General features: G+C 40.7%; 3 protein-coding genes and 1 non-coding gene across 10 annotated transcripts; 2 read left to right on the forward strand and 2 right to left on the reverse strand.

The window, feature by feature from the left end:
- Positions 1–573: 573 nt before the first annotated feature.
- On the reverse strand, positions 574–81,637 carry RARS2 (arginyl-tRNA synthetase 2, mitochondrial). Of its 5 annotated transcripts, none has more exons than XM_030809461.1 (21): positions 81,306–81,637; positions 61,486–61,559; positions 56,185–56,303; positions 55,741–55,843; positions 54,309–54,392; positions 45,574–45,671; positions 38,443–38,498; positions 35,482–35,565; positions 31,475–31,551; positions 20,345–20,503; positions 18,803–18,909; positions 13,816–13,911; positions 10,760–10,820; positions 6,392–6,468; positions 5,795–5,919; positions 5,058–5,125; positions 4,864–4,973; positions 4,346–4,441; positions 3,000–3,074; positions 1,145–1,208; positions 574–695 (listed from the first exon to the last, which is right to left on the reverse strand). In XM_030809461.1, the coding sequence occupies exons 8-21, from the start codon at positions 35,489–35,491 to the stop codon at positions 609–611; spliced, it is 1,212 nt and encodes a 403-aa protein (XP_030665321.1). In that variant the 5' UTR covers positions 35,492–35,565; positions 38,443–38,498; positions 45,574–45,671; positions 54,309–54,392; positions 55,741–55,843; positions 56,185–56,303; positions 61,486–61,559; positions 81,306–81,637; the 3' UTR covers positions 574–608. The 5 variants fall into 5 exon arrangements, with proteins under 5 accessions (XP_030665321.1, XP_030665320.1, XP_003258367.3 ...); XM_030809460.1 differs by lacking the exon at positions 56,185–56,303 and adding an exon at positions 75,102–75,224; XM_003258319.4 differs by lacking the exon at positions 56,185–56,303 and having other exon boundaries at positions 81,527–81,631.
- On the forward strand, positions 81,622–164,211 carry ORC3 (origin recognition complex subunit 3). Of its 3 annotated transcripts, none has more exons than XM_030809457.1 (20): positions 81,622–81,797; positions 85,924–85,978; positions 95,724–95,821; positions 97,275–97,419; positions 99,805–99,909; positions 101,553–101,704; positions 102,976–103,109; positions 105,643–105,802; positions 109,856–109,969; positions 115,185–115,318; positions 115,778–115,841; positions 129,321–129,437; positions 130,885–130,964; positions 150,217–150,350; positions 153,993–154,072; positions 155,011–155,108; positions 159,771–159,912; positions 161,510–161,626; positions 162,524–162,603; positions 163,767–164,211. In XM_030809457.1, exons 1-20 carry the CDS (start codon positions 81,774–81,776, stop codon positions 163,786–163,788), a joined length of 2,055 nt encoding a protein of 684 aa, XP_030665317.1. In that variant the 5' UTR covers positions 81,622–81,773; the 3' UTR covers positions 163,789–164,211. The 3 variants fall into 3 exon arrangements, with proteins under 3 accessions (XP_030665317.1, XP_030665315.1, XP_030665316.1); XM_030809455.1 differs by having other exon boundaries at positions 163,774–164,211; XM_030809456.1 differs by having other exon boundaries at positions 153,996–154,072; positions 163,774–164,211.
- A 7,172-nt stretch (positions 164,212–171,383) lies between these two features.
- AKIRIN2 (akirin 2) lies at positions 171,384–197,861 on the reverse strand. Its single transcript, XM_012506001.1, has 5 exons — positions 197,027–197,861; positions 178,208–178,351; positions 174,394–174,543; positions 172,383–172,454; positions 171,384–172,130 (listed from the first exon to the last, which is right to left on the reverse strand). Exons 1-5 carry the CDS (start codon positions 197,259–197,261, stop codon positions 172,120–172,122), a joined length of 612 nt encoding a protein of 203 aa, XP_012361455.1. The 5' UTR covers positions 197,262–197,861; the 3' UTR covers positions 171,384–172,119.
- Positions 197,862–216,061: 18,200 nt separating this feature from the next.
- On the forward strand, positions 216,062–216,165 carry LOC115834576. Its single transcript, XR_004029516.1, has one exon. It is a non-coding gene; the product is annotated as a small nucleolar RNA U13 (small nucleolar RNA).
- The last annotated feature ends 72,193 nt before the right edge of the window (positions 216,166–288,358 follow it).

Raw genomic sequence — 288,358 nt, forward strand, 5'->3', positions numbered from 1 at the left:
AGAATAGTTCCTGGAAGAATAACATGGTAAGAAACTTCAAGCCAAAGTTTAAACTCAAATCCTTTAGCCCCATTAGACCACAATGCTTTGGGTTTAAAAAAACTCAATGTCTATTTAAATACCTACTGACCATGAGAGAATTCAGATAACTTATTTATTCAAGGATAAAGACTGAATAACTTGACAAGTCACATTTAATATAGATTCTGACACAGTAATAGTTTAACTTTGGCTGGGTGTGGTGGTTCATGCCTGTAATCCCAACACTTAGGGAGGCCAAGGCGGGCAGATAACCTAAGGTCGGGAGTTCGAGACCAGCCTGACCAACATAGAGAAACCCTGTCTCTACTAAAAATACAAAATTAGCTGGGCGTGATGGCACATGCCTGTAATCCCAGCTACTCAGGAGGCTGAGGCAGGAGAATTGCTTGAACCCGGGAGGCGGAGGCTGCACTGAGCCAACATCACACCATTGCACTCCAGCCTGGGCAACGAGCGAAACTCCATCTCAAAAAAAAAAAAAAAATTAAATTTATTCTGAACAGCAAGTCATCCCAGAATAGATAACTAGAATTCATTTGACATTTTAAAAGCCATTTTAATGGAAATTACATCCTACATACAGGTGTTATTCCAAGAAGTCTCATTCCATTGGCTAGGACAGAACGGACAGCTTTGAAAAGATGAAGTCTGGCCTACAAAATAAATCAAAGAATGATTTAAAATATTCAGTAACAGGAATGTATTCAATACATGAGAATGGTTTTAAAGGTTATTCTTTCTAGTTTAAAGCAGGAATATGTCCAAGTGCCCTAGAGTTACTATAGGCAAGAGAAGATAAATTCCTAGCACCCCTTACAATAAGACGTGTACATAAAGTGTCATGGAGTGGGAGTGACAGTATTATACAGTATGGCTTCAGATAAGGGGAACTTATCACTATAATATTTCATGTAGGAAAATGTGCTTCATAGTCAAGTATGTTGGGAAGTATATAAACATTGATTGTTACAGCCTAATGAGCTAAGGAAGTACACTACTACAGTTGAACAACAATGCTATTTTAGAAAAATTTACAAGACTGACTTAGTAATATTAGTCTCAGGAGCTAGGGATTATACAGAAAACATTCAACATAACGTACCCCAGCCACTTCAGGAGGACTATCTTTTATTTGTAGTGTTTTGTGTGCCACAGCTGCAAGATGACTGAAACAGGAAGAGAGAAATCACGATAGTACCAGCAGTAATTTTGTGTTGTAAGATATGAGCTTGATAACTAATCTTACTCCTTCAACTTAATAAAGCCCAGAACCATTAAAGGATGTATTCAAAATTGTAAAGTTGAAACTGGAATTCAAAACTCAAGCTTTAGATCTTGGCCCTATTCTACTACTAAGAGGTGGGCAATTCTTAAGATTATGATTTCGCAGGGCGCAGTGGCTCACGCCTGTAATCTCAGCACTTTGGGAGGCCGAGGCGGATGGATCACAAGGTCAGGAGATCGAGACCATCCTGGCTAACACGGTGAAACCCTGTCTCTATTAAAAATACAAAAATTAGCTGGGCATGGTGGCGGGCACCTGTAGTCCCAGCTACTTGGGAGGCTGAGGCAGGAGAATGGCATAAACCCAGGAGGCGGAGCTTGCAGTGAGCTGAGATCACGCCACTGCACTCCAGCCTGGGCGAGAGTGCGAGACTCTGTCTCAAAAAAAAAAAAAAAAAAATTATGATTTCATTGTTAATTTTACAAATATAAAGAATCCTTTTCTAATCATTTTTCCTCATTTAGGCAGCCTACAATCCAATGTATAACACAGCATGGCCTTTCCCTCTGTACAGTGAGGTGGGTAGACACTAGTTATCCACTCTCCACCCACACTGGCCACTCTTCTTTAAAGCATCTTTTTAAATTTAGATATGGCAGCAAGTATAACAATGTGCCGGAGAAATGATACTTAAGACATCAGTTTTAATGATAAAATGACATAAGACTTTGTATATTAGCTGGGCATGATGGTGCGTGCCTGTAATCCCAGCTACTAGGGAGGCTGAGGCAGCAGGATCGCTTGAATCCAGCAGGTGGAGGTTGCAGTGAGCCGAGATCACACTCCAGCCTGGACAACAGAGCGAGATGCCATCTCAAAAAAAAAAAAAAGAAAAAAAAAAAGAGTTTGTAGCTTCTTCACCTCTATATGTCTTAAGTGTCATTTAAAGGAAGAAAAAAATCCTTACATAAATCTAGAGAAGACAAGCTAAAAAGTATAATCAAGAAAACAGTCCTGATAAGTGTCTGATTTCAATAAATGTTGAGTAAAAGCAACATTTCCTTTATTAAATAGCTTTACAGAAGATACAGCTACTGCTATACAAGGGTGGACTCAATTTTGATTTCAAGCTGCTAAAATAGACACCATGAAATTGTCATTAAAGATTAGAAAAATTAAGTTTTCTAGCTTATTTTTCTGTGCCTCTGCTTAAAATCCCTGTATGGACCCCACCACCCCAAAAATAAGTTTAAATGCCTCAGTACATGGCAAACAGGTTTATACATGCTTCATTCACCAGCCCTCCCAGTACAGTGCTTATGGATCCTTTAAAATGTAGTATTACGTTCTTGCTTAACTCTGGGCTTTTTTTTTCTTCCCAGCCACACTCCTTCTGATTAATATCTCCTTTCCTCTGAGAAGCCCTCTCTGATCGCTCAAGGCTGGGCTGGTTGCCCTAACACCATCTCTTATGTTCACTCTAATGTAACACATGCACTGTGCTGTAACTGTGTAGTTGTCAGTTCCCATTCTCCAGTCTATAGTGACAGTACCTTGTATCACTGAATGAATGAAGGAACATTAACTGCTAATTTATATAGATGAAGCAATAATTCCTGTAACTAAAAGCACATCAAATTTTAGGCCAAGGAATTTGTTTATAGGAAACCTTTAGATGAAAGAAAGGTCTCAAATGCTATTAACACCTGAAAACAGGAAGATTATAAAGTACCTTAAAGTTAGAAGGTAACTGACGATATGCCTGGGTTGAAGGTCCTGAGATGATTTATAAAGCACCTCATCGAACCTAAAAGATGACAGGAACAGTGAACAGGAAAAGACTGTACACGTTACACTAAGACATTAGACATTAAAAGATTGTGAATATAAGGTTGACTCGACACGATTAAGAGTAGAAGGTATGGCCAGGCGCAGTGTCTCACATCTGTAATCCCAGCACTTTGGGAGACTGAGGTGGGTGGATCATGAGGTCAGGAGTTTGAGACCAGCCTGGCCAATATGATGAAACCCCATTCTCTACTAAAAATACAAAAATTAGCCAGGTGTGGTGGCACGTGCCTGTAGTCCCAGCTACCTGAGAGGCTGAGGCAGAAGAATCACTTGAACCTGGGAGGCGAAGGTTTCAGTGAGCCGAGATCCAGCCACTGTACTCTAGCCTGGGCAACACAGCGAGACTCTGTCTCAAAAAAAAAAAGAGTAGAAGGATATGAAAAAAGCGTGTGTACATCTGAAGGCAAAGGAACATTTTTCTTCCAAATTCTTTGATGTCAGGGACTTTCTAAATCATCTTGCTATTTCCTAGACCTAGTCCACAGCAAAAACTTAAATCATGGCTGGTGAATGTAAAAAGCCTCCAGCCATGTTTAAGAATATAAAATATAAATTAGCAAAGTCTACCCTCAATGCTAAGAAAACCTAGTTGGCTTATTTTTCCTTACATTCCCTATTGTACATGTGAGTAAATTTTTCTGATCCCAGGAAAGAACCACTGACTACTATATGGGAAAGAAAACCGCCTTGTTCATAACCATCCACATCCCTTCTAGAGACTAATCTCTGGCATGTTTGGCTTCACCAACAATGCCCGTCAGAGCTAAAATGTGTGGGTGTCTTGCCTAGCATGGGAGCATCAGATACATATATGTATTTGAGATTGTGAATCGAAACCAAGAGGCAAATGAATGACTTACGGTCTCTGGGAAGCTGCACAAAGGCAGGTATTTTCCTTCACTTGTCACAGAAGGCAAGAAGATGCTCTTTCTCAAACTAAAAGGTTATGCTTTTATAAGGCTTTATGTGAGCTACAGGCAGCTAGACATGTGCGCTATTCATCAGTGATAATATTCTGAAAACCCAAAGACTGTCCTCCTTGAGCACTGGCTTAATCTATGCCCTCTGTCCTCAAAATGCAAATAATCACTTTTTAAGGCATACCTTTGGGAAAAGTCTAGAGGCAGAAGGCAGCTAATAGACTGTTGACTCTACTGGGCAGCAAAAATGCTAATAGCCATTTTGATAAGCAGAAGCACACTTGATGATCCCTGGAAAACATCATACCTGAGAAGATGCTGAAGAATTGAAACAGACTGTGGCTCTTGTAAACAAGCAGTGTTGAAGTCATTCAGGTACCCACATCCAAAAGTCTCTTCCAAACTTATCAAAAGTTTAAAGTTAAAAACATCAAAAGATTAAAAAGTCATACAAGGGCACAGAGCTGCAAGTGATGAACATCACCTTATAATACACAATTTTGGTCTCCTTAATATAGCCCTAGATTTGATGCCAACACTGTTTAATCTGATAATTTTTCCTAAATCTATCTTTATCCATACACAATGGAGGTAACAGTATATTCTTCGACAGGGTTATTCTGAGGACTAAGATAATACACATAAATGTATTTCTAACATAGGTGCTCAATAAATTTTTTTTTCCTAAAAGAAGGTCTACTCTAGTCAGATCTGAATAGAAGATATTGGAAAAGCCCAGAAAACATGGCCTCTGGTCTTAGAATCACAGGACCTAGCCTAGGGAAGGACAATGCAGCACAAGGTTTCCCTGCAGCCTCTTCTCACCTGTGGAGGCGGGCGTGTGTGTACTGTAGGAAGACTCCTGTGTCCCCACGACTCTGGAAAACACGATCCCAGCTGAACTTGTAGTCAGATAAGAGTAAACCTTTGAAGTCCTAAAACGACAGAGGAAATCTTCACTGCTGGGATTTGCTCTAGTACCAAACAAAAGGGCCTTACAGATAGGAGTCTTAACAGACCTGAATAATGAGTGCTGCGAGCCCAACCCTCTCTGCAGTCTCTTGTGGGTTCTTGAGTTCTTTAGTTGCTGAAACAGACAAAGGCAGCTATCTTTAGTCTACATGACACTGCCAATCATGGATCCAAGTGAAGGTAACATCTGCCAAAAATGTATGCTGACAATCAAGAACAGATTCAGAATGAGTAATTCACTTTCCTAATTTAGGCTATTTTACCTTTGATAATGACATTTCCCCTGCCTACATTAAAGGGAAAGAAATCCAAATTTATTTATTCAAAAGATACTTGTAGGAAAAATAAATTCGGATTTCTGATTATATATATATATATGTGTATGTGTGTATATATATGTGTGTGTGTGTGTGTGTGTATATATATATATATATCTGATACTTAGTTTTCCAAGGGTGAAGTTTGTTAAAGTCATAAGGACTTGTGACTTGTATCCAAATTATAACATAGAAACTTCATGTAACCACCCAGACAACAGAATGACAATGCTCAAGCTGTTCATGAAAAGAGGACCAAGGTTACAGCAATTCAGATTATTGAAGAGACCAATTCCTGTGTAGCAAATATAAAAATTCTGGCACCTCTAATTAGTGAAAGGTATTTCTGACAAAGTTAGTGACACTTCAATGGAGGGACAGACATAATAAATCACACTGCCCAAAGTCCAGAATAACATAAAAGTGGCATGTAAGTTATGACTTTAATAAGAAAAAACTGAATTCACTCTTAATTGAAGCCATATTCTGTAGCATCCTTAATTGAATCTCATTTAAAACATCTTCCAGGAAAGTGACATCTCCTCTTCGAGTCTTCATTCCCTGTACTACTCCAAAGGGCACGTGCTGGCACCTACAAGAGTGAGCATCTAGTTAACTGAAAGCTAAACAAGAGCTGCTGCTGAAAGCATATAATACCTTTCAGAGAGTGGTTTGAACTTTAACCATCAGAGCAGAGTTTTTAAAAATTAATAAAACGAAATTGATGTGATTTGTATGCTACAAAGGACGTTAAGCACAGCTTCACTTTATAATTACCAGCAAGTGATTAAACTACTAGTTGTCTTTAGGAGAAAAAGGAGATGTGGATTAAGAATTTTGAAAACTAAGCCACTGAGAGCAGATAACTAATAAAAATACAGTTATTTAATGTTTATAAGGTGGAAATTATTATAACCAAGACGTAATATAAAAATCAAATCTACTTTTCCATACCAGTATCTTGAAACAAAGAATTGACATTTGAATGAAAAACTTTAACCACTAGGTACATTTTCAGGCTCAGCCGACCGTGCACAGACAATTAAGAACCATGCAGACATTACCTTTCCGCCCAGTCAAATCCCATGATCTTCAGCATTTGGAATACTTGCTGAAAATGCTTTTTTTGTCCTTTATCTGTCTTGGGAAGAACATATATATAAAATAAAAGAATTCTGACAAATTAATGTACAAAAATAGGTTGGACTTGAATCAAATTGAGATATTTGAGGTTTGACAGACTAAAGTTATTGTCAATTGATATGTTTTAACTAAACACAAAGAGGATGCCACAAGAACAGTGTCTAAGTGGAGTGCTCTACAAGGGAGGGAAATAAGAGCCATAGCACTGCCTTCCTTCCTTCCTTCCTCCCTTCCTCTCTCCCTTTCTTTCTTTCTTTCCTTCTTTCTCCTTCCTTCTTTTCTCTCCCCTCTCTCTCTCTCTCTGTCTCTCTCTTTCTTCTTTCCCTCTGTGGCCCAGGCTGCAATCTACTTGGCTCGCTGCTGCCCGCGCCGCAGACTGCCTGGGACTGCCGGTGCGCGCCACCGCTGCCTACTTTTTCTCCTTTGGCTGCAGGCGCGCGTTCGCCATGTTGGCCACGCTGGTCGCCAGCTCCTGACGCCGAGTGCTCTGCCCGCCTCAGCCTCCCGAGGTACTGGGACTGCAGACGGAGTCTCGCTCACCCGGTGCTCGGTGTTGCCCGGGCTGGAGTGCGGTGGTGTGGTCTGGGCTCGCGGCAGCCTCCGCCTCCCAGCCGCCTGCCTTGGCCTACCAGGGTGCTGGGATTGCAGCCCCTGCCCGGCCGCCGCCCCGTCTGGGAGGTGGGGAGCGTCTCTGCCCGGCCTCCCCATCTGGGAAGTGAGGAGCGCCTCTGCCCGGCCACCCATCGTCTGGGAGGTGAGGAGCGCCTCCGCCCGGCCACCCATCATCGTCTGGGAGGTGAGGAGCGCCTCTGCCCGGCCACCCATCGTCTGGGAAGTGAGGAGCGCTTCTGCCCGGCCACCCATCGTCTGGGAAGTGAGGAGCGCCTCTGCCCGGCCGCCCCGTCTGGGAAGTGAGGAGGCCTCTGCCCGGCCACCCATCATCTGGGAAGTGAGGAGCGCCTCTGCCCGGCCCCCCGTCTGGGAGGTGAGGAGCGCCTCTGCCCGGCCACCCATCGTCTGGGAAGGGAGGAGCGCCTCTGCCCGGCCACCCATCGTCTGGGAAGGGAGGAGCGCCTCTGCCCGGCCACCCATCGTCTGGGAGGTGAGGAGCGCCTCTGCCCGGCCACCCATCGTCTGGGAGGTGAGGAACGCTTCTGCCCGGCCACCCATCGTCTGGGAGGTGAGGAGCGCCTCTGCCCGGCCGCCCCGTCTGGGAAGAAGTGAGGAGCGCCTCTGCCCGGCCGCCCCGTCTGGGAAGTGAGGAGCGCCTCTGCCCGGCCGCCCCGTCCGGGAAGAAGTGAGGAGCGCCTTGCCCGGCCGCCCCGTCTGGGAAGTGAAGAGCGCCTCTGCCCAGCCGCCCCGTCCGGGAAGAAGTGAGGAGCGCCTCTGCCCTGCCGCCCCGTCCGGGAAGAAGGGACGAGCGCCTCTGCCCGGCCGCCCCGTCTGGGAAGTGAGGAGCGCCTCTGCCCGGCCACCCATCGTCTGGGAAGTGAGGAGCGCCTCTGCCCGGCCACCCATCGTCTGGGAAGGGAGGAGCGCCTCTGCCCGGCCACCCATCGTCTGGGAAGGGAGAGCGCCTCTGCCCGGCCACCCATCGTCTGGGAAGGAGGAGCGCCTCTGCCCGGCCGCCCCGTCTGGGAAGAAGTAAGGAGCGCCTCTGCCCGGCCGCCCCATCTGGGAAGTGAGGAGCGCCTCTGCCCGGGCGCCCCGTCCGGGAAGAAGTGAGGAGCGCCTGTGCCCGCCGCCCCGTCTGGGAAGAGGTGAGGGCGCCTCTGCCCGGCCACCCATCGTCTGGGAAGTGAGGAGCGCCTCTGCCCGGCCACCCACGTCTGGGAAGTGAGGAGCGCCTCTGCCCGGCCACCCATCGTCTGGGAAGTGAGGAGCGCCTCTGCCCGGCCCCCCGTCTGGGAAGTGAGGAGCGCCTCTGCCCGGCCGCCCCTCTGGGAGGTGAGGAGCGCCTCTGCCCGCCGCCCCGTCTGGGAAGTGAGGAGCGCCTCTGCCGGCCCCCGTCTGGGAAGTGAGGAGCGCCTCTGCCCGGCCGCCCCGTCTGGGAAGTGAGGAGCGCCTCTGCCCGGCCACCCCGTCTGGGAAGTGAGGAGCGCCTCTGCCCGGCCCCCATCGGGGAAGTGAGGAGCGCCTCTGCCCGGCCGCCCCGTCGGGAGAAGTGAGGAGCGCCTCTGCCCGGCGCCCCGTCCGGGAAGAAGCGAGGAGCGCCTCTGCCCGGCCGCCCCGTCCGGGAAGAGCGAGGAGCGCCTCTGCCGCCCCCCGTCCGGGAAGCGAGGAGCGCCTCTGCCCGGCCCCCCGTCCGGGGGAAGCGAGGAGCGCCTCTGCCCGGCCGCCCCGTCCGGGAAGAAGCGAGGAGCGCCTCTGCCCGGCCGCCCCGTCCGGGGGGAAGCGAGGAGCGCCTCTGCCCGGCCGCCCCGTCCGGGAAGAAGTGAGGAGCGCCTCTGCCTGGCCGCCCCATCTGGGAAATGAGGAGAGCCTCTGCCCGGCCACCCATCTCTGGGAAGTGAGTAGCGCCTCGGCCCGGCCACTCCGTCTGGGAAGTGAGGAGCGCCTCTGCCCAGCCGCCCCGTCTGGGAAGTGAGGAGCGCCTCTGCCCGGCCACCCATCGTCTGGGAAGTGAGGAGCGCCTCTGCCCGGCCACCTATCGTCTGGGAAGAAGTGAGGAGCGTCTCTGCCTGGCCGCCCCGTCTGGGAAGTGAGGAGCGCCTCTGCCCGGCTGCCCGGTGTCTGGGAAGAAGTGAGGAGCGCCTCTGCCCGGCCGCTCCATCTAGGAGGTCTACCACGGAGGCCAGAAGCAATGTGGGGGCTGGACGTGGTGGCTCACACCTGTGGTCCCGGCACTCTGGGGGGCGAGGCGGGTTGATCACTTCGGGCTAGGAGTTCGAGACCAGTCTGGCCAACTTGGCGAAACATGAAAAATACAACAGACAAACCAACCAACCAACTCAGTGACAACAAAACAGGTCTACCCTGGAGTCATACTCTAATTTTTTCTATTTTCCTCCCTTTCTGATCCTTTATCCCACTTTCTTTTTCTTCCTCTTCCTTCTCCCTCTTCTTTGTCAAATAGAGGATTGAGTTATTATCACTGATCCATATAAAGTCCCTCTCTCATTTATTTTAACTCCCACCCCCCATTTCTATTCCCCGACTTCCCATGTGTAACCTTCCTAATATGTTTGATATGCATCTTTTTGTTTGTATTTTTAGAAAATGTTTATTGTTTTTGTGTGCAAAAAAAATTAATAAAAAAAAAAAAAAAGAGCCATAGCACTCCACCGAGTCAGTAGGAAATGTGAGCTTCAATCTTCTGAGTATTCTACTTAAATTTCTGCCCTCCCAGCTATTATGACCCTGGTCTCTGAGACCAAAGCTAAACTCTAAATAAATATTTGATGGTAACTTTCTTCTAAGTGGAAAGGAAGGTTTCACATGATAAGGAAAGGGGAAAAGATACTAGAATACCACTCAGCAATAAAAGGAACCAACTACTGACACACAGGACACCTGGATAGTTCTCCAGGGCATTCATTATACTGAGTGAAAAAAGCCAATTTCAAAGGTTACATATTGTATAATTCCATTTATACAACATTCTTAGAGTGACAAAATTGGCTGAAGAACAGAGCACTGGCTGCCAGGGGTTAGGATTGGGTGAAGGTGTGATTATTAAGTGGCTGACCACGAGGGAGTCTGTTTTGTGATGGAACACTTCTATATTCTGAATGTGGTGATGGTTACATGAATCTATACACGTGATAAAGTCTCATAAAACCATACCCACACAAACATCTACAGGAGAGTACATGTAAAAGCTGGCGAAATTTCAATAAGGTCTCTATCAATGTTAATTTCCTGATATTGATTAAAGTACTATCAATCTATGGTTATGTACTATCTTTGGGGGGAATCACTGTACTATTTTAAAACTTCTTAAATTACTTCAAATAAAAGTTATTACTTTCAAATAAAAGTTATTTAAAACAACTGTTGAGCCCAAATCAGAATTGAAAAATAAAAAACAAAAAAACTTGGCATTATAGTGACCTGTATATATTAATTTCACATAACCATTTTACTGATTCAGGTAATTTTTTCTTGCTATGAAGCAATGTAAACTTTTTCATTTGTAAGTGTTTAAACTTTTAGAAGTTGCCCACTTTAAACATACTTAATGTTGACTTCTCTCTGTAGTTTTCCATAGTTTTTCAACATGGCATCTAATTTCTAACTCTGTAGTATTCATGAGTTAGAGATCGTAACTTTTTGTTCTGATTACTTACCACATATATCATTGTATCAAAATTATACTTGTCCATTCGATCTATAGCAGCTGCAAGATCTCTGAAACAAAGTGGCCATAAACCAAGAGTTACTAAGCAGATCTGGGTAATAATTGGTCTTACCTATTTAATAGCAATGAGCATTTTCTAATTAAGAACTTAAATTATCCCACAGCCTGAGGAATTCCATCTACACTTAGATAATCCAAATATCATGTTTTGATGTAAAATGATAAAAATAGGTTTGGGAAAAACAACAATAAAAACACTGGGAAAAGCAAAACCTAAAATAAATATAAATAAATAAAATTAATATATAAAAGTTCTACAACAAGTAGTAATAACAACTAAAATAGCTCTGGGTGAAGTGTCTTGTAGATAAATGTTTTATGATTAAGTCTCTACTAAAAAGAATCACCTGCTACTTCTCTGCAATATATTCTCTTAATGAACATATTTAAAATATAGATGATGTAGTAAACAGGTATTGTCTAGATACTCTATTAGTATTACTAAGGACTTTCAAAGTCTTGGGTCATTCAGGGGAAATACCTTCTAATGCATTTAAAAGACCATAAAGTCGGCCAGGTGCAGCGGCTCACGCCTGTAATCCTGGCACTTTGGGAGGCTGAGGCGGGCGGTTCACGATGTCAGGAGTTTGAGACCAGCCTGACAAACATGGTGAAACCCCGTCTCTACTAAAAATACAAAAATTAGCTGGGAGTGGTGGCGCACGCCTGTAATCCCAGCTATTCAGGAGGCTGAGGCAGGAGAATCGCTTGAACCTAGGAGGCAGAGTTTACAGTGAGCCGAGATCGTACCACTGCACTCCAGACTGAGCGACACAGCAAGATTCCATCTCAAAAAAAAAGACCATAAAGTCTTTTGACAGAATTTCTCTTTTATCTCTGATTAGATACAAATATCTAGTTTGCATATGAAATAATGAAAAACCATAAAATTTCATAAACCGAAATTTCAAGGATTATGAAATATTAAAGTTTAAAATTAGAGCTATTTTTGATTATATATGATACTAAAAAGATTGAAAAAATTCCTCCATCTTTTGAAATGTTAGGGATCATCAAAATGTCATTAGTACCTATCTCATGATCCTGACATTACACAGAGCATGCATTCTCAATGGAGGCAAAAACTGGCTAATTTTTGTGTTTTTAGTAGAAATGGGGTATCATCATGTTGGCCAGGCTGGTTTCGAAATCCTGGCCTCAGGTGATCTACCCTCCTCGTCCTCCCAAAGTGCTGAGAATACAGGCAAGAGCCACTGCATATTTTTTGTTGAGATGGGTCTCATTATATTGCCCAGGCTGGTTTCACACTTCTGGCCTCAAGTGATCCTCTTGCTTTGGCTTCCCAAAGTTCTAAGATTACAGGAGTGAGCCACTACAGCTGGCCAACAAAAAATCTTATTCTTCATGCATAAACCACAGATATGCATATAATATATACAGAGATACAGAATATCTGTGGGATAAAATTTCATGAGGATTGGCAATTAGGAAAAATATGGCTGAAAAGCTTGCTTGGAGGGATTATAATTTTAAAAATGTTGAGAAACACTTGTATAGCAGATTATCACAAAAATGATGTCACAAATAGACACCTGTTATATTTTTTTGGTTTGAGACAAGGACAAAACAAACGAAAACTTTTTGATTCAATGAAAAAACAAAAAAGAATAAGAAAAATTTCTAGGTTGAGTTTGTAGAAACAGAATTTCAAAGCCAGAAGAAGTGCCAGGTCATTTAGTCCAGATCTCTCATTTCACAAAGTAGAGAATCATGGCCCAGAGAGTTAAATGACAGTCCCAGGTCTCAAGCCTCACACTCTGCTCTTTTCAGTATTCTCCTGCAGTTTTGCCTGCTATAACAACTTTCATTTATATCCCCCACATAAAGGTATTTTATAAGAAACCCACTAGAAGGCAGAAGCAACTGACATTAAAGCAAAGTGAAAAATCAAACATTTCAATAAGTGGCAAAAAGACAATTATTTTCAAAGAAAAAGAGAAAGTACAGGTGGTAAGGTAAATACACAGAAAAGTCTACATCTAATGACAGCCTGAAAAAAACACCAAATCATGATAGTTGTAGAGACTTCATGTCATAGGGCCCCTTTTCTGACAGGATGTTTCTTTTTCCAAAGAAAAATACAGGCGTTGAAAAACTGACACCTAATGATAACCCAAAAAAAACACCAAACCGGGATAGTTACAGAGCCTCTGTTCTCAACGGATACTTCTTATAACCACTGTGCAATGGTTTACTTATTTAATCTATCTAGCAATAATTAGTTGATACAAAAAACTTTTCTAATATATGTATTTGCTTATCTAGAAAAATAATGTACCTCTTAGATATATAAGCTCTTCTCACTTCCTAATCCCAATTGCATAGAATTGGTAAAGAGAAATGTCGAAAAGTAATAGAAGGTAAGAGATGAATTTCCTAAGGGGAACTTAAAAGACTTCATTGGTTGCTTAAAGTTGTTTGGAACAAATTATGGTAGTTAATATAAAACAACAAAGTATCATGACTTTATGTTACAAAAGTGATTTGTGACCTAATAGAAAATTCTGGTCTGGGAGACACTTTTGCCAGCAGTGCTTCTCTTTCCTATTAGCTTTGTCCCAGAAATAAGGGTGCTTGATAAACCCACCTCTTACTGATGAACACAGATTGGCCCTTCCACAAAGGTCAGTCAGAGAGATGGATGGAAATAAAAATGTGACACGGCTGCTTTCTCCCTCAGCCTGCTTTACCAAATCCCAACGAGGTCTGGTATTTATGTGCATGTAAGATGTTCTTTACAGCATAAGGAAACCCGAGCTAATATGGTCATCTTTTAGTATACATTTCCTGCCAACGTGCCATTGTAAAATACTTTTAGTTGATTATGAAGTACTTTAGTTTTACAGTTTACAGAATAATGTCATTAGCTGTGGAGTCCGATAATGCATAATTAATTGTAAATAGTGTTTCATCTGAAAGCAACAGATTTAGAACAAAATGTTGACCCTCACAGAGGCTACAAACCTGGTTGCATAGAGAGAAGTCCCATCACTTCGCATTACAGTACAAATTGAGGAGGGGTCGCCATTCCCAGAGAGATCTACTACAGCCGTTCCTTTTCTAGAAATGCAAAAAGGTAACTGAAGCAACATAATAAATTCAGACCGTTAAAATTTTAATATCTAAAACATTAGCAAACCAGAAGCTATTTTTATTACCCACATTGCAATGAGCAGTGCCAATTCAAGCTTTAATCAACAATGGAAAAAAACAAGAATATGACCAAGAATCTCTTATGAATGGGTATGATGTAATTAATATTTGGTTATCTTAGCTTTTAAATCTGTAGCTCCAGATAAGGTACTCAGAGATAAAATCTTTAATATACTCAGTTGAAAAATGAGATGCAGCTGCATCGTAACTATGAAATGTCACACATTCTCCTTCTAATTCACAGTATTATAACATTCAATATCGGGATAATTTTTAACATGCCACAAAGTACCCAAGTATTAAAACTACAGATTTTTGTCTTTCCTGTATGACCAAAATTTGGAATCTGTATATGACAATCTAAAAATTTTCCTTAAGGACATTACTGAGGATGCTATTAACTATGTTTCACATCTTCCTTATAAATATGACAGGAGAAAGTTTGCTTTGGTACTATGAAAAGTGACATGTCTCTTAAGCAATTGGTTTGCCTCTACATTATAGAGGTCTGGGCTTCTTTCACTGCTATTTCTCTGTTTAGCTGACAGGAAGCTAAAAGCTAAATTAGAAAACAATTAGGCAAGAAACAAAAATAAAAGGCATCCAAATTGGAAAAGAAGTTACATTGTCTCTGCAGGCAACATAATCTTTTTTTCTCAATATGATCTTATAAATAGAAAACTCTGAATATGATCTTATAAATAGAAAACCCTGAAGATTCCGCCAAAAAACTGTTAGAACTAATAAATGAATTTCGTAAAGTTGCAGTATAGAAAATCAACATATGAAAATCAGTAGCCTTTTTTCTTTTTTGAGACAGAGTCTCACTTTGTTGCCCAGGCTGGAGTGGTGCAGTGGCACAATCTCAGGTCATTGCAACCTCCGCCTCCTGGGTTCAAGCAATTCTCCTGCTTCAGCCTCTCAAGTAGCTGGAATTAGGCGTGCGCCACCACGTCCAGCTAATTTTTGTGTTTTTAGTAGAGATGGGTTTTCACTATGTTAGCCGGGCTGGTCTCGAACTCCTGACCTCATGTGATCTGCCCCCCTTGGCCTCCCAAAGTGCTGGGATTACAGGCATGAGCCACCGCGCCCAGCCAAATATCAGTAGCATTTCTATACACAACAACAAACTATCTGAAAAAGAAATAAAAAAAAAATCCCATTTATAATAACATCAACAAAATTAAAATAGGAATAAATTTAACCAAGGAGGTAAAATATCTGTACACTGAAAACTATATAACACTGATGAAAGAAATCAAAACACAGATAAATGGAAAGATATCCTGTATTAATGGATTGGAAAAATCAATATTTTAAAAATGTCCACACTACCAAAAGCAATCTACAGATTCAATGCAATCCCTATCAAAATTCCAATGACATTTTTCAGAGAAATAGAAAAATCAATCATAAAATGCATATGGAACCACAAAAAAAACCCAAATACCCAAAGCAATATTGAGCAAAAAGAATAAAGCTGGGCTAGCTGTGGTGGCTCACGTCTATAATCCCAGCACTTTGGGGGGCCAAGGCAGGTGGATCACTTGAAGCCAAGAGTTCAAGACCAGCCTGGGCAACATGGTGAAACTCCATCTCTACTAAGAAATACAAAAATTAGCTGGGTGTGGTGGCACATGCCTGTAATCCCAGCTACTTGGGAGGCTAAGGCAGGAGAATAGCTTGAACCTGGAGGTGGAGGTTGCAGTGAGCCAAGAAAGCACCAATGCACTACGGCCTGGATGACAAAGCCAGAACCTGTCTTAAAAAAAAAAAAAACAAAGCTAGAGGCATCACACTACCTAATCCCAACATCTACTACAAACTATAGTAATCAAAACAGCATCATACTAGACAAAAACATAGAGACCAATGGAATAGAATAGAGAGCCTAGATACAAATTCACACATTTATGGTCAACTGATTTTTTTTGTTTGTTTTTGAGATGAAATTTTGCTCTTATTGCCCAGGCTGGAGTGCAATGGCTCAATCTTGGCTCACCACAACCTCTGCCTCCCGGGTTCAAGTGATTCTCCTGCCTGAGCCTCCCAAGTAGCTGGGATTACAGGCATGCCCCACCACACCCAGCTAATTTTTGTATTTTTAGTAGAGATGGGGTTTCTCCATGTTGGTCAGGCTGGTCTCGGACTCCCAACCTTAGGTGATCCGCCCGCCTCAGCATCCCAAAGTGCTGGGATTACAGGTGTGAGCCACCGTGCCCAGCCAGGTCGACTAATTTTTGACAAAGGTGCCAAAATAACACAACAAGAAAGGGACAGTCTCGGCCAGGTGCGGTGGCTCACGCCTGTAATCCTAGCACTTTGGGAGGCCAAGGCGGGTAGATCAGGAGGTCAGGAGATTGAGACCATCCTGGCCAACATGGTGAAACCCCGTCTCTACTGAAAATACAAAAATTAGCTGGGTATGGTGGTGTGCACTTGTAATCCCAGCTACTTGGGAGGCTGAGGCAGGAGAATCGCTTGAACGTGGGAGGCAGAGGTTGCACTGAGCCAAGATCACACCACAGCACTCCAGCCTGGTGATAGAGTGAGACCCCGTCTCAAAAAAATAAAAAGAAAAGGACAATCTCTTCACTAAATGACACTGAGAAAACTGCATATCCATATGCAGAAGAATAAAACTAGATCCCTATCTCTCACCATGTACAAAAGTCAACTCAAAGTGGATTAAAGACAAATCTAAGACCTGAGCTGTAAAACTATTAGAGGAAAACACTGAAGTCTTAGCAAAGATTTTTTGGAGCTAGTCCTCAAAGCATAGGCAACAAAAGCAAAAATACACCGATGGGATTGCATAAAACTAAAAAAACTTCTGCACAGCAAAGAAAACAATCAACAGAGTGAAGAGACAACCTAGAAGATGAAAGAAAATATGTGGAAAACATGTATCTGGTAAGAGGTTAATGTGAAAATATATAAGGAACTCAAGTCAATGGAAAAATAACAACAAAAAAACTAAACCAAACCACCATCACCACCACCACCAAAAAAAACCCAGCTAAAAAGTGGGCCAAAGAAGCCATTATCCTCAGTAAACTAATGCAGGAACAGAAAACTAAATACCACATGTTCTCACTTATAAGTGGGAGCTGAACAATGTGAACACAGAGACACAAGGAAGCAAAGAACACAGACTGGGGCCTGTCGCGGGGTGAGGAGGCGGGAGAGCATCAGGAAAAATAGGTAATGGATGCTGGGCTTAATACTTAGGTGATGGGTTGATAGGTGCAGCAAATAACCATGGCACACATTTACCTATGTAACAAATCTGCACATCCTGTACATTTGCCCGGTAACATAAAAAAAAAAAAAAAAAAAGTGGGCCAAAGACCTGTATAGACATTTCTCAAAAGAAGGCCTACAAAAGGCTAACAAGTATATGAAAAGGTGCTGAACATCACTAATCATCCGGGAAATGCAAAATTAAAACCACAACCCACAATAAGATATTTCTTCACACTTGTTAAGATGGCTTTTATCAAAAAAAAAAAAAAAGATAAATGTTGGCAATGATGTGGATAAAAGGGAACCCTTGTATACTGTTGGTGGGAATGTTAGTATAGCCATTATGGAAAACAATGTGGAGGTTCCTCAAAAAACTGACAACAGAACCTCCATATATATGATCCAGCAAACTCACATCTGCATATACATCCAAAGAAAATTAAATCAGTATGTCCAAGTGAAATCTGCCCTACCATGGTTTTGTGACATTATTCACAATAGCCAAGATGTGAATCAACCTTAACAGATGAGTGGACTTTAAAATATACAACAGGTAATATTCAGCCTTAAAAAAAAAAGGAAATCCTGTCATTTGTGACAACATAGATAAACTGAAAGGACATTATGTTCAGTGAAATAAACAATGCACAGAAAACAAATAATGTATAGTCTCACATGTGGAATCTAAAAAATTATAATCATAGAAGCAGAGAAGTAGAATGGAGGTTATCAAGTGCAGGGAATGGGGAGATGTTGGTTAAAGGCTACAAAGTTTTAGGTAAACAGGGGGAGTAAGTTCTGGAGATCTATTGTACAGCATTGTGAGTATAATTAACAATAATGCATAGTACACTTGAAAACTGCTAACAGGGTAGATTTTAAATGTTCTCATCATAGGTAAGTATGTAAGGTGATGGATATGTTAATTAACTTGATTTAAACATTTCACAGTGTGCATATATCACATCATGTTGTGCACCATAAATATATGCAATATGTCATTCATCAATTACAACTTCTTTTTAAAGAAAAAACTCTGACATAAGCAAGGAAACAGAATTCCAGGAGGGATATGCTAATATCGTCTCTGATTTCATATGACTTTTCCTGCCCCTACTTCCTGTTTTCACCATTTTCCTCATTTATAAGCCTGTTATAGAATACTTATTTTCACACACTGCCTTAAATATTTTTTGAAAAGGCAGGGATTTCTTTTAAAAGGTAAAACTGAATCAGAAGACAATAAGATTATATTCCCTTTTTTTCAGTTACACCATTATCAGGTTATATGACCTTAGGTAGGTCACTTGTATTTTCTGTGCTTCAGTTCCCAGCCTTATAAAAAACAAGTAACATCCTTTCTCCAAACCTTAACAGCTTTTGCTATGGCAGGAAAATACAGAATGTGGGAAAGTACTCTGAACAGGAAAAAGCACTATAAAAAATCCCAAGAAAGCTGCACATTGCATTCTGTTGTCCTTACTCAAAGGATACATCAATAACAATTTCAAAGAACAAATAATTTTACCAAAGAATAGTAACCTGATCATACATTGTTTTCAGTAGGAGTCCTTTACTCTCCAGCAACTTTAAGACCTCTTCAGATTTTTCACGATAAAATGATTCTCCTGAATATTCATCAAAATATACTCCCAGACGCTAAAAGAGTTCAGAAACAAAAAGACAAAGAAATGTTAATTGAATCTCCTATTCTTACCCTAAGGCAAAATTAAGGATGCTCTACCACCTGTCACACACATGAACACAATAAAAATTAAATCAAGGGCTGAGTGTGGTGGCTCATGCCCATAATCCCTGCACTTTGGGAGGCTGAGGCAGGAGGATCACTTGTGCCCAGGAGTTCAAGCGCAGCCTGGGCAAGATGGCGAGGACCTCTTTATTTTTGTTTAAAAAAAAAAAAAAAAAATCACTCCTCTCCTCAAACCTCCTAATAGTTTCCACTATACCGGTCAAGTCCTCACAATGGTACTGTGCTGTGCAATACAGTAATCACTAGGCCCAAGTGACAATCTAAACTGTTAAACTGGAATTAAGCAAAATTGAGAATTTAGCTCTTCTGTCACACAATTCACCCTTCAAGCCACATGTGGTTGGTGGCTACTGAAGGAGACGGCCACAGATACAGAAGATTCCCATCACCACAAAAAGCACTGGACAGCCCTAGAGAAATCCTAGAATTATGCCCCATATGCTACTAGCTCTTCAACCTTCTCCTGTCGTTCATCTTGCTTACTTACTTCAGTCACATGGGCTTCTTTACAAAACTGTCATTCCACCTAAACACTCCATATCTGATCTCCCCAGCTAGCATCTAGCACCATCTAATAAAAACATAGTTGTTTCTTGCTTTGTTTAGTTTGTGCTCTGTCTCTAGGCTAGAACGTAAGGTCTGCGAGAGCAAGGGTATTCCTCTTCTATTCACTGTTGTATATTATCCCCTACCCACCAAATCTTTATTAAACGAATCGGTTTGTTTATTTATTTATTTATTTATTTAAAGACGGAGTCTCGCTCTGTCGCCCAGGCTGGAGTGCAGTGGCGCGATCTTGGCTCACTGCAAGCTCCGCCTCCCGGGTTCACGCCATTCTCCTGTCTCAGCCTCCGGAGTAGCTGGGACTACAGGTGCCCACCACCACGCCCGGCTAATTTTTTGTATTTTTAGTAGAGACAGGGTTTCACCGTGGTCTCGATCTCCTGACCTGGTGATCCACCCGCCTCGCCCTCCCAAAGTGCTAGGATTACAGGCGTGAGCCACAGAGCCCGGCCTGAATCAGTTTATTAACCATCACATACCGGCCTAAGGAAGTGAAAGAACAAAAAATAAATACGAAAAAGTGAAGGAATGCTAGAACAGAAAAGCCAGATAAAAATGAAGTATGAGAATATCACCTGACACTGCTTCAGGATTATTTTGCAGTTCTTTCAGCCCAAAAAACAAAATCTGACTCTTAATTTTAAATTCACCTACAAATCTATTTTTAAAACACAAGTTTAACATGCAACTTTACTATGCAGGTAACAGCCGAGAGCTGCACCGCATCATGGGAAAGCAGAAGGGAGGGTCAACCAATACCTTGTAAACCCGAATGTACTCTTCAATGCTCAAGTCCCGAAATTTTTGCCACAGTGAAAGTGCTTGCACATCACCCAGTTCCAATCGTTGGAAGAACTCCTGTGCTGCTTTTGCTACACTTTTATCATCTGCTGCTTCTTTATTAACTTGTACATAAACCTAAAAGTACAATAGTACATTAAATGAAGTATATAACAGGTCATTGTTATCTCTAATACGGAAAGAAAGCAAAAAAAAGCACATTCTGAGAATTCTCATTTAAAATTTTCCAAGTTGGGTACATTACAGAGTGTAACTTTTCTTTTTTGCCACAGGCCCTTGGTGAAGCATATAGATCCCTTCTCAAAATGTTTCTAAATTCATAAAATAAAATACACAGGGTTACGAAAAAAGAATTACTCTGAAATAACCAAATAGCCAAAAATTAATTTGTGATATAGTAATGGAGGAAAATACTCAATTTCTGAGAGAGGTTAGGGAAAATAAAGTATAATTTTTTCTTTCCATCTAAATCCACAGATCCCCAGGGTAAGAATACCTCTTTAAGACTAAACTGGCATTTCTTCTGTTTTTTTGTTTTTTGTTTTTTTTTCTTCAAAATGCCATATTATTATCCTGTAACTTCGCTGAAAAAGGTTGAATAAAGTAGGATGGCTCGATCTGGCAAAGAAACAGCTAAAGGATGATTTAGCATTTATTTTAATCAAAGATTTTTAAACGGTTCTCTAAACAGCTTACTGTGTAAAGACCAATAAAATAGATGATCTTGGTAAAAAAGACAGCTTTTGGATAGTTAGTATAATTATACTCTAAACTTAAGATCCTAAAAACTGTGTTGAGCACCTCTTCTGGAGTTTTATTGTGCATCACCTGTCTTAGCTGGTTTAGTTCCATACTCAGCCAAGGACTAGGGTGGAGCTGATAGTTTATTAAGGGCTCAGGCTTACTCTTCCAGCTCTAGGAATCTGTGTTCCTAATGTAGTTTCAATCATTTTCCAGTCTCCAAAATATAATGTTAATAAATGACATTAAAATATTAATATTATAGTTTAAGTAGTATTGAAGTTATACATATGGACTACAAATATTTACAAATTGTAACTCACTTGCAGGTTGAAACATCAATGATAACTTTACTATCATATTATTTCCAGAAAGCTATTAAAGTCTCATGAAAGCAATAAAAATTGGTGAATAAACTATGAAAAAATAAGGCTTCTAAACTCTTACAATGTTATTATCAAAACATCCGGACAGCAGTATTTGGATAGGAAAAAATGATTTTATCGCTGGAGGACACATTGGCTTATACCCACTAGATACTACCAACAAATGGGACAGGGCATTAAACATCTCTCAAGGTAAAAATGTTTCACCTTTCATAGATGATTTATATCACTGGAATGACAGACTTAAATAAATAAATACTGCTAAATAAAGTTAAAATTACCTTTTTCTTTCCCCTAGAAAAGAGTTAACATAGCAGGTCTGATACTGTTATATTTAAAACATCCTGCTTGCAAGGTTGGCCACCGGCTGGCATCTATTAACTTAGATTTTTGGGAATGTTTCCACCAACTTAACTGATAAAAGTGGTCACTGTGCCTACACTGTGGATGCAAACAGTACAGCTTAGGCTGAACTTCCGCTTTCCTTCTGGGAGTTTGGGATTTAGGACATTCTAAGCAGAGGGTACCTACATGACCAACTCTCAACAAAAACTTTGGACATAGGGTATCTAATGAACTTTTGCCAGTGGACATTTCACATGTATTCTCATAATTTGCTGCTGGAAGTATGTGCACCTTGTGTGACTCCACTGGGAAAACTTGGGAGTTTGGAAAGCCTGGTTTCCTCTGGACTTTACCCCATATGTGCCTTTTCCCTCTGCTGATTTTGCTTTGTATCCCTTCATTGTAATAAATCATAGCCACAAGTAAGACTGTGCTGAGTTCTGTGAGTCATCTGAGTGAATCACTGAATCGGGGAGAGGGGTGGTCTTAGGATACCTGACACATCATAAAAAGGTGATATTTATGTAGTCCTATTATAAGTCCAGAATAATACATACAATGTCAGTTAGAAAACAAAGAAGATTTTGATAAAGTATAGGAAAACAAAGAGGGTTCCCAAAAGATAGTAAACTGCAGACTTCTTGACTTTTGAATGACCCAGCCATTGACAACTGCTTAACAGTCCAGTATACAGATGTTAAAAACATAAATATATATTCACAAGTGTTTTTTTATTCTATCTCACACACATACGTACACGTGCACACAAGTTATAAGCAAACATATGTAAAATGTCCTTATTTTCACAAAAGAGTTTAGTTTCTTTTTTTCCATAAAGCCTTTCTTCAGGGTGAAGTTTCTTTGTTTTTAAATCTAGGACTTTAAACTCAAATAACCAAACATTTAAAAATCTATCATGCATTATGATATAACTACTTTAGAAAAAACTTCACCAGAATCTTCTCTTAAAAAATAGAATTAAAACAAAAAGCCCTTAAAACGTGAATATTCTTAGTATTTCCGCAATATGTAGTTATAAAACAAACATTAGTGAAAATCAGCTGACACTATCAAAGAGAAAAGCTTTAATAAGCACTTCCCAATATACCTATAAATGCACAATATAAGTCTATACAGTTACCATGAACCTTTTTAACCCTTGGAAAGTACGCATTTTGAAGATATCTTCATTTTAAGGCTAAATTTAGACACAGAGATAAAAAGGCAATTTTAAATTTGGGCTCGATAATAAGGCAGCACGGCTTAGTAAAGTTTTTGAGGATGGAAACACAATTTTTCTCTTAAAAGAAAACACAAAAACTAGTTGTGTTTCCATTAGGGAATAAACTAAGTGTCTTAGACTTCCTTAAAAAAAATTAACATTCCCTTTTCACTATTTCTAGATGTTGGGCCTGCCAAATAGCGTAACATTTTATTTTGAATTTAACTGAGATAATTACAGTAAGCTCTTGGGCTGATCTGCCCAAATATAAAGAACTAAGCACGAAAATTAAAAGTAGTAGGCTAAGCCTTTCTTATCCCTTTAAATTTGATCCTAGAATACCATTAGCTACATGGGCACACTTTAACTCCTTGATGTGGGGCTCTAACCCCACTTCTAGCCATGCTTGTCTTAGAAATACTGAGAATAACTGCTAAGGATGGTTAGCAAAACCTAGAAACCAGAGACCCTTTTTTCATATATTTATTTCATCTTAAAATGCACTGAATTTTTACCTAGTTTAGAAAAGAACATGTAAAAATATTCATGATTACAATTTGAACAAACAACTTCATTGTTTAATGCTGTTTCATGCCTTGGTCAGAAATTTCTTAGCTGTTAGTTGATTCTGAACATGAAATGAAAAATTAAAGACATTCAAATGAGTTTATATAATTAAAATTGAAAATATCAATACTGTAAACAGTTAACAATAAAGCCAAAATGTGGTAGGTAAAAAAATAACTAACTTGAGCTAATTCATGAGTTATCAAATTTCTCCTTCTTAATACATTATTAGTAGAATATAAACTGTATTTCACCTTCCATTCATCTTTTCATATTTAGAATCTCCTACTTTTACTCTAGGTATATATATAACCACATTCATTATATCTTACATCTTTATTCAGGGATGATAATTATTAACTCCTTGTAGAGCACTACACACTAGCACCTAATAAACGTTAACATTTCTCATGCTGATAAAAGTATTTTTTGCACATTTCAATGGTGTCAGATATTTACTGAGCTATTAATCTGTACTTGGTTCTTGCTAGGTATTTCAAAACTCATTCTAAGAGGAAGACTAAGAGGACAATGACACACTGTAGTGTTGTCTCAAACAAGCAGAGAAAGTAGAAAAGCAAGCAGTGTTGGGAAGGGACAGCAGGGAGCAATGGCCAGGTGTAGAAACTGCCAGGATAGAGAAAGGAGAATTACCTGGAACGGGGAGGAGATGGGGAAGACTTCCAGGAGGAGCAGAGGCTAGGAAGCCCCTGGGGTGGTGCAGGCCCACAATGGGAAATGGTTCACAGTGTGTCTACATAGCGATCTTGTCTCTAGGCCTGCGGACAGGGCAAGGACCACCAGCTAACGTCTGTCACACAAGAAGAGCTGCATGCCTCCAAGCATCACATAGATTGGATACTAAACATGTAAGAAACCAGTGTGCACTGAAGACAACAGTCCTCTAGGACCGCCCTAGGAGGCACATAAGAGCCTTGGGAACTTTGCGTGATTTAGTAGGTGGGAAATTCTTAACAATGACTTACACTGACTCTTAAAAGTGATGGCTGGAATCAGATTTTCTTACACTTATAATTTAAAAACTATTTCTTACATATAAATGTTATTAAGGGACAAAATTCATACTAGCCTAACAGTAACATTCCCTGGAAAAAGAAACGTAACTTAAACAATGATGAAATCTTGAACGCAATTTTTCACAAAATAAAAACTTCAACTGCATAAATATCCCTACATATGACGAGAATTTAGTCGTGAATTATTTACTTAAAGTTGAGAAATTGGAGACTCTAAAGTTAGGAAAAACATTGTCTCTTGAGGGATACTAATTCCATGTTTTTAAAAATGACAGCAAGTAAACATTATCACTCACTGAATTGGTGCTTTGATCTTGTCCTATTTAAAAAAATTTTTTTTTGCCTACTGATATGGGGAAGCTCAGGGTCAAAACTATTATGTAATATTACCTAGTGATACATTAACCCCTGACTTTCTATTTTTCTTTTATTAAATGCCTATCACTGTAATTACCTTAAATCCTGTTAGAAAGGGGCAAGGTAGAAATATTGAAATAGAACCTTTGGAGGCCATTTTGAACTTAAAGAAATTTTTATACTATTTGTGTTATTATGTAACTTTTTTTTAGACAGAGTCTCGCTCTGTTGCCCAGGCTGGAGTGCGGTGGTGTGATCTCAGCTCACTGCAACCTCCACCTCCTGGGTTCAAGTGATTCTCGTCCCTCACCCTCCTGAGTAGCTGGGATTACAAGCATTCATCACCATGCCCAGCTAATTATTTGTATTATTATTATTATTATTTTTTTAAGTAGAGATGGGGTTTTGCCATGTTGCCCAGGCTGGTCTCAGACTTTTGAGCTCAGGCAATCCACCCACCTCAGCCTCCCAAAGTGCTAGGATTGCAGGTATGAGCCACTGCGCCTGGCCTATGTAAACTTTTTTAATGTCAGTGCTAGGATACAGGCTAATCCATATTTTATTGGCATGATATTTATCTCTTATAAGAGGCTGCCTTTACATTTCATAAGAATGGCTATGGTTACAAAAGCCATATTAATAGGCAATATGCAATGAGTCAAGTTATATTAATAAAACCTTCTATAGCAAAAAAAAGTGGTTAATATGCTTAGAGATACTGTTAGATATTAATGTCTATTCAAATAATTTAAATCTAAAAGGAAGCCTGATAAGCTACCTTTAAAAGTATTATTTAAATAGGTAAAAGTAAATGATGACACCCTCATATCCATGATTCAGATTTAATACCTGTTAACTTTTACCTTAAGAAATTACTTTTTGCCTGGGTGTGGTGGCTCACACCTGTAATCCCAGCATTTTGGGAGGCCGAGGTGGGCGGATCACAAGGTCAGGAGTTTGAGACCAGCCTGGCCAACATGGTGAAACCCCGTCTCTAGCAAAAATACAAAAAAATTAGCTGGGCGTGGTGGTGCGTGCCTATAATCCCACCTACTTGGGAGGCTGAGGCAGGAGAATCATTTGAACCCGGGAGGCAGAGGTTGCAGTGAACCAAGATCGCGCCACTGCATTCCAGCCTGGGCAACAGGGCAAGACTCCGTCACGGGAAAAAAAAAAAAAAAAAAAAAAAAGAAAAGAAAGAAATTACTTTTCAGTGTAAGTGGAAAAGCTTTTTGATATATTCTCTAAAGCTTATTGCAAATGTTTTCCTGAATCACTAATGTGAATTCTAAATAAAAAAATATTAGTTATTTAACAGCCAATTCACAAGGGAAGAGGAACTATAAAAAAACTACTTCCGTTTTGTAATTGAAAAAAACCAAATTAGAATAATTAAAGTTTCAAATGCTGGCCAACAAAATCCTAGGTCCCACGTACAAAACAGCTAGATGTCATGGGAAAAGAATGCTATCAGGTACAGAGAAAAACCAGTAGTGAAGCATAAGCACCAAAATGGAAACGCAATAAATGACTGTGGGTGTTAAATATTTTCATCAAAGAAATTCTGAAACTATCATATAATATCATTTCCAAGCTAGCTGAGAAACTGAATATACTAATACTGATTATAGTGCAATTTAGAGAATACTGATCATAGTTCAATTTAGAGGAAGGCAGGCCATAAAATCTGCTACTGGATGGCCTATGCCAAATTCAAAACAAATATGCCAGAAGGTTGAAAATGCCAAAACTAAACTACCAATTGTGTCCCTGGTATAGCAACTCAGGTGATGAAAGAAAGGAAAATTCTATGTACATAATTAAACCAATGGAAATCAATGGCTCATAAAGCCATTCTATAGTGGGGGTGTGGGGGCATTCACTGCATAGAGCACTCAGGAGCCAGACTACCTGTGCCAGAATCCTGGGTTTGGCCTGTGGTTTCCTCCACAGTAAACTAGGTTAACAATGTAAGTTAAATTCTGACAAATGGTAATTAGTGTATCCTATAATAGTTACTTATTTCCTGGACAAACAATACATTTTATATTCCACAACTTAAATATAATTAGAGAAGGGGGCAAAAGAGAACTATAAAAGCAGATTCATTCAGGCATTTACTGCAAGCCATAGTATTTAGGGTTGTGGATAGGGAAGATAAGGAAGACATGGTCCTTCCTCTCAAAGAGCTCACTACTAACTACAACTTGATAAGGTAAAAAACAAGTGTTCCATCAAAGCTTTGAGAAAACAGACTTTCACAAATAAGAAAGAGTAAATGCAGATCGTCTTAAAGTTTTCCTTCGAATAAATCAGCCAACATTATTTACAAATACACCAAGCACTTTCCAAGCTTAGAATCACTATCTCTGACTTTCTGGTCACCTTTCTGGTGACCAGAAATAACGATGGGGCAGAGATTCTGTATTACCACCTACGCTATTTGTGACGTTGCAGGACAAGCAAAGGCATCTTTCAATTATTAAATAAATTGAGTTGTTGACTTTCAGATTTTCTTTTAGAAACAGAATAACATCAACATTTGTTTAAAGCTCAAAAAAATTCCTCATGTATGCTAACAGTTGTTTTTGAAAGTAATCCAAAGTGACAAATGTAATTTTAAAATGAAAATAGTCTATAAAATTCGCATAAAGATATAATAACCTGTAGGCTGCCATTTTAGGCTTTGCATATTTTCTGTCCTGCAAAAGGAGAAGGAAAAGAGCAAGTGAGTACTCTAATGGTCTTGTCGTCTATTACAAATAGCAAAGTGGGTGTATCTGACTTGCCTTCTTTTGTCTTTAAATGCAGTTTCCCAGTGAATCTATTCGGCAAAAGAACACTAATGAAAGCAACACCATTATTATTCGACTTTTTAGTTATTCATAGAAGTACCCTGTTGCCCTTATTCCTTCCATATGTGTACCGATCAGTAAATAACCTCTAACATAGATGTTGATCTTCCACTATTTTTGAGTCTCTAAAGGCAGGAAATCATATTAAACTGCATAGAAAGAAATATATTCTTAGGTTTCTGTGGAGTTTGAAAACAGATTCTCCTGAAATATTTAAAATATTGTACAGCCTCAGCAATAGTGAGACTTCGCCTCCACAAAAAAACCCACAAAACCTACACCTATATATGGCCAGGCACAATGGCTCATGTCTGTAATCCCAATACTTTGGGAGGTTGAGGTGGGAGGATCGCTTGAAGCTAGGAGTTTGAGACCTGCCTGGACAGCATAGCAAGACCCTATTGCTATTTTAAAAATTAAAAAATAGGCTGGGTGTGGTGGCTGACACCTATAATCCCAACACTTTGGGAGTTTGAGGCAGGAGGATTGTTTGAGCCCAAGAGTTTGAGACCAGCCTGGGCAACATAGGGAGACCCTATCTCTACAAAAAATCAAAAAATTAGTTGGGTGTGCTGGTGTGCACTTGTCGTCCTAGCTACTTGGGTTGCTGAGGTGGGAGAATCACCTGAGCCTGGGAGGTCAAGGCTGCAGTGAGCCGTGATTGTGCCACTATATTCCAGGCTGGGCAACAGAGTAAGATCCTGTCTCAAATAAAGAAATAAATAAATAATTAAAAGATAAAAATAAAATGTCATAGAAGACAAAGGTTTACTATTTGTAAGATTAAATAAAAACTTTTGAGATGGGGCAGAAGAAAGACAAAAAGAATAACTCTCACATGTCATGCTGCACTCTAAATCAATGACACAAGGTCTCCAAGCAGGTATTTGTATTTTCTGCATCATGCCGTGTCTCTGTGTAAAAAGCGAAGTAGAGGTTCCCCTTCAAAGACACTTTCCTCCCCATCTAATTAAGGACAAATAGTCACTTCTCTTAGAAGTAAAATTTATTCAAAGACCTGTGCTAACATTCTTAAATATCTGCTAGCCGTAATAAAGAAATCAATATACTTTGTGTTCTTAGCTCCTACAATTTAGCCTAAATATCTGCCCTGGCATGCTTACATTGGTCCAAGCAAGCATTAGGTGATAGCCTGTTCCTCTTCCTTATTTGGAGGTGTTTTTACCTTTCTCAGCATTCCACAAGTTACTTCCTGCTTCCTTTGTTCTCCCCTGCCTTTGCCTCTTTTGAAAAGTTTAAAGTTGCTAGCCAATCGGGACAAATACAGAATGTGAGGTTCTGTTCCAGCCAATGGAAACCGGACACAGCAGTAGGGTGGACGTGTCAAGTTATAAATGACCGTCTCCTTTGTTCAGTGTACTCTCGTGGCAAAACTGCTGGCAAGTGTACCCTTTCTGCAGATAGTAAAAATGGCCTTGCAGAGATAATTAAATTTATGTTCAAGTGCTATTTCTTTGTGGCACCAGGGAACAAGCATTCTATTTCTAAATAAACATTTTTACATATAACATCTGTGGGCCTAGATCTCATGAAAGGTTAAGCTTGAGGTAAAATTATTCAAGTGTAAAAATAAATAAATAAATACAGTAAAAACTCCAGGCACTAAGGGAACATTATTTACAGACAACCATGAAGAATTATTAATTTTTAAATTCCTACCTATCAATAAAACTCTTAATGGGAAAGACAGAAAAAATCTTTTGTTTAACATGATAAATCAAAATGCAGTCATTTAGAGTGGACTCAGGGGAAAATGGCAAACCTTTAAAGGTCTTTAAGAACTGGAATATGGGCTAGGCGCGGTGGCTAACACCTGTAATCCCAGCACTTTGGGAGGTCGAGGTGGGCGGATTATGAGATCAGGAGTTCAAGACCAGCCTGGCCAACACAGTGAGACCCCATCTCTACTAAAAAATACAAAAAAAATAAAAATAAAAGCTGGGTGTGGTGGTGGTGGGCACCTGTAATCCCAGCTACTCGTGAGGCTGAGGCAGGAGAATTGCTTCAACCCAGGAGGCGGAGGTTGCAGTGAGCCAAGATCGCACCATTGCACTCCAGCCTGGGCAACAGTGTGAGACTCCTCAAAAAAAAACAAAAACAAAAACAAAACCTGGAATATGTTTTTGTTCAATTTAACTGCAAAGCTAGCTGCAGGAAAAAAATCACGTAACAGGAAAATGATGAAGCACTCTCTGTGGCTTAAGCTGGAGAAGTAAAGCATTATTTTTGAAAGTGCTCTTTCTCACACACAAGCAGAACATGTTTAGTCTGATACCCTGATCTGTCACCAATATGGCTGACTTCGTATCTGTGTTTCCACTGTGAGGCCCAGAAATGGCAGAGATAACAACAGGGACAAGGAAAAGGAAACACATCCCTGGAGATTGTTTGGACAGGAAGGGCTTTATTAATAAACTTCAGGAAGAACTGAAGATAAAGAAGCAAAGTATCCAAGGGACTAAATGAAATAGAATAGACAGAAATTCACATTGGACAAAAGCCAGGAAAATGAGGTGAAAGATGTAAATGGAAAAAGCACACACAATTTCAGAGAGAAATAGACATGCCGTCCCCCATACCAGAAAAAGAACAAAGATATTCATTTTTCAAGTCTAATTGGTAATAGTTATTACCACGAAAAAAACTGCAGCACATATTAACTGACAGAAAATTGAGAAATTTCTGTGTTGAATCATTATCTTGCATGTTTATTCTAGAAAAATTCTATACCTGAAGAAATACTGTCCCAAATCAACTAAAAGAACATTTAAAAAATCTTAGATTAGGAAATAAAAATAACCTAGTAAAATAAGTGCAACATTTTCTTTCTTTCTGAGACAGGGTCTTGCTCTGTTGTCCAGGCTGGAGTGCAGTGTCGTGACTACAGCTCACTGTAGCCTTGAACTCCTGGGGTCTAGCAATCCTCCTGCCTCAGTCTCCCCAGTAACTAGGACTACAGGCACAGGCCACTGTGCCTGGCTAAATTTTATTACTTCATAGAGGCCAGGTCTCATTATGTTGCCCAAACTGGCCTTGAACTCCTGGTGTCAAGCAATCCTCCTGCCTTGGCCTCCCAAAGTGCTGGGATGCAAGTGTGAGTCACTGTGCCCAGCCAAAAGCAACATTTTCAATTATGTTTTGGTTCCTTGTTTTAAAGAACATATTTTTTAAACCTCTGGAGGCTGGACATGGTGACTCACGCCTGTAATCCCAGCACTTTGGGAGGCCAAGATGGGTAGATTACCTGAGGTCAGGAGTTTGAGACCCTGCCTGGCCAACATGGAGAAACCCCATCTCTACTAAAAATACAAAAATTAGCTGGTTATGGTGGTATATGCCTGTAGTCCCAGCTACTTGGGAGGCTGAGGCATGAGAATTGCTTGAACCCAGGAGGCAGAGGTTGCAGTGAGCTGCGATTGCACCACTGCACTCCAGCCTGGGCAACAGAGAGAGACCCTGTCTCGAAATAAAGAAAAATAAACCTCTGGGATTAAAAATATGTTACTAAGCTACATAGTACTCTGAAAAATTTTTGAAATGTTTTCTTGCCAACTTACTTCAAAGAGATGCTGTAGAGGATTGGACTGCAGTTTTTCCTCATAGCCAAACAGCTGGAAGCCAGTTCCCAGAAGACCTACCATGATAATCCGTAAATGAAAAATTATAAAGTTGAACAACAGAGAATAGGCATGACAGGGAATAGGCATAATTCTATAAAAAGAGCAACCTGTCATATTATGTATCCTGAGAACTATTACAAAACACACTTTTACCTTCTATGACCCCATAAACTGACACAAGTCAAATTCAATAGATTTAATCATGAATTCAACATACTGAATAGATCACCGAAATTAAGTTCACAGAAACCAATAGGTTATGAGCTCATCAAAGGTAGAGTCTAGGACTAATTTATCTTTGTACTAACAGTGCTGAACACCACCTTAGCAGACATTAAAAAATAAACATTTATTAAGCATCTACTCTGTTGAAGTGACGTCATGAAGCTAGACACTAGGCACTCAAAATTTATTAAAAAAACTGATGGAAAGTGTTTTCAAACCTTCTTTTTAAACTTGTAGGCATTAATGCGAAGACAGCAATGGTTTTGTTGTTATATTAGTTCTTAAACAAATAATTGGAGGAAAACAGCAAGGTAAAACTTGGAACATCCTTGATTATTCCTCAGGTTCAAGGTAGACAAGCAACAAAAATCTTTAGTTTGACTGTGTATAATTTTTTAGTTTTTGATGATAAATTCAGAGTTCAGGGATAGTCTTAATTTGAACCTAAAAAAAAAAAAAAAAACCAAACACCAAATACTAACTGAGGTTGGTAAACTACATATTAAAATTCCTTGTACAGTCTGGGAGTATGTAGACTCAAGGTATTCTGCATAAAGATGATCATAACTTCTGTTGGAAAGGATATATGCAGCCTGGGTTAAGAGGAACATTCGTTGGGAGGGGGGAGGGATAGCATTAGGAGATATACCTAATGTTAAATGACGAGTTAACGGGTGCAGCACACCAACATGGCACATGTATACATATGTAACAAACCTACATGTTGTGCACATGTACCCTAAAACTTAAAGTATAATAAAAAAAAAAAAAAAAAGAGGAACATTATTTTTATTACTTTAAAAACCAATTTATGGCTGGGTGCAGTGGCTCATGCCTGTAATCCCAGCACTTTGGGAGGCCAAGGTGGGTGGATCACCTGAGGTCGGGAGTTCGAGACCAGCCTGACTAACAAGGAGAAACCCTGTCTCTACTAAATACAAAATTAGCCTGGCGTGGTGGCACATGCCTGTAAACCCAGCTACTAGGGAGAGTGAGACAGGAGAATCGCTCGAACCTGGGAGGCGGAGGTTGCGGTGGGCCGAGATCCCACCATTGCACTCCAGCCTGGGCAACAAGAGCAAACTCTGTCTCAAAACAAAAACAAAAGCAAAAACAAAAAAAATAAAACCAATTTATTGGCCGGGGGTGATGGCTCACTCCTGTAATCCCAGCACTTTGGGAGGCCGAGGTGGGCGGATCACTTGAGGTCAGGAGTTCGACACCAGCCTGATCAACATGGCAAAACCCTGTCTCTACTAAAAATACAAAATTAGCCTGGCATGGTGGTGCATGCCTATGATCCCAGCTACTCGGGAGGCTGAGGCAGGAGAATCACTTGAACCTGGCAGGCAGAGGTTGCAGCAAGCTGAGATGGTGCCACTGCATCCCAGCCTGGGTGACAGAGCGAGACTCCATCTCGGAAAGAAAAAAAAAAAAAACAAAAAAACCCACAATTTATTTCTATAACTATATCAATTACCAAGCTTCAGATCTAAAGGGCTTGACTGATACACATTTTTCTATTCAAGGTTCGTAGAAAGTGGGACGTGACTGAACACAGGACACAAGAACATACAATACTATGGAACTTAGGAACAAGAAAGATGACTGAAGCTCTATTCACTTTCAAGCAAGAGCAAATGCGATTATAATTCAGGGTGGTTGGAGCAGTGTGTGGAAAGATGCTCAGTGTTCTAAAACACAAAAATGGGAAAAGGGCCAATTCCATTTAACATTCAGCCTAATACATTTTCAAAAACTAATTCTGTGCTTAGAAACTGCCAACTTTCAAATGGAGATAGCTGAAACAGCAAAATTATTCTTTAACAATGATGGTTATAATGGAAATGTTGACAGATCATTAACCATAGCAGTCCTTTAGAGAAAAAACTGCTATAACGAAATCCTGCAGCTAAAATTTAATGAATACTCTAATCACGTATTTGCTAATGCCTCTGAAATGTCTAAGTCGGTCAAACTAATAAAAATCAGTGCCATCTGTTAAGTCTGACTATTGAGCCTAGGGCCTAGCCCTCTGACTACCAGCTGTTGTGAACTACAGGTTGATTTTTTAAACGCAGGGCATGTATTCTGATTCTTCCATAGTGAATAGTAATGGTACTGTTAACAGGTTCAAGGTCTACTCTTTTTAGAGTGCTTCTTATGTGACAAGCATTGTAGATATAAAAATTAAGTCCACGCCGGCCGAGCACGGTGGCTCACGCTTGTAATCCCAGCACTTTGGGAGGCCGAGGCGGGCGGATCACAAGGTCAGGAGATCGAGACCACGGTGAAACCCTATCTCTACTAAAAATACAAAAAAATAAATTAGCTGGGAGTGGTGGCGGGCGCCTGTAGTCCCAGCTACTCGGAGAGGCTGAGGCAGGAGAATGGCGTGAACCCAGGAGGCGGAGCTTGCAGTGAGCCGAGATTGCGCCACTGCACTCCAGCCTGGGCGACAGAGCAAGACTCCGTCTCAAAAAAAAAAAAAAAAAAAAAAAAAAAATTAAGTCCACGCCTTCAAGGAACATGCCTAGTAGGGCAGGGAAGCACACAAATAAGAACATAAGACAGGAGCCGTATTTGAGTAGAGCTGGATACCAAGAAATTGGTGATGTAAGAAGATGGGCAAGGGTATGTCTGTGTGTCAGAGAATGCTTTATAGAAGTGATAACTAGAGCTGTTTCTTAAAATACACATGGTGGTAACACCAGATATCTTTGTAAAGTTTGTATTTCACAATCTACCCCATCCTTCACTACCATAACAACTTCATTTACCTTGCCCTCTCACACCTTGATTACTGGTTTACATGAGTTAGGAATGGTTCTGAGTAAACTCATTATATGAGAGATAATTTGTGGTAGTACTTAACTGTTTGGATCGCACTCCTCTCTTTTTCTCTTTTCCTTTTGGACTTTCCCCAACCCACTCCTACCCCTCACTGTACAGCTAAAGGGGAAGACAAAGTGTCACCCTTTGCTTATCTTCTGGGCCACTGGCTATGGTATAACAGTGGATCCTACCTCATGTAGGATGGCCCAGGGAAGCTGGATGTCCTTAGATTGAAAAATGGCAGGGCTGTGGTTGAGAAGGGTGTACACAGTTAGACTTACTTCTTCCCTGTATACTCACTTCTACATTTAACTAATAAAAGTAGGCAATTTCTCTTTATTAAAACCACAAAAGCCTATATCAGGTCCTACTCTGGGGTTTCTTTCTTGAGACAAGGCCCTGCTCTGTCACCCATGCTGCAGTGCAGTGGACTGCGGCCTTGACCTCCTGAGCTAACACGATCCTCTTACCTCAGGCTTCCGAGTAGCTAGGACTACAAGGGCATGCCACCATGTCTGGCTCATTTTTTTGTATTTTGTAAAGACAGGGTTTTGCCACGTTGCTCAGGCTGGTCTCAAACTCCTGGGCTCAAGTGATCCACCCGCCTTGGCCTCCCAAAGTGTTGGCATTACAGGAGTGAAACACCATGCCTGGCCCAGGTCTTCTTTGAATGTGTGAAGTTACCTTCCCCAAAGGTAACTTGTGTGGTGAGAATTACTCAAATAAATAGAAGATTTTATGCAAAAGAACCATTAGGAAAAAAAAAAAATAGGTAGGACATACTACTTCATCCAACAAGATTCTGCCTATATTCTGTCCAGATCAAAGTTTTTACAAATTGAATTTTACAATGAAATGAAAAATAAAATCTCAAGCGTACTTACCAAACTGCATGCCCCAATCACCAAGGTAATTTATTCTTATTACTTGATGTCCTAAAGCTTCTTTGAGATTTGCTATAAAATTTCCTAGTAATCAATAAAGTACACAGTTTCTCATTCTTGTTACCATTTTTGACATAAGAACCATGTACTTCTCTATTATCAAAGCATACATAGAAAATTCTTTTCACTAAATTTACCAACTCAATGTTTTTTACTAAAACATTCATCATTGTGTTTTCATATATGTTATGGAAAGGGAGTAAGAAATTACTTGTAGGGCAGTTATTCCAAAGAATCTCACATTTTCACAGTAACAGAACTTTCATCTACGTTATTAACAGGATTTGAGGACATGTTAGAGTAATTGCTATTCTAGTCAATTTCAAGAAGAGAAAAAAAAATCCCAGTAATTAGCAAGAAATATATTTGTCTGTGCCCTAAGAACCGAAGCCTCACTGTTGTATTTTCCCTTTTTGTGTTTTCTAAATAGCTCATTCTATCTCCTTTTAATCACTAACATCTACCCTCTGCATGCCTGCTCCCTAAGGCCTTCACTTTCCCATACTGCTGAGGCTGGTTTCATACTCAACATCTATTCTGCTTTCCTTCTTGGGTGCCCTCATCTACTGCCGAGGCTGAAAACCTAAAAAGTACAATTCCCAGAGTCTCTTGTGGTTAGAGTTCCAGAAGTCTTCTAGGTTTGGGCAATCAGATACAGTCTGTGTAAGATTTGGAAGGGGAGCTACTTCTATTTTTTTATGACAAGCACAGTGGTGGGGGCTTTGTTTTTTTTTGTGACACCATGAACAGAGGTCCTAGTATTCCATGATGACCACCAAAGAAATTGAAAGTATATGGGGCTGCCTCTTATGCCTGTATGGATTCTAGGTGGCATGGCAGGAGTAGTGGCATTTTCTTGACCATGGCAGTGGCAGCATGGTTCTAGAGCAGTGCAAGTGATTGCAGAAGAGGCAGAAGCTCCCTTGATGACAAAGTTTCATAGTGCAGTTTTGGGAGTTATTTATGTCAGCTTAATCCAAAGCTTCTGCAGCCCTCCAACAACTTTGTAAACCATTCAATATCCTATAATAAATCCTCTCCTGCCTTTACTAAGAATGGATTTAGTTTTTTGCAAATAAACCCTCACCAATATCCACACCTGACTTAAACTACTGCAGCTATCTTCTTTTCCAGCTTCCCTACTTCTAGACTTTCCCAATCTATAAAGTCCCTGCAATTGGAACCCCAGTTTTTCCAGCTGGTACACAGATGGCATATTCCTATTTTTTTTTTCAGCCCCTTGTTATATCACAAATCCAATTAAATGTTTGAACCTAGACTTCTGGAATTAGACTGTCTAATTTTAAATCCTGGCTACAATACTTTGGGATCTTGGGAAAGTTACTTTTGGTTGCTGAATTTCTTCGTCCATAAACCAGAGTTAACAGTATTTACCAAACTGGGCTGTTATAAAATTGAATGATATAATACATGAAGACACAGCATGGTAAGTTCTCAAATATTATCTCTAACTGGTCCAAATAGTTCCCTCAACTGTGAAAACAACTTTATCATACCCTACCCATCATTTACTCACTCCTATACTTTTGACTTACTCATGTAGCTTTTTTTATACTGTGTATTTCTTATACTTTTTCATCAAATCCTGTCATTTCTTCTCTTAAAATGCTGCTCAAGAACAGTAAGAGCTGACCCCACAACAATCTATGTCACAAGTACTAATTTCTCCAATTCTGAAAAGTATTGAAGTACAGGTTAAACAACTTTCTCTTAAGCATGCAACAGGCCAGATTTCTACATTGGAAGTGAGATTGAGATAAACTCCAAAGTCCCTTCCAATTCTAATATTATATAATTTTAATTTCAGTTTTTAAATTGACCTGCTGCATGACATGTTAAATAAATGAAAATCATAAGTATATTATACACTGAAGCATCACAACTATGAAGTACTATGCAGTAATCTCTATTTATTGAAATAGTCTTTTTTTTCTTTTTTTTTGAGACAGAACCTAGCTCTGTCGCCCAGGCTGCAGTGCAGTGGTGCACAGCTCACTGCAACCTCTGCCTCCCGGGTTCAAGAGATTCTCCCACCTCAGCCTCCTGAGTAGCTGGGATTACAGGTGCAACACCACCACACCGGCTGATTTTTTGTAGTTTTAGTAAAGATAGGGTTTCACCATGTTGGCCAGGCTGGTCTCGAACAACTGACCTTAAATGATCTGCCTGCTTCAGCCTCCCAAAGTGCTGGGATTACAGGTGTGAGCCACCACACCAGGCCAGAAATAGTCTTGTTTTAATTTCCAGGCTTGAACATTCCACTAAGTGCTCACATGACTGAGGTGAATTTTTAACAAAAATTGTTATTTGTGGTTTGTAATTTTGACAAAAATTGTTATTAAGTAGAAACCTTGTCTCTACTAAAAATACAAAAATTAGCCAGGCATGGTGGCGCACACCTGTAATCCCAGCAACTCGAGAGGCTGAGGCAGGAGAATCCTTTGAACCTGGGAGGCAGAGGTTGCAGTGAGCCGAGATCGCGCCACTGCACTCTGGCCTAGGTGACAAAAAAACCACAAAATAACTGAACAAAAAAATCTGAAAGATTATACATCCCCACATAACTATTTTTACTTTTGCATCTTTCAGGTCTTCTCCATATTTATACTTATTTTTAGAAAGTTAAAAATCATAACATATATAGCAGTTAAAATTAGTTTCTCAGTTAATCTTTTGGTTTTGAAATCAATTTTGTGTTTCCACAAAACAGTGTAAACAATGTCGTCCATTTCATGTAATATTGAATTGGCAGGAGGCTCATATAAATTTAAACTTTTTGTTTTTTGCTATTTTGTTATTTAAGCATTAAAACATTAAATCGAACTATCAAATACTTCCTCAGAGGAACGTTTAGTATTTTATGTGAAATTAAACACTTACCTATGATGGTAGAACGCAAATGTCCAACATGAAATTTTTTGGCAACATTAGGTGAACTGCAAAAAAAAACGGGAAACATTATTTCTCTATTCTAAGAATTAAGACTTCTAAGAATCAACTAGGTCATGCCTCCATACTTTGTCAAAACTGTGGAGTATGGCCTTTGGTATTAAGGCAAAGATAAGTTAAAAGTTAAAAATTTCGAGCAAGGATAAATTAGAACTCAAAATTTTGACATTGTGTTAATGAAATTGATCTTGTGACTCCTCAAGTAATAGCATTCACGTAAGTGGTATCTGCTAGTATTTACTGTATCAGAAATCAAAATTTAAAAATGTAAAAATACCCCCAGCACAATGGCTCATGCCTGTAATTTCAGCACTTTGGGAGGCTGAGATGGGAAGACTGCTTGAGGCCAGGAGCTTGAGACTAGCCTGGGCAACATATCAAGACACTGTCTCTCCAAAATTTTTTTAAAAAAATTAGGTGGCTGAATGTGGTGGCTCACACCTGCAATCCCAGCACTTTGGGAGGCCAAGGCGGATGGAACACTTGAGGCCAGGAGTTCTAGACCATCCTGGCCAACATGGTGAAACCCTGATTCTACTAAAAATACAAAAAATTAGCAAGGTGTGGTGGTGCATGCCTGTAATCCCAGCTATTTGGGAGGCTGAGGCAGGAGAATGGCTTGAACCTGGGAGGCGGAGGTTGCAGTGAGCCGAGGTCACGACATTGTACTCTAGTCTGGGTGACGAGAGCAAAACTCTGTCTCAAAAAAATAAAAAAAATAAATAAATAAATTAGTCAGGTGTGGTGGTGCATGCTCGTAGTTCTAGCTACTTAGAAGGCTAAAGGAGAAGGGTAGCTTGGGCCCAGGTGTTCAAAGTTACAATGAACTATGATGATTGCACTTCAGCCTGGGTAACAGAGTAAGACTGTCTGTAAAATTAAAAAAAAAAAAAAAAAATCTAAAAATTTTTATGCATAAAACCTCCCAGAACAATCAGAACGTGACTCACCACTCCAAATTCCCAATCAACACATTTATCACTCCCGTGTGTGCTCAGGAAGTTTTAATCAATCATTTAACATAGCAAATGCTTCCAAAGCACTCACTATCTGACAGGCACAGCTTCACACACTTCACAGGCATTAACTCATTTAATACTCATATGTGCTTTTATCTTTTATTTTACAGATGAGGGAACTGGGACAACGAAGAGAGATGATGAAGCAAATATGGCAATATCTTGATGACTCTTGAATATGTGTAATGAACATATGGGGGTTAATTATACTTTTCCCTGTTTTGTGCATGTTTGAAAATCTCATAAGTTTTTCAATATTTAAAAAAAGATAAATTAACTTGAACATAGCTGGTTAAAAGTGGTAAAACCAGAGCTTAAATTCTGGTCTGTCTCCAAAGTCTTATTATACACCCTTAAGAGTACTACGATTTACTTGATCCTATGGATATGTGTGCACAGTTATGAAATTATGAAACTACACAGGTTTTTATTTAATCATTGTTTAGAAAGAAAGTAAATGTCATTCTAAAGGCTTAAAAAAAAAATCTTCCATTTCCAGCCAAAAGAAGATTGGATTTACTCTTCTGCCTTAAATAATCAGAAAGCCAGAAAAATAGATGAAACACTGATTTTATGAAACTGGACAATAGTCAGTGAAGGACTGTGATGTCTGAGAGAAGAGCAAACAAGGGGAGTCCTGGCGCTGCACCACATTGCTGCCTTACTAGTAAATTTGTTGGATGTAGCTAAAGCAGAAAAATCTATAACATGAAATGTTTACATTAGAAAAGAGGTTTTAAATCAATAATCTGAGCTTCTCCTTTAAGAAACTAGAAAAAAGTAGAGCAAACTAAATCCAAAGCAAGCAGAATAAAAGAAAATAACATAGACAAAAGTAAAGCAAAAAAAAAATCAATAGAAATAAAAAACCCCAGAAAAACAGCTCTATATCATAATTGTGGAGGTAGTTATACAACTTGCATATCTTTGCCAAAACTCACCAAATTATATGTTTAAATATGGTGAAATTATATGTTTAAATAAGTATTGTATGTAATTATCCCTCAATGAAGCTGATTTAAGAAAAAAAAAAAGAATACAATGGAACAATAAAAATAAAAAGCCAGCCCTCGATGCATTCATATTAAAGGAACATAAAATACATTAAGAAAAAAAAAAAAAGTAAGAAGTGAAAACAATGTAAAATATGTATAGTCTGTTTACAAATGCGTAGAACATCTCTAGGAGGGTGAATAAAAACTGATATTGGGATTAATAGATACCCACAGAGGAAACTGAGATGGGGAAGAGCTTTCCTTTTCATTAAATATCTCTTTGTAATCTCTGAATTTTTTAAAAACTAGGTATTTATAATGTCTGTTAAGAAAAACAAAAACAAAAAAAACTTTTACAGAGCTTCGCATTTTCCCTCCGGTATTAGAAAAATTGAATCTATCTAGGTCTTCAAGTTTTGACAAAATGTCCCTTGAAATCAACAATTTGCTTCTCTCTGATACCATATTTCTACTGAGAAAGGAATACAATGAAATGGAAAATACAAATTCAATTCTTTTGGCAACTGAAGTAGTTACTATGAATTATAATTTGGGCATCTTACTGGGACTTTTGTTAAATTATTTCATGTAATTTCCTTAATTTTTCTAAGAAGAGACAGATAACATCACTCTTGGCCGGGTGTGGTCGCTCACGTCTACAATACCAGCACTTTGGGAGGCCGAGTTGGGTGGATCACTTGAAGTCAGGAGTTGGAGACCAGCCTGACCAACATGGTGAAATCCTGTCTCTATTAAAAATAGAAAAATTAGCTGGGCGTGGTGGTGTGTGCTTGTAGTCCAGCTACTCTACTGGGGAGGCTGAGGGAGGAGAATTGCTTGAACCGTGGAGGCAGAGGCTGCAGTGAATCATGCCACTGCACTCCAGCCTGAGCGAGAGAGACTCCATCTCAAAAAAAAAAAAAAAAAGATTACTCTTATTTTCCAGATAAGAGGCCAGAGAAATAAACTGTCCCATCCAAGATCACTGAGCCAGTTACTAACAGTCAGAACTGCTACCCTGACCTCCAAAATTCTCATTTTACCAGGCAGAAGTCTCCAATCTGTTTTGCGAGAAGAGTGTCTCACACTTGGGAGCAGCAGGTGCTGGGGAAAATCATGCTGAGAAAAGAAAAGAAAAGAAAAGGCTACCACTGCTTACCATGATCTTACAGAGCTGATCTGTACAAAATAGGAGAGACTGACTAGAGAGAGAGGAGAGAGGAAACAATAATCAGCTTCAAGTCTTACACCATCTACCATGGGGAGTCCAAATCTATGATGGACAGCCATTTATCCGGTACTTTATCACACTGCTCCTAAATCAGACAAAATATATGACAACCTACACTACGTACCAGGGAGGCAGTAAAAGTTAAGTATACAGGTTTCAGAATCAAGAGTTAGCTCTGTGAACCTGGGCAAGTTACTTAATCTAGTATTATCATAATCAACTCAATTTAGGGAGAAAGTTCCTTGAGCATCGTGATCGTATCTCTTGTTTTCTGGGGAATGTTGCTTGGTCTATTCAGGATACTACATATTTTAAAGATTCTCTTCTCCCACCTCTCTCATTTTCAGAAGAAATCCAAGAACCAGTAATTGGTCCTTATTATAAATTCATGAGTTTGCTCTTAGAGGGTCCCAGTAATGGGATGGCTGGGTCAAATGGTATTTCTAGTTCTAGATCCCTGAGGAATCGCCACACTGACTTCCACAATGGTTGAACTAGTTTACGTTCCCACCAACAGTGTAAAAGTGTTCCTATTTCTCCACATCCTCTCCAGCACCTGTTGTTTCCTGACTTTTTAATGATGGCCATTCTAACTGGTGTGAGATGGTATCTCATTGTGGTTTTGATTTGCATTTCTCTGATGGCCAGTGATGATGAGCATTTTTTCATGTGTTTTTTGGCTGCATAAATGTCTTCTTTTGAGAAGTGTCTGTTGATGTCCTTTGCCCACTCTTTGATGGGGTTGTTTTTTTTCTTGTAAATTTGTTTGAGTTCATTGTAGATTCTGGATATTAGCCCTTTGTCAGATGAGTAGGTTGCAAAAATTTTCTCCCATTTTGTAGGCTGCCTGTTCACTCTGATGGTAGTTTCTTTTGCTGTGCAGAAACTCTTTAGTTTAATTAGATCCCATTTGTCAATTTTGGCTTTTGTTGCCATTGCTTTTGATGTTTTAGACATGAAGTCCTTGCCCATGCCTATGACCTGAATGGTATTGCCTAGGTTTTCTTCTAGGGTTTTTATGGTTTTAGGTCTAACATGTAAGTCTTTAATCCATCTTGAATTAATTTTTGTATAAGGTGTAAGGAAGGGATCCAGTTTCAGCTTTCTACATATGGCTAGCCAGTTTTCCCAGCACCATTTATTAAATAGGGAATCCTTTCCCCATTTCTTGTTTTTGTCAGGTTTGTCAAAGATCAGATAGCTGTAGATATGTGGCATTATTTCTGAGGGCTCTGTTCTGTTCCATTGATCTATGTCTCTGTTTTGGTACCAGTACCATGCTGTTTTGGTTACTGTAGCCTTGTAGTATAGTTTGAAGTCAGGTAGTGTGATGCCTCCAGCTTTGTTCTTTTGGATTAGGATTGACTTGCTGATGCGGGCTCTTTTTTGGTTCCATATGAACTTTAAAGTAGTTTTATCCAATTCTGTGAAGAAAGTCATTGGTAGCTTGATGGGGATGGCATTGAATCTATAAATTACCTTGGGCAGTATGGCCATTTTCACGATATTGATTCTTCCAACCCATGAGCATGGAATGTTCTTCCATTTGTTTGTATCCTCTTTTATTTCATTGAGCAGTGGTTTGCAGTTCTCCTTGAAGAGGTCCTTCACATCCCTTGTAAGTTGGATTCCTAGGTATTTTATTCTCTTTGAAGCAATTGTGAATGGGAGTTCACTCATGATTTGGCTCTCTGTCTGTGATTGGTGTACAAGAATGCTTGTGATTTTTGCACATTGATTTTGTATCCTGAGACTTTGCTGAAGTTGCTTATCAGCTTAAGGAGATTTTGGGCTGAGACAATGGGGTTTTCTAGATATACAATCATGTCATCTGCAAAGAGGGACAGTTTGACTTCCTCTTTTCCTAATTGAATACCCTTTATTTCCTTCTCCTGCCTGATTGCCCTGGCCCGAACTTCCAGCATTATGTTGAATAGGAGTGGTGAGAGAGGGCATCCCTGTCTTGTGCCAGTTTTCAAAGAGAATGCTTCCAGTTTTTGCCCATTCAGTATGATACTGGCTGTGGGTTTGTCATAGATAGCTCTTATTATTTTGAGATACGTCCCATCAATACCTAATTTATTGAGAGTTTTTAGCATGAAGCGTTGTTGAATTTTGTCAAAGGCCTTTTCTGCATCTATTGAGATAATCATGTGGTTTTTGTCTTTGGTTCTGTTTATATGCTGGATTACATTTATTGATTTGCGTATGTTGAACCAGCCTTGCATCCCAGGGATGAAGCCCATTTGATCATGGTGTATAAGCTTTTTGATGTGCTGCTGGATTTGGTATGCCAGTGTTTTATTGAGGATTTTTGCATCACAGGGTCTGTGTTCTCTAAGAAGACAAGTGAGTGGCAGACAGTACACACGCATAATACCCGTTCTTTCTCTGATTGTCCAGGAGCTAATCATAACTAAGTTTAAAAGCTATTATCATAAACTGCAATAATGAGTTAGTAAACATGAGATAATACTTCCCACATCAATTTTTAAACATCTTCCACAGACATAAATACTTAATAAGACAAAAGTCTCTTAGCAAGTTCTATCTTTCTAAGTAGAAAAACAGTTCATCAAGACTGTTCTTCAGCTTTCGGAAGACAAATGCAACATCTCTGATAATTTCCTAGGGTTGTCAATCTGTCGGCTGTACAATGAAAGTATTAGTTCTTAGTGTTCCCTTTTCTCTCTTGGTTACCTCTAACAGTCCAAATATCAGACAGTTATATTGACAGCATGTTAGAAATTTCTATGAAGACTATTTAGAGGCACATTAAAACTTCAAGCTATTTTTCTGGTAATTAAAAAAATACATTTATTACAAATACTAAAAGACTTGTTTCTCTGGTAATCAAATTACTTAAAAAAATTTTTTTTTGACACAGGGTCTTGGTGTGTCTCACCTGAGCTAGAGTGCAGTGACAATCACAGCTCACTGTAACCTTGAATTCCTAGGCTCAAGCCATCTTTCCTCCTCAGCTTCCCAAGTAGCTGTCACTATAGGACTGTGCCACCATGCACAACTAATTTTTCTATTTTTTTTAAGAGGTGAGGCCTCACTATGTTGCCCAGGCTGGTCTCCAACTCTTGGCCTCAAGTGATCCTCCCACCTTGCCTTCCAAAGTGCTAAGATTACAGGCTGAGCCACCATGTCTGGCCACTTTAAAATTCCTAATATGGTAGTAACCATTACCTCTGCCTTAAGAGTCTATTAAAGTAAATAATTAGTCGGGCACAGTGGCTCACGCCTGTAATCCTAGCACTTTGGGAGGCCGAGATGGGCGGATCACGAGGTCAGGAGATGGAGACCATCCTGGCTAACACAGTGAAACCCCATCTCTTCAAAAAATACAAAAAAAAATTAGGCAGATATGGTGGCGGGCACCTGTAGTCCCAGCTACTCAGGAGGCTGAGGCAGGAGAATGGCGTGAACCCAGGAGGTGGAGCTTGCAGCCAGCCGAGATCTTGCCACTTCAGCCTGGGCGACAGAGCAAGACTCTGTCCCAAAAATAAATAAATAAATAAATAAATAAATAAATAAATAAATAAATAAATAAATAAAGTGAATAACTAGTTCTTTCAAAAAAGTAATTGTTAATACTTAAAAAAAAATTATTAGACATTTTTGGAGGTCCAAAAATATATTTTTTATTCATAGTTCAATGATTGATTCACTGTGATTTCAAGAAATAACATAATTGCACTGGTTTTCAAGTTTTCCATATGTTATTTATGAAGACCCCCAAATAATGGTAATAACATTCCTCTGCTCAGTCAACTTGATTAAGCAACACGTAAAAGGGGTACACCCTCACCTGAATTCAACCACAATCTTCTTCTGGGGAAGACCAGAGAAAAGTTCACTTTTTAATCCATACTTTGAGCCATCTTCAATTACTTGTTGTAGCACTGTCTGAAAATTAAAGGAGTGTAATTTAATGAACAAAAATTACAATGCTTTTAATTACTCTGTTACTGAGAATTAAATGTTGCCAATTTGTTCATTCTAATTTATGGAACTGAGAATTTCATAGCATCCTCAGTAGCACTACCTCCAGCACCACTTTTCTTGTTACTAATGCTAGTTATAGTAGTAACATTAGTTAACATTTACAAGGGTTCTGTGCCCTTTTATATTCCATGTCTATTCATTCTTACAGTAACCAGTCATGTAGGTATTTTACAGAGAAGGAAACTGAAGCTTGGTGAAGTTAAGTAACAACCAAAAGTCCCACAGTAAATATTAACAACAAAACAAAAAGCACCATCTAACACTTATTGAGTTCATACTATGTGCCAGCCACTGTTCCAAGCATTTTATATGCATTAACTTACTTACTCCTCACGACAGCCATAGAGATAAGAACTATTTTAACAAAGAAAGAAAGAAAGTACTGAGGGATTAAATAGTGCAGAAAAGAACTTTTCCACTTCACAGTTAACCTGTTAACTGCTACATGCTGCTGCAGCTTTTGTGATATTAAAGACCACAAGTAATGGTAGGAAAAAGATAAAAATGTATAATGCCTATTATACAAGTTCCTCACTACACAAGTGAGAAACAAGGAAATCCCACAGAAACTTCCCAAACATATTCCAGGTTAGTGTTTAGTTATTAACATAGAACTATGATATATAGTTCACAAAATTCATATTTTATTTTTTGTTAATGGTGATGAACTTTTGTTTACTCGTATTAGTTGATTTTGTTTCCCCAACTGCATCTATATTTTATTTTCATATTTTTGAGACAGGCCTTACTCTGTCTCCCAGGCTGAAGTGCAGTGGCACAATCACGGCTCACTGAAGCCTCAACCAGACTCAAACGATCTTCCTACCTAAGCGATCCTACCACCTTAGCCTCCAGAGTAGCTGGGACTACAGGTACATGCTACCACACCCAGTTAATTAAAACAAAATTTTTTTTGGAAGGGCACAGTGGATCACGCCTGTAATCCCAGCACTTTGGGAGGCTGAGGCAGGTGGATCACGAGGTCAGGAGATTGAGACCATCCTGGCCAACATGGTGAAACCCCATCTCTACTAAAAAAATTAAAAAAAAAAAAAATTAACCAGACATGGTGGCATGCGCCTGTAGTCCCAGCTACTTGGGAGGCTGAGACAGGAGAATCGCTTGAACCCGGGAAGTGGAGGTTGCACTAAGCCGAGATCGCGCCACTGCACTCCAGCCTGGGTGACACAGTGAGACTCTGTCTCAAAAGAAAAAAAAATTTTTTTTTTTTTTTTTAATAGACAGGGTCTCTTGCTCGCTCTGTCGCCCAGGCTGGTCTTGAACTCCTGGGCTCAACTGATCCTGACAGCTTAGCCTCCCAAAGTGCTGGGATTATAGGCGTGAGCCACCATGCCTGGTCCCAAAATGCATCTTGAGTCTTAAAAACGTGGTTTATGTTGTGAAAAATTTTATTAAAGAGTTGGTTAAAATGGTCTCTAAATGGAACAGGCAGAGAAGGGAGCAGCAGCCAGTACATAACAATCGACATTTAAGAAGCATAAAGTGCTAGGTCCAAGACCAGGTGCTCCTACAGTACCCGTTGTCTTTAAGCCTCATAATCTTAAAGATGGGCAACATTTCCCATTTAATGGATGCAAAAACTACGGTTCAGAAATAGTATGTATGTGCACAAGGACGTAGAGAAAATAATACTCTCTCGACTCACAGTGTGCAATAAGAAACAGATAAAGGATTAATACAATATATAGACAGTACACAGAATAGTGTCTGTCATAAACTAGGGACCCAGTATTATTAGTCCAAGAATATATATGACATGAACACATCAGTAAGAAGAAATCCAGATTCAGATTATTCTAAGTTGAAAGTCTACAAATCTTTCCCACTTCTCCTTTTTATGTAATGAATGGTAGACTCCACAACAATTAATCGAAGTTAGAATTCTCTTTAACAATAACCCTCTATCTACTGATTTATCTGGCACAAACAACAAAAAGGCAACGTTAATAATTTTTAAAAAATTGAACATTTAAGACAAGGCTGAAGTCCCTTTCGATCATCTGTCCTTATCCTAATTCCTTCCCTCCTTCTTCAGGAGTAAACACTTTTCAAACATCATCTTACCTGGTGACTACTCCCTTCTTGCAACTATCCTCCTTCCTTGGTTGTAAAGACACAATTCTCTCTCAACTTTTGCTTCTCAATTTCCTTTGTAGGCTCTTCTTCCACCATCTGCCCTTGACTCTGCACACTGTGCTCCATTCTTGCTTCTAGTTTTTTATTTTACACTTTTAGGTGACTTAAACCACTCCCTTAAGATTTCAAATACTTGGCCGGGCATGGTGGCTCACACCTGTAATCCCAGCACTTTGGGAGGCTGAGACAGAAGGATCACCTGAGAGCAGGAGTTCAAGACCAGCCTGACCAACATGGTGAAACCCCGTCTCTACTAAAAATACAAAAAATTAGCCGGGTGTGGTGGTAGGCGCCTGTAACCCCAGCTACTTGGGAAGCTGAGGCAGGAGAATCCCTTGAACCCAGGAGATGGAGGTTGCAATGAGCCGAGATCACGCCATTGCACTCCAGCATGGGCAACAAGAGCGAAACTCCATCTCAAAGAAAAAAAAAAAGACTTCAAATACTAATTACTTAATCTCTCTAGTGCTACAGACTGATTGGACATGCTTTTCAGGCATTTCACAGAAAATACACTTGTTCTTCCATCTACACTGTCTATTTCCACAAACTGCACTACCACTCACCCAACTAACCTACTCAGAAACCTAGGAGTCCCTAACACTTACCTTATTCCCTCAACCTCTGTAATCAATCATCTGTTAATCACTGGGCCCTCTGGGTGTTATCTCCTAAATATCGTTACAGTTATTTAATAACTAGTTCCTCTGCCCTGGTTTAGGCCCTCATCTAAACCTCATCCACTGCAAAACAACACCTACAGTAATGCACCAAGTAACGATGTGTCAGTCAATGATGAACCACATATATACAATGGTGGTCCCATTAAGACTATAATGGAGCTGAAAAATTCTTATCACCCAGCAATGTTGCAGCAGGTCATAATGGCTAGTGCAACGCATTACTCACATGTTTGTGGTAACACTGATGTAAACAAACCTACTAGGCTAGGCTGCCAGTCATGTAAAAGTATAGCACATACAATTATGCACATCAAGATACTTGATAATAATAAAGGACTGTACTGATTTATGTATTTAATCTACTATATTTTTAAATCATAATTTTAAAGCATACTCCTTATACTTATTAAAAACAATTAACTGTAAAACTGCCTCAGGCAGGTCCTTCAGGAGATACTCCAGAAGGTACTGTCATCATAGGAGATGATAGCTTCATGTGTGTTACTGCCCCTGAAGACTTTCCAGTGGGACAAGATGTGGAGGTGAAGACAGTGATATTGATGATCCCGACCCTGTGTAGGCTAAGGCTAATGTGTTTGTGTCTTAGCTTTTAACAAAAAAGTCTAAAAAGTAAATTAAAAAATTAGAAAAAGCTTACAGAATAAGGATATATTTTTGTAATTGTATAATGTGCTTGTTTTAAGCTGTTATTACAAAAGAGCTGAAAAGTTACACAATTAAGCTGATATAAAGAAAAATAAATAGAAGAAAAAAGTTTAAAAAATGAAAAAGTTTATAAAATAAAAATGTTACAGTCAGCTAAGGTTAATTTATTATTGAAGAAAGAAAAATATTTATTTTTTAGAGACAGGGTCTCTAGCCAGGCATGGTGGTGGGCACCTATAATCCCAGCTACTTGGGAGGCTGAGGCAGGAGAATTGCTTGAACCCGGGGGACGGAGGTGGGAGCTGAGGCTGTGCCATTGCACTCCAGCCTGGGCAACAAGAGTGAAACTCTGTCTCAAAAAAAAAAAAAAAAAAAAAAGAGAGAGAGTCTCGCCCTGTCACCCAGGCTGGAGTACAGCAGTGTGATCCTGTACAGCAGTGTTATCCTAGCTCATTGCAGCCCTAACACTCCTGGACTCAAGTGATCCTCCTGCCTCAGCCTCTCAAAGTGCTGGAATTACAGGCATCGGCCACCATGTCCAGCCAAGAAAAAGATTTTTTAATTTTTATTATTTTACTCTGAAGTTATGATACAAGGAAAAATATTTTTTCATAAACCCATTGTAACCTAAGTGTACCATGTTTATAATGTCTACAGTTGTGTACAGTAATGTCCTAGGCCTTCACATGGACTCACCACTCACTCATCCAGAGCAACTCCGAGTCCTGCAAGCTCCATTCATGGTAAATACAGGTATAGCATCTTTTACATTTAATACTGTATTTTTACTGTACCCTTCCTATGTTTAGACAAGATACAAATACCACTGTGTCACAATTGCACAAATACAGTATTTGGTATTTTACATGATGCACAAGTTTATAGCCTAGGTCCATGTAGCTGGTTTTATCATCTAAGTTTGTATAAGTATACTCTACGATGTCCCATAATAACAAAACCACCTATGGACACATTTCTATGAATGTATCCCATTGTTAAGCAACACATGACTACATAACAAAACAATAACACCTAATTATCTTTTTACATAGCACAAACATTTAATCGAGTCTGTTTTATTTAAACCCTTCAATGATTTGAACGGTTTAAGAGATTTTTAAATTTAACTTTTTCTTTTACTTTTGGTTAAACATGCAAAGTTTAATTTGGCAAATTAAAAAGTGTGAAATAAAATGATGTTATCCATTGTGTATTTTTGAAGCATCCCTAAGAAAACAGGGTTTTGTTTGCATTTTTCCTATTTGGTTTAGATCATACTTTGTTTTTTCCCTTTTAACAATTAAATATTACTTGAAGTTACAGTTTCTCTTGAAAGTACTGCAAGCTACTGACAGGTAGAAGTTTGGTACCAAAGTGACAGTTCTTCGCAATACCATTATGGTTACTTCTCAAGCAAAGATATATTAATTCTTTGTTGGTCCTAACCAAGAGTCGAATTTTTTTTCTTGATGTGATCTGAAAAATCCATTAAATATGCAAATGATGGCCGGACGCGGTGGCTCACGCCTGTAATCCCAGCACTTTGGGAGGGTGGGGTGGGTGGATCACCTGAGGTTGGGAGTTCAAGACCAGCCTGACCAACATGGAGAAACCCCGTCTCTACTAAAAATACAAAATTAGCTGGGCACAGTGGCGCATGCCTGTAATCCCAGCTACCTGGGGAGGCAGAGGCAGGAGAATCGCTTGAACCTGGGAGGTGGAGGTTATGGTAAGCAAAGATCATGCCATTGCACTCTAGCCTGGGCAACAAGAGCAAAACTCCGTATCAAAAAAAAACCATGCAAATGACCATCATCTGAGACCTAAAACTTATGGTGTAAACCAACTTACTGCACTGCCAGTTGTATAAAACTATAGCACATACAATTATGTACAGTACATAATACTTCATTATAAATGACTATGTTAGTGATTTATATATTTACTTTTAATCATTATTTTAGAGTATTATCCTACTTATTAAAAAATGGACCGTAAAACAGTTAAAATTATAAAACTAGAGATCCAATACGTGAGAAAAACAGATGCTATAAGCTTGAGAAAAGAAAAATAGCTCAGAGTAGTCTCAGCTATGTGAGGTATGCAGGCCCAGAAAGACACGTGTATCAGACATCAGTTATGCACAAACTCTTCCTCCTATGGGTGGCGACAATTGTTTATGTGATTTTGTTCCCGACTAGCTGCCTCACACATTATCTTCATGTTACTGGAATTTGTGACACGAAGAAAAATATACAGCCTATCAATAGCTTACATTATTTTAATGTAAATTCTGGTTAACAACTCAAACTCCCTCTTCTTTCCCTTTAAAAATCCACTTGTAACTGCTGCCGATCAAAGGGTATATTCAGGGCAACTTGAATCTGTACTCCTCAGCTGCAATCCTCAAGCCTGGCCCAAGTAAACTCTCTACTTCTATTAATTTTGCCTCAGTTTCCTCCTTTTAGGTTGACAGCCAAATGTAGAATACATTAAGTTTTCAGTAAAGAAGAATTATCATTAAAATTGTAACACACAGCAAAGCTACATTCAATAGTCCTTTTCTGAACATGAGTGCTCACTGCTCTAGGATCTGGCTTTACTGTGACACTGAGGAAGGCAACTGTAAGCAGTCTGCTTGCTCCTTTAATGAAAATTCCCACTAAGATTCAGATCCTCAAGGCTGCGATACGGAAGAATTCCCATGTGAGAAAGAGTAGCTGGACTTCAAAGCCCTGACTCTTGTCCCTTCATTGTCAATTGAGAAGGATTTGGGAATATTTTTAATAAGTGAGCTAATGGGTATCCTTAAATCAGAAAAAATTATTTAGTTTGTTAATTGAAATAAAGCTTGAAAATTCATGGCTATTGAAACTTTTATTGTGAGACAAGGTCTCGCTCTGTCACCAACGCTGGAGTGCAATAGCACAACCACAGCTCATTGCAACTCAAACTCCCAGGCTCAAGCGATCCTCCCACCTCAGCCTCCAGAGTAGTTGGGACTGCAGGCGCAAACTACCATGTGTGGCTAATTTTTAAATTTTTTTGTAGAGATATGCTGCCAGGGCTGGTCTACAACTCCCAGGCTCAAGTGATCCTCCTGCCTCAGCCTCCCAAGTGCTTATACAAACCTAGATGATATTGTGTCCGGAATTGGTGAGTTCTTGGTCTCACTGACTTCAAGAATGAAGCCGCGGACCCTCGCGGTGAGTGTTACAGCTCTTAAGGTGGCGCGTCTGGAGTTGTTCGTTCCTTCTGATGTTCGGATGTGTTCGGAGTTTCTTCCTTCTGGTGGGTTCGTGGTCTCGCTGGCTCAGGAGTGAAGCTGCAGACCTTCGTGGTGAGTGTTACAGCTCTTAATGCGGTGCGTCTGGAGTTGTTCCTTCCTCCCGGTGGGCTCGTGATCTCGCTGGCTTCAGGTGTGAAGCTGCAGACCTTCGTGGTGAGTGTTACAGCTCATAAAGGCAGTGTGGACCCAAAGAGTGAGCAGTAGCAAGATTTATTGTAAAGAGCGAAAGAACAAAGCTCCCACAGTGTGGAAGGGGACCCGAGCGGGTTGCCACTGCTGGCTAGGGCAGCCTGCTTTAATTCTCTTATCGGGCCCCACCCACATCCTGCTGATTGGTAGAGACGAGTGGTCTGTTTTGACAGGGCGCTGATTGGTGCGTTTACAATCCCTGAGCTAGACACAAAGGTTCTCCACGTCCCCACCAGATTAACTAGATACAGAGTGTCCACACAAAGGTTCTCCAAGGCCCCACCAGAGTAGCTAGATACAGAGGGTCGATTGGTGCATTCACAAACCCTGAGCTAGACACAGGGTGCTGATTGGTGTGTTTACAAACCTTGAGCTAGATACAGAGTGCGACTGGTGTATTTACAATCCCTGAGCTAGACATAAAGGTTCTCCACGTCCCCACCAGACTCAGGAGCCCAGCTGGCTTCACCCAGTGGATCCCGCACCAGGGCTGCAGATGGAGCTGCCTGCCAGTCCCGCGCGGTGGGCCTGCACTCCTCAGCCCTTGGGTGGTCAATGGGACTGGGCGCTGTGGAGCAGGGGGCGGCGCTCATCAGGGAGGCTCGGGCCGCACAGGAGCCCATGGAGGGGGTGGGAGGCTCAGGCATGGCGGGCTGCAGGTCCCGAGCCCTGCCCCACGGGAAGGCAGCTAAGGCCCGGCAAGAAATTGAGTGCAATGCCAGTGGGCTGGCACTGCTGGGGGACCCAGTACATCCTCTGCAGCCGCTGGCCCGGGTGGTAAGCCCCTCATTGCCCGGGGCCGGCAGGGCCGGCCGGCTGCTCCGAGTGCGGGGCCAGCCAAGCCCACGCCCACCCGGAACTCTAGCTGGCCTGCAAGCTCCGCACGCAGCCCCGGTTCCCGCTTGCGCCTCTCCCTCCACACCTCCCTGCAAGCTGAGAGCGGGCTCCGGCCTCGGCCAGCCCAGAAAGGGGCTCCCACAGTGCAGCGGTGGGCTGAAGGGCTCCTCAAGTGCTGCCAAAGTGGGAGCCCAGGTAGAGAAGGCGCCGAGAGCGAGCGAGGGCTGTGAGGACTGCCAGCATGCTGTTACCTCTCAATACAGTCTACTACACGCCTAGGCTGTATGCTACAGGCTATTGCTCCTAGGCCACAAACCTGTATAGCATGTTACTGTACTGAATACTGTATGCAACTGTAACATAATAGTGTCTGTATACTTAAATATATCTAAACACAGAAAGGTACAATAAAAATATGGTATAGTCTTATGGGACCATCATCTATACACGTTGTGTATGAAATGTCATTATGTGGTATATGACTATAGAGTGCTATGAGAGCATATAAATGAAGGGGTCAGAAAGGTACTGCCAAAGAAATATCAAGATTTAAAGGATGAGTAGGTGTTAACTTGGGGTGGCACTCCCCAAGTTATGGATCAGTATGTGCAAAGGTTTTGAGGCTAGAGGAGGCATAAAGAATTTAAACTGGAGGAAGACCACTGTGGCTGAAGCAGAGAATGAAAGCACAATGGCTGGATATTAACTTATTCTTACCTTTGTTAAGAGCTCTCTGTTTATTTTGAAATTTACAGTCCTTTGACCAGTACTGATTTCACTCACCACTGTATCACATCTTAGCTGAAAAGAACAAATCACACAAAGTAGGTATGTTATATAATAGGCCTAATGAGATATGTAATTCTAATGCTATTTTTGGCTTACAAAGACACAAGTAAGTCATCTTTCATGGTCCCTATTATCGGGTCCTAGTTCTCAGGCAATCTCTTTAGTTCCATACTTCTATTTAAGTAAACACATTTTCTTTTTTTCCCAACTAACATGCTATTCTGTATTCAGTCTCTCTCTTCCTCATTCTCTTTCCCTCCCCTCAAATTCACCTTTTAACAAGTAAGAAAAATCACTCTACCCATATTCTACCTACTCTGACATATGATGAACACTTTTAATCTCACCTAGCTTTCATGAGAGCCACAGAACATGACATTCTGTCAGGGTCTACGCTAAAGCACCTGCACCAACAGATAAGATGTAATTTAGATAGTTTGTCTTCTATGCATATGCCTTCACTTTTTAACCTATTAGATGTTTGAACCCATCTCATGAAAAACCTATAGGACTTGAAGAGATATCTGCTGTCATTAAAGAGCAACTAGTCTTTATTTTTAAGAACTTACAAGAAATGGGGAAAAGGAACTAAATATTGTATTTTGAATAATTCTATTCCTGGTAAATATCTGGGAGTGATTTTCTGATCAAATAAATATTTACTAAGCTACCAATGCTCCTTTATCATAGTCATTCTTTAAATAAGCATCTTTTTCTATGATAGTGACTTTCATTGTTCCAATTCTTTTGAGTTCCCAGACACTGACTCTGTGACATATGTTAATAACCTTGTCCAACATATCTGCCATTTCTGAAGGAATTACACTAACAATTTATGTTTAGTAATTCCTTACAATCCTTTCAATTCCTCTTTTAGATATCAAATCCATCAGAGAACTTAGAAATGAAAGAGGCTTATTAAATCATCTAACCACCTCTTCTCTGTAATCATGATTCTATTTACATCTAATCATTTCTTCTCATATTTCAATGTTCATCTTTTCAGAAACTCATTTTAAAAATTGCAACTCACTGCTCTAATTTATCAAGCTTGTTCTCCTAAATTCAAAAGTCCATCCAGCTTCAATCTTTAAATTTAATTAACACTTCGGTCTTCCTGTAAGTGGTTAATCAAAAAATTGAACAATGTCAGCTCAAGAGGAATGCTTTATAACTAATTTGAAAAATCATTATAACCTTATAGTACATGGCTAAAATGAATTTAAATTATATTACACAAGATGCCTCGAACAAAGAAACACTATTAAATTCACTATTATGGCTGAGATAGCCTGCAAAGTATTTTTTTTTAATAACAAGTCTATTACAATGTCAAAAAGAGATAATAGTGCTAACGTACCTTCTCTGCTAGTCTCTTGGCTTGAACTTGAATATCTGGTCTTGAATGGTCGTTGTCTTTTTCCAGTAAAGAATCCACAGAAAGCTGAAAATCAGCTACTTCTCTAAAGACAGACATTGAAACGAGATAGAACTGTTACCTTAAAAGCATTAGTTGTGTAACAAAGATTAATCACTATGAGTTCTCCATTGAGACATACCTTTACCAGAAGAAGGTGTTATGTGTACTTTCAAAATTAAAAACAAGGGGGCCGAGAGCGGTGGCTCATGCCTGTAATCCCAGCACTTTGGGAGGCCAAGGCAGGTGCATCACCTGAGGTCAGGAGTTCTAGACCAGCCTGGCCACATGGTAAAACCCCATCTCTACTAAAACTACACACACACACACACACACACACACACACACACACACACACACAAATTAGCCAGGCATGGTGGTGTGTACCTACAATCCCAGCTGCTTGGGAGACTGAAGCAGGGAAATCACTTGAATCCTGGAGGTGGAGATTGCAGTGAGTCAAGATTGCACCACTGCACTCCAGCCTGGGTGACAAGAGTGAAACTCTGTCTCAAAAAAGTAAATAAAATAAAATAAAATAAATAAAAAACAAAATTAAAAGCAAGAAAATGAGAAATAACCTAGTATTTACTTAGAATGTTTTTCTTATCATCTTATAAAATTCTTCCTTTTCTGACTGGGCGCAGATCCCAGCACTTTGGTGTTGGCCGAGGCAAGTGGATCACTTAAGGTCAGGAGTTTGAGACCAGCCTGGCCAACATGGAGAAACCCCATCTCTACTAAAAATACAAAAATTAGCCAGTCGTGGTGGCGTGCACCTCTAAGCCCAGCTACTCGGGAGGCTGAGGCATGACAATTGTTCGAACCCGGGAGGCAGAGGTTGCAGTGAGCTGAGATCATGCCACTGCACTCCAGCCTGGGTGACAGAGCAAGACCCAGTCTCAAAAAATTCTTCCTCTTCCATTACCCAATTGTAGCTTTAAGTGGTATCTCTGTGAAACAGGTAGAGCAGCCACCTTATTTTATAGACATGAAAACTGATGTCTGGCAAGCTAAATGTCTCCTTTAAAATCCTACTGCAAATAAAAACAGATTGAGAAAAAAGCCCAGGTCTCTTTACCTCTTCTACAATGCTTCCTCTACTACTCCAAATGTGTGCTTCTAATTCAAACCTCTCCACTGACCTCCAAATGACATATTTTTTAAATGTTGTAATTTGAGTTTCAACATGAGAAAAAGAAGAATATTACTCTTAACACTCAGTAGTTCATTAAAGAGACGGGCAATGCCATTTATCCTTTTCATTGGGTAGGTGAAAAAACAATACAAAAACAAAGAAACAAACACAAAGCATGATTAATGAAAACAAATCATTTGCATCATGAGATCAGTTCTTTCTAGGGAAGCAGGGTAGGGAATGAAGTCAAACAAATATATATCAGTGACTTTAACATTATCTGTAATGCTTAATAAAAATCAAAAGCTCTCCCTTTCCCTACAAAATAAGACTTGAAGTAAATTTGGAAAAAGGACTTGACAACTTAGAAAGTGACCATGAGAGTACTCATTACATCATTCTCTATGAATTTTTCTGTAGGTTTGAAATAGCTCAAGGTGCAAAAAAAATTTTTTTTTAATCAACATATAAGCATCTATATAACTACTCACACTAATTTATCTTCTGGTGTTTAATATGGAACTAGAGAATGAGACTCGATGGGCAGAGTAAGAGGGCTGAAACATTATTTATCCAGCCCATCTGTCACTGGAATGAAAAGACTTATTTTTGAGAAGGCACAAATTACTTCCTTCATTAACACTTATGAAACTCAGGGAAATAACGAAAAATTCCTGTGTGACTTCTGGTTAACATCACATTTAAGAACCTAGTCCACAATGACCATTAAGAATTTTCCTGAGCCTTAATACATCATCCAGCAGCCTACTATGTATTACACTTTGTCCAGGTACAGTGGCCCATGCCTGTAATTCCAGCACTTTGGGAGGTCAAGGCAGGAGGATTGCTTGAGCTCAGGAGTTCAAGACCAGCTTGGGCAACATAGCAAGACCCAATCTCTAAGAAAAAAAATTTATATTAAAAAATGAAAACAATCTAAATGCCTAGCAACAAGGGAATGTTACAATATTGCTAAAAGTGATATTCACTTTAAAAAAAGAATTATGGGCCGGGCGCGGTGGCTCACGCTTGTAATCCCAGCACTTTGGGAGGCCGAGGCGGGCGGATCACGAGGTCAGGAGATCGAGACCACGGTGAAACTCCGTCTCTACTAAAAATACAAAAAAATTAGCCGGGCGTGGTGGCGGGCGCCTGTAGTCCCAGCTACTCGGAGAGGTTGAGGCAGGAGAATGGCGTGAACCCGGGAGGCGGAGCTTGCAGTGAGCCGAGATTGCGCCACTGCACTCCAACCTGGGTGACAGAGCGAGACTCCGTCTCAAAAAAAAAAAAAAAAAAAAAAAGAATTATGTCAGGAAAAGGATTCAAATATCTTATGTTTTTCTATGTAGTTTTATAGCTATGTCTTTTTAAACACTAAAAAAAATTCAAAGAAAAAAGTAAAAAATACATCAACTTGCTAAAATCAGTTGTCTTACTGTAGTAGACTATTGGGGGCTTTTATCTTTTCTTATTCTTCTGTATTTTACTGAATTTCCTTAAGAAGATTATCTGTTTTGCTTTTATAATAGAAAAACACATTTAAAAATAAAACCTTTAAAAAGACAAAACATCTAAGTATGAAAAGCAGTAGGTATCAAAATAAACAACTGTGGATGAGGAGAGCCCAACACAGTGGCTCACGCCTATAATTCTAGTGTGGGAGGCTGAGGTAGGAGAATTGCTTGAACCGAGGAGTTCAAGACTAGCCTGGGCAACGTAGGGAGACACCATCTCTACAGAAAATTTAAAAACTTAGCCAAGTATGGTGGCCTACGCTTCTGGTCCCAGCTAATTGGCAGGCTGAGATGGGAGGATAGCTTGAGCCTGGGAGCTTAAGGCTGCAGTAAGCCGTGATTCTGCCACTGCACTCCAGCCTCAGCAACCAACAGAGCTAGATCCTGTCTCCAAAAAAAAAAAAAAAAAAAAAAAAAAAAATGTGGACAAGGAGAGTAGACGGGGTATAAAAGAAACAAAACTGGGCCGGGCATGGTGGCTCAAGCCTGTAATCCCAGCACTTTGAGAGGCTGAGGCGGGCGCATGTTGCCCAAGCCGGTCTTGAACTCCTGAGCTCAAGCAATCCTCCTGCCTTGGCCTCCCAAGGTCAGGAGTTTGAGATCAGCCTGGCCAACATGGTGAAACTCCATCCCTACTAAAAATACAAAAATTAGCTGGGCATGGTGGTATGTGCCTGTAATCCCAGCTACTGGGGAAGCTGAGGCAGGAGAATGGCTTGAACCCAGAAGGTGGAGGTTGCAGTAAGCCGAGATTGTGCCACTGCACTCCAGCCTGGGTGACAGAGCAAGACTCCGTCTCAAAAAAACAAACAACAAAAAAAAACTGGTCCCATGCAGATGATGATGGGTGATGGGCACACATAGGGTTCATTAAACTAGTCCCCGTACATTCATTCTTTATACTTAAAAAAGTTTAAAAAGCAATAGTTATTTTCCCATTACTTCTGAGGAGTTGTGATATTTGTTAGTGTGAAATCCACAGACTTGATAGCCATTGGCTTATAATAAAGTTGTTAATTCTGTTTACTATCATCAGATAGTAGAAAGAAAATAAAATAGAGAGAATTAGATCAGAGTAAATTAATTCATTATATTAATTAAACCAGGTTAACAAAAATACTATTTCTTAATTCTCCTGGCACTTACAAGCATTCTGGAATAAAGTTAGAAATATAGAACGGTTAGGCTTAGTTACATACTGTAAAGGAAACCTGAATTTATTATGGCAAAGCACTAGAGGTTCCCTTTGTTTTAAGTAAACCTAATATGAAGAATTTCAGATTTGTAGGCCAGAAAAATCTTGAGGCCCTCCCCAATATTTATTTATTTACTTTTTTTGAGACGGAGTCTCGCTCTGTCACTCAGGCTGGAGTGCAGTGGCAAGATCTGGGCTCACTCTAACCTCCGCCTCCCCGGTTCAAGTGATTCTCCTGCCTCAGCCTCCCGAGTAGCTGGGATTACAGGCGCATGCCACCACGCCTGGCTAATTTTTTGTATTTCTAGTAGAGACGGGGTTTCACCATGTTAGCCAGGATGGTCTCAATCTCCTGACCTCATGATCCACCTGCCTCGGCCTCCCAAAGTGCTGGGATTACAGGCGTGAGCCACCGTGCCCGGCCCCAATATTTATTTTCTATAAAGTCAATACCTCAGATTCTTAAAGTGGAAGCAGGCAAAGGAAATCCTATTCAAAAGACGGGCCAAGATGGTTCAGCTTATTAAAGGCCTTTGACACATTAAATAAAAATGGAAACAAACAGGCTGGGTGTGGTGGTTCATACTTGTAATCCCAGTACTTTGGGAGACCAAGGCAGGTGGATTGCCTGAGCTCAGGAATTCAAGACCACCCTGGGCAACATGACTAAACCCCATCTCTACAACAAATACAAAAACGTCAGCCAGGCATAGTGGCGTGAGCCTGTAGTCCAAGCCACTCTGGAGGCTGAGGTGGGAGGATCACTTGAGCACAAAAGTTTGAGGCAGCAGTGAGCCGAGATCACACCACTGCCCTCCAGCTTGGGCGACAGAATGAGACCTGGTCTCAAAACAAACAACAAACCAGTAACATTTCCCTTATTATGCAGAATGTCATTTATAGATTTTACAAAATAGACAGCTAGTTTGGAAGGCTACATCTATTTACATATAATCATGAGATCCTCTTGCCTCTCTTACAGAAAGTCAATAGAAAAAGCTGCAGTGGGCCATTTTAAAGGTGCTTTTACTAGAAGGCCAAATGTAGCCTTTGTCTTTCTTTTCCACTTACTTCTTTGTTCTATTCTGAGAAGAATATTCATTCTACTCAAAATCCTGACAAAGTTAAGTGAATAAAATACAAGGACAGAATGGTACTGGTAATTATATCTTTACTTCTTTTCAAAGCTTAGGACTTAAATGACTACTATGTAGCTAATTTCTTGTCATTATTAATTGACAGACAATAATCTATCCAAGTATTGAAGTTTTCTACCCAAATCGTAAACAAGAATCATTTAGGATGACCAAACTCACAAAGAGATACCTCTCTGTAACTGAGAAAGCAACTATTGGTTGTGTCTAGTCCTAACCAACAGTTTTCTATCACTGGGAGTACTCAAAAGGAAACTCAATAAACAAAAACAACATTAAAAACCTAGTAGATAAATATGGTACAACAGTATTCAACCACCAGATGGTTGTACAATCTTTAATATCCCTTCAAAAACCCTGAGATTCTAACCACAATTTTAGTTATTTTATTTATTGTTACAGAATTGAATTTGAACCTCATTCCCAGACTTTGCCACAATTATAGTTACTAGCATAACTAAAATAATGAATATAAGAATATATAATCTGCCATATCAGAGTATTTAAAATACAGATTTTAATTTTATTAAGTCAATAGGAGTAATAGGCTGAATATAATGAATCATATCTTACAGTTAATTTCAAGGACTATTCCACAAATTGAAAAGTAACAATTCTTTTTTGCTTTTTTGGTATATCAACAAAGTCAGCAACATTTTAGATTGTTAAAAGTATATTATACTTAACTCTTTTTGGGAAATTGGAACTGCAGATATTGATGTGATCAAGTTTTCTGGTGGAAGATTCAACACTCTGGAAAGCTAAAAATCAAAAAGAACAAAACAGTGCAAGATTGTTGACGTATTTGTTCCATTCAATGGAATACCACTTATAAGAATAAACTATTAATACACTTAACACGAATGAGCTCCAAATGCATTCCAAGTGAAGGAAGCCAGATTCAAAAAGGTATATAGTGTATGATTCAATTATTTGACCCTCTGGAAAACCGAAAGGGGAGGATTTGACCATAAATTAACAGAACTGTTCAGCAAAAAGAATGAATTTTACCTTCGTAAATTAAAAAAAAAAAAAAAGTATGGCAGGAGAGGAGATAAACCACTGAGAATCCACAGATAATTCACTTACTTTTTTCATTAAAAAAAATTGAGTGGCTACTTAATGTGCCAGGCATTATTCCAGGTATTGGGGATACAGCGGTGAACAAAACAGACCAAAAAAACCTCATGGCATTTACAAATAAACAAGTAAATAATAGGGAAAATCTGATCCCCGTCCCTATCAAAGGCTTAATCATTAGAATAGTAGGGGTGGATGTATTATATACATATATTTTGTAGCACAGACAGAGTCTCGCTATGTTGCCCAGGCCGGTCTTGAATTCCTGGCCTCATGTGATCCTTCCACATCAACTCCCCAAAGTACTGGGATTATAGGTGTGAGGAACTCTGCCTTGCTGGATTTGTATTTTCTAAAAGCTCCTTGTGTGACTGTTAATACATAGCCAAAGTTGTGAACTATTACCCTAATTGGACACTTAAAGTTAGGTGGAAGAGACATTCCCATGTACTGAATGATTTATTTTTTTTGAGATGGAGTCTCGCTCTGTCACCCAGGCTGGAGTACGGTAACGTGATCTCGGCTCACTGAGGCCTCCGTCTCCCGGGTTCAAGCGATTCTCCTGCCTCAGCCGCCCAAGTAGCTGGGATTACAGACGCACACCACCAAGCCCAGCTATTTTTTTCTATTTTTAGTAGAGACGGGGCTTTGACATTTTGGCCAGGCTGGTCTCAAACTCCTGACCTCAGATGATCCACCCGCCTCAGCCTCCCAAAGTGTTGAGATTACAGGCGTAAACCACCATGCCTATAGAGACAGTCTTGCTATGTTGACCAAGCTGGCCTCTAACTTCTGGCCTCAAGCAAACCTCCCACCTCCGCCCCCCAAAGTGCTGGGATTACAAGAGCGAGCCACCGCACCAGTCCTGAATTATTCCTATCTGACAGGCATGTCTTAAGTGCCTTAATTTTTCCTTGCAACAATCCCAGACTTTCCTACTATTTCAAACCTCATTTATAAATGATCAAACTGAAGTACAGGGAATTTACTTAACTTGCCTAAGTGGAAAGAAAAGCTAGGATGTGAACACAGGCTATCTAAAACCGGAACCTATACTCAACCCCTATGCCATATTGATATGGTTTGGTTATATTTCCTCCCAAAATCTGATCTTGAATTATAGCTCCCATAATCCCCACGTGTCATGGGAGGGACCAGGTGGAGATAATTGAATCACGGGGTGGTTTCCCCCATTCTGTTCTCGTGACAGTGAGTTAGTTCTCACAAGATCTGATGGTTTTAAAAGAGGCTTTCCCCTACCCTTTGCTCGACAGTTCTCCTTGCTGCTGCCATGTGAAGAATGTGTCTGCTTCCCCTTCTGCAATTATTATAAGTTTCCTGAGGCCTCCCCAGCCATGTTGAACTGTGAGTCAATTAAATCTCTTTCCTTTATAAATTACCCAGTGTCAGGCATGTCTTTATTAGCAGTGTGAAAACAGACTAATACATATATGTATATCCTTTCATTGAGAAATGCATAAAAACAAAATAGTGAAATAACAGCATAGCCAGTATAAATTTACAACTGTCTTCAACTTTTCCCCCACTTCTCCAATACTCATGTAGCCTCTACAAAGGACTATACATGGCTGTAGAGTTGGGAAAAAGAGAAGGGAATGATGGGGGAAACAGAAAAAGTAAGAATGTAAGAAGAGTTTAAGAAGAAATCATCTTCAAGGGTGTTTGTGACTGTTCAGGAGAGCAATAAAATTAAAACCACTGTCTCTTGATTAATAATAACATATACTCTCCTGTTGTCAACCGAAGTTATTTGTTGAATTTCACAAACGTATTAACTGTAAAAACTTGCCCAAACTAGCAGACCTGGAGACATCACTTTCTTTAAGAGGCTTGTACATTTCCACTTTGGCTTGGTACAGATTGATTTTTTAAAGTTTCCTCTCAGGGTACAAAATTCTTTATTTTCTAGACTTTAGGAAGTAAATTACTGTATTCCTTACTAAAAAGTCATTTCTTTGGGACGTATTTACAGAAGTAGGTAAATATTTCCAAAGCATTTATAGGATAAAGGCTCAAACAGTTCATGTTTATAGTACAAAATGTTTCTAGAATAGAAACATCAGTAATAAAGGTTCTATCGTAATTTCTCAGAAAAAAAAAAAGGATCCAAATTCCAGTTCTACTTTTATTAGTTAAGAGACCTTGAGAAAGTAATTTTACATGAATGAGCTATAGTTTTCACAGCTGAAATATGGGGATAATAAATCTGTTAAACAATAAACTAGGGCTCTTGTGATGACTAAGAAAAATATGTCATATAATAAACATGTAATAAATATTTCCTTCTCCTTTAAAAAAATTTATTTTGGACACATCTCCCAAACTTAACCATAATCACTAAGATTTTCTGTCTATCTTAAATATAACAATTCAGCTGAAAAAAACTTAGTGATTAGGTCAATTTTGAAGCATTTCAGCTGACAAATAGGTTGTGAACTTGGGTAGCAATAAAATGCTGACATTTAAATGAACAATATGCAATTCTCATTTAGAGAATTCTTTTGGCTAAACTAAAAGGTACTTAATAATTTCTTCTTCTTCTTTTTTTTTTCCCCCAGAGACAAGGTCTCACTCTGTTACCCAGGCTGGAGTGCAGTGGCTCACAATCATACCTCACTGCAGCCTCGACCTCCTGGTCTCAAGCGGTCCTCCCACCTCAGCTTCCTAAGTAGCTGGGACTCCAAGGAATTGCGCCACCATGCCCAGCCTCATGTATTATCTTACTATATTTCATTTGCTACCAAAACGCTCGGAGTGGGGCTTAAGCACATAAAATGAAATGGAGGTATAAATTTATACCAGAAAACCCTAAGCTCAAGGTACTTACGTTCTTGGCAGTCAAGGTACAAAGGGAATCTATCTACACAGCATGTTTTACCCCTAGTACTACAGGGTAAACATATATATACAGTAAATAGCAGGAATGAAGTTTTCCTGAAAGTAATTCTAAGACTAGTTTATCTTACTCATATGAAGATATAAATAACAAGACAGTAGTTTCAATAGCAGTTTCACAGAGGATACATGTATAATTAGTCTGTTCTTGTACTGCTATAAAGACATAACTGAGGCTGGCTAATTCATGAAGAAAAGAAGTTTACTTGGCTCACGGTTCCACAGGCTGTACAGGAAGCATGTACGGGGAGGCCTCAGAAAACTCAATCATGGCAGAAAGCAAAAGGGAAGCAGGCACATCTTACACGGTGGGAGCAGGAAGAAAAGAGTGAATGGGGAGATGCTACACACTTTTAAACAACCAGATCTTGTGAGAATTCTATCACCGAGGCAGCACTATGGGAATGGTGCTAAACCATTAGAAACCATCCCCATGATCCAATCAGCTCTCACCAGGCCCCACTTCCAACACTGGGGATTACAATTGAACATGAGATTTGGGTGGGGACACAGAGCCAAACCATATCAGTATAGAAACATTCTTACATAATATAAATTTTAAAACAAACAAACAAGAAAAAGGGGGTTGGGGTGAATGTGGAATTACTGTTTAATGGGTAGAGAGTTTTAGTCGTGCAAGATGAAAACTGTTCCGCAGACAGATGGTGGTGATGGTTGCACAATGTGAATGTACTTAATGCCACTGAACTGTATACTTAAAAATGGCTAAGATGGCAAATTTTACGTTATGTGTATTTTTTCACAATTAAAAAAAAAAAAACAATCAAGAAGACTTCCGGGATAAAGTAATGAAATGAAAGCTTCTTCACGTAATCTCCCATCTTCAACCAACATCAAAAAGAAAAGGAAGGAAAGTAAGTAAACACATAGGTAGGTTGGTTCTCCAGCAGCAAATACACAAGACAGAAAGAGCTCAAAGTCATAAATTTCAAAGGTGATAGTCAAGTAAAAATACAATAGCTTCTGGAGGAGAATGGAACAGCCCTGTTTGGCAAGGCTAACTCAGTCCTCATGTATCAGAAGTCAGAGATGAATTAACAATTCTCATTAACACCCCAAATCTGGAGAAAAACAAACTGAATAAATTCCATTATTTTTTCCCTCTTGCAACTAGGAAATGCTGCCCAAGCTGTGGGAAACAATTAGTAAGACAGAAATGAATTCCAGCACTTTCCAGCAAAAGTAAAAATTCTAGAGTAACACACTGATGGCCTTTCCAATGAAAACACAATCCATTCTCCTACTGCAGAAAGCAAACCTTGATATGGTGTTGTGTGAGCAGTAAGAATCAGAGTAGTTTTTACAGGAAGACAGAAAAATATCAGGGCTAGTTTGCAAAAATTTAATATACCATGTCAGAGTTGAGGAATAATGTGTACAGGTCACCATGACATACTAGACAGAGAGACAAAAGAGGAATGCAAAGGGGGAGGAGTTTACCTTTGTGCAACCACAAAGGTGAGGTAAGCCAAAAACAAATGTGACATGAGGAGTGAAGAAGTCATCCCACAGTGTGCAAACAAATGGAAAGCTGGGGCAGAGCTGTCAAGCATGAGCAAGAGGAAAAAGAACAGGCATCACCAGTAGGTGATCAAACTGAAATAAACAAAAATAGGGAGACAGAATAGGGAGGGAGGCACAGACCAGAAGATAGACAGCTGGAAAAAATGTAGCATACAACAGATCAAAGAATTCTGCCCAGGAGAAAAATGTAACCCAATGAATACGAAGAACATTATTCACAAATGCTTCAGGATTTGGAACTTACTGAGAATGTGAATAAAATAAACAAGAACTAAAAGACAAGATGCGAAAACACGAGTGAATTTTATAAGGAGTCTAAAAATTAATGATCAAACTTTTTACCATAAAACTAATAATTAAGAATTATTATACTGTATACTTAAAAATGGCTAAGACGGCCATTTTTATAAGAGTATGGGGAGATGCTACACACTTTTAAACATTACATAACATTCATAACATTACAAACATTACATACATAACAATACTATTATAAGAGTATAGTCATAATTGAAAAAAAAACTGACATAGAAGAACTAACCAGAGAATACAAAGATTAATGTAATCAGAAAAATAAATAGAATTGAAGAAAGATAATCCAACCTTAGGAAAACTGGTGTCCCTAAAATACAAAAAGAATGACGACTAGCAAACAAACATGCAGACAGGAAGGAAGGAAGGTAGACTGCTTCCCTAGCAACCAATCATAAGAATAGAGAGACAAAATCCAAAGCCATAAACTTCAAAAGAGATCTCCAAGAAAAGATACTACAGATTCTGAAGCAGAATGGAGCAGCCTTATTTGGCAGGGCTCCTAACTTGATCTCACTTATCAGAAGCCACAGAGATGAACCCTACAAAATAGAAAGTGCACACACACGCACATACACACACACACACCCCTTGGCTTCCCCAAAAGCAGGGCCTGAGAAAAAGACTTGCAGGCAAGTAGTTTATTTGGGAGATGGTTCCTGAGGGCAGAAGTGATGAGAGAGAGGGAAGGAAGAAAAGTTAATACAAGATTATGCCATCAAAGTCATTGCTATAAGCAATGGAGGCTTAATTTCCATGGTACCTCCTAAAATACATATGTAGTGTTTACCAGAATTCTCTATCCAAAATAATTCCACCACACTGGAGCTATGTATGTGCTGGGACCAGCAGGCTCCAGAGAGGATGAGGTGCTATTAGCAATAAGTGAATGGAAGCACACACGAAACTGTTTACACCTGTGTAAATAGTTGTAAACCTGTATTTACAACTGTGGCAGCTGGAATCAGAGGTGTGACCAAAGTGATGGGAGATAGGGCACAATATAAACAATAAAGGGAACAACTTCCATGAAATGAAGAAACAAATCTAAATTGTGGTACACTACTGCTATGGCACATCATTCAGCAGTAAAATCAAAGAACTACACCTCCATGCATCATTGTGGATAAATCTTTTTTTTTTGTTTTTGAGATGGAGTTTCGCTCTTGTCACCCAGGCTAGAGTGCAATGGTGTGATCGCTCACTGCAACCTCTGCCTCCTGGGTTCAAGGAATTCTCCTGCCTCAGCCTGGGATTACAGGCACCCACCATGCCTAGTTAATTTTTGTATTTTTAGTAGAGACGAGGCTTCACCCCGTTGGCCAGGTTAGTCTCGAACTCCTGACCTCAAGTGATCCACCTGCCTCGGCCTCCCAAAGTGCTGGGATTACAGGTGTGAGCCACTGCGCCCAGCTGGATAAGTCTTCTTTAAAAATTGAGTCAAACAAAAAATTCCAAGCTGCAGCTGCACAAAGATAATTACACTTTGATATAATTTATATAAAATTTAATAACTTGTAAAATAATACTATTTAGAGATACATTCATAGGTAATGAGTGACATTCACAGGTATAATAAACACAAATTTCAAGATAGACATTACCTATTGCGTAAGGTAAGAGTTTGCCAGAGATGGGTACTCTCGGGAATTTTAAAGTATTTGTAATATTTTATTTTCGAAGCTGGGTGTGGAGCATATAAGTGTTAACTATATTCTTTTCTATGATTAACATATTTCAAAAAAGACAAACTGAATCTACATATCAAGATAAATTATGTCAAGAAAATATACAGAAAATTCAACACTGAGATGCATGCTGGTTAAGTTGCTAAATTTGGAAAATAAAGCACCCAATCAAGAAAACTCCATGGGAAATGAAATAAGTGTACTTTACTTTGTAGTCACATTAAATCACAAAGATCATGATCTGGTCAAAGCAGATAATTTAACGGTGATATTATATAGGAACAGATTCCTTCAATAAAGAAGTTGCAAAGTAGTGTGTTTCACCTGCTCAGTTGTTGTTTTTTAATTTGAATTAATTGGCAACACAGGAAGATTGGAAAATTTTACAATTACATTGGGATTGCCCTATGCATTTGCATCTATGATATCAGAAGAAAAAATGTGAGGTAAGAACTAAACAGTGTTATTCCTTTATTTCTAAAAGAAAGATTCTGACACTTTTGTTGTTGTTGTTTTCTGAGACAGGGTCTCACTTTGTTGCCCAGGCTGGAATGCAGTGGTACGATGATGGCTCACTGCAGCCTCCAACTCCTGGGCTCAATCAGTCCTCCCACCTCAGCCTCCTGAGTAGCTGGGACTACAGGTGTACACCACCATGCCTGGCTAATTTTTTGTATTTTTTTGTAGAGACGGCATATCTCACCCCTGTTGTCCAGGCTGGTCTCAAACTCCTGGGTTCAAGCAATCATCCTGCCCCAGCCTCCTAAAGTGCTGGGATTATAGGTGTGAGCCACTGCACCCAGCCTTATTTCTAAACATGTAATTTTCTAAAGATTAAGCCTCCTTTTGATATTTCTAGGATTACTTTTTCTGAGAAGTCATAATTTCTTAAATACAGCCAATTAAGCCATATATCAGGAAAAAGATTGGTGGTAAGCATCTTATCTGGTTCAACATAAAATGAACAGGAGACAAGTTGTGCAGATATGGTTACTAAACAGACTATAAATGTTATAAACTTTGAGTGAGAAAGTTACCCAACACAAACTGGTAAAGGTGGAAGAAAGTTATATCATTTGTGAGAGTGCCAATGTCTTCATCCCTTATGGTAGAAGGTGATGCTGTCTAAATTTGAAACATGAAGATCTTTTTGTAAAAACACTACAAATTGTAATGTTTTTCACAATTTATTTTCTTACTGTAAAAACCTTATTTAGGAAATACATCAATAATTTTTTGAACTGCACTTTGGTTTTTCACTGAATTCAAACAAAACTACTTTTAACATTTTTATTTAAAACAGCATTTCAGGCCAAGCGCGGTGGCTCATGCCTGTAATCCCAATACTTTGGGAGGTTCAGGTGCAGGATCACTTGAGGCCAGAAGTTCGAGACCAGCCTGGGGCAACATAGTGAGACCCCCATCTCTATTTAAAAATAAAAATGATAAAAATAAAATAGCATTTCAGTAATGAGCACATGAGGAATAAGAAGATTATTTTACTTTTCAATATGTTGGACATTTTTCCATTGTAAAACTGAAAAATAACACTCTGAAAATAAAAACTCATTACAATACAGCCTGGATTTTGTAAAAAGCATATTTATCCAGTTTTCCTTCCTTATTTTTTCTGCCTGTATATCTGCATAGAAATATACCTAAAAATAAAAGTCAGTGTTAATGATGATGATTTTTGGGGTAGTTTAAAAAATTCTTTGCATTTTTATATTGCTTAATTATTTAAAATGAGCAGGCATTATTTTGCAAAAATCAGAACTTTTCCCTTCCCAAACCACAACTTTATAAAAGTACGTTTAAGGAATTCCTGTTGAATGTTAAGCAGTATGGCTCAGACATGTACTGTTTACTAACTTCACATGGTGCTAAGCCTAGGATGGTGGTGAGGGAGGGAGAGGTATTCAAAATACCCCACCCTGAGATATTCTAAAATAACATAATAATGACTAATATTGGCTGGGCGCAGTGGCTTACGCCTGTAATCCCAGCACTTTGGGAGGCCGAGGCAGGCGGATCACCTGAGGTCAGGAGATCAAGACCAGCCTGGCCAACATGGCAAAATCCCATCTCTACTAAAAATACAAAAAATTAGCCAGGCGTGGTGGCTGGTGCCTGTAGTCCCAGCTACTCAAGAGGCTGAGGCAGGAGAATCACTTGAACCTGGGAGGCAGAGGTTGCAGTGAGCTGAGATCGCACCACTGCACTCCAGCCTGGGAGACAGAGCAAGACTCTGTCTCAAAAAAAAAAAAAAAAAAAAAAAAAGACTAACATTTACTGATACTGAATACATACAATATACCAAACACAATTCTCAGCACTCCATACGTATTAATACCTTGCATCCCGATGACACATCTATGCGGTAGTTAAAGAATTTTCCAGATTTTACAGACAAGGTGAAGAAAACTTAAAAATCTATCAGAGGAGAAACTGGATTTAAACCCGAGTCTTCCATGGTCAATGTTCTTAGTCACTTCACCAGCAGTTCCAATACTTTGCCGTATATGGGAATGACTACCGGAAATCTTTAGGAAAACCCACCTGGCTCCCACGTGCAAATATTTTGATTTAATTAGTACAAAGTGGGCTCTGGGCAGAAGGATGTAAAACATTCCCCAGAAGATCTAATGTGCAGAGAGACCACTGCACTACACCTTTCTGCCTCTGGGTAGCCGTTGGGTAGTGGTTATCAAGCTTGGATGAACATCTGAATCACCTGATAATTTTTATAACTTCTAGGCCGATGCCCAACCTCAGGCTAAAGGGCCTGGGGTTAAGCAGTTTTAAATGCTTCTCAGGTGATTCAAGTCTGCAGCTAGTGCTTAAGAACCACGGCTTAGGGAGAGAGCAGTTGCCTCCCATTTTAACAATGTCCAAAGTAGTGAATGTTTTTAATTAGAGGTTTCTCTTTCTCTCAAATGGATGCAGCATAAAAAAAAGAGAGAAAGAAAACAAATTGAGAGCCACCGAGCATGGAGCATGTTTTTTTTTTTTTTTTTTTTTTCTGAGACAGAGTCTCGCTCTGTTGCCAGGCTGGAGTGCAGCGGTGCGATCTCTGCTCACTGCAAACTCTGCCTCCTGGGCTCAAGTGATTCTCCTGTCTCAGCCTCCCGAGTAGCTGGAACTACAGGCTCAGCCTGGGATTACAGGCACCCACTATGCCCAGCTAATTTTTGTATTTTTAGTAGAGACAGGGTTTTGCCATGTTGGCCAGGATGGTCTCGATCTCTTGACCTCATTATCCACCTGTCTCTGCCTCCCAAAGTGTTGGGATTACAGGCGTGAGCCACCACGCCAGGCTTGGAGCATGGTTTTAAGTTCACTTACATTCTCATAGGTTCAGAATTATTCTGGGAGTAATACGACTTTCTTCAACTGTCTCTGAGATTGGATTTAGAGCTTTCTTGGATCAGAATGTGACTAATGGGTTTGCTTAGCTTCAGGGTTTATTTTCTTTTGCTCCCTCCGGGTAGGGCTGTTTCACCTGGCACTGGGCTTCACCTAGGACTAGCACAAGCGAAAAGAAGGTCTACTGATAACTATCTTCTTTAGGCCTCAAACTAATAAAAGTTTCACAGAATAAAATATCCTAAAAAGGTTACACAATGAGAACCAAATAATAAAAGACTGACAGTAAACCTGAAAATTTTAACAGAGAAATAAAATCCACAAAATTAGGCACAGTCCTTGAGAAATAAACTAAATAACACATTGAATGAGGAGCAAATCTGCGGTTGAAAACAAGACGCACTTCTTGCCAGGTATAGTTGCTCACACCTGTAATTCTAGCGCTTTAGGAGGCTAAGGCGCGTGGATTACCTGAGGTCAGGAATTTGAGAGTGAAACTCTGTCTCAAAAAAAAAAAAAAACACTTTTTAAAATTTTTTTAGATTTTTCTAGAGATGAAGTCTCACTATATCTCAATATATTGCCCAGGGTGGTCTCGAACTACTGGACTCAAGCAATCCTCCCACCTCAGCCTCCCAAAGCGCTGAAATTACAGGCATTGGCCACTGCACCTGGCCTTTTATTTATTTATTTATTTGCTTACTTATTTATTTTAAGAGGAAGCACTTAAGGGAATATCAAGTGAAAATCCACAACTGCCAGATCTTGTTTGAGAACCTAAGATCAGAGATTCTAATATGTAATATAAGAATGGCTAATATGTATTGAGTGCTTACAATGTACCAAGCACAATTCTAAACTTTAGATTTAGGAACCTAATATCAGAGATTCTAATATAATAGAATCTTTGGCTCCAGAGCATTCACTAGGAAAGCACATCAATCAATTAGCTTGTCAGCAGTCCTCAACCATTTATTTTTCTGATACGATAGCAAATATGATTCCTACCTCTAGTACTCAGATAACTGAGCGCAAAGTCAAAAAATATTCTCAGTCTGGCTCTAGACAGGTACTAAATTCAGCTAGGAGCTAAACTTGCCAGGTTCAGGATCAAAATCTGTGAAAACTGCATAAAAACCTAATTTTGCTAATGAAAAAGGGATCCATATCTTTAGCAACCAGACATTCAGGTGGCAAAATTAACATCATCTTATGAAGATTAGCTCTGTATTTTTATCCACATTAACATAATCTATAGGCCATGAGTCTAAAAAGGCAGTTACCCCAGTGGTTCCTCACTTCTGATTCTCCAACACTACCAAGTCAGGCACTGTAGGTTTGCCACCAAGACCAGTGCAGAAGCCCTCCCACATTTGCAGAAATTTTCCTCAGGAACAGGTCTGCATTAGTTTCAAGACACAAACAAGAAGTAAACAAAGTAAGAATTAAAACTTTGGGGCTTAGAAGAGAATATCCCAATTTGGAAGGCAAATTATGACTATAATAAAAGAAATTTGGCACAGTTCTTTTTTAAAATTAAGTTCCGGGATACATGTGCAGGATGTGCAGGTGACATAGATAAATGTGTGCCATGGTGGTTTGCTGCTCCTATCAACCCATTGCCTAGGTATTAAGCACCACATGTATTAGCTATTTTTCCTAAAGCTCTCCCTCTTCCCACCCCACCCCCAACAAACCCTGGTGTGTGCTGTTCCCCTCCCCATGGTCATGTGTTCTCATTGTTCAGCTCACACTTACAAGTGACAATGTGCAGTGTTTGGTTTTCTGTTCCTGCATTAGTTTGCTGAGAATAATGGTTTCTGGCTCCATTCATGTGCCTGCAAAGGACATGATCTCATTCCTTTTTATGGTTGCATAGTATTCCATGGTGTATATGTACCAACCACATTTTCTTTATCCCGTCTATCATTGATGGGCATTTGGGTTGATTCCATGTCTTTGTTATTGTGAATAGTGCTGCAGTGAACATTCATGTGCATGTATCTTTGTAGCAGAATGATTTATATTCCTTTGGGTATATACCCAGCAATGGGATTGCTGGGCCAAATGGTATTTCTGGTACTAGATCTTTGAGGAACCATGATACCATCTTCCACAATGGCTGAACTAATTTACATTTCCACCAACAGTGTAAGTGTTCCTATTTCTCCACAATCTCACCAGCATCTGTTGTTTGACTTTTTAATGACTGCCATTCTGACTGGCATGAGATGGTATCTCATTGTGGTTTTGATTTACAGTTCTCTAACGATCAGTGATGTTGAGCTTTTTTTCGAATGTTTGTGGCCGCATAAATGTCTTCTTCTGAGAAGTGTCTGTTCATGTCCTTTGCCCACTTTTTAATGGGGTTGTTTTGTTTAAGTTCCTTGTAGGTTCTGGATATTAGACCTTTGTTGGATAGATTGCGAAAATTCTATGCTACTCTGTAGGTTGCCTGTTTGCTCTGATGATAGTTTTTTTTTTTTTTTTTTTTTTTCCTGTAGTATGGTTATTATACAACTTGTGGTTCTAAGCAGAATGGAATGCTGGTGGGTCTGTGAGAATAGACTGGAAGCAAAGAACAGTACAAATGTAGATAATTCAGTCAGTCCTGCTGTTTACCTTAACGCCTTAATGTGGATGAATATCTTCCCAACATACATACTGCACCTTAGGACTAAATGACAACAATTGGACAACTAGTTTAATTGCTTCTTGAGGCCACACCTGAAATTTGATAATAAACTCATCAGCAGAGTCAAGAAAGCGGGTCTTCCTGCTCACCATTAGCAGGGTAGCTCCTCTATCAAGCTATGTAGATATAAGTTAATAAGGAGAGTGTAAAGCTACTTAAAATGTACTAGTTACAAGAAACTAAATGCAATTTGTGATTCTATATGGGAAAAAAAATCAACAAGACTGGAATATGGACTGTAAGTTAAAGCATTTTATCAATATTATATGAATCTAATAACTGTACTGTGGTCATGTAAAACAAGCCTTGTTCTTAGGAAATAAACAATTACATATTAAGAGGTAAAGGAGCATTATGTATGAAACCTACTCTCAAATGACACACGAAAAAATTAAACAGAATAATGAAGCAAATGTGGCAAAATGTTAATAACTGCTGAATCTAGATAAAGAGGATATGGAGTTCTTTGTACTATTATCACAACTTTTTATAAGTCTGAAATTATTCCAAAATTAAAAGTACACAAAATTAAAATGAACTAGCTGGGCCAGGCATGGTGGCTCTTGCCTGTAATCCCAGCACTTTGCGAGGCTGAAGCATGCAGATCACCTGAGGTCGGGAGTTCGAGACCAGACTGACCAAAATGGAGAAACCCCATCTCTACTAAAAATACAAAATTAGCCGGGCGTGGTGGCATATACCTGTAATCCCAGCTACTCAGGAGGCTGAGGCAGGAGAATCGCTTGAACCTGGGAGGTGGAGGTTGTGGTGAGCCGACATTGTGCCATTGCACTCCAGCCTGGGCAACAAGAACAAAACTGCATCTCAAAAAAAAAACAGAACCAGCTGAATTTAAGTTTAATGAGCAAAATGAAAAGCAAGTAAGAAAGGGAGACAAATCTACATTCCATCATTATTTCGGAGCCAGACACGTACTGGCCATTTTACAAATTTAACTCTACATATAGAATACAAAGAATTCTGGCTTTGAGGCAAATAGCTAGGTTAGTAGTTCAACTCTAGAATTTTATAGCTGAGTAACCTTAGGTTATTCCTTTCATGTTCCTGAATCTCAGTGTCCTTTTCTGTAAAATAAGGATAATAATACAAATAGCAATGGCATGACTGAAATGATGAAATGAAAATTTCAAGTATTGTAAATTGTATGTGTGTACCACTAAGCACAATATACCACCATGCTTAGTGTTGAGGACAAATCTTCGTGGGACTCTAGTGTTTCTGCGTATGTAAACAAGACACAAATTGCCTTTGTTCTGGACTATCTTTCAAGGATACAGATTTGTAAGATAAAGATGGTTCCTCACTCCAGAGCAAAGGGCAGGCATGCTTACTGCCCATTATAAAAGACTCAAGGTTTCTCTCCTGTAGCACAGTACACAGTTTATAGAGGTATTATCTGACCCTCTTCACATTGTGGTATGGGAAGAAAAAGAACTGGGGAAATTGACACACAAAATAATGTTGATACTGTGGCTACTGCTATTGCTATGAATAGTAAAATCCTTTTCCCTCATTCAGGGGTCTGATGTTTTCTGCTACCATCCATGGAACTGTGGTAGAAACTTAAGAGTGTAAAATCACAGACCCTTTGCAACTCCTGACATTAAGCACTCTGTTATCTTTATCTCACTACATTTTATTAATAGTCCTGTAAAGCAAAGCAAAATACGGCACCGTACAAGTGAGGTATCCCATAAATAGTAGTTATTATAATCTTCAACATCGTTATTAATCCTTGCAGCAATCCTGTAAACTTGCAATCAAAACCATCATCTTACAGCTGACTTGCCAAGAGTTAGTTACACAAATAGTGAAGCTAGAATTCTAATCCTTCCCACCATTATTAAGTGCTCCATGGTAAGCAGGTCTACACAAATCTACCCTCAAAAGACTGAGGAAGCTGAGAGACTGAAGAAAGCGGCTGACAAACTCAGCTTCTCAGAAAGAAACATTTAATATGGATTTATGAACAGAAGTCATATCTCAGGAAGCTAAGAGACAAGATGATGAATCCTTCCGCAGTTATCTACCCCAAGACCCAGGGCTTCTCTATGGTATATACCATAGAGAAGGGGTAACCATGCTTCAGAAGGGATGTCTAAGACAATTGAAGTCAACCCCTTAGGAAAAATCAAGAATGCTATGTCATAGCCTATCATTTGCTTAAGGGCAAGAATTATAAATCCTGTCCTTAAGTACTATAAACAGTAGATAAAATAGAAATCCTGCCCTTAAGTACTATAAACAGTAGATAAAATAGAAATCTTACAGGTATTCCTGGAACTGGGGATAATCAAAAGTCAACATGGCAGATTAGCATCCAAGATGGAGTTACTTTAGCCACCACACCACGTCATCTCCGTAGCTTTAAAATTATGAACTCATTCAGTGAAGCTGCATATTTTATATGAGATCACAACAGAGATACTCAGGTATTCACTCTTCAAATACATATTAAACACTTATGTTTCGGGCACTTTGCTGGTGCTGAGGAAATAAGAGTGAACAAGACATGTTCTGTCTTCATGAAGCTTATAGAGGAAACAGACACTAAAACAAGGAAAACAAAACAATTACTCTTATTATCGTCATCATAGAAGCAAACAAGGGACTAAGAGAACTAGAGGACATACTTTTCAAATTATAGGTTGCCAGTTAGAAATAAATTCCGTTGCTGGGCGCGGTGGCTCACGCCTGTAATCCCAGCACTTTGGGAGGCCGAGATGGGCAGATCATGAGGTCAGGAGATGGAGACCATCCTGGCTAACACGGTGAAACTCTGTCTCTACTAAAAATACAAAAACATTTAGCCGGGTGTGGTGGCGGGCGCCTATAGTCCCAGCTACTCGGGAGGCTGAGGCAGGAGAATGGCGTGAACCTGGGAGGCGGAGCTTGCAGTGAGCAGAGATGACGTCATTGCACTCTAGCCTGGGTGACTGAGCAAGACTCCATCTCAAAATAAATAAATAAATAAAAATAAAAACAAATTCCATTGAGTCCCAACCACCAGCCTTAAAAAATATGTATAAAACAGAACAGAATACAGTAGAAATAAGTATTGTTTCACGAAACTTTCATTGTGCATAAAGAGTGATGGTATAAAATGCATTTCTTTTAGGCACAAGGAATAATCTATGCAATGGGAACGGAAAGACCCTGCTATGTTAGAAAAACAAATTAACATTGTAGCTAGGTTCCTATAAAAATGATAGAATGGGGCATGAATGGAAGTTGAAGAAGTTAAGGTTCTGGTAGAGACTCGTGCAACAAAGAAAGATAAGTGATATGATTTGATTCACAATTTAGATGTCACTTTTCTTGATAAAACGAGAATGAATTGGAGGGAGGGCAAGAATGGAAACAAAGACCCCATCAGAAGGCTGTTGTAAGCAGTCAATATAGGTGATAATGGGGGCTTGGTGTGGAATAGAGAAAGGAGAGGGGGAGGCAGCAGCAATAGTGTAGATGGATTCAAGATATAAAGATAAAATCAACAGGACTTGCTGAAGGCATTCCAAATATTGTGATTCTATGTACATATCATGCTTTCCAGATGTCTGTGTCTATGCACATCCTCCTCTTGCAATACCTGACCTCTCCCCAAGCTCTCGCTCTATTTACTTGGCACACTCCTACCCATACCCCTTTCAAAACTGAGACCTAACATCACCTTTCTACAAAACTTTGTCTGATCCTTAGGAGCTTTCAAGTTCCCTTGGCACTTTGCACATGCTTCTAATACAGGGATTACAGGCTGCAATGCAATTACCTGTTTACATTTTTTTCCAAGCAAGTCTGAGGCCATTTCAGGGCAGAAACTATTTTCTGTTCACTTTTAGCCTTGGGACTGATGACAGTGCTTAGAAAACTGTTGACTAATTAATCAAAGTTTGCTAAATGCATTTGCCATTGCATGTTACACATTCCTTCATTCCTAAACTATTATAGCAAAACAATGCTCATTCGCAAAGGTATTAAATACAGGCTGAGTATCCTCGGGACCACAAGTGTTTCAACTTTTCAATTTTTTCAGATTTTGGAATATTGGCTTTATACTCACCTGTTGAGCATCCCTAAACTGAAAATCTGTGGGGCTGGTGTTTTGTTTTTTTTTTTTGTTTTTTTTTTTGAGACAGGGTCTTGCTTTACCACCCAAGCTGGAGTTCAGTGGCACAATCTTGACTCACTGCAACCTCCACCTCTCAGGTTCAAGTGATCCTCCCACCTCAGCCTCCCAAGTATCTGGGATTACAGGAGGGTGCCACCATGCCCAACTAATTTTCTAATTAGTTTCCCAGGCTGGTCTTGAACTCTTGGGCTCAAGTGATCCACCTGTCTCAGTCTCTCCAAGTGCTGGGGTTATAGGCATGAGCCACCATACCCAGCTCCTAACCTGAAAACCTGGAATTCTCCAATGAACATTTCCTTTGAGTCTCATGTCAGCACTCAAAAAGTTTCAAATTTTGGAGCATTTCAGATTTCCAGCTTAGGGATGCTCAAACTGTACTGAACATGTTTTTTCTTTGCTCTTTTTTCCCCATGTCCTAATGTATTGAAAATATTATTATCCTCAAGTTTCACATCATTCCCCAATGACTCTATATTCAGAGAAATAGATATATATCTGCATAATTTACACTGCTGTATAAATCCATTAGATTCCATTCAATGATTGGATTGTGCTTCTTGCTTTCACAAAGAGCACTGTATATAGGAAATATCTAATTTTAAAGTTAGATTTCTGTTCATAAACCAACTCTACAATGTATTGATGATGTGGCTTTGGGTAAGTTATTTAATCTCTGTGGATCTCAACTGACTCAATTATATAATAAGGTTAATACTTCTATATCATAGGGTTGCCAATGAGCTTAAATGTGAATGTGTAGTAATTAGCACAAATATATACTCAATATATTAGTTCTTGTTTCTCCAACTTATCTCTCTTTTTTTTTTTTTTTTTTTTTTTTTTTTTGAGACAGGGTCTCACTTTGTCACCCAGCCTGGAGTGCAGTGGTGCAATCAAAGCTCGCTAGTTTCAGCCACCTGGGCCCAAACGATCCTCCCACCTCAGCTTCCCAAGTAGCTGGGACCACAGGTGTGTGCCACTACACCTAACTAAGTTTTGTTTTTTATTTTTTTATAGAGATGGGGGTCTCCCTATGTTGCCCAGGCTGGTCTTGAACGTGTCAGTTCAAGGGATCCTCCCACCTCGGCCTCTCAAAGTGCTGGGATTACAAGCGTGAGCCACCATGCTGGCCCAATTTACATTCTTTACAAAGAACACAGCCTTTGCAAAACTAAACACAATTTGTTTCTCATCATGGCATTATCTTGACCTAAGGGCTAAGAATGGAAAACATCCACCCTTACACACAGCTTAGACACTAAGGTCCAAAACTACCTTCCCTGATATGGTTTACTGTCTACATTAACATGAATTTATTATTTTTTTATCTTCATTAGCATAACTTTACCGTTCTAGAAGACTTCTGCCCAAATAACTTAATCATTCATTATAAGAACTTCATGAGAAATCTATTAGCTTTTCACGTTTTTTATTTTTATTTTTGGTTACAGGGTCTCACTCTGTTGCCCCTCCTGGAGTGCAGTGGCACAATCATAGCTCACTGTAGCTTCAAACTCATGGGTCCGTCCAAGTGATCCTTCAGACTCAGCCTTTCAAGTAGCTAGGACTACAGAGGTGCACCATCATGCCTGGCTACTTTTTAAAAAAAATTTTGTTGAGATGGGGTCTACCTATGTTGTCCACGCTGGTCTTGAACTCCTGGGCTCAAGCCATCCTCCCACCTCGGCCTCCCAAAGTGCTGGGATTATAGGCATGAGCCACATGCCAGGCCTATTAGTTCTTCTAATAGAAAACCTCGACAGTTTATGCCTTAAGGCTTCTTGCACTCTTTGCTTTTCCTACCAATCTTAAATTGCTGTATCAGATCTGTGTCCAACCCTAATCAAGCCATCTTCCTCCAACACCCTCCTACCCTCTCCCTCTGAAAAACCAGCCTTAAGCCATACTCATCAGTAAAATCTGACCTTGCTTTCCCAGTTTAATACACTACCAAAGCTCTAAGTGGTGTTCTTCCTTATCTCAGTAAGCAATAAATTCAGCTGTCTTACAAAATGTCATGTTGGTGATATCTGGCGAATTATCACTGGACAAGGCAGTACATCTATAAACATAAAGACAAGGCAGAGGGATTTCCCCACAAATGTCTATAAACACTGTAAAAATGAGCTAAGATAAATTATACACCAGGCTAATTACGTCCACTAATACATCCATTAATCAGAAGGAAATGGGTTAGCCAAGACCACAATAGAAAGTTTCCTTGCAAGGGTGGCCAATGAGTCTTAAAAATTCTTTTTGATTAGTTCCACATTTATACTGCAATTTTGCCCAGCGCAGTGGCTCACGCCTGTAACCCCGGCTCTTAGGGAAGCAGGGGAGGTAGGACAGCTTGAGCCCTGGAGTTTGAGGCCTGCCTGCGCAATACGGCGAGACCCCGTTCTCCACAAAAAGGAAAAACAAAACAAAGCAAGCATATTGCAATTTTGTAAGCCCTTCCTCACAACAGTGCTGTTCAAATATGACCCTGAACCAAGAAAAACTGCGTCTCAGATAGCTCTTATATCTTTGGGCGTTACTAAAAATAATTCTAGGGTAGGCTGCCTAAATGACTGCAAGAGAAATAAGCAGCTTTAAAATGTCCTTCTGAAGAACAATCCAGATCCATCATCAATGTCACTAAAGTGTAAAGAACACTAACTTCTATGGGGTCTAATCACGGTCTAATGACTTGCCGCCACCCAGGTAAAGCATTCGTAGCTGTGGGGTGGGAAGGAGTGAAGAAACCACTAGGTACCTTTCAAAGTTTACTTTTCGCCGGGACAAACTGATCCCAGCCGACCCTCCACAGGACTTCTGAAGCTCCACAAGCTCCAGAGAAGGGGGAGAAGGTGGTAGAAACTAACCGGATTCCGTGGGACCCACCCTCCAGCTGACTGAGGACTGGCCCGCAGCGGTGAAAGGCCTTTGGGGTCCCTAGCTCCTCAGGGACTCCTCTGCGTGCTCCGGGATCCATACCTGGCAAGCAATAGCGCGGCGAAAGCCGCACGCCATGTCCGCCTCTAGGGAAGTGCGCCGCAGTCCCCCATTCCCGGCCTCGCGCCACCTCCTTATACGTCCCGCCTCCCCGCGCCGGAAACCCGCCCCGGAGGGTGATGCCAGCCAATCAAGGAGCCGCGTGGCTCGCCACTAACCTCTGCCCTGCAGCCGCGAGGGAGCGCGGGAAATCCCGAGCGCATCTGGAATACGCAGAGCCAGGAAGACCATGGCCACGTCCTCGATGTCTAAGGTATGTGGTGGCCGATGCTCACTGTGGCTCTGCCGCTGCCTCATTCCCCTTTGAAGAAGGGATGAAGCGGAGGTTACGTAGGCCTCCGTTCCCTGGCTGGAGGGGAGGGAGGGAGCGGCGTACTGAGCTGAGGCGTCCTTGCTCCAGATCAGTTGAGGCCAACTTTGCTTGGGGAGCGAGGACGCGGATCTGCCTTGTGGTACGGCTAGGAGGATTTTTAAGTTCTAGTTGGTGGAGGTCGGATGTCCTGATGATGTGGCCCGGTCTCTCATTTTTCCCTCTCACAAATACTGTGCGCCAAGCACTCCGTTAGGTACCGAGATGCAGTGGTAAACAAGACATTCAGTTTCTGCAGTCAAGAAAGTCGGTAAACGTAGATAAACTGACGGTCACAAATTTTAAGTGTTAGCAAGGAAAAGAGTTCTAGACAGACAACAGAAGAGTGGGAAGAACCTAATACAGGTTGCCGGGGGTTAGCGGAGGCTTTTTGGAGAAAGTGACCCTTTCGCTGAGACCTGAAAAATGAGTAGAAGTTAGGTTAAGGATTAGGGCGAGGAGGGCAGAGAGAACATGTTTCTTCGGCCCAGAAGATAGAAATAAAATGGCATATTAGAGGAATTTAAAAATCATAGAAAGTAGACAAAGAGTGGGAGCGTCATGAAAAATGAGAATGGAAAAGTAATGTGGATGCGGATGTGTGTGGTGGGGTATCTTATTGACCTCCTCATCTTGGCTACCCAGATGGCCAGAAATTGCAAGACATAGTGTAGTTGGTAAGAAGATAAGCCCTAGAGCTGTATTGTCCAATTTGTTAGTCACTAACCACATGTGACTATTTAAATTTGAATTAAAATAAAGTAAGATTAAGTAAAAATTCAGTTCCTCCGTTGCACTAGCCACATTTCAAGTGCTCAATCATCACATGTGGCTGCAGCTACCATTTTAGATAGTGCAGCTATATGACATTTCTATTATTACAGAAAGTTCTGTTGGACAGCGCTGTTCTGGACCACGAAAAGTAAGACCTTGAGTTCTATTATAAGTGCACCGGGAAGCCCCTGAAGTTAAGCTGTCTGAGAAAGCTGAAAAATGCAAATGAAGAAGCTACATTCTCCCTATGTTAAAACAATGGATTGATGAAGAAGGCTGTATCATGGATCTGATTTTTTATTTTGATTAAAATGGTTTATGAGAAGCAGTGCTTTTAAAGACTACATCTCAAGGAGAAAGGACAAGCCCTGGGGTTTAAGGTTATGCTAGTAGAGATTTAAAGGTAGTATTTTTATTAGAAATGATACTGGTTTTATTTTGTCCTGGTTATAATGTTCAGTAGGTTTTGAATGGTCTATCCCTTAATCCTGTTGATTGCATAAGCACCTCTTATTTTTATGTATCTTGCAGAAAGTAAGATTTTTCAGGAAAGCATTTTTGGTATTATAACAGAAATGTCTGTATTGGGATGAGACCTTACATGAATAAGAAGCTTTAAGAACTATTTCATGAATTTATGGAACTGCAAGCTTTTTTTCTTTTTCTTTTCTTTTTTTTCTTGAGATGGAGTCTTGCTGTGTTACCAGGCTAGAGTGCAGTGGTGCGATCTTGGCTCACTACAACCTCCGCCTCCCTGGTTCAAGCTATTCTCCCATCTCAGCCTCCAGAGTAGCTGGGATTACAGACACGCACCACCACACTCAGCTAATTTTGTATTTTTAGAAGAGACAGGGTTTCACCATGTTGGCCAGGCAGGTCTCGAACTCCTGACCTCAAGTGATCCGCCAGCCTCGGCCTCCCAAAGTGCTAGGATTACAGGCGTGAGCCACCACGCCCGGTCCTTAAACGTATCAAAACATTTTAATGTCTCTTTCCTCATGAAATTTTCTGGCTGTTGGCCTTCCTCTATCTCAAACACCATCACTTGACCAGCAGTTCCAAATGGTTAACCATGTTACTACCACTGCCCTATATTAAGATCCTTTCTGATCACTCCTCATATCTTGCTCCTTTGAAGCTCGTTTTTCCTTTACTGAATTGCAGGTGGATTTGGAAAGGAGGCAATGACAGGTTTGTCATGGTATCCCATGATTTTTCTAAATACGTATGTGATTTCACACACTTCTGCTAGTTGCAGATATAAGAATATAAGGCACAGGGCTGTGTGCGGTGGCTCATGCCTGTAATCCCAACACTTCAGGAGGCCGAGGTGGGTGGATCATCTGAGGTCAGGAGTTCGAGACCAACCTGACCAACATGGTGAAACCACATCTCTACTAAAATACAAAATTAGCCTGGCATGTTGGTGGGCACCTGTAATCCCAGCCTCTCAGGAGGCTGAGGCAGGAGAATCGCCTGAACCCGGGAGGTAGAGGTTACAGTGAGCCGAGATTGTGCAATTGCACTCTAGCCTGGGAAACAGAGGGAGACTGTCTCAACAATAACAAAAAAAAGAATCTAAGGCACAGTTCTTAATTTGGAACGTGTAATCCAAACGGCTACTTTATATTTGCACAGCAGTCTTTAACACTATCCTGAGACAACTTTTCCTAGGTATCGTTCTTTCATTCTGTCTTTTATTTTCCATAGAAATTGAAATCTTTAAGAAGTTATCCATCAGGCCGGGTGCGGTGGCTCATGCCTCTAATCCCAGCACTTTGGGAGGCAGAGGCGGGTGGATCACGAAATCAGGAGTTCGAGACCAGCCTGGCCAACATAGTGAAACCTCGTCTCTACTAAAAATACAAAAAATTAGCCAGGCATGGTGGTGGGCACCTGTAATCCCAGCTACTCAGGAGGCTGAGGCGGGAGAATGGCTTGAACCCGGGAGGCAAAGGTTGCAGTGAGCCAAGATCGCACCATTGCACTCCAGCCTGGACGACAGAGCGAGACTCCGTCTCAAAAAAAAAAAAAAAAAAAAAAGAAGGTATCCATCATGTATGACTTTAGAATTGGTAGAATAGACTAGGACCACTAACTTGGGGGTGATCTACCACTAGTCAAATAATAATATGGAACTAAACATAGCTGGGAAATTACCAGGACAATTACTTGGCAAGCATTTATTCATTCCATATACTGATTGCCTAATATGTATGTTAGCACTATTCCAAACATTGGAGAAACAGTTATAAATAAAACACAGTTTGTGCTTGAAGGCGCTCACAGTCTACTCAGGGAGACACACCCGTACACAACTATGATATACAATTAAAGTGACTTAAAACAATGCAAAATAAAGATGTTCAAGTACTGAGAGATCTAGGGGAAAGGAGAATTTCTGGCTAGAGAATTGTGAAGGGTTTCCTGAAGGAGATGAGTGTTGAGTCAAACTTTAATGGATAAATGAAGAAAAGTGTGTAGAGTGAAATAGCTGCAATTATCTATTTACTACTAAGGTTGTAGATACTTCGAGTTTAAATAAGTTTTGGGTTGGGAGAACATCACTGTTTTCAACCTTCTTGATCTTCATTTTTATTTATTTATTTTTTGAGACAGAGCTTCGCTCTTTGTTGCCCAGGCTGGAGTGCAATGGCACAATCTCAGCCCACTGCAACCTCCACCTCCAGGGTTCAAGTGATTCTTCTGTCTGAGCCTCCCGAGTAGCTGGGATTACAGGCTCCCACCAACACGCCTGGCTAATTTTTACATTTTTAGTAGAGACAGGATTTCACCATGTTGGCCAGGCTGGTCTCGAACTCCTGACCTTGTGATCCACCCGCCTTGGCCTCCCAAAGTGCTGGGATTACAGGCATGAGCCACCGTGCCCAGCCCATTTTAATGTATAGTATTAATTCCTTTAAGTTTATGAAAATGGAACCTTTCTGGGCTTTAATTTAATCAGCTTTTATTTTCTTTGTCTACCTCTTAGATCAGGTGTCAAAGAGCAAAATCAAAAATGGGCATCTCAGGGGAGGGAGGGGAGAGAGTGGATAGTCCCCCTTGTTGTTTTAGAATTTTCTTTCTGTAGCTCAGAGAGAAGTGATGTGATTTCTTAGAACCTGAAAGAAATATGTTCTCTCCCCTACCATCTTTTTTTAAAAAAGTGCTTACCCATAAAATATTTGGTTAATCAGATTTCTCTGCTCCTTGGCTACTTTGACTTTATGCTTTTTGTCTTTCTTTCTTTTTATAGGGCTGCTTTGTTTTTAAGCCAAACTCCAAAAAGAGAAAGATCTCTCTGCCAGTAGGTAAGGTGTCTGAATATTAAATTTTTTATTCCCTACCTTCTTAAACTATTAGGAACTAACCCTAATTGAATTTAGTAATTCTCTTCTCTGAGCTTGGCTTACTTGCCATATTGATGTAGGATTTATGTTCCAAGGCATTGGTCAAAGAGATAAGAGGACACCCCAGGGCTCTAATTGAAAAGAGAATCCAATTACACCTTCCAAAGGTAAGTTGGAAGCAAATTTCCTTCAAAGGATATGCTGCTATTCTTTAAAAGAGATTGTCTTTTTGATTACTTCTCTGCCATTGTTTTTTTATCTACAACTTTAGAAATGAAAGTGAGTTTCTGCTAGAGAAACATTTTGATCCTTGATGAAGTAATCAAAACAATAAAGGCTGACTGGCAACCCAGATTTTTTTTTTTATTATTATTGTATTTTTTTATTATTATACTTTAGGTTTTAGGGTACGTGTGCACAATGTGCAGGTTTGTTACATGTGTATCCATGTGCCATGTTGCTTTGCTGTACCCATTAACTCGTCATTTAGCATTAGGTATGTCTCCTAATGCTGTCCCTCCCCTCTCCCTCCACCCCACAACAGTCCCCGGAGTGTGATGTTCCCCTTCCTGTGTCCATGACTTCTCATTGTTCAATTCCCACCTATAAGTGAGAACATGCGGTGTTTGGTTTTTTGTCCTTGCGATAGTTTACTGAGAATGATGATTTCCAGTTTCATCCATGTCCCTACAAAGGACATGAACTCATCATTTTTTATGGCTGCATAGTATTCCATGGTGTATATGTGCCACATTTTCTTAATCCAGTCTATCGTTGTTGGACATATGGGTTGCTTCCAAGTCTTTGCTGTTGTGAATAGTGCCGCGATAAAGATACGTGTGCATGTGTCTTTATAGCAGCATGATTTATAATCCTTTGGGTATATACCCAGTAATGGGATGGCTGGGTCAAATGGTATTTCTAGTTCTAGATCCCTGAGGAATCACCACACTGACTTCCACAATGGTTGAACTAGTTTACAGTCCCACCAACAGTGTAAAAGTGTTCCTATTTCTCCACATCCTCTCCAGCACCTGTTGTTTCCTGACTTTTTAATGATGGCCATTCTAACTGGTGTGAGATGGTATCTCATTGTGGTTTTGATTTGCATTTCTCTGATGGCCAGTGATGATGAGCATTTTTTCATGTGTTTTTTGGCTGCATAAATGTCTTCTTTTGAGAAGTGTCTGTTCATATCCTTCACCCACTTTTTGATGGGGTTGTTTTTTTCTTGTAAATTTGTTTGAGTTCATTGTAGATTCTGGATATTAGCCCTTTGTCAGATGAGTAGGTTGAGAAAATTTTCTCCCATTTTGTAGGCTGCCTGTTCACTCTGATGGTAGTTTCTTTTGCTGTGCAGAAGCTCTTTAGTTTAATTAGATCCCATTTGTCAAATTTGGCTTTTGTTGCCATTGCTTTTGATGTTTTAGACATGAAGTCCTTGCCCATGCCTATGTCCTGAAAGGTATTGCCTAGGTTTTCTTCTAGGGTTTTTATGGTTTTAGGTCTAACATGTAAGTCTTTAATCCATCTTGAATTAATTTTTGTATAAGGTGTAAGGAAGGGATCCAGTTTCAGCTTTCTACATATGGCTAGCCAGTTTTCCCAGCACCATTTATTAAATAGGGAATCTTTTCCCCATTTCTTGTTTTTGTCAGGTTTGTCAAAGATCAGATAGTTGTAGATATGCAGCATTATTTCTGAGGGCTCTGTTCTGTTCCACTGATCTATGTCTCTGTTGTGGTACCAGTACCATGCTGTTTTAGTTACTGTAGCCTTGTAGTATAGTTTGAAGTCAGGTAGCATGATGCCTCCAGCTTTGTTCTTTTAGATTAGGATTGACTTGGTGATGCGTGCTCTTTTTTGGTTCCATATGAACTTTAAAGTAGTTTTATCCAATTCTGTGAAGAAAGTCATTGGTAGCTTGATGGGGATGGCATTGAATCTGTAAATTACCTTGGGCAGTATGGCCATTTTCACGATATTGATTCTTCCAACCCTGAGCATGGAATGTTCTTCCATTCGTTTGTATCCTCTTTTATTTCATTGAGCAGTGGTTTGCAGTTCTCCTTGAAGAGGTCCTTCACATCCCTTGTAAGTTGGATTCCTAGGTATTTTATTCTCTTTGAAGCAATTGTGAATGGGAGTTCACTCATGATTTGGCTCTCTGTTTGTCTGTGATTGGTCTACAAGAATGCTTGTGATTTTCGCACATTGATTTTGTATCCTGAGACTTTGCTGAAGTTGCTAATCAGCTTAAGGAGATTTTGGGCTGAGACAATGGGGTTTTGTAGATATACAATCATGTCATCTGCAAACAGGGACAATTTGACTTCCTCTTTTCCTGATTGAATACCCTTTATTTCCTTCTCCTGCCTGATTGCCCTGGCCAGAACTTCCAACACTATGTTGAATAGGAGTGGTGAGAGAGGGCATCCCTGTCTTGTGCCAGTTTTCAAAGGGAATGCTTCCAGTTTTTGCCCATTCAGTATGATACTGGCTGTGGGTTTGTCATAGATAGCTCTTATTATTTCGAGATACATCCCATCAATACCTAATTTATTGAGAGTTTTTAGCATGAAGCGTTGTTGAATTTTGTCAAAGGCCTTTTCTGTATCTATTGAGATAATCATGTGGTTTTTGTCTTTGGTTCTGTTTATATCCTGGATTACATTTATTGATTTGCATATGTTGAACCAGCCTTGCATCCCAGGGATGAAGCCCACTTGATCATGGTGTATAAGCTTTTTGATGTGCTGCTGGATTCCGTTTGGCAACCCAGATTTCTAACGATGGGGGCAATGTTATATAGAAGATAAAATGATAATTGGTAACATAAGGAAAACCTAAGAAAGAATGATTATAAATTTGTATATATTTTCTAATGAAAATTGTATAAAAATTATTTTTGTGTTAAAATACAATATTCATGGGGAGACTTAAATATGCTTAAAAATTTTGATGTGATATTCCATTTTATGAATAAACTTGGCAAAGTAAATTAAAGCAATCATCTGTATGGAACATATAGGAACTTTGGGCTTAGTAACTACATGTATGTTAGAATATTGCATGTTCTAACTTAGGGATAAATGCTGTGCACATCAATACAAGCTGAGAAAAAAGCCCAAGGTCTTGGATCTCTTACAGTAATTCTACCTGCTAGAGCACAAAGTTATGGAATCACCTGGATTATAAGTAAAGGAATTTGGAGTGTGATCCTGAGCCTGACCAGCTCTATGGCTTTGGCCCTGCTGTTTAACCTTTCCCTAAGTCTCTTCATCTGTAAAATGAGCAACTATACTCACTTATCACTAAGATTTCTCCCTATTCTCATTCTGTCTCTCTAAGAGCTAACATGTAGAGCTTTGTAAGACTATCGTAAATACCATGTGAATAAATTTGTGTTATCATGGATTGTTACCACCTTGGCCTTATAGTTTGTGTTCCAAGACTCCTGTTTCTCACTAGCCTGAGGGAAGGGAAAAAGCTGAGAATGAGTAGCGGAAGACTTTCTGCTCTCCCAATGGCTACATATTTCCAAGTGGCCCAGATTTCCTCTCTGTTAGTCTTCACATCCTTTCTACCAGTTTGCACCCTCCATCATCTCTCGGAAGCACAGGGGTCCCACACAGTTCTCAATCACTCTTCATCTCATAAAACTAATTTGTTAAATTACTGGGTTTTAATCACTCATAGACACACATACTTATGTTATTAAGGGAGTGGATTTTTATCACTCACTCAGACATTTGCATACTCACACACTCATATACCCATGTGGGTAAGAGAGGAAAGACATTTCTTTTGGTTTTGTTTATTCATTTATTTTAGCGACAGGGTCTCAGTATGTCACCCAGGCTTCAGTTTGGTGGCCTGATCATAGCTCACTGCAGCCTTGAAAACTCCTGGGCTTAAATGATCCTCCCACCTCAGCCTCCCAAGTACCTGGGACTACAGGCATGCACCACCGTGCCTGGCTAATTATTTTTTAAAATTTTTTGTAGAGACAGGGTCTCACTTTGTTGCCCAAGTTGGTCCTGAACTCCAGGGCTCAAGTGATCCTCCCACCTCAGACCTCAAAGTGCTGGGATTACAGGTGTGAGCCACTGTGCCCAGCCTAATTTGTTTGTTTGTTTGTTTGTTTGTTTTTTGAGATGGAGTCTAGCTCTGAGCATGATCTCAGCTCACTGCAACCTCCGCCTCCCAGGTTCAAGTGATTCTCCTGCCTCAGTCTCCCAAGTAGCTGGGACTACAGGCATGCACCACAATGCCTGGCTAATTTTTGTATTTTTTAGTAGAGACGGGATTTCACTATGTTGGCCAGGCTGATCTGGAACTCCCGACGTTGTGATCTGCCCACCTCAGCCTTCTAAAGTGCCAGGATTACAGGTGTGAGTCACTGCGCTCGGCTGTTTTTTTTTTTGTAAGGCAAAAACAACACAGATTGTCTTAAAGTCCCAGTGGTTTCCTGGGATGAAGTAGGGGGAATTAACTGCTAAAAGGCAAGAGGGAACTTTCTGGAGTGATGGAAATGTTCTCTGTTGAAAGAGTGGTTATGTAAGTATATACCTGGGTCAAACTGTTAGAATGGTTGTGTTTAATTATTTGTAAATTATACCTCAATAAAATTCAATTAATAAAAAAGATACTGTCTTCACTTTTTTCATTTATATCCTGATACCTGTTTAGTGATCAAATTAAGAAGACTTGACTTCTTCAATCAAATCCAGTATTAGTATCAGAAAGTATTTATTGCACTGGTTCTCAATCATAGCTTCACATTAGAATCATTTGGGGAACTTTGAAAAAGTCTTATTTTAATATAATTGTAGATGCACGTATAATTACATGTAATACTCTTCCACCAGTAAGTACCGTACGACCAGTTATCCCCAGTGGTAGTATCTTACATAACTATAGTACAGTGTCACAATTAAGAAACTGATATTAATACAATCTACTGACCTTATTCAATTCCAACTTGTGAGACTTTGAAAAAATGCAGGGTGAGAGTTCCTTATCCCATATCTTGGGACCAGAAGTGTTTTGGTTATTGGAATTTTTTCAGATTTTGAAATATATGCCTGTATATAATGAGATAATCTTGGGAATGAGACCCAAGTCTAAAAATAAAATTCATTCATGTTTCATATACACCTTAAACACATAGCCTGAAACAAATTTTACATAATATTTTAAATAATATTATGCATGAAACAAAGTTTTGGCTGTGTTTTGACTGCGACCTGTCATTTGAGGTCAGATATGGAATTTTCCACTGTGGCATCATGTTGATACTCAGAAAGTTTCAGATTCTGGAGGATTTCCGATTTTTGGATTAGAGATGCTCAACCTGTGCCAATGCTAAGACCCTAACCCGGATCAATTGAATTGGAATCTCAAGAGTGGGGCCTAAGTGTTAGAATTTTTCAAAAGCTCCCCACGGGGTTATTGAGTATTTACGTTCCATATTCAGCACTGTGAAAATTAATTCCAGTGGAAAAATTATTTTATGGAATTAAGCATACCCATGTACTAGTTTTGAATTGAAAAAAGAAAAAATGAACTATGCCACTGTTTGACTAAGGAAATAAATGGATAACTTGAACATACAGGATTTTTTTTAAGTAATAATACACACACACACACACACACATAATTTTTTTTTAAATAGAGATGAGATCTTATTATGTTGCCCAGGCTGGTCCTGAACTCCTGAGTTCAAGTGATCCTCCCACCTTGGCCTCCCAAAGTGCTGGGATTACAGGGGTGAGTCACCATGCCTGACCACACATTTCTTTAATGTTGCGGATTGCTCAACTTACTAGAAATAGGTCAGAGAAAATTCAAGACTTGTTCCCCCATTATCATTAGGGACACATAGCATGCAGTGACATCTAATATCATCACCAATGTAATTATAACTAATACAGTTGTTAATATTTCTTGGGTGTTTACAGTGTGCCAGACTGTTTTGTTTTTTTTTTTGAGACAAGATCTCACTTTGTCACCCAGGCTGGAGTGCAGTGGCACAATCATTGCTCACTGCAAACTTGAGCTCCTGGGCTCAGGGAATCCTCCTGCCTTAGCCTCAGCTAGGGCTACAGGCTCATGTCACCTTGCTTGCTAATTTATTTATTATTTTTTTAAGATGACATCTCACTTTGTTGTCCAGGCTGGTCTCAAATCCTGAGCTCAAGCAGTCCACCTGCCTTGGCCTCCGAAAGCGCTGGGATTGTAGACCCAGACTGTTTCAATCATTTTATATGTGTCAATTTGATTAATCCCCTCAGCAAACTACAAGGAATGTATTACTGCCATTGAAATATATAAGGATACTTAGACATATAACTTTCTCAATGTTATAATGTTAGTAAATGGTAGATCTAGGATTTGAACCCAACCTGTCTGATTCCAGAGCTCATGATTTAACCATAGCTTAATATTGCCTCTCATTATATAAGGCCAAGTTTCTACTTAGAACTTTTTGTATTGAATTTAAGCTACAACTTATTAGGACTGGTTTATAGTTTTTAGTACTAGTAAACCTGATGTGTATAATTGTATGATTTGAACTTTGCTTTAGAAGTTTGCTAGGCTTTTTTTTTTTCATTATGTAGCTCTAAGACCAACAGATAGTGTTATAATATGAAAATCTTTGAGGAATTGACCCTGATTATAAGGCAGATGGAGCAGGAATGAGGGAAACATACCCAGACTTTAGCATTTGCCTTCACTGGCTTCAGTTGTTGAAACAGATTGACTGAAGAAGTAGGAAGATGCTCTGCATTTTGCCCACCATCTGTACCCTGACTGAAGACACTTGGGCATGTAATTAAGACTGGTAACTCTCCCTCTCCTCAGTATTCTGTGGATGACTGCATATCCAGCAAAACAACTGGATAGGAACTGGAGAGAGAGAGACTGGCAGCAGCACTGGCACTGTAGGAGATACCCACACTGAAGTATAGCACTGTGAATAGGAGCCAAGGCAGGTAGAAACCTGGCAACAGTGAGAGCTTATATTCTTCAGTGTAGTTTTTAAATTTACCTACCTAATCTGTAACAGACTGAGAGAAGTCATGGTAACAGTTTAAAGTATCCTACTGCTGTGTTTCCCAGTTTCTAAGAGGTTTTTCATGTGTATTTTGATGCAGCATTATTCTGCACATAAAAATTGTGTCTTGATTTGCCACTTTCACGTTATACTATGATTTTACCTATTAATGTAAAGTGACTATTTTTGTTCTTTTTAAAGCTACCTTGTTGTTCTGCTTTGTCTCTTTTTTAAATTATGTATGTATGTATGTATGTATGTATGTATTTATTTTGAGACAAGGTTTTGCTCTGTCGCCCAGGCTGGAGTGTAGTGGTGCAATTTCAGCTCACTGCAACTTCTGCCTCCCAAGTTCAGGTGATTCTCCTGCCTCAGCCTCCTGAGTACCTGGGACTACAGGTGTATGCCACCATGCCCGGCTAATTTTTGTATTTTTAGCAGAGACAAGGTTTCACCATGTTGGCCAGGCTGGTCTCCAACTCCTGAGCTCATGAACCGCCCACCTTGGCCTCCCAAAGTGCTGGGATTACGGGCATGTGCCACCACGCCGGCCTGCTTTGTCTCTTTAATAGTGTCTTCTGGCTGGGTGGGGTGATGCATGCCTGTAATACCAGCACTTTGGGAGGCCAAGGCAGGCAGATCACTTGAGGTCAGGTGTTCAAGACCATCCTGGCCAATGTGGTGAAACCCTGTCTCTGCTAAAAATACAATAATTAGCCAGTGTGGTCGCGGGCGCCTGTAGTCCCAGCTACTCAGGAGGCGGAGGCAGGAGAATCACTTGGACCTGGGAGGTGGAGGTTGCAGTCAGCTGAGATCTCACCACTGCACTCCCGCCTGGGCAACAGAGTGAGACCCTATCTCAAGTAATAGTAATAATAATAATAATAGTGTCTCCTTGCCTTCTTTTTTTGTTGGCATTTTAATTCTATAACCTTGTCTGCCACTTTACCATATGATAACTTCAATGTATTCTCAGGCTTTTGATAAAATTAAAAATCAATAGTTGCTAAAAACTCTGAGTTAACTGTGATTAGGAGAGAAGTTCCTTAACATGAAGTGAATTTCTATTCCAAACTATCAGTTAACATTAAAACTTGGTGGTAGATTATTAGCAGCAGAAATTTAACATGAACACTCCAGTTGTTACAATAAAATACGTAGCAGTAAACAACAAGAAATATGAGGGAAAGTAGGAAACTATAAGGAATCTAAAATATTTGATTAAAAAAAGAGACCTGTGATATTGGGGTTGGAGATTTTTTAACATATTAAAGATGTGATTTTTTCCCCAAATCAATCTATGGATTTGATTTTATCTAGTCAAATACCAATACAACTAGTTTTGAGAAGTGACAGGATTACTATAAAATTAATTTGAAGAAATGGCTTAAATTTTTTTGAAAAAGAATAACAATGTTTGGGGGCAGCGGGAGGAAGACCTGAATGTATTTGATAAAATGTACAACATACAAAGCCATAATAATTAAAACAGTTCAGGACTGGTAGGGGAATAGGGTTGGATTCAGTAGAACAAAATAAAAAGTTCAAACATAGTTCAAAGTATATATAAGTATTTAGACTATAAGGGCATGTCAAATCAGTGGGAGAAGGATGGATTGTACAAAAAATGAGGGTTTTTCAAACCAAATGTCATAATTTATGTGTGAGTTATGAAATCAATTTAGTGGACTATGAGTATATACAAAATAGGAAAGAAAACATTTGCTATTACATAATAAGGGTGAGTGTTGTTTTTTGTGACTTTAGTTTTTGTTCATTGTCTGTGTGTTATGTTATGATGTAAAGTGTATTCCTTAATGTGGATCATAGTTTGAAAAGTTTGAAAGCCAGTGCAATAAATGGTATTTTCACAAATAGCTAACCATTTGGAGAAAACATTCAAAAAGGATATAAAAATATACAGACAGAATAAATGAAAGACTGGACTAAATTATGTCAGTGGAAAAATACAAGAATAGTAGTAGTAGGTCATTCAATAGAGGAGAGTTCAAAGCAAATGTATGAAACAAAGTATACAAGGTTGTAGAATAACAGCAAATAATGAAAACATTATTAAATGCATATAACTCAAATTTAAAAAACCACTTAAAAACTGTTAGAAATTCAAAAGCAAATGATAGAAATACAGTAGAAAGATTGACATTTTTAATCTTAAATATACAATAAATATGGTAAAAATAAAAGATTATAAATAAAATGAAGTACAGAGGATATTAAATGTTATCTGTCCCCAAATATATGTTTTTGATGAATATAAAAAAAATTAAGGCCAGGCGCGGTGGCTCACACTTGTAATCCCAGTACTTTGGGAGGCCAAGGCGGGCAGATCACTTGAGGTCAGGAGTTTGAGACCAGCCTGGCCAACATGGTGAAACCCCATCTCTACTAAAAATACAAAAAAAATTAGCTGGGCGTGTTGGCGGGCGCCTGTAGTCCCAGCTACTCGGGAGGCTGAGGCAGGAGAATGGCGTGAACCCGGGAGGCGGAGCTTGCAGTGAGCCGAGATCGCGCGCCACTGCACTCCAGCCTGGGGGACAGAGCAAGACTCCGTCTCAAAAAAAAAAAGATCTGTAACTTATACTATTATATGAAAAAAGAAATTGACTTATTTCTTTCTGTTTTTAGAGGACTATTTTAACAAAGGGAAGAATGAGCATGAGGACAGTAAGCTTCGATTCGAAACTTACCAGTTGATATGGCAGCAGATGAAATCTGAAAATGAGGTGAATACTTTTTTTTAATAACTTTTCTGTAACACCCTAAGTCTCATTTTTGTTGCGTCTCATCTTCCTTTCCACCAGTTTACAAGAGTATTGATGAAATATAGGAAGTATTGGTCAAGCATAGCCTGTGTATCCTTAAAAAAACCATAATCCAGCCTGGGCAACTTGGTGAAACCCTGTCTCTACAAAAGCTACAAAAACTAGCCGGGCATGGTGGTGTGCACTTGTAATTCCAGCTACTCAGGAGGCTAAGTTGGGAGGATCACTTGAGCCTGGGAGGTGGAGGTTGCAGTGAGCTGAGATAGTACCACTGCAGTCCAGCCTGGGCAGCAGAGAGAGACCTTGTCTCAAAAACAAAAACAAAAAAAACTCATATTTCTTGTGAGTGGAACAGATGTTTATGATAGCTGTTAAGGCAAGGAGCTTTCAAATGGTGACACTCTTAAATTATCCTTTCAGGTATACAACTGTGAAATCAAGCTGTTTCTAAACTCCTTCACTTTCTCATCTTTATATTCCAGCTCTGAAACATTTCTTCACTATAGCAAATTGGTAGCTCTAGGGCCAGCATTTTAGGCTGACAACTTTTTGTTGTTGTTGTTGTTGGCTAACACAGTGTTGTAGTTTTTGATTTAATTGCCTTTCGGAAGGTTGTATACTTTCCAGTTTATAACTGCCGCCTACCAGTCCTTACTGATTTACACCTAGTGGCTTTGCTCATTCATGTATTCCATGTGATCCTTCAAGGTATTTGAATTTGTGGTTTCCAGTTTAGGCCGTCTTCATTTCTTAATCTGGATTGTTATAATATCCTCCTAACTGGCATCCCTGACACCATTGGCCAAATTAGAAAAGACCCTCTTCAAGGCAACTGCAGCCCAATTCCAGGCAACTCCTCCAGCCCTGTTGCCAGATTAACCCTTCTTAACCCTGATCCAATTATGTCTTTACTTCACATCCCTTCAGTGGTGCTCCCCATAGGACAAAATCCAAACCCTTTAATGTCATATATATGACATTAAATCGTATATATTTATATATATAATTTTTTTTATAGATATAATTTTTTTTTTTGAGACAAGGTCTTGCTCTGTTACCCAGGCTGGAGTGCAATGGCATGATCATAGCTTACTGCCGCCTTGACCTCCCAGACTCAACTGACCCTCTCACCTCAGCTTCCCGAGTAACTGGGACCACAGACGTGCACCACCACACCCAGCTAATTTGTCTTTTATCTGTAAAGATGAGGTCTCACTATGTTGACCAGGCTTGAGAGGGAATTTTTAATGGGGGATCCCAGAGCACTAATTACTAGAGATTTAAGGAAAAAACTTTTTTAATTAGGTTCATCTTTTGATCATTTTACATCATTGAATCCATGACAATTTTCTTTCCACAACCAGGAAAGACATCAGATTATTATTTCTAATAAGTTTTTGTGTGTTCTTTGTAGCGACTACAAGAGGAATTAAATAAAAACTTGTTTGACAGTCTAATTGAATTTCTGCAAAAATCTCATTGTGGATTCCAGAAGAATTCAAGAGACTTGGGCGGTCAAATAAAACTCAGAGAAATTCCAACTGCTGCTCTTGTTCTTGGTATATATGCGTATGTTTGTTCATGCATGCATCTCTGTGTATTTCGTTTTTAAATTTTTTTTAATTGTTGAGAATAATGGAAGGACCTGTTTTGATGAGCCTGTTTTGTCTCTTTTATTTATACAATTAAACCAACTATAGTTTATTTTACATATTTTCAAAAACCAGTAAAAAATCCTTATCTTCACAGATGATCATATGTTTTTAAATTAAAAGGTATTTATCTAGCTAATGCTCTCCCCAACTTTTGGTCAGAAGGGAAAATATATTTGTTTTACTCTTTCTTTGTAGATACATTGCAAGAGTATATGAGATTTGGTAATACAGAAACTACCAGTGTTAGTAGATTTGGTTTTCATACTTTTTTAAGTCATATCTTCAATGGAATTACTCTATGACCTTAATTTTATTTTCCTGTGCATAGTTTTTCCATCTTAGATCGTTTCATTATATTCATATTAATTACCTACAAGGAGGTGTTTGGATGAATTGCACATAAATTGCTTTCAAATTGCAGGTTGTAAATTTCTTAAGTACTTAAATATCCATCATTAATATCTCATCTTTACCAAACATTTGGATTCCAGCACAATGCAAAAAATTTCTTTGGAATACTAGCAAATTTTCTTCGTTCCCTTTGAAAACAAATTTGAATTTATTTGGGTTCCAAACATGCTCTTAATTTCTCTTCCAATTTATTCAAGATTTGTTATGCTAGTTAGCTCTGAGATAAGGAATTAATTCTCAACTTCAATGTACCCACAAATAACCTCCAGGGATCGTATTAAAATGTAGATTTTGGTTAATGGGTCTGGGGTGGGGCCTGAAATTTTACATTTCTAACAGGGTACCAGCTGATGCCCATAGTCCCAGGACCACACTAATAAGACTCAAGGGAATGATTTTTATTATGCTGTGGACCAGCTTTACAATGCAACATCTAAAAACTCTCCCATTTGATGAAAAACAGGTCCAGTGATGGCCCACTTGTACCAAGCTAATGGAAAGAATGTTTCAAAACCATGGTCTGAGGAGAACATTTTTCTAGTTAAACACATTGTTGATTATCTTGTTTGTGATAGACAAGTTCATTGTTTTATAATATAAATATAACGAATATAATGTTATTAATAAATAGCGTATAGCCAGTCAGTGAAAGACAAGATAAACCAGTGTTTTACTGAACTTCTAAATTTGTTCAGAGATACATTATTATAATCATAGACCATAATGCATGCTAGGAATCATTTTGATATTTTCTATTTTCAATATCCATTTAAAAAATAGTCTGCTAATATTTTTATTCTTTGGCTTTTCTAGGAAAAAAAATGATTTATTATTGCTGGCCTGGATGATTCTGAAATTTTTCTTTTTCTTCCAAGCAATGAAAATTTTGCGACTGTAACTCTTAAGCAGTTTGAAAGTGGCTGCTGCTGCTATCTGCCTAAGCACCAAATGACTTTCTAGAAATCACAGATGGTTATGTTAGGGAAGATACCAGTTAACAGAATTTTTTTTCCAAAGTAGTGGGAAATTTTTCACTCAAAAATTTGATAACTGTATGCAGTGCCCTGAAAGTGTGATTTGCAGAAATGAAAACTAGGGATTCCATAAATACCAAAAGAACCCATAGTTTTACTTTTTTAAAATTTTCATAGAGACAGGGTCTCACCATGTTTGCCAGGCCAGTCTTGAACTCCTGGCTTCAAGTGATCCTCCCAAAGTGCTGGGATTATGGGCGTGAGCTACTGTACCTGGCCAGTTTTAATTTCCTTAAAGAGCTCATTATGAATTTGACAAAGCAATGAAATTACTTCTAAGATGTTTTCAAGGGTCAGCTGGGCACGGTGGCTCACACCTGTAATCCCAGCACGTTGGGAGGCTGAGGCGGGTGGATCACTTGAGGTCGGGAGTTTGAGACCAGCCTGGCCAACATGGTGAAACCCTGTCTCTACCAAAACTACAAAAAGTAGCCAGTGTGGTGGCACATGCCTGTAATTCCAGCTACTCAGGAGGCTGAGGCAGGAGAATCACCTGAACTTGGGAGGTGAAGGATGCAGTGAGCCGAGATTGAGCTGCTGCACTCCAGCCTGGATGACAGAGCGAGATTCTGTCTCAAAAAAAAAAAAAGTTTTCAAGTGTACATCCCAGTAATTTGTTTGAAAGAGGAATTGTGCAAAATATCTTTCCTGACAAATATAGTATATGCCTTTTGATAGCTATTGTTAATGGATATCTCATTTATATAGCATATTTTCTTGGTTTCTGTTATTAATCATTTTTTAAATGTTTTTACTTGTTTGCTTGATATATTAAATAGCTTTTGTCATTAAATTATTATTAATAAAAATGGTGATGTAATATTGATGTATTATTATCTCATAGGTGTGAATGTCACAGATCATGATTTGACATTCAGAAGTCTAACAGAGGCCCTTCAGAATAATGTCACACCATATGTAGTCTCATTGCAAGCTAAAGATTGTCCAGGTAAAATATAAATGCCATAATAACCTTGGTGAGATGTTACAGACTTCTTTCATCCTTTTCTCTCTTTTTCAGGCTTTCTTTATCCCTTTTTTTGGTGGAAAGAACACAGTGCTATGTTTTGGGCAGGGTAAGATTTGGGGCCTCTCAGAGTAATTGTGACTATTACAGAACTCTGCCTCTTTTTGCTCTCTTTATTCTTGACCCATTTCTGCCCTATCAGCTTAACTGCCGGTAGCAGTCCAGGCATTTTGCGAGATGCGTTCTTTAACCCAGTGAAACGTTTAGTAAGTAGAAAGACTTAGGACAGAAAGCTGAGAATTGGGGAATGAGGAGCTCTTGTTCAGCTTAAAAGAGAGTAGACTACATGGGCTCATTTTTCATCCATAAATCATCTTATTGTCCCACTTTGAAAAGCCACCATGGTGAAAAATAGTCCACTGACAGAGCTAATCCTGAGCATGTGAACCCACGAAATCATAAAGAGTGTTCACACTAATATAGTAAAAAGCTTTTTTTTTTTCTTTGGAGACAGGGTCTCACTCTGTTGCCTAGGCTGTACTACAGTAGCATGATCATAGCTCAGTGCAGCTTGAACTCCTGGCCTCAAGCAGTTCTCCCACCTCAGCTTCCCCAGTACCTAGGACTACAGGTGCATGCCATTATGCTCAGCTGCATCAGTTACGTTGTGGGGTTTTGTTGTTGTTTTTTGTAGAGATTGGGTCTTGCTATGTTGCCCAGACTGGTCTTGAACTCCTGGGCTCAAACAATCCTCCTGCCTCGGCTTCCCAAAGTGCTGGGATTACATCTTGAGTCACCATGCCTGGCCCTAATGTAGTAAAATTTGTTTGGATTTAGATTGATAAAAGAGATTTATGTGCTTATACTGCTTTCATATTCATAAACTGATTGACATTAAGTAAAAGCCCTTAAAAGCATCTTTAAAAATGGCTATATGAAAGATTTATAATCAGCAAAATAATTCATATGACACTTGATTTTTCTTAGGGACCTTGAAAACTGTTTATTTTCCTGTGTAATTTAAATACATATGCCTAAAATTTATAGTTTGCATATCTACACATTTGCTTCTGTGACCTTTTTATTATAGATAATATACATTAGTGGCCGGGAGCAGTGGTTCATGCCTGTAATCCCAGCACTTTAGGAGGCCGAGGCAGGCAGATCATGAGGTGAGGAGTTCGAGACCAGCCTGGCCAACATGGCAAAACCCTGTCTCTACTAAAAAATACAAAAATTAGCTGGGCATGGTGGCATGCTCCTGTAATCCCAGCTACTGGGGAGGCTTGAGGCAGGAGAATTGCTTGAACCCGGGAGGCAGAGGTTGCATTGAGCCGAGATCCTGCCACTGTACTCCAGCCTGGGCGACAGAGCGAGACTCCATCTCAAAAAAAAAAAAAAGATAATATACATAAGCTTTGGTTTAGTCTTAGTCTGAATTAATGAAGGTACTAATGAGCATCAATAGTTAATATGTTAAATGTGATATTAGCTATATTGATGGTAAGTATAAAAAAACACATTCTGCCAAAAAAAAGTAATACATTGAGCAAGAAGTTTCAAGAGCTTTGGTTTTATTTTTAGAAGAGGCAGAGATAAGCTTTCTTACTTTTTATATTCCGCAGATATAAAACATTTTTTGCAAAAGTTGGTCTCACAGTTGATGGACTGCTGTGTAGATATAAAATCCAAAGAGGAGGAAAGTGTTCAGGTCACCCAAAGAAAGACACATTATTCAATGGATTCACTTTCCAGTTGGTATATGACTGTCACACAGGTAGATATAAACTGACGATTTTCTCCCAGGAAATTGACATATGATTGATGTGGCTTGGAATAATATTAGACAGTACTGTTTTGATCTAACAAGGATATGTTTCTGCAGCACTAGGTGTTAATTTAAAAGTAGCTATTTATTTTTTCTAATGCTACTCGAATTTTAAAATGTTCTTTTATTAGTATGCAGCCTAATTCCTGGTAAGTGCTTAGGTTTTTACAAGGACATATTATTTGTTGGAGAATGTCCTCTAATGACAAAAACAGAGCATCAGGAATTGCTTCTGTTGCATGTTCCGTCTCTGTGACAGTAACTATAACTTTAATATATTATCTCTTAGGTTCCTCAATGTTTGCTTTGTCCAATAGAACCATGCTGCTAGTATCCACTGTCAACTTAGTTCAATGAAGAATAATCATGTATTTTCTAAAATCTAATTTGTTTTATGTTTAGAGTTCTTAGGGAATCAGTGCTCTTTAAGTAAAGTATGTTCGACAAACAGATAAGTAAAAAGAAATTCCATTCTACCATGACAGTCTGATGAAAAATAATAATCTAGGTTAACACTAGGTAACTGCATCATAAAACCATAGTCTTAGGTTATGGTGCTTTGTGGCCAGACAGTATGGGAAAAAAAATACTGTGGTTACATTTTCCAATCAACATTTTTGCTGAAATCGTCATAAGTGAAGTTTCATTTTGCTTTATATAGGGACTAAACTATGTCTAATACTTACCATAATACCTTATTTGCTCCACAATTTTAGACTTTCCAGATCAAATGCTACTTTTGGTTTATGTCAGATATCTTTTTAAAAATTGAGATTGGACCAGATGATACCTAGTATCCATTTCAGGCTTGAAATTTCACAGTGGCAGAGTAGCAAGTACTACTATTCATTATGTTTTTTTCATTAAAAATACTAGTTCTCACTGTAAAGCAAAGCAGAATATAACTTTCTACCAACAGAAAAACCAATTTTGTAGAAAATTTCCTCTTCTGTGTTTTTTTCTGTCATTTCCTTAGCAGAAAATATAAATATTTCATATGAGTTATAGATTTTTACTGAACCTTTTTCTTCTTGGTTATCATTCCCATGTCAGACACAGAAAGATTCTAGTAACCTGAGTTTCTATTTATCATGTGGTAGAAAAAAGATAAACAGTGTTATTGTGAAATTTAAAGAGAGATATGTCAACATGTGGCATTATAACATTGTTTGAGTGATAAGGCTTACCTTTAACTCTTTCTTTCTGCAATGGCTTAAAAGAAGACAGACCCAAAAATGCAAAGCAAAAAAAGGACTACTTCTAGCCAATGGCAGTCTCCTCCTGTTGTCGTTATCTTGAAGGATATGGAAAGCTTTGCCACAAAAGTACTACAAGACTTCATAATTATCAGCAGGTAGGTGGTGTATCACCTGGCTTTTATGAAAAATTCCCTTTTTAAGAAAATATTTTAACTTGAAAAGTATAATCTTCATTTTAATACCAACTGGATAAAAATCAAAGTATTCAAATTCTTTATAATTGAATATTCAAAGACCTCCTATCAGATTTTCCATTTGCTTTTTGAGCCAAGAATGAGAATCAAAGGCACATTTAGCCAATTTTAAATTGACATGGTGAGATAGTATTAAATATGGTTTATCTCACCAAGATTGACTGTCTCTTACTCACCCATTAAATAGATAAACTACTCCAGGTTGAGTTTGTTGTTTTTGTTTTTTTCTTTTTTTTTTTGAGATGGAGTTTTGCTCTGTTGCCCAGGCTGGAGTGCAGTGGTACGATCTCGGCTCACTGCAGCCTCCGCCTCGTGGGTTCAAGCAATTCTTCTGCCTCAGCCTCCTGAGTAGCTGGGATTACAGATACCCACCACCACACCTGGCTAATTTTTGTATTTTTAGTAGAAACAGAGTTTCACCATGTTGGCCAGGCTGGTCTCGAACTCCTGACCTCAGGTGATCTGCCTGCCTCAGCCTCACAAAGTGCTGGGATTATAGGAGTGAGCCACCACGCCTGGCCAAGTTGAGATTTTTATTAGGTCTTATTTTCTGATACCCATCTATCCTTAAATGCTTTGAGTTGCATATAGTTTTACTAAGCAAAAGTGTCTTCCAAATAACATTATCTTGCATTTATATAATATTTCTAGTGAGAAACTATTTTCACAATTGCATTGCATCTTCAAAGCAATCATGTGAGACTCAGAATTGAAGTAATGAACTCTTATTTTAAAATCCAGTGACATGCATTTTCCATGGTGTATTTTTTAGGATGGAGTTTATTTTGGCCTCTTCTATATGTCAACTTGTTTTAATAGTTATAGCTACATTTGCCTAAAGCTATATATTGTGTTCAATAATTTACTAGTATACTTTATTTTCATTTTTTTTTTTGGAGACAGAGTCTTGCTCTATCCCCCAGGCTGGAGTGCAGTGGTGCCTTCTCGACTCCCTGCCACCTCTGCCTCCCGGGTTCAAGCAGTTCTCATGCCTCAGCCTCCCGAGTAGCTGGGATTACAGGTGCCCGCTGCCACGCCTAGCTAATTTTTGTATTTTTAGTAGAGACAGTGTTTCACCATGTTAGCCAGGCTGGTCTCAAACTCCTGACCTCAGGTGATCTGCCTTCCTCAGTGCTCTTTGGGACCTCCCAAAGTGCTAGGATTACAGACATGAGCCACCACACCTGGCTAATTTACTAATATACTTTAAATTTCTACTTTGATAGGATCTTTTTCCCTCATTGATTCTAAGAGTTCTATATCCTAGGACTTTTCTTTTCTTTTCTTTTCTTTTTTTTTTTGAGACAGGGTCTGGCTCTGTCACCCAGGCTAGAGCTCAGTGACATGATCCTGGCTCACTGCACCCTCCACCCCCTGGGCTTAAGCAGTCCTCCCTTCTCAGGTCCCCAAGTAGCTAGGACTATAGGCACATGCCACCATGCCCGGCTAATTTTTGTATTTTTTGTAGAGATGGGGTTTTGCCGTGTCGCCCAGGCTGGTCTCAAACTCCTGGCCTCAAGAGATCTGCCCGCTTCAGTCTCCCAAAGTACTGGGATTACAGACATGAACCATCGCACCCAGCCCAGATCCTAGGCCTTGCATAAACCATTGCACCCAGCCCAGATCCTAGGACTTTTCTTAATGCTGACACTGAACTGCTTAGCATGCTGGGAAAGTACGCAGTACAAAATAGTGACAGAAAAGCTGTACTTATTTTTGGAGCTTAGACTTAATGACTACCTTAGCCACCAAAAGTGAGGAAGACTATAGATAGGGCTCAAACTTTGAATGAGAGATTAAATGGAATGGTATCTAACATCTCTTATAACACTTAAGATTGTATAATCTTCGGCCCGGGCACAGTGGCTCACACCTGTAATCCCAGCACTTTGGAAGGCCGAAGTGAGTGGATCACATGAAGTCAGGAGTTTGAGACCAGCCTGACCAATATGGTGAAAGCCCATCTCCACTAAAATTAAAAAATTAGGCATGGTGGCATGCACCTGTAGTCCCAGCTACTCAGGAGGCTGAGGCAGGAGAATCGCTTGAACCCAGGAGGTGGAGGTTGCAGTGAGCCGAGACTGCACCACTGCACTCCAGCCTGGGTGACAGAGCAGGACTACATCTGAAAAACAAAGAATAAAGAAAAAAGATTGTACAATCTTCGGAAAAACTTTCTGGACCTCTCTGTTCTTATTTATAAAATGAGAGGTTTTATTAAGAGATTGATTTCAGAGCTAGACTGTCTGGAAAGTAATTATTTCTCTGTCTAATAGAAGAAAGTGAAAGACTTAGAAAATTTTAGTATTTGCAGTGATAATCCTTAACAGTGTCTTATAAAGTAAGCATTAAAGTTTGTTTTATCTTGAAATATGATGTATTGAAATATATTTGCTAAATAAATTTCACTTTTGTGTCTTTCTTTCAAAACTAGTCAACATCTCCATGAATTTCCACTAATACTCATTTTTGGAATAGCCACATCTCCTATTATCATCCACCGATTGCTTCCTCATGCAGTATCATCTCTATTGTGCATAGAATTGTTCCAGTCTTTGTCTTGTAAGGAGCACCTGACTACGGTACTCGATAAGGTAAAAAGAATAAGTTTTACCAGTGAAATAGGATGAAAAGAAAACTGCCAATAATAGATTGTTAAGATAACTGTTAATGATAAGCCTCTACAACTCTCTGAGTACTGTATTGAACATATTCCTTCACATACTTTAATATTTTTACTTAATAATTTTTGTAGTGTTTTATAGTTTTACAGTGATTTTGTATATTACCTCTTTAGGTAAAATATAGCTTTATGAAAAGAGTGATCATATCTATGTGCTTAATCTCTTTATATCTTTACTCAGTAGAAAATTATAGGTTTATAATGTAAATTTTTACAGAATTTGTAGACTTTGTAGTAACAATATATTTTGACTCTTACATTTTGGTTTTTCTAATTTTTATTTTTTTGAGAATGAGTCTAGCTCTGTCATCCAGGCTGGAGTGCAGTGACGAAATCTTGGCTCACTGCAACCTCCGCCTCCCAGGTTCAAGTGATTCTCCTGCCTCAGCATCTCGAGTAGCTGGGACTACATGAGGTGCACCACCACGCCTGGCTAATTTGTATTTTTAGTAGACACAGGCTGGTCTGGAACTCCTGACCTCAAGTGATCTACCTGCCTTGGCCTCCCAAAGTGCTGGGATTACAGGCATGAGCCACCACACCCAGCCTGACTCTTACATTTTGTATAAAATGATTTGAAGTTTTTAGTGGACTGTTTCCTAACTGATTTGTCATGCAGCTCTTGACAACAAATAAATACTAACATTTTCCTAGACCTTAGCAACTAAAGTTAATTAACTGTGTTTCTACATAAATGCAAGTATGATTCTTTAATATTGACTGTGTTAGTCTGTTCTCATGCTGCTGATAAAGACACACCTGAGACTGGGCAATTTACAAAAGAAAGAGGTTTAATGGACTCATAGTTCCACTTGGCTGGGGAGGCCTCACAATCATGGTGGAAGGCAAGGAGGAGCAAGTCACATCCTACATGGATGGCAGCAGGCAAAGTGAGAGAGCTTGTACAGGGGAACTCCTCTTTATAAAACCATCAGATCTCGTGAGACTTATTCACTATCATGAGAACAGCACAGGAAAGACTTGCTCCCATGATTCGATTACCACCCAATAGGTCCCTCCCACAGCACTTGGGAATTCAAGATGAGATTTGGGTGGGGACCCAGCCAAACCATATCATTCTGCCCCTGGCCCCTCCGAAATCACATGTCCTCACATTTCAAAACCAATCATGCCTTCCCAACAGTCCCCCAAAGTCTTAACTCATTTCAGCATTAACTCAATAGTCCACAGTCCAAAGTCTCATCCGAGACAAGGCAAGTCCCTTCTGCCTATGAGCCTATAGAATCAAAAGCAAGTTAGTTACTTCCTAGATACAATGGGGGTATAGGCATTGGGTAAATACAGCCATTCCAAATGGGAGAAATTGGCCAAAACAAAGGAGTTACAGGCCTCATGCAAATCTGAAATCCAGCGAGGTAGTCAAATCTTACAGCTCCAGATGATCTCCTTTGACTCATTTCTCACATCCAGGTCATGCTGACACAAGAGGTGGGTTCCCAGGGTCTTTGGCAACTTCACCCCTGTGGCTTTGCAGGTTACAGCCTCCCTCCTGGCTGCCTTCATGGGCTGGTGTTAAGTGTCTGCAGCTTTTCCAGGCAAACGGTGCAAGCTGTCGGCGGATCTACCATTCTGGGGTGTAGAGGATGGTAGCCCTCTTCTCACAGCTCCACTAGGCAGTGCCCCAGTAAGGACTGTGTGTGGGGACTCCGACCCTACATTTCCCTTTCACACTGCCCTAGCAGAGGTTCTCCATGAGGACCCCGCCCCTACAGCAAACTTCTGCCTGGACACCCAGGCTTTTCCATATATCTCCTGAAATCTAGACGGAGGTTCCCAAACCCCAGTTCTTCTGTGCACTCACAGGCTCAACACGATGTGGAAGCTGCCAGGGCTTGGGGCTTGCACACTCTGCAGCCATGGCCCAAACTTTGTGTTGGCCCTTTTCAGCCACAGCTGGAGTGGCTAGGACACAGCACCAACTTCCTAAGCTGCACACAGCATGGGGACTCTGGGCCTAGCCCATGAAATCACTTTTTCCTCCTAGGTCTCCAGGCTTGTGACGGGAGGGGCTGCCATGAAGACCTCTGACATGCCCTGGAGATATTTTCCCCATTGTTTTGGGGATTAACATTTGGCTTTTTGTTACTTACGGAAATTTCTGCAGCTGACTTGAATTTCTCCTCAGAAATGGGATTTTCTTTTCTATCTCACTGTCAGGCTGCAAATTTTCCAAACTTTTATGCCCTGCTTCCCTCATAAAATGGAATGCCTTTAACAGCACTCAAGTCACCTCTTGAATGCTTTGCTGCTTAGAAATTTTTTCCTCAAGATACCCAAAATCATCTCCCTCAAGTTCAAAGTTCCACAAATCTCTGGGGCAGGGGCAAAATGCCGCCAGTCTCTTTGCTAAAACATAACAAGAGTCACCTTTGCTCCAGTTTCCAACAAGTTTGTCATCTCCATCTGAGACCCCCTCAGCCTGTTTCATTGTCCATATCATTATCAGCATTTTGGTCAAAAACATTCAATAAGTCTGTAGGTAGTTCCAAACTTTCCCACATTTTCCTGTCTTCTGAGCCCTCTAAACTGTTCCAACCTCTGCCTGTCATCCAGTTCCAAAGTCACTTCTACATTTTTGGGTATCTTTTCAGCAGTGCCCCATTCTACTGGTACCAATTTACTGTAGTAGTCTGTTCTCACACTGCTGATAAAAGACGTAGGTGAAACTGGGCAATTTACAAAAGAAAGAGGTTTAATGGACTCACAGTTCCACATGGCTGGGGAGGCCTCACAATCATGGTGGAAGGCAAGGAGGAGCAAGTCACATTTTACATGGATGGTAGCAGGCAAAGAGAGAGAGCTTGTGCAGGGGAACTCCTCTTTATAAAACCATCAGATTTCATAAGACTTATTCACTATCATGAGAACAGCATGGGAAAGACTTTTCCCCATGATTCAGTTACCTCCCACCAGGTCCCTCCCACAGCACTTGGGAATTCAAGATGAGATTTGGGTGGGGACACAGCCAAACCATATCATTGACCTTTCCCAAATTGCTTCTGGACTCACCTCCTTTAAGATGTGCTTTATGCTGCTTATTTAAGGTAAACTAATAACAACCTGCCCACTAGCCACTTATACATGGGTTTTAGTGTTTTTCTTTTTTTCCATAAAGGTGATTTATAGACACTTTAAGGAAAATGTTTTCAAGCTACAATTTTTAAATTTGCTTGGCTAGGCAGGAAAGGGTGGCAAGCACCTATAATCCCTTTTACTTGGTAGGCTGAGGTGGGAGGATCACTTGAGCCCAGAAGTTCAAGGCTACAGTGAGCTATGATGCCACCACTGCACTCCAGCCTGGGCAAAAGAGCAAGACCTTTCCTCCACAAAAAAAAAAAAAAAAACTTGGTTATAGCCAAATTCAATTGGCCTTTTCCAACTATGTTTCTGTTTAAGAAGCCTTGTGTGACTTTTCATTTTCAGGTATAAAACATCACTATAGACTATTGAAAATTAGCCAAATAATACAAATTCAGCTATTCTATACTTTTGAAATAGACGTCTGTGAAATAGACATTTCTGTTTCTCTTTCAACAATACATAATATGTTACTCTTCACTAATTTGAATCAGCAGGAATGAAAAAAATCTCATCTGGTAATAAGAATTGCCAAAGCCTGCAGCTTCTTCAGTGGTTTCTGGTGAGGAAAATAAAAAGAATCATATAGTTAATAGGTGGTATTTTTTAAAATCAGGAATTTGATGTAAGATGGTATAGATCTTTGGTTCTGAAGATATAGTATAAGTAGCTTCTTTTTGTTACTCTTGTATAAATTAACTTAAAATTTTTGTTGACATTTGAGCTTAAAAAACTAGCTATTAATCGCAGCTTTCATAGTTAACCGTGTCATAGTATCATTCTTTGCCTCATTATTAATACTTAGTATTTATGAAGAGTGAAGACTAACAAGGAGTGTGTCCCCCTCCCTTTTAATCTCTTTCAGCTACTTCTTACAACTCAGTTTCCCTTTAAAATAAATGAAAAAGTATTACAGGTTCTGACCAACATTTTTTTGTATCATGATTTCTCAATTCAAAACTTTATAAAAGGACTTCAGGTAAGAACACAGTAATGGGTTTGAAAATTCTCAAGCTGATTCTAAATAATTTGCACATTATTTCAGGCTATCTAGTGTGACAGGCATTTTAAATGGCAAAATCTAGAATAAGTAAATTCCAGTTATTTTATTCTAGGTTCTACAATTCCTTTGTTACCTTGCAGCAAAATGTAGAGAATACATTCATTAGGATATTAATAATGGGAAAAGACTTCTATTCCAGCAATTCTTAACCATTTTGGGGGTAGGGACAAGGGGACTTTTTTGGTTTGTTTCTGAGACTCTCATGAAAGCTTATGGACTTTTTCTGCCAAGGAAATTCTATATATAAGGGGTCAGCAAATTTCTGTAAAGGGCCAGATATTAAACATTTTTAGCTTTTTTTTTCTCGAGATATAGTCTCACTTTGTTGCCCAGGCTGGAGTGCAGTGGCACGATCTCAGCTCACTGCAACCTTCGCCTCCCGGGTTCAAGCAATTCTTCTACCTCAGCCTCCCATGTAGCTGGGATTACAGGTGCGTGCCACCACGCCTGGCTGATCTTTGTATATTTAATAGAAACAGGGCTTCACCATGTTGGCCAGACTGGTCTCGAACTCCTTACCTCAGGTGATCCACCCACCTTGGCTCCCAGAGTGCTGGGATTACAGGCATGAGCCACTACACCCGGCCCATTTTTAGCTTTGCATGCTACATGTGGTCACTGCTGTTTCTGTTTCTGTTTCTTCTTCTTTAATAATCCTTTAAAGATATGAAAAACGTTTTTAGTTTCTGGACCGTGCATGTGTGTGTGTGTGTGTGTCTCTGTAATTTGTATTCTGATACATTGGGAATGCATTTTCACTAGTTCCGTGAATTGCCCGAAGCTAATTCAGGAATTTAGTTTCATGATACATGCTGTAACCTAAAAAAGATCCCCATTCTCCAGTTGTTTAAAAGTTAGTATTATTTCCTTTTCTTGGCAGCTACATTAAGTGTAGTCATTGTGAACACATGCCAGTTGTCTAGTTCATTAAAACCTATATATTATGCCAGGCACGGTGGCTCATGCCTATAATCCCAGCATTTTAGGAAGTCAAGGTGGGAGGATCACTTGAGCTTAGTAGTTTGAGACCAGCCTGAACAACATAATGCAGCCTCATCTCTACTAAAAATAAAAAAATAAGCCAGGCGTGGTGGCTTATTTACAGAGTCCCAGGTCCTCGGGAGGGTGAGGTGGGAGAATCACATGAGCCTGGGAAGTCAAAGCTGCAGTGAGCCGTAATTGTGCCACTGCACTCTAGCCTGGGTGACAGAGCAAGAGACCTGTCTCTATAAAAAACAAACAAAATTATGATTTTGAAAACCTATATATATGTTAGTAACCTTTGGTGCAAAAGTTCAATTTGATAGCCAGGCGCAGTGGCTCACGCCTGTAATCCCAGCACTTTGGGAGGCCGAGGCAGGTGGATCACGAGGTCAGGAGATCGAGACCATCGTGGTTAACACGGTGAAACCCTGTCTCTACTAAAAATACAAAAAAATTAGCTGGGCGTGGTGGCGGGCACCTGTAGTCCCAGCTACTCAGGAGGCTGAGGCAGGAGAACCCAGGAGGCGGAGGCTGCAGTGAGCCGAGATAGCGCCGCTGCACTCCAGCCTGGGTGACAGAGTGAGACTCCATTAAAGAAAAAAAAAAAAAGTTCAATTTGATAATACTTCATTTTGTGTAGTGCCTTGAAGATTATAAATTATTTCTCATGTTTTCTTCCTTCAAAAAAAGATAGCAGTGGTTTCTTTGTCTAATATGTATCTTTTCCTCCCAACTTTGACTTTTTAAAGAGTATTTTAAAAGAATAAAGCATTATTTACCTTAGGAATATGTAGAATTAAATGATATTAAGATTAAACTTTCTAAATTATTTCTTTAATTTCATTTCATTCATTTACTCATAAATATTTGTCAAGAACCTATTGTCAACCAAGCACTATGCTGAACCCTGAAAATACAGATAAAAAAGAAATCTCTGGGCTGGGCACGGTGGCTCACGCCTATAATCCCAGCACTTTGGGAGGCGGAGGCAGGCGGATCATGAGATCAGGAGTTCGAGGCCAGCCTGGCCAACATGGTGAAACCCTGTCTCTTCTAAAAATACAAAAAATTAGCCAGGCATGGTGGCGCATGCCTCTAATCCCAGCTACTTAGGGGGCTGAGGCAGGAGATCGCCTAAACCTGGGAGGTGGAGGTTGTAGTGGGCGAGTGAGTGAAGATCATGCCACTACACTCCAGCCTGGGCAACAGTGTGACTCCATCTCAAAAAAAAAAATCTCTGCCTTCAAATTGTTATTTGTTTAATGATGGAGGCAAAACAGTAAACCCACAAGTCTGAGTAGTCAGTGCTATGAAAGAAACATGCCTTGGGGTTCCATAGGAAAACAAAAGTGTATGCCTAAGAAATAGGAGCTAGCCAGGTCAAAATTTCAGGCAAAAGCAACAGTAGGGGAAGAGAGATCTGTTAGAATGCTATTGCAGTAATCTAGACAGGACATGACAAGCACTTAAATAAACTAAGGTAATGGTAGTAGAACTACAGAGGAGGAAACAAATTTGAGGATGAGATCGAATCAAAAAACTTGGTGACTAAGTAGGTGATAGGATGTTCTGTTGTTTTGTTTTGTTTTTTCTTACTTGACTTGAAGCTGAAAGGATGTTTAAGAGAGGAGTAAGATGGCACAGGCTCTAGCTTGGCAGATTGGAGGTTAGTACCGTTTATTAACTGTACATGTTAATACATAGCAAAGAGCAAGGTTGTTGTGAGAAAAGGATGAGTTTCTTTTTGTATATGGTTAATTTAGGGGTGTGTTCGATATAAAGATTTTGTGCTCAGGAGAAAGATTTGGACTGGAAATAGATATTTAGGACTTATCCTTAAAAGGTGGCTGTTAAAGTCATGTTATAAGGATGAAATGTCAGCTAGAGGGAGTAAGGAAAGGCTAAGGGCAGCACCTTAAGACAAACTGACCTGTAAAACTGAGCAGTAGAAAATGAGACTAAAAACAAGGAGAGCCAATAGAAAGTGGTGGAGTACCACTGAAGCCAGGAGAAAAAGAGATTCAGGAAATAGAAACTGTACTCTAAATACCTTGAGACAGAAAGTAAAGGACATTAACCAAGTTATGTAATCTCTCAGGGTCTCAGTTTTCTCATTTGTTAAATAAGGCAATCAGATTAGATGATTTTATGGTTTCCTGATAATTTATTAAGCACTTTCTTTATGCTTGACACTTTACTAAACTATTTACATGGTTTTTTTGTTTTTGTTTCTTTTTGAGATGGAGTTTCGCTCTGTTGCCCAGGCTGGAGTGCAGTGGCATAATATGAGCTCACTGCAACCTCCGCCTCCAGATTTCAAGTGATCCTCCTGCCTCAGCCTCCTGAGTAGCTGGGATTACAGGCATGCGCCACCACGCCTGGCTAATTTTGTATTTTTAGTAGAGATGGGGTTTCACCATGTTGGTCAGGCTGGTCTCGAACTTCTGACCTCCGGTGATCTGCTCACCTTGGCCTCCCAAAGTGCTGATATTATAGGCGTGAGCCACCTTGCCTGGCCTACGTGGTTTTATTCATGTGTATTATCCTCAGTTTTGCACATGAAGAAATTAAGATTTAAGTTAAGTGGCTTGGCCAAGGTCACACCACTAACAAGTGACAGCATCTTTAGACCTCATTTCCCCAGTTTTCCTAGTCCTCAGTGGAAAATATTGGTAAGTCCTGATTTCTACTTGAGACAGAGTCTCACTCTGTTGCCCAGGCTGGTCTCAAACTCCTGAGCTCAAGCAATCTTCCATCTTAGTTTCCTGAGTAACTAGGACTATGTAATTCCTGATTTCCGTAGGATGTACAACGGGACATATTATCATTCCGTGTGTTTTAGCCTTCCCTTCAGTAGGTAGATATGTTAACCAACTTGTTGATTGACCCAGATATTGAAAACACACTTGAACAAAATAGTTAAGTGATAATGGGTTCATATCCTATTTGTAGCTCTACTGTAACTTCTGTGGCTTCCTCCTATTCCTCTTCCGCAGCAAGCCCCTTAGCCTGTTTAGTTTTTATTTTTCTTGTGTCTAAAAAGTAGTGTTAACATTGGGATAAGCATTATCACTTTGACATAATTAGAAAAGATAAGAAACAAAATTATGTTAATATGTGCAAAAGTAATTTAGCACCCACAGTTGCTTTCTGTTTTGTACTTGTTTCTAAGTTAGGCAGGCCCTTTGCATTACAGCCTTAGAGAATGGACTATTTTGGAAGATTTCCTCTAGCCTTGGGTGTCTTGTTGTCAGCATTATAAACTCAGAAATTCATTATCAGTTCCCCCAGGAAGGATCAAGCCCAAGATTATTGATTCATCCCAAACAAATACCTTAAGATGGATATGTAACCTAACATGCTAATTTATTAATTTGTGATGAGGAGTGACCAGTATCAGGGTACCCAAAAATACCAAACTGGTCAAGCAAAGTTTGCTTAGAATCAACATAATGAACATTTGCATAGTCTTGCGAGTTATACCAGTTTCTAGGTATAAAACTCAAGACTATCCAAATGTATACAAGATTATCCAAATGTTCATTATGTTGATTCTAAGCAAACTGAATGTTAGAATCTGGAAAATTGTCTTCCTTTCTACCATAGAGCCCACAGCATTCTATTATTAGAATACTTAATATTTACCAGATAGTACACCATGTTTTCCTCCATGGGAAAAAAATTAATTTGAAAAGATAAATTTTCATCATTCACTTTAATCCATAGGCACAGCTCCTACCATTGTAGCATTATTTTTTTGTAACAGACCAGTTTTTACACTGATTTTAGATTGGCATTTTCTTATGATTTTTGGGGTATCTATTAGACCCTTAAGTTAAACCTCAGTTTGGTCCACACCACATTTATAATTATTATGTGTTGCTTTTGCAGATAGCTATTCTATCCTTTTATATTAGTTTATCTTAGTTTGCATTTTCTGACCTTCTTCACGGAATTGGAACCTTAAAATACGAGAGTTATACAGCCATTTTTATGTTGTTTGCAGTATTATTGTGACATTATTAAATATATTAGTGCCATAAATACTTTGGCTCTTTAAAAAAAATCCTTAAAATTGAGCAGATGTAGTGCAATAGATTTACTGCCAAAATATAACAAATATGTTTAATCTTCACATGTCTTTCAGCTTTCTCTATTAGAGCATTTCTATTCCCAGCCCTTAAGTGTCCTGTGCTGTAATCTTCCAGAAGCCAAAAGAAGAATAAATTTTTTATCAAATAATCAATGTGAAAACATCCGACGTCTTCCATCTTTTAGGAGGTAAAAAGAGAAGTACATATTTAACACATACTATACTAGAATTTGATACTAAATAAGAGATCTCAGATCCAGTTATTTCTGAAGTAGGGAAAGGAATAGTAACCTATTCTGTTTTTAATTGTGGGATTTCCTTGTTGGATTTGAAAATTTGGCAAAAAGAAAAGTATTTTTACAAAAGGACATAATTTGCAAGTTCTCCAGAGTTACTTTTTAGAAATAACATTTCCTATTCCTGGGGTTTATGGCCTTTTTTAATGTTTATATCTATAGAGTATGAAGTCCAGCTGATTTAAGGAGTTTAAAATTGCCATTAAACCATAAATATCATACTGAATTTATTTTTGTGAAGAAATGAAAAAAATGGCTACCAGTCTAGGTAGTTCTTTTTCCCAATATGCTATTTAAATATGTTGAATGTTTAATTTTCTCTTTTTGTGTTTGGAATGGTAAAAATTCTAGGTACGTGGAAAAGCAAGCTTCAGAAAAGCAAGTTGCGCTCTTGACCGATGAGAGATGTTTGAAGGTAGGAATGTGAATGTGTTTCAATTTCATTCTCTTTTTCCTTTCATAAAGAAGAATATGCACGTAACATTTATGGAGTTCATAAAACATATTTGTGCATCTTAATATTTATACAGTGAAGTACTGGGTCTTGATGGTCAGCTAGGAATGTGAGTTTTAAAGATGACATAAAACCTTAGCTCTAAAAGATGAGGCTTTTTTTAATCAAGAAAAAATATTAAACACCAAGTTTCTCTTGTGGCCTATTTTGAAAGCACCTTTAGATCTATAGAGATCTGCTATGTGAATCTTTTTCCACCTAGCAGTTTTGGAATCTGCCAGCAATTTCATTGTAATGTTCTTTCTAAAGGCTGTGATAAATAAAAGCATTTAGAAGCCAGGCAACTTAGGCGTCTGCTGCTAAGTGAGTATTGATTTGATTTGAAGAAATATCATTATATATTGATAATATAATGCTAGGAAAGAAGTAATGAGCTTAGAAAATTATCAGTGAGCTGTACAACATAGGGAATATCAAAAGAAGGAAAGCTTTTTTCTTCCTTGAATAAATAATACTTGGATATAGTATATAATTCAAAAGGTAAAGATAATATACAGTGAAAGGCTTCCTTTCACCTCTGTCTTCCAACTACCCATGTCCCTTCCCTGGATACAGCCAGTGTTACTAGTTTCTTATATTTCATTCTAGATATAGTCTCCATACATACAAGTAATTATATTATATTTTGGCAGTTGCTGCCTTCTTACAATATTCTGCACCTTGTTTTATTTTGTACTTAGTCTTGGAAATCGTTCCATATTAGTACTGAAGAGTGACATAGTAGTCTATTGAATTAATGTACCTTTTTTAAGAACATGTCTCTTACTGATGAGCATTTAGAAACACATAATGTCACATTTATTTTCATACTCCTCACGCCTTTTTTAGGAAAAAGTTGTTAGAATATTGTAATGATAGTAAGATGAGATTGAAGGTAAGCCATAGTGCTAAAGATGAGTTTTGGTAATACATATGATTTTCAGATTTTGAACAAGAGAATGTTAGATCTTATACATGTACAATTGTATATCAATTTAAAAAATTAAACGTGTTTTAAACATACAATTTTAAACATACAATTTAAAAATTGTATATCAATTTAAAAAATTAAAAATGTGTTTTAAAAAATGTTAGGTTCTAGAGGGCATGTGTTTACCTCCATTAGTAATTTATGCCCATTATAAAAGCTCAAAAAATATTCAGAATGGCTTTTATTAAACCTTTTATTAAACATTATTTCTAATGTAGAGTCCACACTGGGCTGTAATATAAAGTCACTTCTAGATTGGGCTCAATAATCATTTTAGTAATCTCTGTAATGCCTTCAGAGGAGTGTAGGAGGTTCTCAGACCTCCATGCAGGTTGTTTTGTTGGGAAGAAATTTAAGAACTAGTGAGAAAGAATGTGTGCATGTTTATTGAGTCTTTGAAGATTAGCTAGATTAACTCTCTGCTGAGTCAGCTAGTTGCCAAGTCCATTTCCTGCTAGAACTTTCTGTCAGAGTGTATTTCAGAAGCCAGGAATAGATTTTTTAAGAGTACCTTTAACCATTGAGATGACAGAGGGAGAGAATGTCTAGGCTAGTGTATTATAGAAATTGCCTGACATTGGTCAGGCACGGTGGCTCACGCCTATCATCCCAGCACTCTGTGAGGCCTGGCTTGGTGGATCACTTGAGGTGAGGAGTTCAAGACCAGTCTGGCCAACATAGTGAAACCCCATCTCTACTAAAAATACAAAAATTAGCTGGGCGTGGTGGCGCATGCCTGTAGTCCCAGCTACTCAGGAGGCTGAAGCAGGAGAATTGCTGGAACCTGGGAGGCGGAGGCTGTGGTGAACCAAGATTGCACCACTGCACTCCAGCCTGGGTGACAGAGCAAGACTCTGTCGTTAAAAAAAAAAAAAAAAAGAGCCTGACATTTATGTCTGCTTTTCAGTGACTTTTTACATATTTTCTTAGCATTTATTTATACTATCCTTGTTCTTGTTGCACTGTCAGTTTTGCTTGTTATGATCTTTGGTGTATTCATTTTCAAATTACATACTTTGTCATTTAAGCGCATGTTTTCTAGAGACTTATACAGTGAGAAATATGAAGAAGCACAGAGATTTGTACTCTTACCCTGAAAAAGTTACCTGCAGGCTACCTGCTGAAATCAAAAGACAGAAAATGTCTAAGAAAAAATGAATGTTTTAGGCCAGGCACAGTGGCTCACTCCTGTAATCCCAGCATTTTGGGAATCTGAGGTGGACGGATCACTTGAAGTCAGGAGTTCAAGACCAGCCTGGCCAATATGGTGAAACCCTGTCTCTATTAAAAATACAAAAATTAGCCGGGCATAGTGGTGCACGCCTATAATCTGAGGTACTCCACAGGCTGAGGCAGGAGAATCACTTGAACCTGGGAGGTGGAGGTTGCAGTGAGCCAAGATCATGCCCTAGCCTGGGCAACAGAGCAAGACTCTGTTTCAAAAAACAAAAACAAAACAAAAGAATGTGTCTATTGATTTTTTAGTTTAGAGTAAAAGTATCTTTGAATATTCTCATAATAATGCTTCTCTTTTTATAGTTTTGTAAAAATACATGACAATCAATAATGTGGTACTACAAAATACAGGAAATTTTGCATTTGAACTGCAGTTACTCATTAGCTATGTATATTTAAGAAAATCACTTACCTTATTTAAGCTGCAATTTTCTTTCTTTCTTTTTTTTATTATACTTTAAGTTCTAGGATACATATGCACAACGTGCAGGTTTGTTACATGGGTATATGTGTGCCATGTTGGTTTGCTGCACCCATCAACTCATCAACTCGTCATTTACATTAGGTATATCTCCTAGTGCTATCCTTCCCCCAGCACCCCCACCCACCAACAGGTCCTGGTGTGTGATGTTCCCCGCCCTGTGTCCATGTGTTCTCATTGTTCAACTCCCACTTGTGAGTGAGAACATGTGGTGTTTGGTTTTCTGTCCTTGTGATAATTTGCTGAGAATGATGGTTTCGAGCTTCATCCATGTCCCTGCAAAGGACATGAACTCATCCTTTTTTGTGGCTGCGTAGTATTCCATGGTGTATATGTGCCACATTTTCTTAATCCAGTCTATCATTGATGGACATTTGGGTTGGTTCCAAGTCTTTGCTATTGTGAATAGTGCCACAATAAACATACATGTGCATGTGTCTTTATAGTTGTATAATTTATAATCCTTTGGGTATATACCCAGTAATGGGATTGCTGGGTCAAATGGTATTTCTAGTTCTAGATCCTTGAGGAATCACCACACTGTCTTCCACAATGGTTGAACTAATTTACATTCCTACCAACAGTGTAAAAGTGTTTCTATTTCTCCACATTCTCTCCAGTATCTGTTGTTCCCTGACTTTTTAATGACCACCATTCTGACTGGTGTGAGATGGTATCTCATTGTGGTTTTGATTTGCATTTCTCTGATAACCAGTGATGATGAGCATTTTTTCATATGTCTGTTGGCTGCATAAATGTCTTCTTTTGAGAAGTGTCTGTTCATATCCTTTGCCCACTGTTTGAAGGGGTTATTTTTTTCTTGTACATTTGTTTAACTTCTTTGTAGATTCTGGATATTAGCCCTTTGTCGGATGGGTAGATTGCAAAAATTTTCTCCCATTCTGTAGATTGCCTGTTCACTCTAATGACAGTTTATTTTCCTGTGCAGAAGCTCTTTAGTTTAATTAGATCCCATTTGTCAATTTTGGCTTTTGTTGCCATTGCTTTTGGTGTTTCAGTCATGAAGTCTTTGCCCATGCCTATGTCCTGAATGGTATTGCCTAGGTTTTCTTCTAGGGTTTTTATGGTTTTAGGTCTTACATTTAAGTCTTGAATCCATCTTGAATTAATTTTTTATAAGGTTAAGGAAGGGATCCAGTTTCAGCTTTCTACATATGGCTAGCCAGTTTTCCCGGCACCATTTATTAAATAGGGAATCCTTTCCCCATTTCTTGTTTTTGTCAGGTTTGTCAAAGATCAGATGGTTGTAGATGTGTGGTGTTATTTCTGAGGCCTCTGTTCTGTTCCGTTGGTCCATATCTCTGTTTTGGTACCAGTACCATGCTGTTTTGGTTACTGTAGCCTTGTAGTATAGTTTGAAGTCAGGTAGCGTGATGCCTCCAGCTTTGTTCTTTTTGCTTAGGATTGTCTTGACAATGCTGGCTCTTTTTTGGTGCCATATGAACTTTAAAGTAGTTTTTTCCAATTCTGTGAAGAAAGTCATTGGTAGCTTGATGGGGATGACATTGAATCTATAAATTACCTTGAGCAGTATGGCCGTTTTCACGGTATTGATTCTTCCTATCCATGAGCATGGAATGTTCTTCCATTTGTTTGTGTCCTCTTTTATTTCACTGAGCAGTGGTTTGTAATTCTCCTTGAAGAGGTCCTTCACATCCCTTGTAAGTTGGATTCCTAGGTATTTTATTCTCTTTGTAGTAATTGTGAATGGGAGCTTTTTAAGCCTCAATTTTCTTATATACAAAGTAGGCTAATAGGCTGGGTGTGGTGGCCCATGCCTGTAATCTCAGCACTTTGGGAGGCCGAGGCAGGCTGATCACTTGAGGCCAGGAGTTTGAGACCAGCCTGGACAGCATAGCAAAACCCCTTCTCTACTAAAAATACAAAAAAATTGTCCAAGTGTGGTGGTGTGTGCTTGTTAACCCAGCTACTTGGGAGGCTGAGACACTAGAATCCCTTGAACCAGGGAGGCAGAGGTTATAGTGAGCTGAGATAGCACCACTGCACTCCAGCCTGGGCAACACAGCATGACTCTGTCTCAAAAAAAAAAAAAAAAAAGTAGGATAATAATTCCTAGTATGATTTTTTCATAGGGTTGGTGATAATCAAAGTTTGTTCAGCAAATAAAAGTGATTTGAGGCTGGGCACGGTGGCTCACGCCTGTAATCCCAGCACTTTGGGAGGCAGAGGTGGGTGGATCACGAGGTCAGGAGATCGAGACCATCCTGGCTAACCCAGGGAAACCCCGTCTCTACTAAAAATACAAAAAATTAGCTGGGCATGGTGGCAGTCGCCTGTAGTCCCAGCTACTCGGGAGGCTGAGGCAGGAGATTGGCATGAACCCGGGAGGCGGAGCTTGCAGTGAGCCAAGATCGTGCCACTGCACTCCAGCCTGGGCGACAGAGTGAGACTTCGTCTCAAAAAAAAAATAAAAAATAAAAATAAAAATAAAGTGATTTGAAAACAAATATGACAAAACTTTTATAAATGAAAATAATAACTTGTTATATATTTTTCACTCATAAAAATTAAGATCAATATGAACACATTTTATTTATTTATTTATTTTTATTTTATTTTATTTTTTTGGAGGTGGAGTTTTGTTCTTGTTGCCCAGGGTGGAGTGTAATGGCGAGATCTTGGCTCACTGCAACCTCCACCTCCCAGGTTCAAGCAATTCTCCTGCCTCAGCCTCCCAAGTAGCTGGGGTTACAGGTGCCTACCACCACACCCGGCTAATTTTTTGTATTTTTAGTAGAGATGGGGTTTCACCATGTTGGCCAGGCTGGTCTCAAACTCCTGACTTCAGATAATCCACCTGTCTCAGCCCCGCAAAGTGCTGGGATTACAGGTGTGAGCCACCGCGCCCAGCGATTTTTTTTTTCTTTTTTGAGGGGGTCTCGCTCTATCGCCCAGGCTAGAGTGTAGTGGCACGATCTCAGCTCACTGCAACCTCCACCTCCTGGGTTCAAGCCATTCTCCTGCCTCATCCTCCCTCGTAGCTGGGATTAGAGGCATGGGTCACCACACCCAGCTAATTTTTGTATTTTTAGTAGAGACAGGGTTTCACCATTTTGGCCAGGCTGGTCTTGAACTCCTGACCTCAAGTGATCCGCCCGCCTAGGCCTCCCAAAGTGCTGGTATTACAGACGTGAGCCACCGCACCCAGCCAATATGAACACATTTCAATGTGTGTAAAGATGTATATACATTTTTATGTATTATAATATACAATCTATATGTAATATTTATAATACTCTTATGTTATATAGTTGTATAGACATGCCTACCATTAGAGTTTATCATTTTGTGCCCATTTTCTATATTCAAGTGTCTAAGAGATAGACCTCACAGAATATTCTAGAGAAATTTACAGTCTGTATAACTGGAAACCACACTTTAAGAACTACTAAGTTAGACTGCCTCCCTAGGAGGAAGCATTTGTTATTGTTTCCCCCATTACCTTATTTTCTTAAGCTAGAACTAATCTATTAAGTTCCCACCTAAACAAGTGATTGATCTCAGTTATCCTCTGACTAGAATCAAGATGTTAACAAAAACCTTTAACTCCCTCAAAATTATGGATCCACTGCCTCAAAACTATTTGTCAGCTTTGAATTTAATGAACTCAGTAATGGGTTTTTTAAAAAGTGTACTTTTAAATGTAAAAATTTAGCTGACTAAAACTAACACAGGAACAGAAAACCAAGCACCACGTGTTCTCATTTGTGAGTGGGAGCTGAACAATGAGAACACAGGTCAGAGGGAGAGCATCAGGATAAACAGCTAATGCATGCGGGGCTTAATACCTAGGTGATGGGTTGATAGGTGCAGCAAACCACCATGGCACACATTTACCTAAGTAAGAAACCTGCACGTCCTGCACATGTATCCCAGAACTTAAAATAAAATAAAATTTAAAACTTTACCTGACTAAACAATGTACATTTGTAGGTGATTTGCTAGGAATTTCCTACTAAGGAGGGACATTAGAAGACCTGGTACAGCTGATGAAATACTAAAAATCTTCATACTATGTAGAAAGCTTAGATTCATTCCCTTGCAAGTGACAATTGAAGTTTTATTATTCTTACTTGTTAATGTTTCGTGTCTTTATACCTATTTTCCCAACTCGATTTTAAATCCTTTTAGAGTGGGAAATAAACCTTGAACTCCTTTAGCACCCTCATTTCACAAATGAAGAACTGCAGCCAAGAGAAAGGAAGTGAAATATCTGATGTCACAGAGCAAGTTCGTGGTAGAGTAAGGACTTCTTTTCACCGTTTGGTATGCTTATCATGGTGTCTCATGAACAAAAGGCACAAAATCAGTTCATGAGTTTGATGGAGACCTGCCTTTCACCTTTGCCCCCACCTCTTTCTATTTCTTTTGTCAGACCTACAGGGCAGACAGGGGGAAGAAAATTTCTTAGAAAAAATAATAAATGGAAAAGTAAAGGAAAAAGGAAAACAATCGCAGTCTATCAAATGTGATCAAATGAGCTAGGCATTAGCCTAGTGCGTCAAGAATTAATCATTTAAATTCAAACTCTTTGTCAAGTGCTTGTCTTGATCTACACTGCTGAGGTAGGAATATGGAGAACAAAAGGCAGAGACAGATGAGAAGACTAGCACTCTTGCCACATAAAGTGCTAGGAGAAAGCTGTGGTTTGGCATTCTTATTAGATAGCAGTAATACGCTAAGTCTGGAAAACACTGCCAGCCAGCATTTTTCTCTAATGAGAGAAATAAGGCTTAGTTATAACAAGATGATAAATGAGAAAGTGCTGTGTTCTTAGACAGCTGATATCTCTTAATCCTAAAATTCAACAGTCTGTTTTACCAGTTTTTAATGATCAGTGGATTGATTGAAATTACAGAAGTTTATAGTCATTTTTACATACTTTATTTTATAATCTGAGGTCACTGTTCACCCCTATACATACAATTCTAGAGATAAAAGTGGCAAGTACTATGGAAGTAGAAGAGAGATGAATGCACGGCAAATGTAATTCTTCCTAGCCTTTTTTTCTTTACCTATATAAGTTTTACATATGTATTGACTTCTCCAGAGAAAGCAGCTAGCTCAATAACAATAGGGGCTCTGTCATATAAGTAAACAATGATTTATGATTTTTAAAAAATAGATTCAGAGGGTTACAGGTGCAGGTTTGTTACATATTGGATGATGGTGAGGTTTTGGCTTCTAGTGTGACCATCACCCGAAGAGTGAACATTGTACCTAATAAATAATTTCTCGGGCCGGATGTGGTGGCTCACGCCTGTAGTCCCAGCACTTTGGGAGGCCGAGGCAGGCAGATCACGAGGTCAGGAGATCAAGACCATCCTGGCTAACATGGTGAAACCCCGTCTCTACTAAAAATACAAAAAATTAGCCGGGCGTAATGGCGGGCGCCTGTAGTCCCAGCTACTCGGGAGGCTGAGGCAGGAGAATGGCGTGAACCCGGGAGGCAGAGCTTGCAGTGAGCCAAGATCGTGCCACTGCACTCCAGCCTGGGCGATAGAGCGAGACTCCGTCTCAAAAAATAACAATAATAATAATAATTTCACTGCCCTCACCCCTCCCAACCCTACCCCTTTTGGAGTCCACAGTGTCTGTTATTTTCCTCTGTATATACATGTGTACCTATTATTTAGCTCTCACGTATATGTGAGAACATGCGGTATTTGATTTTCTGTTTCTGAGTTCTTTCACTTAGGATACTGGCCTCCTGCTCCATCCATGTTGCTGCAAAAGACATGCTGTCAGTGAATGATTTTTGTATGAATAAGACAGGATTGATGAGGTTGGAGATGACTAATTTAAGAGGGTATATTGCACATTAAGAGGCAACCCACAGTCTAATGTAAATGTGTTTTTTAAACATACATTTAAAAAAATATGTTAGAACCAATATTTACATATTGAGAAATTTTACGTTACAAATTCAGACTTTTGAAAAATCAGGAAATCTAGACCACATCCAGCAAGACAAAGTATGGTTGCTCTTGCTTAAAAGAGAGACTGAGGCTGGGCACAGTGGCTCACACCTGTAATCCCAGCACTTCAGGAGGGTGAGGCAAGCAGATCAGCCTGGGCAACATAATGAGACCCCATCTCTAAAAAAATTAGCCAGGTGTGGTGGTGTGCACCTATATATAGTCCCACCTACTTATAAGGCTGAGACAAGAGGATCACTTGACCCTGGGAGGTCAAGGCTGCAGTGAGCTGAGATTGCACCACTGCATTCCAGCCTGGTTGCTAGAGCAAGATCCTGTCTCAAAAATTAAAAATAAATAAAAGAGAGACTGAGTGTTTGGTCTTCATTCATTAATGTACTCTTCATTCAACCAATATTTTTCTAGCGCCTATTATGTGCCAGGTGTTAATCTAGGTTTTGAGAATACAGGAGTGAACCAAACAGTCAAAACTTATACCGTTTTCATTGTATCAGGGAGACAGACAATAAATAAGGTAAATAAGTAAAATATCTGTTAGTGATAAGTGCTGAGGTAAAAACAATGAAGCAGAGAAGAAGGATATAAAGTTCCATGTGCGTGGGAAGTGGAGTCAAAATTTTAGATAAGGACCTGACTGAGAAGGTAAATTTTGAGTAAAGACCTAAAGGAAGTCACAGAGCTTGCCACTCAAGAATCTGGAGGAAGGGAATTCTGAGCAGGTAGAAAGGACCTGAGGTTGGAACATGTCTGCCATATTTGAAGAAGAGCAAGGAGGCTGCTATGTATTGCTTTGCTTTTTTTTTTTCTTTTTGAGACAGTTTCGCTCTGTCACCCAGGCTGGAGTACAGTGGTGCAATCATAGCCTGCTGCAGCCTTGACCTTCTGGGCTCAAGCAGTCTTCCCACCTCAGCCTCCTATCTGGGACTACAGGCACATGCCACCATGCCCAGCTAATTTAAATTTTTTTTTTTCTTTTGTAGAGACAGGGTCTCTCACTATGTTGCTCACTATCAAGTTGGTCTTGAACCCCTGGGCTCACGTGATCCTCCCGCTGTGGCCTCCCAAAGTGCTGGGATTATGGGCGTGAGCCACTATGCCATGCCTGTTTTTCTTATAGCAGAGAAATATTTCTGTTCCTTTGTCAAAAATCAGTAAAGACTAAGAAGTCTTCATGCTTAAAGAACAGAGAAAGCATATCTCTTTAGTAAATAATGCATATTCCTAGACAAAGTGTATCTCTGTAGAAAAGAATCATTCTAAACACAATTATGAAACAAAATGGTGACAGCTATGACTAGTGTGCAGAAAAAAATGCCTGAAGAAAAATTTAATGAATGGAAAGTAGGGTTAATATTTCAACAGGCTTTATTTCCACATGTACATGGTATGATACTGCTGTAATGTATTAAATGGAAAATTTTTTTTTGAGATGGAGTCTCACTCTGTCACCCAGGCTGGAGTGCAACGGCGCGATCTTGGCTCACTGCAACCTCTGCCTCCCAGGTTCAAGTGATTCTCCTGCCTCAGCCTCCCAAGTAGCTGGGATTACAGGCGCCCACCACCACACCCGGCTAATTTTTGTATTTTTAGTAGAGACGGGGTTTTGCCAGGTTGGCTAGGCTGGTCTTGAACTCTGACCTCAGGTGATTCACCCGCCTCAGCCTCCCAAAGAGCTGGGATTACAGGCGTGAGCCACCCTGCCCGGCCCGAAAATTTTCTCATATATCAAAACCTTTTACAGGTTTGAGTCTGTAAAATAGTGTCCATAAGTACATTAAGAATTATTGTTTTAAGGCCGGGTGCAGTGTCTCAGGCAGTGTCTAATCCCAACACTTTGGGAGGCCGAGATGGGCAGATCACTTGAGGTCAGAAGTTGAGACTAGCCTGGCCAACACGGTGAAACCCCGTCTCTGCTAAAAATACAAAAAATTAGCCAGGCATTGTGGCAGGCGCTTGAGCCTGGGAGGCGGAGGTTGCAGTGAGCTGAGATCACGCCACTGCACTCCAGCCTGGGCAACAGAGCAAGACTCCATCTCCAAAAACAAACAAACAAAAAAGAATTATTGTTTGAATAAGTAAAGGCAGATACATATGTGCAGGTATCTAAGTAAGATGGAGAACTTAGAGGACATGTTATAAGAAAATGTTAATCATTTGTGATGTTTTTTGTTGCAACTGATAAAAACACATATAAATAACAATGAAATCTTTATTGTGTGGAGATCAGGTTCTAAAGTCAGCACATAAGGTGAAGATCTGGGATGGTCAAAATTACTTTTGAAAAATCCCATAGAAAGGTACAGCAAACCATCTCTCATTCGTTAAGTCCATCATAGCCAGTCTTTTTCTCCATTGTTGGAACCAACCACCATTTCCTCAGTTGAACACCAGATGATATAGTCTGCCACATATGTTGTATGGAACAAAACAATACAACACAAAACATTTTTTAGGCCAGTCACAGTGGCTCACACCTGTAATCCCAGCACTTTGGGAGGCTGAGGTGGGCGGATCACTTGAGGTCAGGAGATCAAGACCAGCCTGGCCAACATGGTGAAACCCTATCTCTACTAAAAATACAAAATGTTAGCTGGGCATTGTGGCGGGCACCTGTAATCCCAGCTACTCAGGAGGCTGAGGAAGGAGAATCGCTTGAACCTGGAAGGTGGAGGTTGCAGTGAGCAGAGAATGAGACTTCATCTTAAAATTTTTATTTTTATCTTAAAGTAATGATTAAAGCAAAACAAAACATTTTTTAAACACTAGAACTCTACTCAGCACAGGGATGCACCACACAGTGAAAAGTATGAAAGAACTGAGACCACCTAGGAGAAAAACATGTTTATATCCCTCATCGAACACTTATTCCAGGGCGGGTATGTTCCTTCAGTATGCAGTATTGCCCTATAGTGAGTAAAGTATTTCTTTTCTCTCCTTATCCAAGTAAATGGAATGAAGATACTCACTTCTACTGCATCACCCAGATACTTGTACACATAGCTATTCCACAAAGCAAAAGAAAATAGGTAGCACAAGTATCATGCAGTATGATTATTCAGTAATTAGTTCATTTTCTTCAAAATATTCCCCCTGTTTAAAAGCTATTTAAGCACACATCAAGGTAATTAATGGCTTTATGCCATCTGTATGTTATGGCTCACAGTAAAAAACTAAAGAACTAAACTAAAGTTTAGAACTAAAGTGTACCCTCCCAATGGTGGTTAAAACAATTTTTGATTATGGCTACTTTTGTTATGATAGGAGATTTAGATTTTGTTATGATGGGAGACATAGATTTTGAAATTACCAATCAACTCAAATAATGGGAGGGAAAACATTTAGGTGCTAAAAGGTTTTCTTTAATCTGCCCTGTGCTTTCAGGTAATGACCCATAGATCGTTGACCAAGGAATTGATTTCCTAAGTGAGTTGGTGTTTAGGAAGATATGTCATATTTATTGCTTTATAGAGGTTAGACTTGCTTGAATTTATTGATGTCTGAGTTATTTTCTATATGGTTGACCACTAAAAATAATGAGTATCTGCAAGATATTACTGAAATAAAGACATAGCCCAGCAAAGCCTTTATTTGACTTCTTAAAGGAGAAAAATATTGAAGACCATGGCACAGATGATAATCCTCTTAAGAAAATGTTACAGAGTAAGTGGTTATAAAAGGAATTGAGGCCTGAAAATTACTTGATAGGATATAATGTTTTAAAATCATTTCTAAACTATTTCAGGAGGCTCTAGAAAACATCTCTCTCCCGTCAACAAAACCTTTTAAAACTGATTTGTGAGATTAATCATCCATAGGTTGCTTTTTTTTTTTTTTTCCTGTATCTAAATCCCTAATATGGAGAGTAGGGCTAGTTTTCGGTTGTGGGTTTTATTTTTATACAAATGAGGTCTCACTATGTTGCTCACCCAGGTCTTAAACTTCTAAGCTCAAGCTATCCTCCTGCCTCAGCCTTCCAAAGTGCTAGGATTACAGTCGTGAGCCACTACACCTGCATAGATTTCTTAAGACACTATCCCTCATGTCATCATTCTTGCTAGATGCTAAATTATAAAGCTTATTTGCTTCAGATTTATTTATTTATTTATTCTTTTTTTTTTCTTAATTGGTGAAGCAAATAAAACCAGTATTGGAGATCTCAGCAAGAGGCAGAGACTCATCAGAATCACTTGTGTTTCTGCCATAGTCTTTTCATTTTCCTCTTCAAACACACTAACACACTTGAGCAGTACTTTAGGAAAAGTATACAACATAAGCAGAACTTTAGCAAGTTCATTAGGTTAGTACCATTCCGTCTGGTGATCTCACTCTTCTGATGCTAGCAAGGTGGAGGATAAACCACCTTCCCTCGCTGTGGCACACACCAGGTGATGGGCACAGGCAAGCATCCAGTAAGGTGCTTTCCTGCACACTTGTAATTTTGGGGGCCAAAGTATTGTAGGTATGCTAGAGCTATCAGGAGATTAAAATACAGTATCAATTCTGGCATGTGTAAAGTATCACCAGACTTGATACTAAATCAGAAATGCTCAGCCTGTATTCTGGATTTTATATGTATTTCAAATTTTCATGAATTTGTAGTTTTGAATCTTCTTCAGTTTTCCAGAAATTTTATATAGCCATGAAGTAGATTGTATTATTATGCTCTTTTATTAGCTGACTTATATATTAATAATATATTCTGTGATTTTTAGGAAGAAACACAATTATTACTAGAAAACCTGCATGTTTATCATATGAATTACTTCCTGGTTTTGAGATGTCTTCATAAGTTCACCTCTTCTCTTCCCAAGTATCCACTAGGTCGACAGGTAATCCAAGCCTCCTCATTTGGAATCTATGAAGTAGGAATGTTAGTATTTTCTTGCTTTGGTTTTTGTAGCATTCAGGCATCAGAATGTGAAATGAAGCCAATCCTTACAATGAGAACACAATCTAAATCCATTCCAGCTGTACACATTACTGGTAATTGAAATTATTTTTTGTTCAGATGGCCACAGCTAGAAACAGCCATATGAATCCCAGTGGTGTTGCTTCCCCTACAATGTTTTTGTACTAAGGCATTTGAACTTTCCTTCTTTAACACTTCCTTGTCGCCTATACTGAGAGGGCTGTTTCTCTTCCCTTAATGGAAGAAGGAATCCGTTTGAGAATGCTTGATGGTTAACCTTGCACTACACCCAGAATAAAAAGAGAAGCAGTACTTCTTCTCCTTGAAAAATTATGCTCAGCTGGCCTTTATGTTATTCCATAAACCTATCAACCATCTGTAGAGTAGCTTTTAGCAGAGGAATTCTATATTCCTAAATCATCTTAGCTCAAAGCTTTGGAGAACAAATACCAGTATGTAAGAATGACTTGTTGGCTGGGTGCAGTGACTCAAGCCTGTAATCCCAGCACTTTGGGAAGCCAAGGCAGGTGGTTCGCCTGAGGTCAGCAATTCAAGACCAGCCTGGCCAACATGGTGAAACCCTGTCTCTACTAAAAATACAAAAATTAGCCCGGCATGGTGGCACACGCCTGTAGTCCCAGCTATGAGGGAGGCTGAGGCAGGAGGATGGCTTGAACCTGGGAGGCAGAGGTTGCATTGAGCTGAGATCACTGCACTCCAGCCTGGATGACAGAGTGAGACTCCGTCTAAAAAAAAAAAGAATGACTTGTTCATGAGGTGATTTTTGCCATTGAGCCTTAAATGAGCCTCTTTTTCTCATTTTTCCTTTATCAGTTTCTTATTTTAAAATGACCACTGATATCAACCAGTCTCAGTATAGTCTCATTTTACTTTTATGTAAATTGCATTCTTTTTTTTTTTTTTTTTGAGACAGAGTCTCGCTGTGTCACCCAGGTTGGAGTGCAGTGGTATGATCTCCGCTCACTGCAAGCTCCGCCTCCTGGGTTCACACCATTCTCCTGCCTCAGCCTCCTGAGTAGCTGGGACTACAGACGCCCGGCTAATTTTTTGTATTTTTAGTACAGACGGGGTTTCACCGTGTTAGCCAGGTTGGTCTCGATCTCCTGACCTTATGATCCACCTGCTTCCGCCTCCCAAAGTGCTGGGATTACAGGCGGGAGCCACCATGCCTGGCCGTAAATTGCATTCTTGTAAAGCCTGATCCATGAGATATATGCCAAGTCTATTATAATCTAAAGAAAATGACTTAATAACATTTTTTTGTGTGTGTTGACCAGAAATGATTTTGCCAAACTAGTAGTGTGTATACACTTTTGGTTCCTCACAAATGTGTTGTTCACTTACAGGTCAGAGAGTTGTACTGCACATGTTTAGAAAAGAACATATGGGATTCAGAGGAGTATGCATCAGTCTTGCAGCTGCTGAGGTAGTTTCGTTTTTTCTTGTTTTTCTGTTTTTGTCTGCTATAAGCCTGCCAGTAAGTAGCACCTTCCTCTAGAACCCTGCCTGCCAAAAAGTTTCATAAATAGCCATGTTGTGTCTAAGAATATTTGCATGTATCTTGAATTTATCCATGTAGCCTATGATGTTTTCAATATAGCAACTATCCATTTCTTTGCTGGTTTAACCTTGCATTTGAACTTGTGGTTTTTAAAGGAAAATCCATGATTGTTTAGTCAAATACTGACACTACCCTAAGAGAGCTTAGATATGGATCATTTGAATCCAGCCAACTTTACATCATGGCAGGGAAAGCAAGTCATGAAAGGTGAGGTCACCATGTCCCCAACCTGGTTGAATGGAGGAAGAGCATCATTGGGTGATATGTACCCAGTGGTCACAGCTGACCTTGATTAGGAGCAGCAAGGAGTAGGCAGTGGCCTTGGTGCCTTCCCCCACCTTAACATTGGCTAATTCATAAATTCTTTATGTGATAATATACAAGTAAATAAGATATCTTAGTGTTAAAGTTATTATTTATATTCCTTGGTTTCACTTCTTATATGTATAGTTACTTTTTAGTCTTCCATAAAAAAATGACACTTGGATAGTTATAAGGGGAAATCACATGTGAGCTAAGTTTCGCCAAACAGTTTTATAATTTTCCTCAGAGGTTGTAAGTGCTTATATAAAAATATTTTAAAGAAGTCTGAAAACTGAATATTTATTAAGTCTTGCTTTCCTCTGGGCCCACAAGAAAAGAACAGATGGGCACAGTAGGAGGAAAATTCACACTGAAAGCACTTTAAGTCCAGAGACTTAATAATACAAATATTAGTGATCTAGCAGGTGCAGCTTAAGATAGAAAATGGATTTCATGCTATCTGGAAAAATACCTCCCCATGGAAACTAGATCGCCACTGAAAAGCTGTGTTTTATTTCATTTTTTAAAATCCCAATAAGATTTCTTTTTTCTTCTTCTTTTTTTTTTACCCATAAGGAAACCAAAAAATCCCAGTAAGATTTCTATGTATTTATAAGCTTATGTCAACTATAGTATTTCTGAGACTTATTTTGCTTTCTATTCAAGTAAATATACCTATGTTATATACCCAATTGATTCTTTCAGGGTTTTCTCTTTTAAGCTTTGTCATTAGTAATTGTCTTCCTTCTCCAGTGAGGTGTTCCCAAATTCATAGATTCTTTTGTCAAGAAGGAACTTGTTCTTTCTGTTCTGAACCTCCCAACACCAGTTGTCTTAGGGTACAGTCAAGAACCAAGAATGCCAGTTCCAAAGTAGGGTAAGGAAACATGAGCAGCAGTAGTAATGGTGATAGCAGTAACCATCACTTATTGAAGGCTTGCTGTGTGCAAGGCACTTTGTTAGGCACTCTCAGTACATTTTCCAATCTAAAACTCTTAATATACCTTTATGGTAGATATTATTAGGCACACTTTACCCCTGAGGAATCTGAAACACACACAGGGATTAAGTGACTTGCCTGAGATCACCTAGCTGCCGAGGGAACCAGGATTCTACTCCAGGTCTGACTTCAAAGCTGTTATACCTTCTGCTATTCTTTGCCAAGATCTAAAATACGGATTTGGAGATCTGAGTACAGCAGAAGCAAAAAATAGAAAGTGAGATTTCATTTTGCTAAGCTGAGGTCAGAAACATGGGCAGTCAAAAGCAAAGCAACGTAAAAAGCACTACGGGTCAAATATAATACCTACAGCAAGGACAGGCAGGAGTCTGGGTTCTATAAAAGAGGAAAGGAATCAGGGAACCTCTGGGCTGGAATCAGCCTTTTCTCCTTTGTACAGATTTGATGTAGACCAGAAGTCAGGGACACTTTTTAGTTAAGGCATTCTCAATAGGCATCACCTGAACTTGAGACCGTTCTCATCACCTGTCTTGAAATTTTATTTAACTCATGAGAGAAAAGACTAAAATGATCCCTGAATGATGCTTTGGAAAGAATAACTGCTAAGGTACTATTAGAAACATAATCTAATTAAATTTCTTATTTGAAATTTTTTATAAGAATCAGCTTAAATGATTTTTCAAGAAAAAATACTTTTTACAGATTGAGCATCTCTAATCTGAAAATCTGAAATTCAAAGTCCTCTAAAATTTGAAACACTTCAAATTTCAAAACTTTATGAGCACTTGTGATACCACAAATGGAAAATTCCACACCTGACCTCATGAAATGGGTTGCAGCAAAACAGAGGCACACCACAGTTTATTCAGCTTGCCATCGTTTGTTGCTGTTGTTTGACACTGATGTGGGTATTACTTAGTTACACTTAACACATTATTTTTTCACTGTACCAATGGTATGTCCTGTTTTTTAAGTGTTGAGTTCTTACGTGTGAATAAGTGTAAGAAAATGGTTGCATATGAATTCAAGAGTCAGTAATGATGGGGATACCAAACAACTACAGATTGATTGTCCATCTGGTTGGCCGAGATAGTGACACCTTTGCTTTCTGATGATTCAGTGTACCTTGTTTCATGCAGAAAATTATTTAAATTATTGTATGAAATTACTTTCAAGCTGTGTGTAGAAGGTGTATTTGAAACATAAAGGAATTTTGTGTTTAGACATGCATCCCATTCTCAAGATAATCTCATTATGCACATATGGCAAATATTCCAAAATCTGAAAAAATCCAAAATGCAGAACACTTCTGGTCCCAAGCATTTCAGATAAGGGATACTCAATCTGTAGGTGGAAGCTGACATGTTTAAATAACCATAGATCAGATGAGATCCAGCCCATACAGGGTAGTATGGCTGTAGGCATCCATCTACCCTTAATTCTTCTGCTTTGTTTGGGAAGAACTTGTAAGAAAAGGTGACTTCTGCCTCCGCTGCTCTTACCCCCACCATAGTGGCCTTTGGCGATGCCTCCTACCTTCCCCCAACAACTCTTGTATGTTAGAGAGAAGGGGCCCTCCCAGCACAAAGTTGCATTCCTCTCCCCTAATTTATTCTAATTTATTAATTTAGTCCCACCCCTTCTGAGCCTGCAGCCTTCTCATGCAGCCTGAGGACTGTAGAGTAAGTAGCTGCCCCAGCCCCTCCCAGGCCTGACCCAGCCTGGGGAGTGGGACAAGGTGTGGGTGTGGCCCTGTTGGAGGTTGATCTGGCTGTTTTTATTTCTTGCCTTTGTGTTTGTGTTCTGTGATACTTGTTGAGAAAGAAGAGGCCAGGCACAGTGGCTTACACCTGTAATCCCAGCACTTTGGGAGGCCAAGGTGGGCGGATCACTTGAGCTCAGGGGTTTGAGACCAGCCTGAGTAACGTGGTGAAACCCCCTCTCTGCCAAAAATACAAAAAAAAAAAAATTAGCCTGGCATGGTGGTGCACATCTGTGGTCCCATCCTTGGAGGGTGAGGTGGGAGGATCACTTGAGCCTGGGAGGCAAAGGTTGCCCTGAGCTGAGATCGCACCACTTCACTCCAGCCTGGATGACAGTGAGATTTCATCTCAAAAATATACATATAAAAGAAAGAGAAAAAAAGAAATGTGAGCAAAGCAGGAGGCAGATTCAAACCCCAGTATGTCACGCCTCATGCCTTTTCTTTAGTGGTGGGAAACGCTGATCTTGTAAAGGCAATGTGTCCCCCCTTCTTCAGCCTCTAGTGTATTTCACAGAAAACAAAACCTCCCAATAAAACTGTTGAAACCTGGAAAATAAAACAAACAATATGTCATCTACTTGAAGAGATATCTGGTGACCATTTAAAACATATTTACAGTGACTTTGTAATAATGTGGGAGAATGTTTATGTCACATATTTATTAGTGGAAAAAGACCTATATAATTTTATATCACAGTTATTTTTTAAATGTATGCAACAGACATTCATGTGTGTGGGGAGCATGCAAATGTGCATTTATAGTATGTGCTATAATTTGACATGAGCTCAGTGGTTCTGCATATGTTCTGCCTTTCCTTGCTTAGTCAACTCTTGGAGTATGAAGACCACATCCCTATATGGGATATATATGAGTAGGTTAATTTTTCACTCAACCCTGTGTCATTATATAAGGATATGTTTCCATTAAAAAGCCATTTGGGAACAGAAAGTAGTAACAAATGATGCTAACCCAGCAGTGAGCTAGGTAAGTACAACTGTTTTTCCTTATCAGATGTGAAAGACTGTAAGAGGAAAATTTCACCCCTCTATTGGAGAGAATTTCTGAACACCCATCTAGAAATCAAATGCTAGGCCAGTAATTTTTCATATTTTTAAAATTCACAGAACCTTGCATAAATAAGGTTTTAGGGGTTATTGTAAATCACAGCCAGCTGGGTGGTGTGGTGGCTCACGCCCGTAATCCCAGTGCTTTGGGAGGCCAAGGGTGGGGCAGATCACAAGATCAGGAGATCAGGAGTTCGAGACCAGCCTGACCAACATGGTGAAACCCCGTTTCTACTAAAAATACAAAAAATTAGCCAGGCTTGGTGGCAAGCACCTCTAATCCCAGCTACTTGGGAGGCTGAGGCAGGAGAATCACTTGAAGCTGGAAGGCAGAGGTTGCAGTGAGCCGAGACCTTGCCATTGCTCTCCAGCCTGGGCAACCAAGCGAGACTCCATCTCAGAAAAAAAAAAAAAAATCAGAGCCTCAACTTAAAGGAGCGTGTTGGATCAGCCAGACCTGAAGAGTACTACACTCTCATACCAGTAGCAGTGGATTCTTGGATTGGGGATAATGAAAAGTGCACCCCACTTTTTAGGGGAATTTATGTCCCCTACCTCATCAATTGAGAATTACTCATCTACAGTTATTCCATTTTCTTTCAAATAAGGAAACCAAGGCCAGAAACATTGACTTTTCTACAGTTGACAGAGCTGAAACTCTTTCAACCCTATTCCAGTTACTTAGAGGTGGTAATAAAAGGAAATTTATGGTTTTGTGGCCAGTAGTCCATGTTCAGAGTGTATCCAAAATTTTAAACTAGCAGAGCAAGCTTCTGTGGACTCAGATACCCCCCTCCCCCATCCTGACACTAGCCATTTTGGCACAGGACACAGACATAAATGAAAGGAGCCACAGTGTCTAGTCTGCTTATCCTAAGTGTAACCTTATGAGCTTGCAAAGAAACAGACTTACAAATCAAAGGTGATTGATAGCTGGAGGAATTTACCTTAGGCTAAAGGAATTATTCTAATTTTTGAGTAAGGCTTTTGACTTAAACAGTAATATATTAGCAGGTCATCTCAGCTTTCATTGAGTTAAAAAATAAAATAAAAATATGACCTGAATAATGATATTAACATTTGATCACTTCAGCTTAGTTCAAAGAGACTAGAAATTTGGACTCTAAGTAATGCATTATTTCCTGACTTTGCAGATCAACTTTAGGTGATATTTAAAGATCTACTAGGAAAAATTACACAGCTCCACAATCTGTAATAAGCTTCCTAATAATCTAATTTATGATGATGTAGATTTATCCATCCAAGAGCTTTATGAAACTGCATCATTAAAATACAATTTCTGGCAGGGCACGGTGGCTCACACCTATGAATTAGAGCACTTGGGAGGCCAAGGCAGGCAGATCACTTGAGCCCAGGAGTTAAAGACTGGCCTAGGCAACATGGAGAAACCCCATCTCTACAAAAAATACAAAAAGTATATGAGCATGTTGGTGCATGCCTATAGTCCAAGCTACTTGGAGGCTGAGGCAGGAAGATCACTTCAGCCCAGGAGGTTGAGGCTGCAGTGAGCTGTGATTGTACCACTGCACTCCAGCTTGGGCAACAGAGTGAAACCCTGTCTCAAAAAAAATAATAAATAGGCCGAGCATAATGGCTGACGCCTGTAATCCAAACTCTTTGGGCGGCCGAGGTGGGTGGATCACCTGAGGTCAGGAGTTCGAGACCAGCCTGGCCAACATGGGAAACCCCGTCTCTACTAAAAATACTAAAATTAGTGTATGGTGGCGCATGCCTGTAATCCCAGCTACTCAGGAGGCTGAGGCAGGAGAATCGATTGAATACGGGAGGCAGAGGTTGCAGTGAACCAAGATCACGCCACTGCACTCCAGCCTGGACAACAGAGCGAGACTCCGACCCAAAAATAAATAAATAAAATGAAAAATAAAGAAATAAATGGCCGGGCGCGGTAGCTCATGCCTGTAATCCCAGCACTTTGGGAGTCCGAGGCGGGTGGATCACGAGGTCAGGAGATCGAGACCATCCTGGCTAACACAGTGAAAACTCGTCTCTACTAAAAATACAAAAAATTAGCTGGGCGTGGTGGCGGATGCCTGTAGTCCCAGCTACTCAGGAGGCTGAGGCAGGAGAATGGCATGAACCCGGGTGGCGGAGATTGCAGTGAGCTGAGATCACGCCACTGCACTCCAGCCTGGGCGACAGAGCGAAACTCTGTCTCAAAAAAAATAAATAAAAAATAAAAATAAAATAAAAAATAAAAAAATAGAAATAAATAAAATAATATAATATAATTTCTTTATTTTAGAAAAGGAATTGCCAATCCTAAATTTGCATCACATCAGGGCCTTCGCAATTATCTGTAGGCTTACAGATGATGAAATCAGGCTTGGGGCAGAATTGTTAAAGCTCTCTTTAAAACAAAAGATATTGAGAGTCACTGTTTTTTGTGTAATGGTTTCCAGGCTTCAACATGCATAAGAATTAGCTGAGATATGGCCTAGCGAGGTGGCTCACGCCTGTAATCCCAGCACTTTGGGAGGCAGGCCGATCAGGAGGTCAAAGAATTAGCTGAGATATTAATCATTTCAGCTCTTTCCCCAGAGCTTCTGTTGGGAACGCTGGTATGGTGTTTCAGCAGGAATTAGCATTTAACAAGCACTCTGGCACATTCAGACAGATGGCCCAGGAACTATACTTTGAGAAATACTTCTAGAAAATAAAGGGAGAAGTAAAAAAAAAAAAAGGGGGGGGGGGGACTTTTGAGGAAAACAATGAAGCCATCAAAGGAAAAGTCTTTATTTGTGGAGAAGCTGAATGGCTGTAGGCAACTGATCTCAAATTGGCTCGAAAACTGGATTGAGGTATTCCACTAATAGTGAGCTAATGGTTTTTATCACAGTAAACAGAAAAAAAGATCTGAATTTGTATTTTGTTTTTCTTTATTAAACATTTAGTGCCTACTGTCACTTTTCTGCTAGCAAAATGAACAGATAACTAAGAAATATTAATTTTAAAAACTCAGAAATAACTCATCAAACTTTGACAGCTCTTTTCTTTCTTTCTTGTGAACTCAGGGTTATACAGTCATCCATCACTGTCTGTGGGGGATTGGTTTTAAGAGGACACCATAAGTTCCATATATGAAATGGTATATAGTGTTTGCATATAACCTGTGCACATCCTCCCATATGTGTTAAATCATCTCTACTTTACTTATAATACCTAATACAATATAAATGCTATGTAAATAGTTGTTACATTGTGTTGTTTAGAAAATAATGACAAGAAAAAAGTCTGTACATGTTCTATACAGTCTCTGCTCCTACCCCCCAAAATATTTTCCATCCAAGGTTGATTGAATCCACCAATGTGGGACCCACAGATACAGATGGCTGACTGTACTTTTAAAAATTACATCAATAGGCCAGGCATGGTGGCTCACGCCTGTAATCCCAGCACTTTGGGAGGCTGAGGCAGGAGGATCACCTGAGTTCAGGAGACCAGCCTGGCCAACATAGTGAAACCCTGTCTCTACTAAAAATACAAAAATTAGCTGGGCATGGTGGCACACGCCTGTAGTCGTAGCTACGAGGGAGGCTGAGGTGGAGGTGCAGGAGTTAGCCAGCCTGGCTAACATGGCGAAACCCCGTCTCTACTAAAAATATAAAAATTAGCCTGGCGTGGTGGCGTGTGCCTATAATTCCAGCTACTCTGGAGACTGAGGTGGGAGAATCACTTGAACCTGGGAGGTGGAGGTTGCAGTGAGCTGAGATTGTGCCACTGCACTCTAGGCTGGGTGACAAAGCGAGACTCCATCCAGAAAAAAAAAGAATTGCATCAATAAAGTATGTGTATATTTGAACTTACTCAGGTTGCTTCTAACCATGTAATGAATTAAATTTATTCTTTTTGATGTATTCCACAAAAAAGCATGGCATCCCACAAAGGGCATCATGACTTCCAGGTGCTTCCCGGGATGAACCAGTTTGAGAACTGTTCCCTTTAGAAAACGTATTGCATTAGGTTAGGAAATTATTAATTACTGCACGGTTATTGCTTTGCCCATCCATTAAAAAAAAAGTGTTTTTTAAATGCTTCATTTTTGAAACCACTGATTGGATGACAAAGATAACCCTGGTCCTTACCAATACAGAATTTTGGTCAAATCATTGACGTGAACAGTAGAGAGCTACAACACAGAGTAGTAAGAGCTGTGATGGGTTAGGGCTAGGGTGCTGAGGAAACAGTAGACTGGACAGTTAACCTCCATTTGTGGGGTTGAACAGCTTCTCTAGGAAGTGCACCTAATACGAAATAGCAAGGCTTAGGAGGAGATACACATACTTTTGGTTTCTGTTTCATTGTTATCATCCTACATAATTGCTTTGTTGTGTTAGTCTTCGAATAAGACACTTTCTTATTCTTACATGCTTTTTAATTTTTTTACATGCTTTTTATTATTTTTGCATGCTTTTTTGTTTTGTTTCCTTAACTTCCAGTCTTCATTGATATATATACATTTGCAAGTTTGAGTTCTGAGTATTTTTCAAAACTGGCTGGTAATGGTAATGTCTGTTTAGAATTTGGAAACTCGTCAGGCAAAAGGTGTTTTCATTAGCCATGGATTGGCCAGTTTTTCCTTGTAGCCTGTTCTTATAATCAGACATTTATATAATTAGTACTTAACCAGAAATTATTGGCTTTCTGTATGATGAAGCAGAATACTCCATTGCCCTGCAGGATGATTGCTTTTAATGATTGCTTAATGATTCTCTTTCTGTCTTAGTTAAGAAAACTTTTTTTAAAAATGACAATCTATAAAGCCTTTATTGTTTTTCTCAACTCCTGTGACAGATTACCTATAAAGCTTTTAATACATTGGGTGTCACAGGCATTTTTTGGACCATTTACCTGATAGTGAAATAATTATTTCTTTTCTTTTCTTTTCTTTTTTTTTTTTTTTTTTGAGGCGGAGTCTTGCTCTGTTGCCCAGGCTGGAGTGCAGTGACATGATCTCAGCTCACTGCACGCTACGCCTCCCAGGTTCATGCCATTCTCCTGCCTTAGCCTCCTGAGTAGCTGGGACTACAGGCGCCTGCCACCAAGCCCAGCTAATTTTTTGTATTTTTAGTAGAGATGGGGTTTCACTGTGTCAGCCAGGCTGGTCTCGATCTCCTGACCTCGTGAATCAACCGCCTCAGCCTCCCAAAGTGCCGGGATTACAAGCATGAGCCACCGTGCCCAGCCAGTTGTGAAGCAATTATTTCTTAATTAAGTTGGATAAAGATAAATCGCTCTTTTGTGGCATTAATGTGACCTATCTTAGACATTTTTTGTTATTTCTCTTTAATCTCACATGATGGCTTTCAAATTTTTTAGTTCTGCTATTTTCTTTACAATTTTATTCTCTTTATTTTAAAACAAAATGTTAGTTGGAATGCACCAAAATTGGAAAGCATTGTCTCACTGTCTCTAATTCTTCTCCCATTCTCTCTTTAACTGATTACAATTAGGTTTGTGCTCCAGATCACAACTAGTTTGATCAAAGTCACCAGTGACCTCCATGTTCCTAAATCTAGCATTAACCTGTTAGCAGCATTTGACAACAGTTCATCACTCCTTTCTTAATGGACTTCTAGGACTTTCTTGGTTTTTCTCTTACCTCAGTGCATGCTCCTTCACATTCTCCTTTAGTGCTTTCTCTTCTCTCTGACATCTTAACATTACAGTGCCCCAGGGCTTAATCATAAGCCTATACCTCTCTCCGAGTGCCAGGCTGTTATGTCCATTTATGTCCTATTTAATACCTCCACTTAGATATCCAATACACACCTCAAAGTTAACATACCCAAAACTGAACTTTTGATCTTCCCCTGAAATCTATCATTTTCCTACTGTCTCTTTATCATTCTGATTTTTCAAACCAAAAGCCTGGGCTCTGCCTTCATAATTTATCCGGAATCAGACCTCTTCTTGCCACCTTCCTTCGCTTGTACCACCATAGTCCAAGTCATCGTCATTGCTCACCTGGATTATTGCAGTAGCCTCCTTTCTGGTTTTTCTGCTCCCCTACAGGTTCTTCTCAAAGTAGCAGTCAGAATAGTCCTTTTAAAATATTTCAGATAATGTTACTCCTTTGCTCAAAACCCTGCATTAACTCCCCATTTCACTCAGAGTAAAAGCCGTATACAGTGACACTACGTGACTGCCCCCCTCCTCTCCCCACGTGGCCTCTCTCTGATTACTGCTCATTTTCTCTCTCCATTTCAGACATCTTGGCCTCCTTGTTTTCTTGAATATTCCAGATATGCCCACTATGGAACCTTTGCACCCGTTGTTCTGTCTGCCAGGAAAAGCTCTTCTGGATATTTGTATGGCTAACTTCCTTTCCTCCTTTACGTACTTGATCAAATGTCATCTTTTCAATGAGGCCCTAACCATTTAAAAATTGAAAGCTTCCACCTCCCATGGCTCTCTGCTTATTCTGTTCAATATTTTTCCATAACATTTATCAATTTTTAACGCATATATCGTATATATGATATAGATACATAGTGTTTAGTGTCTGTGCTTCTCCCAGCTCTCCCACTAGAATGTAAGTTCCATGACGACAGTGATTTTTCATTCAATAAGGTGTACCTCAAATGCCCAGAACAGTGCCTAGTATGTAGTGTGCATTCAATAAATATCTCTTGAATGATTGGTTCATGACTGACAAAGGAGTTGAAACCCAGTTTGAAAAATGCTTGTCTGATAGCTAGACTCAATCCTTAATTTTTTATTCGAGGTGCTATATATAAACACACTTTTTTGGAATAAGCTAAATATTTTGTAGTTGTTTTCAAGTCATCTTCTTCAGTTAGGTTTGGTTTATCCAAAGTGCTTTGACGGCCGCAGTGGCTCATGCCTGTAATCCCATCACTTTAGGAGGCCGAGGCAGGCAGATCACTTGAGGCCAGGAGTTCAAGACCAGCCTGGCCAATATGGTGAAACCCCCTCTCTATTAAAAATACAAAAAATTAGCCAGGCATGGTGGCGTGCGCCTGTAGTCCCAGCTACTCGGGAAGCTAAAGGACGAGAATTGCCTGAACCCGGGAGGCAGAGGTTGTAGTGAGCAGAGACTGCCCCACTGCACTCCAGCCTGGCAACAGAGCAATACTCCACTTCAAAAACAAAACCAAACCAAACCAAACCAAAAAAAAAGTGTTTGCTGTAGTCATTCTAATAATCTAAGTGAAAAAATAAGTATTTTTCTGATATTACCCCTTGTATTATATAACTTCGAAAACCAGTCATCCACTGTTAGCTATTTGCACTTCAGATTTTTTTCCACACACAAATGTATATTAAATAATACTATATATGGTGTTCCACACTTGCATTTTTTGTTTTTTTGTGTTTGTTTTGTTTTTGTTGTGGTGGTTATTTTGGTTTGTGCCTAATATTCTACCACAGATGCCATGTTTTGAGATGCAATATAGCATGCTCGGTAAGAGCATGAATGTCAAGCTAAACTGTCTAGGCTCAAATCCCAGCTTTGCCAATTACCAGCTATTGTATTCTGGACAAGTTTACTTAAGTTCTCTGTGCCTTTGTTTTCTCATCTCTAACATGGGAATAATAATAGTATTTACATTGTATTGTATCAAACCACACTTGATACACATGTGGATATAAATGTTAGCTGTCATCATTAGTATTACCTATTGCCCTACCTGGTTGTTTCTCATCACTATGTAATATCATGTTTTTAAAGTGCTTTTTATTTAATCAGACCCTTTTTTGATATATATTTAGATTGTTTCTAATTCTTCACTATTACAAACAATAATCATGAGCAGTGGAAAGTCTGTATATTTGTATAACTATTTCCACAAAACAAAGGTAGCTGTAAACATATTGAGTCTAAAATACAAACATTGTTGTACAGTGTACACTCACATCAACCACGCACCAGTGTATATTTCCCTATACTCTTGCTGCTGCTGGATATTATCAGGCTTAAATATCTTTCTTGGTTTTCTTCTAGTATTTTATGGTTGATGAGCTAGTTCTTTTTCCCTGCTCCCAGACCGTACTTACATTTTTATTCTATCTGAAATGCATTTTTGTGTTTAAGGCGAGATAGTGACCTGTTTTTTTAAAATAGTTAATTCTGATACCCAATATCTTTTCCCCCACTGATTTGAAATGCTATCCCTGTGACATAACAAACACCCATGTACACCTAGATCTCTTTCTGAACTCATTGCCTTCTGTTGACCTGTCTATTCCCAAGTACCATCAATTTTAATCACTGTAGCTTAACAGTTTAATATATTTACAGCCCTACCATACACACTCAAGTGTACACACGTTGTTCCTGTTTTTTAGAGCAATTATTCCAGATACATTTTAGAATAATTTTATTAGTTTTTAAAATTTATGGCCAGGCGCCGTGGCTCACACCTGTAATCCCAGCACTTTGAGAGGCCAAGGCAGGCAGATCACCTGAGGTTAGGAGTTCGAGACCAGCCTGACCAGCATGGAGAAACCCTGTCTCTACTAAAAATACAAAATTAGCCGGGTGTGGTGATGCATGCCTGTAATCACAGCTACTCGGGAGGCTGAGACAGGAGAATCGTTTGAACCCAGGAGGCAGAGCTTGCAGTGAGCCGAGATCACACCATTGCACTGCAGCCTGGGCAACAAGAGCAAAACCCCATCTCAAAAAAAAATAAAAATAACGCTTGTAATCCCAGCACTTTGGGAGGCCGAGGCGGGTGGATCACGAGGTCAGGAGATCGAGACCACGATGAAACCCCGTCTCTACTAAAAATACAAAAAATTAGCCAGGCGTGGTGGTGGGCGCCTGTACTCCCAGCTACTCGGAGAGGCTGAGGCAGGAGAATGGCGTGAACCCGGGAGGCGGAGCTTGCAGTAAGCCAAGATTGCACCACTGCACTCCAGCCTGGGCGACAGAGCGAGACTCTGTCTCAAAAAAATAAATAAATAAATAAATAAAAATAAAAATAAAATTTACCCTCTGTAATTTTGTTTCAAACTGTTAAGAATATAGATTAATTTGGAAAGATCTGTATCTTTACAATAGTGAGTGTTAAAATGTCCATTTATTCAGGGCTTTCTTTTTTAATATAGGTCGTACACATGTATTATAATGTATATTGTGTATTCAGTAGGTTTTGTTACCATTTTGAACGTGGGCTTTTTTTTCATTATGTAGTTTAATATAAGGTATTGATTACATTATGTGGATATGTATATATGAATGCATATATATCTTTCATTCACTCACTTTTTTACACTCTCTCTCTTTTTTTTTTTTTTTTGAGAGAGGGTCTCTGTTACCCATGCTGGAGTGCAATGGCATGATCACAGCTCACTGCAGCCTTGACCTCCCAGGCTCAAGCAGTCTTCCTACTTCAGCCTCCTGAGTAGCTGGGACTACAAGCGTGCACCACCAGGCTGAGCTAATTTTTTCTATTTTTTGTGGAAATGAGGGTCTCACTTTGTTGCCCAGGCTGGTCTCAAACATCTGGGCTCAAGTGATCTTCCCATCGGCCTCCCAAAGTGCTGGGATTACAGGCATGAGCCACCACGCCCAGCTCTTTTACACTCTCTATTTTATTTACAGTTCTTAGATTTTCTAACTTTACAGTCACATCATATGAAATGATTAATTTCATCCTCCTTCTTAACATTTATACCATTTCTTTTTCTTAATTTATTGTAGCATCTAGACTCCAGAATGATGCTGAATAATAGTGATGATAGCAGGCAGCATTGATTCTGTGTGTGTATAATTTTACTGGAAAAAAAATTTTAAATAATGACTTTATTGGGGTTGGTTATTATTTCTAATCAGCCTTACCTCAAGTCTTGTCATTTTACATTAAACGAGAGAATACTTGAGAAAGTGTAAGATCTTTCTGCTCTGGGAGCAAAACATAATCTTTGGCTAAGAATAAGAGGAGTAGACCGGCGCAGTGGCTCACACCTATAATCCCAGCACTTTGGGAGGCCGAGGTGGGCGGATCACCTGAGGTCAGGAGTTCGAGACTAGCCTGACCAACATGGTGAAACCCTGCCTCTACTAAAACTACAAAATTAGCTGGGCATGGTGGTGCATGCCCGTAATCACAGCTACTCGGGGGGTTGAGGCAGGAGAATCACTTGAACTTGGGAGGCAGAGGTTGCGGTGAGCCGAGATCACGCCATTGCACTGTAACCTGAGCAACAAGAGCAAAACTCCATCTCAAAAAAAAAAAAAAAAAAAAAAAAACAAATAAGAGGACTAATAACTATTTGAATCCCTGGCAGTTTACATCTGAGTACCTTCTCCAATCAAATGACACATTAAGAGTTATGACTAACGAAGTTTGCTTCCAAAGTTATATGAAATAATGCCCTCTTTTTTGGTCTCCTGGATAATAGGCTAGGTTTGGCCTTCCTTGATATTCAGTTATTTGGAGCTCAAAGTGGACAAGAGCTGTTGCTGCCCCTATCCTGGGAAGCTAATCCTTCACGTGCTGCTAACTTGGGTTAGAACTTCTGCCAGCAGTACCTCACCCGTCTTTCCCCTCCAAGCAAGTCAGTGCCGGTGATTCCTTGGACACCGGAAATGCTAATCTTAGGTTTAACAGATTGTTCAAGTGTATCTGACTTTTTTTTAAATTTTATTATTATTATACTTTAAGTTTTAGGGTACATGTGCACAACGTGCGGGTTTGTTACATATCTATACATGTGCCATGTTGGTGTGTTGCACCCATTAACTCGTCATTTAGCATTAGGTATATCTCCTAATGCTATCCCTCCCCCCTCGCCCCTCCCCCCACCCCACAACAGTCCCCAGTGTGTGATGTTCCCCTTCCTGTGTCCATGTGTTCTCATTGTTCAATTCCCACCTACGAGTGAGAACATACGGTGTTTGGTTTTTTATCCTTGTGATAGTTTGCTGAGAATGATGGTTTCCGGTTTCATCCATGTCCCTACAAAGGACATGAACTCATCATTTTTTATGGCTGCATAGTATTCCATGGTGTATATGTGCCACATTTTCTTAATCCAGTCTACCATTGTTGGACATTTGGGTTGGTTCCAAGTCTTTGCTATTGTGAATAGTGCCACAATAAACATACGTGTGCATGTGTCTTTACAGCAGCATGATTTATAGTCCTTTGGGTATATACCCAGTAATGGGATGGCTGGGTCAAATGGTATTTCTAATTCTAGATCCCTGAGGAATCGCCACACTGACTTCCACAATGGTTCAACTAGTTTACAGTCCCACCAACAGTGTAAAAGTGTTCCTATTTCTCCACATCCTCTCCAGCATCTGTTGTTTCCTGACTTTTTAATGATGGCCATTCTAACTGGTGTGAGATGGTATCTCATTGTGGTTTTGATTTGCATCTCTCTGATGGCCAGTGATGATGAGCATTTTTTCATGTTTTTTGGCTACATAAATGTCTTCTTTTGAGAAGTGTCTGTTCATATCCTTTGCCCACTCTTTGATGGGGTTGTTTTTTTTCTTGTAAATTTGTTTGAGTTCATTGTAGATTCTGGATATTAGCCCTTTGTCAGATGAGTAGGTTGCAAAATTTTTCTCCCATTCTGTAGGATGCCTATTCACTCTGATGGTAGTTTCTTTTGCTGTGCAGAAGCTCTTTAGTTTAATTAGATCCTATTTGTCAATTTTGGCTTTTGTTGCCATTGCTTTTGGTGTTTTAGACATGAAGTCCTTGCCCGTGCCTATGTCCTGAATGGTATTGCCTAGGTTTTCTTCTAGGGTTTTTATGGTTTTAGGTCTAACATGTAAGTCTTTATTCCATCTTGAATTAGTTTTTGTATAAGGTGTAAGGAAGGGATCCAGTTTCAGCTTTCTACATATGGCTAGCCAGTTTTTCCAGCACCATTTATTAAATAGGGAATCCTTTCCCCATTTCTTGTTTTTGTCAGGTTTGTCAAAGATCAGATAGTTGTAGATATGCGGCATTATTTCTGAGGGCTCTGTTCTGTTCCATTGATCTATATCTCTGTTGTGGTACCAGTATCATGCTGTTTGGTTACTGTAGCCTTGTAGTATAGTTTGAAGTCAGGTAGCATGATGCCTCTAGCTTTGTTCTTTTGGCTTAGGATTGACTTGGCGATGCGGGCTCTTTTTTGGTTCCATAGGAACTTTAAAGTACTTTTTTCCAATTCTGTGAAGAAAGTCATTGGTAGCTTGATGGGGATGGCATTGAATCTATAAATTACCTTGGGCAGTATGGCCATTTTCACGATATTGATTCTTCCTACCCATGAGCATGGAATGTTCTTCCATTTGTTTGTATCCTCTTTTATTTCATTGAGCAGTGGTTTGTAGTTCTCCTTGAAGAGGTCCTTCACATCCCTTGTAAGTTGGATTCCTAGGTTTTTAATTCTCTTTGAAGCAATTGTGAATGGGAGTTCACTCATGATTTGGCTCTCTGCTTGTCTGTTATTGGTGTATAAGAATCCTTGTGATTTTTGTACATTGATTTTGTATCCTGAGACTTTGCTGAAGTTGCTTATCAGCTTAAGGAGATTTTGGGCTGAGACGATGGGGTTTTCTAGATATACAATCATGTCATCTGCAAACAGGGACAATTTGACTTCCTCTTTTCCTAATTGAATACCCTTTATTTCCGTCTCCTGCCTGATTGCCCTGGCCAGAACTTCCAACACTATGTTGAATAGGAGTGGTGAGAGAGGGCATCTCTGTCTTGTGCCAGTTTTCAAAGGGAATGCTTCCAGTTTTTGCCCATTCAGTATGATATTGGCTGTGGGTTTGTCATAGATAGCTCTTATTATTTCAAGATACATCCCATCAATACCTAATTTATTGAGAGTTTTTAGCATGAAGGGTTGTTGAATTTTTTCAAAGGCCTTTTCTGCATCTATCGAGATAATCATGTGGTTTTTGTCTTTGGTTCTGTTTATATGCTGGATTACATTTATTGATTTGCGTATGTTGAGCCAGCCTTGCATCCCAGGGATGAAGCCCACTTGATCATGGTGTATAAACTTTTTGATGTGCTGCTGGATTCGGTTTGCCAGTATTTTACTGAGGATTTTTGCATCAATGTTCATCAAGGATATTGGTCTAAAATTCTCTTTTTTGGTTGTGTCTCTGCCTGGCTTTGGTATCAGGATGATACTGGCCTCATAAAATGAGTTAGGGAGGATTCCCTCTTTTTCTATTGATTGGAATAGTTTCAGAAGGAATGGTACCAGCTCCTCCTTGTACCTCTGGTAGAATTCGGCTGTGAATCCTTCTGGTCCTGGACTTTTTTTGGTTGGTAAGCTATTGATTATTGTCTCAATTTCAGAGTTTGAGTTAACTTTCTTCTCATAACTCTATCTGGGCAATAGAAAGCCACAAATTTTAAATCTCAAATGTAATCAAGTATGAAATGTCTTGGCTTATTTTTCCTTGACCAGTTAGCTGCCTTTCACAGATAAAGATTGTATCTTAGATAATTATTGTAGAAAGAGGAAGATAAAGTTTTATACTTTTAAAAAAACTCTGTGGAAATTTACTATTTGGTCTACCCTTAACAATTTCCATATTTAGTGGTTGTCTACTTTTTGTTGTTGTTGTTGGGGTTTAAATTTTAGTTCAAGTAACCGGTTCAATTTCTCAGTAATCATAGTCTATTTAGCTTTGTTTTTTTCTCCCAAGTTAGCAATATTAGTATTTCTTCTCATTTTTTCATTATGAAAGATGTCAAACATAAGTGAATTAGTTGTATTGCAAAATGCCCACATTCTGGATTTGTCTGTTACTTCATGGTTAATATTAGAACTTTTTTTTTTTTGAGACTGAGTCTCACTCTGTCGCCCAGGCTGGAGTGCAGTGGCGTGATCTCAGCTCACTGCAACCTCTGACTCCCCAGTTCCAGCGATTCTCCTGCCTCAGCCTCTCAAGTAGCTGGGACTGCAGGCACCCGCCACTACGCCCAGCTAATTTTTTGTAATTTTAGTAGAGACGAGGTTTCACCATGTTAGCCAGAATGGTCTCGATCTCCTGACCTTGTGATCTGCCCGCCTCGGCCTCCCAAAGTGCTGGGATTACAGGTGTGAGCCACCGCACCTGGAAATATTAGAACTTTTAATCATCATAGTTTTAATGACTTAGATGCATTTGCTGAGAATAATTTGAATATTTGTGTAATGCCACTGCTTAAAAATTCCTAATATTGGTCTGATTCCTTTTGATGCCGTTACTGAGTATGATCTTAGTGGAGAAGTCCTGTAAACTCCAAGAACAAGATCCTAACTTCAGAATATCTGTATTTTCTCTCCATTTCTAACAAAGATTTCTTCTATAGCTGTGAATGAGCTACTCAGCCACTCTGCCTGTGCCATAAATAACAATTAGAATTGCCTACTTCATTTAAAGTTCAGTGGGTTTACTGACTGATGTTTATAAAGCCCAGAGGAGATGTAAAAATAGTTTAAATGGTGATAATTAGAGAAATGAGTGTAATATTTTTGTTCTTTCAAACAAGTTTACATTTAGCACATCATATCTTCTGTAGACATTTCTTATTTCATATGTACGTTTAGATCAAAAGAAAAGAAAGCTATCATTAAATGCCTACTGTGTGGTAAGCACTGTGCTGGAGTCTTCCAGTGCTTCTTGTCATTTAATTTTTAAGTCTCCATCTAACCTGTGAAATAAGCAAGTTATTATTTCCATTTTACAGACAACGAACCAAGGATCAGAGATGTATAGTAACCTTGTTCTATACTACAAACATAGTGTTAGAGCCACACTATGAATCCAGACCTTTGTAAATTTTCTAAGCTAAACTTTATCATGAGAACCCTTCAAGAATTCTTCTGAATGTCACATATATGGAGGAAAATCTCTCCAAAAAATGTTGATAGCTACTAATGAAGAATTTCTTTTATCTTCTGAGCAGAAACATTTAATATGTATATTAAATAAAATGTTTTTTAAGTGTTAATTTTCTAGTTATGTTACATTTCCTGTCACTGACTCTGTTCTGTTCTAGGATGTTGGCAAAGGATGAACTCATGACCATCCTTGAGAAATGTTTCAAGGTTTTTAAGTCTTACTGTGAAAACCACCTTGGCAGCACAGCTAAGAGAATAGAGGAGTTCCTGGCCCAGTTTCAGAGCCTCGATGGTAAGAGTGTAATATCCTCCCAATTCTATTGGCCATGACAGTCATTTAACTAAAATGGCATGGAAAACCCCACCTTCTGATGTGCTTAGAGATAAAGAGTTAAAGTAGTTCATGATCAGTCAGTATGCCAAGCCTCATAGTATCACATTTTAACAATCACAAATAGGCCAAATGTTTCTCTTCTAGATTTGGTTTAAACAATGAAGAGCATCAAATGGGCAGAAAAAGAAATTCTTTCTCCAGATTGACAATTTAGGGGACTTGTCTTTAAAAAGTCAACAGAAAGAAATCGAAAAGATTGGAAAGAGTAGCAGGGTGTCATAATTAAGAACTCTTTTTAGAGGTTTTTTCTTAAGCATTTCATCAAGTTCTTTGTAGATTTCCAAAGCACTGCATAAATCATTTGTAAGCTTGAATAATTAATAGCTATGAAATGCTTTCACAGCATTGAGGCTCATTGGTATGTTGATTACCAAAATCTGCATGAGGCTTACTTTAATCGGATTTACAAAAGCTGGAATCTTTCAGTCCTAAATTAACTGAGGCAGCCTGGCACTCTTCATTGTTGGAGGGTTACAGTTTCTCTCTTTTGCTTGACCTCCACGTGATCATTTATATATCCTGAATGCTTAGGGTGTCTGATTGTATATAGGTAGCCATGTTCTGTTCCCTAAATACTAGCTTTTCATGGGCTCTTCTCGCTCTGTTTCTAGCACCAAAGTATGGTATTCTTTTAGTAGAACAATAACAACAGTAAAAAATATTGGTGTGTACCTTTTACTTTTCCCAAATTTAGGGCAATTTTTTAATGGAGTTTTGGGGGAAAAGGTAGTTTTTTCATATATAATCACGTAGACTTGGACATGACATGTTGAAAATATCTTATTTAAAATGTCTGTTTTAATCCTTTTTTTATGTTTGGCAAGTGCTTGTCTTAAAAATCTTTTGGCTTTAGGAAACTGCTTTTGCAAAAATCTTCCCATATCTCTCCATAGCTGCAATGTGAGGCACCTGATGAGTGCTCAGTCATGGAAGATGAAAGAGAATGTTTGCCTGACTAGAGTGGCCTGAGCAGCCAGAGTGAGGAAGTCATCAACAGGCACTGAGGGATTTTCTTTCATGTTATGTGTGGGCATTGCTCTTGCCACTGCAGCATGAGCTCAACTACTTTTCAGAACACAAAAACTTTTAAGGGCTGGATGTTGGTATTATTAAGATCATTGAGTTCAGCTATATAACCAGAAACTAAAGTCTAGGAAAAGATGGCAGCTTGTTTGAGATCACACAGCTAGCTAGTGGTAGCACTCAGACCAGAGCCCATCTCTCTTAACCACTAGTTCATTGTTTTTCTGTCGCTGACCCACAATATAAATGCCCTAGTAGTGATCACTGGATCAGTAAGGGGCCACCCTTAAGTACATAAATAGGGTCAAAGGCTTAGAAAAATAGAAGGTAAATACCGTGTAAATTTCAATCTTTTACAAACTGGGACTTATGGAGATTGCTGTAAAAATAAACTGCACATATAATTTTTTTCTTCTTTTTTTGCTGGACACCATTAACTAGAGGTAATCTAGATACATTTTTAATTAGAATTAATATAATATGAGCTAGTAAACAAATTCTGTGATGTGCTAGAACTAAATAAAGGAATGCAGCTTTTGAAATGGGAAGGTTGAAGATTAAGATGATTAGTAGCCTAAAGAATAAAGAATTTTACAAATTAAAGCAAAACCACTGTCTTGAAGAAATGTCTGTTATTTCCTGATTTTCAAAAGTGACTCGTTATTAATAATAAACTGAAATTAAAACTCCCCACGTTGGATGAGTAGAAATATTTGGCTATATGCTATCTCTGTTCCTCAACATTTATTACATATTACAGTTTGGGTTTAAAATTACGGTTGGGAAGAGTTAAGTAGGACAGAGTGTCATATCAGATGTTTTTTGAGACAGTATCTTGCTGTGTTGTCCAGACTTAAGTGCAGTTGTGCAGTCGTAGCTCACAGTTACCTCAGAACTCCTGGGCTCAAGTAATACTCCTGCCTCCACCTCCTGAGTAGCTAGGACTACAGAAAAGGGCCACAGCATCCAGCTGAATTTTTTTTTTTTTTTTAGAGACAGAGTCTCCCTCTGTTGTCCAGGCTGGAGTGCAGTAGCATGATGGGCTCACTGCAGCCTCTACCTCCCAGGCTCAAGTGATCCTCCCATCTTAGCCTCCCAAGTAGCTGGGACTACAGGCATGTCCCACCACACTTGGCTAATTTTTTTGTATTTTTGTAGGGATGGGGTTTTGCCATGTTGCTCAGGCTGGTCTCAAACTCCTGGGTTCAAGCAATCTGCCTGCCTCAGCCTCCCAAAGTGTTGAGATTACAGGCATAAGCCCCATCATCAGCCTAATTAATTTTTTTTTTTTTTTTGGTAGAGACAGTGTCTCACTATGTTTCCCAGCCTGGTCTCAAACTCCTTGTCTCAAGTAATCCTCACACCGTGGCCTCCCAAAGTGCTGGGATTATAGGAATGAGGCACTTCATTCAGCCCATATTAGATGTATTTCAGAGGCACATTAGGTTTATTAACATGTAGCAGACTACATGTTAATGACATGGGACAAAGAATCTAGTAGACATTTTAACCTTTAGTAATGTCTTTTTTGAACCAGAAATTACTTATAGCTAAAAAGCAGTTTATTCTTTAAGCCAGTGCGTATTCTCCAGCTGCATCCTCCTGTCATAGTTTCCGGCCAAACAAACCATGTGTGTGGAGTTCACAAAACCCAACCTGCACTTGTAGAAGAATATGAGAGCCTTATGCTCTCTAGAAGGAGCACAGCTGTACATTTAAGCAATTATGGTTTTCTTTCCCTTTGCCAAAGAACCATGATGCACTTTATGTTTTAGTGGATTATTTCAAAACTTTTACACACTACCCTCTTCATACTCAAATTTTGTTGTTTACAATCTTGACATAATCAAAGGAAAACAGTTTTAAGTTTTTACGATTTTTTTAAAAAGCTATGTATAACATCAAAAATATTTGAGACTGGCTGGGCGTGGTGGCTCGCGCCTGTAATCCTAGCACTTTGGGAGGCCAAGGCGGGTGGATCACCTGAGATCAGCAGTTTGAGACCAGCCTGGCCAACGTGGCGAAACCCCTTCTCTACTAAAAATACAAAAATTAGCCAGGCATGGTGGCCGGCGCCTGTAATCCCAGCTACTCCGGAGGCTGAGGCAGGAGAAGCGCTTGAACTGGGAGGAGGAGGTTGCAGTGAGCCAAGATGGCGCCACTGCACTCCAGCCTGGGCAACAGAGCAAGACTCTGTCTGAAAAAAAAAAAAATTTTTTGAGACTTTTTGCTGTTGGTTTGAGGGAGTTTTGTTAGGTTGTATTTTGTTTTGTTTTCATTGTGGTAACACTTTTAAAATTCAGTAGCTGATTTTTTGAGGACATCACTACAGCACAAGTTATGTATTATTGGCCTTCAGCTTCTGTAAGAAATCATTTATCAGATGGAATCTTGATCCCTTGCCACATTAAAAAAATATATATAGGTGAAACTTTTACTTCCTTTGGAGTAGTAGAAATGTTTGTTCTCTTGACTTGGATTTACCCTCATTGATGTCTGTTGGTTTTGTATTAAAAGCAGAAACCAAAGAGGAAGAAGATGCTTCTGGGTCACAGCCAAAGGGGCTTCAGAAGACAGACCTCTATCATCTTCAGAAGGTCAGGTTACTTTCCTCCCTTCCAGCTGCATCCTGTGACACTCCCTTTTTTCAGTTTGTCCTCTAGATTAGCTCTGCCTGGATGTTTTTGTTTTCATTTTTAAACCACAACCAGGAACAAAGCAGACTTTTAACTCACTTCTAAGTTGAACATCCTGTTAGTCCCATTGCCATCATTACTCTACATACACACATTCTGGAACCTACTAGCTAACATAGGTGGAAACCATTCCTGTGGGCTCAGCAAGAGAAAGAGAATTAGCTAGCAATAAGAGAAAATGGGAACATGGCTGCACAAATCTGATTATTTATCTGATGTATTTTTCTGTTTGATCAAACTGAGAGATTTAAAAGAGCCTAACTCATTCGTTTTAGTTACTTTTCTTGATTTTTTAAAATGCAGATTCAAGTATAGAGCGGAAATTGAGCCACAGTATGTCCAATATATTCTTTTTCAGATAGTTCTAACTTTAGGATCTTGATTGTCAAAATGAAGAACCTTCTTTGTACTGTGATACCAAATTATGATAAATGTATAGTAAAATTTCAGTCTAAGTAAAATAAAACACATGGAATCTATTCTGTTAGTATGGCAAAAAGGCAAGATTTTTTTCTTTATCCTGTTAAGTCCTTTTCTTAAATGAATTAATGGACTGAATAGTGAGCACTCTGCCATGTAATTTAGTAGTAAAGTGAACTGCCCTTTTCCTCTTTCCCCAAAAATTTACTTGTATATTATAAAGCAAAACACCTTTGAGGCGAGATTCTTGCCAGACCTTAAAAATAAAAAGAATAAACAAAACCCATTTTGATCTTTCTGTGTACATCCTGTCTTATGGAAAGGGCATCAGCTGCTTCTATAGAACTTACCAACAGAGCTCCCTCTGAGGGGTTTTCTGTCTCAGGATCACCAGAAAAGCTATGTTCTTTTATCCATAGTCCTTATTGGAAATGAAGGAGTTAAGAAGAAGTAAGAAGCAAACCAAATTTGAAGTACTCAGAGAAAATGTTGTGAACTTCATTGACTGTCTAGTGAGGTAAGTCTAAATTTAGCTCTTAAGAGCTAAAAATCATGCTGTTTTTCCAAATAACACTGGTGTCATAGCTGTCTATAGCCAATCCAGAACATTATTCTCCTAGGTTAGGCTTTATGCTTTTCAGGTCTCTCCATCTAGCTTAGAATTGTAATTTTTAGGCCGGGCACGGTGGCTCACGCCTGTAATCCCAGCACTTTGGGAGGCCGAGGCAGGCGGATCACGAGGTCAGGAGATCGAGACCATCCTGGCTAACAAGGTGAAACCCCGTCTCTACTGAAAGTACAAAAAATTAGCCGGGTGTGGTGGCGGGCGCCTGTAGTCCCAGCTACCCGGGAGGCTGATGCAGGAGAATGGTGTGAACCCAGGAGGCGGAGCTTGCAGTGAGCCAAGATCCTGCCACTGCACTCCAGCCTGGGCAATGGTGCAAGACTCCGTCTCAAAAAAAAAAAAAATTTGTAATTTTTATTCTTTTTCCATCATTATCAAGATGTCTAATCAAATGACTTAGTTCATTCTTTTACTCTCAGTTCAAGAATACAGGCTTAAATTTGATCTACTTCATTAGGCCAGGTGGGGAGAGATGAGATAGAAAGTGAGTGTTTCTCTTCCTAATAATAAAGTATTTGTATTACACTTTATCTTTGCTAGGAGTAAATGCTGGATCTGAGCCAAGCCCAGAAAACAGAGCAGACTAGCCATGCTGCTCTATTTTATCCTGAAGAAAGAACATTTAATTCTAAACAATGCCAGTGTACCTCATTATCAGCACTAAATTTATGTTGAGACATGTGCTTGGTAAATTTAGAAGTCTACCAATCCAGCCTGTATTTTAAGATGTTTCCTTTTTAGGAAACCCAGATCATTCTGATTCATGGATTTCCCAAAAGTCAGCTTTATGTAGCTGTGTAAAATCACCCACCTAAGTTTGGTGGAAGTTGGGCATGCTACAGAAAAAAATGAGAAGTGTGCAAAGGAAAATGATTTAATACCTAAAAAGTGGGGCGGGGGGAACCTGTTATCATTGTTTATTATAATTTTTAATGGCAGTTTAAACCCAGCAGCAGGCTAGGCACTGATAAAGTACTGAGAAAATAGCAGCACAATTATTAAAGAGAAAGAGTGCTTTTCTGACAAATTACATGTCTTTTCTGAAAGTGAAAAATTTAGTTTTCCAGAATAATGTGGGGACAGAGTCATTGTTCCTAGTCATTGTTCCTAGTCATTGGGGAGAAATTGCTAATGCCATGAAAAGGTCCAAAACGATCAACCAAGGCCGGGTGCGTTGGCTCACGCCTATAATCCCAGCACCTTGGGAGGCCAAGGTGGGCAGATCACTTGAGGTCAGGAGTTTGAGACCAGCCTGGCCATCATGGTGAAACCCTGACTCTACTAAAAATACAAAACATAGCTGGGCATGGTGGGGCACACCTGTAATCCCAGCTACTCGGGAGGCTGAGGCAGGAGAATGGCTTGAACCCGGGAGGCAGGGGTTGCAGTGAGCCGAGATCGCGCCACTGTACTCCAGCCTGGGCAACAGAGCAAGACTCCATCTCGAGAAAAAAAAAAAAAGCGATGAACTGCAATATTGCCCAAATACTGGTCAAAAATTACATTTTAGAACTCATAGAGTTAATCTTGCCCTACTGGGCTTTCCTTTTCTTGTAGAGTCTAGCCCCAAACTCTTGACTCTTCCCTTTTACCAGGTAGTGAACATGGTTGTCACTAAAAATAATTTTGCAATGTGATTTGCCAATTTTAGGCCAAATGTCAGGTTCCAGAGTTCTTACAAATTCCAAATTGTAGGCTCTGAAATCACATCAGCCGTTTCCATCATGATCCTTCACCTAATATGTCTGACTTTTTACCTTTCTGAGCAGTTGTTGAAATAATGCTCAGCATGATTAAATGGGTTTTGTTGTAAAATCACAAAATCTTCCATACTAGGATTTAGTGTCTTTACCAAGATTGTCCCAGGAGAGAAGAGATTAGAATTGTAGCATGTTAAAGCTAAAAGAGACCTGAAGAGTCAGCCCTGTGGCAGCTAAAGGCCAGAGAGAGGCTGTGACTCATGCAAGGTCACACAGTCTCGTTCTCCTGACACCTGCCAAAAGGCCCTCTCCATTTCTCTACACTGCCCTCAACAGCCACACCACAGATGTCTGGGCAGAGCTTGGAGTTTTGAAGAAAGGATGTCCTTTAAAGACAAATATAAGCAGGAGACTTAAGGAGGCAGAGTTCACAGTATACCATGAGCAGCTCTTGGCAAAAATACTGACAGGCAAGAATAAATTGCCAGATCTTGAGAGCTGAGAATAAATTGCCACTTTCTAAGTTACTGTTTTTGCCAATAGCAAGCTTCAACTTTGTAGCCCTTGTTGATACTAATTCCACCAGTTCCTTCAGAACCATCTCTTTCAGGGAAGGCCTATCATTTGTCTGGTCTGAATCCAAAATGAGCATAATGCAGTGCTTTAGTGCCAGACTCATTGCTTATTTCTTCTCACATAAATAAGTCACAGAAATATATTTCCATGCCAATCTCCAAGTCTGCAGTCAGATAAAAATTCTAATGTATAATGTATTTTGTTACTGTTGTTGTTCAACTAATGTAGCCAGTGGAAACAAAATTAAGGCAGATATTTTATTTTTGCTCTGATGCTTCTTTGAGGATATCTAGAGAGGTCTTTTGCCTTGGGAAATGCCTGAATTTCTATATATCACATGTAAAAATGTTAAAATATGAGGCAACAGTTTGAGTTTCTGAAGCTGACTCTATCTGATTGCCTTGTTAGATATCCAATCCTTATTACACAGCAGGAACTGCAACAAGATCTTTTAATGACAGCCACGTATAATGATTGGGAAATAACTGCATGAGGTTAGTGTAGGAAGAGTTTATGGTCAGAAATTACAAATTGGTAGCTAGCCATCACAGAAACTATTTCCTGAAGCTACAGCTAAGTTAACTTAACCTTGAGTAATTAAGATGTTAACAGTATCTGAGGTATAGAATACTGTTCCTTAGTGAGGATCAAGTCAAAATCATACAAGTAAGTTTTGTTCCAGTTGACTTTGGAGAAGGAGCAGCACCTAGAATTAGAATGAGCAAGGGGTCATTAGCTCTTGAGATGGGGGAGGAAAGGAGGATGGTGAAGAGTGATGTCCATGTTGAATACCCTTTCCACTTCCTCTCCAGAGCTCCTGGCCCCATCAGGACAAAGTAAGTGTAGGGGATTTCTAGGGAGTGGTATCCTCTCCAGAAGAAGAGAAAGGATACTTGGAAGAAGGGGAATAATGTCCCCAGTGACTGGGCTGAGGTAGCTGCTTTGCTGTGCTTGTACTGGTGGGAAAAGGAGCTGACACAAGCTGTCATGTGGCCAAAATACTTTAGGCTCAGGACTGGACTAAGCCCCAGAAATCTTCTTTATGAAGTCATGTGAGTTAACTATATACTTTAATCCAGTTAGTGACATTACTTTATCTATGGGTTATGTGTGCCAAAGCTTCTCCCCTCCAATTTGCCACCCTCCAGGCATCCAGGATGATATCACTGTCATGGCACAGACCACCTGATGGGCTCATTATACATGCAAAGCAAACTTTTAATGCCATATTTTTTAGTTCCGAATTTATTAAAATTGTTTTATCATCTAGCTTATAGGTGAAAAAAATCCCAAATTATGGTAGATTTTTTATAAGTGAAATTTTATTAATGATTTGTTTTTCAATACTCTGAAACTAAGATTTAGTCTTTTCTGCCTTCTAACGTAATAAGTAATTCCAATATATAAAAAACTTTTGGGCTGGGCATGGTGGCTCACACCTGTAATCCCAGCACTTTGGGAGGCCAAGGTGGGTGGATCACCTGAGGTCAAGAGTTCAAGACCAGCCTGGTCAACATGGTGAAACCTCATCTCTATTAAAAATACAAAAATTAGCTGGGCGTGTTGGCGGGCACCTGTAATCCCAGCCTCTTGGGAGGCTGAGGGCTGAGGCAGGAGACTCACTTGAACCTGGGAGATAGAGGTTGCAGTGAGCCAAGATTGCACCATTGCACTCCAGTCTGGGCGACAAGAGCGAAACTCCGTCTCAAAAAAAACCAAAACAAAACAAAAAAAAAACCAAAAACAACTTTTGAGGTGTCATTTTCATGAAAGATACCAACTAAAAATTTTCTGTGATCCAAGAAGAATTTCCTGAACTCTTAATTCCAGGCCTGTGTTTAATATTGCCAAAGGTTAAATGTTAGCTGTGCTAGAAAATGTAGATATCTGTTTTCTCATTTACTTTAAGAAATGCTATCTTGAAGATTTCTAAGCAGAAATATAGTATATATACATTTGTTCCTAAAGGTTTAACTCAGAACTGAAATATACAGCTTCTTATAAACAGTCTAGAGGTAGTTTTAAAAACTATTATATGGAAGAGATGCAGTTCTGAGTGAAACTGTATTAGAGCTGATATTTGGGTTTGTTTCGTTTGTTTTTGGTTGTTAATTTTGCTTTTAGTAAATGGTTCAGTCCTCTACAGAGAGAGGATTGACAAAAATGTTATAGTGAAAACTGAAGTCCAACAGAGCTTAAAGGAAACAATATATATATTATATATAAAGAAAATAAACCTGTGCTTATCTAAACATGGATGCCTGACTGGCTGTTTCAGAGAATACCTTCTGCCTCCTGAGACACAGCCTCTCCATGAGGTAGTGTACTTCAGTGCTGCCCATGCCCTTCGTGAGCATTTAAATGCTGCTCCGCGAATTGCCCTCCATACTGCACTCAACAATCCTTACTATTATCTCAAGGTAAGATGAACATTTGGTTTTCTGATAGTTTAGCTCAGACTCTGGGCGTCATTGTCATAAAAATATACGAAATTTGCAGTTATGTTTTAATGAGCAGAGAGTCGGCAACTCAGGGTTGCACCTCTCATATATTTTTTAAAATTCTTTAGACTATAGAAAAAAATTTCTAACCCCATAAAGATACCAATTAGTAGTCAGCTGTTGCTGCCAGTTTTTGACCATGTGTAATCTTTGCCCTTCACATGCTAAAGTCAGATCATAGGCACAAAGACTTGAGAGTATAATGTTACCACTCTTGTGAAAATAAAGGAAATGTTTCCTGTAAACATAACAGCAGATAGGGATTAAACAATATGGCCTAATAAATTACTGAAATACCGAAATGGTTGTGTCTAGTGGGAAAGAGAAATACTTTGGAACTTCATCTTGGATTTTAAAACAAAGAAAGATCTATTCTGAGATCATCTGCAGAGCTGAGTGTAGAGGATAACCAGCAGTCTGCCACTAAAACTCCTGGGGCAGCACACTTCAGCAGTGCCCTTAAAGTCCAGACACAGTTATCAACTCCTGGAAGCTCTTTAAACAATAGCTCAAGACAGCCCACAATTTTAGAAACTAGCTTTCTTATGACTGGGCAAAATGATCACTTTAAACATTCAATAAGCTGTATATACATGAAAGAGTTGTAAGTTAAGTACCCAGAAATCTTGCCACAATAAATACTTAAGAAGCAACTCCATAAGACCTATGAAGAGCATTCCAGTGTATTGGCTTCTCATTGCAAAATGGCACACAAACATGCAGAGTATTACAAGAATGTTGAGTAGGACGATATAAGTCAATGGTTTTCAGTGATGGTGAAAACCACTGAATAATTTCATACTTAAAGAACCAAAAAATCAGTTAATTTTAATATATAAACCATAAATTAAAACTTACAAAATCTATCTTCTTGGCTAGTGGGTCACAGAAGAGAACTGGTATGATTTCAGTTGTCTTTGGGTGGGATATATTATAATATATCCCTGATATTATAATATCAGAGCAGGGTGTGTATGTAAGACTTTGTGTTTCTCAATAAAAGCCATGGATTTCAAATAGGTTGAAGAAACACTGATGGTTTCTATAGGGCTTAAGATCTGCAGTGTTGACAATGTAGTCTTTTCTTTAAAAGAAATTTATACCCCTGGTAAGTGGTATTAGTATTTACTAATACAGTATAGTAATTGTTAGAATTCAGCTAATTATAAGTGTTGGAAGTACCATTTTATTAAATATTCCTAAAGATTTCCATAAACTTTTTACATTAAGTGCATTCAGATCTCAGAAATTAGTAATTTATGGATTGAAATGAAAAATATGCTTATCTTCTAATCCTGAGAATATTCTTCTAGTGACTAAGAACTAGAGGGGTTATGACCAAGACATAAACCTAAACAAGAACTAGCTAACTATTGGATAGACTCACTCACTAAATAAGGGAAACAAAGATTCCATTTACTGATTTACTCAGTGTAGGTTGGGGCCTCATTAATGTCTGATTTTATTCCTAATAATTTCTAAAAGTGAGTCATCTTAGTTTACTGTTATTTGTTAGAATGAAGCACTGAAAAGCGAAGAAGGCTGCATTCCGAATATCGCCCCAGACATCTGCATAGCATACAAACTGCACCTAGAGTGTAGCAGGCTCATCAACCTCGTGGACTGGTCAGAGGTAGGTTGTAGGGAAAAGAACAAGCTAGATATTTTTCTAACCATCCATGATGACTTTCTCAGAATAGTTTTATACTTTAGTGCTTTGGAATTTATCTTGTGTTTAATGCCTTGTCTTTTATTTGGAAAGCATAAATCACTTCAAATTTTAAAAGTTCCTTAGGAAGTGGTAGCTCAACAGTCCCCACTCCCAATCCCCTGCCCTCTGATCGTGAATTCCTTAACTAAGCCAATTCTGTGTTCATGCCAGGTCAAAATAAGTATGTGATCTAACCCAATAGTTAGCATTAAGCAAAAACTAAACAATTTAGGTCAGTTCTGTTATTTCACAAAATAAAGTATATGATTAACTAGCATTTGTCTTCTTGCGTAAAAGAAAAAAAATAGAAATAACTACACAACACATTTAGCAATCAGGAAGTACAAGGAATACTTGGCAAGGCAATAAACAACTGTTGTTATTCTTTAAAATAAACAACTATTCTTTCTGTCTTCAGAATAGTATTACAAAGATCTTAACTCTATTAAAGGCCTTACAGATGTCTTGTTACCATTAAAAAATATCCATAGTTGGCTGCTTCCAAGAAAAATAGATATTTTCCTGGAGTAAGATTAGTAGAGGAAACAGGGCTTTCTTTTTCTTTTAACTTTGACTAGCTTTGTTTCTTGTTTTTCTCTGCATACTGTTAGTTCTCTGAAACAAGATTATTCAGGAACCATTACTTTATCTTTTAATATATAAGTGGTTTAAAGTGATCATCAGTGTAGTTTTGACAATCTTAAATTTGACATAATGAAGAATATGTGCCAGCTATCAACAGCCATTAAAAGAAGTATAGTAAAAGATGTTTGGCAACTGTAGATATTTTTATTTTCTTCTGTCTTGTCTATTCAAAAGGCTTTTGCAACAGTTGTGACAGCTGCTGAAAAAGTGGATACAAATTCTGCAACCTCAGAAGAAATGAATGAAATTATCCAGTATCCTTTTAAAACCATTTCTGCAATGTCCAAATACACATAAAATATAACTTTATAATTTCTCCAGATCTACACTAGATATTTATAAAGGCATACTCCAAACAACCATATTACTTGTTAATATTAACCATGTGGTGCCAGAATAACTGAAATTTCTGAATCTTTATTTTGAATTTAATCCAAAATGAGACCAAACCTAAAACTTTTGGTATCAAATTTATGTCAAGATTACATTTTAAAATTTACCAAAAATGAAACTGCCATTATTGAATTCTCTTTTTTTGTTTTTTGTTGTTTTTTTTTTTTTTTTTTTTGAGATGGAGTCTCGCTCTATCACCCAGGCTGGAGTGCAGTAGTGCAATCTTGGCTCACTGCAACGTCCACCTCCTGGGTTCAAGCAATTCTCCTGCCTCAGCCTCCCAAGTAGCTGGGATTACAGGCACCCGCCACCACGCCCAGCTAATTTTTGTATTTTTAGTAGAGACGGGGTTTCACCATGTTGGCCAGGCTGGTCTCGAACTCCTGACCTTGTGATCTGCCCGCCTTGGCCTCCCAAAGTGCTAGGATTATAGGTGTGAGCCACCTCACCCGGCCTAATTCTTTTTTTTTTTTTTTTTTTTTTGAGACAGAGTTTCGCTGTTGTTGCCCAAGCTGGAGTGCAGTGGCATGATCTCGGCTCACCGCAACCTCCACCTCCCAGGTTCAAGCGATTCTCCTGCCTCAGCTTCCCAAGTAGCTGGGATTACAGGTGCCTGCCACCATGCCTGGCTAATTTTTGTATTTTTAGGAGAGATGGGATTTCACCATGTTGGCCAGGCTGGTCTCAAACTCCTGACCTTAGGTGATCTGCCTGCCTTGGCCTCCCAAAGTGCTGGGATTACAGGCATGAGCCACTGACCTGGTCTGAGTTCTCTATTTTTCTAATGTACGTTTAGAAGTGGGGGCGGGGAGCAATTTCCATACTATGTAGTTTAGGAAGCATTAAGTACTTTTCCATTTATGTTTTATTGATAGTGGATTCTAATTAATGTTTTCCAGTAACAGTTATAGTTTAGGAGTTTATATCTGAACTGTCTACTTCATTTTACCAACTAGTATTTTAACATTGAGATTTTAATCCCTTTTTGTCAAAAATACAGCACGGCCAGTTTCCTTAATTAAAGCCTCCAGTGCTCGGTTTATTAGAGCTGTTTCTGAACTAGAACTTTTAGGATTTATAAAACCTACCAAACAGAAGACTGACCATGTGGCAAGACTAACATGGGGAGGCTGCTAGAAAGCAAATAAGCGAAGCCCGAACTATCACATTTAGCTTAAGAGAAAAAGGTGACCAGTCATATTTACATACACTAGAGGAGCCTGTTTTGTTGAGAAGATAAATGTGTAATCCCCATTGATGTTTAACCAGAAAAGTACATTGCTAACCCCAAACAGGCATGTATCAAAACACCTGTGGAGTACTTTAGAATCCAACAAATAATATGTAACTAAAACTGCTCACACATTTTACTGTACTTTCCACAAAGTCATTACTAAATTGTGAGTAAATCATTCTTGAACTTAGAGTACATAAATGTAATAAATCCCGTTATCCAGGAGTATAAATTATTTGCAGTTGCTTTAGCAATCCTCATTCCTCGTCTCCCAATGTCCTGCATCGTCATTCCTCACTTTAGTGTAGTAGGCAATAAGTAACATGAATATCTTACAGGTTGTTTCTCCTGGTGACTACATAGGTTCCAAAACTGTCTCTGCCTTTCCGTCTCCTGTAGTCTTACAACTTTAAAGAAAAAAAAAAAAAGGCCAGGCGCAGTGGCTCACACCTGTAATCCCAGCAATTTGAGAGGCCAGGGCGGATGGATCACGAGGGCAGGAGATCAAGACCATCCTGGCCAACAAGGTGAAACCCCGTCTCTCCTAAAAAATACAAAAAATCAGCCAGGTGGTGGCACATGCCTGTAGTCCCAGCTACTCGGGAGGCTGAGGCAGGGGAATTGCTCGAACCCGGGAGGCAGAGGTTGCAGTGAGCTGAGATCGGCCACTGCACTCCAGCCTGGGTGACAGAGTGAGACTCTGTGTCAAAAAAAAAAGTCCCAAACTGTTTGGCTTTATTTGGGCAGTAAATATTCTACTTCGGGATGACCCGTCATGGAGCCAGTAAGGCCTCTACAAATCACATCCCAAACAAATACAGCTCAGATGAGGAAAGTAAGGCCCAGATGAAATGTCATCTCGATCTCTTCTATGGCAGAAACTCAGCAAGACATAATGAAACAAACATAGCTAAAGTTCATTATTTAATGCTCTACTCCCAAGAGAATTCTGGGACTTTAAGACTACTCACTAACATACAAAATTACCATGCAGATATGGGGGAAAAGTCCATGTCCAGAAAAAACTTGGTTTGCAAACCTTAGAACTATGTCATTGCAGGATTATGTGTGTGTGCCCGTGTGTGTGCTCACAGGCTTTGAAGAGTTTTATGAGTATCCGTTATCCAAAATGCTTGGAAACAGAAGTGTTTTGGATTTTAGATTTTGGAATATTTGCACTATACTTAACAAGTTCAGTTCAGCATCCAAAACCCAAAATGCTCCAGTGAGCATTTCCTTTGAGCATGTCAGTACGCAAAAAGTTTCAGATTTTGGAGCACTTCAGATTTAGGATTTGGGATATTCAACCTGCATAATCAGACCTCCTTCATTCAGGAATGTAAAAGGAGGTATTAATATGAGCTTAGAATAAAGAACACCTTAGACCTCTGGCAGCGTGGTGGGCTGAGATGACATTAATGGGTAGCTGCTCATCCTCCCCACCTCACTCCCTGCTTCAAGCACATAAAAATGCTAGATGAGCTGGGTGCAGCAGCTCGCGCCTGTAATCCCAGCACTTTGGGAGGCTGAGGCGGGCGGGTCACGTGAGGTCAGAAGTTTGAGACCAGCCTGGCCAACCTGGTGAAACCCCATCTCTACTAAAAATACAAAATTTAGCTGGGCATGTTGGTGGGCGCCTGTAATCCCAGCTACTTGGGTGGCTGAGGCAGGAGAATCACTTGAACCTGGGAGGCGGAGGTTGCAGTGAGCTGAGACTGCACCATTGCATTCCAGCCTGGGCGACAGAGCGAGACTCTGTGTCAAAAAAATAAAATAAAAATACAAAATTAGCTGGGCGCGGTAGCACACGCCTGTAATCCCAGCTACACGGAAGGCTGAGGCAGGAGAATCGCTTAAACCCAGAAGGTGGAGGTTGTAGTGAGCCGAGATTGCACCATTGCACTCCAGCCTGGGCAAAAAGAGCGAAACTCCGTCTCAAAAACAAAAGAAAACAAAAGCTAGATGAAATATATCTCAAAAAAAAAAAAAATGTCAAAATGTTGCCAAGGCTAAAAAGAAGGGGAAACCCCAAGGTACCATAAATAATGAACTGCAAGTCAGAGCAGAAAGCACCTAGCCCTGCAGAGCTTTGGGAAAGACAATGACTGACCAGTGTAGGTAGTTAAGTTAGATTAGGTATCTTTTCATCTTCATTTAAAAGGTGCCAGGATTTCTTATTCAACAGAATGTAAACACCTGTACATATGTACACAGGACTGTCAGCTTGAATGTTAAGGAATTTATTATATGCAAACACAAGTACCACCACTACCATAGAAAGCAGCTGGACAAATAGAACCCTTGACACCTTGGAATCCATGTATTAAAGACAGAGCCTCTATCATTCTAAGGGTCTTTGAGTGAGGGTGTGGAACACAGCCCACCAAATGAATATGATCAAAGAATAAATTTCTCATGTCAAGTTACTGAGATTCCATTATTTACCTTCATAACAATTAGCTCAATATTTTTTCTCAATATTCTAGTCATTCTTCTAGTCTTGCCTCCAACCATGTGTTTCATTTTTTAAACAATGGTTGGTACAAATCTAGGGAAAGAATAGGTGATTTTAATGATTTTTCCATCTATTTAAGGTAAGGAAGTTGGCAACAGGGAAGGTCTTCCAATACAAGGACACCATCACTATGTACAGTGTGGTTTCAAATGATGCATATGAGCACCAGATAAAATTGTCAGTGTTTAGAAACCATTACTTTGAACAACACTCATACAGCAAGATGCTTTTTACACTATAAGGTACAGAGCAACTGGCCTCACACAGACCAGCAGATTCATATATAAGGCACAGATTCACTGAGTAGAGTAAGTAGCCATGCCTTACTTTTCATTTGCTGGGCACTAAGTTGAATTTATCCAACATAAACGCACGTCATGCACTGAACCACTTTGACCTTCCTCACTAAAGATTATGTAAGAAAGTAGCAGGATGGCAACTGCCCTATTTTTCTTTTTTGAGACAGAGTCTTGCTCTGTCACCCAGACTGGAGTGCAGTGACACGATTTGGGCTCACTGCAACCTCTGCCTCCTGGGTTCAAGCCATTCTCCTGCCTCAGCCTCCCAAGTAGCTGGGACCACAGGTGTGTGCCACCACACCCGGCTAATTTTTGTATTTTTAGTAGAGATGGGGTTTTGCCATGTTGGCCAGGCTGGTCTTGAACTCCTGGGCTCAAGCAGTCCACCCACCTAGGCTTCCAAAAGTGCTGGGATTACAGGCATGAACCACCATGCCCAGTCGAAAACAGCCCTATTTTCACAATGAATACACAAAAGAGCTATAAAATTAAAACATGAAGTTCCTTTGTGGTAATCATTAATGGAGCACAAAACCCTCAAGACAGCCTATGAAATGCCAGTTCAATTCCGTGTCCATTCTGTAATTCAGGAAACCTCTACCAAAATATCTTCCAAAGGAAGTATTCTGCTTTACTAAATCTTTCATTTAATGAAATACTGATCTGAAAACCCTGAATTGAAGTAGCGTGAAATTCATTCAAAAAGTACCGAGCATGTGCCATGTGTCAGGCACTGTATGCCAGTGAGCAAAGATCCCTGCCTTCACTGTGTTTAGCAGAGGAAGTAAAACAAAGAAACGGCAGGGCAGAGCACCAGGATGTCAGGCTGCAATTTTAAACAGAGTGGTCAGAACAGGCTTCATTGAGATGACATTTGTGCAAAAAGTCAAAAGTGGTGAAAAAATTTTCCATGAAGTTCTGTGGGAGAAGAGCATGCTAGGCAGACACTACCAGTAACAAAAATCCTAGCCTGGAAAAACAGCAAAAGTGGCCACTGTGGACAAGGGAAAGTGAGCAGGAGGAATTCAATAGGAATTGAATGAGGTGGGGTGGAGTGCAGGTAATTTAGGGCTCCACAGACCTTTGTGAAGTTTATTTTACTTTTACTTAGGAAGCCATCTAAACAAGACTTAGAGTTTTAAAGGATCAGTCTGGTTGCTATCAGAGTAGAATAGGATGGGGTGAGAAGACACAAAATGAGGCGAGAAGACACAAAATGAGGCAAAACAAAGACCGGTTAGGAAACCACAGAAATAATCCAAGCAAGCTATGATAGTGTCTTGGATTAGGGTAATAGCAGTAGAGATGTTAATATTTTAGGTGGAACTAAGATTAGATGAAGGATGTGAGGAGTCCAAGACCGTTTCTGCCTGGAAACAAAGAATGGAGTGGCCATTAAGTGCTTGAGGATGACTGAGAGGAAAAATTTCAGAGGCAAAAATAAGTTTTAGACGTAAATTTCGAGGTGTCTACTAGATACCTAACTGAAGATGTCACATGGAGAGGTTAATATAATCTGATGTCCTTATGATGAATTCACCAAGATGAGTACTGAGAGGAGGCAAGCAGCCCAAGGTCGAACTCGGGGGCACACCTATGTTTTAGCAAAATTCAGGGAAATGAAGATTGGGCCAGCAGCAAAAGACAGAGAAGGAGCAGCCAATAAAGGAGAAACGTCAAGCAAGTGTAGTATTTTGCAAGCCAACTGAAGAGTGCTTCAAGGTCAAATGCTGGCTGCTGATTAGATTTAACAATGTGGAAATCTTTGCTGCGTTTTTACTAAGAGTGACGGAGTGGAAACGAACTCTAATCACCTATCAGATGACCTAACCAAGTGTCCAAACTTAACAGCCTGGAAAAGCCATAACTGTGTGATGCAATATGGAGACCATAGCATCACCTTGCACTCTTCCACAAGTTTAACCTGAAACTTACAAAAACTTTAGACCTTTCAGTTTACAGGAAGTTCAAAGGGATATCAGAAGTTAAAATTAATGACATTACAAAGAAAAACTCAAGACAACAGGCCTAATATTTTCAGAAAGTAAGAATCTTAATTGAATCCTGTTTGGGGGATGAGGGTAGCTATTTAAAAAAGAGACACATGGAAAAATCTGAAATAAGGACTTGATGTTAAATTAGGGAAGTATTTTAAGTGGGAAAGTCTTTCAACTTTTCTGTTTGAATTTCTTTTCCTAATAAAACAAGTTGGTGAAAAAAAGGAGGGGGTAATAAACTGGAGGAAGTTCAGAAAACTGAGTTTTGCTTTTATAAAGGGGAGCAGTAAAATAATCACTAGCAAGGGATATAGGATCAAAAGATTTTTTAATAACATGCTCATTATGCTTTTGGAAATGATTTAGTAGAGAAAGAATAGATGCAGTAGAGAGAGGAGAGGACTGCTGGAGCTGTATCTTTGCCTGAGACATGGGTTTGCATCTCGTGCTCCTTACCTAGGGCAAATGCAGGAGCAAGAGAATTGTGGGAGCCGTATATCCATGAGTAGACACAGTCGGACTATTTGGGTGCTTTTGTAGAATATTCATTTAATACCAATTACTGTAAGAGTTTGAAGGGAGTAAAGAGAACCCAAACAGGGCAAAAACAAGTCATTTCCAACCCTAGCTGCTTGAATCACCTAGGCAGCATATTAAACAGATTCCAAAAGTTCTCCCCTCCCACCAATTGTCTAAAGCAGTCTCTGGGGATAGGTAGAGCCTGAGAATCTTCTACCATTTTCTTTAGGGTCGTGTCAAGTTCTTGCCATAGGCCAAAGACAGCTTTAGTAGCTTAAATCTCCAATATTTATTTTTCTCAGATTGCCTGTTTTTCCAAAAATACAAAGGATTATACCTATGTGCACTTGTTAAAGATTTACTAAACGCATCATAGTATGGTACTGTATCAGTACTGCCTTTTACTAAAAGAATAAGATGACTTAACACAATTCTGTAGATACTACTGGACCCATCTAAAGTCAGAGTAGCCCATAAGCTAGGACTTTTGGGTAAGTGATAATGCAGAAATCTGGCTGTGGAAGAAAAAAAAATTTTTTATTTTTTAATCTTTTTTGAGACGGAGTTTCGCTCTGTCACCCAGGCTGGAGTGCAGTGGCACGATCTCAGCTCACTGCAACCTCTGCCTCCTGAGTTCAAGCGATTCTCATGCCTCAGCCTCCCAAGTAGCTGGGACTACAGGCTATCCTGCTAACCAGTGGTTCTTAGCTGGGAACTGTTTTGTCCCTCAGGGACATTTGGCAATGTCTGCAAACACTTTGGTTATTACAACTGTGGGAGGGGGTTTAACTGGCCTCTAGTGTTAGAGGCCAGAGACGTGGCTAAATATCCTATAATGCCCAGCAATAGCCACCACAACAAAGAATGATCTGGCCCAAACTGCCAGTAGTGCTGAAGTTGAGAATCTCTGTTCTAGACCATTAAAAGCGGGTAGAATTGACCGGGTGCAGTGGCTCACGCCTGTAATCACAGCATTTTGGGAGGCTGAGGTGGGCAGATCATGAGGTCAAGAGATCGAGACCATCCTGGCCAACATGGTGAAACCCCATCACTACCAAAAATACAAAAATTAGCTGGGTGCAGTGGTGCGCACCTGTAGTCCCAGCTACTCGGGAGGCTGAGGCAGAAGAATCACTTGAACCCGGGAGGTGGAATGCTTGCAGTGAGCCGAGATGGCGGCACTGCACTCCAGCCTGGCGACAGAGCAAGACTCCATCTCAAAAAAAAAAAAGTGGGGCGGGGCGGGGGGAGAACTATGCACCTTATTGCCACCCTGTGCTATACCAATGTTTCTCAATCACTAATTGGCATATAAATTGCCTGGGCACCTTGTGAAACCACTTTCTAGGCTTGTTTTAAACAGAGAATTGGTGAAATGTAATTACCAAAGATAAAAATAAAAAAAAAGATCTGGCTGGGCACAGTGGCTCACGCCTGTAATCCCAGCATTTTGGAAGGCCGAGGTGGGCAGATCACCTGAGGTCAGGAGTTCGAGACTAGCCTGGCCAAAATGGTGAAACCCTGTCTCTACTAAAAATACAAAAAATTAGCCGGGCGTGGTGGCACATTCCTGTAATCCCAGCAACTCAGGTGGCTGAGGCAGGAGAATCGCTTGAACCTGGGAGGCAGAGGTTGCAGTGAGCCGAGTTTGCGCCACTGCACTCCAGCTTGGGCAACAAGAGCAAAACTCTGTCTCAAAAAAAAAAAAAAAAAATTCCTTTTTCTTCTACTAACTTGGTCAGTTATAAATGTGTATTTAAGATTGTCTTAAATTTTGGAAATATGCTACTAGAATTCAACAAATGAATTCACTTAAGTATGTTTTTGCTTACTTCATTATAAGAAAGCTATGTATGGAAAGGGAGTGAAATTTGCTGAATCATGCTTTTGCATATCAAGTTCTTAAAAGAAAAAACTGGATTCTACTGATATCTGAGGTAATTCTATAGCAGTTAAAATACCTGTAACATTCTATCAGGCAGTAAGTTACAGAAGAAGGAATTTAGAATCAGAACTCAGTTTTTTGAAATAGCACTCAAATCTTACAAAATTAACTTCACTGATTCCTGGAAAATGCTTACGTTTTAAAACACCGACTTTATTCAAATACTACCCCCATCCGTACATTAAGAAACAAGCAGAATAGAAGTAAATGTTTTATTCTTACAACTAAATTCCAGTACTACAAGGGCAGTAAAACAATGATACACTGGGGAAAAAAAAAAATGCAGCAATAAACATTTGTTAAAAAGACTGATAGAATAAATAAAACTACCAAAAAAAAAATCATATAAACCCATTCTGAAACCCCAAGAAGTCCTGGAATACAGAAATGCCCTCCTCCTTCACTATTTCACAGGAAGCACTGCAGGCTATTTGCTTAATATTGTCCTGGGATTACATTCTAAAATTAGTAACTGGTTACAGCTCGGTTGTAGTGCACAATTAAAATCACACTAACTTCATCTGAAGTGTCATTCTACAGTTTTATTTACACAACCAGTGAAGGGCATGTTCTAGAATACCAGCTTTAATCCTTTTCAAACATTAATATAAGAAGCCAAATTGTAATGATACAGCAAAATGAGGCCACTGGTATTAATACAGGTAGCAAAGGTCCACATCCAGGTGGTACTGACATCAGGGAAATTTCCAAAACCAGTTGCTGCTGCCTAAGAGTGGCTGCCACTGACGAAAGCTTGAAATAACCTGTATTCACAGAAGGGGTATTGGCATTGCTGCATGTCATAATTGGGACCTCTTGCAACAACTCAACAAGGAACAAGGCAGCCCACAAATGCAGGATACGTGATTCATGAAACATCTAAAAGGTGAGAAAAAGAAAATTAGTGCAAAATACAGGTCAAAATCCAAAGGAATACTAGATCTTGATTCCCAAATTTGCCCCTAGGTATTTAAGTAACCAAAAGACTTGCAAAGTTATGCTGCCTATTTCCTCCATACATTCTCAGCAATTTTGTTAAATTCTCTTTTTGAGTATGAAAATAATTATAATTATAAATAATTAAAAGACAGTCTTATTTTCAGTTTATAACTTCAAAGGTGAAATACTTACAACTAGCAGGCTGTTCTCCATATCGTCGCATTATTTGATCATGCGTAAACTTCACAAACGCATCGTATTGTTCTATAAATAAAGGTACATGTCAATTACATGATTTGTAAAATGCCTTAATATTAGAGCCAGATAAACTGAAAATACAAAATATACAGTAAAACAATTCTAAGTTGACAATCACATAACCTCAGTAGTACTAATAGTGTATCAAATAAAAATAGAATGCAGCTTATTAGTTCCTCAGTAGTACTAACAGTGTATCAAATAAAAACAGCATGCAGCTTATTAGTCAGGAAACCTAGGTTTTAGTCCAATTACATGACCTGACATAAAGGCTAGGTGAGATTTATTTATTTCCTAACAATTAAAAACAAGGCTGGGACCAGGTGCGGTGGCTCACGCCTGTAATCCGAGCACTTTGGGAGGCCGAGGCGGGCAGATCACAAGGTCAGAAGATCAAGACCATCCTGGCTAACACGGTGAAACCCCATCTCTACTAAAAATACAAAAAAATTAGCCGGGCATGGTGGCAGGCGCCTGTGGTCCCAGCTACTCTGGAGGCTGAGGCAGGAGAATGGCGTAAACCCAGGAGGTGGAGCTTGCAGTGAGCCAAGATGGCGCCACTGCATTCCAGCCTGAGAGACAAAAAAAAAACAAGGCCAGGTGCGGTGGCTCACACCTGTAATGCCAGCACTTTGAGACACCAAGGTGGGCAGATCACGAGGTCAGGAGATCAAAGCCATCCTGGCTAACACGGTAAAACCCCATCTCTACTAAAAATACAAAAAAAAAAAAAAAAAAATAGCTGGGCATGGTGGCACACACCTGTAGTCCCAGCTACTCGGGAGGCTAAGGCAGGAGAATTGCTTGAGCCCTGGAGGCAGAGGTTGCAGTGAGCCAAGATCGTGCCACTGCACTCTAGCCTGGGCGACAGAGTGAGACTCCGTCTTAAAAAAAAAAAAAGAAAAGAAAGAAAACAATTGGCAGGGTACGGTGGCTTATGCCTGTAATCCCAGCACTTTGGGAGGCCAAGGCGGGCAGATCACAAGGTCAGGAGACCGAGACCATCCTGGCTAACACGGTGAAACCCTGTCTCTATTAAAAATACAAGAAAATTAGCCAGCCTTGATGGCGGGTGCCTGTAGTCCCAGCTACACAGGAGGCTGAGGCAGGAGAATGGCGTGAACCCGGAAGGCAGAGCTTGCAGTGAGCCAAGACGGCGCCACTGCACTCCAGCCTGGGTGACAGAGTGAGACTCCGTCTCAGAAAAAAAATAAAAATAAAAAAATAAAAACAAAGGACTTTCAATAAAAAGACCTTTCTACTCTGAAAGTTATTGTATGTGGTCTATGAATGGCAACTGACTGCAGTGAGAGTAGGATAACAAAAGCTAACAACAAAATACTACCTAAAACCTGATCAAGTATCACAGAAAAAGTTGTTATATATCTAAGCAAATTATCTTCTCTACATTAATGCCTCTATATTAATTCCTTAAGAATCAAAAAGCTTACATATCTATATAAACAGTAAATCTGTGGCTAAACATTCTATTTGTTACCATACATAATAAATTTTATTTACTTAAATTATCAAATTTTACTGAATTTTTTTGATAATTAAAACAGGACTGCAGTTTGATACTCAAATGACTTACACAGTGACAGCCAATTAGATATTTTAAATGTCTGGATTGATGGCAAAGTTATGAAAAATATAAAGTCAAAAAATTCACAACCAAATTGAGGTAAACTACTAACATCAGTTTTTAGTACAGGGTACATACTAATATTACTGCTGATCTACATGGCTAGCCAATATTCTTTTTCCTGAGGTTACCAAGGCGGGCCATGAGCTATAAGAAGGTTAATTTCCTTTCCTGAACTGAATTTTCTCATTCTCAGAGAATATACCACACTAGTGTATACAAAGTGAAATTAAAGTACACGTGGAAAATGCATTTCGCACAACTGAGTTCCTCGGAAACTCTAATAAACACACCTCATACCTGCAAGTTTTGTGTTCAATATTTCTTCATATTCTTCTCGAACTTTCTCTTCACGTTCTTTCAACAAACGTTCACAGATCATCCCAACCTGCCGTAGAGTAAATAAGGGCTGTTCTTTTTTTAATGGTGAGGATGCTGCAGATGAAGTCCCTATGTACAATGAGGACAAAAAATAGCACCTGGTTTAGAGCCATGACATAAAGCAGTTTCTAAATGAAGAGGTTTCATTTGGATCTCTTCAATCTTGATATAAAAGCATTTTAAAATCAGATTTTAAGCACAGCATTTCACAAGTCTTAAAACAACCAAAATAATAATTCCATCGGCTGGTGACGCTGGAAAAACACGGCAAGATGTAATTAAGATAAAAAAAGACTGAAGGTGAGTAGAAAAAACTTTAAGACATAGGAAAGGCTGGGCATGGTACTCATGCCTGTAATCCCAACACTTTGGGAGGCCAAAGCGGGCGGATCACCTGAGGTCAGGAGTTCGAAACCAGCCTGGCCAACATGGTGAAAGCCTGTCTCTACTAAAAATACAAAAAAAAAAAAAATTAGCCAGGCATGGTGGTGGGCACCTGTAATCCTAGCTACTCGGGAGGCTGAGGCAGGAGAATCACTTGAACCCGGGAGGCGGAGGTTGCAGTGAGCCAAGATCGTGCCACTGCACTCCAGCCTGGGGAAAAAGAGCAAAACTCCGTCTCAAAAAAATAAAAACAAAAAATTAAAAATTAAATTTAAAAAAGACATAAACAAAACAAACATTACAATGATGGGTCCCATTACAAAACATCTTATCTCCTTTCTGGAAAATACCATACCATGAAGTATTTTAGTGACTAAATTACTTTCCTACACTAGGAATGAAGAACACCTCAGGTCTAAACTTAATTTTATTTAGTGCCAGAATAACAAATCATGCCTGTAAAACGACACTTAGTCTTCAAAGCCATACCATTAATATCTTAATAGCCTACACACAATGAACTGGTAATTATTCTACCATCATTTCACACCTTTAGAAAGGGGTTTTCCTTTATTGAAAAAGAAAATACGCCAGGCATGGTGGCTTACGCCTGTAATACCAGCACTTTGGGAGGCCGAGGCGGGCGGATCACCTGAGGTCAGAAGTTCAAGACCAGCCTGACCAACATGGAGAAACTTCGTCTCTACTAAAAATACAAAATTAGCCAGGCGTGGTGGCACATGCCTGTAATCCCAGCTACTTAGGAGGCTGAGGCAGGACAATTGCTTGAACCCAGGAGGCGGAGGTTGCAGTGAGCTGAGATCATGCCATTGCACTCCAGCCTAGGCAACAAGAGCGAAACTCCATCTCAGAAAAAAAAAAAAGAAATTTCATGTTGGCACAATAAAACTTTTATGTTTAAAAAAAGAAGGTACAGCATGAATCCTTTTATAAAAAAATTAAAAAACATTCTGGAATCTAGCTTGTGTGGTGGCTCATACGTGTAATCCCAGCACTTTTTGGGAGGCCGAAGCAGGTGGAACCCTTGAGCTAAAGGCCAGCCTGCGCAACATGGCAAACCATGTCTCTAGTAAAAATACAAAGATTGGCTGGCAGTGGTGGCACGTGCCTGTAGTTCTAGCTACAGGCTAGGCTGAGGTGGAGGTTGCAGTGAGCCAAGATCTCACCACTGTACTCCAGCCTGGGCAACGGAGTGAGACCCTGTCTCAAAAACAAAACAAAACAAAAAAGACATTCTGAAATCTACTTTGCTGGAGAAGCATAAATGATTCTAAAGGTTTTTGAACACATTGACCACTAATTCCCATTAAGTTAACAACAATTCGCATGGAAAAATAAGCTCAAGCGTTGAGCTGATAATGCTATGCTCAAAACTCTATACCATAGAACTACACTGTCATCACACTAAGAATCCCAAAGCAGCTGCAACATCAGCATCTGTCAGTTTCAAATATTCCTTCAGCATTTTTATGCCTATTAGGATTTTTTTATAAAAGAGAAAATATTTTGTAGTAATAACATCTACTGTAATACTGCTAAAAGTATTTTATACATATTCAAGTGCACCATTCGTTATCAATTGTTTCTTCATCTCGCTCTGTGAATTTGCCCTGGTACCACCAATATTACTTACTCTCTTAACTTGCTCCTTATAACCTGCATGGCAGGAGCTAGTTAACTATGCTTATTAGAACTGTGCATACCACAATAACAAAGCACACCAGCTTTATTCCATAATTATCCAAGGCCATCTTAATTTACTTTCACACTCCCAGTTTTGTTACTTAAGACTGCCAGTTAACTGATCTTCTAAGTGAAGTGAGTAAGGAAATAATGATCTTGGTTTCCTGCTAATATAGTCTAGTCCCCAATCCTCACCTCTATGTTTCAACCACTAATACCTGGCCCCCACAATGGGCATGGCAGTATTTAGTTTTGAACAAGTTCATGTTTCCTAATCTAATTTTATTTGACTATGTTATGGTCTTTGATTTTTTTTTTTTTTTCTGAGATGGAGTCTCGTTCTGTCACCCAGGCTGGAGTGCAATGGCGCGATCTCTGCTCACTGCAAGCTCTGCCTCCCGGGTTCATGCCATTCTCCTACCTCAGTAGCTGAGACTACAGGCGCCTGCCACCATGCCCAGCTAATTTTTTGGATTTTAGTAGAGACGGGGTTTCACTGTGTTAGCCAGGATGTTCTCGATATCCTGACCTCGTGATAAGCCCGCCTCGGCCTCCCAAAGTGCTGGGATTGCAGGCATGAGCCACCGCGCCTGACTGCAAATTTTTTTACTCTGCCAGGTCTTCCTTCCCTTGCTAGGGAGAGGAGAGAAAGCGTTGAACAACGGCAACTGTTGTCATAAGAAAAGCTATTTTGCTGAGAACTTTACTAAAGGTAAGAGCCACTATTGATGGCTCTCTTTCAGCAAAACCTTCAACTTTCTCTTTGCTTCAAGTAGCCCTTATTCCCCGCCTCCCCTTTTTTTTTTTTTTTTAAAGGAAGGTTATTTGCAAACATTCCCCCCAACAAAAGGTAGGTAAAGACAGATACGGGATCAAATAATAATAATAATAATCCACCTTTAGAAATCTATCCCAATAAGACAAGTGTGTAAGGGAGGGTATGTATACAGGGATATTTCTTAAAATACTATACCAGCAAAACTTCTAAGCTGAATTATCTATCATTAAGTGTTCAGTCATGACAAGGTACATCTATACCTAACAAAGGAGCATATAGTATTGTTATTTTTTTTTTTTTTTGAGACAAAGTCTCACTCTGTCGCCCAAGCTGGAGTGCAGTGGCACGATCTCAGCTCACTGCAACCTCCGCCTCCCGGGTTCAAGTCATTCTCATGCCTCAGGGTCCCGAGGGGCTGGGACTACAGGCACGTGCCACCATGCCCAGCTAATTTTTCTATTTCCAGTAGAGACAGAGTTTTGCCATGTTGGCCAGGCTAGTCTTAAACTCCTGACCTCAAGTGACCTGTCTACCTCGCTCGGCCTCCCCAAGTGCTGAGATTACAGGCATGAGCCACTGTGCCTGGCCTATTGTTAATTTTTTTTAATAAAGGCTACAAATCACAGTACTTACAGGATGTCCACTTTGGGGATATTATATGCAGGTGGTTGTCTCTGGTTAGTGGGAATCTAGGTGGTAATTCCTTATTTTGTACTATATTATTTTTTAAGATGTCATGCATTACTTGTATAAATGTTTTTTTCAAACTCAGAGGAGATATAATAGCTTAAATGACTAAAGACAACTTGGATTAGACTTTTCCCACTATAAATAATAAACTTTGTAAATGACAAGAAATGTTATTACCTGGTGAAGCTGGTCCACTGAGGAGAAATGCATGTGGCTGTGCATCAGAAGTACAACACGGATCTGTCTGTTGGAAACTCGTTTCTAAATGTCTTCTCTTCTGCATTCGTTTATACTCTTGTTTTATGTTGTACAGAATTTGTTCTAAAATAAAAGTTAAAATTTGGCAAGATAAAAACTTTCATATTAAAAAAGAGGTTGGCTTTCCAACATTATTTAGTGGACCAACCTACCCAAAATATTCCTTTCAAATAATATCCAGAAAACTGACATTCTGGTAGGAACTCATTTCAGCATAAATGGGGACATTCACTTAGCATATACACACCAACTGGAATTCAGCTGTTCAACAATATTCTTGCTGAGCACTGACTAGCAAAAATAAAGTTTTTCGATCAAAATAATGGTCAAGGAGTCTGTGAACCAAAACACCTATTTTACTCAGATTCTTAAGAGTTCCAAACTCAACGCTCATTTATTCATCACATAGAACTATTACACTAACAGGCTTTTCCAACTGCCTTTATGCCTTTTCCAAGCCCATAAATAAGAAGCGGCTTGGGGGATTATGTATATTCAAGCACACAACAGTCTGAAGTGATAATAGGTCAACAAAATGGCAAAGTAGATGGAAACTAAAAACGTCTTCATACATTAAACAGCCATGGCCAATTATTTTAAGCTCAATAAAACCTAAGAATACTACAGCATTCTGAATCTTGGAGCTGGAGGGTGGGGTGAGGGGGAGACCATGTAAAGTGATTGGTACATGACAGGTCCTCAATAAATAACCAGTATACCACAGTGCAATTACCTTGAACCACAATCACACAAATGAGTAAAATTATATCTGGCACATCCTTTAGGCCAGTATGATTCATTACAGAAAGATTTCTAACTCAAAATAATTACCATCTGGCCCCTCCAGAAAACCCCTGCCTAGGGGTTTCCACTCCCCTTCCAGACTTCCTCACTACACCTCCATACTCCATAGCTCCCAAGTTAACAGGTTATCAACGTGAAACTACACCCCTAGAAGTTTACTAATCAAAATTCAAAGCAAGATTAAACAAAAATGAAATGTTTAGGTGGCAATAAAAAGACTGATAGAGCGGGGTGTAGCCTTAACATTCAATTTGATAATGATGCATTAATTTAAGAACTGTTAGATATTGGTCAAGTGTGGTGGCTCAACACCTGTAACCTTGGCACTTTGGGAGGTCGACGTGGGAGGATCACTAGAGGCCAAGAGTTCGAGACCAGCCTGGGCAACATACAGGGACCCTGTCTTTATGACACACAAAAAAGAAAGCTAAAGATTTACATACAATAATTCTTTTTAAAATTTAATACTGGTGGTTTTCGTAGATAACCACCATATCTACAAAATCTTGTCACTTATCTCTTTTCTCACTTTATTTCCCTAGGAGAAGAACTTTTAGAATTTTTGAGAGACTCTGGGAGGACAAATAAGTTCCTTAAACATTTTAGATACTGCCTGTTTCATTATTTAAACTGAAAAAAAAGTTGCAAGACATATCCAGTTAAAGATACCATTTACGTAAATTTTGTTGTATAAAAAGGCCTGTTTATATATACATGAATGTGCGGTTTAAGTACAAAATCACCCATTCATGTGTACATAAACAGGTCTATAATGATTAATTTCAGGATAGTTATGTCAGGGTGCTTTAGCTGTATTTAACATTTTTCATTTGTTAACATTTGTTTAATACGGGTTATGGTCATTTTCAGTTCTTTTCCATTTATTTGAACTACTTTGTAATTTGAAAACAAAGTTATTCCAATCAAGTGACAGTGGTTAAACTGTTAAATTATCAGTGTTGGCATGAAACAGTTGTCTACTGAATGGTAAGCATACCTTGATATAAATGGGTTTCCTAATATTCACCAGAGGTACCAAATAAAACTAATGTAACATCCAGTATCAACCAGGATAAACACAAATATCCTTATTTTTTAGTAACAGACCTCTTTTCAGTAACAACAATCTAAAGGGTTTTTCTGTCACCCAGGCTGGAGTGCAGTGGTGTGATCTCGGCTCACTACAACCTCCGTCTCCCAGGTTCAAGCAATTCTCCTGCGTCAGCCTCCTGAGTAGCTGGGACTATAGGCGTGAGCCACCATGCCCAGCTAAATTGCATTTTTGGTAGAGACAGGGTTTCACCACGTTGGTCAGGCCAGTCTCGAACTCTTGACCTCAGGTGCTCCACCCTCCTCGGTCTCCCAAAGTGCTAGGATTATAAGTGTGAGCCACCATGCCCAGCCATTATATTTTGCTCTCTGAGAGAGAGTAAGCTTCACTCACATTCATCACTTTCTGTCCAAAGCTACCATTATCCTGATCAAAAGTGCCATTCAAAACATCATAAAATTTATTTATAACCAGAGATTTTAGGAGGTACTAGTTTGGAGTAACTTGACCTTAATATTTATCTTTTGTGTGACTTATATACGTTCTTTCATCACCACATAGCTGCTCTCAGATTTAGTCTTACTTCTGCTTCACAAGTCAACCAAAGCACAACTAAAATGTACCAAAAGAATGCTTGTATAGTAACAACCTCAATTTGTTCATTTGATAACCTCAAATGAAAGCTAACCCAGAATTAAGAAACAGTAAAACTTTAAAAAATTTATCTTTGTAAAACTCCATACCATCAGATACTTAGGGACATCACTAACAATTTCAAGGTATAATTTACAAATGACGAAATTCACCAATTTAAATGTACAATTCATTTGAATTCTGACAAGTACATACATACAGTTTTGGAACTAACATAACTATAACTTTTTATCACTCCAAAAACTTCTCTTGGGCTCCTCTGCAGTTAATTCACTACCATTATCATCACTCCCCCATACAGTCCACCAACACTCATCTGCTATTACTACATAGTTTGCCTTCTCTAGAATTTCACATAAATGGAATCATAAAGAGTATAGACTTTTATGTCTGAACTACTTTCACTCAGCAAAATGCTTTTGAGATTCATGTACGTTGCATGAATCAGAAATTCCTTTTTATGGGTGAGTATTCCATTGTATGTATGTATATATATACACACACAGCTAGCCTTTCTCCTGTTAATAGACATTTAGACTGTTTCCAATTTGAGACTATTACGAATATTCAAGTACCAGTCTTTGGTGGACATGTTTTCATTTCTCTTGGATAAATACCTAGGAGTGGGAATGGGCTGCCTAATCATATGGCAAATGAAGGGTTTATTTTGTTCCTACAAAATAAAATCACTAAACTAATTTGTCATTTTGCATTCCTACCATAAAAGTATTACAGCTCCAGCTGTTCCACATCCTTGCCAACACTTGATATTGTCAGCTAAAGAGCTTTAGAATTTTTAATACTTTTACCTGCATTGCTTTTTACATCTAATATGATGCAACTATGTCATCTAAGCCACACTGTGCCCTCAAATGCTCTAATACTGGTAACATGTGATCAACAATGTTATGCAGTGAAGGGTCCAATTTAACTTGGCCAAGATCTCAACCACACAAGTAGCAAACAGCTAACTGCAACGGCAAGCCTCAAGCTCAATTTATTTCAGTTCAGGGATATAAAGTCTTGAAGCTGATAACGCAAGAAATTTCCTCAGATTCAATATTCTACAACTACATTGCTAAGCTCAATCTAGATACTTGGCTAACCTGAGTTGCTTTCATACCAGGTAGATAAAGGCCTTCCATATATCAGTCAAGTACTTGTCTACTTAGTCTTAAGCTACTTAGATCTGGGCATCTCTTATCAAGCCAGCAAGTTACTATTTTATCCAAGGTACATGTAATATCTGACATTGTCTTGCCAACACAATTTACAGTTCATTAAAGAAAAATGAAGTCCAAGCTTCACTTGTATTATCAGTTGCATATTCCAGTATTATCAGTTGCATATTCCAGTTTTAATCATATGCTTTCCTATTTGGCTTATGAGGCACAGACTGAATTTGCAGCAACCATTTAGAGCAAAATATCTAGTTATCTTCAAGACAAGCTACAGCACACAAATGGCTATATATTCTTTTTCTAAATCCTAAAAACTACCTTACTCTTTTACCATAAAATACTGCTAAGTGGAAGTCATTATTAGCAAGTTCTACAACTCATAGCATTTTCATTCTCAAACCTAGTACATGACACTAAAATTGCTAATAAAATTCTCCTTAGCAGGTAGGCAGTATTAACAGGTCAGCACCTATTCTTTTGGAATATTTTTAATGACAAATTAGGAGGCCGGAAACAGTGGCTCACACCTTTAATCCCAGCACTCTGGGAGGCCGAGGCAGGAGGATGCCTTGAGGTCAGGAGTTTGAGACCAGTCTGGCCAACACAGTGAAACCCCATCTCTACTAAAAATATAAAAATTAGCTGAGTGTGGTGGCGGGCCTCTGAAATCCCAGCTACTTGGGAGGCAGAGGCAGGAGAATTGCTTGAACCCAGGAGGAAGAGGTTGCAGTGAGCTGAGATCATGCCACTGCACTGCAGCTTGGGCAACAAGAATGAAAACTCCATCTCAAAAAAATAAATAAATAAATAAGGTAAATGTGGAAAGAAAAGGCCTCTTTTTAGTTGCCACTGATTACTTAGGAAATGCTGGACACCACGAATAAGGTCAACAATATAAACAGGAGAAAGTAGTTATGGGATAAAAAGCATGATGGAATTGATGGGGGCAGGATAAACAGCATCAAGATGAGACTGAGCAAAGGGAAGAACGTGGAATTAGAAGCAACTAAAAATAAGTTTAAGGAGAACCACAAAGGAAGAGAGGTGGGGTGTCAAAATATCTTTCTAGGGTCCATAAATTTAAGTTCTAAAACTCTGACATGTGAAACTAGAAACTTCTGCTCGAGACCCATAAAGCTTTACTATTTTCCTCCAGACATCATTACTAGATCAAACATTAAGGTTTCGCGAACAGTTTTAAGATTAGGTGTATGGGGCCCCTCTGTATCATTTTATAGATCAATACCATTTCTTTCTCCATGGAATATCTTTGGAAAACACAAAATGAAAGTGGACCTAGAAAGACAATTCAAACAATAGAATTAAAAAAGAAATCTTGGGGCTGGGCGCGGTAGTTTATGCCTGTAATCCTAGCACTTTGGAAGGCCAAGGCAGGCGGATCACCTGAGGTCAGGAGTTCGAGATTAGGCTGGCCAACATGATGAAACCCTGTCTCTACTAATTGGTGGTGGGCGCCTGTAATCCCAGCTACTCAGGAGGCTGAAGCAGGAGAATTGTTTGAACATGGGAGGCGGAGGTTGCAGTAAACCGAGACTGCACCACTGCACTCCAGCCAGGCAACAGAGCAAGACTTAGTCTCAAAAAAAAAAAAAAAAAGAGATCTTGAAAGTCTGCCAGTTCTAGTCAGAAACACAAATGATATGGAAACCTGTACATAATTAAGTAAAGAAAACTTGCAGTAGTCATTAAGACTTAAAACTAAGACACTCTGTTCCAAAATAACAGAGCAATGTACAGTTCTGAACTACATACTAGATACCGTCATGACTACTTTCTAAATTAAAACACACAACTTGGGCAGGGCATGGTAGCTCACACCTGTAATCCCAGCACTTTGGGTGGCTAAGGTGGGTGGATCACCTGAGGTTGGGAGTTCGAGACCAGACTGACCAACATGGAGAAACCCTGTCTCTACTAAAAATACAAAATTAGCCATTGCACTCCAGCCTGGGCAACAAGAGCAAAATTCCGTTTCAAAAAAAAAAAAAACACACAACTTGGAGTTGCTATGGAGACCCATCTTTATTAATTGGGTATTTTCCCAGGATCATCTCTTCAGAAACTAAAACAGTTATGTTCTCCTTGATGGAATCTTAAGGACAATATTCTTATCCAACCAAGAGCTATTAGACTATAAAGAATGAGCTGATACCATTTTAAATTCACCTTAAAATACTATTATTTCACTGGTACATATAGCCAATGATTACTTATTTGAAAGAAACGACTCAATTTGTTAAAACTCTGCAGGTAAATATAAGTTTTACACCTCCAGCTTATATTACACTAAGGGGATACATTAACCTTGTTGCTATTGTTATGTAGCTCTTAACTACTTTTAAGTATTTTCTCAAATAACTTACAAGCTACCAAAATAGAGTAATAACAAAGAAAGCATGGCTGCATGCAGTGGCTCATGCAAGGCCGAGGCAGGAGGATCACTTGAGGCCCGGAGTTGGAGACGAGCCTGAGCAACAAAGCGAAAACTCTCTCTGTGTCTTTAAAAAAAAAAAAAAAATGCCAGGCACAGTGGCTCATGCCTGTAATCCCAGCACTTTGGGAGGCCAAGGCAGGCGGACCACCTGAGGTAGGGAGTTCAAGCTCAGCTTGACCAACATGGAGAAACCCCGTCTCTACGAAAAATACAAAAAAAATTAGCCAAGCGTGCTGGCATGTGCCTGTAATCCTAGCTACCCGGGAGGCTGAGGTAGGCGAATCACTTGAACCCCGGGGGAGGTGGAGGTTGCAGCAAGCCGAGATTAAGCCACTGCACTCCAGCCTGGGCAACAAGAGCGAAACTCCGTCTCCAAAAATAAAAAAAAAAAAAACACACGCAATAAATGGAGAAGGGGAAATTGAACTGCCCCAAATCCAAAACCCAAAATGTGCATGCTACAGAAACATTTGGTTCCAAGGCAAAAGGTTCAGCTTCTATTCCAATTAACCACAACCACAGGGGCAATGTAATGTGTATTTACCTGCAGGGTTTTAACAAATTGAGTAATTTATTTCAAATAAGTAGCACTAGCTATACAGTACCAATGAAATGAAAGAATTTGACCTTGTAGTGATTCTAGTTGTTCCTCCTCCTGTAGGAAAGATAAATGAATGCCTTTTATACAGTTAATTATTATATAAGTATAAATGTAGAACCTAAGCCAGCTTGCAGAGACTGAGAAGGCAGACTCTTTGAGGACTCCAGTACAGCACCATCAAGCTGAAGAACAAACCCATCTCCTGTAACAACTTGCTCAGGCACCCCCCAAAAAATTAGCATATCTGGGCCAGGCGCAGTGGCTCATGCCTATAATCGCAGCACTTTGGGAAGCCGAGGCGGGTGGATCACCTGAGGTCAAGAGTTCGAGACCTGCCTGGCCAACATGGCGAAACCCCATCTCTACTAAAAATACAAAAAAAATAGCCAGGCAAGGTGGTGCATGCCTGTAATCCCAGTCGCTTAAACCTGGGAGGCGGAGGTTGCAGTGAGCTGAGATAGTGCCACTGCACTCCAGCCTGGGCAACAGAGTGAGACTCGGTCTCAAACAAAAAAAGCATACCTGGAACCAGGATTTGCCAAACTGATGACTAACAGGCCAAACTCAGCCCCATGGACATGACTTTTTTAAAAACATGTTAATTTGTGGACATTTAAAAACTGGGTGGTTTTACATATATAAGTCAGACTTCTGACTACTCTTGGGAAAACCAGATAACACGGCAAAACTCAGCTGAAGATTCAAAGTGACTGCTACCTTTTGGGCCTAAGTTCTCAAGTGCTTCTACAATTTTAATGCACACACAGATTACCTCCAGATCTTGTTAAAATGTAGACTCTGAAGGGTGGAGCTTAAGATTCTACATTCCTTATGAAGTGATGCTGCTGGTCAGGACTGGAATTCACTAGCTCCCTCCTAGTTTACTTTATATACGTCTGGAACTATGCGTATTTAAAGTTTCTAGCCCCTGCTTAAAATAACAACTCTCTTGGCCACGGGGGATGGCTTACACCTGTAATCCCAGCACTTTGGGAGGCCAAGGCAGGTGGTCACTTGAGGTCAGGAGTTGGAGACCAGCCTGGCCAACATGGTGAAACCCTGTCTCTACTAAAACTACAAAAAAATTAGCTGAGCATGGTGGCGGGCGCCTGTAATCCCAGCTACTTGGGAGGCTGAGAATCGCTTGAGCTTGGGAGGCAGAGGCTTCAGTGAGCTGAGATCACGCCATTGAACTCCAGCCTGGGCAATAATAGCGAAACTCCATCTCAAAACAAACAAACAAAAAACAAAAAAAACAACTCTTAATTGAACATTTTTTAAAAAGTGGTTGGTTTACTATTGGACATACTAGGGAGTGGAGAGGAAGGAAAGGAAGACATTAGCAGCAAGGTTATTACAAGTAGGAAAATACCTAAGCTAACTTAAAATCATTTTGCCACCCTCACCTGGTTTTTGCAGTTGTAAGTTCATTGCTTCTCAGCCTTTTGGCTAAGATCAAGTGTAATTCTAAGTTAGACATACCCCTCTCGTAGGAGGAAAATATTCTGCAAATTAATTTAACTTGATTGGACCTACTTAGGAAAACTCATTACATGACATTAACCTATATATAATGATTATTTCATCTCTCCTAATACACTTTAAAAAATGAAATTCATATTCGTCATTATGTGACTGATGATGAAGCAATTCATTTACTTTACCAACGTGACCACTTTTTAAAAACAGGAATTAAGATCAACTCTCAGGCCAGGCACGGTCACTCATGCCAGTAATCCCAGCACTTTGGGAGGCCAAGGTGGGCAGATGGCTTGAGGTCAGCAGTTCAAGACCAGTCTGGCCAACATGGTGAAACCCCATCTCTACTAAAAATACAAAAGTTAGTTGGGCATAATGGCAGGCACCTGTAATCCCAGCTACTAGGGAAGCTGAGGCAGGAGAATCACTTGAACCCAGGAGACGGAGGTTGCAGTGAGCAGAGACTGTACCACTACACTCCAGCCTGGGCAACAGAGTGAGACGGTTTCAACAACAACAAAAAGACCACCTCTCACACCATAAGACGCTGATTAGAAGTCCACATACATCTCTTATTTATCCCATGTATTTTGTAAATTAGTTGTGAACATTTAAAAGTCAATAGATTTCACAAAAATTCTGACTTCTAGTGGTGGAGGGAAGGCGCTACCAAGATCTGACGATAAAAAGGTCCAAATTAGGCTGGGCGTGGTGGCTCACACCTGTAATCCCAGCACTTTGGAGGCCAAGGTGGGCGGATCACTTGAGGCTAGGAGTTCAAGACCAGCCTGGCCAACATGGTGAAACCGTCTCTACTAAAAATACAAAAATTAGCTGGGCATGGTGATACACATCTGTAATCCCAGCTACTTGGGTGGCTGAGGCAGGAGAATTGCTTGAACCCAGGAGGCAGAGGTTGCAGTGAGCCGAGATCGCACCACTGCACTCCAGCCTGGGAAACAGGGCAAAACCTCATCTTTAAAAAAAAAAAAAAAAGTCTAAATTTCCCATGGCTGGAACTAAAGAGGAATTGTCTGAACCAACTGAAGATACAAATTAAAGAGACATCTGTAAATGGAAACTGAAGTCAGGGGCAGGCATGTGACTGCTTAGGGAGCTATTAAGTGAGATAAGCATGGAGCTAAAGCTAGAACTAAAGAACTGCAAGGTTTAATGCCCAGGTAAAGACAAGAAGAACAGCTAGGGAGTAGAGGGAAATTGTAGTCAAAGAAGGAGAAAAAGGCATTTCAAAAAGAAAGGAGTGTGCCAGCAGGCAGAATGCTGAAAGAAAGGTCAAATAAGAGGAGCACTGATTGAGTGTCATGGACGTCACTGATTACCTGACAGGAGCTGCTTGAGGCATGTCAGGAATTGAGAACTGAAGAAATGGAAGCAAACAGACTATTTGAAAGCTCTTTGAATTTGATTTTGAAGTGGAGGAAATCTGGAAGATAGCTGGAGGAAAATGAGTATGTTTTGTTCTTTTACTTTCTCATGGAAGGCCTGGGAATATATAAAGCCAAAAGCAAAGATCCAATTGAGAGAAGAAATAGAGAATAATCAAAAGGAAAGTTACTTTGGAGAAAAGTGGAATCTTTCCCTCACTATATACAGTGCTTTAATAATTGTTTAATCCTCGATGATACTAAAACAGGACAGGCTCAAATGTCAGTAGTGCTGGTACTAAAAACAATGAAAAAACTGTGATTTGATGGCAACTCTTGTAGAAGGCAGGCTTATTCACTGAAAGGCAAACTTGATGGTCAGTAAAAAGTCCCATCTGAGGTTGCCTTCTTGAGACCATTTCCATCACTTGGCCAGTAAATGCTCTTAATTCTCACAACAACCCTAAGACGCATATGCTACTATCATCATGTGCACATTTCCTGAGATGAGAAAAATGAGGCTCTGCTTCAATGTCTTCTGAAATGTCACATGGCTTGAACATAGCAGAGCCAGGTTTGACCTCAGGGCCCAAGTTCTTAACATCTACTACCCTCTCCAGTAGTATATTACTACACTTAATCAAAATCCTATTAGCATCTAATGTTAAATCACCATGGGCTGGGTGCGGTGGCTCACGCCTGTAATCCCCACACTTTGGGAGACAGAGGTGGGCAGATCACCTGAGGTCAGGAGTTCAAGACCAGCTTGGCCAACATGGCAAAACCCTGTCTCTACTAAAAATACAAAAATTAGCTGGGTGTGGCGGTGTACGCCTATAATCCCCGCTACTCAGAAGGCTAAGGCAGGAGAATCACTTGAACCCAGGAGGCAGATTGCAGTGAGCCGAGATCGTGCCACTGCATTCCAGCCTGGGCGACAGAGTAACACTCTGTCTCAAAAATAAATAATCACAATGAGGAAAGTTAATTTTTAGAAAACAGGAGTTAGAATAGAGACATCACTACTATGCATAATTTATACTTTCATACACTGAAACTTCAAAAAATGGGATTGTCAAGAAGGCAATAACCGGCCGGGCGCGGTGGCTCACGCCTGTAATCCCAGCACTTTGGCAGGCCCAGGTGGGTGGATCACGAGGTCAGGAGTTCAAGATCAGCCTGACCAACATGGTGAAACCCCATCTCTACTAAAAATACAATTAGCCAGGCGTGGCAGCGCGCACCTGTAATCCCAGCTACTCAGGAGGCTAAGGCAGGAGAATCACTTGAACCCGGGAGGCAGAGGTTGCAGTGAGCCGAGATCGCGCCACTGCACTCCAGCCTGGGTGACAGACCGTGACTCTGTCTCAACAAAAAACAACGACAACAACAACAAAAAAAAAACAGTGAAGAATTATTCCAAGTTGACAGGTCAGTATTTCCACGCATGTACAACTAATTACAATGCCAGGCTCTGATAATGCACTTTTACCCTTGGCTATGAAAGATTGTCACAGTGAGCATCAGGTCCCCCTCTCTATCATAGCAACTAAAATCTTCTATACTTTAAATCAAGTATACCACTTAAAAAAGTTCTTCTAAATAATCATATTTTAGTAGGAGGAACAAGGCAATCTCCTATCATAATTAAAAGGCACAGTTCAGGGGCACAGTAATGTTTGAAAAATTGGCTTTCTTCAAACTTCACTGTACATTCTACTCTTCATTTACTAATCAGTTCAACAAAAAGAAACAAAGAAAAATCCAAGTCCCTCTCTCCAACCATTCCATCTAGTTTGATTTTTTTGAGGGAGTTTTATAAGAATTAACATTAACAGAAATGCAAATGAATGCTAACCAAAGTGCGAATACACATCATATACTGACACAATTTCAGAAACTTAGTAAACAAGCCTTAACACTTTAAGGAAAAAAACTGTTTCAAAAGTGATTTAATCAGTAAACCAATTTCAATACTTAGGCTATCAAAGGGGAAATGAATACTAATGTGGAAAAATGTTAATAAGAAATGAAAATAGGTATACTGATAAAGCATAAAGTGCTAGCTAATAAAGTATCAACAGTGGCTGCTCTATCATCAGTCTCTCAAGAGAGACTCTTACTTTTCTTTACCTAGCCAGTGCAGTATCTGGAACTCAAATGAGGTTCATAAGGGTTTGAACAAGTGACTTCTAGAAGAAGAATTTAAATGTTTTAATAATGTTAAGAAATCCGGTACATCAAAAGACCTAAAAAGTCAAATCCAGAAGTTGTATTTAATGGAAAGATTACAATGTTAATAAAATCACAATAGCCACTAGTACATCTCTAGATGATCTGCCTATGACACTTCTGACAGATAAAAACTAAAGGGAAAAAAAGCTACACCCCAAGACAAACTAAAAGTATATTATTATGAGCTGCTTTCTTAGTGCTAGAAAGTTTACCACCCAACAAAGCCTACCATCACAAGAAATATTACAAAAATTGTTATACTGTAAAATCCTGGTCACCAGAAATATTACAAAATCTATTATACTGTAAAATTCTGATCAATAGGCCCAAAATAAATATCAAAGCTGAAAAACTAACATCCACTAGAATTTTAAATTACCTGCAAGGATTCCCTACTTAATATAGCTATAGTATCATCTCATGTGAGAAACTTGCTATAACAAATAATTCAATTTCTTTGGAAATAAATCAGAACTTCATATTAAAAAGTATTTTCTTCTAAAAATCCTGTGAAACCCTTTAAAATGTTTCTTCCAATGAGCAAATATCTGATAATAGAAAAATTTTTATACATGGGCTTACTTAAAATGTTGTAATTCATGTAATCCCTGTTTCTCATCATTATCCAGAAAAATGAAGAGAGAAATATACTTAAAGTGCCTCAGAAAAGTATTATTCAAAGTCTTAAACTAATTGCAGTATTTATTACGACTCGTTTGAGTCACATTTTTTGTCAAAAATGTTACACATTATGACAATGTCATAGAACAGTCTAAAAAGAAAATTTGGTACAGAATTACAGGGTAAAACTGAAATTACATTTTTTTTCAACCATAGCAACTCTAAGAACCTTGGGAAATGTCAAGACTTAAGATGCCTGATTGTTTTGTATAGGCTTAAATAAATATTTTCTCTCATACCTTTTTAAAAGCAGGCGGTTCTCTCAAAGGCAAGAAATTCCCTGTAGTTTCACATACATAGAGAACATTCTGTGAATCAACAGTGCTAGGCATAGGGTTAACACAAGGACTACAGGGACTACAAATTGCTGGTTAACTAATTCAGTGACAGGTACTTGAAAATACCTACACCCACTCCTAATACCATTATCTAGTTTCATGGACCAACTATTCAAGAGGCCCAAACTTAACCCATGCTATTACTTCACATTCTTCTTTAATAAAGAGAAAAATCTCTTTTCAAATAGGAAAGATACTCACAACTGGGCACTTCCACTGAAGCTTTTACGCTCAATCTCACTTCCACTGAAGCTTTTATTCTCAGTCTTTCAAAACGAAAGCTTTCTATCACTGTGTCCTTCTAGGTCTATCAAAACACTTAGCAGAAAAAACCTGCCGGGCACAGTGGCTCAAATCTGCAATCCCAGCACTTTGGGAGGCTGAAGCGGGCAGATTGCTTGAGCCCCAGGAGTTTGAAACCAGCCTGGGCAACATGGTGAAACCCCATCTCAACAAAAAAATACAAAAATTAGCTGGGGATGGTGGCACATGCCTGTAGCCCCAGGTACTTGAGAGGCTGAGGCAGGGGGATCATTTGAGCCTAGGAGGCAGAGATTGCAGTGAGCCGAGATTGTGCTGTTGTACTCCAGCCTGGGACAGAGCAAGAGTGTCTCAGAAAACAAAAACAAAACAAAGACCCAATTAATATGTACTACATTCTTTTTCCAATAAAGCCATTAAAAAACTGAAGAAATTTATATTATTCTCCTTTACATCTCAGGTTATGTCTCCATGGCAACCATAGTGACTAGTACCTTCCACACCTAAAGAGGGGCTAAACTCTAATCTAGCCACGTTTAGCGTATGTGTTGCTGTGCTCAAGTTAGGCTTTATTTTTCTACCTTAATAAAAAAGCCAGGGGCTGGGCACAGTGGCTCACGCCTGTAATCCCAGCACTTTGGGAGGCTGAGGCGAGCAGATCACGAGGCCAGGAGATCGAGACCATCCTGGCTAATACGGTGAAACCCTGTCTCTACTAAAAATACAAAAAATTAGCTGGGCATGGTGGCGGGCACCTGTAGTCCCAACTACTTGGGAGGCTGAGGCAGGAGAATGGCGTGAACCCGGGAGGCAGAGCTTGCAGTGAGCCAAGATTGCACCACTGCACTCCAGCCTGGGGGACAGAGAGAGACTCCACCAAAAAAAAAAAAAAAAGCCGGGGAGGCTGGGCTCGGTGGCTCATGCCTGTAATCCCAGCTCTTTGGGAGGCTGAGGCAGGTAGATCATAAGGTGAGGAGTTCAAGACCAACCTGACCAACATGGTGAAACCCCATCTCTACTAAAAATACAAAAATTAGCCGGGCGTGGTGGTGTGCGCCTGTAATCTCAGCTACTCAGGAGGCTGAGGCAGGCGAATCTCTTGAAACTGGGAGGCGGAGGTTGCAGTGAGCTGAGATTGCGCCACTGCACTCTAGCCTAGGTGACAGAGACTCCGTCTCAAAAACAAACGAACAAAAAAAAAAGCCGGGGGCACAGGCTCACACCTATAATCCCAGCACTCTGTAAGGCCAAGGCAGTTGGACCACCTGAAGTCAGGAGTTCAAGACCAGCCGCGCCAACATGGTGAAACCCCATCTCTATTAAAAATACAAAAAAAATCAGCCAGGTGTGGTGGTGCACGCCTGTAATCCCAGCTACTCCAGAGGCTGAGGCGTGAGAATCACTTGAACCCAGGAGATGGAGGTTGCAATGAGTTGAGATAATGCCACTGCACTCCAGCCTGGGTAAAACTTTGTCTCAAAAAAAAAAAAAAAAGCTCTGTTATCAGTAATGAATACAACTGCAGTTTTTAATGGCCATAAACTTACAGGATTCTTAAATGCATAAATCATAGAAATATGCAGTAACTGCAGCTACATACACAGTCCTAAATAGAATATCAGGTTTAAGATTCAAAGTACAAAGACCATTAAAAACATTTATTTGCCAAATCCAGTGAGAAACTAGGAGCAACTTAACAGCTGTCTAAATAACCACAAAATATTAAAAAATACTTCTGGCTCAATATAAATGACATCTGAAGAGAGACGCTGCCTCCTCCAACAGACGTCTCATTTGTTTGCCTAGAACAATTTATATTTCATTTAAGACAGCTGGTGTCTCCGTTTGCAGGCATGCATCAATGTCTGGTGAACAATCTATGTTCCTATAAACCCTTCCCCATTCACAAGCTGTAGTTTCCATTTTTAATGGCAAGTTTCCAGCAAGTACAATGAGTTCTTACAAAGGAACTTAACTCTTCACAGAATTCAATTCCTAAGGCAGATTAATGGTACCAAGCCATAAACAATGTGAATTAATGTGCCTAACAAACTCACAAATACGTTAACATTCACAGAAGGGTATCTTCAGACCATTCATTCACTACATAATAATGAAAACAATGTGCTGGACTTGACTGATGGTCTCTTACAATGTTGCAATATTTTGGTTTTATTAAAATAATTTCTTTCTTGGGAATGTCATGATAATCTTTTGGCTAAATGGTAGTATTATGAGATATTTCAAAAACCAATAGTAAAGCATATTTTGGTTTTCAACTAACTTACCAGGGTTAAGTATTGATGCAGCTACTAGAGGCATTCATTTCACCAACGATATTCAATGCTTCTGCTCCCCCTCTCCTTACTTCCACTGATCACTTTTCCTTTCCCATACCCAGGGGTATTATAAACCTCACTGCTGACACCCCACAGGAGGGTAAGCAAACTTTTTCTGTAAACACCAGAGAGCAAATATGGAGTTTTGGGGGCAATACACTCTCTGTGACAACTATTAAACTCTGCCATCGTCACCTGCAACGAACAATACTTAAAAAAAAAAAAAAAAAAAGAATGAGCACAGTTGTGTTCCAATACAATTTTATTTATGGACACTGAAATTTGAATTTCACATAATTCTCACGTGTCACAAAATAATTCTTTTGATTCTTTTCCAACCATTTAAAAAATGTAAAGAACATTCTTAGCTCTCAGGCTACACAAAAATATGGCTGTACTTTGTCAACCATCCCTAGACCCTGGACAGCATTTCTGAATTAGTAACACTTAGGTGTCCTAAAAAACAGGTTTGGGATAGCTGTGTGTTAAGGAGCCCCTAAAAAATTCATAATGCCAATTAGCATAATAAAGGCTCCAAGCCTTGCGGTTAAGAAAGCAAGCTTAACTTCCGTCAGCTCAGCTAGTCCCTTCCTTTTTCCTAGTACTAAGTTGCAACAGTTTGAAAAATATTTAAATAAGAATAGTCAGGTCAAACTTCCTGGGATGACTAAAATGATAGCTAAGGTTTAAAACAGACATCCAAGTTCCTGAAACTAATAAAGCCACAACATGACTTCGGCTATGCCATCAGAAACTGAAAGTATCTAGAGGAGAACAATGATAAAATAAATTGTATACATGCTCTGAAAAAAATTCACTTTAGTACTCTAGTTCTACATTATTTGTATTATACTTGAACTCACAGATGTGAAAGGAAAACAAAGAGTTCCCACAAGTTTGCCAATCTCAATTTGGTAAGCTACTGTCTACTTCCAATCCTAACTACTCATTTTAGTTAATGACAGATGGGTATTTACTCCCATAAAGTTTAAGAATAATCGGTGTTAAAATAGGAAGCTAAAAATCAGGTGCATGAGAAAATTATTTCCAAGTTTAGTAACATGAAAACTGGGAAGCTCTTTGATACCTGCACAACACTGCAGCTCCCATTATGACATTACAAAAAACATACAAGACCATAGCCCAAATTGGCCATATAAACACAAAGTCAAACTAAATTACATTTAGAATGTCATTCAAAACTACAGTTTAAAAAATGTAATTTTAGCAAGTCAAAACTTCAATTTCAACTTGTTTTCTCAAGTAAACTTTTTACGATAATATTCATATTAGTTGAAATAACTTTTAGCAGACTCAGAATCAATAAGGATGTGATTTTAGGTTTCAGGATATAATCAAACTTCCAAAGTAGATGTCAAAAAAAACACCTTGAAGAAGTGAATGTGAATCTCAATCAGCTGGCTTAAACAATTCCAATAATTCCAGTCGTTTTACTACAATAGTCCAATTAATTTAAACTTGAGATAATGTGGAGCCAATTGTATTAACCAATGCTACAGATACGCCAATGAAAAGTCAAGTTTACAAAGGATCACAATTCTTTCTGAGTAAGTGTGCTTTAAAGGGGAGGAACATGTTATAGCCCCCAATTTGTTTACATACATGCCCAAGATTATTTTGACATTGAGATATAGTACTTTAATTCCCAAACCTAGTACTGTATTAATTCACTCCCTCGACTGAAATTTATTGCTGGTTAGCTACTTAATGACGTTATTTTGAAATGGCTTTATTAGTTAAGTACAGAATCCATTTCAATTTCCAATGATACCATTTCACTAAAAAACAAATTCCAAAAATGTCAACCACCAGTAGGTCATTCTTGACACTGGCTGTTTCCTTTTTTTTTTTTTTTTCCAAAGTAAAGCCTAACAATTAATCAACAAATCCCTTTTCAATCTAATTAAAAGACAGTTTAGTAAGGTCATTAATTTATCTACGAATTTCCGTGAAAACTCACTACAACTCTAAAACAGTATGTCCTTAAATTAGACCAAATATTTAATAGCAAAAATGGTGGCTTGCATATTAGGGGGTCACTCCATGGATTTAGAAAATATTCTAAAATGTGACAAAAAAAAACCCACTAAAGTCAGTTTCAAATGGAAGTCACCAAATATGGAAGTATATACTTCACTTTTTTAAGCTAATGATAATGAGACATTTAAATCAAGCTATGGAAAGGCTTTGTCTAAAGGGTGATATTATTACTAAAGGCTCACACAGAAATCTTTGCATGCTACACACAAAGGAAACATTTACACTTCTAGTCCACAAAAGCCTATCCTAGGACTGTGCCAGGAGCACACAAGGATTTCAAAGTACAGAAAAAACTGGGCATACACATGCCCTACAAAGCAGCCAAAGACATTCCCCATAGTCTCTCTCAGGAAATGTTTCAAGATGAAAAGCAAAAGTCTGAAGTCCCTTGGAATCTTGGGTTGATTTCTTCATTATTCTCAAGGCTAGGTTGTTTTTTCCCAACATACTTTGTTGGGCAAAAATAAAGCATTTCCAAATAAAAGCAACTCCTCAGCCCCAATTTTCAATGCAATGTGCTTATTAAAAGTTCAAGATTTCTCAAGGTCTAGACGTATAGTGTGATCATATTACAGTACTCGGGAAGAGCATTTTCTTTGTTGTTGACCCTGCTAGGGAAACAGGTCTTGACTCAGCCAAAGTGGCGTTCTTGTGGGTGATTAATGACAGGCCTAGCTCTCGCCCCAGTGACATCCATCCCTACCCCCCACCCCCACTATACTAAAATCAGCCATGTCTGAACTGGAGGAGGGGCTGTAGCCTCGCCTCAAACCACCCAGTCCCAGAGTTAAAAGCTGCAACCAATCGATTACGGCAGGCACACATCCAGATTGGGGTGAAATGTGACCCTTTCGCCTAAATCTACGAATAATATCGCCCTCTCTGATCATTTCCGCTGGGGCTCCAGCGACTACGGAAACAATTCCAATCATTCGGCCCAAAGAAAAAGCTGTCCCTGTTCTACCCAATACCGGCAAGGCAAAGCCCCTACCCACCTCCAAACACTATCCCCTTGACATCAGCCCATTTCTATTGTGTCTTATTAGGTCCTCGGGCTACGAGGACCTAGTAAAAAATGTGGCTGCCCTACTACTTTCCTAAGAACAAGAACCACACAGTCCGGCACCCCCACCCCAGGGGCCACATCCCACGCCCCAGGACCCCTATTCCCAGTTCTCTCGACTACCCCGGCGGCCGCGGGGCCGGGTCCCACCTGTGGTGAGGCGGGAGGAGACGTCGCCGAAGGGGGATGGCTCCATTCGGAGATACTTCTGCGGCGAGGCGGCCGCAGCGGAGAAGGAGGCGGCGGTGGCCGCGGCCGCCGACAACGGGGAGGCAGCGGCCGAGGTGGGCGCCGACAATGGCGCACATCGCCTTCGCTTCGGGGACGCCGGGCTCAACAGTGGGTCGAAATCCAGAGTCCTTTTCAGAGTGGCTCCGCACGCCATGGCCGGGGGCAGCTGAGGCGCCGGGCTCGGGTGGGGTCGGGGAGGGGTGACGAAAGAAGAGGGCGAGGGAAGGGGTGAAGAGCGGGAACTCGAGGAGAGCCTACCCGACGGGCTCAGGAGCCAAGCGGGTCGCGGAGCGCCGGCTGTGGAAAGGAGAGCCGCTGCCGCCGCTGCCTCCGCGGCAGGGGCAGTGGCCAGAGACGGCCCGGGTGAGAGCGGGTGGGGCGGTGGCGGGCAGAAGCACACACCAGTCGCGTCAGGGGGGTTCTTCCGCCTCCTCAGGCGCGGCTCCCCCGGGAGAGGCTCCGGCCGCCCCCGCCGTCCGCTCGAGCTTTACGCCGCGCCTGAGGCGCTTCTGTGCGGAGACTAGATCCTTTCTGAAATCGAAAACGGCACCGTGGGGTGTGAGGCTGGAACGCGGCTCCTAACACGCCCGAGTACAGTCAGTAGCTTGCGAGCGGCGATCGATGCAGAGAGATCGCGAGGTGGCTGCGGCGGCAGGAGCGCGAGCGAACACGTCCAACGGCTTCCCCCTCCCCCGTAGGACTCTCCCACCCGCCGCCGGCCCCAATATGGCGTCAATAACAACGCCGCCGATTCAAATCCGGCGGCCTCAGAGCGCGTGCGCACGGGGGCGGGCCAAACCGAGGATGCATTTTGGGAGTTGTAGTTTTTAGCTACCGGGAGGAATCGGCTTGAAAGGCGGGAAGGGAGGAGTCACAGAAACTACGACTTCCGTCATGCAAGGCGCGTGATTCCGAGTTCCGGGTTGGAATTTAAATCCCCCTGCACAGCTTGAGTGTAAGAGGAACTAAGCAAAAGAGAAAAAAAAAGAGAAGGTGCTGAGACAGTGGGAGATGGGAAAGCGAACCTGTGGCAAAAGCAGGCTAAGCGACGTAGAAATCTTTTAAGATTCTTCGCATAGTTGCTCCCACAGTGATTTCAGATCTGGGAAATATAATAAGCCAATCTCTAGTCAAAGTTAGATTAATTTCGGTATCGACAGTACCCAAAACAAGACCTTTCACTTGGAGAGGATAGGAGATAATGAGATTATGAAACCTATTTAGGACTGGCAGACAGAACAACAGTAATTGTATCAGGTTACAGGATCCTTGATTCAACTCGATGCTTTGCCCTTCGCAGGTAGCTGCTTCCACTAATGAAATTCTGTAAAGCTAGCTTTGCTTCTGTAAATGAATAGGATTTGAATGACTTACAGGATCAAATTGTTTTGCGTTGGGTAAAAAGCAAGTGGTATCAGACATTGCATAATTTCTCTTGAATATTGGCGCATATATTGTGAACTTTGGTACAAAACTAATCAAGACAGAGAAATGTTTAGGTAATAGATACTGGGTGGATCCATTTTGTAAGCGGAGGGGGAAAAAAGTGTTTCTAAAAGTTGAACTTTTAATCACATACCTAAAATAAGAATCAAATACAGCGCTAATTTAGAAAGTGATCTATGTAGCCGGGCATGGTGGCTCACGCCTGTTAATCCCAGCACTTTGGGAGGCCGAGGCAGGCGGATCTTCCTGAGGTCAGGAGTTCGAGACCAGCCTGGTCAACATGGTGAAACCCCGTCTCTACTAAAAATACAAAAATTAGCCGAGCGTGGTGGCGCGCGCCTGTAATCCCAGCTACTCGGGAGGCTGAGACAGGAGAATCATTTGAACCCGGGAGGCGGAGGTTGCAGTGAGCCGAGATGTTGCCGCTGCACTCCAGCCTGGTTGATAGAGCGAGACTCTGTCTCAAAAAAATGAAAAGAAAAGAAAATGATGCCGGGCGCGGTGGCTAATGCCTGTAATCCCAGCACTGGGAGGCCGAGGCAGGCGGATCACGAGGTCAGGAGTTCGAGACCAGCCTGGTCAACATGGTGAAACCCTGTCTCTACTAAAAATACAAAAAATTAGCCGGGCGTGGTGGCGCACACCTATAGTCCCAGCTACTCAGGAGGCTGAGGCAGAAGAATTGCTTGAACCCGGGAGGCGGAGGTTGCAGTGAGCCAAGATCAAGCTACTGCACTCCAGCCTGGGTGACAGAGCTGGACTTCGTCTCAAAAAAAAAAAAAAAAAAAAAAGTGATGTATGTAGAAACTATCACCAGTGCAATACGAAACAATTTTGTGAATGCCAACTGTCAAATGATTATAAATACTGATTTCCAATGCTCATTTATTCTTGTTTATTCAGTAACAGATGTTTTATAGCCATTTTGTCTATTATTTTAAACCATATTTAGAAGTAGTTCAGTATATTCTTTTTTATAGACAATTTTATAGAATTGTCCAGTGCTTCAGAGATCACACTGTGTCAACAAGTAAGCCCTTCTAGTTTTAATTTAGGATATTTGAAAATATCCTACATTTCCTACATTTGGAAAATCTTTTGAAAAAGATAAGCATTTAATGAAACAGCAGCTTAACTAAGACACCTACTAGGTAAATTTCTACTAAATTCTAAACACTAAATTCTAAACACATGATAATATTTTCTGAAATTAAGATTTGCCCATAAGTTATAAAATCTACATTTGAAATGTGATGTTGTGAGTTAAATTCCCATGTTTGAGGGAATTCAAGGACTTCAAAATTCGTATGAAGTCCTAACCTCCAGTACCTTAGAATATGACTTTACTTAGGAATAGGATTATTTGAAACGTAATTAGCTAAATGTAGTAGGATGGGCCCCCAATCCAATATAACTGGTATTCTTATAAAAAAAAAAAAAAAAAAAAAAAGGAAATTTGGGCCAGGTGCAGTGGCTCACACCTGTAATCCCAGCACTTTGGGAGGCCGAGGTGGGAGGATCACTTGAGGCCAGGAGTTTGAGGCTAGCCTGGGCAATGATAAGAAACCTCATCTCTACAAAAATTAAAAAAAAATTAACTAGGCATGGTGGTGGACACCTGTGGTCCCAGCTACTCGGGGCAGCTGAGGTGACAGGATTGCATGAGCCCAGAAGGTCGAGGCTGCAGTAAGCTATAATCACACCACCACACTCCAGCCTGGGTGACACAGCCAGACCCTGTCTCAAAAAAAAAAAAAAAAAAAAAAAAAAAACGGCCCGGGTGAAGGGGAGACTGGGTGGGGGTGGGAATTTGGACCCAGGCATGGGGCCAAGGGAATTTTGACCCACATGAACATGAACATGAAAACAGAGATTAGGGCGATGCTTCTACAAGCCAAGGAATGCCAAAGATGGCCAGCAAAACACCAGAAGCTAGGAGAGAAGTTGTTCTCCCTCACAGTCCTCAGAAGGAACCAACCCTGAAAACACCTTCTCAGAGTTGTATTCTCTAGACCGTGAGACAATAAATTTCTGTAGTTTAAGCCATCCAGTTTGTGGTACTTTGTTATGGCAGCTGTAAGAAACTAATACAGAGAGGATTGTGGTTATCAGGCTATCATTTGAAATACACCAGAATGCCTAGAAAATGAGGAAAGTATTCTTTTGTTTAATTGTGGAGACAGAGGTCTAAGTTGCCGAGGATGGTCTCAAACTCCTGGCCTCAAGTGATCCTCCCACTAGCATTACAGGCTAGCATTACAGCATTAAGTGCTAGCATCACAGGCTGAGCCACTGCACCCAGCCAGCAAAGTGTTGTTGTACTTAAAGGTGGTGGCGGATATCTGGTAAACTTGATAGTTTAGTCATAATAGTTGCCTGTGTGGTCACTGCTACACAGCATATTTGCAAAAGGCTGTCAAGATTAAACAGTGACAGGGCTGGGGTGCCTCCCCTTCTACCAATGACTCAGGAAGCTACTTCAGAAACTAAAAAGACAAGGAAGACCCTTCCCTATTCACCTATGTCTTTGCTCAGGCTCTCTGCTCCACACTTTTTGCCTGACTACTTATATTTTAAGACTCAAGCCAGGCATTAACTCCTCCAGGAAGCCTTCCCCAGTGTTTCAAAGCCAAGTTAGTTTTATAGCCTCACAGAGAAAGAGACACCTATCTGCATATTTTCATCATTATCCTCACCACATTGCAATGAAATTCTGTTCATGAATCTGCGTCTCCTGTCATTGTTAGCTCCTCACCAATAGTATAATACCTTGCACGCTTCAGTAAATGTCCACTGAATATTTCTTAAACATTTTTTATCACACTATCCCCAGTAGCCCACATTATCCTTGTACCTTTATAGATCTGCTAAAATACTATAGCAACCCTTTTAGAGTAGAATGAAGCTGTTGAAAAAAAAACCTACAAAAGTATTTATTAGGCTAAACTTGAAAATAAAGATAATACTTAAAAGCCATAAGTCATGACATAGTATATTTTACTTTTATTTTTTAGAGACAGGGACTTGGTCTGTCACCCAGGCTGGTGTGCAGTGACACAATCAAGGCGCACTGCTGCCTCGACTTCCTGGACTCAAGTGATCCTCCTGCCTCAGCCTCCCAAGTAGCTAGGACTACAAACTTGCACTACCATACCCAGCTAATTTTTAAATTTTTTGTAGAGACAGGGTCTCAGTACATTGCCCAGGTTGGTCTTGAACTCCAGGCCTGAAGCCATCCTCCCGCCTCAGTTTCCCAAAGTGCTGGGATTATAAGTGTAAGCCACCACAATATATTTGAGAAATGAATTTATTTTGTTGATCAAGAAGAAAAAGACAGCAGACCTTAAGATGGGAGGTGGGGGGAAGGAAGTACTAAAAAGGAAAAAGAGCTGAGGGCAGTGACTCATACCTGCAGTCCCAGCAGTTTGGGAGGCCAAGGCAGGGAGGAGGTCAGGAGTTTGGAACCAGCCTGGGCAACATAGCAAGACCCCCATATCTACAAAAAAAATATTTAAAAAAATAAAAAGAAAAAAGGAAAGAAAAAATAAGAAAAAGAAAACTATATTTAACACATTAATAAGTTGAATCAGGTCACATGAATCTAAATATACAGTACAGCTAATGGCTCCAGTGACCTACACAGACCAGAATTGCTCCTGTTGTAACTAAAAAGCCTGTAACAAGTTTTAAAGGTTTAACATATTTAGAATAGTTTTACCATGACCTAGCAAGTATTTTCTGATTTGTACAATCTCAGAAGCCTCTGAAGAAAATTAAACTATTTTACCAAGATACTGGTCTTGCTTGGTATTAGACTTTCCTAACACCTCCCAAAATATTCTCCAGGAACTGATTCTGATGAGTCATTCTTTGACTAAGGCCAATAAAAGTAGACATAGCTGGGTAACATAAGACCTCATCATCCTGAGACTGAAGATTGTCTGCTTATGTTAAATCATTTTCAAACAATTTTTTTCTGATGTCAAATAAAGATAAATGCAAATATATAAGGTGTGGGGAGGTGTTTGCTGACTTTTCATGCTGAGTTTGAATAATCATAGGCTCAGCATTAGGAACGGCAGTTCTAATTCAGGAGCCACTTCAAATCTATATTCAGAACAAGGATTGTCTAGGGCAGAAAAATTGTTTAATCATTGTGTAAATGAGTGCAGTTAGGGAAGAATAGACATTGTAATTCCTTCTGCATAAGATTTTGCAAGCTGGCCCAAATCTCTTCTAAGCACCATATTTGGAATACACAGTACTTTCTGTTGTAGATATGATGCTGACTAATTTTTCAGTTTTCATAATTTTGGATGTGGTCATTATTTTGAGTCGATTGGGTAGATCACAGGGTAAGCAGAACCATATATCTGCCAGTGATTTCAAGAGGTCACCTAGTGCGATCCAGTCTCAAGGCAAGATTACCTGTTAACTACTCAAGCCAGACCAGTTTCTGACTCTTCCTAAAGATTGTCAAGAACATTCAGAATCCCGTTCAAGTGTAAAAAACACAATTGCAAATTCTTTTATCGATTCGGTTGGCGCAAAAGTAATTACAGTTTTTGCCATTACTTTTAATTACTTTTGCAGCAACCTAATATAGCTTTCATCTCTTCATCAGCGACTGAGTTCTCCTTATACAATGCCCTATGCACTCCAGGAAATAAACCATGATTCACTTAGCCTGAGGAACGTTGAAAAGAAATTACAGGATAATCTCTGGCAGTCATATTAAGATATCATGAAGTCCTTATTTTTAAATTTGCATACTTTTCTTAAGTATGTGCCCTCAAGTACCTGCACCCTTCTTCAAAAACCATTTACTCTTAACTGGACAGAAAATTCAAATGTGCTTGGGGATCTTATTTTCCGGTCCAAACCAACTGGAAGAATATACTAGGAGAGAGAAAAGAGAATTAAAGGTGCTATACACTGGCTACAACAAGCAGTACAATCATTGGATAGCAATAAAAGAGACTGTCAAAAATAACTACAGAATTGAAAAAGCACAACAATGTTGAGACACCTCCCTGTCAGGACAATTAGCCCTACCACAGCTCGACTGCAGCTGAGGTTCCCTTGTATTATTATAACATCATGTATAACAGTGGTAGGGTTGCCAGATTTAACAAAAATATAAGATGCCCAAATTCAAATTCAGTTTGAATTTCAGATTAACAAGGAATTATTTGTTAGTATAAATATGTCACAGGCTGGAATGCAGTGGCCCATGCCCGTGACCCCAAAGCTTTGGGAGACTGAGGCGAGAGTATTGCTTGTGCCAGGAGTTTGAGACCAACCTGGGCAATATAGTGAGACCTTATCTCTATTTTTTAAAAAAGTCACAGATATTGCATGTATTTAGCTGAAACCCAGATTTTACTGGGTGCCCTGTATTTTGTCTGGCAACCCTAAGTAAGGAGCACAAGACAGTGACCATGAATCATCAAGAAAAGCACAAACTATGTTTAGTATGCAGTTCAAAAAATGTGTAACAAACATGATATTAGAAAATATCCTGCCCAGCCATCAGAGAAATGCAAATCAAACCACAGTGAGATACCATCTCACACCAGTTAGAATGGCGATCATTAAAAAGTTAGGAAACAACAGGTGCTAGAGAGGATGTGGAGAAATAGGAACACTTTTACACTGTTGGTGGGACTGTAAACTAGGTCAACCATTGTGGAAGTCAGTGTGGCGATTCCTCAGGGATCTAGAACTAGAAATACCATTTGACCCAGCCATCCCATTTCTGGGTATATACCCAAAGGATTATAAATCATGCTGCTATAAAGACACATGCACACTTATGTTTATTGCGGCACTATTCACAATAGCAAAGTCTTGGAAGCAACCCAAATGTCCAACAATGGTAGACTGGATTAAGAAAATGCGGCACATATACACCATGGAATACTATGCAGCCATAAAAAGGATGAGTTCATGTCCTTTGTAGGGACATGGATGAAGCTGGAAACCATCATTCTCAGCAGACTATCACAAGGACAAAAAACCAAACACTGTATGTTCTCACTCATAGGTGGGAACTGAACAGTGAAAACACTGGGACACAGGAAGGGGAACATCACACACCCGGGCCTGTTGTGGGGTGGGGGGAGGGTGAACGGATAGCATTAGGAGATATACCTAATGTAAATGACGAGTTAATGGGTGCGGCACACCAATATGGCACATGTATACATATGTAACAAACCTGCACGTTGTGCACATGTACCCTAAAACTTAAAGTATAATTAAAAAAATATATATCCCGGCTGGGTGCGGTAGCTCACACCTGTAATCCCAGCACTTTGGGAGGCTGAGGCGAGCAGATCACCTGAGGTCGGGAGTTCGAGACCAGCCTGACCAACAAGGAGAAACCCTGTCTCTACTAAAAACACAAAATTAGCCAAGCGTGGTGGCGCATGCCTGTAATCCCAGCTATTCAGGAGGCTGAGGCAGGAGAATCACTTGAACCCGGGAGGCAGAGGTTGTGGTGAGCAGAGATAGTGCCATTGCACTCCAGCCTAGGCAACAAGAGCGAAACTCTATCTCAAAAAAAAAAAAAAAAAAAAAAAGAAAGGAAGAAAAGAAACAGAAAATATCCCATAGAAGGTATTTAAGATTCAGATAATTTAAAGTTTCAGTTGTTTGGAAAGTTAAATACATGAAATACTTTGGACCATGCATGTTCTAGTCACTGCAGAGTGCCAGCTATAAACTAAACAGTAAACATTTGATGAAAAATGAAAAGCTTCACACACTATCTCCCCATTGGTGGGGGACCTCAAGCCCCTGATGGTTGTCTCTAGCCCCACCTCGTCATTTAGTTTTGGAATTCCCTCACACCTTCTACTGCAGCTGTCTGTTCCGTTGTCTTGCTTACGTCCAAGCCTGACTCAGAATTGGTGTCACTGTCTGTGTCAGGCTCTCGTTCCCTCTTGTGCCTTTTGTCCTGTGGTTCCATGATGCCACCACAAACCTTCTCTGATGAGGCTTTTTGAGAGAATGAGATGATGCCTGCACTTCCCCAATATTTTGGGCTTCCTCTGCAAGCCCATTGTTATAAGGGTTAGCCAGGTGCATGGTGTGAAGGAAATGAAAAAAGAGGCTCAACTCTTAGCCCAGGAGCAGCTTTCCTAACCCCACCCACTGATAACAAGCATCACCTTGGGACTGATTATTGGTGCCTTGCAGTCCTCAGGGCTTGTCTTAAAGTTAGGACTTTATAGAGTACTCAAAAAATTGCTAGATTTTATCTGAAACTTGTGTCCCACAGTTTGTTATATATTGTGGCCAGATGAGTACAAGGAATTGTCCCCATCTTGTACTTAAAGGAGACAGTTCACACTCCTGGTATGGTTTGCCTCTGAGTAGTGGGGTCATGGAATGGGTTCGTAGGAATAAGACGTTCCTACCTTCAAAGCTTACTTTCTATTTTACAAAGCTTGTCTGAAAATTCTTTTTCAAAAGTCCCATTTATCATAATAATTTGGAAAAATAAAATCTGATTTTTTTCTGGAGAAAAAAAGTCATCCCAGTTACCATCAGTCTGGAGACTAAAAGCCAGTACATCACACAATACTGTCTAGTGCATAATAAACCCTCAGTTAGCCATGTCTATTATTATCATGCTAAGGAAAACTCCAAAATCTCCCCAAGCCTTTTTGTCTATTAGATTCCCCACAGTCCAGTTATGGCTGCTGAGGTCCAGTTTCTGAGCCAACTGCCTCCACCACATACACGCCCAAGCAGAATGCTGCCAATGACTTTTATTCAATTTTGCCTTACTCCTGGGTAGTGAGTTTAATTCTCACCTCTGACTGCCCTTCTAGGATGTTCCTTATTATCTTCTATTGTGTTTCAAAGACTTCTTACATGTCTTCCCAAAGAAGAGTGGGAGTTCAGACTCAAAACTGTCAAACTAATATTCCAAACCATTCTCCAGCTGACATTCCAATTCTAATGGAGTCTCATCTTTTAATGTTTTGGTCATGCACAATTGTCAATTTAAAAATTCACAACCCTTCTGAAAGAAAGGCTATGAGTATTCATTGAGAAGAGAATCAGCCAGCCCAATTGAATGTTCTCTGATAAGCATGCAGTACAGGAGTAGTGACTGTCAGGATTATGGCCTAATTTCCAACCTCTAAAACCTACTGTGCCTTTTAGGTTACAACAGAAGATAATAGTGATTGGGTTCATTAAACCTGTGTGTTGGCAGTTTATTTTGGAATATGAAAAGTGACATGAAAGATGAGATTGGGGTGCACACACAAATTATTTTGAACACCTAGAGTAGTCTTCCTTGTTTAAACAACCATGTCCTGAGAGTCTGCTATGTCTAAGACACCGTTTGACAACACGGAGGCTGGCAAGATGAAGAAGACACTGCCCCTCCCTTACGCTTATAGTCTAGTGGAGGAGAAATGTACACAAATATCACTAGAGAGAGTGCAAAAGAGGGAATTCAGATAACATCTGAAGTTCCCAATCAGTGCAGTTGGGTTTTAGGGTGTGTGTCACTTTAATCCTGCCTAGATAGGTGAGTTACAGCCTAGGTTGGCAATATGTGGGGGGAATACGGCAAAACCTGCAATTACTTTTGCACCAATCCTAATAAAAATCCTACATGGTCATAGTGTTAATCCCATTTTACTATTGAATTTGTGGCTCATGCCTAAGGTCACACAGTCTAAAATGGAGCAGAGTAGAGACTATTACTTTCTATCACGGGGTCATGTCTTAGTTATTAGTTATCTTAGTATCTCTGTGGCCTCACAGAGGGCTTGCCACACACCTGAGGACCGTGGCATAGCGTCATTGACACATCTGCCAAGAAGTTAAGTGAACTAGAGCAGAGCTTCTCAAATTTAAGATGCATGTGAGTCACCTGGGGGATCTTGTTATAATGCAGATTTGGATTCTACCAGGTGATGCCAATGGTGTCCTACCAGGTGATGCCATTGCTTCCCCTGGTCTATGGTTCACATTTTGAGTGTCAAGGAACCAAGAGGAATGAAAGGAACCTGAACTTCTATCTATTTAGGTGAAGTAAAAGGTGTGGTTAATATAATTTGGGAATGATTTTTAGTGATCTGTAGGTAAGTGCTAGCTGTTTTAGAGAAAAGATGAAAGACATTACTTAGAAAAGGCAAATAAGTCATGTGGGCCATGTCATTTCACAATACTCTTGGAGAACTCAATCACTTAAAACAGAAACGTGATACTGCAATAATCAATCATCTTTTAAAGCTTGGTACTCAAGTGTCAGGTTCCATGGAGAAACAAAACAGTGAGGGTGTGTGTGGTGGCTCACGCCTGTAATCCCAGCACTTTGGGAGGCTCAAGGTGGGTGGATCACTTGAGGTCAGGAGTTCAAGATCAGCCTGGCCAAAATGGTGAAACCCTGTCTCTACTGAAAATACAAAAATTAGCTGGGTGTGGTGGCAGGTGCCTGTAATCCCAGCTACTCAGGAGGCTGAGGCAGGAGAATCACTTGAACTTGGGAGGCAGAGGCTGCAGTAAGCCAAGATCGTGCCACTGCACTCTAGCCTGGACGACAGAGCAAGACTCCACCACAAAAAAAAAATGAGGCTTTTGTAGGAGACATGTTTTGTGCCCTCTGGAACATAGTGAGACTCTCTTTAAAAAAATTTTTTTAGGCCGGGTGCAGTAGCTCATGCCTGTAATCCCAGCACTTTGCGAGGCTGGGGCGGGCGGGTCATCTGAAGTTAGGAGTTTGAGACCAACCTGGCCAAAATGGTGAAAACCCGACTCTGCTAAAAATACAAAAATTAGCCAGGCATGGTGGTATGTGCCTGTAATCCCAGCTACTCAGAAGGCTGAGATAGGAGAATCGCTTGAACCGAGGAGGCAAATGTTGCAATGAGCTGAGATTGCACCATTGCACTCCAGCCTGGGTGACAGAGCAAGACTCTGTATTAAAAAAAAAAAAAAAAAAAAAGGGAAAATTTTAGTTAACCGCTTCTACTTATTTCCATTATGATGTTCTGTAAAATTTAATCCATCTCCTTCCTTCAGAGTTTCTTTGCCACCCAAGTCAACAGTGTGAAACATGCGTTTAGGATCGTATTAGGTTGGTGCAAAGGTAAATGTGGTTTTTGCCATGAAAAAATTTAAATAGTAGTATACAAGGTGTTTGTTTCAAGTGTACGTATCAGCACTTAACATAGAGAATTGCTATTTCCTTCATGACTTTTTGTTTCATCACAAATAAGGAATAACAAGAATAGTGAAGCAAGACTCTATTAATTGTGTATACCTAGGCTTTCAATTAACAATATGTACATTTTTTGTAATTTATCTTTTCTTGTTTTTCCTTGGGTTTTTTTTTTTTTTTTTGGTCTCACTCTGTCGCCCTCTGGAGTTCAGTGGTCCCATTTTAGCTCACTGCAGTCTCAACCTCCTGGGCTCAAGCAATTCTCTTACCTCATACATGTCGCCACACCCAGCTAATTTATTTATTTATTTATTTATTTATTTTATTTTATTTTTTTAGAGAGAGACAGGGTTTTGTCATTTTGGCCAGGCTGGTCTTGAACTGCTGAGGTCAAGCAATCTGCCTACCTCGGCCTCCCAAAGTGCTGGGATTATAGGCATGAGCCACTGCACCCGGCCTGCCTCTGATTATATTTATTAAAATATATGTCTGTTGAATCAAATAATAAAAAATATGGGCTTATATTTCATATTTTCTCTTTTTTATTTCTTTTTTCTAGTAATTAATTTTGTTCTATTTACAAAATTATTGGTCAACATGGATTGGGGGAAAAAGCTGTTCCTGCAGATAGTTTGAGAAAAATTTCTCTATAGTAGTGTAGCTGCCTGTTAATGATTACCACCATCAAAGCCAGCATGGTGAAAAAGAACACTATTAGCTAATATATACAAAGTGTTGACTGTATGCCAGGCACTGTTCTGAGTGCTTTATGTGCATTAACTCATTTACTCTTATAAATTAGCTGCTATTGTATCATTCTTTTACTGATGAGAAAACTGAGACATAGAGAGGTTGAGTCCCTTGTCCAAGGTCACACAACACTAAAGTGGCAAAGCCCAGTTCTAGAGTCCATGCCCTTACCCACAAGGGAATATAAGACACACATCATAGTCATAGTTCACCTAACAGCTGCAGGCTTAGGTGACTCATTTAACCCCTGTGGGGAAAGAAAAGAAAGAATTAGAAAACATTACAAAAGCTACATGGCAGAGTCCTTACGTTGTGCCAGGCATTGAGCTTAGCGCTTACATGCATGATCTCACTGTCTCCTAAGTGTGGGGTGATACAGGAAATGGCTTCAGGTAGTTGATGGCTTAGTAGTACACGGGCTAGGCAGAAATCAAATTGCATCACATACTGAGAAAGCTGTTCCTTCTTCAAGCCTCTGACTCCTAATTACACCTGGCAGAGAGTCTCCCTTTGGTGCAGGTCTTGAATGACTTTCTAACATCAACTTATTCTTTTTGTTATAAAAGAAGAGTAGGCCTTAGGCTTAACACTTTCTCGGGCAACAAGTTCTTTAATTTTCATTGCACCTTCAATTTAGGGCTAGTAGTGTTGCATTTATAACAGTGATATAAAATTTCGTTTTAAAACATTTATTGAAGTTTAAAAAGTGAGCAACAGAAAAACACCAAGAGGATAATAGTATAGGTCTTACACGGACTTGGCTAATGTTATGACTAAGGAAGTTTGGAAAATACTACATTATCTTTCAAAAACTCAGTAAGGTAAGTACTATTCTCTATTTCTAGGTAGGAGATCTGGAATTTAGGAAAGTTCAGTAATCTTCCGAAGGCCACTCTGTAGGAAGTTGAGGAGCTGAGCTTCAAACCTGGAAGTGTCTGCTTCCAAAATCAGTGCACTTGACCATGTATTGCTTCCTTAAGATGATGACTGTGTATGTTTCCTACCAGGACTAGCACTCTAGACTGCGTACACGTCATGATTTGAAAGAACAGTTATCAAACAGTTATTAAAGTGTGGTCCTTTCAGGCGGTCCTCTGGGTAAAGGTATTTTCACCAAATACTAAGATGTGTCTTTCACTCGTTTGCTCACCAGTGTATGGGGGAGTTTTCCAGAAGCTATGTGACATGTGATATATCACAACACATTGAGTACAGAACCACAGATGTGAATCCAACTGTCTTCTCTTATGCTGGACATTAAAAAGACTTGCAGAAACATACGTGATGCCATTCTTCTCAGTAAATCTTTTTTGTTTGTTCATTTGTTTTGGAAAACACAGTTTTTTTAAAGTCATTTTTGTTAACATGTCATGGTTTTATTGTTATTTTAAAATGTATTAGTAAATACTTGAAACATTTATCCATCTTAATTTCTAAAACAATAAACATCAATACGATATAGCCCACGTAAACAAGTTTTTGGGGGTTGTCAAGAACATAAAGGGGACCAGGTGTGGTGACTCACCCCTATAATGCTAGTGCTTTGGGAGGCCAAAGCAGCAGGATAGCTTGAGCCCAGGAATTTAAGACCAGCCTGGGCAATATGGCGAAATCCTGTTTCTACCCAAAGTACAAAAATTAGCTCTGCATGGTAGCACACGCCTGTGGTCCCAGCTACTTGGGAGGATGAGGTGGGAGGATCACTGGAGCCCAGGATGCTGAGGCTGAGTGAGCTGTGATCACATCACTGCACTCCAGCATGAGTGACAGGGCAAGACCCTGTCTCAAATAAATAAATAAATAAATAAGTAAATAAAAAGAATGTGGCTGGGCGTGATGGCTCATGCCTGTATTCCCAGCACTTTGGGAGGCCGAGACGGGTGGATCATTTGAGGCCAGGAGTTCGAGACCAGCCTGGCCAAGATGGTGAAACCCTGTCTCTACTAAAATTACAAAAATTAGCCAGTTGTGTTGGCAGGCGCCTATAATCCCAGCTACTCAGGAGGCTGAGGCAGGAGAATTGCTTGAACCCAGGAAGTGGAGGTGGCAGTGAGCTGAGATCGCACCACTGTACTCCAGACGGGGCAACAGAGTGATACTCCATCTCAAAAAGAAAAAAAAAAAGGGTGGGTGCGGTAGTTCACGCCTGTAATCCCAGCATTTTGGGAGGCTGAGGCAGGTGGATCACCTGAGGTCAGGAGTTCAAGACCAGACTGACCAACATGGAGAAACCCTGTCTCTACTAAAAATACAAAATTAGCCGTGTGTGGTGGGGCATGCCTATAATCCCAGCTATTCAGGAGGCTGAGGCAGGAGAATCGCTTGAAGCTGGGAAGCTGAGGTTGCAGTGAGCCAAGATCGTGCCATTGCACTCCAGCCTGGGCAACAAGAGCGAAACTCCATCTCAAAAAAAAAAAAAAAAAAAGAATGTAAAGGGGTCTTGGGTACAAAGTTTCAGTTAGGAGAAATAAAAATGAAAATAAATGATAAGTATTTAAGGTGACAGATATGTTAATTAGCTTAATTCAGTCATTCCACATTATATACATATATCATAACATCACTGTGTACCCCATCATTATATACAATTATAATTTGTCAAATAAAATTATTTTATAATTTAAAATAAAAGAAAAAACTGTAAAATGTCTTAAGATGAATACGTGATAGAATAACATTTTTAATAATTAATGGTAACTTTTTTCTCCCATATTTCCACCCTTCTTTTTCTCTCCCACTCCGTTCCATTCAAGCAGGTATTCCTTGCATCACATTCGAGCATGTGATTCATTGCTTCAGAAGAGGAACGTTACCAAGTGGAAAGCAGGAATGGTTTCTAGCTTTTGTGTTTCCAAAAAGCCTAAACCTATTAAGCAAATTATGCCAAGTGCTTTGAGGCAGTAATAACAAAATGGAGCAAGTGCCACTGAGAAAAAACAGCAGCAGTATTGAGAGAGGGCAGCTTTCCCAGGACTAGAAAAATATTTCTAACTTCCTGAGAGTGGATGTAGGGAAGAACAAAGACAAGAGGGAGATTAGGGGATCAAAAAAGAGAGGGCTGGACTGAAGAGGCCAGGAAGAGAGAAACCAGGCACATCTCACCTACAGTGGGCTATCTTCCAGAGTCCAGGAGCCACCTGGGAGCTGGGAACTGCCATTGCCTAAATCCAGAGTCTCTGAGAGCCAGCTATCCCCTCTCCACGTTCACGACTGTCTGCAGGAGTAACACCATTTGACTCACGCAACCTGAACAACTGCACCTTCAAAACATCCTTAGCCCATCAGAAGCCCAAGCAAGAGTAGCTGGGGCCCTGGATACCCAGAGGTTTGGTGAAAGTCAAGTGGGAATCACCTCTAGAGTTCGTATGGGGAGATTCTGCCTGGAATAAGCTGTAGGTCCCCCCTGAGCTGGGAGAGAAGTTCAACATACCAGAATATTAGGATCACCAAACAGATCTGCTGGGAGTCTATAGCAAATAAGGGCCTATGCTGTGTTCTAACAGAAGTGCCAACTGATTGTATAATACTTGATTGAGGTCAGCTTACAAGTGAGTTTTCTTGGTCCAGTACAGGGGATTTGCTTTGGTTGGTTATTCTCATCAGAGTGCTTTTGGGAAGAAAAAACTCTGCAGGCCCACTTTCTTCACATCTAGCCCCTTCACTCATTAACATTCCTGCCTGGCCCCTGAGAACATCTAAATTTTCTGAGCCCTCCTATGCAAAGTGCTCGACCTGCAATAGGGGGATTCCTTGAGATGAAACTCTGGCACTACACAAAATCACAAATGTGTGCATTTTTCTGAAGAGCAAGTCTTAGCTTTCATCAACTACTCAAAGGAGTGTCTGATACTTGGGTTGGAATCCTGGCTGCTGTTTACTAGCTGTGTGACCTTGAGCATGTCACTTAACCTGTCTATGCTTCCATTTCCTTATCTTTGAAATAGGGATGGTTATTTATTTACGTATTTACTTATTCATTCAGAAACAGAGTCTCACTCTATCATCCATATCATCCAGGCTGGAGTGCAGTGGCACAATCATAACTCACTGCAGCCTCAAACTCCTGAGCTCAGGTGATCCTCCCGTCCCAGCCTCCCAAGCAACTGGAACTACAGGCACATGCCACCATGCCAAGCTAGTCTTTTAATTTTTTGTAAAAACAGGGTCTCACTATATTGCCCAGGTGGGATTCAAACTCCTAACCTCAAGCAATCATCCTGCCTTGGCCTCCCAAACAGCGATGTTAATAGTATCTAACTCTAAGGGCTGATATGAGGAGCAAATGAGCTAGTATATGTAGAGGGCTTTGAATGACCAACTCTATGTAAGTGTTAGCTATCATTATTATAGAGGACATAGACCACAGGGCAGATGGGAAGCCTGTGTCTAAGGGAAGACAGAGTAGAGAGGAGAGTGAGTACACCTTTGCTAAACCCAGCCCATCTTCAGGACGTAGCCTGCACAACCTTCAGAGCTTGCTTATTCAACAAAGGGTCCTGGCATAAACCTCACACTGGAAATGGGCAGCGAGGCTGCGCTGCCTGTGGCCAGAAATGTGCTAGCTGCTAGGTTATTAGTGTGCCTCCTGTTCTAAGAAAGACAAGGATCTGAAGGTGGCAGTAAGAGGCGGCCTGAAGTCATAATCTTGGAGACCTCAATTCTGCCCTAGAAGCCAATGTCCCCTAAGTTCTGGGCTGTAGTCGCCAAGCTGGCCTGGAGCAGGAGGTATAGCAGAATCAGACAGCAGCAACTGGAAACCTGCTCCTCCACTTTCTAGCTGAGTGTTCTTGGGCAACTTACTAAACCTCCCTAAGCCATCATTTCCTTTTCTGTCAAATTGAGCAATAATATACACACTATGGTCAAATAATTAATGTATGCAAAGCACTCAGCAAGTACATAGTGAGTGCTCGATAAACAGAGCCAATACTATGGTAACGCTGTAGTACTGAGATCAGGCTGACAGGGAGCTGAGTGGCAAGTGATCAGATGGGGAATCCTAGAAGAACAAGTTGAAGGACTAATACAGTGATGACACATGTGGTCCATTGTGCAATTTTTTGCTTCGGCTTTCCTCAAAGCTTGGGATCACAGATATCTTAGGGTCTCTTTGAGCTTCTTAGGAACCAGGAGGGAGGAAAATAAAGATCAGAATATTCTTTCAAAACCATTTCCTCCCTCCCCACCCTAACATTCCTATGAAGAGAACTTGTGATACTGCATATCTTAACAGAAATCCAATCAAACTAGCTTAAGGACACAGAACTTTCTCACAGGCCTGTAGAAAGGATGTGATCAAGGCCACAAGCACTCATCTTTTCTGTTTCTAAGGTATCCCTGTTTCTTTTCTTTCTGCAGACCTACTTTCTCTTCCTTATGATGTACATGATAAAAAATTGTTGACCCAGACAGCACTGCATGATTTCCTGGCTTAAATACAGCAGACTACAGGTGCCCTATTCTCCAACCCAAATTCCTAGAAGAGGGAATTTATTGGCCCAGCTTCTATTACATACCTGCCCCTGACACTCTCGATCACATGTACGTATACATGGGATGGGGGGATTAAACAGATTGAGTAGTGCAGACACATAATTTCAAACAATTTGTAGAAGAAGAAAACCAAATGGCTAACAAACACTTGAAAAGATACTCATCTTCACTAATATTCAAAGAAATGCAAATTAGTACAACAATGTGAGGTACTAATTTTTTTTTTTTGGACTGTCAGATTGGCAACAATGAAAAATAAAGATAACTCAAGGAAACTTGCTAAGAGAGGAAGGTGATATGATTTTTCTAGTGTACTATTGGGCATTATGTTTTAATATTTTAAATGTGCATAAGCTTTAACCCAGTTATTTTACTTACAGGAATTTATCCTAAGGAAATAATCAGAACATGCATAGGCATATATCTACATATATGTTTATTGCAGTATTTCAGTATTTAAGAAAAACTTAGAACATCATACATGCCCTTCAGCGGAGGGTAGAGATTATGGTACAAAAGAATACTGAGAGACCATTATAAAAATTATAAAGAATGAGATGGATCGGTATGTAAAATGTATATGACAAATTGTAGAGAAAAAAAAAAAGCCAGGCATGGTGATTCATGCCTGTAATCCCAGCACTTTGGGAAACAGAGGCAAGTGGATCACTTGAGGTCAGGAGTTTAAGACCAGCCTGGGTAACATGGTGAAACCCTGTCTCTACTACAAATACAAAAATTAGCCAGGCGTGGTGGCACACACTTGTAGTCCCAGCTACTTGGGAGGCTGAGGCACGAGAATCATTTGAACCCAAGAGGCAGAGGTTGCAGTGAGACAAGATCATGCTACTGCACTCCAGCCTGAGTGACAGAGCAAGACTCTGTCTCAGAAAAATAAAAAAAGCAAGGCACAGATAAGAGTGGATAATATGACCCCATTTTTGTTAACATATAGAGTATATATTATGTACTGTACATAGTATATTTGGGGTACATACATATATGTATACACATACATATATATATTTGCGTGTGTGTGTGTGTGTGTAATATGTATCTGAAAGAGTACATATTAGATCCTTTTGTAGTTCATGAGCAAGATGATTGGGTGATCACGCACATGTGTGAGATGTGCCACCCTGGAACCTTGTTACAACATTGGCATATTACCCATCTGATAGGAAAAAACATATGAAACTAATAATTGTGGCCTCTGGGAATGGAATTATGGGAAGTTTTCACTTTCCACTTTATCACTTTTCATATTGTTGAATTTTTTTAAGCATGAATTACTTTTATAATCAGAAGAAAAAGCAGTAAGATATTCAATTTAGGGGGGAAAAAAGAGTACAGATTTCATATGTGAAAGGAAAATATCTACTATTTTAAAATTAAAGAAGGAAAACAAAAAATCCAATATTTTCCCAGTAACAATCAGGCATAGCAGGTGGCAATAAAGTCTGCCCCTGCCCAGGGCCTGGGGTTATTAGGAGGAGCTATCTAGGTTAGACAAGAGAAAAGTCAGCTTCTCCTAGCACCACAGAGTACATAGGGCTATCCTTTATTTTTTTTTTTCCCTCACTCTATTACCCAGGCTAGAGTGCAGTGGCATGATCATAGCTCACTGCAACCTTAAATTCCTGGGCTGAAGCAATCCTCCTGCTTCAGCTTTCCAAGTAGCTGGAACTAGGATGCATTCCACCATGCCCAGCTAATTTTTAAAACTTTTTTGTAGTGGTGGGGGAGTGTCTTACTACCTTGCTCAGGCTGGTCTTTAAATCCTGCCCTGAAGTGATCCTCCTGCCTCAGCCTCCCAGTGTGCTGAGAGTACAGGCATGAGCCACCACACCTGGCCTAAGGACCATCCTATTTGAAGAATTTGGCTTACCTACCACCCAAGGGCCTTTCTCTTCTGCTATAAATGAATTAATGAACTTAATTAAATTGAATTTAACTCTTCAGCTCAAGGCCAAAAATAATATATTTTTACATTTATATATGAAAAGAAGAGGCAGGTAAATGATGAGAAATGAAGTATGCAACCAAGTGAGGGCTTGGATATAGGAAGACCTAGGGGCCCCACTGGGAAACTGGAGGTGGCCTGGGGTAATTCCAGAGACATATTTACTTGCTATCAAACATGGATTTGTACGGGTGCTCAGATATTTTTTCTTTATTTCTTTTTTTTTTTTTTTGAGATGGAGTCTCGCTGTGTCGCTCAGGCTGGAGTGCAGTGGCGCCATCTTGGCTCATTGCAGCCTCTGCCTCGTGGGTTCCAGCAATTCTCCTGCCTCAGCCTCCTGGGTAGCTGGGACTACAGGCACGTGCCACCACACCTGGTTAATTTTTGTATTTTTAGTAGAGACAACGTTTCACCATGTTGGCCAGGCTGGTCTTGAACTCCTGACCTCGTGATCTGCCCCCCTCCCACTCCCCCCTCCCCCCAACCCCCGCACCGCCAAAGTGCTCGGATTATAGACGTGAGCCACCACACCCAGCCGGATGCTCAGATTTTTAAAAGAAACTTGAGTAGGTTGAGAAATTAAGATCCTCACCAGGATAATCGTTATTTTGCTAAGTGTTTCCCTTTGGATCCTTCCTTTCTTCATAGGAACATACTAAACATTCAATGCCACAATGGATTTCAATGGGGAAAAATTAATCTTGCTTTGTAGACAACTTTACAGGAATGCTTCAGTTTCATACACTGCAGGATAGCTGTATTAATTTGGCATAGATAGAAATTTCAATTAACATAGTCTTTTTTCTTTATTTGCAGCAGTTCACCAATAATGCATTTTAGAGCATTGCTCACCCTCAGCATTAGAACTGAGTGAATCTTCTGTTGAAATGGAGGCATCTATTCACCACATTACTTTTTCAAGCCTCTAACACCTTAACAGGCAAACCTCAGAGGAAGGTCTGCTTTCCTCTTCCTTTAGAATTGCCACCTAAGCAAGAAACATTTGCTGAATGCCTAGCTGGGGACTTCAACATTGTTAGCACATGTGAGCAGCCTTCTAAAAATGTTTACAGTAATGGTAATGTTGGTAATAATACACCATTGGACTTACTGCAAAGACAATTTTTTCAATGTTTGTTCATGTAAAACCTGCCAAATTGTTGATATTAAAGTTGGTCTTTCCTTACATTATGAGATTCCTAAAATGAAAATAGCAGTAATAGATCCTGAGAGCTGTGAGGTCATTTTGTTCAGGTTACATATTAAGGACATGAGTCTTTGGAAGATTAGGAAAGTTCATGACTACGAAACGGCAGATTTTCTTTTTTCTCCAAACCCCATGCATTTTTTTTTTAAATCACAACCGTGCATGCCTCTCTCAGCCCCATATCTGCCCCAGAGATGTCAAACATTCCCTCCTCCCTACCCATATGCTGCCTTGGAGACTCTGCCCCACTCCTAACTTGGAAGGGAGAGTACTACCTGCCATGTGACTGTGCCCCGTCAGTCTCAGTTACTGACCCAGGAGTAGACTTCTGACTCAAGCTGGGTTGATCGAATTCTCTCCCAGGAATTTGGAATAGGGACAAAGAGGCTGAGTCATTTAGCTGTGTGGAGCCAAGCTGCAAGGTCATGCCCAGCTGGCCTGCCACAGCAGGCTGAAACCTCATGCTAGCCACAGTGAAGGGAAGCTGAGAAACCATGAGTCAGCAGAAAAAGCTCATCTGCAAACAAAAGACCACAAAGATGGGGCAGACCGATACCCAGAGTCAGATAGAGAGGCCATGTACCTCAAAAGGCAGAGGAGAGAGAGAGAGAGAAATAAAATCTGCATAATCCCCTTCTTGGCCCTATAATGCCCAGCAGCTGTATCTCCAGCGCTGGCTTATTGTGACCCCCATAATAACCTCTGCCTTTCAATCAACCCTCTTTTTATCTGAGTTAGTGGAATTCTGTTCCTTGCATGCAAATTCTTCCTAAGACACTTCACAATTCATATTGAATATACTTTGGGGTAGAAAGACTATTCTGCTCTTTATGACGATTATGGAAATTGAGGTTTTATCTCAAAACCCACAACAGGCTGAGCAGCTTTCTGCATTCTCGCCACTAATTATCCAGACTCCGGAGACTGAGCTTTCAAGGTGAGTGGTTTTCAGAACTTCAAGTGGGAGCCAGCCCCATTCTGGGTCTCTTTCCCCTAGGATATCTTAGAGATATTCAGTTCAGGAAGAGAGGTCTTATTGTAGTATGTAGTTGCCACCTTGGGAACATATGTCAGGACTTCCTAAAGTCTTTCTGCTTCAAGTTTCCAAGAAAGTATGGAGCCTGATTTCTCATAAAGCCACTTTTCCTTTAAAGGTACTTGCGGAATCTCTGTAGGCCCAAGGTTGACATGACCATATCCGTAAAAAGCTCAGGTACTATTTCTGTGCTAATCTCTTTAGAATAACAGAAATAATTTATTTTAAAAATTCTACTTATCTTTCTCAAATTATTAGCGCTTATCCTAGTATAAAATAATGGAGAAATGTTGAGTAAATTAGAGTGCATCAGCTGGTGGAATACTATGCAGATGTTAAAAGGGATAATTAACAAGATTAAACAACATGAAAAGACGTTTTTGATTCAATGAATGAGGAAAAAGGGAGAATACAAAATTCTAAGTATCAACCTTATAAGTATCAACCACGTGAAAATGGGTTTACATAAGGACATTTTTCTTGGTAGTATTTTTTTATTTTTTTTATTTTTATTTTTTTTGAGACAGAATTTCGCTCTTGTTGCCCAGGCTGGAGGCTGGAGTGCAATGGCGTGATCTCCGCTCACCGCAACCTCCACCTCCTGGGTTCAAGTGGTTCTCCTACTTCGGCCTCCTGAGTAGCTGGGATTACAGGCATGCGCCACCACGCCCAGCTATTTTGTATTTTTAGTAGAGATGAGGTTTCTCCATTATGTCAGGCTGGTCTCAAACTCCCAACCTCAGGTGATCTGCCCGCCTCGGCGTCCCAAAGTGCTGGGATTACAGGCGTGAGCCACCGCACCCAGCCTCTTGGTAGTCTTTAACAAGGTAACTGAGGTTGCCACAACCATAGATCTTGGTATGTAAGATAAAATCTATTGAGCATTTCTGCCATAGAGGATTTTGGCTAAGATAATGTCACTGTCCTAGTTCAGTTCCAGAATTTGTTCCTATATTGTCCGGATTCTGTGCCTTGTGCTGATCTACTTCTGTACTGGTCCAAAGCACTCTCAACTGATGGGACCCACTGATTATAGAGTTCTCAGTCTCTCTGTCTGCAGTTACTTAAAGTCTGGTATGGAGATCTTTTGCTTTGCACCACACAAATGTTAAGAACTACGTTTAAATTGCTTTCATTTTTTTTCTGCCTACTCTTTTCCAAATCTGTGTCAAGGTGGAGATATGACTGTCCTCCAGTGTGCTAATAATGTCTGCAAAGTTTCTGGGAATACCTGCCAAAGCCAAGCTGTGAGGGAGAGACCTTGAATCTCTCCTTGCATTTGGTGGGAAAAAAACAATTTATAGATTGAATGCCTCCTGCAAGACTTTTTTTTTGTTACAGAAAAATCCTTTTATGGCTGTTTTCTGTTCCAATCATGAACAGAAGTCTCCTTGCAAACACTGGCCTCCTGCTGCTTTTCAAGGGTTTGGTGGCCTAATCATTTTGTGCCTGCCCTAGTAGACACTTTTTATGTTTGTGGCTTCTTATCATCTCTTAAAAGCCCTTCCCATATCAAGGGAATTTCTACATTTTGAGTTCTGTTTTTCAAGGTAAAACTAGAACTCTCTATTCTAGTCTTACTTGCAGCCAAGGTGCAAGCATGTGACCTAGTTTCTGCAATCAGATGTAGCCATGCAACACTGAATGCAGAAGAAAAAACCATGAGAAAGCAGGTGTCGTGCAGAATCTGTTTTCTGGTGAAGGTATGGAGCTTGCCAGTGGCACAGAAATGGCCCAGCACCAGTGTTGGTATCCCCAGCAGAGAGTTAGTGCAGCCACAGTGCCAACGCCAGTGGCGTTCTCTTCTATAACAGTCCAGCAGTGTGATTTGGATATAACTTCCTGCCAAGTAGCCCAGAACATGATTCTCTGGCCCTTCCAGACAGTCTATGTACTATCTAATACCCTTTAATACTTTCATTTTATTTTATTTTCCTTCTTTTTTTTTTTTTTTGAGACAGAGTCTCACTCTGTCACCCAGGTTGGAGTACAGTGGCGTGATGCCAGCTCACTGCAACCTCTGCCTCTCTGGTTCAAGTGATTCTTCTGCCTCGGGCTCCTGAGTAGCTAGGACTACAGGCACAAGCCACCACGCCCAGCTAATTTTTTGTATTTGTAGTAGAGATGGGGTTTTGCCATGTTGACCAGCCTGGTTTCGAATTCCTGACCTCAGGTGATCCACCCACCTCGGCCTCCCAAAGTGCTGGGATTACAGGCATGAGCCACCACGCCCGGTTCATTTTATTTTTAAACTAGCAAGAGTGGATTCTGTTGTGTGCAACCAAAAATCTTGAACAATATACCTACATTCATGATTTTACATTAGGCTGAAAGACTTAAAAGTGGGCCAGGCACAGTGACTCACGCCTGTAATCTCAGCACTTTGGGAGGCTGAGGTGGGAGAATCACCTGAGGTCAGGAGTTCAAGACCAGCCTGGCCAACATGGTAAAATCCCCATTTCCACAAAAATACCAAAAAATTAGCCAGGCATGATGGCGGGTGCCTGTAATCCCAACTATTCAGGAGACTGAGGTGGGAGAATCACTTGAACCCAGGAGGCGGAGGTTGCAGTGAGCCAAGATCATGCCATGGCACTCCAGCCTGGGTGACAGAGTGAGACTCCATCTCAAAAAAAGAAAAAGTCTTAAAAGTGATTTATTAGCCAGGTATGGTGGCTCACACCTGTAATCCCAGCACTTTGGGAGGCTGACGGGCAGACCACGAGGTCAGGAGTTTGCAACCAGCCTGGCCAACATGGTGAAACCTCATCTCTACTAGAAATACAAAAATTAGCTGGGTGTGCTGGCTGGCACCTGTAATCCCAGCTACTCGGGAGGCTGAGGCAGGAGGATCACTTGAACTCGGGAAGTGGAAGTTACAGTGAGTCAATATCACACCATTGCACTCCAGCCTGGGTGACAGAGCAAGACTCCATCTAGAGAAAAAAAAAAAGTGATTTATTTTTCTTGTTCATCATGTTTCCCCAGCCTGTAGATATAAATTTGGTCACTTTTTTTTTTTTTTTTTTGAGGTGGAGTTTTGCTCTTGTTGCCTAGGCTGGAGTGCAGTGGCATGATCTCAGCTCACTGCAACCTCCACCTCCCGGGGTCAAGTGATTCTCCTGCCTTAGCCTTCTGAGTAGCTGGGATTACAGGTGCCCATCACCAGGCCCAGCTAATTTTTTGTATTTTTAGTAGAGACAGGTTTCACCATGTTAGCCAGGCTGGTCTCGAACTCCTGACCTCAGGTGATCCACCCACCTCAACCTCCCAAAGTGCTGGGATTACAGGTGTAAGCCACCGTGCCCAGCCAATTTGGTCACATTAATGACAAATCCTAAATTTTACTGGCTCTTGTTTCAACCTACATAATGCAGGTTTTCCAGCCTCACCGGATGTCTCTCCTAGAATCCCCAAGGATGATCTCGTATGTGCTCACAAACAGGTCTCCCATATTCCTCTCTTTTGCCTCCTATTTTGTTGGCTATGGCCCAAGAAGCCATCTGCAGGTCCATACCTATGTCAGTGCCAAGCATGACAAGATTGTTGCCCATGATAAATGTGTGCTGCCTCCTAATGCTTTCACTCCATGTCACCCCTCGACCCAGCACCACAAAGTAGGCCCATTTGCCTTACAGATGTCTCTCATAAAAATGCTTCCTTTAACAACTGTATGAAGCCCTTTTGTCTCTAGGGCTCAGAAGTGTGTACTGGAAATGAGCTGAGGAATCAAACAGGGTGCTTGCTTGCCTTCTCTCTCTTCTTTCTTTCCTTTCTTTCTTTCTGTTTCTTTCTTTCTTTCTCTTTCTTTCTTTCTTTCTTTTTTCTCTCTCTCTTTCTTTCTTTCTCTTTCTTCCTCTCTCTCTCTCTTTCTTTCTTTTTTTTTTGAGACAGAGTCTCGCTCTGTCGCCTAGGCTGGAGTGCAGTGGCTCCATCTCTGCTCACTGTAAGCTCCGCCTTCCGGGTTCACGCCATTCTCCTGCCTCAGCCTCCCAAGTAGCTGGGACTACAGGCGCCTGCCACCATGCCCGGCTAATTTTTGTTTTTATATTTTTAGTGAAGACAGGGTTTCACTGTGTTAGTAAGGATGGTCTCGATCTCCTGACCTCGTGATCCACCCGCCTCGGCCTCCCAAAGTGCTGGGGATTACAGGCGTGAGCCACTGCGCCTGGCTCTTTTTTGTTTCTTTATTCTTTTTCCAAATCACAGGCTCCTCTCTCCTTTCCCCTCATGCAAATCAAGTCACACAAATTGACATCTGCAAATAGATATCACTGGCTGTACCTAGTCATCATTCAAGCCAGTCAGAACAGTTTAGGATCAAGCTGGTGGACTTCTGAAGCATTATTTTTATTTTTCGATGTTTCATAGTTGTTGTTATAATGGTATTTTTCAACAACTAGAAAAGTATGGCCTAAAACAGTCAACTTGTCCTATAAAATTTATGCTGACACAGTGTGCCTTTGCCAGAATACTTTCTTACACGTGTCTTCTTCTCCTACACCCCAGTGTATTTGTCTGTTAACAGAATACAGGAACTTCTTTGGCACATAAATTCAGAATGTCAGCACAAGCACTGAGTCTTAGGAAAATTGAACAAATTAAGGAATTTCTCAGCAGTACCACTGCCAGCTTTCTCCGGGCACTTGTACCAGTGTTTATTTTAATGGCTTCAATCAGGATATGTTCCTCACCTTAATGCAGAAGCATAAGCATCTCTAAAATGCAGATTTTAGAGATCAGCAGAGGATTCAATGTGTTTTAGTCTTGCTTTGCAGAAATTATTGGGTGGAGTTTTTCTGTGAGGAAATGGAGCAGTAAAAATCCCTTTTTGCCACCACTGTCCACCCCAGCTTTCATTTGGCATCTGTCCACCTGAATTTATTTTTAACAGTTCCAGCTTATGGTTCATAAAAGATCACAAAGCAATATTATGTCCACAGATTGAGTTCTGCATATAGCATTTAAGCATCTCTTCTCTAGAAAAATTACAAAAAATGCCTTAGAATTATGTAGGTACAAGATTTTCATTGTTTTCTTGTTTTTTGGTTTGGTTTTATGATGTCTTTTGGAAACATGGTTTGCCCCTTGTATAGTGAACCCTTGTACATTTTTCAAAATTCATCAAAGGACAAAGAAAGGAAAAACTGGTGAATGTGACAGAGGCACCCAGCAATGTTCTGAAGGACAGATTTCACAAGCTGCCCAAGTGGCCCAAAAGAATTTACAGGGAAGGCAGGTAAGCCCTTTAAGTTTGATTCCAAGTTAAAGATGCATTCTGGGGAGCTTTGACAGTGGGAAAGGTATCTGAGGGCCTCAGTTTACTCTTCGTATCTCTAGCTGAACCTTAGATGAGAAAAGAGACAAATCTTGAGGATGTGGTAGGCAGACAAGCTACATGAGGAGGAATAGCAGGAGATGTGGAGGAGAAACGTGACTCAGGATGTACTTGGAAGATAGCTGGCTTTCAGGGAGATGGTTCCTTCATCACTGCCTGTTTCCATCACTGTCATGCAGTGTCTACGCTCTCTTAAATTTTCTCACAACCAGTTTTACAAAACATCCAGAGGGAACTGACACAGCGTGTCTTTGCCAGAATACCTTCTTACACATGTCTTCTTCCCCTACGTCCCAGAGTTTCATATACATAAAAACATGGAACTAAGCACCATGTTTTTATGTATATGAAATCGATTGTCAGATCATTTAGCAGTGGTTATATTGAAAGTGGAGAGTGAAAAAAAAGAGGTAGTGAGGGAAAAAGATATTGAATCTATTCAATCATCTTTGTAGGATATAAGAAGTCTCATGGTACAGGTATAGTCAACGTGAAACCTTAACAATGCATTAATTATAAAGCTCAAGCAGTTCTGAGATAAGATGATTTTGGTTTATGGGGATAAAATAAATTTGAGTCTGCAGCATATGAAAGAATTTTCCCAGATACTGCGCTTTCTTTTTCATTTTTCTCATTTTAATCAATAGAATGTAAGGATAAAGTACAAAATGTATGGAAAGAATAAAACTTTCCTGCGTCCTCCTGACTATAAAAAGGTGAGTGAATCATCTGCTTAAACACCAACCCAGTCATTTTATCTCCTGCGTCCTTGAATGAGAAGCTGGGCTGGGCACCCCTCCAGCTGGTAAGAGGATCTTCGAGTCGCATGATAGAAGGGAGAAGTCTGAACCTGCAGCTCTCTCTTTCTCTTCCCTCTGGTTTCTGGCAGGCTTTCTGCGCAGAGACCATCCTCTGTCATGATTCTGCACACACATTTCCAGTGCAGGTCCCCTTTGCCCCATTACTGTTCTGATCAGAACCCTGAGCCTGTGTGGAGATGCCTGTAAGGACAGGCAGGTCTGGCTCATTACAAAGAAACAGGATTTTAGGCTTCCTGGGAATGTTTCACACAGTTGGGTGGGCTCTGAGATCAAGGTGTCTGCATGATTCCTGGAAAGAGATGCAGAGTAGGCATCCCTAACCTGGGCCAGGTGCCTCAAATCATAAGATTTTAGGACAGGAACTGTGTGCTCTGGTTCTTGAGAAGAGCCAGGAGAGTGAGAAAGGATGCAGTGATGCACACCAACACCTCCACAAGGGAAACACATGAATGTGCCTGTCCTTAGGACAGGGCTTAGCTGGGCCACCTGCACAAAAGAAGCTCAGCAGCATGGGTAGTGGAAATCAGACAAGCAGCCCTGCCCTGCATGACAGACAGCCCAGGCTCTCCATCAGAAGCTGCAAAAGTCCTAATCACTTTCCCCACAAAGTGGACGTGGAAGTCTTTCTTCTGTTTTTTTTGTTTTTTTTTACTTTTTCTTTTTCATATTATTCTTTCTTTTTTGAGACAGGGTCACACTCTGTGGCCCAGGCTGGAGTGCAGTGGTGCAATCATGGCTCACTGTAGCCTTGACCTCCTGGACTCAGGTGATCCTCCTACCTCAGCCTCCTGAGTGGCTGGGACTACAGGTGTGCATCACCATGCCCAGCTAATTTTTTTGTATTTTTTAGTAGAAATGAGGTTTCACCATGTTGCCCAGGCTGGTCTCAAACTTATGGGCTCAAGTAATCCACCCACCTCATCCTCCCAAACTACTGCTGGGATTACAGGTGTGAGCCACCATGCCTTTTCTTTTTTGCCTTTTTTTTTTTTTTTTTTGAGATAGGATCTCACTCTGTCACCCAGGCTACAGTGCAGTGGCGTGATTTCAGCTCACTGCAGCCTCAGCCTCCTGGCTCTAAGTGATCCTCCCACCTCAGCGGCCTGGTATCTAGGACCATAGGTGTGTGTCACCATGCCCGGCTAATATTTTTTATTTTTTTGTAGCGACAGGGATCTCCTTGTGTTGCCCAGGTTGGTCTCACACTCCTCAGCTCAAGCAGTCATCTCACTTTGTCCTCCCAAAGTGCTAGGATTTCAGGGATGAGCCCACTGCACCTGGCCGAAGTCCTTTCTACTTCAGATTTCCATCATGGGTAACTATGAAATCAGAAAGGAGTTGAAACGAAGAAAACTGTGGCTTCCTTGGTGAAGTAAACCAGTTTGGGCTAGAGAGAGGTGAGCAGCCAATGTCACAGTAGGAATAATACTTCCTGTATCCTCTTCTGAATCATTGTGTAATAGGCTTCTTACATGTAGAAAGCCCTGAAGAAACATAGCAGGGAAGGAAGTGAATGAGCCAACTGCATTGGCTCAGTGCCCGAGGAACACCCTGCTTCAAGGATAAAATTGCACCTCTTGTGCCAACAGTTCAGGCAAGGGAACCTAGACAAATAACGCTTGGAATTCAACAGAAGAACAAGCCAAAAGAGGTCTAGGCATTTTAAAAAATGACTTCTAAGGTTGCTCTTTTGCTTGGCTTGTTCGCTTGCTTGCTTTAGTTCAGGTGATGAGAATAGAGAGTAAATAACCCACCTCCTTATTCTAAGTAGCATCTGTTTAAATGACACAGGGGGATGTCATCCAGGTAAAAGGGTGTGGAGCCCTGCTACCTCATGCTTCCCTCCTGGCAAAATGAAAAGCCAAGGGCTGCTATAAAAAGTAATTTGTGTCCAACTCTTTGGGGAGGGAAGTATTCTCATACTGAAAATGTCATACACCAAATTTTAACCTAGTGCTGTGGCTCGTAAAGTGATTCACATGACTTTTAGTAGCTTTAGCTTCTTCAGAATGGAGGAACAAGCAACCAGTGATCACCTGATGGAATTACACGACATGGTTTATTTTGGAGAAAAGAGAAGTCAGAGTGAGGATCATTTATTTCATCAGCTTCATAATCACAAAATTTACCCAGGCTAAAAATGATCTTTAGTCACTCTGCCTTTTATACATCCCCCTCTGGCTTCCAAAGTCTCATACTTACATTTTTTTTTTTTTTGAAAGCTACTTTTAACTTAAAAATTCAGGCTGGGTGCTGTGGCTTACGCCTGTAATCCCAGCACTTTGGGAGGCCAAGGTGTGCGGATCACCTGAGGTTGGGAGTTCGAGACCAGCCTGACCAACATGGAGAATCCCTGTCTCTACTAAAAATACAAAATTAGCCAGGCGTGGTGGCACATGCCTGTAATCCCAGCTACTTGGGAGGCTGAGGCAGGAGAATTGCTTGAACCCGGGAGGCAGAGGTTGCGGTGAGCTGAGATCATGCCAGGCAGTCCAGCCTGGGCAACAAGAGCGAATCTCTGTCTCAAAAAAAAAGAAAAAAAAAAATCAGCTAGGCACAGTGGCTCACACTTGTAATCCCAACACTTTGAGAGGCTGAGGCAGGAGGATCACTTGCGGCCAGGAGTTCAAGACCAGCCTGGGCAACATAGCAAGACCCCATCTCCACAAAAAATTTAAAAACAGCTCTACAAGAAATTTTAAAAATTAGCTGGGTGTGGTGGTGTGAGTCTGTAGCCCTAGCTACTTGGGAGGCTGAGGTGCGAGGAGCCTAGAAGTTCAAGGCTATAGTGACCTACAAACGTGCCACTGTACTTCAGCCTGGGTGACAGAGCAGGAACTTATCTCCAAAATAAAAATAAAAATAAACAGGGCCAGGCATGGTGGCTCACACCTGTAATCCCAGCACTTTGGGAGGCCGAGGCAGGTGGATCACTTGAGGCCAAGAGTTCAAGACCGGCCTGGCCAACATGGTGAAACCCCATCTCTACTAAAAATACAAAACTTATCGGGATGTGGTGGCACGTGCCTGTAATCCCAGCTACTCAGGAAGCTGAGGCAGGAGAATAGCTTGAACCCGGGAGGCAGAGGTTGCAGTGAGCCAAGATTGTGCCACTGCACTCCAGCCTGGGTGACAGAGCAAGATTCGGTCTCAAAAAATAAAATAAAATAAATAAAAATTATTTCTTCTGCCCTTACTTCTGTGTCACTTTTCTCCTCACTTAATTCTTTCCATTATTCAGTAATAGAAATAGGACAGCACAAGGAGTTGAGGGGGTCTCCTGAATCAGTCAAAATATGGGAGTGAGAGGGAAATGGAAGACCCTCTTACCCCAGTTTTTTGGCTGTAATCAAGAAACCAGCATGAATCCAAATTTAATCAGTCTGGTTGTACATTACATCCAGACTGAGGTAATGATGAACACTAGTGTGGTGGTTTGACAAAGGAGACCAAAGATCAAGAATTTCAGGATCTGACAGGAGGAGACTTGATCTGGCAAGATAGCTAATACTTAGGAGCTTACTGTGTGGGCACTGCTCTAATCACTTTACACATGGCAACTTATTTAACCTTCACAACAATGCAATCAGGCATTTACCATTATTGTCGCCATTTTGCAGATAAGGAAACCCAGGCACAAACTGGCGCTTTCGTTAGACACAGAGATGCACTGTCCAGATCCTCACTGTTCAGATCCTCCTTCAAAGGCTTTATAACCAGTTTCCTCAACGAGGGTGACCACTGTCCCAGTTTACTCAGTAGTCTCCCGATTTTAGCACTGAACATTCCTTGCCCCAGTAAACCCTCAGCTGCATACAAACCAGGATGGTTGATTGCTTCAGCCCAGTCCTGCTTCCTTCCCCTGCCTTCCACAGGTGTTGATCCCTAATAAACATCTTGTACCCCAGTTATGGTTGACGGGCATTCCAGCATCAGACTATGTGTTGTTTTTGTTTTTGAGACGGGTCTCACTCTGTCACCCAGGCTGGAGTGCAGTGGTGCAATCAGTGCTCACTGCAACCTCTGCCTCCTGGGCTCAGGTGATCCTTCTACCTCAGCTTCCCAAGCAGCTGGGACTACAGGCACGTGCCATCACACCCAGCTAATTTTTGTATTATTATTATTATTATTTTATTATTTTTGAGACAGAGTCTTGCTCTGTCTCCCAGGCTGGAGTGCAGTGGCACGATCTTGGCTCACTACAACCTCCACCTCCCGGGTTCAAGCAATTCTCCTGTCTCAGCTTCCTGAGTAGCTGGGATTACAGGCACACACCACCACGCCTGGCTAATTTTTGTATTTTTAGTAGAGACAGGGTTTTACCATGTTGGTCAGGCTGGTCTTGAACTCCTGACCTTGTGATCCACCCGCCTCGGTCTCCCAAAGTGCTGGATTACAGGCGCGAGGCCTAATTTTTGTATTTTTTGTAGAGATGTGGTTGTACCATGTTGCCCAGGCTAGTCTCAAACCCCTGAGCTCAAGTGTTTCACCCCTCACGGCCTCCCAAAGTAGTGGTATTACAGGCATGAGCCACTGTGCCTGGCCCCAGACTGTGTTCTTAATCTCAAAGCCTCACTCTCCCTTTACATAAGTGTTCTGGGCACTGGAAAGGGGTACTCAACAGAAGTCCAGACAGGTTCTCCAGGCTCTGTATAGCCCAGATGAAATATTCCCAATAGTAATGAAAGTAGCTCACGTTTACTCAGTGTGCTAGGAGATGAGCTAAGTGCTTTGCCTGTGAAGGAGGTTCTATCAATATTCTTATTTTACAAATGAGAAGGCTGAGGCTTAGAGAGTTTACTAGTCCAAGAACAAGTCTCAGGATTTTAATCTATGCCCTCTGCCCCTAGACTCCAAATTAGAGATACAGATAAAGCTGAATAGCTTAGTATTACAAAATGGAAAGAGGTGTTTTTTGGAGTAGAGTTGTAGACAGGTTCCAGGCAGTCAGTGAAGATGTAAAAAGAGCCCAGCAAAATGTCAAGAGGCTACAGTCCAAGTTGTCAAAAAGAAACTAAGAGAGTTTAAGAACAGGACATTAAATATTCAATTGTAAGTTGTTTATATTGCAATAAACCTCTATTCCCTCCATCTTCTCAAATCTTCTCAAGCCTTGAGTAAAGTCTGACGCAGCAGGGCCTTACATTTAGTGTGTGAATGTAAACCACAAAGAGACTGCCTGGGCAGAGTATAGGAATCAGCAGAGGCAAGAAATCAGTTAAAGGTGCCTTATGACAGCCCTCATCAAATTCCCCTCACTCTCCCACCTGCCCCTAGCCTGGAAGAATTTACAGAGATGTTTAGGAGATTATTGGACTTTCCACAGCCTTGGAAAGAGATTTGAGCCAAATTTATCTGCGTCTTTAGGGATAGGGAGATTCCACATGATAGGTGAAAAGTACATGCATGAGAAGGAGTTTATTAAGATAAATAAAAAATGATAATGGTAGCTCTCCCTAAGAGAGGGAAGTATGAAAATGGTTAATTTGCATTTGCCTTTTAGTGCTTTTCCTAGGTTTTCGAAATTTGTACAACAAATATGTTACCTTTGTAGCCCAAGAAAAGAACAATAAATTATCAAAAAATTATCAAAGTGATCAATGTCTATTTCTCTTTTGTTCCTAACTATATAGACTCTTCTGTCTCTTGGATGTGTCTAGTCACTAAAAAGAAACAGACAAAATAAACACACATGTAAACCATGCCATTGATTCATTTATGTATAGATATTTCATATAGTTATAGAAAAAATGGTCTACGTATCAAGTGAGAACTCATTACCTTAGTGATAAAGTACGCAAAATATTTTGGGTCAATATCATGAGACTAGGAAGAACAAAGGGTCTTTAAGATATCAAGTCAGTCCTTCAGACTTTGATCAGGCCAAGGCTGAGACTGATAAGACCTAGCTTTAGTTTTGACTTGCTTCTTGACTCATGTACTTTTGAGTGTGCAGGCAATTTCCTGTCTTCAGCTTTCCTATTTTCAAAGTGACCAATATTACTTGCAAACAGATTCTTATAAAGATTTTTGTGGTCTCAGGATTAAAGTGTCTATATAAAAGGAGAGTTATGATTATGACATATTTCAGTGTTACTGATCAAACAAGCGACCACCAACGTTCAGACCAAAAAACAGAAACAAGGCCGAGCACGGTGGCTCACGCCTGTAATCCCACACTTTGGGAGGCCGAGGTGGGTGGATCACCTGAGGTCAGGAGTTCGAGACCAGCCTGGCCAACGTGGTAAAACCTCGTCTCTACTGAAAACACAAAAATTAGCTGGGTGTGATGGCACATGCCTGTAATCCCAGCTACTGGGGAGGCTGAGGCAGGAGAATCGCTTGAACCTGGGAGGCGGAGGTTGCAGTGAGCTGAGATGGTGCCACTGCACTCCAGCCTGGGTGACAGAGTGAGCCTCCATCTCAAAAAAGAAAAAAAGAAGAAAAAAACAGAAACAAAAAATTATGAACAAATTTTCTTGCTTCATTTGAATAACACAGGTCCTAGTACTTAATGAAAAGGCTAATTTAAAACATGAATGTTTCCCTCCTATTCATCAGAAATATTTGATAAGAAATAAAGTTGTAGTTTATTGTCTTTGCATAGCTCAAATACTTTGCGGGTACAAAGGGATGAAAGATACATGATTTCATATCTTGGAAATATCACTTTGACTTGTTAATTTCCACACCTGGTCAGGGTGTGATGTGAAAATGAATACTCTTTGTTCTTTTAGTAAAATAAACAGACTCGGAGGAAGGCATGGAAAGTTTAAAGTGTCGTTATAAAGAGAAAAGCGATTCTGTAAGCCTTTAGCTCCCAGTCCTCTTCACTGAGAAGTCGAAATGTATCATTTCTCTCATCCTTGATGTTAGTGTGAACCTAGCTACTAGTTTCCCTCTTTCTTCTGCTGAGATAGTGCTTATGGCCAAGAAGCTGATTCTGTTTCTGATTCTTAGCCACTGGGCAAGATTTACTACTTGGATTCAACTTATGAATGAACATATTTCAATCTTATAGTGATTTTAATATTTCTTTATCATTAGTAAGGACTTAAAAATCATGAGGATATAATGTTATTAGTGATAATTTTTTTTTTTTTTTGGAACTAGAACTGCCAGATGAAGATTTTATTTTTTTATTTTTATTGTTTTGAGACAGAATCTGGCTCTGTGGCTCAGGCTGGAGTGCAGTGGTGCAATCTCGGCTCACTCCAACCTCCACCTCCAGAGTTCAAGCAATTCTTGTGCCTCAGCCTCCCGAGTAGCTGGGATTACAGGTGTGTGCCACCACGCCCAGATAATTTTTGTACTTTTAGTAGAGACGAGTTTTCACCATGTTGGACAGGCTGGTCTCGAACTCCTGGACTCAAGCGATCAGCCCACCTCAGCCTCCCAAAGTGCTGTGATTACAGACATGAGCCTGTAAACTGAACCACACCCGGTTCAGTTAAAGATTTTAGAACAGGATTTGTAAATTTCCTAACTACATGCATATGACATTCACCTACTGCAATGACAGCAATAACATTTCCTTTTTTTTTTCTTCTTTTTTTTTTTTTTTTTTTTTTTGAGACAGTCTTGCTCTGTCACCAGGCTGGGATGCAGTGGCGCGATCTCAGCTCACTGCAATCTCCGCCTCCTAGGTTCAAGCAATTCTCCTGCCTCAGCCTTCTGAGTAGCTGGGATTACAGGCGCACGCCACTACACCCAGCTAATTTTTGTATTTTTACTAGAGACGGGGTTTCACTGTGTTAGCCAGGATGGTCTCGATCTCCTGACCTCGTGATCCGCCCACCTAGGCCTCCCAAAGTGCTGGGATTACACCGCGCCCGGCCAACATTTCTTTTGAACTAGTGGATAAAATATGAAATTAAAAGGAAAAGTCTGTATCTAAGGTAATATACGTTTTAAAGTTTTTCCTGTGATCATTTAAAAATTGGCTTCTCTGGTTTAGATCCCAGTTTGGAAAACCAGATATAAAAGACATTTTGGGAATTGGGAGAAAATTTGAACATGGACTGAATGTTAGGTGATATTAAGGGGTTAATATTAATTTTGTTCAGTAAGATAATCTTATTTTAGCATTGAAGGAAAATGTTCTTACATTTTAATGACATATGCTAAAGTATTTATGGGTGGGATATTACTATGTCTCCAATTTGTGATGGCAAAAGATCACTCCTTAGATGGCTTGGCAGTCAGTCTCAAGGGGAAAAACACAACTTTACAGGGTGAAATCTGGGAGTTACCACCTAAGCCCAGTGTCCAATTTTGGCATCACCAAAAGAGAGACACTAAATTATGTACCTCTTGATATACATATATATATATATATATATACATATGATACATGGGAGTTACTTACATATATATATGTATGTATGAAGTACAGCCTTGTGTCTGTATTTGTATCAGCCTTGTATCTGTACAGCCTTGTATCTGAAGTATTGCTGCCAAGATGTTTAATCTACTTTTTTTTTTTTTTTTTTTGAGACAGGGTCTCGCTCTGTGCCCAGGCTGGAGTGCAGTGGCACAACCTCGGCTCAATGCAACTCCGCCTCCCGGGTTCAAGCGATTCTCCTGTCTCAGCCTCCCAAGTAGCTGGGATTACAGGCACCTCCCACCACTCCTGGCTAATTTTTATATTTTTAGTAGAGATGGGGTTTTGCTATGTTGGCCAGGCTGGTCTCGAACTCCTGACCTCAGGTGATCTGCCCACCTCAGCCTCCCAAAATGTTGGGATTACAGGCGTGAGCCACTGCGCCTGGCTGACAAATAGTCTTAAAATGGGAATACCTGGCCGGGCATGATGGCTTACGCCATCTGAAAAAACAAAACAAAACAAACTGGAATACCTAATATAAAAGTTTTACTACACAGGAGGAAGGGGAAGATAACTACAATCAATGTTTTGTGAGCACTTACCACATGCTAGGTACCATGCCACGTGTTGGAGATACTGCAATCAGCAAGTGGCCCCTGCATAGTGGAATGTACTGTCTGGAGTGAAAGACAGACAAAAACATGCAAACAGACAAATAACATAAATAACATGACTTTGGAGAGTAATTCCTCTGATGGAAGAAAGAAACAAGCACTACGGAGAAGAACAACAGTTGTGACAGTCAGAAAAGGGATCTCCTTGAAGGCACATGCAGGCTGTGTCTTATAAGAGAAGCAGGAGTCAGCCAGAGGGAAGGTAAAGAGAAGAGCCATCTAAGCAGAAGTAGCTGTGTGCACAGAACTCCTAGTAGGGGAAATGGAATAAGGAAAGCCAGTGTGATTCAGGTGTAGTGAGCAAGGAGGACTGTGACACAGTGTGAACTAGAGAAGTAGCTTTCAGGTCACGGCAAAAAATTTAATTTTTTTCCCCCAAAGCGCAGTGAGTAGCCATATTCCACAGTATTCTTTTTTTTTTTTTTTTCTTTTCTTTTGTAGACATGGGGTGTCACTATGTTTCCCAGGCCTGTTTTGAACACCTGGCCTCAAATGATCCTCCTGCCTTGGCCTCACAAAGTGCTGGAATTACAGGCATGAGCCACTGCACCTGGCCAACGATATTCATTAATTCAAGGAAATTCCACTTTTAAGAATACTTAGGGCATTTGCTAATACACTAAAAGCTTAAGAGTCACAACTACATGTCTTATACTCCAGCCATACTCAACCACTCACTGGGACCCTTTCAGTTCTTCTATTTGGATGCCTCCCACCTGCCAATAGAGCAAACTGATACTCATCTGGGGTATTAGGAATCTATTGCTGTATAACAAATTATCCCAAAAGGTAGTGATCTAAACCAATGGTAAACATTCATTACCTCACGGTTTCTGGGGTCGGGAATTCTGAGTGGCTTAGCTGTACGGTTCTAGTTCACGGTCTCACATGCAGTTGCAGTCAAGATGTTGGCTGAGGCTGCAGTCATCCAAAGACCTGACTGGGACTGGAGGAGCCACTTCCAAGATGGCTCACCCACGTGGCTGTTGTGGGCAGGAGGCCTTACTTTCTTGCCATGTAGTCGTCTTCATAGATCTGCTTGAGTGTCTTCATGACAAGGCAGCTGACTTCCTTCACAGTGAGTGATCCAAGGAAGAGAGTAAACAGGAAACTATAATGCTGCTGATAACCTCATCTTTGAAGTACACTGTCACTTCTGCCATTCTCTATTAGTGTCACTAGTAGACAGCACAAAGAAGTTGACACCGAGTGCCATGACTCATGTCTATAATCCCAGCACTTTGGTAGGCCAAGGCGGGCAGATCATCTGAGGTCAGGAGTTCGAGACCAGCCTGGCCAACACAGTGAAACCCCGTCTCTACTAAAAATACAAAAACTAGCTGAATATGGTGGTGGGTGCCTGTAATCCCAGCTACTTGGGAGGCTGAGTGTCACTAAGTCCAGTCCACACTCAAAGGGAGAGGAGTTAAGTTCCACCTCTTGAAAGGAGAATTATCTAAAAATTTGTGAACATATTTTAAAACTACCACATTTGGTGACCCAGCTCAAATGTCATCTTCTATGTGAAGCCTTTCTTGATTTTCCTGAGCAGACCTAGTCATTCTCTTCTCTCAGTTTTCACAGCATGTCATTTCTATTCCTTATAACTCTTGTCTTGTTAACTGTAATCAATTGATTTACATGCTTGTCCTTCAACTAGCCTGGAAGATCCTTCAGGCCAAGATAATGTGTTTTATTAATCATTTGTATCCTCAGTCTGCTCATTAGTGAAATCCTAGGAACACTACGAAATACTACCTTCCACCACTCCTAAGACAAGTTTTTAAAAGACCCCTTCACACTTAATGCTTTTCTCGCTTTTTCATATTCTTGGTTTATTCTCCCTCTCCCTTCTGAACTAGAAGACAACTTCAAAAATAAGACTGTATTAGTTATCATTTTTTAAAATTCTTTATAATGACAAAGACAATGCTCTGCATTATAGTAATAAATAGATTTTTAAAAGGATTAAATAAGAGAGGCCCCTTTAGAGTTAAAAAAATATTTCTAACTTCTTTAATAATCAGAATATCTAATGGCTATCTCGGTTCTATGTAAACCCTAACGAGAAAAAGATAACCTCAGTTCATAATGCATAAAACATGCAGCACTGAGAAAAAAGACCTCTGAAGTACAGGGGTCTTCTATTCTGGTTTGTTTGCTTCCTTATTGTTTGGGAGAGGAGACAGCTAACAATGAAGCTTTCTTTAGCATTCAGTGGAAAGAACGTCAAGAAATCTTGTTTTTATTTTCTCTTGAAAAATGAGAAGCCACATTCCCTCCCATAGTTACAAAGTATCATCCTGTCCTTGATCTCAGTTTCTAGAATGTTCTCAATTCAGATGGTTTTTATCTAGATTCAGTTGGAGGCCTGGATGGCCTTGGTTCTGATAACTAGAAATCTTGTGACATTCTCAGAAGTCTTCTGGAGCAGATTTCTTTGGTTTTGGGACAAGATTTGACCAGCCCTGAACCTGTGACAGGCCTGGGAGGGGCAGGGGAAGAAATGAGCAGAACCTGGAACAAGGTCTACACCTCCGTCCCCTTACAACTAGGAAGTTCTTTCTGATGGTCCCTCATTAAAGAGTCAAGATTACTGCACATTAAAATTTTAAAAAGACAATGGAAGAGCTCCCAGCAAAATAGCCTATATGGCAGTTTAGAGGGTCACTTTCTTCTCAAAAAGAGGAAGTGGATGTAAACCAACTCTTCTCCTTTCTTTCTCTGACCTGTAAAGGCAGAACTGCCTGGACAGGACAAAAATGCCTGATTTTACTGAACAATCCTATTTCTTTCTTTTCTTTTCCTTTCTTTCTTTCTTTCCTTCTTTCTTTCTTTCTTTCTTTTTCTTCTTTCTTTCTTTTTCTTTCTTTCTTTCTTTCTTTCTTTTCTTTCTTTCCTTTCTTTCTCTCTCTCTCTTTCTTTTTTTTTTCGAGACGGAGTTTCGCTCTTGTTGCCCAGGCTGGAGTGCAATGGCACAATCTTGGCTCACTGCAAACTCCATCTCCCGGGTTCAAGTGATTCTTTTGCCTCAGCCTCCCGAGTAGCTGGGATCACAGGCGTGCAGCACCACACCCAGCTAAGTTGTATTTTTAGTAGAGACAGGGTTTCTCCATGTTAGTCAGGCTGGTCTTGAACTTCCGACCTCAGGTGATCCATCCACTTCGGCCTCCCAAAGTGCTGCGATTACAGGCATGAGCCACTGCGCCCGGCCATGGACGATCCTATTTCTTTTTTTATTTTTTTATTTTTTTATTTTATTTTTTGAGACAGAGAATTGCTCTGTCACCCAGGCTGGAGTACAGTGGTGCGATCTCAGCTCAAACTGCAGCCTCTGCCTCTTGGGTTCAAGTGATTCTCGTGCCTCAGCCTCCTGAGTAGGTGGGATTACAGGCACCTGCCACCATGCTAGGCTAATTTTTGTATTTTTAGTAGAGATGGGGTTTCACCAAATTGACCAAGCTGGTCTTGAGCTCCTGGCCTCAAGTGATCCACCTGCCTCGGCCTCCCAAAGTGCTGGGGTTACAGGTGTGAGCCACCACCCTCAGCCTGGATAATCCTATTTCTTTCCTTTTTTTTTTTTTTTTTTTTGAGACAGAGTCTCGCTCTGTTGCCCAGGCTGGAGTGCAGTGGCGTGATCTCGGCTCACTGCAACCTCCGCCTCCTGGGTTCAAGTGATTCTCCTGCCTCAGCCTCCTGAGTAGCTGGGATTACAGGCACATGCCGCCACGCCTGGCTAATTTTTGTATTTTTAGTAGAGGCTGGGTTTCACCATGTTGGTCAGTCAGGCTGATCTCGAACACCTGACCTCGTGATCCACCTGCCTCAGCCTCCCAAAGTGCTGGGATTACAGGCGTAAGCCACCACATCCTGGCTGACAATCCTATTTCTAAGAAGGTGATCCCCTCATGCTGAATCAGATAACACAGTAAGCTCACAGTGGGCCCTCAAACAATGGTCATTGCTCTGATAGTTATAATGCTAATGTTGGTTGGGTTCTCTGATACTGGGACAACCAGGCTGTGATCAAATCCTGGGGGACCTCTTCAGCAGGAGAGCAAATAAGTTCTGAAGGAAGAGTCAGAGAATCTGGATTTCATGGCATTTATTTGTCCTGAATGCATTCAATTTTTTTTTATTTTCTTTTGAGGCAGGTTCTCACTCTTTTACACAGGCTGGAGTACATTGACATGATCATGGCTCACTGCAACCTCTACCTCCCGGCTCAGGTGATTCTCCCACCTCAGCCTCCCTGGTAGGTGGGACTACAGGCACGTGCCACCATGCTCGCCTAATTTTTTATTTTTTGTAGGGCTGAGGTTTTGCCATGTTGCCCAGGCTGGTCTCAAACTCCTGGGCTCAAATGATCCTCCCACGTCAGCCTCTCAAAGTGTTGGGATTATAGGCAAAAGCCATTGCACCCAACCCACATTCACATTTTACATGTCTCAATTAAATAGCCTACCAAACTTGGAAGGAAGAACTAGGCTTTCAAAGATGTTTGAAAGAGGTACATCCTGGGAAACCTCCCCTTCCTCTCAGTATGGAGGAGGCTTCTAAGGGAGGAGGTCACCTCCATCCTTCCTAGAGAGAACAGAAGACACAGGGGTGTTTGTTTCACCTAGGAGATGACAGCACAAATTACTGTTTTCTCTATTAACAAATTTCTGAAACATGTTAGTTGCCTGAAAGGGTGGAGGGCAGAGAATAAAACTGCAAATTGCTAGTTAGGTATCCAGGATTCCAGTTTTAAGAAATCTAGAATTCATGATTATGTTATGTTTAATTTCAAATTTAATGTTAAATCTGGAAAATCTAAAATCTTTGTGACAACAAATTAAATGACAAATGAACTTGAAAATAAATGCAGAAAGATCAAGAGTTAAAAAAAATTCAGTTAATCCACTGTCTGTTTACCTTGTGGCTCTCTTTTCTAAGTTAACAGGAAAATATTTAATCACATGCCTTTAATTAAAGCTCTGTACCCGTGGAGAAGCACAAGTAGGGTTTGTTTCACTTAGGCAAGAATGTCCAATGGTTCGGTTGCTAGAAAATTGATGTTTAATAACATCTAGCAGATGTTAACATTCTAGAAGAGATTCTCATTTTGTTGAAAGTTGTGGAGAAAAAAACTGAACCTTATTGAGGGGGAAACAGCCTTCAATATCTTTTCTTCTTCTTCTTCTCCTCCTCCTCCTCCTCCTCCTCCTCCTCCCTCCTCCTCCTCCTCCTCCTCCTCCTTCTCCTCCTCCTCCTTCTCCTCCTCCTCCTTCTCCTCCTCCTCCTTCTCCTCCTCCTCCTCCTCCTCCTCCTCCTTCCCTCCTCCTCCTTCTCCTCCTCCTCCTCCTCCTTTTCCTCCTCCTTCTCCTCCTCCTTCTCCTCCTCCTCCTTCTCCTCCTCCTCCTTCTCCTCCTCCTCCTTCTCCTCCTCCTCCTTCTCCTCTCTCCTCCTCCTCTTCTCCTCCCTCTCCTCCTCCTCCTTCTCCCTCTCCTCCTCCTCCTTTTCCTCCTTCTCCTCCTCCTCCTTCTCCTTCTCCTCCTCCTCCTTCTCCCTCTCCTCCTCCTCCTCCTTTTCCTCCTTCTCCTCCTCCTTCTCCTCCTCCTCCTTCTCCTCCTCCTCCTTCTCCTCCTCCTCCTTCTCCTTCTCCTCCTCCTCCTTCTCCTCTCCTCCTCCTCCTTCTCCCTCTCCTCCTCCTCCTCCTTTTCCTCCTTCTCCTCCTCCTCCTTCTCCTTCTCCTCCTTCTCCCTCTCCTCCTCCTCCTCCTTTTCCTCCTTCTCCTCCTCCTCCTCCTTCTCCTCCTCCTCCTCCTTCTCCTCCTCCTCCTTCTCCTCCTCCTCCTTCTCCTCCTCCTCCTTCTCCTCCTCCTCCTTCTCCTCCTCCTCCTCTTCCTCCCTCTTCTCCTCCCTCTCCTCCTCCTCCTTCTCCCTCTCCTCCTCCTCCTCCTCCTTTTCCTCCTTTAGATTTCATCTCTTTCACAGTAGTTATTACTGGTGTATTAACTTAGCCTGAGCATATTCAACATAATTGTCTGGGTGGGATGGACACTCTGAGATCCATTTGTGAGAAACACAGACTAATTTCATTAACTACCCCAAACCAACCTGCAGATGTCATATGATAAACAGACCAGAGGCAAGGTCCTGTGTCATGGGGGAAGGCACCACATTGGGCTGGCAACCAGGGATCCTGCTTCTAGCCCAATTTTCCGGGGAACAATCTATATAATCCAGGTAAGGTCATTCATTTCTCTGGGCCTCAGTGTGCCTCTCTAGAACTTCAGTGGGTTAACTAGATGGCTGATAATATGTAGCTAATATTTGATGAGTCTTGCAGCTCTGCACATGGCCAGATACCCTGATGTCCAATGTGTTATACAGCACAGGCTCCAGGGCAAGACTGGGTTCATTCAGACTGACTCTTAGGTGAGTGTGCTCACTGCCTCATTCTTCAGCCTTCACATTTATAAAATGGGGATGATCATAGACCCTACATTATAGGACTGCTACAGGTCTAAATGTGATATGATACCTAAATCCCTCAGAATACAGCCTAGCATAAATGTTTGCTGACATTTGATTTTAAAAAATGCCTTTCTGGCCGGGCGCTGTGGTTCATGCCTGTAATCCCAGCACTTTGAGAGGCTGAGGTGGGCAGATCACTTGAGGTCAGGAGTTTGAGACCAACCTGGCCAACATGGTGAAACCCTCTCTCTACTAAAAATACAAAAATTAGCCAGGCATGGTGGCAGGTGCCTGTAATCCCAGCTACTTGGGAGGCTGAAATAGGAGAATCATTTGAACCCGGGAGGCAGAAGTTGCAGTGAACCGAGATCATGCCACTGCACTCCAGCCTGGGTGACAGAGTGAGACTCTGTCTCTAATAATAATAATAATAATAATAATAATAATTTTAAAAATGCCTGTCTTTCCAGATGGATTTTTCTGAGTTTAATACTTTTGCCTGGTCACCAACACCACCTGTCTGGAGGGTCCATATGTGCCCTGTGAATATTTTGTGACTTTTATCATCCCGTGGAAGTGTTTGATGAATGTTCTGCATGGCTATTAGAGTTCTAATTTTCAAACTGTGAAAAAAGAGAAATTCGGTAGGAAGAAAGCCCTAGGCTTTAAATACCTCTAACAGTTTTTGGTTTTAATTTCATGCAGAGTGGCTGCTGTTCAATCACATTAAGTTCAAGATCTGAAGGTTGAGTATCAGGATCTGAAGGGAGATATTAGAAATGCTGATAGCCCCCATGGTCTTACAAGTCATTAGATCTTCCCCAGACCCCAGCTCAAAGGCATTTACTCATCCACTTATCTATTCTTTCACCCACAAGCTTATATTGAGCACTTGCTATGTGTTAGTCACTGCACAAAGTAAATAATACATGGTTCCTCCTTTTGAAGAGCTCAGAGCTTATGAGGAAGACAGATGAACAAATGTGTGAATTACCAAAGTGGTAACTGTTGCTACAAAGACATAAAACCAAGCAATTAATTGTGCCTGGGGGAGCCAGGACGTGACAACTGAAGTGGGCTGTGAATGGCAAGTGAAACCTATGTGTGTGTGATTGTCTGTCTTTGTCTGTCTGAGTATTATGGGCAGGGGGAAGAGCAAAGGCCTTGTGAAAGGCATTGAGGCCTGTTGGGAGGCACAACCTACATGCTTTGGAAATAAGAAGCTTTTTTTAACTAGCAGGAAAAAGAAGGGAAACCACCCCATCTAACTTCCCACCTTCCTTCAGGGAAGAGAGAATTTATATTAGATGTACTGATGATAAAAGGAATATACCCATAAGGTATTTAAATGTTAAGTCTTAAACTTAAAAGTAGGAGCATAGGCCGGGCATGGTGGCTCATGCCTGTAATCCCAGCACTTTGGGAGGCTGAGGCAGGTAGATCACTTGAGGCCAGGAGTTCAAGACCAGCCTGGTCAATGCGATGAAACCCTGTCTCTAATAAAAAAATTAGCTGGCTGTTGTGGCACACACCTGTAGTCCCAGCTACTCCAGAGGCTGAAACACAAGAATCGCTTAAACCCAGGAGGTGGAGGTTGGAGCGAGCTGAGATTGCACCACTGCACTCTAGCCTGGGTGACAGAGTAAGACTCAAAAAAAAAAAAAAAAGAAAAAAAAGTAAGAGGCAGAGGTTGCAGTGAGCTGAGATTGAACCACTGCATTCCAGCCTGGGTGACAGAGTGAGTCTCAAAAAAAGAAAAAAGGCCAGGTGCGGTGGCTCAAGCCTGTAATCCCAGCACTTTGGGAGGCTGAGGCGGGCAGATCATGAGGTCAGGAGATCGAGACCATCTTGGCCAACATGGTGAAACCCCGTCTCTGCTAAAAATACAAAAATTAGCTGGGCGTGGTGGCATGTGCCTATAATCTCAGCTACTAGGGAGGCTGAGGCAGGAAAATCACTTGAACCCAGGAGGTGGAGGTTGCAGTGAGCCGAGATTGTGCCACCGCACTCCAGCCTGGCGACAGAATGAGACTCCATCTCAAAAAAAAAAAAAAAAAAAGAGAAAAGAAAAAAAAGTAGGAGCATAATGATTTTGAGTCCCTCCAAAAGAAACTGGTATAGGCACAAAGCAGCTAAATTCTTCCCAAAATGTATGCAGTACAGGATGACATCTACAATTCTCAAAAAGTCTCTTTTGGCCGGGCACAGTGGCTCACGCCTGTAATCCTAGCACTTTGGGAGGGCAAGTCGGGCGGATCACCTGAAGTCAGGAGTTCAAGACCAGCCTGGCTAACATGGTGAAATCCCGTCTCTACTAAAATTACAAAAATTAGTCGGGAGTGGTTATGCGTGCCTGTAATCTCAGCTACCCAGGAGACTGAGGCGGGAGAATCGCTGGAACCCAGCAAAAAAATTTTGAGACAGAGTCTCGCTCTGTCGCCCAGGCTGGAGTGCAGTGGTACGATCTCGGCTCACTGCAAGCTCCGCCTCCGGGTTCATGCCATGCTCCCGCCTCAGCCTCCTGAGTAGCTGGGACCACAGGCGCCCGCCACCAGGCCCAGCTAATTTTTTTGTATTTTTAGTAGAGACAGAGTTTCACCGTGTTCGCCAAGATAGTCTCTATCTCCTGACCTCGTGATCCGCTGCCTTGGCCTCCCAAAGTGCTGGGATTACAGGCGTGAGCCACCGCGCCCGGCAAAAAAAAAAAAAAAGGCCTTTTAAAGGCAGGCTTGTGAGAAGGTAAAGAGAAATAATGTGAAAATATGGAAGATAAACTCACTCTAGGAGTTTAGAAGCCTGCAAAATCAGTATAATGAGCACTCATATCCCTACCACCGGGATTCAGCAATCATTACATTTTTCCATTTCACCATATTTGATTCACATATATGTATATGTGTATATATACATTTTCAGAACATTTTAAAGAAAATTACAGATATTTTATACCGCAATACTTTAACACACATGCACACATTTCCAAAAAATTAAAGATGCTCTCCTTCATACCCAGACAGCAGTATCACATCTAAGACAATAAAAAATAATTCCCAGGCTGGGCGTGGTGGCTCATGCCTATAATCCCAGCACTTTGGGAAGCCAAGGCAGGCGGATCACCTGAGGTCGGGAGTTTGAGCCAGCCTGACCAACATGGAAAAACCCCATCTCTACTAAAAATACAAAATTAGCTGGTGTGGTAGAGGATGCCTGTAATCCCAGCTACTCAGGAGGCTGAGGCAGGAGAATAGCTTGAACGCAGAGGCAGAGGATGCGGTGAGCCGAGATCACGCTCTTTAGCCTGGGCAACAAGAGCAAAACTACGTCTCAAAAAAAAAAAAAAAAAAAAAAAATCCCTAATTTCCAATGCGGGGTCCATATTTATATTTCTGTATCGTCCCCAAATTATCTTTTATAGCCCTTTTTTAGACAAGACATTTATGTATTTTTAATGGGTGGCATGTTTTTGGCACATTTTGGGCACGGACAAGTCTAATTTCTACTTCGAGCTGTGTTTTGCACCCTACCAGATTTCTTTGAATCCTGAAATATCACTTGGGCTTGTCTAAGTACAGCTCAATGGCTGCAAATTTGTGTATTCACATAAATACACAAGTGAAATAGGATTAATCTGCTAAGTAAAGCTAAAGAAAAGGAGAGCTGGGGTTTAGAAACAGTGACAGTCTAAGAACTAGGTCGGTCTGCCTTTTTTCTAATAGATTGCCCTAGGGAGATTAAATTGATTGTAAAATAAAAACGCTAACAGATGATACTCAACTTTTCCTCTTGACACTCCACAGTGGACTTGGGTATTTTAATCAGATGTTAGGAAATAAAAAAAGTGGGCACAGTGGCTCATGCCTGTAATCCCAGCACTTTGGGAGGCCAAGGCAGGTGGATAGCTTGAGGCCAGGAGTTTGAGACCAGCCTGGCTAATATGATGAAACCCCATCTCTACTAAAAATACAAAAGTTAGCTGGGTGTGGTGGCGCGTGCCTGTAATCCCACCTACTCCAGAGGCTGAGGCAGGAGAAACACTTCAACCCGGGAAGCAGAGGTTGCAGTGAGCCGAGATTGCGCCATTGCACTCCAGCCTGGGAGTCCCAGTGAGACGCTGCTTCGAAAGGAAAAAAAAGAAAAAAAAGTGAAGCAAGAACATTCTGACTGCCTTTGAAAACCATTTTATCCCACCTCTCCTCACCATCTCCCACCGCCCAGGATTCAATCAGTGCTGTGGTTACTCCTGCCAGACTTTGCACCCCGGGCTCTGGCCATCCTCTGATTAAGTTGCCTGGCCTGAAGGTGCTCTGATTCTGGAAAACATGAGAAATATCCATTTCTTCTAGGAGAACTGAATCAATGGTTAAATGGAGAAGACTTACTGATAGTATAAGAAAAGGATTTTGGATCTAATGATATATATTTAAAAATCTTTGAAATAATCTCCAATTTACAAAAAAGTTATACAGTAGAATTCTTTTTCCAGAACCATGACAATAATTTGCCAGTCCAACCTGATTCCTCATAATACCTCAATACTTTATTTTCCTATATAACCACAATACAACCACCAAAATTAGGAAATTAACACTGATACATTACTACCATCTAATACTCAGATCAAATTCAAGTTTTGCCAAATTCCTTTAGAGCAAAAAGATTCAGTTCAGAATCATATGTGGCCTGTAGCTGTCATGTCTGTTTAATCTTCTCCAGTCTGGAGGAATTCCTCAGTCATTACTTGGCTTTATGGCCTTAAAACTTTTGACAAATATGGACCAGTTGTTTTGTTTAATGCCCCTCAGTTCGGTTTTGTCAGATGTTTCCTCGTGATTAAGTTCAGGTTGTGTATCTTTGGCAGGAATATCACAGAGGGGATGCTGTGTTTTCCTCATCGCATCGTATCAGATGGCATGCTATTTTCATTTGTTCCATTACTGATAATTTTCACTCTGATCACCTGACAAAAATGTTATCTGCCAATTTGTTTTGCTATAAAGCTATTCTTTCCTTTTGTAAAATAATTAATTAGTATTTTGTGGAGTGATGCTTTGAAACTAGCTAAATGTCCCATTCTTTTTTGTTTGTTTGTTTTTTGACACAAGGTCTTGCTCTGTCGTCCAGGCTGGAGTGCAGTGGTGCTCCTTGCAACCTTGACCTCCCAGGCTCAAACAATTCTCCCACCTCAACCTCCCAAGTAGCTGGGACTACTGGCACACGCCACCATACCCAGCTAATTTTTGTATTTTTGGTAGAGACGGGGTTTCACCATGTTGCTCAGGCTGGTCTCAAGCTCCTGGGCTCCAGCAATCTGCCTACTTTGGCCTCCCAAAACTCTGGGATTACAGGTGTGAGCCACCGGCCTGGCCTTAAATGTCCCTTTTTTTTTTCTTCCAATTTTTCCATAAGATATTCCAGTACAGGTGGTATTTGGTTACATGTGTTAAGTTCTTCAGTGGTGCTTTGTGAGATTTTGGTGCACCCATCATCTGAAAATGTCCCATTCTTAAACAAACATTTAATTTTTACTTGTTAATGTATATCATTAGGGACTCATGTCTCTATTTTATTCAATGGTTTATAATGTATTACTCTTATTATTTATTTTGATGCAAGTTGTCTCTGATTTGTCTAATGCCAGCCTCTTCAAGCTGACTCCTGTGTCCTTTTGACAAGCCCTCACCATGCTGAGAACTTCTTGCTTTCTGACATGAAAATATATTCCAGGTGGCCGGGCACAGTAGCTCACACCTGTAATCCCAGCACTTTGTGAGTCCAAGGCGGCACATCATCTGAGGTCAGGAGTTCAAGACCAGCCTAACCAACATGGAGAAACCCCATCTCTACTACAAATAAAAAATCAGCTAGACGTGGTGGCGCATGCCTGTAATCCCAGCTACTCAGGAGGCTGAGGCAAGAGATTGCTTGAACCTGGGAGGTGGAGGTTGCGGTGAGCCGAGATGGTGCCATTGCACTCCAGCCTGGGCGACAAGAGTGAAACTCTGTCTAAAAAAAAAAAAAAAGAAAAAGAAAAAATAAAATATATTCCAGGCTTGTCTTGTATTTCCCCTGTCTCAGCCCTGAATCAGCCATTCCTCTGAAGAGCCACGGTTCCTTTTAATGGAGAAAGGTATTTATCAGCTAGGTGTGCTCATTGCTATTGGGGTATTGCATCTCCCAAGAGATCTCACTGGACAAAACTAGCCAATATAACAGCATGTGTATTACAAACTTAATGGCTTAAAGCAACACAAATTCATCATCTTCTAGTTCTGAAGGTTAGAAGCCCTAAAATCAAGGTGTCAGCATGGCTGTTCTTTCTGGAGACTCCAGGAGGGCATCCCTTTTCTTCCATTTTCCAGCTTCTAGAAGCCGCCTACCTTCCTTAGCTTGTGGCCCCTTCCTCCATTTGCAGAGCTACCAGCATAGTATTCTCAAATTAACATCTGTCTCTTTCACTTCTGCTTCTGTTGTCGTATTTCCTTCTCTGACGCTGACCCCCCTCCCTCCCTCTTTTTTTTTTTTTTTTTTTTTTTGAGACAGAGTATCACTCCCACTGCCCAGGTTGGAGTGCAGTGCTGTAATCACAGCTCATTGCAGGCTTTACATCCCAGGCTCAGGTGATCCTCCCAGCTCAGCTTCCCTAGTAGCTGGGACTACAGGCGTGCGCCACCATGCAAGTCTAATTTTTGTATTTTTAGTAGAGATGGGGTTTCACCACATTATCCAGGACGGTCTCAAATTCCTAGGCTCAAGCGATTCTCCCATCTCGGCCTCCCAAAGTGCTGGGATCATAGGCGTAAGCCACAGTGCCCGCCCTCTGCCTCCTTCTCATAAGGACGCTTGTTATTATATTGGACCTACCCAGATAATCCAGGATAACTTTATCTCAAGGTTCTTGACTTAATCTTACCTGAAAAGTCTCTTTTGCCATGTAACGTAAGATGTTCACAGGTTTTGGAAATTAGGACACAGGCATCTTTGGGGGTCTATTATTCTACCTTCTACAATATGTATGTATGTATGCATGCACACATTTCTATATTTATTTCTATATCTATATAAATATATTGAAGACCGTAACATCACTTAGATACTTCCAATTTCAACTGGACAACTACAGGGTTAATTCCAGATTTCTGTTTCAATATTTGTGACTCCCTCCTCCAAAAATGGGAAACCTGGCTTTCATTATCCTTAATAAGTTACTTATTTGACTAATCTCTATGTAACTAGTGTCCTATTCCCCTTCTGTTCTCTTACCCTGGGAATGTCCTCCCACTCTGCCTGGACTCTGAAACTTTATACCCAGCCACCCTTCCATGGGGACACCCTCTTCACTCCACTGGGATTCTGCCACCCCAAGCCAGGCTGCCCCTGCAGGAACACTGTCCTTTCCTGTTCAGTCTCTGACACCACACAGCAACCAGCCCTCCTGTGCAGACACTTTTCTCACCCTGCTGGGGCTCCAACACCCAGCTCTGGACCACGGTGGCTTCCCTCATTAGTCACAGATGTTATCCTGCTCTGCCCCACCTAAAGGCTTTAGCACCAAATTGCTGAGAGGGAAGGGAAGGGAAGGGAAGAAAATTCCAAATGACATATTTTTGGGAGTGAGAAAGGGGGCACTGAACCTTGATCCAAACAAGGATGGGAAATGTGGAATGCTGAGCAGGGAGAAGCAGGGAGATGAGGTGGAAGTTAGTACACAATAGAGGGCTTGGGGCTTGAATAAATATCGGCTATTGGAGTGGGTCCCTGTTCTTGGGCCTGTTTGCGTGTTTGAGGACTCGACTCATATTTTTCTGGGCTGAGAATGCTGCCACCAGCCTGGAGCCTCATCAAACCACTTTTTATTAAAAAACCACCCGTTGGCTCCTGTTGTTTTTTATGCTGATTAAGAACACCGACTTGGCTAAATGAACAAGGGGGCTGATTGTTGCTCTGTCTCTTGAAGCAGGAGAGGCTTTTGATCGAGTTGAGTGGGAGTTTACGTTTGAGGTACTTTAAAAAATGAAATTTGGAGATAAGCTTATGAACTGAATTTGAACTTTATTTTAAGCTCATTGAACAGAAATGTTTTAGATCCCTTTAATCTGAAAAAGGCCCATTGCAATTGCCCTTTTAATCTCTTATTTTTCTTTAAGATAAAGCTTCTTCTCAAATTGCTTACTATTTATCTACGTACTGAGAAGGGAAAAATAAACTTAAATTTAAAGATGTTTGGATATTTTTCTTTCTCCGAGGATAGGAAACATGGCTCGGGTGCCTTCTGTCTCCACCCTGGCACCCAGAGCAAGGATGTTGCTCATTAGTGACTAAGTAGGACCAGTGTCTCAGGTGGCAATCTGGGAGCAAGCTCAGCTTCACAATGGGGGACTGTGGGTTGGTTGCACAGAAAGCAGAAGCTTGTGGGTTCTAATCTCAGTTCCTCCATTGGCTTCTGGGTGGCTTTAGGTGAGTCATTTAATTTCCACATGTTTGGTTGCCACATCTGCCACATGGAGCTAATGATGCTCCTCATCCACTTGTTTCACAGGGATGTTGTAAGGGCTGATTAATGTGCAGGGTGGCCAAACACTGCATATGTATGATGAGCTAAGAAAAGTAAGATAATGAGCCCAGAAACCGTTTCAAATTAGGGGTGATCTTTTCCTTTAGGAATGAGCTATGCTTATGATGCTGATTTTTTTTTTTTTTTTTCCTGAGTCGGAGTTTCACTCTTGTTGCCCAGGCTGGAGTGCAGTGGTGTGATCTCAGCTCACTGCAACCTCTGCCTCCTGGGTTCAAGTGATTCTCCTGCCTCAGCCTTCTGAGTAGCTGGGATTACAGGCGTGTGTCACCATGCCCCAGCTAATTTTTGTATTTTAAATAGAGACGGAGTTTTCCCATGTTGGCCAGGCTGGTCTCAAACTCCTGACCTCCGATGATCCGCCAGCCTCTGCCTCCCAAAGTGCTGGGATTATACGCGTGAGCCACATGTCCAGCCTTTTTTGTTTTTGTTTTTGTGTTGCACTCTGTGGCCGGAGCTGGAGTGGGGTGGTGTGATCTCGGCTCACTGCAACCTCTGCTTCCCACGTTCAAATGATTCTCCTGCCTCAGCTTCCCTAGTAGTTGGGATTACAGTCGTGCGCTACTGTACCTAGCTAATTTTTGTATTTTTAGTAGAGATGGGGTTTTGCCATATTGGCCAGGCTGGTCTCAAACTCTCGGCCTTAAGTGATCCGCCCGTCTCAGCCTCTCAAAGTGCTGGGATTACAGGTGAGCCACTGTGACCAGCCATAGCATTTTTTTTGACCATTTCTCTGTCTTATTAATTTAACTCATGCTATTATTAATTATGTACATAATAATATGTTTGGCTTAACATGGATGTCATCATTCACTTCAATATATTTTTGTTTGCTTCCTATGTGCCTGACACTCTCTGTATTAGAATTAAAAACCTAAGTGAAAGCCAAATTATAGGAAGGTCAGGAAATGGGAAATAGTTATGAGCAAATTCGTGCTTATATTTCTTTTGTTAACTCTGAAGATTTATTTGTTTGAACATACACTTCTGCCTGGTGGCTCACACCCGTAATCCTAGCACTTTGGGAGTCCGAGGCAGGCGGATCACCTGAGGTCAGGAGTTTGAAACCAGCCTGGCCAACATGGTGAAACCCAGTCTCTACTAAAAATACAAAAAAATAAGCTGGGCATGGTGGCACATGCCTGTAATCCCAGCTACTTCGGAGGCTGAGGCCGGAGAATTGCTTGAATTTGGGAGGCAGAGACTGCAGTGAGCCGAGATCGTGCTACTACACTCCAGCCTGGGCGACAGAGCCAGACTCTGTCTCAAAAAAAAAAAAAAAAAAAAAAAGCCGGGTGCAGTGGTTCACGCCTGTAATCCCAGCACTTTGGGAGGCTGAGACGGGTAAATAATCTGAGGTTCGAGACCAGCATGGCCAACATGGTGAAACCTGTCTCTACTAAAAATGCAAAAATTAGCCAGGTGTGGTGATGGGAGTCCGCCTGCGTCGGACTCCCAAAGTGCTAGGATTACAGGCATGAGCCACCGGGCTGAAGTGTAATCCGAGCTACTTGGGAGGCTGAGGCAGGAGAATTGCTTGAACCCAGGAGGCAGAGGTTGCAGTGAGTGGAGATCACACCACTGCACTCCAACCTGGATGACAGAGCAAGACTCCATCTCAAAAAATAAAATAAAGTAAAATAAAATAAAATAAAATAAATAAAATAAAATAAAATAATTAAACATATCTGAGAAAAGCTGAGCTGTGGTTTCCTGAGTATTGATAAAGGATAAATATTAGTTTTTGAAAGGAAGGGCTCCCCAGTAGCCAACTTCTAGAATGACAGTCCTCCTAAAGACATCATCTTCCACTTAATGAATTTCCATATAGCAGTTCCTTGCTAAAAAGGACATTAACCTAAATTAGGCTTGCCCATTTACTGTGTCAAGCACATATTAAAAATGAACATAATCGGCCAGGCGTGGTGGCTCACGCCTGTAATCCCAGCATTTTGGGAGGCCGAGGCGGGCAGATCATGAGGTCAAGAGATCGAGACCATCCTGGCCAACATGCTGAAACCCTGTCTCTACTAAAATTACAAAAATTAGCCAGGCGTGGTGGCAGGCGCCGGTAGTCCCAGCTACTCGGGAGGCTGAGGCAGGAGAATCGCTTGAACCTGGGAGGTGGAGCTTGCAGTGAGCCGAGATTGTGCCACTGCACTCCAGCCTGGCAACAGAGCAAGACTCCCTCTCCAAAAAGAAAAGAAAAGAAAAAAAATTAACGTAATCAGTATATCCTCAGAATAGGGAAGTTAAACCAGATTGCACATGAACTGAAAACTAATCTGAAAATGATTATTTCATACTCCTGAAAAACCCTTATTTACGTGCATGTGGAAATAACTGGTCTTCACAGCATCCTCCTACCCCATGCAGATGGTCACTGTGTTCAATGGCACTGTCTTTGAACATGCTGTAGCAGGAAAGCTTCATGCTTTTATATCAACCAGGGCTGACATCTAAGTTCAAAATGTCAAGGGAAAAGTAAAAAACACAAAATAATACAAAACAGAGAGGGAAATAAGGTTTTGGCATCTTTGTTTCCAGTTGTTGGCTTTGGCTCTGAGAAGGGCTTCTGGTTGGCGGCTGTAGGGAAAATTTTGGACTATTTTCCACAGACTGAACAGGCCACATGAAATTTCTATTATTACTTCAATCTTGGCTGACTCTAGCAAAACTGACTGCCTTATATCCCTTGTCCTGGAAGCATGTCGTTTCTAAGGGTAGCTGTAGTTCATGAGAACACCCCAGAGCCTGTTTTAGGACTATTACCTTTTAGAGATGAAGCCACCTCTTATGGTCTTCACATTTTCCTGTAGCTGCTGTTTCAGGGCAATCAAGACCAGCCTGATCTTCCTATTCGAAAACGAAAACTGTCATAACTATGGCAGACACCAATAAGCCCTTAAGTCAGAAACTAGATACAGTTTTATAGAATTGTAACATGCAGGAGTAGCACCTCAACATTTTTTTTTCTTTTTTTTTTTTTGAGACAGAGTCTCGCTCTGTTGCCCAGGCTGGAGTGCAATGGGGCAATCTCGGCTCACTGTAACCTCCACCTCCTGGATTCAAGTGATTCTCCTGCCTCAGCCTCCCAACTAGATGGGATTACAAGCACCTGTCACCATGCCTGGCTAATTTTTGTAGTTTTTAATAGAGACAGGGTTTCACTAGGTTGGCCAGGCTGGTCTCGAACTTCTGACCTCAGGTGATCTGTCCGCCTTGGCCTCCTAAACTGCTGGGATTACAGGCATGAGCCACCGCACCTGGCCACACCTCAACATTTCTTTCTTTTTTTTTTTTTTTTTTGAGACGGAGTTTTGCTCTTACTGCCCAGGCTAGAGTGCAATGGCGCAATCTTGGCTCATGGCAACCTCCATCTCCCAGGTTCAAGGGATTCTCCTGCCTCAGCCTCCCAAGTAGCTGGTATTACAGGCATGTGCCACCATGCCTGGCTAATTTTGTATTTTTAGTAGAGACAGGGTTTCTCCATGTTGGCCGGGCTGGTCTTGAACTCCCGACCTCAGGTGATCCGCCCACCTCGGCCTGGGTGTCAGTTCTGTAGGCAACTCCCATGTGGAGAGCTTGATTTTGCTTCCCAAATCCTATTTTCTTCTCTAGTTAAGGTGGAAGGATGAGGCAGGATAAATGATCACCTTGGGATTTAAATAGAACCCATGAAGCTTCAAGTGTTTAAAGGTGATTTAAAAAAAAAAAAAATGTTATATGTGTCTTTACGTGTTATAACCTTAGGCACTGAAAAAGCTTGAGAGACCTGTGGTCTCATCCATTGATGTTCATGTTCCCTGACCTCCTAAGCAAGAGGAAGGACTTGTCTGTTTCTCTAGACTTTAGACCATGTGAAGTTCACTCTATGGTGTGCCAGAGGTTGAAGTTGATTGAGTTCTGTTTTTCTTAGGATCCTGAGCTTCAGGAAAATAGCATTTTATTCAGGGGGCAACTTTGCTTTTGAAATTGATTTTTGTTTCTTCCAGCAGAAGTCTTACAGCCTTGAGATCTATTAAAAATGGAATAATGAGGCCAGGCGCGGTGGCTCACACCTGTAATCCCAGCACTTTGGGAGGCCAAGGTGGGTGGATCACCTGAGGTCAGGAGTTCGAGACCAGCCTGACCAACATGGAGAAACCCCGTTTCTACTAAAAATGCAAAATTAGTCGGGCATGGTGACATATGCCTGTAATCCCAGCTACTCAGGAGGCTGAGGCAGGAGAATCGCTTGAATTCGGGAGGTGGAGGTTGCGGTGAGCCGAGATTGCGCCATTGCACTCCAGCCTGGGCAACAAGAGTGAAACTCTGTCTCAAAAAAAAAAAAAAAAAAAAAAAAAGGAATAATGATAATGACGGAGAAAATGTCTTTATATAAATTGGTGGATAGAAAATTGGGCCAAGAAAGATCCAGGATTCCAGAGTGTTCTGACTTTGCTACTGGTTCATTCATTCAGTGACCTCAGGCAATTCTGGTTATTATTTCACAACTCAGTTTCCCTGTCTGTAAAGTAAGAATCCTGACATTTATTATGCAGGTAGTGTGGCAAGTTGGCTGAGAGCATGGGCTGTGAAAGCAGATTGCCTGGTTTGACTTCTGACTGTCCCACTTCTAACTGTGATTCTGGGCAAGCTACTTATCTCTATGCTTCGGTTTTCTCATCTGTCAAATTATTATTCTCATAATAATAGTACCTACTTCATAGGATTATTGTGGGGAATACGTGATGATATAAGTAAAATGCCTGACACGTTGCACCTAGTCAGCATTAGTGCTAGTATTATTTTACTTATCTAGAGTTCGTATTGATATTATTATCATAACCTAATCAAGGATACTGAGATTCAAAGAAGTAGAAAACTAAGGACAAATAGAAGTTTGTCTTGAATTTACTTAAAAAAAAAATTAAGCCCAAGCCACTTTATATAGGAGCCAAGATTTCAAGAACGTTTGCAAATGTAGAATCACTGGAAATACTTTACACCTATCTCCACATGACATAAGCAAACATTCAAGGAAGAAGCGGAGTGCAGCAAGGCCAGAGAGCAGAGTGGGAGGTCCCTGCCTCGGTCAGCAGGTCCAGGGCTAAGCCAAGGCATTTGCAAAATCTCCAGCAACATCCTCATAACAATTATTTTAGGTGGCATCTGGATTTTACAAACATTAATTAGTTACTTGGAGAAAGTGTGGGCTACACCACTCCCTGCGCTGGGTTAGTTGAAGTACAGATACATGCCTAGAGATGATGAATCCCGAAGTGTTCACTTACAGAGAAAGGGAGACTCAAGGCCATGGAGATAAGGCCAGAAGTCAGAGGAAACCTGGGCTTCATTTTAGTCTCATCTTCTGTGAGCTGGCCTTTCTCCATCTTTTCAGGCATATTTTCTGCTTTTCCTCAGCAGGCCCCTTCAGCTCTGCTTCTGCTCTGCCTCTCCAGCGTCCCATGGTTGTCCCATGCTCAGGCTTCTACTCATGTTGGCCCTATTGGAAAGCTTCCTTTCGTCATCCCGTTGTTATATTTTAATCATTCTTTAAGGCCTTGCACACCAACTTCTCTCTCCATACATTTCTCCTTACTCTGCTGCTGTCATGGTTTATCTTGGCATCTACAGGAATTATATAGTCAAAATATGTTGTTCGTTTCTTTCTTTCTTTTTTTTTTTTGAGACAGAGTCTTGCTCTGTCACCCAGGCTGGAGTGCAGTGGCACAATCTTGGCTCACTGCAACCTCTGCCTCCCGGGTTCAAGTGATTCTCCTGCCTCACCATCCTGAGTAGCTGGGATAACAGGTGCACACCACTATGCCCGGCTAATTTTTGCATTTTTTAAAGTAGAGACAGGGTTTCACCATGCTGGCCAGGCTGGTCTCGAACTCCTGACCTTGTGATCTGCCCACCTCAGCCAATATGATGTTCATTTCTTTGCTATAGCCATAGCACCACATCCCTGCAAATGATGAATACATTCTTTCTTTTTGTCCTTTGTTGCACATTTTAAAAATGTCTACAATGTGGCATATCCGTGCTAGCAGACAAATATTGTGGAATATTATTCCCACTTCCTAGATATTTGTTAAAAAATGAAACTTTAAGATACTAAGTTATTTTGCTCAAGGCCCCAAAGCTACTAGGTGACAGGAATGGGATTTAGATCTAGATCTGTCCTTTACCCAATTTTCTCTGTAGAATCTCATGTTTTGAATACAAACAAGGTATTCAAACAAGGTATTCAAAACATGAATAGGTGAGTAGGTAGGAGAGATGGGTGAGTAGGTAGGAGAGGTGGGAAGGATTTAGAAGATCTTGGAGATAAGCTTGACTGAGGAATTAAAATTGGTTACCAGAGGGCTGGGCACAGTGGCTCATGCCTGTAATCCTAGCACTTTGGGAGGCTGAGGCGGGTGGATCACCTGAGGTCAGGAGGTCGAGATCAACCTGGCCAAAATGGAGAAACCCGTCTCTACTAAAAATACAAAAATTAGCCAGATGTGGTGGTGCGTGCCTGTAATTCCAGCTACTTGGGAGGCTGAGGCACGAGAATCTCTTGAACCTGAGTGACAGAGGTTGCAGTGAGCTGAGATCACACCACTGCACTCCAGCCTGGATGACAGAGCAAGACTCTGTCTCAAAAAATAAAAAAGAGAATTTGTTACCAGATTTAGTGGGTGGTTGGATGGGGTGGGTTGGGGAGGCAGCATGTTCAGTACTGAAGAAACAAAGGAATGAAAGGCCAAATGGGATCTCATGGAAACCGGAGGGAAATGGGGCTTCAGGGGTGGCGAAATCTGTCTGACATCCTCTCTTGTGGGAGACATGTTTAAACTTGGCCTGAGTGCTCGCCAGAGGCCTGGTGCCAGGGTGGGAGTTTCCCCAAACAGTCAAGTAGAGAGATCTAAAGGATAAATGTAAGCTTTGCCCTTAGGAAGGAAGAAGGCCAGAGTGGGCTGTTCCTTCAGTCATTGAACCCAAGTGTTGAGAGTGAGACTAGAACCGGGAGACAAAGCTGAGTGTTGGAAGCGAGGTGGATGCTAGAATGGAGTGGAGAGTCAAGAGTAAGTGTCGAGGCAGAGCTTGGGTTCAAGGCACTTTTGATGAACAGAGCTGGTGGGCTGTGGCTAGTTTGAAATGACTTCAAGGAGCAAGGGCAGATCCATGTGGCTTACAGGAACAGAGTTTGGAAATAGAAGAAAATGGGCCAGGCGCGGTGGCTCATGTCTGTAATCCCAGCACTTTGGGAGGCTGAGGCAGGTGGATCACGAGGTCAGGAGTTCAAGACCAGCCTGACCAACATGGTGAAACCCCGTCTGTACTAAAAATACAAAAATTAGCAGGGCATGGTGGTGCGTGCCTGTAATCCCAGCTACTTGGGAGGCTGAGGCAGGAGAATCGCTTGAATCCCAGAGGTGGAGGTTGCAGTGAGCCGAGATTGTGCCACTGCACTCCAGCCTTGGCAACAAGAGCAAGACGTCGTCTCAAAACAAACAAACAAACAAACAAACAAACAAACAAACAAAGAAATAGAAGAAAATGAAAGGCCTTAAATGATCAAATTAAGGGGGCAGAGTTTTTAATAAACTTTCATTCCTGTGACATCAGCGTGAATTGGCCAGGTGGAAAGAGGGGAGGCAGGGAGCAGGACTGTTGGAGGCAGAGTCAGTTAAGGGTGTTTATAGAGTTAATTCATTGGGAGCAGGGGAGATATGGATGAAATGCCCTATCTCCAAAAAGCCTCAGTGTAAAGTGCAATATGTCTAGGAAAAGCTACATTAGATGGGAAGTTTTATGGTTGCCCATTGGAGGGCTTCTGCAGGGAGGCTGAGGGATGTTTTGGGGGCTGTGACATTTGAGGGCTAGATAATTAGTCAAATAAACAGATGAATATTTGTGTCCTTCCTTCCATAAATATTCATCTGTTTATTTGACTAATTTTCTATTGAGCACATACCATTGTGCTAGCTACTGTTGGGCACCAGAAACAGTGGGTCCTAAGACATCAATATCTCCGTGTACATGGACATAGATTTATTATAGTGGGGGAGACAAAGATGGAACAAATAAACATACAATTTAAGTTATAAATTTGGAAAATGAGTGCTATGAGAGAGATGACAGAAGGGTATAATTTAGATTGGGATGAGTGGGGAGGCCTCTCTGAAGAATTCGTATCTAAGCTGAGGTCTGATGGGTGAGCAGGGGTTAATTACAGGCAAAGCATAGGGAAAGAGTATTCCAGGTTGAGGCTGAGCGTTGGGGTTGAGGTTGAGGTGGCTCATGCCTATAATTCCAGCACTTTGGGAGGCCAGGGTGGGCAAACCACTTGAGGTCAGGAGTTCAAGACCAGCCTGGCCAACATGGTGAAACTCCATCTCTAATAAAAATACAAAAATTAGCTGGGCATGGTGGTGGGCGCCAGTTGTCCCAGCTACTCAGGAGGCTGAGGCAGGAGAATTGCTTGAACTTAGGAGGCGGAGGTTGCAGTGAGCCGAGATTTTGCCACTACACTCCAGCCTGGGCGACAGAATGAGACTCTGTCACAAAATAAATAAATAAATAAATAATACGAATTCTAAGTTTTATCTTTATTCCAAAAAAGCCATTAAAGAGCCATGAAATAGGGAAATGATATAAAGAATTTATGTGTTTTTTTGTTTGTTTGTTTGTTTTGTTATTTTTTTTGAGACGGAGTCTCGCTCTGTCGCCCAGGCTGGAGTGCAGTGGCGCGATCTCGGCTCACTGCAAGCTCCGCCTCCCAGGTTCACGCCATTCTCCTGCCTCAGCCTCTCCGAGTAGCTGGGACTACAGGCGCCCGCCACTACGCCCGGCTAATTTTTTGTATTTTTAGTAGAGACGGGGTTTCACCGTGGTCTCGATCTCCTGACCTCGTGATCCGCCTGCCTCCTCGGCCTCCCAAAGTGCTGGGATTACAAGCGTGAGCCACCGCGCCCGGCGATATAAAGAATTTATGTTTTAGCCTGGGCTGCTGCACGGAGAGAGGACTGGAGAGATGAACATAGGAAGATTGATTAAGAGGCTCCTAGAGAAGTCCCAGCAAGATAAGACCATGTCCAGATGGACCAGTGGCAGTAAAGCTGGAAAAGTAACAGTTCATCTGGATTATACAATATTTTCAAGGTAGAATACAAGACTTGACAATATACTCTAACCTCTGAAAGTGAAACAACTCTTCATAATTATGTGGAATGTAGAGCTACAACTGTACAATTTGTTTTGATGCCAAAGTTTCAACGAAAATGCTGAATTATTCTTAACATTTACAAAGAAAGAAAGCAAATCATGTATTTTTTCTTGATGATCCCAGCAAGTTGGTGCATTAGATTATGAGCAGTGAAATCTGATGTTGTGTGCTTCACAATTTTGAAGCTCATGTTCTCTTAGTTGCAGTCATTAATCTCTTGTCTTCTCCAGTTATATTTGTTTATTTAAGACTGCAGGCTGGACTGATTTTACTAGATATGGGTCTCCTTGGTGAGAGGGTCATGAAGGGACAGTGGGGATGTTATGTGAGCTGAAATCATGACATACAAACAGCAAAGAGCAGAGGCTGGGCCCCATCAGGGTTGCTGGATGTCGTATGAGTCCATTTGTGTTTTGAGACAAGCATCTCCTTAGAAAAATGCTTTCTGGCAAAGTAGTTTACAGGCATTTATTTCCAAATTTGGGTAATAAAAACATAATAATACAAATATATAGATGGTCTTAAACTTTACTTTTTTAAAAATTAAATTAAATTTGTTTTGAGATGGAGTTTTGCTCTTGTCGCCCAGGCTGGAGTGCAATGGCACGATCTCGGCTCACTGCAACCTCCGCCTCCCGGGTTCAAGCGATTCTCCTGCCCCAGACTCCCAAGTAGCTGGGACTATAGGTGTGCTCCACCACGCCCAGCTAATTTTGTTTTTGTTTTTTTCTGTGAGACAGTGTCTCGCTTTGTTGCCAGGCTGGAATACATTGGTGCAATCTCGGCTCACTGCAACCTCCACCTCCCGGGTTCAAGTGATTCTCCTGCCTCAGCCTTCCCAGTAGCTAGGATTACAGGCACCCACCACCACACCTGGCTAATTTTTGTATTTTTAGTAGAGATGGGGTTTCACCATGTTGGCTAGGATGGTCTTGATCTCTTGACCTCCTGATCCTCCCGCCTTGGTCTCCCAAAGTGCTGGGATTACAGGCGTGAGCCACTGTGCCTGGCCTAATTTTTGTATTTTTAGTAGAGACAGGGATTCATCAAATTGGCCAGGCTGATCTTGAACTCCTAACCTCAAGTGATCTGCCCGCTTCTGCCTCCCAAAGTGCTGGTAGTACAGGCATGAGCCACTGAGCCCAGCCAGACTTTATAGAGTTTACAAGAGAGTATATAAAAGAGACTTATAAAGAATTCTAACTTATTAAATATGGACAGAGAAGTCTCGTGGATGGAATCTGATGTTGAGGCTGTATGTGTTGAGCCTATATTTTTGAGACTAGGACAAAGCAACAAAAATGGAAATACCTTTTGTTCCCCCTTCCAGCCACTTTTCCCCCACCCTAGCTAAAATCTAGGAAAACATTTCTAAAGGAGGAGCTGGAGGGCAATCCTATCTTATCTTTCTCTTCCCAATGTCTTCCCCCTTCATTCAAAGGGTCTGTGTCTTCAAAAGTAAAACCTTCTAGAAGAGAAGTTCTATGGGAGTCTCTGATTTTCTCAGGATGTGCAATATGTGACAACATTTCACACTTCCCTAATTCAGAGCGTTGGGATGGCAGCAGCGGGGAGCAGGAAGAATTCTAAAAGACTGTGAAAGATGGCCGGGCACGGTGGCTTATGCCTATAATCCCAGCACTTGGGGAGGCCGAGGCGGGCGGATCATGAGGTCGGGAGTTCGAGACCAGCCTGACCAACACGGTGAAATCCCGTCTGTACTAAAAACACAAAAATTAGCCAGGCGTGGTGGTGCACACCTGTAATACCAGCTACTTGGGAGGCTGAGGCAGGAGAATTGCTTGAACCCGGGAGGTGGAGGTTGCAGTGAGCCAAGATCACACCACTGCACTCCAGCCTGGGTGACAGAGTGAGACATCATCTCAAAAAAAAAAAAAAAAAAAAGACTGGGAAGGATAAATATCTTTGTCTTGTCCTCTTGAGACTGCAGTCAAAGATCTGGAAATAGGACACCAAGGCAAACATGCGTGAGTGGAGAGCAGGGCCCCAAGGAATCTTTAATGTTGCTGTAGTACAGACAGACCTGGGTTTGGATGTCTCCTTTCTGAAGGCTCCATGCAGAAATAAAGACAACAGACCAAAGAAGGAGAAGGAGAGATGAAGCCAAGAAGTAAGCAGCAGCAATTCACAGCTGGGATGTAGTACTGATTTATCTCAGACTCAAAGGATCTGAATGGTTCTAACGACTTAACAAAGGGGGTAAACTAGCCTCTTATTGGATGTCTTTTCTATAGTGTTAACTAGAGTGAGAAATCAAGGTATATGTTGTAATTACCAGTAAATAATAGAGAACTTAGTCGAACCAACCTTAGAATGTAATTCATTGTTAGTGAACTATTCAGGGGCTCTCTCTCTCTCTCTCTCTCTCTCTCTGTGTGTATATATATACATATGTGTGTGTATATATATATATATACACACACACACATATATATATATACACACACATATGTATATATATATATATTTTTTTTTTTTTTTTTTTTTTGATTTGGAGTCTCTATCACCCAGGCTGGAGTGCAGTGGCGCAATCTCAGCTCACTGCAACCTCCACCTCCCGGGTTCAAGCAATTCTTCTGCCTCAGCCAAATGAGTAGCTGGGATTAGAGGCATGCACCACTACGCCCAGCTAATTTTGTATTTTTAGTAGAGACGAGGTTTCTCCGTGTTGGTCAGGCTTGTCTCGAACTTCTGACCTCAGGTGATCTGCCCGCCTCGGCCTCCCAAATTGCTGTGATTACAGGAGTGAGCCACCGTGACTGGCTAATTATTAAGAAAAAAATAACACTTTCTTGTTCAGTGTGGTACAATAGATGGAGAAAAGCTAGTCTTTCTTTTTTTTTTTTTTTTTTTTGAGACGGAGTCTTGCTCTTTCACCCAGGCTGGAGTGCAGTGGCGCGATCTCAGCTCACTGCAAGCTCCACCTCCCGGGTTCACGCCATTCTCCTGCCTCAGCCTCTCCGATTAGCTGGGACTACAGGCGCCCGCCACCACGCCCGGCCAATTTTTTGTATTTTTAGTAGAGACGGGGTTTCACCGTGGTCTCGATCTCCTGACCTCGTGATCCGCCTGCCTCGGCCTCCCAAAGTGCTGGGATTACAAGCGTGAGCCACCGCGCCCGGCCGAGAAAAGCTAGTCTTTCTAGTAATCTTGGTTTCGGTTTATTAGCTTTTTGAACTTGAACAAACTCCTGCATGTGCCATGGATTCAGGTTCACTGATGAACCACCACGTAGTAGGTACTTATGGGTAAGATCAAGTTAAATGAATGGAGCCATTTATAGTTTCCTGAGCTTTGATTTTTCTCTTATTATTGTTATTATTCTGAGACAGGGTCTTGCTGTCTTGCCCAGGTTAGAGTGCATGGTGCGATCTTGGCTCACTGTAACCTCTGGCTTCCAGGTTCAAGCAATTCACATGCCTCAGCCTCCCAAGTAGCTGGGATTACAGGTGTTTGCTACCATGCCCAGCTAATTTTTGTATTTTTAGTAGAGAAGAGGTTTTGCCATGTTGGCCAGGCTGGTCGTGAACTACCGGCCTCAAGTGATCTGCCTGCCTTGTCCTCCCAAAGTGTAGAATTACAGGCGTGAGGCACCACTCCTGGCCTGATTTTCTCATGTTAAAGAAGGACATGTAATACTTCAAAGGGTTGTCATGAAAATGATAGATAGCGTGTTTGTTATAAAATACCTGACCAGGGAAGACAATCTGGTTACACAGAACTTTGGAATAACTTCAGTGGTATTGTTGCCCCCAGGCATGGTTTCTTCTCGTCTCTCTTTCCCTCTTTCAAGTTTTTTTTTTGAGACAGAATTTTGCTCTTGTTGCCTAGGCTGGAGTGCAATGGCACGATCTCAGCTCACCGCAACCTCTGCCTCCTGGGTTCAAGTGATTCTTCTGCCTCGGCCTCCCGAGTAGCTGGGACTACAGGCGTGCGCCACCATGCCCAGCTGATTTTTGTACTTTAAGTATAGACGGGGTTTCACCATGTTGGCCAGGATCATCTCGATCTCTTGACCTCGTCATCTGCCCGCCTCAGCCTCCCAAAGTGCTGGGATTACAGGAGTGAGCCACCGTGCCCGGCCTTCCTTTAGATAGATTTTAGCTTTACTGAGGAATGCAAGCAATTCATTAGAAACTGCCAGTCAGAAAGCAGACGCATGTGCTGCCATTGGGCGACCTCTTAATGATGTGCTCAAAGAGTATTTACGTATATGATAAATATGGTGTGTTGTTCTTTGGGGACTTTTAGCCATCTAAACAAATGCTTTTAAACAAACGGGATCTTCCAGCTGTATCCTTTTGTCTCCTTTCTGCCTTTCCCTGTCAGTTTTTGTTTTCTGGCCACCCTAAGCTGCTCTCAGTTCTTGAACACACCACAGCTTTCTGCATCTCTAGCCTTCACTACCTGGACTTCCATCACCTTGCCCTATGCTTTAGGTCTCATTTTAATACCACATCTCAAAGATGCCTTTTTCAGTCTTTCAGGGTAGCTCTGGTCTCTTGTCATATGATCCCATAATTCTCTGTGCTTCCTCTTTCATAATAGTAATCACACCAATTGCTACTTCATGACTATCTTCTCCACTACACTCTGAGCTTCATGATGGCAGAACCTGCCTTGTTCACCATCACATCCTCAGTGTCTGGCACAAAGTAAACACTCAGAGACATTTTTGTTGAATTCAAAGTGGGCTGGGCAGTGTGGCATGTAATCCTAGCACTTTGGGAGGCCGAGGTGGGATGATCGCTTGAGGCCAGGAGTTCGAGATCAGTATGGGTAACATAGCAAGACCCTGTCTCTATTTAAAAATAATAAAAAAAAGAAAGTGAACAAATTAAACAAATGTCTCAAAAAGATTTCAGCACCAGAAGAGATCTTAAAGGTATAGTGATCATATTTGCTCAAACAAAAGGCAGAAATTATTGCCTGGTAAAGGATTTTGTTTTTGATTTGTAAAATTGCTTATAGGAAAATTCTTTTTTTTTTTTTTTTAGACGGAGTCTTGCCATGTTGCCCAGGCTGGAGTGCATTGGCACAATCTCAGCTCACTGCAACCTCCGTCTCCCAGGTGCAAGTGATTCTCCTGCCTCAGCCTCCTGAGTAGCTGGGACTACAGGCACACGGCAACATGCCCAGCTAATTTTTGTCTTTTTAGTAGAGACAGGATTTCACCATGTTGGTCAGGCTGGTCTTGAACTCCTGACCTCAGGTGATCCACCCATCTCGGCCTCCCAAAGTGCTGGGACTACAGGTGTAAACCACTGCGCCTGGCCAAAAATTATAATAAAACTGGAATTTCAAGAATTTTTGGTTATATATTTAATACTTTGCTTTTGTCAAAGATATGACAATTATTTGGCATTATGATAATCAGGAAGCATCTGGCATAAATGCTCTTACACTTAAAGTAATCTAGAGTTCAATAAAATAAAAATCTATGTAGTGGGTTAATGTTTTTAAAATATTAACAGGTATTTTTCATTTTGGTAACTCCTAATTTCATGTTACCTCACAGTTCTTGATTCTAGAGCCAGACAGCCTGGGCTCAAATTCTGTCTCCGCCACTTAGTTCTTATTGATTTTTCTTTTTTTGAGATGGAGTCTTGCTCCGTCACCCAGGCTGGAGTGCAGTGGTGTGATCTCAGCTCACTGCAACCTCTGCCTCCCAGGTTCAAGGGATTCTCCTGCCTCGGCCTCCCAAGTAGCTGGGACTACAGGTGCCCACCACCATGCCCGGCTATTTATTTTTTTTTTTTTTTATATTTTTAGTAGAAACGGGGTTTCACCGTGTTAGCCAGGATGGTCTTGATCTCCTGACCTCATGATCCACCCGCCTCGGCCTCCCAGAGTGCTGGGATTACAGGCATGAGCCATCGTGCGCAGCCGGTTCTTATTGATCTTAAGGAAGTTTCTTAAACTCTGCCACATTTTCACTATTTGTAAACCGGTATAAAGTAGTATCTGTTGGTCAGGCTTGGTGGCTCACATCTGTAATTCCAACACCTTGGGAGGCTGAGGTGGGAGGATCGCTTGAGCCCAGGAGTTCAAGACCAGCCTGGGCAATATAGTGCAACCTTGTCTCTACGAAAAATTTAAAAATTGGCCAGGTGTGGTGAGCTGTGCCTGTAGTCCCAGCTACTGAGGAGCTGAGGAGGGAGGATCAGTTGAGCCTGGGAGGTCAAGGCTGCAGTGAGTGGTGATCGTGCCACCGCATTTCAGCCTGGGCAACAGAGTGACACCTTGTCTCAAAAAAAAAAAAAAAGTATCTATGTAATAGAGTTACTTTGAAGGTGGACTGAGATAATACATGTAAAATTACTAGAATGGTGGTTGGCACGTGGCTATCAATATATATTATTTTATTATTACTGTTATTATCCTGAGAGCAGTCACACCTGAAAACAAATAGTCATTGCTTAGCTTTGCATTTTAAAATGGTTTTAAAAGTCTGTATTTAAAAACCTAATAAGTCCAAAGTCTGTAACAGGGCAACATCAGAGAAAATGGTGAAGTAAGGGCTTATGAAAATTCTTTCCTCTGTGAAGGCAGCAAGAAAACTAAAAAAGATTGTCAGAATAAATTTTTCTCAAACTCTGAAAATTAATCAAAGGTTTTCAGCTATCCAGGGACATTTATTCAGGTAAATAATGGAGAACTTACTAGAAGTTTCTTACTAGAAAACAGCTAAATCTCAATTAGAAAAGTGAGCTTTGGGGCATTTTAACTTGTTCTATTCCCATCCTCTACTCTCCAGCCCATGGCAGCCTGAAAGCCAAGAGCTCACAATCACAGTGATAACCAGCAGTGTGGTAGCCATTGGAGTGGGCAGAACAGGGTTGTAGCGCCTTTAATGCCTTATTCAAAGAATATTGTCATTATCTGATCCATCTGATGGTTCTCTGGAAGACCTATTTACAAGACTGTCTTTATTTAACCTAACTTGGGGCTGATCCAGTGTCTCTGCAGAAGACCTTTTCCCCCTGAGATGCGGTTTTGTTGAAAATATTTAAACGTGATTGTTTAGCTAGTTGCCTGAGGTAATGGATAACAGCTGGGGCAAACAATAGGTTAAACAAAAAGCTTAAAAGGAAAAACTGAGGAGTGAGATGTTTACAGGGATTTTGAAAAGCCCTGGCACATTTCCGGGGAATTTAGAAGGTCATGTGCATGTGTAGGGCTCTGTGCATGCTAAGAGTTTTAGAGTAAGTAGCTAGGCAGACATGAGCAGGGCAGGAGTGGGCCTCCCACCCCACCAGGAATGTCAGGCAACCATCAGGTGATGGTCAGGTAGTTGTTGAACTGTCTAAAATAATAATTGGTTGCAGCCAGTGCCAGGGAAAGGCCGGCTCCCAATAGACACAAAACACCTGAAACCGGTGATCAGCAGCTTCCTGATAAGATCTCAGGAGCTAGGCGAGTAGGCTCAAGCATGCGCACTAAGGGGCAAAATGATGAAGTTTAGCTGGTATATGACATTCCTTTAGGAACACTCGACTGGTAAGGGAAAAATGCCTCAAATAAACATGTGCACAACTTTAGTAAAGACACTGTGCGTGTGGCCCCTCCCAAGTGCTGGCAGGCCACTGCACATGCAGACAGCCCACACTAAGAGAAAAATCAAGGGAGAAGAGATGCAAAACCCCAGAAGCATGCCAACGTACAACCCCCAAGTCAAAGGTCAAACAGTGCACTTGGATCTCTGAAGTCTCCTGCTTGTCCTCCTTTTTGTTCCTGCTCTAAAACTTTTAAATAAACTTTCATTCTCGCTCCTGCTCTAAAACTTGCCTTATATCCATCAGGCGAATTATTTTGTCTGAGGAGGCAAGAATTGAGGTGCTGCAGATTCGTATGGATTTGCTGCTGCTAACAAGAGCTGTGTGTATGCTCGGGAAAGACCTGAGGAAACCTTAAGCTGTCACCTCTGGCTGACCTTGAGGCTCTACAGAAAGTGAAGCCTAAGGCAAAGTTGTCAACTGCCTGGCTAAATATTGAAGGCAGCCCCAATATGCACACAGAGCCCCTCAGCAAAGACTGGGAGAAGTATCCATTCCAAAAGTGTAAGAAAATCTCTGTCCAATCACTAGAGGAACACTGAGCTAACTGAGCAGAGACTTACCAGCCATACATAAAAAAGAATACAAATTTTATTTTATTTTGTTTTTTTGAGACAGAGTCTCACCCTTTCGCCCAGGCTGGAGTGCATGGCATGATCTTGGCTCACTGCAACCTCTGCCTCCCAGGTTGAAGTGATTCTCCTGCCTCAGCCGCCCGAGTAGCTAGGACTACAGGTGTCAGCCACCACACCTGGCTAATTTTTTATACTTTTAGTGGAGACAGGGTTTCATCATGTTGGCCAGGCTGGTCTCAAACTCCTGACCTCAGATGACCCACCCACCTTGGCCTCCCAAAGTGCTGGGATTACAGGTGTGAGGCATCGTGCCTGGCCTCAAGAATACAAATATTAAAAAATTAGTTCTTAAAAGTCACTAAACAACAGCAAATAGAAACCAGCAACAACAAATCCTGAGCAGGGCAAAGAATATAATTTCCAGAGTTACCACATTTTAAATTTATATTTTATATTATTTGTGTTTTATATGTCTAGTTTAGTGGTTAACAAATATTTCTAGACTTTCAAATAAAAAGTATGGCCCAAACACAGGATAAAAAAAGTAATCAACAGAAATGTTCCCTGAAGAAGCTCAGGCACAGGACTTACTAAAGACTTTAAATCAGCTTTTTTTTTTTTTTTTTTTTTTGCATCCCTGGGTGGGCATGATCTAAACCACCTACTTTAAAATATGTTCAAAGAACTATAGTAAAGTATGATAATGATGTCTCACCAAGTATAGAATATCAATAAAGAGATAGAGATTATTTAGAAAAAGAATAAAATAGAAATTTTAGATGTTAGAAATATAACTGAAATGAAACATTCATTAGAAGAGCTCAACAGAAGATTTGAGTAGGTAGAAGAAAGAATCAGCAAATGTGACAATCAACTGAAATTTTTCTGTTTGATGAACAGAAAGAAAAAGGAATAAAGAAAATGAGCAGAGCCTTAGAAACCTGTAGGACACAATCAAGCATGCCAACATATGCACACTGGGAGTTCCAAAAGGAGAGAAGAGAGAGAACTATGCAAAAGAATACTTGATAAAATACTGTCTGAAAACTTCCCAAATTTGATGAAGAGTCTGTAGCAGATACAATGACCTAGGAGCCAAAGAGTTTTTATTTATTTTATTTATTTATTTTTTTGAGACAGTGTCTCACTCTGTTGCTGGACTGGACTGCAATGGCTCACTGCAATCTCTGCCTCCCAGATTCAAGCAATTTTCCCACCTCAGCCTCCTGAGTAGCTGGGACTACAGGCACACACCACCACACCTGGCTAATTTTTGTATGTTAGTAGAGTTGGGGTTTCACAAGTTGGCCAGGCTGGTCTCAAACTCCTGAACTCAAGTAATACACCTACCTTGGCCCCCACAAAGTGCTGAAATTACAGGTATGAGCCACCGTGCCCGGCCATCAAAAAGCTTTTAGTTTGCAAGAGCCAGGGTTTGGAAGGAGAGATGTGCCCCCTCCATCATTTCTTTCCTTTTTTTTTTTTTTTTTCTTGAGACGAAGTCTTCTCTGTCACTCAGGCTGGAATGAAATGGCACAATCTTGGTTTGCTGCAACCGCCGCCTCCTAGGTTCAAGCAATTCTCCTGTCTGAGCCTCCTGAGTAGCTGGGACTACAGGCACCCACCACCATGCCTGGCTGATTTTTGCATTTTTAGTAGAGACAGGGTTTCACCATGTTGGCCAGGCTGGTCTTGAACTCCTGACCTTAGGTGACCCACCCACCTCGGCCTCCCAGACTGCTGGGATTACAGGTGAGAGCCACTGTGCCCGGCCCCTTCATCATGTCAATTTAAGACATACCATTTACACATGGCATGAAGAAGCATGTCTGACGATGCCAAACGCTTCCAGCCTGACAGAAAAGGTATAAGACTTCTTTCTGGGCTAGTTTGAAGGGCTCAGAGATAAATGGAGGAGCTAGTTGAAGAGAAAAATTAGAGTTGAGATGTTACAATGGGACTTTGCACTCTACAACCCTTCTCTCAAGATAAAAATTCTCATTACATATGGATAGAAAACAGAAAACTTAGAGGCATGAGGATTCCTCAATCCATCTGGAGCTCTGGGAAGAGTGCCCTCGGCCATTCTGGGTGGGGGTGGGAGGGTGGTCACAATAGAGACGAAGGGAAAGTGCAGTGTGTTTGGGTGAAGAGGATATGAGAGAGGTGGCTTGCTCACTCATGCCCCACCACCCTCACCCCCCTCCACCAAATGTATTCCTCCATCCATGGGGCTGGAATATGTCTAAAAGTTATTTTCCATGTCTTAGCGGGACCCAGAATGAGTACATAACTGAGGATGGGTGTGTCCATCAGAGGGTCGCCATGGTGTGAAATAATGAGACCTCAGAGTAGAGGTCATGGTAGAATAGTTTAGCAATGGGTAGGATAAGAGATGTGGCTGAATGGTGGAGAATCAACAGTACCATTGTGAGACAAAGAGAGAAAGACCACCCTGTCTCCAAGCAGTCCTGGAGCACCAAGCAGCAAAGAGGACAGATTATCTAAACTTGACCTTGACCACAGGGTCTGCACAAGCCACACCTCAGGAAAGCTGGTGAAGAGGGAGATAACACATGGAACAATGCTCCCCTGATGCTAGGATGATATGTAACCCCCCTGGAATTTAGATTAGTTTGGGAAGAAGAGGAGGTAAAAAAAAGTGAAAGAAAAATAATCTTTTTTTTTTTTGAGACAGAGACTTGCGTTGTTGCCCAGGCCCGGAGTGCAGTGGCATGATCTCGGCTCACTGCAACCTCCACTTCCCAGGTTCAAGCGATCCTCCTGCCTCAGCCTCCTGAGTAGCTGGGATTACAGGCGTGCGCTACTACTCCTGGCTAATTTTTGTAATTTTTTTTTTTTTTTTAAGTAGAGACTGGTTTCGCCATATTGGCCAGGCTGATCTCAAACTCCTGACCTCAAGTCATCCTCCCACCTCAGCCTCCCAAAATGTTGGGATTACATGCGTGAGCCACCATTCCTAGCCAGGAAGAGAATCTTAAAAGATGACATCTTTAAGATGGAAGTGACTTGAGTCCCTGAAACGGATATGACTAAGTTTTCTGCTATCAGAGACCATGGGATCTTGAGAGCTGAATTTAATTTTAGCCATAGACAAGGAAAATTGTATCTTTGCACATCTAGACTGTTGTACTGTGAAAATGCATTTCTACTGTACCTGTTTCGGTTATCTCTCATTTCATTCAAAATTGCACTTATTTTGTATCATATATGCATTTAATTGTGTACCTTAGATATTCCACAAAAAGAAAGAGAAATATTCTTTGAATAGTATGGGAGAGCCTACCCACTATTCCTTCCAGGAAGCACGTGAATAAGCCATTCCTTAGCTCGGCTCAGTACCCGAGGGCTTCTCATAGAGCGAAAATCTCACCAAACTGAGCACAATTCTATTTCTAAAGACACTTAATTTTTACAACCCCAACTGCATGTCAGTTATTTCATTCAGTGCTCCACTCAAGAGACAACAGTCTGTTCCAACAATGGAGCAACACCTGTCCCTGTAGAATTTCCTGAGAGAGTCTTCCCGAGGATTGTCAAAGAGAATTGGACTGTGTGCTTTTCTCTGTATGTGCTAACATTTAAATCTAACCCTAAGGTAAGATAAGACTTCAAATTTTTGGCTGAGTATCTAGAGAACAACTTGAGACATACCGCCTTTAAAGAGCTGACAGTGGCTTTATGTTTGTGGGTTAATTTTTCTTTAATAACTTCATAGATCAGGTTAAATTAATGTTTACTTTTCTCAAAATGTTGGGATGGTCTCCCTAAATTAAGTACAAAGGTGGTAGTTTAATGTATTCTTTCAACAAAGTACTAACGTTTGAGGAAAAAACATGGCCTTGTGAATTTAGTTTCATATATACTGGGGTCTCTCAAAGATGAACAAACATTTGGAGCCAACTGGAACTCGATGCTGAGTTAAAGCATTCAGCCAGCTACACACAGTTGCCAAGGCCTTGGGCAATGATCCTGAAATGGGAGCCATGGCAGGTGGGGCCCTGTTTCTAAGTCTCAACAGACTCTAGAGTATATCTGGGCATTTTTCCCTCTTATTGGTCAGAGTCAAAAAGGGGAATTCAGTAGTATTGACATGCTTTTATTATTATTATTATTTAGGAACTGCCTTTGTTTAAAACTGAATTTTTATTTTTTACAAAGTAAGCACATGTATATAGTTTTATTTTATTTATCTATTTTATTTTATTTTTTATTTTATTATTTTGTTTTTGAGATGGAGTCTCGCTGTGTTGCCCAGGCTGGAGCACAGTGGTGCCATCTTGGCTCACTGCAACCTCCGCCTCCCGGATTTAAGTGATTCTCCTGCCTCAGCCTCCCAAGTAGCTGGGATTACAGGTGCCCGGCACCACGCCCGGCTATTTTTTTTTGTATTTTTAGCAGAGACGGGGTTTCGCCATGTTGGCCAGGCTGATCTCGAACGCCTGACCTCAAGTGATCCGCCTGCCTTGGCCTCCCAAAGTGCTGGGATTACAGGCATGAGCCACCGTGCCTGGCCTTTTTTATTTTTTAAATTGAGACAGGGTCTCACTCTGTCACCCAGGCTGGAGTGCAGTGGCGCCATCACAGCTTACTGTACCCTCGACTTCCTGGGCTCAGGTGATCCTCCCACCTCAGCCTCCTGAATAGCTGGGACTAGGCGTGTGCCACTAGACTCGGCTATACATAGTTTTAAAACTACAATAATATACTGGACTTGATCATCTCATAATTCTTGCTTCTGTGAGGTAAAAACGTTCAACATTTTCAAATGTTTTCAAAAATAGCGAAAAGAAGCTAGTGATTTTTCTGGTATTTTTCTTTCTCTTTTCTTTTTTTGTGGGGGGGGCGGTGGTGGTGGTGACGGAGTCTCACTCTGTCACCCAGGCTGTAGAGCAGTGGTACCATCTTGGCTAACTGCAACCTTTGCCTCCCGGATTCAAGCGATTCTCCTTCCTCAGCCTCCTGAGTAGCAGGGACTGCAGGCATGCACCAACACAGCTGGCTAATTTTTGTATTTTTAGTACAGATGGGGTTTCACCATGCTGGCCAGGCTGGTCTTGAACTCCTGACCTTGTGATCCGCCTGCCTTGGCCTCCCAAAGTGCTGGGATTACAGGCGTGAGCCACTGCGCCTGGCTAGGATTCAGCATTGTTATACACACAAGTTTTTTTTTTTTTTCCTTTCCTTTTCTTTTTTTTTTGAGACAGGGTCTCATTCTGTCACCCAGGCTAGAGTGTAATCGGGTGATCACAACTCACTGCAGCCTCGATGCCCTAGACTCAAGCAATCCTCCAACCACAGCTTCCTGAATAGCTGGGACTATAGGCGCATGCCACCATGCCTGGCTATTTTTCTTTCTTTTTTTTTTTTTTGGTAGAAACGGAGTCTCACTATATTGTCTAGGCTGGTCTTGAATTCTTGAATTCAAGCAATCCTCCCACTAGGCCTCCCAAAGTGCTGGGATTACAGGTGTGAGCCACCATGCCCAGCCCCACACATAAGTATTTTTGGTTTGAATCACCTTGGCTTGAATTTATCAAATATAATAGTTTTGAACACTTCTTGTGTGCATCTTACATCCTTTTGGCCCCACCTCTTACTCTAGGCACCGCTTTGGTAATTAGTTCTCGTAGGTTTAGACTAGCTGCATGCAGTCTTATTCTGATAGTGCCTTATCTTAGCCTCCGGTTCCTGCCCTAGAGCTTCTCTAACACTGAGTGGTGGTATCCACAGAATTTCTGGACAGTTATGCAGGGCAAACAAGAAGTTTAAGGGAGTTAATATTCATGAGGTCATCTCTGACCAGTTGGGGATGGGAGCCAATGAACAAATGCTTCCATCTTTTGTACCTGGCAAACAGTTCTGAGATGCATCTCAGGAGGTTTCACCCTCTTGCTCCTCAATCCTGCTCATTGGGACCACTTCCCAAATAACTACCTGCACCCAGACTTTGTTTTGGGTCCAAGTCTCAGGCAAACCTGGGGTGAGACAGTATCAGAAATGACACTAGAAAGCAAGCTGTCATCATGGAATTTAGAGCTGGGTCACTCACTGGTCAGATGGCAATAAAAATCCCATTGCAGGTAGTATGTGGATGGTGATAAATCCTGGCATGTGATTGCATAAAAATTACTAAAACTCATTTATGGTAAATTGGGATGAGATAACAGTGGAAGGAGAAGCACTAAGTTACATGGTTGTTACTCACTTGAATGGTACAGGAACAGTGAGAATTATAAAGACCGTGAAGTTGTGTGGCTTTTATGGATTGCTTTGGAGACCTTCAGAAAAGGATAACACAGGTGTGGGATAGAAGGCCTCCGTGGTAGAATTTAAGGAGACTAATCTTCTGTAGTTGCAGGGAAGACTGCTGAATATTAGGACTAGGATTTAACTGTAAGGGAGGCAGAATTGTAACTTTGGCAATTCTGCCAGCAGCTTTGGCAGGTCTCTCATGTCAAAGTCAGGATTCTGATAGGCAATGAGTGCAACCCTGAGATCTAGGATAGGAATATTTGGGTGCCCAAGCCTGAAAATCTTGAATCTTTCAAATCCTCTTAAACTTTTGGGATGGCAAAAAAAAAAAAAAAAAAAAAAAAAAAAAATCTCCTTTCTCATTGCCAAGGAGAAGAGCCTCCACTTGCTTGGAGACTATGTGTTGAGCTTGCCTGAGGCAGGTGCCTCTATTCTCAAGAGCCACCCCTGCTGCGTCTCATTGCCTGTGGGTCAGTAACAAGGGTCAGGTGTCAGCACAGCTCAAACAGAGATACAGAGTTCTTGCTCCAGGAGAAAAATATGCACTGGAGGAATCGCTCGATCTGATTAATATGTATGAGCAGGGACTAGGGGAATATGAGAGAGTAAATCTTGAGGGAATTGGGCCATGGAGAGCAGAATATAAGTCTGGATAGGGTAGGGTTTACCAGGAACTTACAAACTTGGGGATTCAATGTTATATGAAGGACATGTAAGGTCATCTTTTTTTTTTTTTTTTTGAGATGGAGCCTCTCTCTGTTGCCCGGGCTGGAGTGCAGTGGTACAATCTCAGCTCATGCAAACTCCCCTCCTGGGTTCAAGTGATTATCCTGCCTCAGCCTCCCAAGTAGCTGGGAGTACAGGCACATGCCGCCATGCCTGACTAACTTTTGTATTTTTTAGTGAAGACTGGGTTTCACCATGTTGGCCAGGCTGGTATTGAACTCCTGACCTCATCATGTTGGCCAGGCTGGTATTGAACTTCTGACCTCAGGCTGGTATTGAACTCCTGCCCACTTCAGCCTCCCAAAGTGCTGGGATTACAGCCGTGAGCCACCGGGCCTGGCAAAGGACTTGTAAGGCCATCTAAATAATCTGTTTGATTCCCTGAACCAAAGCTGGATATAATAATGAACTGAAGGACCGATAAAGATTTGGTGAAGACACTGAACTGCCTTGGCATGACACTGAGTGGATCTTCAGAAGATTAGGGAAAAAGCTGAACATTCATCCTCTGATTATGTTGCCTTGAGGGCTCTGAGATGATTCCCTTCATTAAGACAGTAAGGAATTCATCAGTTACAGGAGACCTGTCTTTGAGAAACTCAATGGTGGTCCTCTTCTGTAGGCCATATTGCCATGGAATTGTATCTTATAATATCAATGGGGATGATGGTATTCCAGAATGGTAGAGGTCAGATGTTGGTACTTAGCTATCAGGAGGAAAAAGAGAACTTAACCATCAAAAGAAAGCAAGACTAGAGTGGCAAACAGGTCACCATAGCTTGCAGATTTCTCTAGTGATAGCCTAATAAATCATAGTGTTCTTAGGAATTAGACAGATAGCTAATTAGGATGTAACTCATCTTGCTAATCTAAACAAAGAATTGAAAGCTGTTAAGTAGAAGGCTAATTTTAGGCACTGCAGAAGAAAACTATGGTCCCTCACCCTGTTGCTAGATTTAAGTAATTCAGAGATCCAGATCCCTCTGTTTGAAGGGGAGAACAAGTCTTTCTGTGGAAGGACTTTATAACACAAGTGGACAGGTAAATATTTCCCTTTCTCCTTTTGTGGAGAGACCTGTAGACATTTGTCAGAGTAACTACACTGGGAAAAAGAGAAGACTCAGATTCAAAGATTTTTAGATAAGAGATTTAGGTGGACACTGATACCAGGGAACCCCAAACTCTGTCATGGACCTGCAGATAGTGTGTGTGCTTTTAGGGACCATGTGTTAAATGGACTTCTGGCCCAAATCTATCTCATAGTGGGTCCAATGGGTCTGTGAACCAATCTTGTTATTTCTCAGTTCCTGAGGGCATTAGAGATATACTTAGCACTGGAAGAATCCTCATAGTTGTTCCTTGATCAGTAGAGTTTGCGGCATTAGAACTTTAAAAAGGCCAAGTGGAAGCTTCTGAAACTATTCCTCCCCACTGTTCTGCCCCATCAGACAAGATTATAAATCAGAAGCATAGTACATGGCAGAAGGAATTGCAGAGATTGACACCACTATGAAAGACCTAAAAGATACAGTTGTTACGGTTACCATCATTTCCTGCTTTCATTTTACCTGCATGGTTCCTGCAAAATCTGGATGGATCATGGCAGAGTGTAGACTTTCACAGACTTAACTGGGTATTAATCCCAACTATACCTGCTCTCTTGTATATGGTATCTTTACTGACTCAGATCAACCCAACCTCTAGCACTTGATAAGCAGCTATTGATCTAGTGAATTCATACTTCTCAATCCCCTTAAAAGGAAAGATCAAAAGTAATTCATCTTCATGGGAAGAACAGCAGCACACATTCATGTCCTTGCCCCAGGACTATGTAAATGCGTCTGCTTTCTATTATAGGGGCTTCAGTCATGTTGACAATCATCAGATCACCATATGGCATCTTGCTAAATGGACCTGATGAACAAAGAGTGGCAAATACCAATGCCTTAGTAGAATCATGTGTACCAGAGAGTGGGAGATAAATCTCATGAATATTCAGGGACTTGCTACATTGATGAAGTTTGTAGGGATCCAGTGGTCTGGGACACGCCAGGTCATCCCTTCCAAGATAAAAAATGAGATGTTGCACCTCACACCTGCTACCACTAAGAATAAGGCACAGTGCTTGTCTCCCTAGCAGCTTTGCCCTTTGGTGACAGGAGATAAATGTATGTTTAAAATTATCTCAGTGGCCCTCTGGCTTTCAAAGCAAGCTTTGCATTGGTAGTAGTTTGTCCTGAGTCTATCATTTTCTTTTTTCAAGGCTTTTGATTCTCTTAATAGCAGTAAGGCCATTCCACAATTTTCAGTCATAACTGCTCCCATACTTTTTAAGTACCACAGCCATTGCATATCCCGTTGCCTCACCTTCTAGCTCCACCTAATATCAATTAATTTCAGGTGAAAGACAGTACTTGTGATATCATTGCACGTTAGGAACTTCCACCCCACTTACCACTAATACTGGAAACCCTATTGCTTTCAGATCTCTGAGTAATCTAGCACCAAAATCTCATCCTAAGGGTCTTCTCTCAAGGGTCACCCCTTGATACCAACTGTCTGATAGGCAGGATTCTAAGATGATCCCCAGTGACTCTTGCTTTTGTATAATCCTCTTCCCTCCAAGTGTGAGGGTGTATGTTACATTATATGGCCAAAGGGATTTTGCTAACGTGATTAAAATTCCAAGTCAGTGGAGCTTAAGTTAGGGTGATTATCCAGGTGGTCCTGAACTGATCACGTGAGTCATTTAAATCTGGGTCTAGGGGTCAGACGCCGAGAGGTAAGGGAGATTTTTTTTTTTTTTTTTTTTTTTTGAGACAGAGTTTTGCTCTTGTTGCCCAGACTGGAGTGCAATGGTGCAATCTCTGCTCACTGCAACCTCTGCCTCCCAGGTTCAAGTGATTCTCCTGCCTCAGTCTCCTGGGTAGCTGGGATTACAGGCATCTGCCACCATGCATGGCTAATTTTTTATATTTCTTTTTGTTTTTTTTTTGGTAGAGACAGAGTTTCACCATGTTGGCCAGACTGGTCTCGAACTCCTGACCTCAGGTGATCCACCCACTTTGGCCTCCCAAAGTGCTGGGATTATAGGCATGAGCCACCATGCCTGGCCGGGGTAAGAGAGACTTGAAGCATAAGAATGATTCAATGTGCCATTGCTGGCTGTGAAGATGGAGGGGGTCATGTGATAAAGAATGCAGGTAGCCTCTGGGAGCTGAGAACAGGCCCCGGCTGACAGCCAGCAAGGAAATGGGAACCTCTACCCTACAACTGCAAGGAATTGAATTCTGCCCAAACCAGGTGAGCTTGGAAGAGGATTCTGAACTCCTGATGAGAACACAACTCAGCCTACACCTTGGTTACAGTCTTATGTGAACCTGAGCTATAAACTCAACTGTACTGGGGTAGAATGACCTACAGAATTGTGACCTGACTAATAAACAGGGATTGTTTTCTGCAACAAAGTTTGTGGTAATTTGTTACACAGCAATAAGAAAACGAATACATTCTGAGCTTTTGTTGCTTAGAAAGCAGTGCCTGAGGCCAAGGCTTATGTGCTACAACTTTATTAGGGAGTGCAATTCCCTAGTAGGGATCAGGAATAAGGGAAAAGTAGAGTGAGGCAGGGAAGGAGGGAAATGCAATTGGAGGATAGCTATTAAGAACAACTGATCCCTTGATCTTGGGGAACTGTTATTGAAAGGGATATATATGATTGCTTCTCAGGACAGTCCTCTGATGTGTTAAAGGGAGAATTATCTGTTGGCTCCTGTTTCCCTTTGGTCAAAGAATCTTTCTAGCGGGTGTTAATCCTCCTGCACTCCCTGAATGTACATATGCAGACATACCCAGCATCAACAGGAAAGCTGCAGGACAGGACGTCAGAGGTGTGCATGAAGTGAGGTGCTATTGGCACGCACTGAGTGAAGTTGGTTGAAATTTACACAGAGTTGGCTGCCACAACATGGGCTGAGCTGGAACAAGAGGTCAGAGGCCACAGAGAAAGGTAAGGCTGAGAGGATCTGAAGTGGCAAATAACAGGTGATTCTTATGTTGGAATGGTCTCTTGCTGTTCCTTTTTCATGTGGAGAAAGCTGAAGAATTGGTTAAAATTTTATTATATTTTGCTTTGACCTAATACTTTGACAGAGATCATCAACTGCAGTTGCAAAATCCATCATGATATTTGCTGTAAACAGGATATCTAATTCAGCTGGAGCATCTCCATAATGATTGTTCTAGGCCTCTCTGGGGATCTTCAATGTCCCAGGGCAAACTCTTCACTGTCAACTCTTTTCTGAGTGAGTGTGATAGTTTTCTTTTGGAATTTTTATTTTTTCCAAACCTGGTTTCATGATTTTTAAATTTTCTGTAGTGTTTGATTTGGAGTGTCTAAAGAGTTAGATACAACCTTTGATCTACAAGGCATTCTCCAAGAGTAAACATAGATTTGTAATAACCCTTTTGAAGTTCAAATTATGTGGGTTTTGCCTGTGCTTTCTTTGAAGAGTCTCCATTTCCCCCTTAATCTCTGTGCCCAGCAAAGGGATAAACTTTCTTCTTGTGGTTGTTATTATCATAGAGAATAAATTTTCCAGATGTTGCTCTGCAGATTTCTCCTCGTTTTCTTGGCTAGAACAGTATCACCTTTTTACTCTTAGCTGCAAGAGAGGCTGTGAATGGCAGTATCTAACATTTTCACAGCCTCTTATGGGAGGCAGGTTTGGTGAAGAAGAGGAAAGGAATGGTTGTAGGAAAGGCAACCCAGCAATTTCCCTTCCTGCCTCGTTAATTTCAACCAGTCTCGTCTCCCCGAGACTTTACCCTAGTTACCTTGACTAAGACTAGAGAGAGTGGATCTTCTCAACCATACATTTACAGACCAATTACAGGACAGGTGATTTCTATTCGTGGTTCATCTCATTTGTTATGTGTTGATTCCTACTAGGGTCACTCTCAGAGGGTGATGTTACTGTCAAGTTCAGGGAGTACCTTTCTCTCCCCTAAACATTGATTAAGATAGGGGTCAAAAGGCTGGGCACAGTTGCTCATGCCTGTAATCCCAGCACTTTGGGAGGCCGAGGTGGGTGGATCACCTGAGGTCAGTAGTTCGAGACCAGCCTGGCTAACATGGTGAAACCCCGTTTGTACTAAAAACACAAAAAATTAGCCAGGCGTGGTGGCATGCGCCTGTAATCCCAGCTACTTGGGAGGCTGAGGCAGGAGAATCGCTTGAACCTGAGAGGTGGAGGTTGCAGTGAGCCAAATCACGCCATTGCACTCCAGCTTGGGTAACAAGAGCGAAACTCCATCTCAAAAAAAAAAAAAAAAAAAAAAGGGTGGGCGCGGTGGCTCACGCTTGTAATCCCAGCACTTTGGGAGGCCGAGGCAGGCAGATCACAAGGTCAGGAGATCGAGACCATGGTGAAACCCCATCTCTACTAAAAATACAAAAAAATTAGCCGGGTGTGGTGGCGGGTGCCTGTAGTCCCAGCTACTCGGAGAGGCTGAGGCAGGAGAATGGCGTGAACCCGGGAGGCGGAGCTTGCAGTGAGCCGAGATTGTGCCACTGCACTCCAGCCTGGGCGACAGAGCGAGACTCCGTCTCAAAAAAAAAAAAAAAGATAGGGGTCACAAATCTGACCTCGACAATTTTAAAACAGCTCTGAGTTTGAGTTTTTATTGTGTTTTGAGTTTGAACCCCCTACAGCCACTTTACATATTTGTTACTTGTTTGACTCAAGAAGCATTTGAGCTTGCAACTTCTGGGAAAGAAATCAGCTGCAAATTCACTGGGTAAATTGAATATGAGGGAATACAGATTAATATTCCAGTATAGAGAAATTTACTCCTTAAAGCACCAAACATTTCTAATTTTAATTTTCTTGAAAACATATCTTTCCCCTTTTGTTTCTCCTCTGCATGGTAAGGTTTTACAGGAATATTTAAGTCAGACATTTCCATTATGGTTTTTTGCTTCTTCCTTCTGTCCTTGCATCTATAGTTTCTTCTTTCAATTTGCTGCATCATCCGCTTTGGCTTTAGAAAAAAGATCACTGAGCTTGAAGGAATTTTGTCTAAAATAAAAGTAAGTGGTATCTGACTTGTGGATTCCTTTGTTTCCCAACAGTGTCTGCCTAGGACACCTGCTAAGTGACCTATGTCTGTATTTGATCTCACCACTATCTAGAAGAGACTCTCTTTGGAAAGACCCAGGGAAGAGGGAAAGCTTTGAGAACTTTGAATCAGCAGCCTCTATTTCTGATTTTAATATCTTATTTGATGAAGGCCTACAGAAACTTTGTCACACAGGCAGTTAGTGGAGAGGTGAGAGGGAACTCAGGTCTTTGGTTTATTCCATGCAGGTGAAGATAAACCTCTTTGGATAGCCTTCCCTGTTTCTCCCACATCAAGTGCAAGACCCATGGGAAAAAGGCAGGATTTTGTCTTGTTCACAGCCATATTCACAGTACCCTAAATTCACATATCAGGTACTCAGGAATGATTGGATGACTCAATACTGTATTTTCCAGGTTCCTGTCTTTTTGGTATATTCTTACTCTCACTATGTTCTTCTAAATTGGGTTTTGTTGTGAGGGCATACTTGTGAGGAGCAAAGGACTATGAAAATTAAAGGCTTTGCAAGTGAATATCTTTGTATGTTATTACTGCATCAGGACAGAATTCAAGGAGCAGAATATGGGAGTGTTGATCTGAACTTGAACAAACCTGGAGAATCATACTATGGAGGAGAAGAAGGGACAAGAAAAGGAGAACACTAGGGCAGGAAGATGTCTTGGTGGGACAGGGGCATCAAGGCATTTTTTGTAGAGCAACCCCAATAAGAAAATACTTTCTTGTTGGGGATGGGGTAGGGTGAGAACATTCTCTCAACTCTTTATCTTTCCCTGTGGAAGAACTTCAGTTAGAGTTATACTCTTGGCCTCTCTCCATCCCTGGAAGGAAAAACTGAGCATGCTCCATACAGCCTCTTCTTTTCTATCTTAAAGACCCTCTTGCCTATTCTGCTCTCTGTTGTGGTTTAAGGGGCCTGCCCTTGAGGAACGGGCATGTGGTGGGCCTTGTCTTAAGTCAGAGGTAAAGCCACACAAGCCTGCTGTGGCCATTCATCAAAGCCATGTTCTACTATCCATGCTCTTACTGGTAACCAAATTGATGTTCTGATCTCCATCTGTCTGATTTCTATGTCTGTTTCTCAGGTGGTTCCAAACTTGCCAACCAACTTAGTTGTTTTTCTTTTTTTGAGATGGAATCTCATTCTGTCATCCAGGCTGGAGTGCAGTGGCACAATCTCAGCTCACTGCAACCTCCGCCTCCTGGGTTCAAGCCATTCTCCTGCCTTAGCCTCCGGAGTAGCTGGGACTACAGGCGCTTGCCACCACACCTGGCTGATATTTGTATTTTTAGTAGAGATGGGTTTTCACCATGTTGGCCAGGCTGGTCTCGAACTCCTGACCTCAGGTGATCTGCATGCCTGGGCCTCCCAAAGTGCTGGGATTACAGAAGTGAGCCACCGTGCCCGGCAGAATTTCTTAAAATCTCTTAAAACCTTTCAGTGTATGTTTTGGCTGTCCTCCTTGTTGTTTTCCGAGACGCTGGAATTTCTTGTTAAGACAGAATTATGGTAATTATTATCATTTATTGAGAACCGGTCAGGGACCATGCTAAACATTTTATGAATATTATGTTGTTGAATCATTTCAGCAATCCTAAGAAGTAGATACTATTATCATCCCATTTTATAGATAAAGGAGCAATTTTAGAAGGTTAAGAATTTTTCCACATTCAGCATGGCTAGTAAGCAGTGGAACCAGGTTTTGAGCCCACTGTTTTCTGATTCTTCTGTTCTTAGCTACCAGCCTATAATGTCTCCCACAGCTATTCAAGTAAAGAACTGTGAAAAGAGAAAAATGTTTTGGAAGAAGGAAAGAAAGCTCTGCAAAAGACAATGTGGGCTAAGATAGAGTATTCTCAGGCAAGAAAGATTGTCTTCTAGAACCCACTGGTCCAATTTGGTCCATTTGTATGAATGTACTCTTTGCACTTATTTCAAGGATGAGTATTCTGTGAAAGAAAACTTTGGGCTCATGTTCACTCCAGGGAATGGTTTAGGTTTCAGGGTGGTTTCTTTCGTGTTTCCATGTATCGTGTATCCCCCGACCCTCTTTTTTTCCTCTTTCCTTTTTTTTGCCTCCATAATTTTTGTCTGGTGTTGGCCCTCAATAAGCAACCCTGGCTAATTCATGCTAGTTCTCTGTGCCTTTGGACACTTTGTAAAACCTTACTGCCTTACTGTGGCAAAACCTTTCTCCATTTGAAAAATGCAGGAGGATTGTTAATACTGATTTCCTTATCTTAGCGTGAGTTAAGATTAATTATATACATTTTGCAGCATACTTTGAAAGTATGTGATTAGGTGCTAAAATTTGTGTTTGTACAGATTGAAGTATTTTTGTAGCACATACCCATTTAAATTTAAGGGGTATTTTTATTTTTCTAATGGCTTCTTTAAAATATTTTAAAATCAGTTGCATAATTCTGACAAGGGGGATCTTCTGAATGAATCTCAATTCTAATTTCCCTTTCCCATGATTGTAAAATGTGAGACATTTGTAATAATCTTTGCTGAGTCAGTTTCCTTGGGGGAGGGATTTGTTTAATCATTTCAAACCATCCTAACAAAACTCCAGCCCATTCACATGCAGTAACTTGCAAACTAGGGTCGTTGCCCAGGGAGTGGGGAGGGATCACAGACACAGGCAGGAGGAGAAGGGTTATGGTGTTGGAAAATGCTACCTGGAGGTTGCCAAAGATGGACCAGGTGGGAAAACTGCACAGCAATTCACATACCTTGAGCAAATCCAGCAGGCAGTAGGAAACAATAAAAAAGGAGGAATCCTCTCCAGGGACAGGATAAAGGATGGGTAAAAGCAAAGCTGGGAGGATTGGTTAATAAAGATGCGAACTTCCATCTGGATTCACGTTTTCCTGCTTTGTTCAATAAAGTAAGTATTAAGCCTCTGATGAGTGTGGAGAGGTGGAGAGGCTCAACAGAAAGCAATGAGTCACTCCTGGGAGCTGTGGGGAAGGTCATCTTTGAGACAGCAGGAACCTGGGAGGGGCAATCTCATGATGCTGTAGAGAATTGCAACAAGTTTTGCCACTGCCCTGCATCTCCCCAACCCTTGGGTTTCTATGGTATTGCTCTGTATTCCAGCTAGTGTCACCAAATGATTAGCCTGGTTCTTTGTTAGCCTTTATCCTAACCTTCAAGTCTGCTAAAGTGAAGATTTGTTTAAGGCTAGAAGCAAAGACACAGAATTTCTCTAGACTTCCCAAATACCATTTAACTTTTCTAAAATATTTGAATGTGACTGAGTAGTTGCACAGCAACTAAAAGCTTCCCATCACAACCCCCACCTCGTCTCCCTTCCATTCTCCCTATATCCAGTAATTTAACTCCCTGGGTAAGAACTTACTGAGATTTATTTTCACAAAGTCATAGCATTTAGCCGGTAATTAGTTCTAGCTTTTTGAGCATCTGCTAATATGTGGTGGGAGATCTTAAATTGAACAGACTCATTTTTACTGAATGTCAAATAGGAACTAATCTGTCATGATTACATTATTTATTTTCTAGGAGGGACAGCAATTTGTCATGTAGAGTAAGTACATCCCTCTCTATCAAGAGAGGGAAATAGATGAGCAGGCTTTTTTTTTTTTTTTTTTACATTCTCAATAAACAAAGTGACGTTGGGCTTTGGATCTTTTCTTTTCCCTCTTCTATTTTTTTTTTTTTTGTCATCTCAATTTGCCTAAATTTAACTAAGTTGCCCTTCAAAATTATTTTTTTAATCAAAACGTAAGTAGGAATTTAAAAATTAATGAGAAAACAAATTATGTGGTTCTGAATAAAAATGAGAAAGAGCTGAATGTGGAGGGGTTAGCAGGGCTGTTTAATTGACCCCCGTAGGCAAGTGCTGTTGATAGAAATACAACATGAGACACATACAGAATTTTAAATTATATAGTAGCCGCGTTAAAGAAGTAAATGAAATAGGTGAACTTGACTTGAATAATATATTTTATTTAACTCAATATATCTAAAATATTATTTCAACATGTGATCAATATAAAATTATTAATAAGGTATTTTACATTGTTTTTGTACTGTCTTCGAAATTTGATGTGTATCTTCCATGTACAATGTAATCTCAATTCAGGCTAGCTACATTTCAGATCTCAACATTCACAAGTTGCTCGTGATCCCCATATTGGATCCCTAATTCTGGGAAACTATCAAATTCCCTTTATGGTGGTATTTCACTGGATTTGCTTTGGAACTCAGAGCCTGGATCTCTTATGAAAAGCCAGGCTTTGCTTGTGTATTTTAAAAGCAAACTGTTGGTTTTCTTCTTAACTTTAATCTTCATTTCCTCTTGGCTCAGCACACTTGAAATAATATTCTAGAAACCCATACTGGGTGAAAGGGGTTAGGGGAAACTGGATTGTGTAAGGGAAAGGTTCAAAGCCAGGCTCCCTAAGTGGATGCCTCTCTGTTTAGACTGGACATTTCTTTCTCATGTGGGAGGTCCTCCAGCTGGTCTACTGTAGAAAAAAAATGTTTATAATGTAACAAAGTCTAAGCTTTAGTTCCTAGTCTGAGCACAATAATTCACATTAGATAGTTAATAGAAAAAAAACACTTCCACACTTGATTCTTCAAGAGCAGTATTCTTTTCTCACATAAAGTTGCACTTTACTGGTAGTGACAATGGCATGGAATGAAGGCTCCTCGTCCCGTGAGAGTTGGTGGAGTGACCTAACACGAGTTAGACCACAGGGTCTTCACTGCACCCAGTTGTCCAGAATTCAGGAAAGTGGGGGAATCCTTGACTCTCTGGCTCCATTCCCTTTTCTGAACTTTAACTTCTAGGCAGGGAGCCCTAAATCTTTCTTCTTTTACCCCCACCCTCATCGGGTACAGGATGCTTGTTCCAAATTCTTGAGCACCTGTTGATCACCTAGAGTGTAATTTCCGCAGCTTGGCACACAGCTGTGCTGTAGGTGAATGAGTCCTTTGCTTAAAGTCCAAAGATCTAATTTCTATTTTTTTTTTTTTTTTGAGACAGAGTTTCACTCTTGTTGTCCAGGCTGGAGTGCAATGGCACGGTCTCAGCTCACTGCAAACTCTGTCTCCCAGGTTCAAGCGATTTTCCTGCCTCAGCCTCCTGAGTAGCTGGGATTATAATTATAGGTGCCCGCCACCACACTCAGCTAATTTTTTTTTTTTTTGTATTTTTAGTAGAGACGGGGTTTCACCATGTTGGCCAGGCTGGTCTCGAACTCCTGACCTCAGGTGATCTGCCCGCCTCGGCCTCCCAAAGTGCTGGGTGGCAAAGTGAACCACCCGAGCCCGGCCTAAGCTTTTGTTTCTATATTTGCAGAGTGGTAGGAATGCTTATCTCACAGGGCTGTTGGAAGGATTAAATGAGGTGATGCGTGTGAAAGCATTTTAGAATCTGTAAAACTATACACACTTCAGTTGTTAATAGTGTTGTGGCAAGGTTCCAAGATACATTCCCGCTGAATTCCCTGGCCATTCCAACTCTTTTTTAAGCTCGTGGAGGTGCTTAACCCCACCCTATCCTGAATCTCAGCTCTGCCAGATTTGTTCACTCCTTTTCCAATTGTCTGGTCCCATAATCCTTATTAAGTGGACAGTGGGCCACGTGATCACACACCTGTCCACACTGAGGGCCGGGGCAGACACTTAACCCAAGCTGGGCCATGTAAATTTTTCCTATCTAGGTATGGAAATTGGGACCAAAGGAGTTTATTAATCACTTAAGTTGTCCAGTTTGGGCAACATAGTGAGACCGCGTCTCTATAAAAATAAAAAATTAGCCAGATATGGTGGCACGCCTGTAGTCCCAGCTACTCAGGAGGCTGAGGTAAAAGGATTGCTTGAGCCCAGAAGGTCGAGGCTGCAGTGAGGATTGTGCCACTGTACTCCAGCATGGACAACAGAGCAAGGCCCTGTCTCAAGTAAAACAAAAAGAAAAACAGAAACTTGAATTTGAATGGTTTAGAATTTCAGTTCTCAAAATGTGGTCCATGGGCCCCTGGGGACCCCGAGACTCTTTCATGGGGTCCAAGAAGTTAAAACCATTTTGATAACAATGCTAAGAGGATATTTGCATTTTTTTTTTTTTTTTTTTTTAAAGATGGAGGCTCACTCTGTCACCCAGGCTGGAGTGCAGTGGTGCCATCGTGGCTCACTGCAACCTCTGACTTCTGGGTTCAAGCAATTCTCCTGTCTCAGCCTCCCAAGTAGCTGGGATTACAGGCGCATGCCACCACGCCTGGCTAATTTTTGTATTTTTAGTAGAGACAGGGTTACACCATGTTGGCCAGGCTGGTCTTGAATGCCTGACCTTGTGATCCACCCACCTTGGCCTCCCAAAGTGGTGGGATTACAGGTGTGAGTCATTGCGCCTGGCTGCCTTTTTTTTTTTTAAGTGTGCTTTTTCACATATGGAATAACAGCAGTGATGGGGAATACTGCTGGCATCTTAGCATGAATCAAGGCAATAGCACTTACTGCGGTTGTTACATTCCTCACTACCATGCACTCACAGTAAGAAAAAATAAGGAAAAAATAAAAGCAAAAGCCAGTGTTACTTAATAATGTCCTTGATGAAACAGTAAAAATAATTAATTTCATTAAAACTTGACTTTTGGGTACATGTCTTTTTCACATTCTGTGTGATGAAATGGAAAAAATGCATACATCATATCTACTGCATGCTGAAGTAGGCAATTGTCTGGGAAAAACCACTTAAGTGATTGCTTGAGTTGTCAGCTAAAACTAATGGCTTTTTTTCCAAGGAGTACCATTACTACTTGACTGCACAAACTATTGAGAGGTGACAGCGTGCTGTCCTCACAGCCCTCGCTCACTCTCGTCGCCTCCTCTGCCTGGGCTCCCACTTTGGTGGCACTTGAGAAGCCCTTCAGCCCACCGCTGCACTGTGGGAGCCCCTTTCTGGGCTGGCCAAGGTGGGAGCCGGCCCCCTCAGCTTGCAGGGAGGTGTGGAGGGAGAGGCGCCAGCGGGAACCGGGGCTGCGCGCGGTTCTTGCGGGCCAGCTGGAGTTCCGGGTGGGCGTGGGCTTGGTGGGCCCCTCACTCAGAGTAGCCTGCCAGCCCTGCCGGCCCCGGGCTATGAGGGACTTAGCACCCAGGCCAGTGGCTGTGGAGGGTGTACTGGGTCCCCCAGCAGTGCCAGCCCACCGGCGCTGCACTCGATTTCTCACCGGGCCTTAGCTGCCTTCCCACGGGGCAGGGCTCGGGACCTGCAGCCTGCCATGCCTGAGCCTCCCACCGCCTCCATGGGCTCCTGTGCCGATCGAGCCTCCCGGGCGAGCGCCACCCCCTGCTCCACGGCGCCCAGTCCTATCGATCACCCAAGGGCTGATGAGTGCAAGCGCACGGTGAGGGACTGGCAGGCAGCTCCACCTGCAGCCCTGGTGCAGGATCCACTGGGTGAAGCCAGCTGGGCTCCTGAGTCTGGTGGAGATGTGGAGAACCTTTATGTCTAGCTCAGGGATTGTAAATACACCAGTCAGCACCCTGTGTCTAGCTCAGGGTCTGTGAATGCACCAATCGACACTCTGTATCTAGCTGCTCTGGTGGGGCCTTGGAGAACCTTTATGTCTAGCTCAAGGATTGTAAATACACCAATTGGCACTCTGTATCTAGCTCAAGGTTTGCAGACACACCAATCAGCACCCTGTGTCTAGCTCAGGGTTTGTGAGTGCACCAATCAACACTCTGTATCTAGCTGCTCTGGTTGGGCCTTGGAGAACCTTTGTGTCCATACTCTGTATCTAACTGATCTGATGGGGACGTGGAGAACTTTTACGTCTAGCTCAGGGATGGTAAAGGCACCAATCAGCGCCCTGTCAGAACAGACCACTGGGCTCTACCAATCAGCAGGACGTGGGTGGGGCCAGATAAGAGAATAAAAGCAGGCTGCGGAGCCAGCAGCTGCAACCCGCTTGGGTCCCCTTCCACACTGTGGAAGCTTTGTTCTTTCGGTCTTTGCATTAAAGCTTGCTACTGCTCACTCTTTAGGTCCACACTGCTTTTATGAGCTGTAACACTCACCGCGAGGGTCCGCAGCTTCATTCTTGAAGTCAGTGAGACCAAGAACCCACCAATTCTGGACACACTATGATTTCTCAAACCCAGGTATTTGGCAGACATTTTCTTGAAAATGAATCAATATTATCCTGTCACTTCAAGAAAAACAACCAACAACATTTTTTTCTGTGCCAATGTTAGAATTTGTGTTTCCAAATGAAAACTAGAATTTTGTAAAACTTGTATCTGTCACTGTGAGCTTGATAGCTTTTCAATACTTAAAGACCTTTCTGAAGGGATCAGTGGTGATATCAACAAATGAGATTTAAGAAATACATTTGTATACAATGTGTCAGCATTAGGAAGATGAGATGTATAACTCAGTGAACCAAGATCTAATCAAAGTGCAAGACAGACTAGCGGATTTTAATGTTATGGTAAAAAAGGCAATT

The sequence above is a fragment of the Nomascus leucogenys genome, chromosome 3 (assembly GCF_006542625.1).
Source record: "Nomascus leucogenys isolate Asia chromosome 3, Asia_NLE_v1, whole genome shotgun sequence".
NCBI lineage: Eukaryota > Metazoa > Chordata > Mammalia > Primates > Hylobatidae > Nomascus > Nomascus leucogenys.

Bases quoted from the DNA above. Each gene is read 5' to 3' on its own strand.
- RARS2 (XM_003258319.4), bottom strand. From the start codon at position 81,562: ATGGCGTGCGGCTTTCGCCGCGCTATTGCTTGCCAG. The intron at 18,910-20,344 runs GTATTGGTTGAC...GAACTCTTTTAG, and splicing joins AGTACATTCGGGTTTACAAG to CGTCTGGGAGTATATTTTGA. The intron at 1,209-2,999 runs GTACTTTATAAT...TTCCTGTTTCAG, and splicing joins AGTTACCTTCTAACTTTAAG to TCATCTTGCAGCTGTGGCAC.
- ORC3 (XM_030809455.1), top strand. From the start codon at position 81,774: ATGGCCACGTCCTCGATGTCTAAG. The intron at 130,965-150,216 runs GTAGTTTCGTTT...GTTCTGTTCTAG, and splicing joins TCAGTCTTGCAGCTGCTGAG to GATGTTGGCAAAGGATGAAC. The intron at 150,351-153,992 runs GTAAGAGTGTAA...TTGTATTAAAAG, and splicing joins CCAGTTTCAGAGCCTCGATG to CAGAAACCAAAGAGGAAGAA.
- AKIRIN2 (XM_012506001.1), bottom strand. From the start codon at position 197,261: ATGGCGTGCGGAGCCACTCTGAAAAGGACTCTGGATTTCGACCCACTG. The intron at 174,544-178,207 runs GTAATAACATTT...CATTGTACATAG, and splicing joins CAGTGGACCAGCTTCACCAG to GGACTTCATCTGCAGCATCC. The intron at 172,455-174,393 runs GTATGAGGTGTG...CTTTATTTATAG, and splicing joins ATTGAACACAAAACTTGCAG to AACAATACGATGCGTTTGTG.